The sequence below is a fragment of the Carcharhinus amblyrhynchos genome, chromosome 10, assembly GCF_965287045.1.
Source record: "Carcharhinus amblyrhynchos chromosome 10, sCarAmb.v2.hapA, whole genome shotgun sequence".
Taxonomy (NCBI): domain Eukaryota; kingdom Metazoa; phylum Chordata; class Chondrichthyes; order Carcharhiniformes; family Carcharhinidae; genus Carcharhinus; species Carcharhinus amblyrhynchos.
Window position 1 is genome coordinate 26848294 of NC_137333.1, and position 288358 is coordinate 27136651.

At 42.4% G+C, this 288358-nt stretch overlaps 2 protein-coding genes across 5 annotated transcripts; one reads left to right on the plus strand and one right to left on the minus strand.

Moving 5' to 3' along the window:
• Nucleotides 1-19824: 19824 nt before the first annotated feature.
• Nucleotides 19825-84147, minus strand: tgds (TDP-glucose 4,6-dehydratase). The gene is made up of 12 exons (XM_080198145.1): nucleotides 84065-84147; nucleotides 73324-73390; nucleotides 73121-73189; nucleotides 71819-71909; nucleotides 68686-68828; nucleotides 61732-61830; nucleotides 56518-56577; nucleotides 55541-55584; nucleotides 40330-40495; nucleotides 37673-37731; nucleotides 23737-23834; nucleotides 19825-20764 (listed from the first exon to the last, which is right to left on the minus strand). Exons 1-12 carry the CDS (start codon nucleotides 84145-84147, stop codon nucleotides 20670-20672), a joined length of 1074 nt encoding a protein of 357 aa, XP_080054271.1. The 3' UTR covers nucleotides 19825-20669.
• Nucleotides 84148-84320: 173 nt separating this feature from the next.
• On the plus strand, nucleotides 84321-229891 carry gpr180 (G protein-coupled receptor 180). Of its 4 annotated transcripts, XM_080198147.1 has the most exons (10): nucleotides 84321-84742; nucleotides 141556-141714; nucleotides 155589-155807; nucleotides 168075-168255; nucleotides 184208-184257; nucleotides 194682-194839; nucleotides 207194-207385; nucleotides 219320-219397; nucleotides 223728-223934; nucleotides 228854-229891. In XM_080198147.1, exons 1-9 carry the CDS (start codon nucleotides 84604-84606, stop codon nucleotides 223884-223886), a joined length of 1335 nt encoding a protein of 444 aa, XP_080054273.1. In that variant the 5' UTR covers nucleotides 84321-84603; the 3' UTR covers nucleotides 223887-223934; nucleotides 228854-229891. The 4 variants fall into 4 exon arrangements, with proteins under 4 accessions (XP_080054273.1, XP_080054272.1, XP_080054274.1 ...); XM_080198146.1 differs by having other exon boundaries at nucleotides 223728-229891; XM_080198148.1 differs by having other exon boundaries at nucleotides 155667-155807; nucleotides 223728-229891.
• The last annotated feature ends 58467 nt before the right edge of the window (nucleotides 229892-288358 follow it).

A 288358-nucleotide genomic window follows, 5' to 3' on the forward strand; every position in this document is an offset into this window, starting at 1 on the left:
GACCTGGATGTCCTTGTGCACCAGTTACTGAAGATAAGCATGCAGATGCAGCAGGCAATAAAGAAGGCAAATGGCATGTTGGCCTTCATTATGAGAGGTTTCGACTGCAGGAGCAGGGATATGTTGTTGCAATTATACAGGCCTTGGTGAGGCCACACCTAGGGTATGGTGTGCAGTTATTCCCGTTGGTGAGGGAGTCCAGAACCGGGGTCATAGTCTGAGGATTCAGGGTAGACCATTTAGGATGGACATGAGGAGACATTTCTTCACCCAAGGGAGTGGTGAGCTTGTGGAATTCATTACCTCGGGAAGTAGTTAATGCCAAAACATTGAATGTATTCAAGAGGCGTCTGGATATAGCACTTGGGGGCTAATGCAATCAAAGGCTATGGGGAAAAAGCAGGATTAATCTATTGAGTTGGATGATCAGCCATGATCATAATGAATGGCAGAGCAGGCTTCTACCTGCTTCTACCTTCTATGTTTCTTTGTTTCACTACATCCACTGTCTCTACAACCATTTCTTTTAAGACCTGGAGATAGAGGCCATGAGGTCCAGGAGACGTGTTGGTCTTTAATCCCTTGAATTTTCTCAATATCTTTTCTCTACTGATTATGATCATTTTAAGTAACTCCCTCTGTTTTGCATCTTGATTTTCTACTACAGTTGAGTTTATTTCCCAGTCATAAGAGTTATTTATAGCATATAAGGAGCCTATTATGTCCATACCTGCTCCTTGCAGAACACATCCCAGCTCCATCTCCACAACTTTGGAAGCTTCTTTATTTCAAGTGCCCATCCAATTTCCTTTTTGACGTCATTCAGCATTTCCATTTCCACACCACTGTGTTCAACAAGTTCCAAGTCATTATCATTCGCCATGGAAAGAAAAGTCTCACATCACGTTCCCACTTTACCAAAATCTTAAATCTGTGTCCCTAGTCCTTGTACCTTCAGCTAATGGGAAGAATTTTTCCTTGTCTAACTTAACTAACCCTGTCATGATCTTATACACATCTATCAAATCGCTCCTCAATCTCCTTTGCTCCAAGGAGAAAAACCCCAACCTTTTCAACCTAACCTCGTAATTAAAACCTCCATCCTGGAAACATTCTCTTGGATTTTTTATGCACCGTCTCAAATACCTTCATATCTTTCCCAAAGTTCAGTGACCAGAAATGGACACAATGCTCTAGTTGGGGTCTTACCAGACTTTATACAGGTTCTGCAGAACTCAACACTCCTCATGCAGTCCAAAATCACATTTGCTTTGCTAAGCCCTCTCTCAATGTCTTGCCACTTTTAAAGATCTTGCATCAGCCGGTCTCTCTATTCCTGTACACTCTTTTGAATTGTGCCCTTAATTCTGTATTTCCTCTTCTTAACCCATCTGTTAAGCCATTTTTACGTAGCAGTAAAAAACAATGGGCCTTGCACTGATCTTTGGGAAGTACCAGTGTCGACAACCACTCAGTCCAAAACACAGCCATCTACTACGACTCAATGCTTTCTGTCCTCAATACAATATTTTTATCCAAAGACACTGATCCTCTTGTCCCACAGTCTCAATTTTGTTTATCAGCCTTTTATATGGCACCGTGTCAAACACTTGCTTAAAATACATAGAAACAATCAAGTCTCTTCATCAACTTTCTCTGTTACTTCAACAAAAATTCAATTAGCTTAGTGAAACAAAATCTGACTTTTACAAATCTATGCTAGCTCTCTTTAGTGACTCAGTCCTCTCCAAGTACCTGATCCTTGTTTTATTGATGTTAAACCAAGTGGCCTGCAATTGCCAGGACTGTCCTTACACTCCTCCTTGAATAAGGTGTCACATTTGCCATTCTGCAACCCTCTGTTTTCGATGGTTACCAAATATTTGCTTAAGATCCCTGGCATTTCCTTGTTTCCCATTGTTCATTTTTCAATCTCATCCTGTGAGGAACCAATGCTCACTCTGGCTACTAATTTCCTTTTATTATATACTTATACAAGCTTTTACTATCTGTTTTAATATTGCATGCTCAGTTTACTTCTATTATTTTTAAATCAGTTTTTGCTAGTTTCTTAAAAGAAATCCTAATACTTTTGATTTTATTTTATTTATTATTGGCACATTTATTAGCACAGTGAAAAATATTGTTTCTTGCATGCTAAACAAAGCATGCCGTTCATAGAGAAGGAAAAGAAGAGTGCAGAATGTAGTGTTACAGTTACAGCTAATGAAAGGTAGGTCCATTCAAAAGGTTGATGGCAGCAGGGAAGAAGCTGTTCTCGTGTCGGTTGGTATGTGACTTCATACTTTTGTATCTTTTTCCTGATGGAAGAAGGTGGAAGAGACAACGTCCAGGGTTCATTGGGTTCTTAATTATGCCGCCTGCTTTGCCGAGGCAGCGGGAAGTTTAGACAGAGTCAATGGATGGGAGGCTGGTTTTGCCTACCACCAATATTTGCAACCTTTGCAGGCTTTTTCAATCTAATACCATTTAACTCCCTTAGCTTGCCACAGATGAGATGGTGCATCCTTCTCACAGAATCTTACCACATGAATGGACTATATTTTTCTTAAAAGTTAAATGTCTTCCAATACTTCTCTATCATCTTATCTTTTAACTACTTTCTCATTCATTTTGGCAATCTGTCTTCATACCTTTTATTGAAGTTACAAGTATTAGTTTTATACTCAGATTTCTTACCCTCAACCCAAAAATGAAATCTTTATGTTATGATCGCTCATCCCTGTAGGATCCTTTACAATGAGGTCATTAGTTAATCCAGTCGCATTGCACATTACCAGGTATAAATGACCCTGTTTCTTTATGGCTTCCAGAGCATGTTGTCATAGAAACTATCCTGAATACACTCTGTACACTCATCCTCCAATTTGAATAATCCAATCTATATGAAGATTAAAATCATTTATAATTATTGGAGTACCTTTCTTATAAACTCCCAATATTCATTGATTTACACTCTGTCCGGAGTCTGGAAACTACTCTCACCAGTGATTTCTTTACTTTGCTGTTTGTTATCTCCATCCAGACTGATTCTATGTTCTGATCTTTTGAACCAAGATCATTTTTCACTTCTGTACTGACCGTATTAAGAGTTTTCCTTTTGTTCTGTCTATTTGAAATGTCAAATATCCTTGAATATTCCAAACCCAGTCTTTGCCAACTTGTAACTATGTCTCTGTCTCACGATCGTATCATACTCACGTATTCCTATCTGTGCTGTCAATTCATTCAGTGCTCTGCCATTAACTGAGTAAATCCTGCCCTGGTTCAATCTACCAAAATGCATCACCTTGCATTTGTCTAAATTAAACTCCATCTGCCTTTCGTCAGCCAACTGCCCAATTGATCAAGATCCCCTTGCATTTGGAGATAACTTTCTTCACTGTCCACTACGCCACCAATCTTGGTGTCACTTACAAACATACTAACCATGCCTCTGATAGCCTCATCCAAATAGTTAATATAAATGACAAATAACAGTTGACTTAGCACTGATCCCTGAGGCACACCGCTGGTCACAGGCCTCCAGGTTTAAAAACAATTCTCTACAACCACTCTCTGGCTTCTGTCAAGAAGCCAATTTTGTATCCAATTAGATACTTCACCCTGGATCCTGTGAGATTTAACCTTATGCAACAACCTACCATGCAGTACCTTGTCAAAGGCCTGGCTAAAGTCCATGTAGACAACATCAACTGCATGCCCTCATCTACCTTCTTGATTACCCTTTCAAAAAACTCAATTAAATTTGTGAGACATGATTTTCCACTCACAAAGCCATGCTACCTGTCCCTAATCAGTTCTTGCATCTCTAAATGCCTGTAGATCCTGTCTCTCAAAATACCTTCCAACAATTTACTCACCACAGATGTGAGGTTCAGTGGCCTGTAGTTCCCAGACTTTTCTCTGCAACTCTTTTTAAACAAAGGCACAACATTTGCCACTCTCCAATCTTCAGGCATCTCACTGGTGACTGTCGATGATTCAAATATCTCGGCTAGGCGACCCGCAATTTCCTCCCTAGCCTCCCACAATGTCCTGGGATACACTTCATCAGGTCCTGGGGATTTATCTACCTTGATGCACTTTAAGGCTTCCAGCACCTCCTTCTCTTAATATGTAGACTCTTCAAGACATCACTATTTATTTCCCCAAGTTCCCTAACATCCAGACTTTTCTCAATAGTAAATACTGATGAGAAATATTCATTTAAGATCTTGCGCATCTCTTGTGGATCCGTACATAGATGATTTGTTGATCCTTAAGAGGCCCTACTCTCTCCCTTGTTACTCTTTTGCCCTTTATGTATTTGTAGAAGCTCTTTGGATTTTCCTTTGCCTTATCTGCCAAAATAATCTGTGTCCCCTTTTTGCCCTCCTGATTTCTCTCTTAACTCTACCCCTACACCCCCTATACTCTTCAAGGATTTCACTTGATTCCAGCTGCCAATGCGTGCAATGTGCCTCTTTGTTCTTCTTGAGACCAGGGCCTCAATATCCTGAATCATCCAGGATTCCCTACTTCTGCCAGACTTGTCCTTCAATCTAAGAGGAATGTGTTTACCTTGAACCCTGATTAACACACTTTTGAAAGCTTGCCACTTACCAGACATTCCTTTGCCTTCCCACAGACTCCCCCAATTAACTTGTGAAAGTTCCTGCCTGATAATATCAAAATTGCTCTTGCCCCAATTTAGAATTTTAACTTTTGGGCCTTAGCTATCTTAAAACCAATAGAATTATGGTCACAGGTCGCAAAGTGATCCTTCACTAACACTTCTGTCACCTGCCCTTCCTTACTTCCCAAGAGGAGGTCATGTTTTGCCCCCTCTCTAGTCAGGCCATCCACATATTGATTGAGAAATTCCTCCTGAATACAGTCAACAAATTTCTCTCCATCTAACCCTCTAACACTATGGCTGTCCCAATCAATGTTGGAAAAGTTAAAATCTCCAACTATTACCACCCTATTTTTCTTGGAGCTATCTGTAATCTCCTTACATATTTGCTTTTCAATTTCCTGCCAACTATTTGGGGGCCTATAGTACAACCCTATCAAAGTGATTTCCCCCTTCTTATCTCTCAGTTCTCCCCAGAGAGACTCAGTGGCCAAATCCTCGGATATATCCCCTCTTAGTACGGCCATGATGCTCTCCCTAATCAAAAGTGCAACTCCCCCTCCTCTCTTACCTCCTGTTCTATCTTTCCTTTAGCATCTGTATCCTGGAACATTGAGCTGCGAGTCCTGTTCCTCCCTTAGTCATGTTTCAGTAATTGCTATAATATCCCAGTCCCATGTACCCATCCATGCCCTGAGTTCATCTATCTTGCCCATCAGGCTTCTTGCATTGAAGTAAATGCAATTTAATCTGGACTTGCCGTCTCTTACAAGGCGCTGCCCCAGTGTTTGCAGCTGATGTGAAAGTAGCCTGTCGATCAGGCTGCCTGTGGCTTGGTGGCCATCATCTGGATGCTTAAAGCTTGGAGGAGAGAGCCACTGCATGTTGAGGGGAGGTCCTGCATGGTGACAGGAAATTCTTCTGTTGCTGTGGCCATGAAACACACTGGGGTCACTGGCAAAGGGTCTATCCACAACTGGAACAGACTGAGAAATGCTCCCAATTGTGAAAGGCAGCCACTCCTCCTCCATTGCAAGGCAAACTTGCTCACCTGGGAAGAAGAACACTTAGTCGAGCCTGCAGGCACTTTGTTCCTCTTTTACCTTGCCACTGCTGCATAGAGCTCAAGGGCAAATAGATAGCATGTAAATCTATGGGCAACACTGGCATCCATTGAGTGGCATGCTGGATTTGGCTTTCCATGAGTGTCACCAATCTCTTAATGGACAAAGCTACATGCACACATTCCTGAGACACAGCAGTTGTCTGAATGGACTCCTCCATTGTCGGTACATTGGATGGAATTTTGAGCCTGTATTAGCCATCAGCACAAATGGTGATATGGGCACAAAATCCCACAGGAGTCAGAAAACATAATTCTCAACAGCAAGATCCCATTTCATGATTTTTCACACCCCTTGCCCAAGCTATAAAGAGGTTCCTGCTCAGGAAGATTGGGAACCTCATTTAAATGCATTAGCATCTCATTAACGGGCCAGCCTGATGGAACCTGTGAGGGCAGAAGTTCCATCATAATGAATATTCTGTGAGGGCAGAATATTCATTATGCACCAGTGTGATGTCACACTGACATGATTTAAAACAACTGCATAAGAATGAGAACCTGCTGACCTCACCTCTGAAGGGTATATCGGGAGACAGGAGTGCTCATGCTGCTCATCCCTTCAAGGGTGTCTAATAGAGAAGGGACCACCGGAGAGGACATGGAAGACCAGCTAAGTAATTATCATGGGGGGCAGTAGGTGTTGAGTCTTGGCATGGGGGGACCGGTGTACATTTGCAGGCCTTAGTGGACCTCCCTTGTTGCTGGCCATAGGTCTCCTACAGGTCTGGTGCTTGGTGTAATTAGCACTTCTTGGATCCCTCTTGCTGGGGTTAAAGTGATCTTCCCTTGGAGGGAATGCCATCTGAAGTGACAGGTGGAAGCAGCATACATTACAGGTCATCACAGGGGGTGACTGTGAGATCCCTGGGTGGGGTCCCATGAGAAGCCAGACTGCGTGGGCTGTGGGGGACTCTGAAATGGGGTGGTCAGTAACTTCATGAGAGCAAAAGGGCGATCACACAGGGGAAATGACAAATGCAATCAAAAGAACCCACACCCTCAGGCTGCAAAGTGCAGGCTCAGGGCATGAGCTGTGTGGACATCAATGCCATTGGTCATGGAGGCCAGGCTATCAGCTATTTAATAACAGGTGGCTACTCAAGTTGGCAGACTGATTTGATCCACAACCCACGAAAGCTGGGAAGAGGTTGAAATTTGAGGATGAAGCTGTGAATTGCCATCTTGACATGATTCAAGATGTGCCTTGCCTGCCACAGAGGGTAGGCCAGCTCCCTAATCAGATCCTTGACCTACCCTTAATGAATCAATCATGCCAATTGAAAAAGTATTGTAATGCATGACTGTGCCATTGATTGGCGACCTTTGGGAGCTGAGCCCCAAACTCATGAGGGGGCAAGGGTGCATTTGGGCAAGAGGGCTAGAGATGCCCTTATTGCTGCATCGTTGTTGGAGGATGATGAATAGGGTGGACACTTGAGTGCCCCTTCTGGACATGGGCTCTCATATGCGCCTATGTGGTTGGGGGGGGGGGGGGGGGGGAGGTGGGGGGTGGTTGGGAGGAATCACAACTCAAGGAGCTGATGATGGGTAGTTCTCAAAGGCCAACTGCCGTTTCGATGCAGGAGGGTGATGATGACCCACATTGAGGAATGATCCGTGATGCTCCTCAGAGACACATGGAATTTTTCCCAAAAATGTGTCATAACGGTGTGAACATGGGAGTCCTCGATGCTGGTCGTTTTAGTGAGTTTGGCACTGGAATCTTCCAGTGTTCTGTCAACTGTTCTGACAGCTGGGAGCTTTGCAGCGGTAGGGAGCTAAGTACGCTGGGGAAGCCAGCTTTAGAGCACTCAGGTGCCATTGTACAAGGTGCCCAATCTCCTACTGAACTGGGAGATTGTCTCACAGTCATCGGAACCACCACCCCCCACTCCCACTCCATTGTTAGCACCCACACCAATGTCTATTGCTGCAGCAGACACCATTTCCCTGGCCCTGCACTCAACCTTGGAACACCTAGATAACAAGGACCTATGTCAGACTCCTATTTATCGACTACAGCTCAGCCATCAACACTACTATTCCTATGAAACCCATCAGAAAACTCCATGGCCTGAGGCTTGGCTCCTTCCTCTGTGACTGGATTCTGAACTTCCTAACTCATGATCTGCAATCAGTGAAGATAGATTTCCTGGAAGTTATGTTGGAGGTGGTAAAGACCAGGAGAGAAATCCTCTTTCCTGAGGTGGGAGGAAAAGATCAGCCATCTTAATGAAATAAGTGTGATTCGAAGTGACAGAGGCTGTCAGCAGCAGGAATATGGTACCCAGTACTTGGATATCATGCATAAAACTTTCCATGACTTCATCAGGACCAGTAAGGTAAAAGTCACACCATTTTCAGTTTGCAGCCATCAACCTCCAGTCTCCCTAAAATTCTCCAGCACAGTATTCCTCATACTGGCTCATCTTGCAGGTCAAACAATTAATAGCAACACTAAGAGGAATAGATAAAGTGAGAGATCTTGGGTGTACAAGTACACATGTCCTTAAACATAGCAGTTGAAGTAGACAAGGTTGTAAAGAAGACATATGGGAATGCTCTCCTTCACTGGCAGAGAAAAAAATAAAAATAAGCAAATAATGTTGGAATTGTTTAAAACACTGGTGTGACCACAACTGGAGTATTGCGTGCACTTCTGGTCACCACATTGCAAGGACACAATTGCTCTGGAGAGAGTGCAGAGGTTTACAACAATGTTGCCAGGGCTACAGAAGTGTAGCTATGAGGAGAAATTGGATAGGCTGGGCTATATTCCTTGATAAGAAGTCTCACACCACCAGGTTAAAGTCCAACAGGTGTATTTGGTAGCACAAGTCACAAGCTTTCAGAGCACTGTTCCTTCATCAGGTGAATGGAAAAGCTTGTGGCTTGTGGTATTAAATAAACCTGTTGGACTCTAACCTGGTGTTGTGAGACTTCCAACTGTGCTTACCCCAGTCCAATGCTGGCACCTCCACCTCATAGCTATTTTCTTTGGAACAAAGAAGGTTGAGTGGTGACTTGATGGAGCTGTATAAAATTATGAGGGGAAGGGATAGGGTGAATGGGATGAAATTGTTTCCCCTGGGGGTGAATTCTAGAACCCGAGGGACATAGAATCAAGATGAGTAGCAGAAAGTGCAGAGGAGATATGAGGAAATGTTTTTACGCAGAGGGTGGTAGGTGTCTGGAATTTGTTATCTGAGTTTTTGGTGGAGGCAGAACTCTAAACTTTTTAAAAAGATACCTGGATCTGCATCTTAAATGCTGTAAGCTACAGGGCTATAGTGAGGTGCAGGAAGGTGTGATTAGAAAGGGCACCTGGATGTCCTCAGGCTGGCATGGAAAGGTAGGTCAAATGGTTCCTTCTGTACTGTAACTTTTCTATGGTTCTATGGTTCCATGCATTCCTTTCTCTCCAGTCACCTCTTCAAATCTCCATCTCAAAGGCCACACTTTAATTCACCCTCATCTACTGCCCTCTCAAATCTTTCCTCTAGAATGACCCTCCTCAAATGTTATCACTTTATCCTCAGCACACACTCCATTATTCATAATAATAACTTTCTCCTTTTTCTCATTTCAGCAGAACAGAGTCTACAACTCCTAGAAAAGGTAGAAAATCTGGGGGGCATTTTCAGTCATTGCCATCCTAACTGCTTTCGAAGGGAACACTCTGGAAATCGGCAAGATGCCACACTCACTGGGTGCCAGCGATGGAGAGATGGAAATAGCCCAAAGGCCTGATGATAGCATTGAATGGTACACTGCCACTTGGTACTGAACATGTTGAGTTGATTCATCACCAACTTAACAGAAAAATACTGTGTTGAGCTTTTATCCTTTTCTGATTTCAGCATAATTTATCTCTTTTATCCCCCACATGTTCTTCGCGGGTGTCAAAACACTTGCTGTGGGACCAAGCTGAGGAGATCTCATTCAGCCATTCCATCAATGCAGATACACATTGTCTTGCAATTAGAGATAGGCTGAGACATGGTGAAGAGCACATACAAGCAGGAGCAGGTGTTAAAGGCAGAGACAGTGAAGGAGACCCCACATTGGAAGGGCAGGATACTTCAAGCTGGACCCAGATGCTGAGCATCAGAGTGATTCACAAAAAGGGAATTTGTGGAGCAGGAACTGAAAATATCCATGTATCTTTCAGTATTTCCAGAGACAGCGTGCGTCATTCAAGTTCATCTTCAGCATGAGTGCCTCATGCCTCAGACATTAGCTCTGATGTGCAGCTGCACAGAGAATCAGACACAGTAGGCTGCTCTCTGCAAGAGAACACTGCTAATCCCAAGATCCCACTTTTTCTCCATAGCATTGGACAAAAAATTATTTTGGGTGTTCAAAAATGTGTCAAGATGGAGGAGAAAGGTCTGAAGTTATTGAACTCAATGTTGAGTCCTGAGAGCTATGACGTGCCTAATTGGAAGGAGGTGCTGCTCGACTGATGCATTGCAGTACACCAAGGATGGCCATGTGGGCATGAGAGTCAGGAAGAATGAGTTCATGCTTTAGGATGGAGTGAAGGTATTCTACAGAGTCATTACCCAGGTTACCTTTAATTTCCCCAGTGAAACTGCTTTGGGAGCAGACTAAACTGAAGCAAGTGCAAGTGAAATGTTGCTTCACTTGAAAGGAATGCTTGGGCCCTTGGACAGTGAGAAGGGAGGTGGTAAAGGACAGGTGGTGCACCCTCTACAATTGCAAGGCAAGGTGCCACGAGAAGAGGATGAGAAGTTGAGAATGATGGAGAAGTAGACGATGGTGTCACATAGGAAGCAGTCCCTATGGAATACTGACGGGAGGAGAGTTGGTGGTGAGGGTAAGATGTCTTTCGTGGTTGCATCATTCTGGATTTGGCAGAAATGGTGGATGATGATCCTTTGAATTCAGAGACTGGTGGGTAGAAAGTGTGAACAAGGGGAACTCTGTCATGGTTCTCAGAGAGGATGGGGTGAGGGCAGAGATGCAGGAAATCAGCCGAACTCGGCTGAGTGCCCTGGCAACCAGAGTGGGAGGAACATAAGTTAAGGACAAATGCAAACATGTCAGAACCACCATTTTCAAAGTGGCATCATTGGAACAGATATGGCAAAGGCAACGAAACTGGGAGAAGAGGGTGGAGTTTTGCTTCTTAGCTTTTTTCCAGCTGTGCCTTTTCCATAAGGAAGATAGCTTGCCAGCTGATTGGCATTCACAGATGGGTAGCTGGTGTTAAGAGTTGCTGGGCTGCTCCAAGGTAGCAGTCTCCAAAATTTCTGACTTGAGTAGGTGAACTCCGGGTTCTTTGTGTTTCTTCTCATTTGGCCTGGCAAACACAGTCCAGGGATTCAATCCGATGATTTGCCATGTCTGGGTCATGAGAGGATTCATATTATTGGAGTGGGGAGGCAGACTCCTCTTCCAGGCAAGATACATACACAGGACGGTATCCCTTTTCAATGGCTGCTTTATAGATAGCTTTGCTGAAGTGACTGTTTTTTTTTATTCATTCGTGGGACATGAGTGTTGCTGGCTGGCCAGCATTTTTTGTCCATCCCTAGTTACCCTTGAGAAGGTGGTGGTGAGCTGCCTACTTGAATGCAAACTGTTTGGGGATATCTTGTTCCTTGTTACCTTGTTCCAATATCTTGCTGTATTCCTCGCAATTGGTTTTTCGCAGATTCCATTGTTTCTTCTTGGAACCGGTGGCAAGCTGTAGTTGAAGTGAAACATAGATCAGAGATGGTTTGATTGTGTGGGAAATTGGGCAAGTGGATTACTGTGTACTGAACTGCAATGGATCAACATTCCTGTCATGCCACCTGCCAATACCTGGTCTACACCAGGAACGTTAATGTGCCACTGTGCCACCTCCTGTGCCACCAGGGGGACAGCATGGTGGCACAGTGGTTAACACTGCTGCCTCACAGCACCAGAGACTCAGGTTCAATTCTGGCCCTGGGTCACTGTCTATGCTGAGTTTGCATATTCTCCCCATGTCTGTGTGGGTTTCCTCCAGGTGCTCTGGTTTCCTCCCACAGTTCAAAGATGTGCAGGTTAGGTTGATTGGCCATGATAAATTAAGCCTAGTGATGGGGGATAAGCAGGGCAAATATGAGGGGTTACAGGGATAGAGTCTGGATGGGATTATATTCGGTGCAGACTCGATGAGCTGAATGGCCTCCTTCTGCACTGTAAGGATTCTATGACTTTCCTAGCAAATCAAGTTCAACAAATCTGCACTTGAAGTACCTGGTACAATGGAACAAAAAAATCACTTGCAATATGAAGGCCTGTAGTTCCCATACCAGTGGACCCACACCTTGGGCAGTAGATGATTGTTGCTGCTAGAGAAGTTAATAGCATCAGCAGTGGGCACAACTGAGGATAAATCTTATTTTAATTGAGAAATCATGGCAAAAGGTTAAAAAAGTGACATTCATACTGTCCGTGTGTGGTGTGGATTGTGAATTCGAAGTATGAGGTTTGATATTCTGAATGTTCTACACAAATACAGTATCAAGCTGTGAATTAGGAATAGAGTGTGAGAGAAAGAGTGTGAAAGAAAAAAACTGGAAATTAAAATGCCATGTGCTGGATTTTGTGATCAGCAGTGAAATGACAGCACTCACTGCTGACCAAGAAGAAAGCTGCCCACAAAGATTTGGCAATCTCTATGGTGTGGATTACACCTTTTCTGACATTAATTTGATTCCGTGGCCAACTATAGGGGATACCCAACATCCAGCAATAGTGATGTCATCAAACAGGCAAAAGATGTGCAGGTCAGGGTGACAGGGCATGCTAAATTGCCACTTAGTGGCAGGGGGACTAGCAGAGTAAAAATATGAGGCCAGCAGGGATGGGGCTGGGTAGGATTGTGGTTGGTGCAGACTTGCTGGGCTGAATGGCCTCCTGCACTGCAGGGATTCTATGGAGTAGCCAACCACAGTGAAGAAGTCTCACAGGACACAAATCGAGAAGTAATATATATTGTTGACCTTACTTCTTAATCATTTTACAGAGGGCAAAGTAAAAATTGGAACATGTCACAGCAGTATGGGAAATATCATAATCACTTGCTTAGCAGCACCTAACTTGAATATTGCTGAAAAGATGCTGAAGGTTTTCATCTGAGTGTTGATTGATTAGCAAGTCAATTCTGACTGCTTTCTACATGGCAACACCTTGGCCAATCACGGTTTCATTGGGCTCATTCTTGCAATTGTCCTGATAAGTGCAAGGTGGAAAGCTTCAACAACTTACAATTTTATAAGTCTGTCATGAACAAACTTACAAAATTATTTTAAAAACAATGGAATTTTTATCATGATGGAAAAAATTAATATTATATAACTATATAATTAGCTTTTCAAGGTCAGTGATTATTCAGCAGTAATTATATTCACTCAGAACATTATTTTTTCAAGTCAGAGATTTTGAATATTAAGGGAGTCCAGGGTTATAAGAATAATGCAGAAACATGCAACTGAAGGAGAAAAACCAGCCATGATCTTACTGAAAATTGCCTAGGCTCGAAGGAGGCTACTCCTGTTTCTAGTTCTTATGCAAGTATGAAAGAACTTAAGACCCCATTAAAGCAGTGTCTCATTCAGTAATGTGAGACATTTTAAAGGATTTTTACAGCAAGACTGATACCTTAGAAATGAAATCTCACGTCAATTCAAGAGATTTCAAAAAGTTTCCATCTATAGGTAATTTAACAGCATGCTCTGTGGAGGAGAAACACTGACAGCGACTACTCATTTTCTATGTTTAAATGCACATGTGCAGATGTCTGAAGTTATTGTCAGCTTCACAATGGCAATGCTGACAGTTTTTCTGCCATTTTAATTGCAAAATTTGGACCTATGTTTTTCTTTTTATATAATAAAAGAAAATGCAATTGATTAAAGCAAATGGTTAAAAAGATCACAGCTTCACAAAGCATTCATTTCACAAAATTAATTTCCTGATTCTGCCCATGGTAACAGACCTGGCTTGCTGTAAGTAGGCTGTTGCCTGTGATTTTCCTATCTGCGGCTAAATATCTGTGGGTGGCAGTGAGCACTGCACTTCACAGCACCAGATGCCTGGCTTGGGTCATTGTGTGTGTGGAGATAGCAGTCTCATCATGTATGTGTTGGTTTCCTCCAGGTGCGCCAGTTTCCTCCTACCGTCCAAAGATGTGCAGGTTAGGTTGACTGGCCAGGCTAAAGGGCAGGAGGAGGCGTCCATAGCTGACGAAGGAAGTCAAGGACAGCATAAAAGCAAAAGAAAAAGCATACAAAGTGGCAAAGATTAATGGGAAGCCAGAGGATTGTTAAGTCATTAAAAGCGAGCAGAGGACAAATAAAAAGCAATTTGTGGGGTGGGGGTGGGGGCAGAAGATGAAATATGACTGTAAGCTAGGTAGTAATATGAAAGAAGATAGGAAGAGCTTTTTTCAATATATAAAAGGTAAGAGAAAGGCAAAAGTACATATTGAACCACTGGAAAATGAATCTGGAGAAGTAATAATAGGAAACAAAGAATTGGCAGAGGAACTTGATCATGGATGAAGATGGATCTGGTCCTCAGGTTGAGGTTCTAAACTGGAAAAAGGCCAAATTTGAAGAAATGAGAAAGGATCTAAAAAGCGTGGATTGAGACAGGCAAGGATATGATTGGTAACTGGGAGGCCTTCAAAGGAGAAATTTTGAGAGTGCAGAGTTTGTATGGCCCTGTCAAGATTAAAGGCAAAGTGAATAAGAATAAGGAACCTTGGTTCTCGAGGGATATTGGAACTCTAATAAAGGAGAGAGATGTATGACATGTATAGGCAACATGCTTGAGGAGTATAAAAAGCGCAAGGAACTACTTAAGAAAGAAATCAGGAGGGCTAAAAGAAGACATGAGGTTGCTTTGGCAATCAAGGTGAAGAAAAGTCCTAAAAGCTTCTACAGGTATGTTAAGAGCAAAAGGGTAGTAAGGAATAAAATTGGTCCTCTTGAAGATCAGAGTGGTCAGCTATGTGTAGAACCAAAACAAAGAGAAAAATATTAAATGAGTTTTTCGCATTCATATTCACTAAGGAAACTGGCATGGAGTCTACAGAAACAAGGCAAACAAGTAGGGAGGTCATGAACCTATACAGATTAAAGGGGAGGAGGTGCTTGCTGTTTTGAGGCAAATTAGAGTAGATAAATCCCCAAGAGCAGACAGGGTATTCCCTTGAACCTTAAAGGAGACTACTGTTGATATTGCAGGGACCTTGGCAAATATATTTAAAATATCTGTATCCACGGGTGAGATGCCAAATGATTGGAGGATAGCTCATGTTGTTCCGTTGTTTAAAAAAGGCTCAAAAAGTTATCCAGGAAATTATAGGCCAGTAAGTTTGACGTCAGTAGTAGGTAAATTATTGGAAGGAGTATGAAGAGATAGGATCTACAAATATTTGGATAGACAGGGACTTATTAGGGAGAGTCAACATGGCTTTGTGAGTGGAGGTTACCAGGAAAGTGGATGAAGGGAAGGCAGTGGATGTTGTCTACATTGACTTCAGTAAGGCCTTTGACAAGGTCCCACATGGGAGGTTAGTTAGGAAGGTTCAGTCACTAGGTATACATGGAGAGGTAGTAATTTGGATTAGACATTGGCTCAATGGAAGAAGCTAGAGAGTGGTCATGGAGAATTGCTTCTCTGAGTGGAGGCCTATGACTAGTGGTGTGCCACAGGGATCAGTGCTGGGTCCATTGTTGTTTGTCATCTATATCAATGATCTGGATGATAATGTGGTAAATTGGGTCAGCAATTTTGCTGATGATACAAAGATTGAAGGTGTAGTGGACAGTGAGGAAGGTTTTCAAAGCTTGCAGAGGGATTTGGACTAACTAGAAACATGGGCTAAAAAATGGCAGATGGAGTTTAATGCAGACAAGTGTGAAGTATGGCACTTTGGAAGGACAAACCAAGGTAGAACATACAAGGTAAATGGTAGGACACTGAAGAGTACAGTAGAACAGAGGGATCTGGGAATACAGATACATAATTCCCTAAAAGTGGCGTCACAGGTAGATAGGATCGTAAAGCGTGCTTTTGTTACATTGGCCTTTATAAATCAAAGCATTGAGTATAAGAGTTGGAATGTTATGGTGAGGTTGTATAAGACATTGGTGAGCCTGAATTTAGGGTATTGTGTGCAATTTTGGTCATTTAATTACAGGAAGGGTATTAATAAGATTAAAAGAGTACACAGGTTTACAAGGATGTTGCCAGGACTTGAGAAACTGAGTTGAGGGAAAGGTTGAATACGTTAGGACTTTATTCCCTGGAGTGTAGAAGAATGAGGGGAGATTTGATAGAGGTGTATAAAATTATGATGGGTATAGATAGAGTGAATGAATGCAAGCAGGCTTTTTCCACTGAGGCTAGGGGAGAAAAAAAAACTAGAGGACATGGGTTAAGACTGAAGAGGGAAAAGTTTAAAAGGAATATGGGGGGGGGGGCGTTCTTCACACAGAGTGTGGAATGAGCTGCCAGATGAAGTGGTGAAAGTGGGCTCACTTTTAACATTTAAGAAAAACTTGGACGGGTACATGGATTAAAGGGGTGTGGAGGGATATGGTCCAGGTGCAGGTCAATGAGACTAGGCAGAAAATTGGTTCGGCACAGCCATGAAGGGCCAAAAGGCCTGTTTCTGTGCTGTAATGCTCTATGGTTCTAACTGATTAGTTACTTTGCATCAGTCTTTACAATGGAAGATACCAATAGGATGCCAGAGCTCCAGAAGAATCAGGGGGCACAGGTGAGTGTAGTAGCCATCACTAAGGAGAAGATTGTGGGGAAACTGAAAGGGCTGAAGGTTGATAAATCACTTGCACCAGATGGACTACACCCCAGGGTTCCAAATGAGATAGCTGAAGAAATTGTGGAGATATTGGTGGTGAGCTTTCAGGAATCACTGGAGGCAGGGAGGGCACCCGAAGACTTAAAGTTAGTGAATATAACACCGCTGTTTAAGAAGGGTGGGAGGCAGCAGATAGGAAATTATAGGCCGGTTAGCCTGAATTTGGTCATTGGCAAAATTTGAGAGTCCATTGTTAAAGATGAGATCGTGGAGTATTTGGAAGTTGTTGATAAAATAGGACTGAGTCAGCATGGCTTCGTCAAAGGGAGGTCAGGTCTGATAAATCTGTTCTTTGAGGAGGTACCAAGGAAGTCAGATAAAGGAGAACCAGTGGACATGATTTATTTAGATTTCCAGAAGGCCTTTGACAATGTGCTGCATAAGAGACTTAAATAAGTTAAGAGCCCATGGTGTTCAGGGTAAGATTCTGGTATAAATAGAGAATTGGCTGACCGTCAGAATGCAAAGAATGGGGATAAAGGGGCCTTTTTCAGGATTGCAGCTGGTGACTAGTGGTGTGCCTCGGGGGTTGGTGCTAGGACTACAACTTTTCACAATATACGTTAATGATCTGCAAGAAGGAACTGTTGCTAAGTTTGCAGATGATACAAATATATGTAGGGGGACAGATAATATTGAGGAAGCAGGGGGACTGCAGGAGTTGGGCCAGCTAGGAAAGTGGGCAAAGAAGTGGCAGATGGAATACAATATGAAAAAGTGTGAAGTTTGCACTTTGGGAGGAGCAATGGCGGCATAGATTATTTTCTAAATGGGAAATGCTTAGGAAATCAGAAACACAAAGGGATTTGGGAGTCCTTGTTCAAGATTCTCTTAAGGTGCAGGTTCAATCGGCAGTTAGGAAGGCAAATGCAATGTTAGCATTCATGTCGATAGGGCTAGAATATAAAAGCATGGATGTACTTCTGAGGCTTTATAAGACTCTGGTCAGACCCCATTTGGAGTATTTTGAGCAGTTTGGGGCCCTAGAACTCAGATCCTGCACGGATCAGCTGGCTAAGGTATTCACAGACATCTTCAACCTCTCTTTACAACAATCTGAGGTCCCTAACTGCTTCAAGAAGATGACCATCATGCCGGTAACCTAAGAAAAACCAAGCAGTGTGCTTTAATGAATATTGGCCAGTAGCTCTGACGTCCATCATTATGAAGTGCTTTGAAAGGTTAGTCATGGCACAAATCAATTCCACTGTACTGGAAGACTACCTGTAGGACTACCTGGATCCACTACTGTTTGCCTACTGCTGCAACAGGTCCACAGCAGACACCATTTCCTTGGCCCCGCACTCAACCCTGGAACACCTAAAGAACAAGGACACTTACGTCAGGCTCCTATTTGCTGATTACGGCTCAGCCTTCAACACTATAATTTTCACAAAACTCATCTCTAAACTCTGTGGCCTGAGCCTCGGCACCTCGCTGTGACTGGATGTGAACTCCCTAACTCACAGACCACAATCAGTAAGGATAGGCAACAACACCTCCTCCATGATCATCCTCAAAACCGGTACCCCACAAGGCTGTGTTCTCAGCCCCCGACTATACTCCTTATACATCTATGACTATGCGGCCAAATTCCCGTCCAATTTGAATTTCAAGTTTGCTGACGAAACCACCGTAGTGGATTGGATCTCAAACAATGACGAGACATAGTACAGGAATGAGATAGAGAATCTAGTGAACTGATGTAGCAACAATAATCTTGCCCTCAATGTTAACAAAATGAAGGAGACTGTCATTGAATTCAGGAAGCGTAAAGAACATTCCTCTATCTACATCAATGGGGACGAAGTAGAAAGGGTTGAAAGCTTCAGGTTGTTAGGTGTCCAGAACACCAACAACCAGTCCTGCACCTGCTGCCCTCCCCTTACCAACACTAAGGAAATTTCACATGTCAGTCAAGACTCTCACCAACTTTTACAGATGCACCATAGAAAGCATTCTTTCTGGTTGTATCACAGCTTGGTATGGCTCCTGCACTGCCCAAGACCACAAGGATCTACAAAAAGTCAGGAATGTAGCCCAATCCATTATGCAAACCAGCCTCCCATCCATTAACTCTGTCTATACTTCCCGCTGCCTCGGCAAAGCTGCCAGCATAATTTAGGGCCCCACATACCCCGGACATTCTGGCTTCCACCTTTTTCCTTCGGGAAAAAGATACAAAAGTCTGCGGTCACATACCAACCGACTCGAACAGCTTCTTCACTGCTGCTGTCAGACTTTTGAATGGACTTACTTTGCATTAAGTTAATCTTTCTCTATGCGCTAGCTATGACTGTAACACTACATCCTGCACTCTCTTGTTTGCTTCTCTATGAACGATATGTTTTGTCTATGTAATGCACAAGAAACAATACTTCTCACTGGCTAATACATGTGACAATAATAAATCAAATCAAATAATATCTAAGGAAGGATGTGATGACCTTGCAAAGGATCCAGAGGAGGCTCACAAGAATGATCTTTGGAATGAAAAATTGTCGTATGGGGTACTGTTGAGGACTCTGGGTCTGTACTCGGAGTTTAGAAGGATGGGATGAGGGGGATCTTATTGAAACTTACAGGATATTGCAAGACCTGGATTGAGTGGACATGGAGAGGATGTTTCCACTAGTAGGAGAAACTAGAACCAGAGGGCACAACCTCAGACCAAAAGGACAATCCTTTAAAACAGAGATGAGGGGGAATTTCTTCAGCCAGAGTGGTGAATATGTAGAATTGTTTGCCACAGAAGGCTGCAAAGGCCATGTCATTGAGTGTCTTTAAGACAGAGACAGATAGGTTCTTGATTAATAAGGGCATCAGGGATTATGGACAAAAGGCAGGAGATGAGAAAAGTATCAGCCATGGTTGAATGGAGGAGCAGACGCGATGGACCGACTGGCCTAATTCTGCTCCTAGGTCTTATGATCTAAATTGCCACTTAGTGTCGAGGAACTAGCAGGGTAAATATGTGGGATTACAGGGATAGGGGCTGGGAGGGATTGTGGTCAGTGCAGACTCAATGGGTCAAATGGCCTCTTTCTGCATTGTAGGGATTCTATGATTCTAAATTTTTATAAGTGAGGACTTGGAAAATCTACCGACATACCTGAAAAATATGAAAGATTCTTAAAAATATACTAATTTATTTAAATTGTTCTGATAATCACTGGTTTAACACAGCTCAAAATAGTACATTGATTTACATAGTAGATAATGAACTAAGCATTCTACTGTACATGAAGAATTAAATATTAAAATAAATATTATTCCTATCTAAAAACATTATAACTAAAAATATAGACTTTACTTGTTTAAATATAAAATATGATATTAAATTTTATTTCATTCTAAGGATGTGAACACTGTTGACAAGGCTGGCATTTATTACCCAAATAGGCAAGACTGCCAATGCTGCATTTACTGACCTTCCCTATTGGTTCCAAATGACAGTAAAGAGTGAACCACACAGTGTAGAACATTCACAATCACATACTAAGGCTGGCAGGTTTCCTTCACTGAAGAATATTATTTAACCAGTTACTTTGTATGACAATCCAGCCAATTCATGATTATTTTATCTGATGCTAGCACACAAATCATTAAATTGATTTTTAATGAAAGTGATTTCCCACTTTCCACAGTAGGATTTGAAATCTTGGGAGTGCTAATATGGTGCCATAATTATTAGGATACTGTGTCTTTACAAAGCTTACCAACATTAGCAACAAAGATTTTGCATACAAGGACCCACCAATACTAGATCGCACTGGAGAAAATTACTCCTAAAATAGCATATTTTTTAAAAAGACCTACTTTGGACATTATTTAGCTTGGCCAAGCCTTTGTTACATATTTAGCCATAATAAATTCCTTTCAAGTTTCAAACACATTTAATAATTAAAAAGTTTTTCTGCATTATTTATATCATTGCCATTCTGTGACAAACAAAAAGATCCACTTGAAGTTCTGGATGAGGTAGAGTTGTTGTGATTTGTGTAAAGTTACAATCACTGGCAACTTTTATTAAGTGCTGAAGGTGGAAAAGGAGCTAATGCTTCTTCTGCATTTGGCCAGTTGTAGAAATTTTCTTGATACCATTCAACTAATGGTGAAAAAACAAAAACAAAGAAACAGTTTAGTTATTGCTATAATTTTAAAAACTATACATGTCACTGCAGAATGTTGTTATCTATTCAAGAAAGTAAAGTGCAAAAACAAATTTAAGCCATCATAATAGATTGTTTTTAGAGACCTGAAAATGTTTTCCTTTAACTTTGCTCTTGAAAGTATATCCAGCAACCGCCTCACACGCATTAAAATTTATTACAACTACTTTTGAAACGTATATTTTGGGTGAAATTAATTATGAACTTCAATTTTGACATATTTTTCTCTCCCTCTTTACTTTTATAGAGCCCAGAACATTTTAGCTACTCGTTTCCTTGTTTTTTCAGCTGCGCTGTACATTTCAGGGATTCAGTCAACACTGAAATAAAAATAACTACTAACTGGTTAAGAACTAATCCGTGGGTCTAGATTTTTGTGGAGCAGAAGGCAAAGTTAAGTCGGGAAGCTTTCTGAACTGAAAAATCCATCGAATGGCCAGCCATATTTTAATTCTGGGAAGGCAGGGCAAGATGAATCAGGCCCCTGCCACCAGAGACAGGTGTGAGGCAGGCAGATGGCCAAGTTGGAATGTCTGCCTCTGTTTTCTAGGACAATGGTCCAGTTTTAATGACCAATATCGGCCCTCAAATCCTCATGCACGTCTTCGTGCTCCCCATGGTGCAATACCATCCATACCCTGCTTCTCCCCGCCCCACATGTCTGCCATAGCCATTCATACGGCGTACATAATGGACAGACCTCAGGATATCCCAGAAAAAGACATTTAAAAATTAAAATCTAACAAGCAAATATAACTGCCAGATTCAAAGACATTTCACATTGAAAAAAAAACTGTCAAACCCATTCAAAAACGTAAATCCCCTCAAGCAGTCAAATAAAAATAGTAGGTTATCTACTTACAATATCATAGACAGATAATTCTGTCATAACCTCAACTTCTTAAAACTATCAAAACATGAACACTGTCCCTCTGTTGTCATAAATAGTTCAGGAGTTTTTGATGCTTAGTCAAGCATGCTTAATAACCCTGGCTATCTAAAAGAACTTACCTGACGAAGGGGCAAACCCCGAAAGCTTGCGAGTTTACTATCAAATAAATCGGTTGGATTTAAACCTGGTGTTGTCAGATTTCTTACTGTATCTAAAAGAACCACAGGAAATAGCAACAAAGGAGCCCATTAAAACTGAAATGGCACAGGGCAATGGGCGGCATGGTGGCACAGTGGTTAGCACTGCTGCTTCACAGCTCCAGGGTCCTGGGTTCGATTCCTGGCTTGGGTCACTGTCTGTGTGGAGTTTGCACATTCTTCTCGTGTCTGCGTGGGTTTCCTCTGGGTACTCCGGTTTCCTCCCACAGTCCAAAGATGTGCAGGTTAGGTTGATTGGCCGTGCTAAGAAATTGCCCCTTAGTGTCCAGGGATGTGTAGGTTAGAGGGATTAGTGGGTATAGTACGTAGGGATATGGGGGTAGGGCCTGGGTGGGACTGTGTTCGGTGCAGACTCGATGGGCCGAAGGGCCTCTTTCAGCACTGTAGGGTTCTATGGAAACACCACACTTTTTTTTCTTTAAACTCCCATCTATTTCAAAGCAGGTTGACCATCAGTCAATGGAGTGTTAGATTTTTAAAAAGTTTGACAAAAGGGTCATTTTATTCAAAGTTAAAATTAATGGACATTTAAACCTCAGTCCAAAAGATGACGGGAGAGATTTCCAGCACATTTTTCTACAGTTCTGACTGCATTTTGGAACTTCTTTAATTGAGAAAAGCAATGTAATGCATGTCAACACTTATACAATAATGATCATTGTAATGGTCAAATTATATTTGTAGGATAAAGCCCTATATTTAATTACTGCAGTAAAAATATCTAACTTGCAACATCTAAATATTGAAACAGAGAACAAATGTTAGTTTCTTGTATCCCAAGGCTAGCCAATTAAATAATTCCAGAGCAGCAGGTGCATAGGGATACCATCACCTGCAAGTTTCCCTCCAACTTGCACACTATCCCAATTTGGAACCATTGCAGCATTTTGAGCCCACAGGCTGTGATCTCTGCTGCCTCCTCACTGACGCTCGTAATGGGACAGAACCTGATTTACATTCATTTAAATAAATTTGAATGTCATAGGGAATCACTCCCTACGCCAGATCTTCCCCATCACTAAATTTTTGTACCTTGTCAACGTGATATCACGTTGGAGAAGTTTTCAACAGGTTCACTACACATGAATCTGTTGAGGCATCCCTCCGTGGGTGCAAAGCTGAGTATAGCCCATAGACAGGGGAACATGGAGGAGTCCCTGATATCTCTATAATGGGATTGGGTTAAGGTTATTTTTCATATTTTAAAAAGGGCACCCCAATCTCTGTGGATCCAACTTTGCTGTTATATTTCAGCCCTGCCCCTTAAAATGATGATGTGAAACATACCCCCTTCTTTTCTTGACAAGCTGTCATAAGATTTGGAGAGGAACCTACCTGTTTCTCTGGAGAGAAACATATCAATTTCAGTCAGATCCTGATACGTTGTCATTTTTTGGTAAGATTCTGCCCTACATCACCGCTCCTTCACTGTCACCAGGTTAAAAGCTGGGAACTTCCTCCCTGAAAACAGTGGGTGTACCTGAACCACGTGACTGCAGTGGTTCAAGAAAATGCCTCACTATCTTCTCAAGGACAATTTGGAATGGGCAATGAATACTGGCCTTGCTTGTGATGCATTCATTCCATGAACAAAGAAAATAAGAATATTCTGTTTCTCTATATGTATCAAGAAAAACATCCATCATGTAATTATGGATTAGATAAATGTAACAATACATACAAGATGCTAAAATAAAAAACAATTGGAGTCATTTAATAGGCAACTTAATTATTCCAATTGTTATCTGTTCAGTAAAAATATGTTGCTGTTAAAAAATATTTCAAAGAATAACCATACTTGTCTTTCTAATTCCTTCCTCCCATGCTACTTTGGGTTTCCAACCAAGTCTGTGCAGTTTTTTTGAATTCATTGGATAATTCAAATCATTGGAAGGCCTAGGGAACAAAAATAAATTTCAAAATAGGATGTTTGATTGAAGTACAACTCGGGGATTTTCACAGTAACTTTATTGCAGTGTTAATGTAAGCCTAATTGTGACACTAATAAATAAACATTCTATATTTAGTCACATTCCTGAAACAAATCAGAATAGCTCATTAAATCATATAATCTGCATTCTTGCTGTTACTCTGTTGAACAAAGGTAAAAAGATTTACCCAAGACTCTTTACTCAAACAAACTGGATTATTTCAGTAAAGCGTTTGATAAGGTTCCCCATGGTAAGCTACTGCAGAACGTACGGATGCATGGGATTGAGGGTGATTTAGTGTTTGGATCAGGAATTGGCTAGCTGAAAGAAAAAGGTGGTTGATGGGAAATGTTCAACCTGGAGTTCAGTTACTAGTGGTGTACTGCAGGGATCTGTTTTGGGGCCACTGCTGTTTGTCATTTTTATAAATGACCTAAGTGAGGGTGTAGAAGGATGGGTTAGTAAATTTGCGGATGACACTAAAGTCAGAGAAGTTGTGGACAGTGCGGATGGATGTTGCAGTTTGCAAAGGGACATAGATAAGCTGCAGAGCTGGGCTGAGAGGTGGCAAATGGAGTGTGAGGTGATTCACTTTGGAAGGAGTAACAGGATTATAGAATATTGGGCTAATGGAAAGACTCTTGGTAGTGTGCATGAGCAGAGAGATCTTGGTGTCCAAGTGCATAGATCCCTGAAAGTTGGCACCCAAGTTGATAGGGTTGTTAAGAAGGCATACGGTGTGTTAGCTTTTATTGGTAGAGGGATTGAGTTTCGGAGCCATGAGATCATGTTGCAGCTGTACAAAACTCTGGTGCGGCTGCACTTGGAGTATTGTGTACAGTTCTGGTCGCCACATTATAGGAAAGATGTGGAAGCATTGGAAAGGGTGCAGAGGAGATTTACCAGGATGTTGCCTGGTATGGTGGGAAGGTCTTATGAGGAAAGGCTGAGGGACTTGAGGTTGTTTTTGTTAGAGAGAAGATTAAGAGGTAACTTAATTGAAGCATACAAGATGATCAGAGGATTAGATAGGGTGGACAGTGACAGCCTTTTTCCTCAGATGGTGTTGGCTAACATGAGGGGACATAGCTTTAAATTGAGGGGTGATAAATATAGGATAGATGTCAGAGGTATGTTCTTTACTCAGAGGGTAGTAAGGGCGTGGAATGCCCTGCCTGCAGCAGTAGTGGACTCGCCAACTTTAAGGGCATTCAAATGGTCATTGGATAGATATATGGATAATAGTGGAATAGTTTAGGTTAGAGGATCATTAGATTGGTTCCACTGGTCGGCGCAACATCGACGGCCGAAGGGTCTGTACTGCGTTGTAATGTTCTATGTTCAATGTTCTAATACAAGACATTTTCTACAACTGCAGCCAGTGTGTGGCATCTAGTTCCACAATTTGTGTATGGATCATGATAATAGTTTAATGAGCCTATTTGTGTATGGAAAATCGCAGCTACCTCCTCAGAAATGCAAAATACTTTGTAGAGCAATGCTTGTTCATCTAAGAAACATTGTGGTGAGCTAATTCTGAATGCTTTTATCTGTGCAAACAGAGAACCTCAATCCCAATCTGTCTAATCAAATGCATGATAATTAGAACTGAACGATGGGCAGAAACTGTTACCACTGTGTTGTAGGTAAAATAATACCTCTGAGACTGTTAGTGAGTCAAAATACAGTGGTTTTTATTTCAAAACTCTGGGGCTTATTCCAGAGTCTCATAGAAAAAACACAAGTGGGTATTCATACATGGTAAGTCTTAGTGTCAATCGCGACACAAGTTTCCCATTCCAGCCAGAACTCTGGGTCTCCCTTCCTTGGTCGTATTACAGCCCCAGATTTAATCACAATTTACTGTCCAGCTGGCAGCTGCGGTCATGACACAAGCTTAATCTGTCACGTTTCAAAACCCTTTTGTAGCAGTACCGGCATCCCTGTCTTTGAAGTTATTTGTGCGATCGCGGCTGTCCCAGCAGGACTCTTCCGGTGAAAAGCCAGTGTTGCGATCTGCCATCAGCAGCTGTCAAAAGCCGGTATCGTAAACTACCATCTGTGTAACGATGTCCAACTAGCAGAAATAGGTAAGATTTGCATGTCTACAAAATAACAGCCATATTAAACTATCTGCCTTTATAAAAATGAGTGTTAAAGCACGTAAGACATGGACAAATAACTTATATTAATGCCAGGAGCAGTATAAGCTAAAGGAGATCAGCCATGAGGAAGGATTATGTTTGTGACATATTTTAGGTACAAAATCCATTAACCCTTTCCATTCAGGTACAAAATGCATTCACTTTTTCCCTACTTCACACTGCAACCTCCATTTGTAGAATGTTTATAATATTAACAAATCAAGGTTCTGACACAAAACAAAAAATAGAGCTAGAGCCACAGTAAAGTAGGATGGGTGATTCTTGGGTGAAGAGATAAGTTTTGAGGAATTACGTTACGAGAGAGAATTGGAAAGGTAGAGCAGTTTAGGGACTGATTTCCACAAAATAGGTTGCATGCAGCTGAGGATTCTGCCATTAATGGTAGTATAAAAGTGACCCAAGTGCACAAAAGACAAGGGAATGGTGTGCTGAGTGAGGAATGTATTGCTGAAGAAGGTAGGATGGAATGAGGTCATGGAGGCAGTGAAGACATTAATAAGCATTTTAAATTCAAGACGCAATCTGGGAGAGGGTGCAGTTCGAACAGGAAAGGGAGGACTGATGGGTGGGCAGAATTAGATGCAGGGTAGGATAGTAAAAGGTCAGTAAAGATTTGGATTTGTAAACTTTAAGTTAGAAGATAGGAGATCACCTAGAAAGGTTCAGAGCAGTCAAATCTAAACAAAGGCATGTTTTAGCAGATGAGGGCAGGTTAGGGCAAAGGCAGACATTCTGCAGAGGTTAACATTTACACAAACTTGGGATTGAAGAGTCACGATTGGATTAGGGAGGGATTGGATTATGCTGGGAGGTAACAGCACGGGGTGATTCTCAAAGCGCACTACGCTGGGGCCCATTTTGCAGGCTTCCTGTTGGGTATCACGGCCACTGCTAGTCTCCAAGACTAAGATTTCCGCCATAATCAGCTCCATGCCAGAAATCAGCACAGAGTTGATTACAATATAGAAATTGCTCTTTGCATTTCACGAGTGGGCCCAGGATTGAAGTTTCCGGGCCCGCTACCATCTCCACCCCGCCAGGAGTGGTTCCCACCAACTGGATTTACTCCTGCTCCCCATTAATGGGAACAGGTGGCCCGACCCTGCTGGAGGGAAGACAGGTCATTCAGGGTCCAAAGGAGGCTGGGGGAGGGAGGGAGGAAAGGGGAGGGGTGGGTGGCGTGGGGGGGGGGGTTACCCCTGGGCAGTGCCAGACTGGCATGACCCAAGGGCAAGGTGATTGGGGCTGGCCATCCAGGCAATGGGGGGGGGGGGGTGCGAAATCAGGGAGATCAGGGTTGGTCCACAGAGGTCCAGGAGGCCAGCGATCAGGGCTGGTCAATGATCTGGAGGCCAGCAATGCGGGGCCACTGTGCATGCACTAATCTTTATGCTGACAGATCGGTGAATTCGCAGTGGCCTACTCAGCGCTATGCTACCAGCCTCTTGAGCGGGAATAGGCCTCTCCCCCAGATTTTCAGAGTGAATCCTGCTATGGCACTCTGTGATGCAGTGCGTCAGAGATTCATTCTGGAAATCACATTGAAAAAACCAATAGGATTTACTTCCATTTTCCTGCATGTTGCTCACATAGAACTCGCACCTGTGGATTAGTTTTGTCCCTTTCCATAACTATTTTAATATTATTAGAACTATGGTCATTGGTCCGAAAATGGTTGTCCACCGTCACCTCAGTCACTTGGCCTGCCTTATTTCTTAAGAGTAGGTCAAGTTTTACCCTTTCCCGAGTAGGACCCTGCCCCTACTGCCCGAGGAAGGTTTCTTGAATGTGCTTAACAAATTCCATCTCATCTAAGCCCTTAATACTATGGCAGTCCCAGTCTCTGTTAGGAAAATTAAAATCCTCTATTATTAGTCCAATACTCCTGCAAGTCTCCCTAGTTTCCCTGAATATTTGTTCTTCTAATTCCCATTAACTATTTGGGGGCCAACAGTACAACCCCAATAAGGCCACCATTCCTTCTTATTCATTAGTTCCACCCACAAAGGCTCATTGGATGATCCCTCGGTTATTTCATCTCTATTGCCGTGATGTTCCCCTTAATCAAAAATGCAACTCCACCTCCTCTTCTTCCTCCAGCTCTGCCTCACCTAAACACCTGTACCCTGGAACATGAAGCTGCCAGTCCTGTCCCTCCCTTAGCCATGTTTCAGTTATGGCTCTAATACCTCAGTCCCACGTACCTATCCACACCCTGAGTTCTTCAGCCTTCCCTTCAGCTTTCTCACATTGAAATGGATGAAATAGATCAAACAGGTTTTTCCCATTCCATGTCATTCTCCTGTGTCTATCATATCTATTCAGCTTGCCTTTGCTGAGTACTGCATCTCCTTTCAGCCCCTCATTCGTTTCCCTGCTGCTGAGGATCCTACCCCCATGCCAATCTAGCTTAAACCTTCCCTTGCAGCAAATCTGTTCCCTCAGGATATTGGCCCCCTCCAGTTCAGATGCAACTCGTCACTCTTAAAACAGGTCACCTCTGCTCCAGAAAAGATCGCAATGATCCAAGAATCTGAATCCCTGTCCCCTGCACCAATTCTTTAGCCATGCATTCATCTGCCATATTCCCCTATTTTTACCCTCACCAGCATGTGGTACTGGATGTAATCCAGAGATTACCACCCTCAAGGTCCTGCTTCTTGACCCTTTTCCTCCTCTCTATAATCACTCCTCAGGACTTCCTCTATTTCAATTCACCTCATTTGTGCCAACGTGCACAACAACTTCTGACAGCTCACCCTCCCCCTTGAGAATGTTCTGCAGCCACTGTGAGATATCCTTGATCTTGGCACCCAGGAGATAACACACCATCCTGGACTCCCAGTTGCGGCCACAGAATCTTCTGTCTGTTCCCCTAACTATGAAGTCTCTTCTCACTATGGTCCAGTTTACCTTTACCCTTTCCCGCTGTGCCCCAGAGTCAGTCACAGTGCCACAGATCTGGCTACTGCTGCTTTCACCTGAATGGTCATCCCCCAACAGTATCCAAAATGGTATATCTGTTTACAAGAGGAATGGCCTAAGGGTACTCCTGCACTCTCTGCTTGCTTCCTTTCCTGGTCGTCACCCAGCTACTCTCTGCCTGCATCTTAGGTGTGACTGCCTCACTAAAACTTCCCATAGATACAGACATCAGGGCCAACGGAATCCTCCCTGAGATTTTACATCCTGCATGAGGTGCGTATCATTGCCATCCCAACTATATCAACTCTTCCGCAATAATGTACATCTGCAATGTGGTCACTGTTATATTTAGGCAAATAACTGCAACAAGGTGCAGTAATGAAATAAATCACCAAATAATCTGAGTGGTGTTGGCTGAGGAATAATTTTGGCGAGCAGAATTGCCCCATTCTTTAAACAGTGCCATGTGATTTAATATATCCTGATCAGAATGATGGGGCCTCAATTTAATGAGTCATCTGAAAGGCACCTCCAACAATGCAACATGCCCCAGTGTGGTGTCAGTTTAGATCAGATGCTTAAATCTCGGGATTTGGATGTGAACCTTCTAAATGGAGGCAAGAAAGATAGTGCTGAGCCAAATGAAGACAGTCAAGCGTTTAAGAGTTAGATTTGGTGAGGGATGGGGTTTTCTGGAACCTAAGAGTTAGGGAAAATGTAGGATGTAGCAGAGGTAGCTGCATGCATAGTGTAGGTCTTGGTGAGATATAAAGATCTTCTAGTTATTCCTTGGTGAGGTGGAAGGGAGCAAGGACTGAAATTTAAGGAGGCTGTTGGTTATACTCTTCAAGTTGACTCTAGAGTGGGGAGCAACTCTGGAGCAAATCAGAAGGTTAGAACATATAGAGATTCTCTTACATTTGGCTGTTGAGGGAAGGGGGGCAAGAATAACAATTCAACTAGTGAGCCAGAGCAACTCAGTAAAAGAAATAGTTATGATCGCTTACGATCCAGACTGGAAATTCTGGATGTTTTTTGCCTAACAGGTGTTGGACTAAAGAACATTTTGGAAAAATGGAAAAGATTATATAAGGAGCATGGGGAAAGCCAATGAAAATCAATTATATAAAGGAAATGAAAGAAAAGGCCTGCAACTCTGGGGTGGGACTTTCCAGCCGCGATCGCCCAAAAGCCTGAAAATCACACCCAAGGTCAACATAGCTTTGCATGGTCCATATCCCATCCAATGTGGGATGGGAAAAATCTCCCTTTGGAGTCTAACTGCCTTTTGTACAATTCATAACCTCTGGGAGGTTACTCTTCCTCAGAGTTTTCATGCTTCTCTTCTCTGGTATTCTGCTGTTATAAATTACACCTCCTCTTGTATTTCAATATATTTAATTCTACCTGACCTGCACCATTTCACCTTTATCATTTAATCACTCCTGCCCTCCACCATACCACACATTCCGGTCTTTTTGTTTTGCAGAAAAACTGTACATTTCTAATTTCCTACAATTTTTATGAAATTCTACACCCTTCTCTCCCCTCACAAATTGGAATCAGAGCAGGTGAGGGTTTTCTAGTGTTGGGTCAAACAAGGCCATAAAATCCTGCCCATTAACTCTAGTGGAAGGAAAAACAGGCCAATTAGGAAAAACACTTCAAATGTTCTCACTAGATCCCAAGACCACGCTGGACTGATTAACATAATCAGATACCCAATTTTAATATAAGAAATAGCAGGCCCATCAAACCTGTTTCACTATTTAATAAGATCATGGTTGATCTAATTGTGGCCTTAACTCCACTTTCTTGTCCTTTTGCCACAACCCTCAATTCCTTGGTTGACTTATTATCTGTCTAAATCAGCCTTGAATAGATTCAATGGCCCAACCTCCATTGCTCTCTGAGGTTAAGAGTTGCAAAGCTTAATCAACCATCAGGTAAGCAATTCTAAGATAGCATCTATGTTGTGAAACCTCTTCAGCATCTTATGTTTCAAAACGATCATCTCACATTCCTCCAAACTTCAATGAGTACCAGCTCAAACTGCTCAATTTTTCCTCATAAGAAAACCTTTTCATCCCAGGAGCCAAGTGAACCTTCTGTGAACTGCTTCCGATGGAAGTATATCCCTCCTTAGGTAAGGAGACCAAAACTCTGTACAATACTCCAGATGTGGCCAGGAACAGTTGTAGCAATTACCCTGCTACTTCCTCCTCATTATGGTTTCCCAGATGGCAGATGTTAGACTAACTGACTCACATCTGCTTTCCTCATTTTTTGAATAGTGGTGTTGCATTTGCAGCTTCCCAATCTACTGGGACACTCCCAGAGTCTAGGGGATTTTGGAAGGTTACAATTAATGCATCCACTAACTCTATAGCCACTTTCTTCAAGTTCCAAAGATGCTAATCATGAGGTCTAGGGGACTTGTCAGCCCTTAGTCCGACTAATTTTCCAGGTACTTCTTCTCTAGTGTCCGTGATTGCTTTAAGTTCCTTCCTCCCTTTTATCCCTTTGCTCTTCAACAATCAGAGGTGGCTTTCTTGTGTCTTCGACTGCAAAGACAGTTAGAAAATACTTGTTCAAATTTCCTGCCATTTTCTTGATTCCCATTATTATTTCCTTAGTATTATCTTCCAGGGGGCAAACACTCACTGCTGTTAATCTTTTCTTTTTTATATAGTAAGGAGTCTCACAACACCAGGTTAAAGTCTAACAGGTTTATTTGCAATCATGAGCTTTAGGACCGCTGCTCCTTCATTCAGTGTGGTTTAGATAAGTTCAGTGATTGGGCAAATGATTGGCAGATGCAGAATAATTTGAATAAACGTGAGGTTATCCACTTTGGCAGCAAAAACGGGGAGGCAGATTAAGGTGATGAATTGGAAGAGAGGAACATACATCAAGACCTGGATGTTCTTGTATACCAGTCACAGAAGGTAGGTATGCAGGTGCAGCAGGCAGTAAAAAAGCCAAATCGTACGTTGGTCCTCACAGTGAGATGATTTGAGTACAGGAGCAGGGATGCCTTGATGCAATTGCAAAGACCCTTAGCGAGGCCACATCTGGAATGCTGTGTACAGTTTTGGTGTCCTTATCTTAGAAAGGATGTTCTTACCTCTCGAGGAAGTGCAGGGTAGGTTTACTGGACTGATTCTTGGGATGGTGGTTTTGCATATGAGGAGAGATTGAGTTGATTAGGATTATATTTGCTGCAGCTTAAAGAATGAGGGGGAATCTCACAGAAGCCTATAAAATTCTAACAGGACTAGAGAAGGTAGATGCAAGAAGGATGTTCCTGATGGTTGGGGGCACCCAGAACCACTGATCACAGTCTGAGGATACAGGGTAGACAGATTAAGACAGAGATGAGGAGAAACTTCTTCACCCAGAAAGTAGTCAGCCTATAGAATTTGCCATCACAAAGTTGTTGAGGCCAAAACACTGAATGCTTTCAAGAAGCAGTTACAGTAGTAGTACTTGAGGTAAAGGGGATCAAAGGATACAGAGGAGAAGGCGAGATCAGGCTACTGAGTTAGACGATTAGCCTTAATCATAATGAGTGGTGGAGCTGGGACAAAGGGCTGAATGGCTTATTTTCTATGTTTCTGTATCGTTCTTAATTTCCTTTATTAGCAACAGAATGTGCATCCTCATACATGGGTACAATTTTGTCTTTTACAAAGCATTTGGATAGTTACATGGGTAAGATGGGTCCAGGGGGATATGAGCAAAATGTGGGCAATTTGGACCAGCTTAGTGGTAAATAAAGGATGACATGGACAAATTGGGCTTATGGGCCTGTTTCCAAGCTATAAATCTCTCTGATTCTAATTGTTATTTCTCAATGAAATATCTTTGCTGAGAGTTGAAATATCTCCTTAAATGTCTGCTATTCCTTCTTGATCACCTTACCCTTTAACCTATTTTTCCAGTTCACTTCAGCCAATTCTGTCTTTGTTCTCTTGTAAAAGATGATCTTCGCCCAGTCAGACATGGGCGCAACTTTTGAAGGAATGTTCACTACATGAGCCACCAGCTTGTTACACAGTATACTATTCTTAACCTATTTAGTTAAAAAACTGGTCTATGTAAAAGCAATGTAACACAATCATTATTTTATAAATCCTGATCAAATCACCTCCAAGTTTGTGTCCTCAAAAGTTTACAAAGAATTACATAGAATATACAACACTATTTGCCCCCAGTCCTTGCTATATTTGTATTTCATTTGACCCTCCTCCCAGCTTTCCTTATCTATATCTATTAGCATAGCCCTCTATTCATTTCTCCTTTCCGTGCACATCTAACCTCCCCTTAAATCTATCTGTCCTAGTCACCTCAACTACTTCCCAGGTAAAGAGATATCTTTGGAGTACATAATTTGATTATTCGGTGACTATCTCGTATTGATATCCTCCAGTTTTGCACTTCCCCACAAGGGGAAATGCTTTCTCCATGTCTACTCCCTCAACCTTTTCATAACTTAATGATCTCTGTTAGATTATCACTTAGTCTTCTCTTCTGAAGAGAAAAGAAATCCAGTCTTGTTTATCCTTCCTTGTTAGATATTTTTATAGATTTTTAGCAGTATGCTTGTAAATCTTTTTTATAATATGGTGACTAGAAATGTTGTCGTTGTCAGCTACCCTTAATTCAAGTTTGTCATCTACTTAAGGTTGTGAGTTTCTGTCATGGATCTTCAATTGACTGAATAGGTTGATTTTCGACCCAAAGATTTTTGGATGCACGGGACAGGATGTCTCATAAGTTAGTGAGATTTGCAGTGCAGGATTTATTTCCTTTTCTTTCCTTTGGTGCTGTTATTCTACCTCATCATTATCATGTTGGGAGTTGAGGTATGATGGAGCTTGATGGACAGGTTGTAGCCATTCTGATCGGATGGCAGTACGCTCTCCCAGTCATCAAGGTTAATGCTGCCATTTACAAGGAGAAAGTTTGAGTCTCTCAGAAGCATTTTCTTTGTACACCCCTAAAACTTAGGTTCTTTTGGAGTTGAGAGAACAGCACCTGGAGGGGGAGATGATTTTCAGCCATGGAGAGTGCCCAGTCCACTGAAATTGATTTTGCAAGACTTCCGCCTGAATGCGTGTATGCATGGCTACAAGGACATCAGCATTTGGCTGACAGTTCTCCCACTGAATCCAGGGGATGAAGCATGACATGTTGATGTAATTTCTCTGGCATTCCTCTGTGGTATTGATACACAGTACAGGAGCACAGTGATGAAAGCTTCTCTGTACACTAGAACTCTTTTTTGACTTGCATAGTTCTTTGTTATTATTATTAATCACTCACTGCCATAATTCATGTAAAACTGAAGTGATGCAGCTGATCTGGTGTTGGCAAGTGCTCAACATTTTCCAGCCTCTATAGTACTAGGTTACAACACTATACAGTATTAGAGTATACAATATTTATGTGGCTGTTTCAGTTAAGTTTCTGACTAATAGTAGCTCCTAAGGTGTCGATAGTTGGGAATTCAGTGATGGTAATGCCATCTGGGGGCCAGTGCCGAAATTGGGAGAGCTGTCTCATAGGTTAGTCAAGCAGGACGGCATGGTAGCACAGTGATTAGCACCGCTGGCTCACAGCGCCGAGACCCAGGTTTGATTCCCGGATTGGGTCACTGTCTGTGTGGAGTTTTCCTGTTCTGCACGGGTTTCCTCCGGGTGCTCCGGTTTCCTCCCACAGTCCAAAGATGTGTAGGTTAGGTGAATTGGCCATGCTAACTTCTCCCTCAATGTAACCAAATAGGTGCCAGAGTGTGGTAATTAGGGGATTTTCACAGTAAATTGCATTGCGAATGTAAGCTTACTTGTGGCTAATAAATAAACTTTACTTTAAAGCAACTGTCTGACAGTCATTTTCACAGAATCATATCTCACAGGTAACATCCCAGACACCAATGGTGGACCATCCCTGGATGTGCCTTGTCCCACTGACCAGATAGATCCAGCAGAAGTGGCAGCACAGCGGTATACAGTCAGGAGGGAGTTGCCCTGGGAGTCCTCAACATTGACTCCGGACCCTATGAAGTCTCATAGTTTCAGGTTGAACATGGGCAAGGAATACTTTTACTAGTTACCATGTACCAACCTCCTTCAGCTGATGAATCAGTTCCTCCATGTTAAACAACACTTGGAGAAAGCACTGAGGGTGCCAAGGGCGCAAAGTATACTTTGTGTGGGGAATTTCAACGTCCACCACTAAGAGTGGCTCGGCAGCAGCATGGCTGATTGAGTCAGTCGGATCCTAAAAGATATAACTGCTAGACTGGGTCTGTGGCAGATGGTGAGGGAACCACATACTTGACCTCATCCTTATCAATCTACCGGCTGCAGATGCATTGGTCCATGACAAGTAACAGTGACCAGGCACAGTCTTTGTGGAGATGAAATCCTGTCTTCATATTGAGAAAAACCTCCATTTTGTTGTGTGACACTATCACTGTGCCAAATGGACAGACTTCGAAAGATCTAGCAACTCAAAACTGGGCATCCACGAGGCACTTTGGGCCATCAAAAGCAGCAGAACTGTACTCAAGCATAATCTGCAACCTCATGGCCCGGCATATTGCCTCCTCACCATTTACCATCAAACCAGGAGATCAACTGTGGTTCAAAGGAGAGTGCAGGAGGGCACACCAGGAGCAGCACCAGACATACCTAAAAATGAGGTGTCAAGCCTGGTGAAGCTATAAAACCAGACTACTTGCACATCAAACAGCAAGTTATATTCAGAGTTAAGCAATCTCACAATCAACAGATCAAATCTAAGCTTGGCAGTCCTGCTACATCCAGTCATGAAAGACTATTAAACAACTCACTGGAGGAGCAGGCTCACAAATATCCACATTCTCAGTGATGGAGGGGCCCAGTACATCACTGCAAAAGATATAATACTGAAGCACTCGTAACAATCTTCAGCCAGAAGACCCAAGTGGATGTTCTATTTTGGGCCTCCTCCAGTGGTGCCCAGTATCACAGATTCACTCCATGTGATATCAAGAAACAGTTGGCAGCACTGGATACTGCAAAGGCATTAGTACTGAAGATCTATGCTTCAGAAGTTGCCACTCCGCTAGCCAAGCTCTTCCATACAGTTATAACACTGGCACCTACCTGACAATGTGGAAAATTGCCCAAGTATGTCTTGTACACAAAAAGCAGGACAAATCCAACCTGGCCAATTACCGCCCCATCAGCCTACTCTTGATCATCAGTAACATGATGGAAGGGATCGTCAACAGTGCTATCAAGCAACACCTTCAGTAGCAACTTGCTCGGTGACATCTAGTTTGGGATTCACCAGGGCCACTCAGTTCCTGACCTCATTGCAGCCTTGGTTCAAACATGGAGGTCAGAGTTGAATTCCACAGGTGAGGCGAGAGTGACAGCCCTTGACATCAAAGCCACATTTCACCGAGTGTGGCATCAAGGATTCAATCGGTATCAAGGGAATTTGGGGTGGGGGGGGGGGGGGGGGTGTGTGTGTGTGTGTGTGTGTGTGTGTGTGTGGGGTGGTGGTGGTGGATACAGCTTCAACAACACTTAAGAAGTTTGACACCATCCAGAACAAAGCAGCCCACTTGATTGGCACCACATCCACAAACACCCACTCCACCACCACCGATGCTCAATAGCAACAATGTGTACAATCTACAAGACGCACTGCAGCATTTCACCAAAGATCCTTAGACAGCACCTTCCAAACCCATGATCACTTCCATCTGGAAGGACAAGAGCAGCAGATACATGGGAACATCACTCCAAGTTCCCTTCCAAGCCACTCACCATCCTGAGTTGGAAATATATTGCTAGTCCTTCGCAGTCACTGGGTTAAAATCCTGGAATTCCTTCCCTAATGGCATTGTTAGTCAACCCACAGCACATGGACTGCAGCGTTTCAAGAAGGCAGCTTACCACCACATTTTCAAGGGCAACTAGGGATGGGCAATAAATGCTGGCTAGCCAGTAACTACCATGTCCCACAAATTAATTAAAAAAACTCTCCTGAAGGAAGTTTTAAAAATTTTAGATTATAAAGAAGTCTGGTACACTTTGCAGGAACTCTATTTCCTTTACAAACCTCTTCTGGTCTATATTCCATCCAGTACACACACAACCATTTTGGTAGTTGCTGACAAAATAATTAAGCTTTTGACTGCTCATAGCAATTAATGTATTAATTAGTCCACAACACAGTCATGATCTTCAAAAAATGTCAATGATGGAGAGTCTAACTAATGTCACCTATTCCTCCCATGTTTTATTTAGTGTACGTCATCCTCCACTACAGTCTGTGTGGAATACTAAGTAAGAAGTCTCACAACACCAGGTTAAACTCCAACAGGTTTATTTGGTAGCAAACACCACTAGCTTTCAGGGCTTTGCTAGTGGCGTTTGCTACCAAATAAATCTGTTGGACTTTTAACCTGGTGTTGTGAGACTTCTTACAGCGTTTACCCCAGTCCAATGCCGGCATCTCCACATCATGGAATACTAACACATTGATTAGATCAGCCGGTTTTGGTGCTGTAATTTCCAAATAATTACATTTGTAACGCAACTAGAATTTTTGTAATCAATATTTTTCACATGCATTCGCCAATGTAAATAAGAAGCTAAAACTAGTGCTGAAGCATTGTAATAGATCATGGTATTCAAACACTAACACTGACCTGTCACTGACGTGTTCAATCCAAAATTCTAGCTCAGACTCTGAAGCAGTCTCTTTAATCTGTAAATTTAAACTCATGTTCAAAGCAAGCTCAGAAAAATATTATAAAAAAAAGCAAAAACAACATTTGACAAATCTGAAGACAAAAATTTGCTGGAAACATGTAGCAAGTTAAGCAGCATCTGTGGAGCGAACAGACAAATTAACACTTGTGTGCGTTTTAAAGAAAGATTGACTGTCAAAACATTAATACCTCTGTTAAGAACATAGGAATTACTAGACGCAAAAAAAACAGTTCATCTCATTTAATTTCTATGATCTTGGTAGAATAATGCAACAATAAATGACTTGTGTGATTATAGCAATTAATCTCTACTAACTAATTAGTCACAGACCCAGATATTATAGAAGCATTCCAGTGGTCATAACCATTGGTCTAAATTCCTCCCAAACATCTGATACTTGCTACGCCATCTCTCACATTACTCATGGAGTGTATCCCAAAATGCTATTTAAAATAAATCTATTTGCATTTGAATGAATCATAACCAACTCCTTTCACCTTTTCTCTAGGAAGCCTGTTCCAAAAGTTAACTACCCACTCACTAAAATCTTGGTCCTCTACTAAAATGGAGGTGAGTCGACCACGGACAACAAACAGTAGCATTGTGTGACATGTGAGAATGCCCAATTTCAATGGGGATTTCTCATTAACATTTTCCTTTTGTGTTTCCCATACCCATTGATTGGAATGGTGTGGACCTGCATAGCACCATTGCACAAAGACTATTTAAAGCCCCAGTTCACAGATACAATGAAGGAGGCTTGGAGTTTATTATATTGGTTAGTAAGGAATACTTGCACAGGTACAGAAGAATGAACGGAAAGGGTTGCATCCAAGTTTAATGAAACATTCCTGGATAATGGGCAAAGTAGGGGGAAAGAAAGGAGTTCCTCTTACCCAGCAATGGAAATTGCTGAAAACACAGCCCCACAAGGCTGTGTTCTCAGCCTCATACTATAATCGTTATACACCTATGACGTTGTAGTCAAATTCCCCTCCAATTCGATTTTCAAGTTTGCTGACGACACCACGACAAGGAGCTCAAACAATGGCGAGACAGAGTACAGGAATGAGATAGAGAATCTGGTGAACTGGTGCAGCAACAATAATCTCTCCTTTAATGTCAACAAAATGAAGGAGATTGTCATCGACTCCAGGAAGCGTGAAGAAGAACATGCCCCTGTCTACATCAACGGGGATGAAGTGGAAAGGTTCAAGAAGTTTTTAGGTGTTCAGATCACCAATAACTTGTCCTGGTCCCCCCTATGCTGTCACTATAGTTAGGAAAGCCCACCAATGCCTCTACTTTCTCAGAAGACTAAGGAAATTTGGCATGTCAACTACGATTCTCACCAACTTTTACAGATGCACCATAGAAAGGCCGCAAAGAACTACAAAAGATCATGAATGTAGCCCAATCCATCACGCAAACCAGCTTCTCATTCATTGACTCTGTCTCCACTTCCCGCTGCCTCAGCAAAACAGCCAGCATGATTAAGGATCCCACACATCCCAGACATTCTCTCTTCCACCTTCTTCCTTCAGGAAAAAGAGACAAAATTCTGAGATCACGGGCCAAACCGACTCAAGAACAGCTTCTTCCCTGCTGCTGTCAGACTTTTGAATGGACTTACCTTGCATTAAGTTAATCTTTCTCTACACCCTAGCTATGACTATAACACTACATTCTTCACCCACTCATTTCCTTCTTTTTGAACAGTATGTTTTGTCTGTATAGCGCACAAGAAACAATACTTCTCATTGTATGTTAATACACATGGCAATAATAAATCAAATCAAAATCAAAAAGAAACTTGTAGCCATTACAAAGGAGTGGCTGGAGGTGAACCAAGAAAGTAGCAACAGCCCGATTATAAAGACATTGATTCAGTGCTAATGTTTAATAAACTAACAACATAAAGAAAAATAAGCAAAGCAGTGTGATTTATTCTGTAGTGTGCCCATTACATTGAGTAACCAAGCATACTCCGTCCACATAATTTTTGCTTCTACTTAAGCTTCAGCAGCACTAATTATTTAATTTTTCTGAAACTTTAGTCCTCACTGCTGGGATCTGTGACTGCTAAATGATAATTATTTTTACCAGATGATCATAAAAATCCATCTGGTTAGTAACATCTTTTAGAGAAGGAAATCTGCTACCTCCATGACTCCACGAAAATCAAAGTCACAGGATAGGTATATGGTCAATTCTCTCAACATGTTTGAGTACTGACAACTTCGAGACTCAAGTTTTCAGAACAAATCACTGCTGACATCTGCAGTCTCTTTCCCAGTGTTGCAGGTGGGCATGCATAGCCAATGACTGACTCGGAGGCCAGTTTTTTTGTAGGTGTAAACCAAACCAGTACAATGTGGGAAGGGTAAGAATCTACATTAAAAAATAAACATCCTACACTAATTCACTCATGCAAACCTCCCCATGGTAAGATCAGGTTGACATTGAAGATACCTGTTAGTAGATTACCTGCCCCAATAAATTTGTTGGTGTGAGGATAGGTTACTAGAAGAGAAAAAGTGAAAAACATCTTCTGAGAAATCCAGCATGACTATTCTGTCTGAACTTCACCTACCAGATGAACCAACTCCTTTGCAAGTTGAATGACTGACATCTCAAATTTTGTGCCAACGTTGTAAATTTCACCAGGTTCACCTTTCTCAAGGATTGTGAGAAAAGCCTCAGCGACATCCGTAGCATAGAGAAAATGACGTGCTTGAACTCCCGTTCCATGAATACAGCTAACAGGATGAAAAATATAAAATGAAGTTCATTCTAAAATAGAACGACATTTTGAAAAAGCCGTAATCTTGGGACCAAGGCATTTTTTTGAATAAATTGTAATCTTGGAACCAAGATATAGTTTTGGATTTCAAAATTTTCTGGACTATAGAATAATGTTAGAATGCTGAATCACAAGCGTATGGAACTTATATAAATATGTCATTGAGACACTAAACAGGCCAAAACTAGTGTAAGACATGAAAATGAGTGTTTTCAAATCCATTTACTTGAAAATATGGGCTGATGCATGAGTCCAAATAAAATTGAGTATCTACACTCCTTTATCAATTTCCTTTAAGGCTTCATTCATAGTATGTATTTGAAAACACCTTCAATTATCTCAAATTCATATCTAATCTCTATTCTGAAGACCAGTGCTTCCCAAATTATTTTCAAAAGTGACCCTATTTTGAATCTGTGCACACACAGAACCAGATACAGACACACTAATCAGCCTCTCCCCACCATAAGTTTATTTCTGCCAGTCTGCACATCAAGCTGTCAAATAACATTGTGGGTTGCTGTTTTTTGCATTGGTGCCTGTTGCCAAGCTGTAGTAGCCACTGGGTGTTGTGGTACTGCTGATCAGCCCACAAGAGGTATCACTATTCCCTTTCAACAGCTAGTGAATGAGGTGTGGTAGTCAATATTTGGGACCTTCATGTCACACTTGCAAGCATCTTTGAAGCGCAGCCTTGGGTTCTCCTTCAGTCATATGGCTCCAGCTACGTCATCATACAGAATGCCCTTGGGTATCTGATTGTCTTCCATCCTGTCACCTGACGAAGGGCAAACCCTGAAAGCTGGTGAGTTTACTATCAAATAAATTGGTTGGACTTGAACCTGATGTTGTCAGACTTCTTACTGTGTTTACCCCAGTCCAACGCAGGCATCTCCACATCATGACTAGTTTAGCACAGAAGAGTTTATTGATCGGGACACAATGGAGCAAATTTTACCGCTGCGCCTACCTCGGGAATCGGAGCGGGCGAGGGACAGACCATGGAAAGGTCCGTTGACCTCGGATGGAATTTTATGGTTTTAGCATGAGCTTGGCCAAAAAATCCTGCCCAATGTGTTTACTTTCATTTTTATAGATAGCAGAGCTTGCCACCTGATTTAGTGTGCAAGTGGACTCCTTCTACAGCTATAGGGAAGGCCCCTCTCCCCACATTTTCCTTATTGACATTATGGTCCAGTAACTGTTCTCCTTCTCTACCTTCACCATTTTTAAATTGATCGAGATTTTCCTTTCGGTTGCTGCATCTCAGACTGAGTAAACGTCAGTTTCTCCTTCCGATCCTGTGCCAACTTGAGAGGATTAAGTTGACATGGATATTGCTCAAATGGAACAGCATTTTCTACAATTACATTATTCACAAGTACTTTAGTATTTCCCAGCTTATTCCTATATATTTCTCCATGTGATTTTAATAACTCTTTCAGCTCATTTTGATTTTCCTCTGGGAGGTAGCCCAATAATTTATTCCAATTTCTGATATCTTCTTCATTATCCAATTTAATTTGAGGAATGTCAAATTTAGAATAATCTGTATTTGGTTCTTCACTCTGATTTGTAACCACTAACACATCCCTTTTCTGCTTTCCTTCCCTATCAAAATACAATTTGAGCATATTCACAATATGCAATCGGAGTTTTCCTTTGATCTGACATTTTTATTAAATAATTCACCTCACTCAATTTTCTCTCAATTTGATAAGGCCATTAAACCTTGCTTTCAAAGGTTCACCTACCACTGAGAGTAATACTAAAACTTTATTCCCATTAACAAACCTACAAATTCTTGGTTTTTCATCCACTTCCTGTTTCATCACATGCTATGCCACTTTTAGATGCCGTTTAACCAACTCACCAGCTCTATTCAATCTTTGCCTAAAATTTGACACATAGTCCAATAATGCAGTCTCAGGCCATTGACTCTCCAATTTTTCTTTAATCAGTTTAAATGGCCCTCTTACTTCATGACCAAAAATCAATTCAAATGGACTAATTTAATTGATTCATTAAGGGCATCCCTAATTGGATAAAGTATAAATTGAATTCATTTATCCAATCCTCCAGATAATCTTGACAATAAACCCTCAACATTGTTTTTAAAGTTTGATGCCACCATTCTAATGCTTTCTGCAATTCTGGATGATATGCAGTGGATTTAAATAGCTATCCAATACCTCCTTGAATAACTCTGATATAAAATTTGATCCTTGATCTGACTGTATTTCAGTGGGTAGTCCACATCTAGTAAAAAAATTTAAGTAACTTCTCTACAATCCTTTTCGCTGTAATATTGTGTAATGGAATGGCTTCTGGACAGCTAGTAGACACATACATTAAGGTCAAATATTGATTCCAACTTTTCACCTTAGGGAGGGGTCCTATGCAGTCAATTAAGATCCTTGTAAAAGATTCCTCAAATGCTGGAATAGGTATTAAAGGTGCTGGTTCCATCAGCTCTTGAGGATTTCCTACTACCTGACATGGGGGTCACGTCTGGCAAAATTCAACCACATCTTTATGCAGTCTCGGCGAATAAAAATGTTTTTGCATTTTAGCTTGAATTTTCCTCATTCCCAAATGACCTCTGACTGGTACTTCATGAGCTACCCACAACATCTCTTTTCTATAACCCATCAGTAATACAACTTTGTGAACTTGTGCCTACTTTTCATCCACTTGAATATGTAAAGGTCATTAAGGCATCATTTTTAAGGTAATAATGTTCCAATATACACTCATGTTCTTTTTCCATGTATGTTTTCTGATGCAATTGTTTTATCGCAACATCCTTCTGTAATTCTGCTAACTTTCCTGAACTAAAGATAGCAACTTCATCCTCCATCTGTTCTCGTTCTTTCTCAATCATCTAAAACCAATTCAGATAGACTGAATTTAATTGATTCATTAGGTGCATCACTAATTGTAAAAAGTACAAATGGAATTCCTTTATCTCAGTCCTCCAGATAATCTTGATAATAAGTCCACAACATTGTTTTCAAAGTTTGATGCCACCGTTCTAATGTTTGTTTTCTCAATCATCATGGACAGCATGGTTCGTGCCGCTGCCCCTCAGCGCCAGGGATCTGGGTTGAATTCCAGCCTCGGGCAACTGTGTGAGTTTGCACATTCTCCCTGTATCTGTGTTGGTTTCCTCCGGGTGCTCTGGTTTCCTCCCACAGTTCAAAAGGTATGCAGGTTGGGCAGATTGGTGATGCTCGATCAATTGCCCCTTTGAGTCAGGTGGACTGGCAGGGTAAATACAAGGGGTTTGGGTATAGGGCCTAGGTGGGTTGGTTGTCAGTGCAGGCTCAAAAGGCCAAATGGCCTCCTTCTGTAGTGTAGGGATTCTATGATTGAAAATGGTTTTTAATAATTGTACTTCAATTTCTTTATCTTGGGACATAGGTTCGAGGTGATGGACAGGAGGTTTAGGGGGATGTGAGGAAAAACTTTTTTACCCAGAGGGTGATGACAGTCTGGAATGCGCTGCTGGGAGATGCCTGATATCCTTTAAAAGATATCTGGATGAGCACTTGGCACATCATAACATTCAAGGCTATGGGCCAACTACTGGCAGAAGGGATTAGGTGAGGGTTCAGTGTTTCTGATGTGTCGGAGCAGACTCAATGGGCTGAAAGCCCTCTTCTGCACTGTATGATTCTGTGATTAGCTCTGTTAATAAAGGATAATATCACGGCAGTAGTAAGAGAAGATATAGGGTCCAAAGAGCAAAACGTGGAATCATTGTTGGTGGAGATAAGAAATAGTAAGGGGAGAAAGTCACTGGTGTGTGTGGTCTATAGGCCCCCAAATAATAACTTTGAGGTGGGGCAGGCTATAAACAAGCAAATAATTGATGCATACAAAAACGGAACGGTGATAATTATGGGGGATTGCAATCTGCATATTGATTGGTTGACTCAAGTCGGACGCGGTAGACTTGAGGAAGAGTTCTTGGAACGCTGTTGGGATAGTTTCCTTGAACAGTATGTAACGGAACCTATGAGGGAGTGAGTTATCTTAGATCTGGTACTGTGTAACGAGGCAGGTAGAATTAGGGATCTTTTTGTGAGGGATCCTCTTGAGACAAGTGATCACAATATTGTTGAATTTCTGATGCAGATGGAGGGTGAGAAAATAGGGTGCCAAACCAGTGTCCTCTGTTTGAACAGAGGGGAGTATGATAAGATGAGGGCGGAATTGGCTAATGTTGATTGAGGGCGCAGATTGGTTGGTAGGACAGCTGAGGAACAGTGGAGGATTTTTAAGGAGATCTTTTTCAGTACTCAGCAGAAATATATTCTGGTGAGAAAGAAGGCCTGTAAGAAAAGGGATAACCAGCCGTGGATATCGAAGGGAATAAAGGAGGGTATTAAATTAAAAACCGATGCGTACAGAGCGGCTAGAAATAGTGGGGAATTAGATGATTGGGAAAGATTTAAAAAACAACAAAGAATGACTAAGAAAGCGATAAAGAAAGGAAAGATAGGGTATGAAACTAAACTAACTCTAAATATAAAAAATAATAGTAAAAGTTTTTACAAATATATAAAGAGGAGGAGACTGGCTAGAGTGACTGTTAGACCCTTGGAAGACGAGAGGGGGGATTTAACGGTGGGAAACGAGGAAATGGCTGAGACTTTAAATAAGTTTTTTGTGTTGGTCTTCACGGAGGAGGATACAAATAGCTTACCGAATATTAATGATAGAGGGTTGGTAGGAGATGAGGTCCTTAATACAATTACTGTTACTAGAGAGGTAGTGCTTGGTAGACTAACGGGACTGAAGGTAGACAAGTCCCCGGAACCGGATGGAATGCATCCCAAGGTTCTGAAAGAAATGGCAGAAGTAATAGCAGATGCCTTAGTAATTAATTATCAAAATTCGCTGGACTCTGGGGAAGTGCCGGCGGATTGGAAAATAGCTACTGTTATGCCGCGGTTTAAAAAAGGTAGCAGACAAAAGGTGGGGAACCACAGGCCGGTTAGCTTAACGTTCGTAGTTGGAAAAATGCTAGAATCCATGAAAGAAGAAATAGCAGGACACCTAGAAAAGAACGGTTCGATCAAACAGACGCAGCACGGATTCGTGAAGGGGAAGACGTGTTTAACGAATTTACTGGATTTTTATGAAGATGTGCGGGTTAGGTTGATTGGCCATGCAAAGAAATTGCCCCATAGTGTCCAGGGATGTGTAAGTTAGAAGGATTAGTTGGCATAATATATAGGGATTTGGGGGTAGGGCCTGGGTGGGATTGTGTTCGGTGCAGACTTGATGGGCCGAAGGGCCTCTTTCTGCACTGTAGGGTTCTATGATTCTACATGACTAGTGTGGTTGACAGAGGGGAACCGGTGGACGTGGTGTTTTTAGATTTCCAGAAGGCGTTCGATAAGGTGCCTCACAAAAGGTTGCTGCAGAAGGTTAGGGTACACGGAGTTGGGGGTAAAGTGTTAGTGTGGATTGAGGATTGGTTATCTAACAGGAAGCAGAGAGTTGGAATCAATGGGTGCTTTTCTGGTTGGCAGTTGGTGACTAGTGGAGTGCTGCAGGGATCGGTGCTGGGGCCTCAACTGTTTACCATTTACATAGACGATTTGGAGGAGGGGACTGAGTGTAGGGTAACAAAATTTGCTGCTGACACAAAGATGAGTGGAAAAGCGAATTGCGTGGAGAACGCAGAAAGTCTGCAGAGGAATCTAGATAGGCTGAGTAAGTGGGCAAGGACCTGGCAGATGGAGTATAACGTTAACAAATGTGACGTTATCCACTTTGGTAGAAATAATAGTAGGAAGGAATATTATTTAAACGGTGAAAAGTTGCAGCATGCTACTGTGCAGAGGGACCTGGGGGTCCTTGTGCACGAATCGCAAAAACTCATTACGCAGATGCAGCAGGTGATCAAGAAGGCAAATGGAATGTTGGCCTTTATCGCGAGGGGGATAGAATATAAAAGTAGGGAGGTCTTGCTGCAACTGTACAAGGCACTGGTGAGGCCACAACTGGAATACTGTGTGCAGTTTTGGTCCTCTTATTTGCGTAAGGATGTATTGGCCTTGGAGGGAGTACAGAGAAGGTTCACCAGGCTGATTCCGGAGATGAGGGGGTTAGCTTATGAAGAGAGATTAAGTAGACTGGGCCTGTACTCATTGGTGTTTAGGAGGCTGAGGGGGGATCTCATAGAGACTTACAAGATAATGAAGGGGCTAGATCAGGTAGGGATAGGGGTAGGTAGGGGAAGGGATTCTTTCTGCTTAGAAAGGAAACCAGAACTTGAGGGCACAGTCTCAAAATAAGGTTGGGGGGGGGGGGAGAACGGTGGTGGGGGCAGTTTAGAACAGAGTTGAGGGAGAACTTCTTCACTCAGAGGGTGGTGAATCTCTGGAATTCTCTGCCCACTGAAGTGGTGGAGGCTACCTCGTTGAATATATTTAAGTCACGGGTAGATTTCTGATAGACGAGGGAATTAAGGGTTATGGGGAGAAGGTGGGAAAGTGGAACTGATCCACTTCAGATCAGCCATGATCTTATTGAATGGCGGGGCAGACTCGAAGGGCCAGATGGCATACTCCTGCTCCTATTTCTTATGATCTTATGTGATTCACACAAGTAAATTCTTTCAGAGATCTGGCACTTTCTTATCAATTAACACCTAATCAGGCTGTACATTCTTTGGCAACTCTTTAGCTTCAACTAGGGTTTCACTTACCACTTCGTTTACCACCGTTTAACAAGCCTCACTGGCTGATCCAGTTTTACACATCTTGTCTTCTAAGTGCTTCTCTTAAACCACCAACACTGCGAGTTTGTGTGCCCTACTTTATTACAGTGAAAACATCTGAGACTTTTTTTCTCTTTAACCCTTATGGGTTTCCTTTGTACAGCGAGATAAACTCACTGTACAAAGAAAATCCCACGAGATTTCCTTTACCTCTTGAGGATTTCTCTTTTCCCCAGGCACAGGCTGAAATTGATGTTGGAAACCAAATTTTGATTTATGAATCAATTCATAATCATCTGCCAATTCTGCTGAAATCTCGCAGTTTTAACCCTCTGCTCTTCTCACTACTTCAGAAGTGAATTTTTAAACACTTCCAAAATAACCATTTCTCTAAGAGCATCCAATGTCTGGTCTATTTTCAAGGCCCTTATCCATCTGTCAAAATTACTTTGTATGCTTCTTTCAAATTCCATGTACATTCGACCAGGTTACTTCCTTCGATTTTTAAACCGTTGTTTGTAGGCTTCTGGCATGAGTTCATATGCAATTAAGATGGCTATTTTCACTTCTTCATAATTCCTCGGTATCTCCTCTGATAGTGATGTAAACACCTCACGAGCTCTACTTACCAACTTTGAAGCCTTCCATTGTTTGCTGAAGCAGAGAGAGAGAGCTAAGATTTTACCTGTTAAAAACCTGTTTAAAATAAGTTTAAAGCACTTTACTCTTTGTAGAACTGTTTAAAGCATTTATTTATTGTATTTACTGCTTTAGGAATTCTGAAGGAGTGGTTAAAAGGCATTTGTGGACCAGCCTGCTTTAAATCAGCGCCAGGTTTAAAAGGAGGCCTGGTGTAGACAGCGGGCAGCGTCTGAGCGGGCAGCGGAGTGAGTGGGAAGCAGAGTGAGTTAATAGGGCTTAATATCAAAAAGGGCTGGAAGGAAAAAAGGCCAGGTGAGTTTGTTTGAAAAAACAAGGAAAAAAATTTTTTTTCAAAACTACTACGGCAGGAAACAAGGAAAAAAATTTTTTTCCCCATAAAAAATTACAGTGAATAATGGAGGGGCATGTGATGTGTGGTTTGTGTATGATGTGGGAACTGGCAGACCCCAGGGTCCTTCCCAGTGACCATGTCTGTAGTAAGTGCAGGTTGCTGGAGGAGCTCCAGCTCAAGGTGGATGAGCTGGCCTCTGAGCTACAAACACTGAGGCTCATCAGGGGGAGAGAGGGTGCCATTGTCAATGGGGTGCAAGTGACATCCACCCCTGCTAGACTGGCTAAATCTAAGGGTCAGGGACAAAAGGGGGCTGCTGGGAGGAGGAAGGGGGGTGAGGAGCGGAGGCCTCAGCCTCTTAATCTGCATAACAGGTTTGAGGTTCTTGCTTCCAGTCTGGAAGAGGACGAGGCAGGTGAGGTTGGTGAGCAAACTGCACACGGTACAGTGATGCAGCAGGACATAGGCAAAGAGAAAGGGAAAAGGAACGTAGTAGTGATTGGGGATAGTGGGGTGAAGGGTATTGACACTGTCCTTTGTCACAATGACAAAGTGCACAGAAGGGTGTGTTGTCTGCCTGGTGCTCGGGTACAGGATGTCGCAGCTGGGCTGCAGAGGAATCTGGAGTGGGAGGGTGAGAACCCGGTCGTTGTAGTACATGTGGGTGCCGGCGACGTAGGCAAAGTGCGGACTGAGGATCTGGGGAGGGAGTATGAAAAGCTGGGAATGGAATTAAAAAGTAGAACCGACAAGGTGGTCGTCTCTGGGCTACTGCCTGAACTGAGTGCAGACGGGCGTAGGGTTGACAGGATAAAGGAAGTGAATGGGTGGCTCAGGGATTGGTGTGGGAGGAATGGGTTCGAATTTATGGGGCATTGGCACCACTATTGGGGTAGGTGGGACTTGTTCGGGCGGGATGGGGTGGGTCTGAACCGTGCTGGGACCAGAGTGTTGGCGAATCGAGTAAAGAGGACTGTAGACAGGGCTTTAAACTAATTAGGGGGGGGGAGGGTGCGAGGGTAGGTGACGCTACGAGGTCTAAAGTTAAGGATAGGGTACAGGTAAGGGAAGAGGCCGAGGATGTCCCAATTGGTGGCGTTACGGCAAATAGGGTCCAGGTGAAGGCTGGGATGAAAGCGCTTTATCTGAATGCACGAAGCATTCGGAATAAAGTGGATGAGCTGGTGGCGCAGATCGACACAAATGGATACGATCTGGTGGCCATTACAGAGACGTGGCTGCAAGGTGACAGGGACTGGGAGATGAATGTACAGGGCTATCAAGTGTTTAGGAAGGATAGGCAGGAGGAAAGAGGGGGTGGCGTAGCTCTGCTGATTAAGGATAGTATCAAGGTGGTAGCAAGGGATGATATCGGAGCCAAAGAGCAGAAAGTGGAATCGTTGTGGGTGGAGATTAGGAACAGCAAAGGGAGGAAGACGCTGGTGGGTGTCGTCTATAGGCCCCCAAATAATGATCTGGAGGTGGGGCGGGCTGTTAATGCGCAAATAAGTGCGGCGTGCAGGAATGGGACGGCAGTAGTTATGGGAGATTTCAATCTGCATATTGATTGGTCGACCCATGTTGGACGAGGTGGGCTCGAGGAGGAGTTCTTGGAATGCTGCCGGGATAATTTCCTTGAACAGTGTGTGTTGGAGCCGACGAGGGAGCGAGCTATCTTGGATCTGGTGCTATGTAATGAGGCGGGTAGAATTAGGGACCTTGCGGTGAAGGATCCTCTTGGAGAGAGTGATCATTGCATGTTGGAGTTTCTGTTGCAGATGGAGGAGGAGAAAGTGGGTTCCCGGACACGCGTCCTTTGTTTGAATAGAGGGGAGTATGGTAGGATGAGAGAAGAATTGGCGAATGTGGACTGGGGGAGCGCGTTGGAAGGTAGGTCTGCTGAGGAGCAGTGGAGGATCTTTAAGGAGATCTTTCTTGGTGCTCAGCAGAAATTTATTCCGATGGTCAAAAAGGACAGTAGGAGGAGAGGTAATAAGCCGTGGATAACAAAGGAGGTGAAGGAAAGTGTTAAATTAAAAGCGGAGGAATTTAGAGTAGCTAAGAGCAGTGGGCGAGAAGAGGATTGGGAAAGGTTTAAATGTCAACAAAGATTGACAAAGAAGTTGATAAAGGAGGGTAGGAGAAGCTATGAAGCTGGGCTAGCGCTTAATATAAAAAAGGATAGCAAGAGTTTTTATAAATATATAAAAAGGAAGAGGCTGGCTAGGGTGAACGTTGGTCCTTTAGAGGATGAGAAAGGGGAGCTAGTGGTAGGGGATGGGGATATGGCTAAGGTATTGAATAACTTTTTTGTTTCTGTCTTCACGGAGGAGGACGTGAATAATTTGCCGGGTGTTAGCGATGGAAAGGTGGTAGGAATGGAGGGTCTTAATGACATTACTGTTACTAGAGAGGTGGTGCTCGACAGACTGGAGGGGCTGATTGTGGACAAGTCCCCAGGACCGGATGGAATGCATCCGAGGGTTCTGAAAGAAATGGCGGAGGTTATAGTGGATGCCTTGGTGGTTATTTTCCAGACGTCGCTGGATTCCGGGGAAGTGCCGGAAGATTAGAAAACGGCTAATGTTACGCCGTTGTTTAAGAAGGGTGCCAGGCAAAAGGCGGGGAATTATAGGCCGGTTAGTTTAACGTCTGTGGTAGGTAAAATGTTGGAATCCGTCATTAAGGAGGAAATTGCGAGGCATCTTGAAGGGAATTGCTTGATAGGGCAGACGCAACACGGTTTCATTAAAGGGAAGTCGTGTCTGACAAATTTACTGGAGTTCTATGAGGATGTGTCTAGGGCAGTGGATAGAGGAGAGCCGGTGGATGTGGTCTTTCTGGATTTTCAGAAGGCGTTTGACAAGGTACCTCACAAGAGGTTATTGCAGAAGGTCAGGGGACATGGAGTTGGGGGTAGGGTGTTAGCGTGGATAGAGGATTGGTTGTCAAATAGGAGGCAGAGAGTGGGGGTCAATGGGTGCTATTTGGATTGGCGGTTGGTGACTAGTGGGGTGCCCCAGGGGTCGGTGCTGGGGCCTCAGCTATTTACCATTTATATAGATGATCTGGAGGAGGGAACCGAGTGCAGGGTGTCGAAATTTGCTGATGACACCAAGATTGGGGGAAAGGCAAATTGTGCGGAGGGTGTGGAGAGTCTGCAGAAGGATCTAGATAGGCTGGGCGAATGGGCCAGGAAATGGCAAATGGAATTTAATGTTGGCAAGTGTGAGGTGGTCCACTTTGGTAGGAAGAATGGTAGGAAGGACTATTACTTACGGGGCGAAAAACTGCAGCAGGCGACGGTGCAGAGGGACCTCGGGGTCCTTGTGCATGAGTCGCAAAAACCCAGCTTGCAGGTGCAGCAGGTGGTCAGGAAGGCAAATGGGATGCTGGCCTTCATAGCGAGGGGGATTGAATATAAAAGTAGGGAGGTCTTGCTGCAGCTGTATAGGGCATTGGTGAGGCCGCAGCTGGAGTACTGTGTGCAGTTTTGGGCGCCGCACCTGCGCAAGGATATTTTGGCCCTGGAGGGAGTGCAGAGGAGGTTTACTAGGCTGATACCGGAGTTGAGGGGATTGAGCTATGAGGAGAGGCTGAATAAACTAGGCTTGTACTCGTTAGAGTTTAGAAGAATGAGGGGAGATCTCATTGAGACGTATAAGATGATGAATGGGATGGATAGGATAGAGGTGGAGAGACTCTTCCCGCTCAAAAAAGACAGTAGGACTAGGGGGCACAGCCTCAAGATAAAGGGGAGGCGGTTTAGAACGGAGTTGAGGAGGAACTTCTTCACTCAAAGGGTGGTGAATCTCTGGAATTCTCTGCCCGTTGAAGTGGTGGAGGCTGCCTCGCTAAATATTTTTAAGAAGCAGGTTGATGGGTTCTTGATAAGAGAGGGGATTAAGGGTTATGGGGAGAGGGCGGGAAAGTGGAACTGAGCCACGACAGATCAGCCATGATCTTATTGAATGGCGGGGCAGGCTCGAAGGGCTAGATGGCCTACTCCTGCTCCTATTTCTTATGTTCTTATGAATCTATAATGCCCTCATGGTCTATGGCCATTTCATTTGGTTAGCAGCCTTCTCAGGTGAAATGAAAAAGGCTTGTACATCCTTCTCATCAAACTTTGGCAAAGCTTGGACATACTTAAATAGAGCCCCACCAGGTCTTTGACTATGAAGGGATCACTTTTCTTCACTGTCCTCATCACCACTCCCAGATTTCACACTTATCTCCATCAATTTATGCAGACGTTTATGTTTCAGTTCCAGTTTCTGAAGTTCAAATTTTCAAACTTTTTCCCTTTCCTCTCTCTTTTGTTTTTTGTTCTGCCTGGGCTATTCTCTCTACTTCTTTTGCTCTGCTGCTTTGCTGGCAGCTAACTCCGTGGAAGTTGCAATCTCTAACCCAGATTTAAACCATAAATTCTTTTCAGCCAATAAGTTCCTCTGAATGGCTTCATGCCGGAGGCCACAAACCGCCAGTCTCGTAAGGCATTCTGAGTACATTTCTGAACTCATAGTGTTCTAACAGTATCTTCAGAGTTGCCACAAATTCAGCAATGGACTCTTTTTCACATTGGTTTCATTTATAGACTGAAAAATGCTCAGCAACCATCAATGGCTTGGGAGCAAAACTAGCTTTTAATACATCACACAATTCTCAGTCAGTTTTTCAGATTGTACCAAACTTCTCAAAACAATGAAGGTCTTGCTTCCTATGGCATTTAAGAAAACTGGTACTACCAGGTCATCGCCTATGCTATTAGCTGCCAGATAAGTACTGTAACGCTCTGTGTAAGATATCCAGCTCTCTGCCTCTTCACCGAAGGGCCATACGGCACTGAAACTGGCTGCCATTTTGTTTTTTGCTGGCAGAAATTATTCCTGCAAACTAGTGTAGGCCCAATGTCTCCTCCCAGCTTTGCTGGCAACTGCCCTGCAGTCAGAGTCCCCTCAGCGCCCACTTCCAGAGTACCCTCAGTGCCCACTTCCAGAGTGCCTTTGGTGTCCACTTCCCTCAACGGCCACTCGCTTGATGACCATGGTTAGCACTCCTTCCTCGCAGTCGACAGCAGCAAGAGTCCCCCAGGTGCCCGCTTCCACATGAGTCTATGCCCAAAAAATCCTTCCGTGGTTGCCAATAGCTGCCCATAGCCTGGGTTGCCTCATTTTCCGCTTCCCACAATGTTTTTGGCTGGCTCCCAGGCAAGTTCTATCTTCCCCAAAGCAAAATGTTCAAAACAAAGTAATGGCAGTTGGAACACTCCTACTCATTCTTCACAGAGTTGCCACACTAAGGTTCCTTTCCAGCACTGTTCTACAAAGTCTGAGGCAATACTCCATCTCCTCCTCTTTTGCCAGAACAGAATACCAACAGGATTAAGAAGGCATGAAGCAGCTTCGCCATCAATTATTACGCATGCCCCTACGGATTAAGGGTGCATAAAGATTCACAAGGTAAGCTTGGTAACTTGAACAGTGGTGCTCTTTATTTGAGGTGTGCAATGATTCACAGCCAGGTCTAAAACTGCCCAGTAGGGTCCTATACTGGGAGGAGCTAATAACCCAAACACAGGGATCACCTGACCCACAATCTTCAACGGGCAGTCCGCACCCCAAACCCCAACATACAATATATATTCATATATTACAGTTAAGCCAAAGTGGGGCCCAATAATCTATTAGCACAACTCCTTACTTCAACATTACAATGAGACCCCTGACCCATACAAAATTATGCACTTTGCTAAACACTATTAGGGTTTCCCAAACTGGTTCCATGGGACCCCTCCGGGAGTTCTGCAATAGGTCCGGACATTTTAAATTTTTAAAAAAGCTGTTCTTCCATTTTGACCAATCAGAGGCAATTGTCTCACTTTACTGCATACTGGTAAGCGCACTAGTTATCCAACGAACCAAGAAATTAGCTTATGATCGGACAAGCTTGGAGTGCTTTAAACTCATGGACAAGTGAAAAGCTGGAACTGCAGATGCTGAGAGGGACCATGGGGGCTCAAGAGAGGTGAGTGTGTGGGGAGAGTTTGTGTGCGCATGTATGGATGGAGGGAGGCTGTGTGTTTGGGGGGTGGTGGTTAATGAATGTGTGTGTGTGTGTGTGTGTGTGTGTGTGTGTGAGAGAAGGGAGTGTGTGTAAGTATGTGTGAGAGAGAGAGAAAAAGAGGGGTGTGTGCATGTGTACATACGTGCCTGAAATGAGAATTAAGCTTTCCAGCAGCACTGTCAGTTTTAAATGAATTTGTGAACAAAAGGTGCTAAGATTCGGAAATATTTGTTGAATAACTGAACATTTTAATTATAATAACTGTATACATACAAGACATGAAACATATTTTAGGCTTTTCTATGTTTATACATGTTCCAATTTAGAGCAATAACCCACATACACCCTTCTTCAGAATTAGTTATCACAAAAAAGGGTAGGCTCACGTGATACTGGATTTTCAGCTTCTTAACACTTCTGGACAGAGATCCCAACAGCAGTTTTCAGAGAAGGATATATCCTCAAAATAGGAAAACCTTAGAGTTGCAAACCCAGCCTGCAGCAGCTCCCAGTCTCCAGGCCCCAGAGACAGAAAAGGGATACCTTTCTCTCTGCAGCTTCCAAAACAGCAACTCTTAGAGAAAGATCCACTCTCATATAGCGGAAAAAAGAGATTTATCTCCAGGTAGATTCCAGCCTCCCAACTTCAGAGAGGGGCAAAGAGAGACACTGTTCTCAATTCCAAAAGCAGCATATAAGCTCGAATATTCTGCAAAGCCCAGCTTCCCTATATCATCACCACACTGAAAATCATCCCAATCAAGCCACTCTCTGCAAAATCCCAGGGGAAAACAGCAAAACAGCATCAGTTCAAATTAAAACTGACATTCTAGCCAAATAGAAACAACTGTGCTGCTGCAGCAACATTACAGGATGCTGGTAGACACAATGACTCCAATAAAATGGGAGTGATTGCTAGAAACATCCTTCAGAAATACATTTCTTAAAGATACAGTATCATCACATGGCTTAATTCTTCAACATAATAAGAATGTTTTGCCACATTCTGTCAATACCCTAAGGAGGTCAAAAGGGTTCAATGGCTGGAAAAGTTTGGGAACCCTGCACTAATCGATACAAATTTTATTTTGGCTCAGAAAAACTTTTCTTGAACCTATATGTAACAGTAAAAAAATGATAAGTCCAATCCAACAGGTCACAAATGTAAATCTTGGCACAATCCCAATTTCCATAAAGTTACTTACCATTTTCGGTTACGTTGCAATAAAGCAATGAATTTTGGAATAACCTAAAGAAAAAAATAGAGCAACAGAATTAAAGATTCAAAAGACCCGTTTATCTACCACAGACACATCTCACCTTTTTAAAATCAACTATATATAAATATGAATGCATACATGTGAAATCCGATGCATTTAGCAAATTTGTGTCGCATTACTTGTAAATTTATATATTTTAATCTATATTGATAACTTTTCCATATTTATATATTAATTATTTCACAGGTAGCTTTAAATGTGTTAAGAACATTACAAATGGGAACTTCAGCAAACATCAAAAGCTTAGTAAAATTAAATAATCCATAAGGCATTAAGATTATAGAAAAGTATGTTTCCTCAATTTATTGAAACATGCTTTGCAGTGATCAAATGCATTGTCATTTAAACTTACATACTAGTCAAAACATTTGATCAACTAATTAAAAATTTAGAAAAATCAATCACAAACAAATAGCATTTTTGTAATCCAGTCCCCCAGACTTATTAGCTTAACATTATAAATATTAGCATGCATTCCTTTGCCTGTTGTGTCTGTGACTTTACCGTTGGCTCCGTAAGGCACATTTTTTTTGGCTAGCTGTTACAGCAAACACAATCCATTTGGAAATTTCAGAAAGCTCTGAAGAAGTTATGTTGCATTTAAAATGTAGGGCAGGATTCAATAGCTGTTCAGACCCCACCGCCGCTGCCAGAGAGGACGGAGAATTTGGCACTCAGCCAAACCTCTATTCACTGAAGCAGGACGGGGGAATCCCACTAGCGTGAACAATTGGAGAATACCGGCTGTTATCTCAAGTTTCTCTCTCTACAGATATTGCCAGACCTAAATTTATTCAGCATTTTTGGCTTTTATTTCAGATTTCCAGGATGTGTAGTATTTTGCTTTTATTTTGGTTAGATTTGTTATTAGCTTGAAGAATAACAGCGCCAAAGGTACTTACTTTTTCTGGGTATTGATGAGGTCCATAAACATTGCTACTTCGTGTTACAATGACTGGGAACTACAGAAGATGTAGTTAAACAGAAAAATAAAAACAAAGAAGTTCATGCATATACTAAACAAGGATAACATGTATTTTATGTACATAAATATTATATTTGCATATCCTTCATGTGTAAGACAATATTTTACAAAAAAAAGATAATGCTGCATGTTACGTTCCCTCACCAGTGGATTTGAAGGGAGGGGTGGGGTTATGTAAAATACAGTACGTAGTCTTTCTGCCACATTCCCACTCATCCCCAACCTGTCTGAAATTTTATAGGGTCAGGAGGCCCATCTTCACTTGGACCTAGGAGCAGAACTTTTTCTATAAAGCAATTAGTGCTCCTCGCAGATTTTGAATTATAGTGGGGCAGTCACTGGGATTGTGCATGGGCTCTCAACCGACTTTGCAGTCAAGATGTGAGAGAGGAGATGATAACTCCACATAAAATCCAACCCATAAAATGGAGGCAAAGGCTAGATATTTGAGCAAATGGTCTCTGTTCCGGCATGGAAGTACACTTACTATAGGGCCTTTGCCTTATCGTCATCAAACCAATGAACCACAGACATCAAGCCAGACAGAATGCCTTAAAGATCAATCATTGTGACATTAACAGCTGCTCTCGAGTAAATCCAAAAAGGGGCTGATTAAGAGGTAGCAGTGGTCAGGAAGCATGGATAGTAATGATTGGAAAGGGTCAATAATACTGCTGTTTAGGAAAGGTGGAAAGCAGTTGGCGGTGATCAGCAGAGATGGATGATTTCTGATTGCAACTGGAGAGGTGGGCAAGTCAACACTTTAAAACGTCTTTTGAAAATCCATACACATCAATACAACAGCAATGACACAATTTTCTTCAACCCACTCCATTATTTAATTGAAGAACTCAACAATGTATGATAGACGTGATTTTCCTTTAACATATCTGTGATGGCAGTCATTCATTACCCCTTATTCTTTCAACTGACAATTAGTTTGCTTCTTTTGAAATAGAAACAGCTGACAGAAAGTGTGTTGGTTTAATAACATATCTGAAAGATGACACCTCTGGCAGTGCAAGCCTGGATTATGTGCTCAAACATTCAGAGTGGGACTTGAACTCATAACCTTCTGACTCACAGAGGAAAGCGCTGACGCTATGTCAAGGTTGACATCTGAACACACAGATAGACACCATCAGAATAAACTCCTTCTGTTGGAACTTTTCAGCCAGAACTAATCCAGGAAACCAGTCAAGAAAGATTTATACGATACACCACATTCCAAAGTACGGGCCAAAACTATTTGAGAAAATATCAGTAATCTTCAAAGAATATAAGAACATAAGAACATAAGAAATAGGAGCAGGAGTAGGCCATCTAGCCCTTCGAGCCTGCCCCGCCATTCAATAAGATCATGGCTGATCTGTCGTGGCTCAGTTCCACATTCCCGCCCTCTCCCCATAACCCTTAATCCCCTCGCTTAGCAAAAACCCATCAACCCGCATCTTAAAAATATTTAGCGAGGCAGCCTCCACCACTTCAACGGGCAGAGAATTCCAGAGATTCACCACCCTTTGAGTGAAGAAGTTCCTCCTCAACTCCGTTCTAAACCACCCCCCCCCTTTATCTTGAGGCTGTGCCCCCTAGTCCTACTGTCCTTTCTGAGCAGGAAGAGTCTCTCCACCTCTATCCTATCCATCCCATTCATCATCTTATATGTCTCAATGAAATCTCCCCTCATTCTTCTAAACTCTAACGAGTACAAGCCTAGTTTATTCAGCCTCTCCTCATAGCTCAACCCCCTCAACTCCGGTATCAGCCTAGTAAACCTCCTCTGCACTCCTTCCAAGGCCAAAATATCCTTGCGTATGTGCGGCGACCAAAACTGCACACAGTACTCCAGCTGCGGCCTCACCAATGCCCTATACAGCTGCAGCAAGACCTCTCTACTTTTATAATCAATCCCCCTCGCTATGAAGGCCAGCATCCCATTAGCCTTCCTGACCACCTGCTGCACCTGCAGGCTGGGCTTTTGCGACTCATGCACAAAGACCCTGAGGTCCCTCTACACTGTCGCCTGCTGCAGTTTTTCGCCACGTAAGTAATAGTCCTTCCTACCATTATTCCTACCAAAGTGGACCACCTCGCATTTGCCAACATTAAATTCCATTTGCCAGTTCCTGGCCCATTCGCCCAGCCTATCTAGATCCTTCTGCAGACTCTCCACACCCTCTGTGCAATTTGCCGTTCCACCAATCTTGGTGTCATCAGCAAATTTCGACACCATACACTCGGTTCCCTCCTCCAGATCATCTATATAAATGGTACATAGCTGGTAAATGGTAAACGGTAAATGGGTGGAGCTGAGAAACAGGAAAGATATGACCACATTAATAGAGTTGTATTATAGACCACCCAATAGTCAGCGAGAATTGGAGGAGCAAATCTGCAGAGAGTTGGCAGGCAACTGCCGGAAACATAAAGTTGTGATAGTAGGGGATTTTAATTTTCCACTTATAGATTGGGACTCCCATACTGTTAATGGTCTAGATGGGGTGGAGTTTGTAAAACGCGTTCAGGAAATTTTTCTAAATCAATATATAGAGGTACCGGCTAGACAGGATGCAATATTAGATCTCCTATTAGGAAATGAGTTAGGGCAAGTGATGGAAGTATGTGTAGGGGAACACTTTGGTTCCAGTGATCATAACGCCATTAGTTTCAACTTGATCATGGATAAAGATAGATCTGGGCCTTGGGTTGAGGTTCTAAACTGGAAAAAGGCCAAATTTGAAGAAATGAGAAAGGATCTAAAAAGCGTGGATTGGGACAGGCTGTTCTCTGGCAAGGACGTGATTGGTAAGTGGGAGGCCATCAAAGCAGAAATTTTGAGAATGCAGAGTTTGTATATTCCTGTCAGCATTAAAGGCAAATTGAATAAAAATAAGGAACCTTGGTTCTCGAGGGATAGTGCAACTCTGATAAAGAAGGAGAGAGATGTATGACATGTATAGGCAACAGGGAACAAACAAGATGCTTGAGGCGTTTAAGAAGTGCAAGAAACTACTTCAGAAGGGAATTAGGAGGACTAAAAGAAGACATGAGGTTGCTTTGGCAGTCAAGGTCAAAGATAATCCTAAGAGCTTCTACAGGTATATTAAGAGCAAAAGATAGTAAGGGATAAAATTGGTCCTCTTGAAGATCAGAGTGGTCGGCTATGTATGGAACCAAAAGAAATGGGGGAGATATTAACTGGGCTTTTTGCATCTGTATTTACTAAGGAAACTGGCATGGAGTCTACAGAAATAAGGCAAACAAATAGGGAGGTCATGAACCTATACAGATTAAAGGAGGAGGTGCTTGCTGTCTTGAGGCAAATCAGAGTAGATAAATCCCCAGGACCGGACAGGGTATTCCCTCAGACCTTGAAGGAGACTAGTGTTCAAATTGCAGGGGCCCTGGTAGATATATTTAAAATGCTGGTATCCACGGGTGACGTGCCGGATGATTGGAGAATAGCTCATGTTGTTCCATTGTTTAAAAAAGGCTCAAAAAGTAATCCGGGAAATTACAGGCCAGTAAGTTTGATTTCAGTAGTAGGTAAATTATTGGGAGGAGTACATTGGTTTAACCAATCTATTAGAGTTTTTCGAGGAGGTTACTAGGAAAGTTGATGAAGGGAAGGCAATGGATGTTGTCTATGTGGACTTCAGTAAGGCCTTCGACAAGGTCCCACATGGGAGGTTAGTTAGGAAGGTTCAGTGACTAGGTATACATGGAGAGGTAGTAATTGGATTAAACATTGGCTCAATGGAAGAACACAGTAAAAAGTCTCACAACACCAGGTTAAAGTCCAACAGGTTTATTTGATAGTAAACCCACAAGCTTTCGGGGTTTGCCCCTTCGTCAGGTGAGTAGAGAGTTCTGGTCTCTGACATTCACCAGAACTCTCCACTCACCTGACAAAGGGGCAAACCCCGAAAGCTTGTGGGTTTACTATCAAATAAACCTGTTGGACTTTAACCTGGTGTTGTGAGGCTTCTTACTGTGTTTACCCCAGTCCAACGCCGGCATCTCCACATCAACGGAAGAAGCCAGCAAGTGGTAGTGGAGGATTGCTGCTCTGAATGGAGGCCTGTGACTAGTGGTGTGCCGCAGGGATCAGTGCTGGGTCCACTGTTGTTTCTCATCTATATCAATGATCTGGGATGATAACGTGGTAAATTGGGTCAGCAAATTTGCTGATGATACAAAGATTGGAGGTGTAGTGGACAGTGAGGAAGGTTTTCAAAGTTTGCAGAGGGAATTGAACCAACTAGAAACATGGGCTGAAAAATGGCAGATGGAGTTTAATGCAGACAAGTTTGAGGTATTGCACTTTGGAAGGACAAACCAAGGTAGAACATACATGGTAAATGGTAGGACACTAAAGAGTGTAGTGGAAAGAGGATCTGGGAATACAGATACATAATTCCCTAAAAGTGGCGTCACAGGTAGATAGGATCGTAAAGAGTGCTTTTGGTACATTGGCCTTTATAAATCAAAGTATTGAGTATAAGAGTTGGAATGTTATGATGAGGTTGTATAAGACATTGATGAGGCTAAATTTAGAGTACTGTGTGCAATTTTGGTCACCTAATTACAGGAAGGATATTAATAAGGTTGAAAGAGTGCAAAGAAGGTTTACAAGGATGTTGCCGGAACTTGAGAAACTGAGTTACAGGGAAAGGTTGAATAGGTTAGGACTTTATTCCCTGGAGCGTAGAAGAATGAGGGGAGATTTGATAGAGGTGTATAAAATTATGACGGGTATAGATAGAATGAATGCAAGCAGGCTTTTTTCACTGAGGCTACGGGGAAATAAAAACTAGAGGACATGGGTTGAGGGTGAAGGGGGAACAGTTTAAAGGGAATATTGAGGGGGGGCTTCTTCACACTGACAGTGGTGGGTTTGGAATGAGCTGCCAGATGAAGTGGTGAATGCGGGCTCACTTTTAACGTTTAAGAAAAACTTGCAGGTACGTGGATGAGAGGGGTATGGAGGGATATGGTCCAGGTGCAGGTCATTGGGACTAGGCAGAAAAATGGATCAACACAGCCAAGAAGGGCCAAAAGGCCTGTTCTTGTGCTGTAGTGTTCTATGATTCTATATCTATATTTTGGTAAAATATAAGATACAACTTACTCTGAAGCTTTTCCAATATGACAAAACTGTACATTCAGATGCTGCTTTGGATGCTGCATAGGGATTTGTGGGATGCTTCGGTGATGCTTCATTAAATTCCTAATTCAAAAGAAGCAGTTTTATATGTATTAAAAAAAACACATACCACAATGCGCATGTTAAGGCAATGTTACAATTGATGGGTTGGTTTAACTCAGTTGGCTGGACAGCTAGTTAGTGATGCAAAGTGACACCAACAGAACAGATTCAATTCCTGCACTGGCTGACATAATTCAGGAATTCCTCCTTTGCAACCTTGCCCCTTGCCTGAGGTGTGGTGATCCTCCAGTTAAATCACCACTTGTCAGCTCTCCTCCTCAACAGAGAGAGCAGCCTCTGGTCATCTGGCACTATGGCAACTTTACTTTTATTTACAAGTGACAATTCAATTTTAAAATGGTATGCGTAGTGTTGTTTAAAGTACAATTATTCACCATGTTAAAAGTAGTTCTTTTGCAAGCCTATTTCTTCAATCACAGGAACACTATCAGGTAATAGATTTTTGAACAATAAGGGAATTAAGGGTTATAGTGACTGGATGGGTAAGTGGAGCTGAGTCTGAGAAAAGATCAGCCATGACCTTATTGAATGGTGGAGCAGGCTCGAGAGGTCAGATGGCCTACTCCTGCTCCTAGTTCTTATGTTAACAGATCAAGTGTTCAGACTGAAATATCTTGTTAAGAATTAAAATGGCAATCCTGTTAACAATCAACAATTTGTCATCTAAGCATTAGACACGAGATATGAATTTCTGAATACCGGGGAACTACACTTTCAAAGCTAATGAAAATACATCGAAAAGTATTAGTTTTTAATGCATCAACATGTATATTTTCAGAAATATTACCTTTCTTGATCTCATTCTCGAATGTGCTGGCTTGCTACTAATTAGAGCATCATGGGAGCTCATCATTTTATTTTTCTGAAGGAAAGCTATGGGATAGAGAACATTATTGGCAGGAGGAATGCACTGTCGGAACGACCATCATCTCTTCCATCCCTCAGGTCTATCTCGGGTACTAGTCAAATTCTTAATTTCTGTCAGGTACCACTCATTCTGTAGAAGTCAATAATTCTTTTTCTGACTGATTTTATTTTGTTCATTAATCACAATATATTATTCATTTAAAATGCCATATGCACTAATTTTCTCTTTCTTACTAGATTCTCTTTCAGCTTGCTCTTGTATCCAAAATACTATATATGATATAAAATGTCATTGCGGAAGGGAGTGACTTACGATGTGAAACAGCTAGTTAATGACATAAAATGACTGCCACATTATATCCAATAGCTTTTAGTGACCTTTCATGGAAGGGATGTTTTTTGGCTGAAAATCTCTCAAACGTTATGCACTGCTGCTTTGTTTCTTTTCATACATATCTTAAATTAACAAATTGAAAAAAACTCTCATAAAAATAAGCACAACAAATCCAAATCATGGCATAATCAGTTCAAGAAAGTACAAGATTCCTTTGAATGGTGTAGAGGAAACCAGGAGATGGCAGGGCAACGAAGTCAGAGGCTGAACAGGAGTAGTATCGTAACCTGGGCACATAAAAGAAATTGTAAGGTTCCTCAAGAATGACTGGTAGGAGTGACACTGGCCAACAGAGAATGTCTCAAAAGGACACGGGAGTGGTATTTCCGGTATAGGAGTAGCATGTAACGTTAAGCGCTTACATAAAAGGCAGGTCCAAGGTAGGAGTTGTAGAAACCTAAGGACGGGAAGGAAATGACAAGATCCAGGGGTGACGTTCAAGATGGCTGGAGTTAGTAAATGGGTCAATGGAATGATAGATTGGTAATGATCACAGCATTAAAAGGATTGATTTTTATATATTTTTTAAAATGATGATCACCAAAATCCAATGTACCATATACTTTACAGCCAAAAATCTTAAAGCTTAGGACCTTCTAGTCTCTGATTATGGAATCCCAAAGCAAGCATCCTGTGGGAATTGCCTGGAATGTTCCAACTTCCAACAAGCAATTCGTCTACTTGCCTGAACACCCTAAAAAGGCTCCAGTTTACTTACCTGGACAGTTACCCTGGAAATGTTAGACAGAAATTTTTTAACCTAACTCCTAGGTAACGAGATAACTGACTCCTTGGATGCTCCTCCCTTCTCAATTCCCCCTACTGACTTCAACTGCTTCCAACTCAACCTAACCAAACCTCAGCACCCAAATTCCCCCAAAAAACCCTAAAACACCCCAATCCGACCCCAGCACTTGACACCCCAAATCTCCAAACCTGACCCCAACTGCTCCCCAACTGATCTTACCATCCCCTCAACATGACTAGCCTGCAAATCTAACTCCCTAAGTTACAGTGACTTGATATCACCATCTGACTGCACCCCACAAATCCCAACTCACCCTTGACCTCCCCCAACCTCAGTTTCCATCCTGCCCAGCTGCCACCCCCAGCCCTTCACCCCTCACCTCACCATCCTATCCAGTTACTACACTACCTCGTAACCCTTGTCTCACTGCCCGAGCCAGCTGCCACCCAACCTTAATACCTACCCTATCTACTTTAACCATTTACCTTATCCACTCAACACTCATATCTCATTGACATTATCCCATTACCTTACCAACCCAATGCCTTACATTATCCATTCTACCCACTTACTGGCTTACCTTCTCTCCGTAGCTTTTCAAAATTATTCAGACACATAAACTATTTACCTACCAGAACAGCATGTGCCATAAAAAGATTTTATGAAGAAGCACTTCCATTTCAGGTACTCTGTATTTCTGGCAAAGCTGAGGTTAGAAGTTCCAGCCAGCAAGAGTGGAGTGGCAATTCAATATTGATTGCCACCTCCTTGAAGATTCGGGCCAATATTTTACATACGGATTATTTTAATAATTAAATATTTTACATCTGGATCTATTTCCTCTGAACCATGACTTCCTGTTGTCACATATCTTGTGTTAATTTTTTCCATTATACATTCTTATGTGCACATTTATAATGGATTTCACCTACCTAAGTACATCATGCTCTTAAACGCACAATTGAACCACTTGTGGCTTATATTCAGGCTGTGAACATCTTTGCGATTCCTTGCTGAGGATTTTCAGACTTAGCAGTTTCACTTATCTTCATGTAAGTTTTTGTTTCAATACATTGCTTCTTCCTCAACAAATTTTTAAATAAGTTTCAGGTTTATTCATTTTGCTCTTTTTAGAGATTATTTCATCCCCTGTACATGCCATGTTTAGCACTTAAATCATCTTTTTCTGGTGATTTTTCCTTGCATTTGCCTTTCTCTCATGTTTGTTATTATCTCTTGCATACAGACAGCCCTTCACAGTCTTGCTGAGCTTTTGTGGCTTCAACACAGGCTTTTGTATGACTGAAAGGTAAATAATTTGAACACATCGGGCCACATTTTCAAATGCAAGGCAGGCAACAAGAATTGGATGATTTCTGTCTTTGCTCACCAACTGGGAAAAAGTGCCAGAAAAGATGGCACTTGTGGAGTGGAGTGGAGAGCTGTGAGCTGCAGTCAGGTTAGCTGATCCAGGAAAGAGTTCAGAAACACTCACAGAGGCTCCCAGTTGCCGAGATGGGCTGTTTAAAAAGCCCACTTCCGTGCTGTGGAATGTCATCGCAGTTATAATGAAAAATGGCCTATATCCTATCCATGCCATCTTATGCCTCCCACCCATCCCTACAGCCCTTCATGTCATCCAATGCCACGGTACGCTCTCCCCCCACTTATCCATTATGGCCTCTCATCCCTCCCACTCTAAATTATGGCACTTCCATGCCTATACAGCCACGACACACAGTATAAAAACAGTAAACCCTATAGTGACAATAGGATGTCTTAATAAAATATTTTAAAAATTCAGTTGTTCATTACTAACATTCCACTTCTTTAAAAAAAATCCTTTTTACTATAGGCCAGTAAAATTGCCTATCATCTAGACAAAGTATCAATACCAGTAACTGCTAGCACTTGAAACCTCTTTATCATGTGTAAATGAATATCATGTAATCGAGAGAAGGGATAGAGAGCCAAAACTCTCAATCTTGGGCTTAGGTGTATCAGTATTCTAATGGTTGCCTTAATGGATGCCTAGGCTCTCAGTTAAGAATGTAGGCGTTGGGAGTATGCCTTGGCATGGGGGAGCATGAGCAGCCATAGGCATATTTAGGCACGCAGGACATATGGGTGGCACAATGGTTAGTACTGCTGCTTCACAGCGCCGGGGGCCTGGGTTTGATTCCTGGCTTGGGCCACTGTCTGTGGAGTTTGCACATTCTCCCCATATCTTTGTGGGTTTCCTCCCACAGTCCAAAGATGTGCAGGTTAGGTGTATTGGCCATACTAAATTGCCCCTTACTGTCAGAGGGACTAGCTAGGGTAAATACACGGGGTTATGGGGATAGAGGCTGGGTGGGATTGTGGTCAGTGCAGACTCGATGGGCTGCATGTCCTCCTTCTACACTATATGATTCTATGAGGAGGACCTATTGAACTTACCTTTCGGACTCTGAAAAGGTGGCCCAACTTTCTGAAAGTTACAGAGGACTAGGAAATGCCTACAGCTGGCCTGTCAGGAGTGTAGTTTGTTACTTCATGACCTGAACAATACTGCACCCCTAAAAGATACTCCTAAAAATCAGAAAGCTAAGAATGGGGCCAGGAAACCCAGAATTAGGTCTGGGTCATCATTTTCCATGAAATCTTCCCAACCTCATGAAAATCCAGCCTATAATTCTGCAATGTCCTTTCCTGAAGCCAGGCTTTCTCCCAGGAAGCAAATCCCACAATTTTGTAGAGGCCATACTCTCCATGGTGACATGAGATGACTCAACAGGAAAGTTCATCCATTGGGCATCAGTATATTGCAATTCAAATAGGGTCATGGACAGAAATGTTTCTTTCTGAACTTTTTGAATTTGTGTGTAGGTTTTAGTACATTAGTAGAAAACAAACAATAATCTACCTTGCCCGAGGAAAGAAGGCTGGAAACAAGGAGAGAAGCGTAGCAGTATTCATTTACAGGCATTATCTATGCCAGTCCTCTTACCCAATGGTCACGTTCATGGAAATCCCACTATTAAAGAATATTGCAACAGGCACTGCACCAAGAAACTGAAACTCACCACGACTAAATCCAGCACATGTAAACAAACACCGCATCCAGAAGTTGACAATCTAACAATTGTCTAAACTATCATGTGAATCAGGATAACAGTCAGGTGCTTCTATAACTGTCATAGTGTGTTCCGCATGATGTGTTGCTTCTCTGATGCTAGGGTAAAGAATAGAGATAGTCAGCCAGAAGGTGTGGTATATGTAGGTGCCAATGACCTAGAGAGGCCAGATATTGAGGTCCTATGGTAATGGATGGATGCCAATGGAGAGCTAAGTGTACTGAAAAAGCTGGTTATGCTAACAATGGATCAGTTGTCTTTTCCGGATGGTGGATGGATTGCATCACAAATTGATATGGGAAGAGACAGTGGAAATAATACATCTTCCAGTCTTTATTCAAAATATAAGAGGTGGGGGAAGTGCCAGAGAATTGAGGAGTGGCAAATGTAACACCCTTATTCAAGAAAGGATATAAGAACATTCCTAGTAACTATGGGCCAGTTAATTTAACATCAATTGTGGGTAAGGTTTTAGAAACAATAATCAGGGAAAAAATGAACTGATACTTGAGGCAGAATTTTACACCCTCCCACCCCGAGGGTTCTGAGGAACATAAAATTGAAGGACTCGATTCTCCTTGGAAATCTACTCACCCAAACCCAGATGCAATTTCATGCTTGGAAGGGCAGTGCCTTGGGCAGGAAACCCATCCTTTCACATAAGACCAAGTAACTACGTAATGGTCACTTAAGGGCCTTTCTTGTCCAGCCTCAGTTTTTAGACTGAAAATTACAGAGAACTAGGACATTCCTATCCCTGGGATGGGAATCAGAAATTTTTTTTTCATCTCAGGCAAAAAGTGGGGGTGGGAGTGGGGTGCCTCACTGCTGAAAGCTCCTTCAGAGTTGGGGAAGTGAACCCTCCAGGACATTAGAGTACCAGGCCTCCTCCATACTCTCGCCTACCCTCCGGATGGGCCAATCACCCTCTCCCAGCACCCCAGGGTGCCTCTACCTCCCTCACCTCTGGGGACTTACCCTTCGAAGTCCTGGGACTTTGGTCCAGGTAGGGTGCTGCAGTACTGCTTCTGGCCATTATGCCTCACAGGTTAGACAGCTGTTAGCCAATCTGATTGCCTGACAGTTCTTATGGGCACAGCTTCCTTCCAAGGGCAGACAAAAGTCCTGCCCACTGCCAAACACTCAAGCGAGCATTAAATGGCAGTGGTCTTCCGAGAGTTGGTGGTAGCGCTGATTGCTACTATTCTTAAAATCCTACTCTTGGAGAGGTTTGAGTTAATTAACAGAATGGTTGCAGGGAAGGGAAGTTTTGGGTGCAAGGTTAGGTTGAAGAATCTGGAGTTGTTCTCTTTGGAACAAAAGAGATTGTGGGGAGGTTTAATAGGCATGTACATGATTATGACAGGTTTGGATACATAAGGAAAACCTGTTATCTGATAGTACAAGCGCTAGGGGACAGAAATTTAAGGTTTCGGGCAAGCAATGCTAGGGTAGAAGGTGGTAATGATCTGGAACTCACTGCCCACAAGGGTTTTGGAGGCAATGACAATCAATGATTTCAAAAACAAATTAGATGACCACTTTAAGGAAATAAACTTGTGTGACTATAGGGATAGAGTGATAGAATAGGACCGACTGGTATGCTCTACAGGGAGGCAGCATGAACTCAATGAGCTGAATGGCCTCTTTCTGTGTTGTAAATAAGTGACTCTATGGCAGATGTTCGAGGAATTACAAGGGAGATTCACTGAAATATTAATATTAGTTACCTTTTCAATACTTCCTCCATAGACTTCATCAGTACTAACATGAATGAATTTCTCAATATTAGCCTGATAAGCAGCTTCCACTAGGACTTCTGTACCATAGATGTTCACATTCCTGAATTCTGAAGAACACCAGAAGGACTTGTCTGAAAAATAATGTTAAAACATTTCTTTGGGCTAGTAGCAATAAGTTAGCATTTCTAAAAACGTACACTGACTTAGGTAAACAGACCACAAATCACAATGGTCACTGATGAGTGAATTTACTTTAAAACCAATAAGCTTTTGGTCAGATATTTTAATGTTTTGGTTAAAAGTATTTTTAGAGTATAAATCAGAGAACTTGTACATCACAGTACTTGCTCAGATCAAACCTCGAGTACTTCAATTGATTGTCAAGAGATTCAAGCTCTGGGAGTGATGCAGAGAAGTATCACGTTAACATTACCGGACTAAGTTATGATGAAAGACCAAAGCAATAAAGGTGATTGACAGGTAAAGATTAGGAAAAAAAAATTAAAATATCACTAATCTGGGTCAAAGATTCAAATGAGTTAAAAGGCCCTTGTTGGGATGTCATTTTTTTTACAGAATTGATTAACATATGGGATGAACAGGTTAGGTCATCGAGGCAAAGCCTTTGGAATCAAGTTAGATGATATGATAGAGAACTGAAGTCTATAGGCCTTTTGTTATATTTTGTCTATATAAATATATTGAAACGTTCTTTCACATTTGAGTGCTCTGTGCAATGTAAGAGAATTTGTGGTCAGCGTGAAGAAATGGCACTCACTGTTCACTGCATTTACAGAGTCTTTACAGAGTGTGAGGTAGCTTGCCACCTTGAGGCACCTGAACCAGCATGGCAGCCTCATAAGGTATCTATGGTAAGTTGAGTATGGCAAGAAACAATGCTGGTCCGGATTTTCATGGAATTGTGGAGTCTCTGCAGAACTTCCAAAATTGTGGGTGGGATGTGGATGCAAATTACGCCCCATTTTTGGCACTAGAAGAAAAGGGCAGGGCATAATTTACACAAGGGAAACAGAACTCAGCATGGGCATTTGAGCTCAGTGCTGAGTTTAGATGGACACAATTCTGGCTGGTGCAAGGTCTTGAACCTACAGTATTGGAGTCACAAATTTATGGAGTAAATGTCTTTGGGGAGAGAGAGAGAGAGAGTAAATTCTGTTTAACTATCATGATGTGAAATTATTTAAATCCCCAACCCTTTTAAAAATAAACAGGTTGAAGCTGTTCGTGAGAGTTAAACAAAACCCTGTTCTAGTAGTATGGATGGCATGATGGCACAGCGGTTAGTACTGCTGCCTCACAGCAGGTTTGATTCCTGGCTTCAGTCACTGTCTGTGTGGAGTTTGCACATTCTCCCAGTGTCTGCCTGAGTTTTCTCCGGGTGCTCCAGTTTCCTTCCACACTCCAAAGATGTGTGGGTTAGGTGGATCAGCTATGCTAAATTGCCCCTTAACATCAGGGGGACTAGTTATGGTAAATGCATGGGTTTACAGAAATAGGACCTGGGTGGGATTGTGGTTTGTGTAGACTCAATGGGCCAAATGGCCCCCTTCTGCACTCGAGGATTCTATGATTCTAGTGATAATAACTGTATGTTGACATTTCCCACAGGGAATTTTATGAATATTTGACCGATTTCCAAAAGCCAATTGTCTCAGCAGGAGATTCTGAATTCATAGTTTGTTTGAAGCTTAAAGACTATTAAAGGATTAGCTATGCCTGAGCATTTCTAAACTATATTAAGTGCAACTCTTTTAATGAATATGCCAAGACTGGGAGAAAAACTTATGGGTTTAAAATCGTATGGAGCTGTCAACCTCCACAAATTGATAGCCTCAAACTACTGACAGCGCTAATCCTCCCTCATTCTGACAATGTCAATCCCTCCGTCACATTGTAACAACGATTCTCCTCCCTCACTCCCTTAAGATTGTTCTGCATCCCTTACCAAAACGATGTTCAGCCCCCCCATATCCCACAAAAAGGCTTAAGTCCTTATCCCCACACATGTCTACAATGCTTACTCTCCCAACATTGGTTGGACAGGAGTCAGGAAGTCCAGAAGGCAAGTTGGGAGAGGGTGTACAGAAAGGAGTGAGCGCTGTCTGGGTTGGAGATGTGCACTGACCCAGGAGCAGGATGAGGTGAGAACATTTCCAAGTATGGGTTGGAGAATGATCACTATCTGGCCAGAAGTGCGGGGTAGTGGGAGGAGTATATTGTGTGTGAATATCACTGTGGATTCTGGAGTGCTTTGACCTTTCAGCTGATTTACTTTGAATTTTGCTGGTTTTATATCCAAGTAAATACATGTAAAAACCAGGCATGGCCTGTGGCAAACTGTTCAAATCTGCATCATTCCAGCTGTCAGACAGCAATCTAAACAGGTTAATACCGGCATCTGGAAGTTTAAACATCCTGCATAAGTACCAAGGATGTGGTTATGTTGCAACATCCAAGCAGTTTTGAGGTATCTCTGGTCGCCAACTATCCTGGAGTATATGAATTTCATTAGTGGGTTAACTGAAGATAGACAAATAATTTCCAAAAACATTAAGTAGTTTGAAAATTCAGATGGTGCGGTTCTTTATTTTGTTTTTATTATTGTCACAAATACTGCAATGAAGTTATTGTGAAAATCCCATAGTTATCACATTCTAGCATCTGTTCCAGTACACTTGGGAGAAAATTTAGCTTGTGCCTAACCAGCAAGTCTTTCCGACAGAGAGGAAAACAGAGCATCCAGAGGAAATCCATGCAGACGTGGGGAAAACATGCAAACTCCAGACAGACAGTGACCCAAGCCGGGAATCAAACCCTGGCACAATAAGGCAGCAGTGCTAACCACTGTGCCGTCCCTTGTTGAAGCAATTCAAACAGGGAATAAACCTAAATTGTTGTTTGATTCTAATGTAAATTTAATAGTTCATTAGTAAATAATTGATAAAACCAGTTTGTGCCTTCAGTTTCTTTAGGGAAAATTTCTCAGATTACAGTGTACACTTTTCATGTTTTTTTGCTCCTACACAGGACCCAAGCACATGAACATTCCTTGGAAAACAAGAAAGAAAATTACAGAAAGATTTGTTGCTGAAATCCTTACCAACATGAGTCTGAGCTGCAAAATGTAGAACTATATGAATTTTTTCAGTTCCAAACAACAGTTTCACAAATTGTTCATCACAAATATCACCCTACGAATAAAAAATAATCACTACTGAAATTATATATTGTTAACATGCTTAATATGTCAAAGAGGTGCACAGTTATGTTCTATTAAATTCATTGTTAAATAAAACAAATATTTCAAATTACCCGTCCATTATGTGGAACCTATACTTTTATTACTGCTCCTGGTGCTGAGCTGATGTTAAGCAGCTATACTGAAAAAGAGTGGTATACTGAAAAATATAATTCTATTATTGCAAATAGCATCACCTACCTTTTGTAGAACTATAAAAGATTCCATAGCACTATTAAACAAAAGAGTCCTAATGTTCTGAACAACATTCATCTCATCTTCCATGACCACCAAAACAATAAACTGATTTGCATACAAAATTGTTGCTATTTTCGCCGACAATTCAACAGTAGCTACACTTCAACTTAGAAGGTGCTTTTTAATAGTTATTTCTTTCTAACTACATAGGCAATCAGCTCCCAAATGCTGGATTTATATTAGTGTAGCTGCTAGAGGCAGCCTCGACTTTGGTAGCAACACTAATATTGTGGCAGCATTTACATTTCCTGTATTACATTTGACCTACGAAACAGTTATTCTTCAAATAATGGCAGCAACACAGCAATGTAAATATAAAAAGCCACCAATTACAGCACATGAACATGAACTGACATTTTTTATGACTAGAGGTTGAGACCATAGCCCAACTACCTGTATGACAGTAAAACGAAAACCTTTACTGGTCTTCAAAAACACACTGCTCCTCCCAAGAACAGGCTGTCATGTCCTGGTTGCCTCTTGTGCTCTGAAACCTGTTTTACAATGCAATTATAATGTAAATGAAGTGCATTCCAGAGCAGCCTCAGCACTTGCTCTAACAATGTGATGTGATATAATATTTAAAAGGTAATATTTAAAATATAATATTTCAAAGGAAATTACATCATCACATATAATTATGTATCAAATGGGCCATGTTGCTTGGCTGGCTGACACAAAATCTGATCTAGGGTAGTGTACACTCACCATATGTACTTCTCTTTGGTTACAGACAGTGAGTGTGTTCTTTGGGATCTGTAAAAAAGCAATTCCCAATGGAATGCCCATTTCATAATTCAAAGTTCTCAGGATTCTTTTGGCCTCTCTCAAAAACCTTTGAACTGACAATGCAAAGGCAGTTAGTTATCAGTACTTACTTGAATGATTTGGAAATGATTCAAATACCTGAATAAATTTGTAATTTGTCCTGTTAGAAACAGATTGCAAGTTCTTTAAGCTGGCACAATAATCAAGCTGCAGAAGGGAAAAAAAAGTGATCAAAAGAAACCCCAAATATTAAATTTCAGATCATACTTAGATCATATCAGAATAACTTTCACAGTATATCAAACTTTCTTAATATAATTTCAATGTTTCAGCAGACTCACCTTGTCCAAATTTATGATCAAATAATCTGGGTATCTTTCCAGAAGACAAATAATCACATGTGAGGCACTTCAAAGAAAAAGCACATTGGATTACTTGCTTAGTAAAATATACTTATTCTCTGCAAAAATCCAAAATTCAAATCCAAAGTCTCAAAATGCCCCCAAACAGTTCACAGCCAATGCACTGCTCTTGAGAGATAACGTGTTATTTGGGCAAATGTGACAGTCAATTTTTGCACAGTAAGATTCCACAAAATTCAAATAAAATGAATGAACGGCTAGTCAATTTGCCATTTAAAAATAGAAATATTTGACAAAAAACCTAAGAAGCTGTATCTCTTCTTGAAAAATACCAAGACACCTTTTGTATAACCAAGCCAACAAATTGGGCCTCAATTTATTGTCCCTTTTGAGACACTGCCTCTCACACAGTGTAGCACTCCCTAGGTGGTACTCTGAAACCCCCTACCTTTCCAGGGTCATATGACTCTATTCACATCCTATTCATGCAGCTGTAAAGACGTCCCTTAAAGGTCATTCTCATATCTGCCTCTGTACCCTCCCGTGACAGCGAATTCCAGGCACCCACTCCCTCTTCGTACAAATAAACCTGGACTCTTGCACCGAAAACCCATGCCTCAAGTTGCCTCAAATTGAGTGGATGATTGACAGGTGCTTACGTCTTCACGCCAGCCCGACCATGCTGGCTGACAGCCTGCAACTCCCTTTCCCTGGGGCAGCTGCAGCGCCCACTCTTCTAAGGGTGTGAGGACCTGGATGCCTGGCTCACCACCCTTGTCTTCAGTCTTCACTCTCTCTCTGGTGTTATGATTGGTTTTTCTTGTGGAGACAGAAGGAGCCATAAAAGAAATGATACCGTGGCTCCTGCAGAGTATCGGGGGTGGCCCTTAGAGGGCAAACGCAATGCTACACTTGGGAGGGTAGGAAGGAGGTGCTTGGGCATCATGGGCTGGAATCATGCAGGGTGCTGGAACTGGGAGATTCTGGAGGCAATTTGGGGGGAGATGCTAGATGGGGTTAAGCGCTCACCCTTGTTGCCCAGATGAGGTCATTGACCTTCTTGATCATCCACTCAATTTGAGGCAACTTGAGGCATGGGTTTTGGGTGCAAGAGTCAAGGTTTATTATCTGGGTGTTAACGATGGAAAGATGGTAGGAATGGAGGGCCTGAATGAGATCATTGTTACTAGAGAGGCAGTGCTCGACAGACTAGACGGACTGATCGTGGACAAGTCCCCAGGACCGGATGGAATGCATCCAAGGGTTCTGAAGGAAACGGCAGAGGTGATAGTGGATGCCTGGGTGATTATTTTCCAAACCTCGCTGGATCCGGGGAAGTGCCGGAAGATTGGAAAACGGTTAATGTTACGCCACTATTTAAAAAGGGTAGCAGGCAGAAGGCAGGGAATTATAGGCCGGTCAGTTTAACGTCTGTTGTAGGAAAAATGCTTGAATCCGTAATCAAGAAGACAATAGTGAGGCATCTTGAGAAGAATTGTTTGATAGAGCAGACGCAGCACAGTTTTGTTAAGGGGAAGTCGTGTTTGACAAATTTATTGGAATTCTATGAGGATGTGCCTAGTGCGGTGGATAGAGGGGAACCGGTGGATATGGTGTTTCTCGATTTTCAGAAGGCGTTTGATAAGGCGCCGCACAAAAGGTTGTTTCAGAAGGTTAGGGGTCATGGAGCTGGGGGTAGGGTGTTAGTGTGGATAGGGGATTGGCTGTCAAATAGGAGGCAGAGAGTGGGGGTCAATGGGTGCTATTCGGATTGGCGGTTGGTGACTAGCGGAGTGCCCGAGGGATCAGTGCTGGGGCCTCAGCTATTTACCATTTATATAGATGGTCTGGAGGAGGGAGTCGAGCGTAAGGTGTCGAAATTTGCTGATGACACAAAGATAAGTGTAACTACAAATTGTGCAGAGGGTGTGGAAAGTCTGCAGAGGGATCTAGATAGGCTAAGCGAGTGGGCGAGGACCTGGCAGATGGAATACAATGTTGGCAAGTGTGAGGTTATCCACTTTGGTAGGAATAATGGTAGGAAGGACTATTACTTACAGGGCGAAAAGCTGCAGCATGCTACGGTGCAGAGGGACCTGGGGGTCCTTGTGCATGAGTCGCAAAAACCCAGCCTACAGATGCAGCAGGTGGTCAGGAAGGCAAATGGGATGCTAGTCTTCATAGCGAGGGGGATTGAATATAAAAGTAGGGAGGTCTTGCTGCAACTGTACAGGGCACTGGTGAGGCCGCAGTTGGAGTACTGTGTGCAGTTTTGGTCACCGCACTTGCACAAGGATATTTTGGCCTTGGAGGGGGTGCAGAGGACGTTCACTAGGCTGATACCGGGGTTGAGGGGGTTGAGCTACGAGGAGAGGCTGAATAGACTGGGCTTGTACTCGTTAGAGTTTAGAAGGATGAGGGGAGATCTCATTGAGACGAATAAAACGATGAAAGGGATGGATAGGGTAGGGGTGGAGAGGTTCTTCCCGCTCAGGAAGGAAAGCAGCACTAGAGGGCACAGCCTCAAGATAGGTGGGGGGCGGGGGGGGGGGCAGTTTAGAACAGAGTTGAGGAGGAACTTCTCCACTCAACGGGTGGTGAATCTCTGGAATTCTCTGCCCGTTGAAGTGGTGGAGGCTACCTCGCTAAATATATTTAAGATGCAGGTAGATAGGTTTTTGGTAGGCAAGGGGATTAAGGGTTATGGGGAGAAAGCGGGAAAGTGGAACTGAGCCACTTCATGTCAGCCATGATCTTGTTGAATGGCGGGGCAGGCTCGAAGGGCCAGATGGCCTATTCCTGCTCCTATTTCTTATGTTCTTATGTTATGTTCTTCTTTGCATAAAGAGGGAATGGGTGCCTGGAATTCGCTGTCAGGGGAGGTTACGGAGGCAGATATGGGAATGACCTTTAAGGGGCATCTTTACAGCTACATGAATAGGATGTGAATAGTCATATGATCCTGGAAAAGTAGGGGGTTACAATTCAGATGGGTAACCTGATTGCTGCAGGTGTGTGACCATGCTATGTACATTATGCATTTCTGCGCAAGACACCCAGGCAGTGTGCAAGACAGCTTCACTGTTAGGAGTTCTCGAAGGTATTTGCGGAGGACTCCAGGCTGTGGGATAGCTCGTGGATGATATGGGTCACCCACTTCAGACATGGCTGATGACAACTGTGCAGAGGCCTTTGACTGAGGCTGAGACCCGCTATGATGAGGGTCATGTAGCCACCTGCACGATAATGGAGAGGTGCATTGGGCTCCTCAAAATGCGATTCCGGTGCCTGGACCAGTCTGGCAGGGATACGCAATACAGTCCCCAATCTCTTCCTGCATTGTGGTGGTGTGCTGTGCCTTGCACAACCTGGCTCTGCAGAGAGGTGACCTACTGGAGGAGGAGGAGGATGTGGAGGCTGACCAGCTGGGCATTGCTGAGAAGGAGACTGCCCAGCAGAAGGAGGAAGAAGAGGAGGAGGAGGAGGAAGAGCATACTGAGCAGCACCACCCAGGCATTGGAGGGCTGGCAGCTCAAATGACGCATGTGAGGATGGCTAGTGAGGCCCTGATCATCAAGCAGTTCAGTTGCTGGGGGGGGGGGGGGAGGAGGAGGAGGAGGAGGAGGAGGAGGAGGAGGAGGAGGTGTGTGTGTGTTCCATCCCTTCCTCCCAAAGTCCTTCTATCTCCTGCAACATTGTGACACCAGAATGGTGGGCCTGGGTATGCTGTGTTAGCTAGCGAGTTTCTTTGGCAGGCAGAGGATGATGGCAACTCGCTAAGGAACATTATGATGATGCCCTGATACAAACTAGTCTGACTCCTATCTGAGCTCTGCATGCATGTTGGCACCTGGGCCCATGTCTGTGTAATTGGTAAGTGATATGAAACCTCTATACAGGGCTCTGGGGCAGGTGGGGTGAGGGAATGGGAGGGAATCCCTTGTGGGTTCTGGGGAACCAATGGCTTGCTTTTCTCAGTGACCTAGCATTGAAGGGCCTCCCCAACTGACATCAACATGAAACATCCCTCCGGCGATCATCAATGGAAAACGATTCCTATTCCAGACAGCTATGTGACAAATTAGTCACAGTGGTGAAAAAACATTTAATAATTACAATAAAAAAAGTGTTTAAATATTAAGTTCTAACATAAAAATCTGTGAACAGAAAACGTTAAGGTGCTTAAAGATCTATCTAACTAGTGCAGCCCTTCACCCAGGCCATCTTAGTGCAACTACAACTTCACATTCTTATGCGGCCTACCACTACGTCTCGGTATCTCCCCAAAACGTACATCGTAGGTGGAGGGCACAAGCTGCCTACTTTACCCTGTTGCCTGTGATGCGTGCGGAGGGCATCCTCTGGAGGCCCTGGACCTTGAGGGCCCTGGGTGGCTTCCAGATGTCTGGAATATTTCCATGACACCCTCTTCATCCCACTGCCCCTGAGATGTCCCAGTGTCAGGAAGAGGGGAGTCAGAAGGTGTAGCCACAGACACAGTCTCCTGGCTGGAAGCCCCTGGCACGGGCTTGAGCACGTCCTCCTCCCTTGGGGTTCCTGTGAGTTCCTGGGTCACTCCATGGGATGGCGGTGCTTCTGCAGTGAGCTCCAAAAGCTCCGCAAGACCTGCCAGTCCTGGAGGACCACCTGCGTCCTACCCATGGTGCTCGAGCCCTCTGCACTGGCCACCTGAGTCGGGGGCCACCTCTCAATGACCACAACAAGTGCCCTTTGAGACTGGGGCATGCCTTGTAGCCCCTCAGCCATGACCCTTTATGATAAAGCCACATTCTCAAGAGCTACTGCCGTAGTCTGCTGTGTCTCAGCGCTGGGTCTCCTGTGGGCTCTGCAGCCCCTCAGCCCAGGCCCTTTGTGGATGGGTCATATTCTAAAGGGCTGCAGTCATAGCCCGCTGTGTGTCATCACTATCCCGCTGCATCTTCTGCAAACTCTGCAGCCCCTCAGCCATGGCCCTCTGCCAACGCTGATGTCTCCACATCATCCTCTATGAATGGGCCACATTCTCAAGAGCTGCAGCCATAGCCCGCCGTGTCTCAGCGCTGTCCCAGGTTTCCTGCAAGTTCTCGAGCCTCTCAGCCATGGGCCACAGAATCTCGAGAAGCCTGTTCAGCTCCTCAACTGTGGCCCACTGTGACTTGCCTGTGGCCTTCTAGGACTCCACTGTGGCCTGCTGTGACTCGGCCATCGCTTTGAGGCTGCCACTCATAATGAATTCCCTGCCCCAGGTTTTCCACTGCAGACGCTACCCTTGCAGTGTTGGCCTGGGAACCACGCAAGACAGGTAATAGCTGGTCAGTCTGAAAGCTTTGGGACTCCTCCCAACAGCCTCACAGTCAGTCCAGTGTGGCCATCAGTCCCTCCTGCATTCCCTGGTTCTGTTGCTGCATCTCCAGCAGCCGAGGGACAAGTGATCTCAGAAGCCCAGCATGTAGCCTGGGGCCAGCTGAGCCCTCGCCTCCAGCAGGCTCCTGCATGCAAGAGGTCTCACATGTTCCCTCCTCCATCCAACCTACATTATCGGATGTGTCATGCTCACTAGAGAGTGATCCAGAGGATTCACCACTAACTGGACCCACCAATGTGTTACTATCTGGGATGGTGAACTGTGAGGTGGAAGCTGATGCCAAAAATGTGCCACAGTTGGAGGTCCCTTCATCTTGTCTGGAGCAAGATGGGTGGGAACCACAGCCTTGGGGCATCTGGGTATGTCCCTGTAACACAGGATACAAGTTAAAGTGCAAGGGAGGGAGAAGAATCAGTGATGCAAAAAAAACATGATTCACATTTCTCCAATGAAATAGAACAAAGCACAATGCCACAGGAACAGGCCCTTCAGCTCTCCAAGCCTATAGTGACCAGGCTGCCCATTTGAATTGTAATCCCGTTTCCTTCTGGAGACCATATCCTTCTATTCCTATCCCATTCATGTAGCTGTAAAGATGCCCCTTAAAGGTCACTCTTGTATCTGCCTCCATAACCTCCCCAGCAGCACGTTCCAGGGTCCCAACCCCACTCTCTGTGCAAATAAACCTCAACTCTTGCACCCAAAACCATGCCCTATAAAAGTTGCCTCAAATTGGATGGATGATTGACAAGTACTCACGCCTTGACTCCAACCCGACCATGCTGTTGCTGACATCCTGCATCTCCCCTTTCCTGGACAGCTGCAGTGCCCACACTTCAAAGGGTGTGAGGACCTGGATGTCTGGCTCAACACCCCCTGTTTCCTGTCTTCCAGCTTCACCCTTTCTTCGGTGTTATGGCTGGTCTTCTCTTGTGGAGACAGAAGGAGCCATGAAAGAAAAGATGGTGTGACTCCTGCAGAGTATCAGGTTGTGGCCCTAGAGGGCAAATGCAGTGATGCTCTTGGGAGGGTAGGAAGTGCTTGGGCGTCAGGGGCTGGAAGCATACAGGGTGCCGGGGATGGGAGAATCTGGAGGCAATTTGGGGGAAGATGCCAAATGGAGTTAAGCACTCACCCTTGTTGCCCAGATGAGGTCATTGACCTTCTTACGGCAATGCTTCTCTGTTCTGCTGGCCAGTGCCATGGCACTAACCAAGGCAGCAACTGTCTCCCAGGCCATATTGCCATTGGGTTTTTAATGGAGCTGCCCATTGTTCAGGCAGAAAAGCTACAGGCAGGTTGGCACAGCATTCCAACAAGTTACATGCAGTTTGCTTGTTAACATTGAAGGGAAAGCAAGTGAGCACTAGTAGGTGGGCTGATGGAGGAGGTTATGGTGGATCAGTGCCCCAATGATCTGGGATGGGGGGGGAGGGAAGTGTCATACAGCTTTCGGAGTCAGGAGCAGATGGGGCCTAGTGCAGGAGAGTGCGCGGTGGGGGTGGGGAGATATCTCTGCCCGAGATATCAAGGGTAGGGGTGGGGGGGGGCGAAGGGGGTCTGCTGATATGTTGCTTGCGATCATTCGAGGGGGAAAGAGAGTCTGCTGCCACTCTGCCTAAGGTCAGCGGTGGTGGGGGGGGGGGGGGGGGCGCACGCGCGGTCTGCTGCCTCTCTGCATGAGATCAGTGGGAGGGTGGGGGAAGGGGGGTCCACTGCCACTCTGCCCAAAATTGGGGGAGATCTGCTGCCACTCTGCCTAAGATCAGTTTGGGGGGGGGGGGGGGGGGGGGTGGGAGAGGAGAGAGAGAGAGAGAGAGAGGTCTACTGCCACACTGTCTATACCAGTGGAGTGGGAAGGGGGATCCACTGCCATTCTGCTTGAGATCAGTGGTGGGGGGATAAGGGGGAATCACCTGCCACTCTGCTTGACATCAGTGGGGGGCGGGGGGGGGGGGGCGACTACCACTCTACCTGAGATCAGTGGGGAGGGGGAATCTGCTACCATTCTGCCTGACATCAGTGCGAGGGGGGAGGGTTTCTGCTGCCAGTCTGCCTGAGATCAGTGGGGCAGGAAGGGAAGGGGGTCCGCTGCCATTCTACCTGAGATCAGCGGGGATGGATGGTGCTGCTGCCACTCTGCCTGCGATTGGTGGGGGGGGAAGGGGTCCACTGCCACTCTGCCTGAGATCAGTGGGGAGGGAAGGAGGGTCCACTGCTGCTGTGCCTGAGATGGGGTGTGGGGGAAGGGGGGTCCACTGTGACTCTGCCTGAGATCAGTGGGTGGCGATGGGGGATTCCACTACCACTTTGCCTGAGATCATGATGGGGGGGGTGCATTTTATGGTGCCTGTTTGCCTGAGATCAGTGGGGCGGGGGGGTGGAGTCTGCTGCCATTCTGCCTGAGATCAGTTTGGGAGAAGGAGGGTCCATTGCCACTCTGCCTGAGTTGTGTGGGGTGAAAGGGGGATCTGTTGCCACTCTGCCTAAGATCAGTGGGGAGGAAAGGGAGTCCACTGCCACTCTGCCTGACATCAGTGGGATGGAAGAGGGGTCCATTGCCACTCTGCCTGAGATCTGTGGCGGGGAGAGTGAAGGACTGTCCGCTTGCACTCTGCCTCAACTGGTCTCAAGTAAAGTGTCAGCAGACCCCCCCTTCCCGCTCTTCCCCTCCCCCAAACTCAGCTCAAGCAGAGTGGCAGCAAGCCCCCCCACCCTCTCACTGATCTGAGGCAGAGTGGCAGTGACCTCCTTCCCACCAATTGATCTCAAGCAGAGCGGCAGCAGACCTGCCCTTCTCCCCAAAGATATCAGACGAGTGGCAGTTGATCCACTTTGCCCCCCACTGATCTCAGGCAGAGTGGCAGCGAACTCTCTCCCTCCGCACCCCCCCCCCTCCATTGATCAGTGGGGGGAGAAGGGGAGAGGGGCCCACGATTGGTCTGGGTGGCGGAGGGGTTGGGGAATAAGGCAGTCAGTAATGTTGTGGGGGTGGGGCAATACATTTGGGGGCCAGTGGGAGGCATTAGTCAGCCCAGATGGGATGTGGCAGGGGAACAGCATGCTATGTTTTTTTTCTGCACTTGCAACTGAAGGCGCCACTTGGGAATGCAAGGTTTTGGGCACGTTAAGCCCACATGCTTCAGACTTGCTGATATTTTTGCAGGCAGATTGTGTATAGCGGCGCCTGAGAATGGGTCTAAAAGTCAATCTGAAACATTCCCAGTTTCAAGTTTGCCCTCCACTTAGAATCAAAATGGTAAAATAGGGCCTGATTAGTCAAGACATTGCCTTGAGGAATGAGTCAGGGGCAGGCAGGTCCCATGACCAGCAAAAGCTTTGTTACCAGTGGCTGTACTGATGTTTGGCATGGTATTCCTCACCACTTCAGATCTGCGCTCAGTGCTATGTAATTCTGCACAACTGCGACCTACGAGTTACAGTAGCTCTTCCCAAATTGCTATCTGAGACCAGCATTGTTAATGTTTATAATATATTTGGTGTATCGATGATCTACAGTTTATATTTATAATCTTTTTCATGATCTTCAGTGTTTATTAATCTATAATCAGTCTGTGAATTTATAACCCAGTGTCCACGATCTACACAAGGTTTATGTATTTATGAACAGCCTCGAATATACATAATTCAGTGTCAATGACGTACACAGTATATATCTATACTCAGCCCTGTGTACTTATAACTCAATGTCAATGTTCTACACAATATTTACATACCTACAGTTAGCCCCATATATCTGTAGCCCAAACAGTGTCAATGATATACAGTGTTTATATATCTATAAAAAGGAAGAGTGGTAGATGAGGTTTATATGGACTTCATCAAGGCGTTCGATAACGTCCCCCATGCAAGACTTCTTGAGAAACTGAGAGGGCATGGGATCCAAGGGGCTGTTACCTTGTGGATCCAGAACTGGCTTGCCCGCAGAAGGCAGAGAGTGGTTGTAGAGGGGTCTTTTTCTGCATGGAGGTCGGTCACCAGTGGAGTGCCCCAGGGATCTGTTCTGGGAACCTTTCTGTTTGTAATTTTCATAAATGACCTGGATGAGGAAGTGGAGGGATGGGTTGCTAAGCTTGCTGACGACATGAAAGTTGGTGGTGTTGTGGATAATTTGGAGGGATATGAGAAGTTGCAGCATTCCATAGATAGGATGCAAGGGTGGGCAGAGAAATGGCAGATGGACTTCAACACGGATAAACGTGTAGTGGTCCATTTTGGCAGGTCAAATGGGATGAAGCAGTATTAAATCAAGGGTAAGACTCTTAGCAGTTTAGACGATCAGAAGGACCTTGGGGTCTTAAATCAGCCTCGCAGGTAGAGGATGTGGTTAAGAAGGCATATGGTGTACTGGTCTTCATCAATCAAGGGATTGAGTTTAGGAGTCAGCGGATAATGCTGCAGCTTTATAAGACCCTAGTCAGATCCCTCTTGGAGTACTGTGCTCAGTTCTGGTCGCCTCATTACAGGAGGGATGTGGAAGCCATTGAAAGGGTGCAGAGGAGATTTACAAGGATGTTGCCTGGATTGGGAGGCATGCCTTATGAGGATAGGTTGACGGAGCTCAGTCTTTTCTCCTTAGAGAGATGAAGGGTGAGAGGTGACCTGATAGAAGTGTATATGATGTTGAGAGGTATAGATCGGGTGGATTCTCAGAGGCTTTTTCCCAGGGCTGAAATGGTTGCTACGAGAGGACACAATTTAAGGTGCTGGGGAGTAGGTACAGAGGCGTTATCAGGGGCAAGTTTTTCACTCACAGGGTGGTGGGTGAATGGAATCGGCTGCCGTCGATGGTGGTGGAGGCAAATTCGATAGGGTCTTTTGAGAGATTTCAGGATGAGTACAGGGGACTTAAAAGGATTGAGGTTTATAGGTAAGCCTAGTAAGTAGGGATATCATCAGCACAACTTGCGGGCCGAAGGGCCTGTTTGTGCTGTAGTTCTTCTAATGCTCTATGTTCTAATCAGCCCCATGTATCTATAACCCACATTGTCAATAATGTAATGTTTATATATCTATAACCCATACTGTCAATGATGTAGTGTTCATATATCTACAATCAACTCATGTATCTATAACCCATAGTGTCAATAATGTACCCTATTTACATATCTATAATCAGTCTCGTGTATCTAAAATCCAGACGGTATCAATCATGTACACACTATTTATACACTATAATCAGCCCTGTGTACCTATAATCCAGTGTCAGTGATGTACACGGTGTTTATATATCGATAATCAGCCCCGTGTATCTATAACCCACACAGTGTCAGTGGTGTACACAATACCTATGTCTATAACCCAGTGTCTACATGCACGCTGAATGGTACATACATAAAGCCAGCTCCCCCAGTCACGAGCAGCCGCTTTTTGAATTCGCCTCGCGCCCTCTCATCCCAACCGCCATCTGCCGACATCTTCAACCCCGCTTTACGGCTGTCGCAAAGTACACACGTTTACAAATTTCTAAAACGTTATGCGTCAGGCAACTTAAAAAAATCTTTTGACTCTGGAATTTTTAACAGTGAAAAAAGTTAAAATATGTATTGGCTGTGGCATTTATGTTGTTTCTGCTTCTTCCAGATATCTTTACGATAGTTGTTTTGCAACCAAATTCTGACTCGCATCTGACACGTAGAAGAACACCGGCAGAGCTGATGTTAAAGAAGATGATCAAACCGGCAGGGTCCCGTCCCTATTTGCTGCCGATTGGTTCTATTTTAAGACAGGGCCACTCCTGGCTTTCTCTGCAGTTGGGAATGGTTATTGTGGGTGTCAATTATCCGCACCATCAGCTTGAAGTGAGAGGCAGGGCTCCAGCTGATGAGCCCTGATGTGGTGGAGAGTTTGGGCTTTTCATAACAACTTAGACAATGGCGCTTTTCTTCTTTCTGATCACCTTTGCAGAAGTCATGATGCTGCCGTGCGAGGGTAAAACGGTGAACGGATTTTTCAGTAGCGATATCGCGAGGCAGCGTGGAGGGCAGCATGTTGCCAAATTTCTCTTTCATGGTAGGTACTCGTCAATGATTTGTCTATCCAATAACTTCAAATACATTTTGCAACGACTACGTTTTGAAGCATCCCCAAGTAATCCGATTTTAGCCGTGCTCACATCTTGAGTTTCATGTTGCCTGTGTAAAAGATGCACATCTGGAAATAGTTCGGCGGCAGTATAAATTAAAGCAAAATGTAAAGATGTGGAAGGTTAATTAGCAGCGGTGGCTAAAGATTAGTGGCAGGTTGCCTTTCATTGTAGTGCAGCCTAATGTTTTATTATTATTCTTTTTTTTCCCTGAATAATCCAATGAAGATATTTTATCATTTTGATTTATTGTCACGTGTATTAGTATATAGTGAAAAGTATTATTTCTTGCGTGCTATACAGACAAAGCATACCATTCATAGAGAAGGAAACGAGAGAGTGCAGAATGTAGTGTTACAGTCATAACCAGGATGTAGAGAAAGATCCACTTAATGCAGGGTAAGTCCATTCAAAAGTCTTACGGCAGCAGGGAAGAAGCTGTTTTTGAGTTGGTTAGTACATGACCTCAGACTTTTGTATCTTTTTCCCAACAAAAAAGGTGGAAGAAAGTCTCTCTGCGGTGCATGGGGTCCTTAATTATGCTGGTTGCTTTGGCGAGGCAGTGGAAAGTGTAGACAGCGTCTGGATGGGAGGCTGGTTTGCATGAATAGCTACATTCATGACCTTTTGTAGTTTCTTGTGACTTGGGCAGAGCAGGAGCCATACCAAGGTGTGATACAACAAGAAAAAATGCTTTCTATGGTGTGTCTGTAAAAGTTGGTGAGAGTCGTAGCTGACATACCAAATTTCTTTAGTCTTCTGAGAAAGTAGAGGCAAGCATGAAGAAGCAGTAAAACTCTTAATATCAGAGAATGTGATAGAGGAGGCCACTTAGCCCATTGTGCCTGTTCTTTGGCAAAGTCACTCAATTAATCCCACTCTTATCTGTAATTTATTTATATTTCAAGTATTTATCAAACTTAGTTTTACCACTGAATCTTCTTCCTTAGCCCCTATTACATTTCACATTATGAAAATGGTGCTGTGTTCATCAAAAATTGTATCCTTATATCAGCTTAAATTGGTGTTCACTGGATGGTATTCCAGCTGTGGCTGAAGCTATGTTTTATAAAGATTTGGCATAACTTCCTTGCTTTTGTACAGTGTTCTTCGTAAAGCCAGGGATCCAGTATGTATTTTAACAGTCTAAATTAGCCCTCCAACAATTAACTGCTTTTATACTTGATTGTGCCTTGTCCTCTTAACTATTTTAAATTAGACAGTGTCATAACCACTGCTCCATAAATCTTTTCCCATGAAAGATGATCTGTTTGCCTGAGTTTGTTCACCGGAATTAGATTAAACACTGCTTCCTTCCTTGTTGAACTGGAATCACAATGGTCAAGAATGGTCTCTTGTACATATTTCAGGCATTTCTCCCTTTTTTGTCCTTTAGATTGCTACTATCCCAGTCTATATTAGGATCGTTGAAGTCATCCATTTACACTATTCTGTAGCTCTTATATCTTTCTGGAATTTTCCTCTTTTCTCCACTATTTGGTGACATACAGGAATAGTGTACTGTTCCTGTAATGCTTCTTAATTCTAATAAAATCGACTTTGGCCTAGATTACCACCATAAGGGAGTGACTCGAAAATAGTCACAAAAATAGTGAAAATGCTTGAACATGGCATCCCATTTTTGTGAGAGCAGGAATAGGGGAGGAGTATGTTTTTTGCGTGTGTAGTTTACTGAGGCACCTGGGTATTTAAATAATTAGCTACCTCCACTGAAGTGGGATTTTGGCAGGCCAGGGGTATAAAACCGATGTGTAGGTGAAAGTAGGCCTGAACTTTATGGATACTTTTTGATAACGTGGAGATGTCAGTGTTGGATTAGGGTAAGCACAGTAAGAAGTCTCACATTACCAGGTTAAAGACCAACAGGATTATTAAGTAGCATAAGCTTTCAGAGTGCTGCACCTTCATCAGATGCGTGGGAGTTCTGTTCACAAACAGGGCATATAAAGGATCATTGAATCCCTTCGGTACAGAAGGAGGCTATTCGGCCCATCGAGTCTGTACCAACCAAATCCCACCCAGACCCTATTCCTGTCACCCCACCCTACTAAGCCCCCAATACTAGGGTCAATTTTGCATGGCTAATCAACCTAACTCGCAACATCTTTGGACAAGGTGTCCAAAAAAGGTGAAGGGGGAAAAGTCTGTGTGGAACTGGAAGAAATGGCAGAGGTGCTTAATGAGTACTTCGCCTTGGTATTCACAGTGGAAAGTGATCTGGGAGATTGTACTACAGGTTTGCGGCAGACTGAAAAGATTGAGTACGTGGATATTAAGAAAGAGGATGTGTTGGAACTTTTAAATTCCATCAAGAAAGATAAGTTGCTGGGACCGGATGGGATGTACCCCAGGTTACTGTGGGAGGTGAGGGAAGTGATTGCAGGGCCCCTGGTGATGATCTTTGCATCGTCGATGGAAACGGGAGCAGTTCTGGCGGATTGCGGATGTGGTTCCTATTTTCAAGAAAGGGAACAGGGATAGCCCGGGAAATTACCGACCGGTGAGTCTGACCTCAGTGGTTGGTAAGTTGATGGACAGGATTCTGAGGGACAAGATTTATGAGCATTTAGAGAAGTTTAGAATGATCAGGAATGGTCAGCACGGCTTTGTCAAGGGCAGGTCGTGCCTTACGAGCCTAGGTGAGTTCTTTGAAAATTTGACTGAACACATTGACGAAGGAAGAGCAGTGGACGTAGTTTACATGGACTTCAGCAAGGCATTTGATAAGGTCCCCCATGCAAGACTTCTTGAGAAGGTGAGAGGGCATGGGACCCAAGGGGCTTTGGCCTTGTGGATCCAGAACTGGCTTGCCTGCAGAAGGCAGAGAGTGGTTGTGGATGGGTCTTTCTCTGCATGGAGGTCGGTAACCAGTGGAGTGCCCCAGGGACCTGTTCTAGGACCCTTGCTGTTTGTCATTTTCATAAATGACCTGGATGAGGAAGTGGAGGGATGGGTTAGTAAGTTCGCCGACGATACAAAGGTTGGTGGTGTTGTGGATAGTCTGGGGGGATGTCAGAAGTTGCAGCGTGACATAGATAGGATGCAAGACTGGGTGGAGAAGTGGCAGATGGACTTCAACGCTGATAAATGTGTAGTGGTCCATGTTGGCAGGACTAACGGGATGGAGGAGTACAATATCAAGGGTAGGAGTCTTAGCTGGGTTGAAGAGCAGAAGGATCTTGGGGTCCAGGTCCATAGGACTCTTAAATCGGCCTCGCAGGTGGAGGATGTGGTCAAGAAGGCATATGGTGTACTGGCCTTCATTAATAGAGGGATTGAGTTTAGGAGTCGGGAGGTAATGCTGCAACTTTATAGGACCCTTGTCAGACCCCACTTGGAGTACTGTGCGCAGTTCTGGTTGCCTCACTACAGGAAGAATGTGGAAGCTATTGAGAGGGTGCAGAGGAGATTTACAAGGATGTTGCCTGGATTGGGAGGCATGCCTTATGAAGATAGGTTGAGGGAGGTAGGTCTCTTCTCCCTAGAGAGATGAAGGTTGAGAGGCGACCTGGTAGAGGCTTATAAAATGTTGAGAGGAATAGATAGGGTGGATTCTTGGAGGCTATTTCCCAGGGCTGAAATGGTCGCTACAAGAGGACACAGGTTTAAGGTGCTGGGAAGCAAGTACAGAGGAGATGTTAGGGGTAAGTTTTTCACTCAGAGGGTGGTGAGTGAGTGGAATCGGCTGCCGTCGGTTGTGGTAGAGGCGAACTCGCTGGGGCCTTTTAAAGGACTTCTGGATGAGTATATGGGATCTAATGGTATTGGAAGTTACAGATAGTTCTATGGCTTGGTAGGTATAGATGTGATCGGTGCAACTTGTGGGCCGAAGGGCCTGTTTGTGCTATGTTCTAATTGACAAAAATAATTATTTTGTGAATTGGGTTTGTGTCTTTATAGGCCCTGTTTATAAACAGAACTCCTACTCACCTGATGAAGGAGCAGTGCTCCGAAAGCTTGTGGCTTGTGCTACCAAACAAACCTGTTAAAATTTAACTTGGTATTGTGAGACTTCTTACTGTACTTTTTGATAGCCAGGGTACCTTTTGGATCTGGTTCCTGGACAACTTTGGTGACAGTCAGAAACACTTTGGAAATGTTAAAATTAGGCATGAATGTGCATAAAAGATGCATAAGCTCATTATTGTTAAACTCATTTGAACTGTAACAGACTTATTAAAACTGACAACAGTTCTTTTTAGCAAGTGCTTCTCAGTCTTTTCAAAGTGCAGCCCTTTAAATCATTGAAAATAATGTCTGGAGTTTTTTTTTTAAATGCTCTGACAATGGATGGGGGCTTCCATTACTGGATTACTACTGCATGATTGATTTCACAACTATATTATCCGAATAGGGTGCTTTCCATTTCAGTTTGACAGTTACAAGAATGTTTAGTGGGGCACTTTGAATTCTAATGCTGGTTGGTGCAAGTGATTTTGCACATGAATTCATCGAGTTCTATTAATTCATAGAATCCCTACAGTGCAGAAGGAGACCGTTCAGCCCATTGAGACTGCATGACCACAATCCCACCCAGGCCCTATTCCTGTAGCCACACTTATTTACCCTGCTAATCCCCCTAACACTAGGGTCAATTTAGCATGGCCAATCAACCTAATCCGCACATCTTTGGAATATGGAAGGAAACCCACGCAAACATGAAGAATGTGCAAACTCAACACAGACAGTGACCCAAGGCCGGAATTGAACCCGCGTCTCTGGCGCTGTGAGACTGCAGTGTTAATCTCTGTGCCACTAAGATGCCCTATTTGTTGAAACATTTGTTGTTAAATGGCTTTATTTAGTTGAAGGAATATAAATGTAGTCAATGGATTTTTATGGATGAGTTTTTTAAAAATATAATTAAAGTCTACACTAAAGGTGCTTAATGAGGGTTATAAATGGCCAGTAGGTGGGTACTGAAGAATATGTTGGCGTAGCGGTTGTGAAGATTCCTGGGTGTGGGTATACGTGCATGGAGGGTTTGAAAGGCCATTGGGGTGGATTCAGAGGCATAATGGATATGAGAGGCCACGGTGCTTAATGCAGGGACTTACATTGGCAGCAAGTCTATAAGGGGCCTTGGGGTTGGGTACATTGAGATGGCATGGATGGGTCATGGGGGGTTGGGGGGGGGGGGTGTGTGGTTGGTGTGGTAGATGGAAGAGGCAAGTGAGAGCTGAATGAGGCAGCCAGTCTGCACTCCACAGACCACTGCAATAATGACTAGACAATCATTTTTTGTAATGTGGTTTGAGTTGATTCCCCCCACCCCCCCGCCAAGCTTGTTCAAAATAGTGCCACGGATTCTTATAAGTGTACTTTAGTAGGCAGCTGGATCCTTAATTTAACATCTCATTTGAAAGACAATAATTCCAACATTGTCTTGAGGTGGGACTTGAACTATGAACCTTGTGACTTGGTGGCAAGAATGCTATTAGCTGAGTAACTATTTTCAATTTGGTATACTGCATTCGCTGTCATACAGTCTCTTTAATAAATAGTTGCTGTAATAGATGTGCCAGAATGGAGATTCAGTAGTACAATCACAACAGCACAAACATGGGTTTGAGTTGAGATCATTTAAAATCTGTATAACGTTCCTCTCACAGGTTGCAAAATAAATCATCTCATCTACTCCAAAATTCTGGACCTTCCAGTTTTGCAAAAGACAGTATATCAGATATCAACATGGAGTATTACTATTACCCCTCGAGAAAAATGCACTAAAAACAAATTAAAGTAAGATTCTATAATAATGGTGATAATGATTCTTATAACATTTTTATATGCCCGCCCCAAAATAAAAACAAAAAATGTTGGAATTACTTAGGTCAGGTAACATTTGTGGAGAAAGAAACAGCACAGTCTCCTCTACATTTGGGAGCCAAATGCAGATTGGGTGACTTCTTTGCAGAACAGCCTTGTTAAGTCTGCAGTAGTGATCTTGGGCTTCCAGTCACTGTCATTTTAATTCTGTATCCCACACCCACTCTGATCTTACTAGCCTTGGCCTCCCATACAGTTCCAATGCAGCTTAAGGAACAGCACCTCTTCCTTCGTTTAGACCCTACCCCCAATTATTTTGGACAGTGGCTATTGATAATAATTCTGCTATTTCCCATTTACACTTGCCTTGGACACATTTTTCTTTTATTTTTCCCATTACCAACTCTTTTTGCCTTGCACCATCATCCATTTTAACATTTGGTTTCTCCTGTATTTTATTCTGTCATATACATGTCTTTCCTTTTGCTCTTCTCCCCATCCCCTCCCTTACGTTGCTCCCGTACTTTCGTAAAAAGCTCTCTAGCTTCTTCCAGTCCTAAGAAGGGATCATCAACCTGAAATATTAATTGTTTCTCTCTCCACAAATGTTACCTAACCTGAGTAAAGCCAACATTTTCTGTTTTTACTTTGGGGAGGGTGTCTATAAATGTTGGGAGAATCATTATCAACCATTATCATAGAATTTTACTTTAATGTGTTTTTACTGCATTTTTCTTGAGGGGTGGTAGAAATACTCCATGTTGATATCTCATATACTGTCTTTTGCAAAATTGGAAGCTCCAGAATTTTGGACATTTTAGATGGGATGTTTTACTTTGCAATTATGATATAAAAGCAAAATTCCACAGATGCCGGAATCTGAAACAAGAACAGAAAACGATGGAAATTTTCAGCAGGTCATCGCCAGGAAGGAGTGTTCCCTTCCAGTCGGGAACTATTTCAGCAGTCAAGGGCTTCCAATCTTCAAGTATGCATTCTCCAAGGTGGGTCTTCAAGATAGATGACAATGCAGAATTGTCGATCAGAAACTAATAGTCAAGTTCCACATGCAGGAGGACGGCCTCAATCGGGATCTTCAGCTCGTCACACTACATGTAACCACCATACTGCCTTGATTTACAAAATCCCACTAACTGTTCTAGCCTGAGACAATTCACACCTTTTTATTATCCGTCTCTCCACTCACATTGTTTGTACCTGTGAAGATTCACATTTCAACCATTCTTCACATTCCAATCTGTAATTATCTTGCCACTGTGGCTTTGCCTATATATGCTGTGTTTGTGAACCTACCTTCAGTCACCTGATGAAGGAGCAGCACTCCGAGAGCTCGTAATTCCAAATAAACCTGTTGGACTTTAACCTGGTGTTGTGAGACTTCTTACTGTGCCCACACCAGTCCAACTCTGGCATTTCCACGTTTTGACTATTTTACAATCACAATAATGTTGTACCATGTAACATACAACATGATATTATGAAAATAAGGTGGATCTGTCCTGACACTGACCAGTCGATCACTTAAAACATAATGTCTGATTGCCACCAGTGAATGCCTTGCCAGGTTATTCGAGGTTTAACTATTTGGCCAATAAGCTGTGAAGATGAAATGTCAGTTTCAAATTCACAATGCAGAAGTTCCTGGTGCTTTAAGATTGTATCTGTGGCAGTGTGACATTGATATACTTGGGGCAAAATTAAATTTAGAGGTGGTAAATGGGTAATAGCAGATGAGCCATCCTTTATATAGCTTGCCCAAATGAAAATGAAAAATCAGCAGCTTATGTAACAGTGGCTGATTTATGACAGCCTATTTTGAAGTTAAATTTTGTCATTTTTTTATGTTATATTAGCATTGCTCATGGACATCCAATATTTTATAAGTTGGACTTGCTGTTGCATCGGTGTTGACAAGTAATGGGATTTGTCATGTGGAAGGAGTCAGAAAGGCAAGTTGGAGCTGGGGCAGATTTGCAACAAAACGCATTATTCCATGGCATGGGGCACCCAAATGACAGGGTAGCCCCAAAGTGCAGGATAGTACAGGAGCCTGATAGAGTGCCACTGCAGCACTGTAAAGTATACTTGTATATGGTCTGCCAAACTGTTGAACATTGAAGTGATCTTTGAAAAATGCTCATCCACTCGCAGGCTGATTCTTCCCTGCATTTGTTGCTGATAGACTCTCAAACGCGAAGAGAAACCAGCCTGTGATTTGGATAAGCAGCAAAGAATGGTAAGTAAGTTTTGAAGAATGAACGTTCAAACGGGATAAGCAAGTCCCAGGCTTGGTGACATGGTAGGTCCCAGGCAGAGTGAGAGTACAGTGGTAAGTGAGAAAGAGTGTGTGGTAGGAAATCCATGATCAGAATCACAGGTTCATATTTAAAAGGTGAATCCTGTTTTTACACAGTCAATCTTGTATTTTTAATCAGGCTATGTGAAACTCTGCTAAGTCAGACATTTTAAACTGCCTAGAATGAAGGTCAGATTTTTGGCAATATAAAACAACATGGAATCTGGTAGCCAAAAATGCAGAAAATTTAAGGCAAGGCCAAAAGACGAAGCTAAACAAACACAATTTGTCAACTTATTGTAGGAAGCTTGAAGTATTGAGTAATGAACATTCATCAACAAATATGGGCAAGCAAAGAGCTGAATTATCTGATCGTTTGCCGAGTTGTGGAGATATCACACAACTGCAAAAGTTGAACAAGTGGACTCTGAAGTGACAATGGAACTATAATATATTGGTAACTTTGCTGAAGTAAGGGAAGTAACTGACCCTGAAGACTGCATAATGGCTAAAATCTGTTTCATTGGATATGATAGAAGATTTCTTACTAAATAAACAAAAAAGATAAGTAATATGGGAAATTTCAGAGAAGAGTTTGGGTGGGAATTTCTGGCTATGCTTGCCCCAAAACCAGAAAATCCCACCCGAGGTCAATGGAACTTCCATGGTCCATGTCCGGCCCACTACTATTCCCATGGTGGGCAGGACAGAAAAACTCACCCTGTAAGTTTGGAGGCCAAAAGCAATTTCGAGATTTTGATGTGTCCGATTTTCTGAGGATGAAAAAAATGGAAATAAGAAATTGGTTGATCTTTTATGGAAACCACTATGGCAGTCTACTGTTATGTTTGCAAATTATCCCCTGATCCTAATAAAGGAAAATAAATATTTGTTGACGGGCACTCTAATTGTAGAGACATTGAAAGCAATATTTCTGATCATGAAGTTCCAAAGCTGATATTAATGTATGTAAGTTTGTTAAAAGTTGAAAATTATCTGGAAGAATTGATTCTTCCAGATTGATTTGAAAAGCATTATCCTTACTGGAGGAAAATACTGCGACGCGTTGTTGCCACAGTCAAACTGCTATCTTCTTTGGGACTTTGTCTAAGACAACATAATAAATCATTAATGTCAAATTGAAAGGGGATCCAGAAGGCAGGAGTGTTAGCCTCTTCAATTGTCCAACAGGCCTGAGGTTCTCCCAGCTTGTTTAGATGAAAGTGGGGGCTGCAAGGTGCATGAGCTTGCTGACCATGGCATCATGATACAGAAAGCCATTCAAATCAAAGGAACACATAAGAATATCATGATAGTAGGGGCAGTATAGTGAAATGGAATTAGAACTTTCTCTATAGTAAGAATCAGGATTCCAAATGACTCTGTGACTTGCTTTGTGCTCAGGTTCAGGACAGCTGCTTCGGGCTGGAGTTCTAGGTCGATTTCTTTGTTTTCTACTGCTAAGATCCCACACTTCTGCATGTCTGAAAACAACTCTTTTGGAACTAATTGCAAATTACAGTTTGGACATTAAAAATTATCATGAGCAGATCTTTGATAATAGCATAAATATGGCAGGAAAATATTCAGTTCTGTAGGCAAGACTGAACAGTGCAAACCTCTCTGCTTTATTAATTTGATATTCCTGCCAATCTTTAAATTTAATCTGCAACTGGATCTTGTGAGAGAACTACACATTTTTTGACATAGTTCAAAGCCTGCAAGTCTTATTATGGTTTCCACACCGGTGGAATATGCCACCATTGCGAATGGAGACCTGTGATTATTTATCCCTCTCTCCACTCGTATTGTCTGTACCTGTAAAGACTTGATTACCTGAAAAGGCTCACATTCCAACTATTATCTTGCAGTGTGTCTTTGTCTATACGTGCTGTGTTTGTGAAACTTATCTCTCCACTCACATGAAGGAGTGCGCTCTGAGAGCTCGTGATTTCAAATAAACCTGTTGGACTTTAACCTGGTGTCTTGAGACTTCTTACATTGTCTTTTGAGAGAAAGAATTTCAGAGACTCATGACTCGCAAAATATTTCTCCTCATCTCCATCTTAAATGAGCGATCCTTTATTTTTAAAATGATCCCTGATTTTAGACTTTCCGACCAAAGGAAAAAACATCTGCTCCGTGACAGCCTGTCAAAATCTGTCCGGTTGTTAAAGGCTTAGATTAAAGTCACCTCTTACCTTTTTAAACTCTAATGGGTATAAACCTAATCTTTCCTACCTTATTAGGCAACCCACTAGGCACCTGTATTAATCTAGTAAACCTCTAAACTGGTTCAAACACACTTGCATCTTTCTTTAGATATGGAGACCAGTACTGTATGCAACACTCCAGATGTGGTCTCACCAATGTCCTGTACAACTAAAACATAACCTCCCTATTTTTGTAATTAATTCCCCTCACAATAAATAACAGATGATAAACCTATAGTTTCCTGCTTTCTGTTTACTTCTTTTGGGGCTGGAGATGAACTTGCAATGGAAGGAGCAGAATCCAGTGGTCATGGTGCATGTATGGATGAACAACATGGGCAGGACAAGGAAGGAGGTTCTGCATAGTCAGAATGAGGAGCTAGGTACCAAACTTAAAAGCAGATCCTCAAAGATAGTAATTTCTGGATTATTACCTGAGCCATGTGCAAATTGGCATTGGACAAATAAGATTTGAGAAATGAATGCATGGCTCAAAGACTGGTGCGGAAGACACTGGCACCAGTATTGGAGAAAGTGAGATTGTCATCTTAGGATGTCTACATCTGAATTGTGCTGGGGTTAAGGTTCTAGCAAGCATATTACCAAGAAATTACAGAGTTTTAAACTGAATAATGGGTGCAAAAGATCAAATTGGGGAAGATATGGCATGCCATGGGGTGGAGACAAGGAGAAGGTACTGATGTGGTAAATCATAGACAGACTGTGGCAGGCAGGGATAGGGAGTATAGCTCAGAGTAAATCAGCAGGTAAGGCTCCACGTTAGAAAAATAATAAAAGGGCAAAACTAAAGGTTCTGTATCTAAATGTATGTAGCACGTGAAACAAAACAGATGATAGGGCAAATAGAAATTAATAAGTACAATCTGATGGTCATTTTAGAGATATGGCTACAGAATGACATAGAATATTGGGACCTGAATGTTGAGGACTATGTGACATTTCAGAGCGATAGGAATTTAAGAAAGGTAGAGGTTGGCTCTGTTAAATTATATTGCTATTTCCACTCTTTTGTGGAATTGTTTACTTCAAAGAATTAATGCTGTCAGCAAATTGCTGCAAAAGCTTGATGCAAATTTATTAAATGCTGCTCAGTTAGCCTCAGTTAAACGTTTTGTGATGGAAGTTCAAAATGAGAATAGCTCAGTTGAGGCAGGGGCACTCGCATTAACAAAAAAAAAGTTCCTCTGATATATTGAAAAGCATCAGAAAATTTTTTCAATGAAACTAGAGGCATCAATCTAAAAGGAAAGAGAAAATCATCATTGAGACCATTAATGTTATATGTGACAAAGTAATGGAGTAATTGCAGAGTAAGGTGAATCTCTAAAGAAAACTTTATTTACTTTGCATGTTTTTTGACAGAAGTATGGATGAAAATACTAAAAGCCACTACAGTAAGAAATTAAATGATTTCTCCCAGGAGGACTTAGACACGTATGAAGATGAAGTGAAACATTTCACTCATTTTACTGAAAATGATAAGGTCTGTTCTTCAAAATAACTAGTAGATTGTTGTAGATGTGAATGTGATGGTTTTGTAGGCTACCTTTCAAAATGTAGAAACCATTTTGAAAATATTTTTAACAATAACCTGTCAGAAATGCTTCTGGTAAACATTTTTTTCCTGATTGAAAAGAGTTAAAATTATTTGTGAAATATGATGAGTCAGGAACATCTGACAAGTTTGGAAACATTGACATTGAAAGTGCCTCTTTACAAGGTATTTCTTCATTAATTTAGTAAAGAAAAAGAATCTTAAAAACCTGCTTATCTTCCATATTCTCTTGTTTAAATTCTGTTTTTCAAAATGGACAATTGCTGGGCTGTTGTTGGTCATGTGTAGATAGATCTGGAAGATTCCAATGGACAAAAGGTTAACTCATTATCCTCCGGGAACATGACTTGCACAAACATTCCAGCCAACTCAACACAAAGGAATTATGGATGATAAGTCTGCACCAGTCAGCTGTGGACAAGGGCAGAGCTACCTGGGAGCAGTCATCTCCAATGTGCTGTTAATGGCTCTGGGTGGTTGCTCAAAACACAAGGGGGCCTCATTAGCTGAATAGGTGCAAAAAGAAACCATCTTTCACATGACCAAAAAGTGAACTGTTTGAATTGCTACACATCTTTTGAATTCCATCTTCAGTCTCTGTTTAACCTCCGAAGAGAAGCAGGACTCTACACAACAGTAGCCTGCCTCTGACCACCATCTCCAAGACTGGTCTCCAGAAAGAATCCTATCTTCCTCATATAAATTGAATTAATTCCCAGAACGCAAGAATACTTTGAGGCAGCTAAAAATGCAGCAATCCAGTTCCTAGGACTAATATTTGGAATTGTACCAGATAAAGTTACCTGAAATTGAACTTGGATTCTACTTATGTGAATTTACCATTTTTGATTTCTTCAGAGGGAGTTAACTTTTATATTTTGAACCAAATGAAAATCTGTGAAATTATAGTGAATGGCAGCCTGTGTATCTTGTTGATTGGAGTATTTGCTTCTGCACAGATTTGTTCTCAGGAAACCCTAACTGTGATGGGTGAGTCTTGCTAGGCAATGTTTTTATGAGATGTATTGGACGTGGACAACATTTAATTAAAAATCATTGGACAAAGGTCTTAGCCATTCAAAATGCTTCTATATGTACAGCAGTATTGTTTTAATTTTCCTTATAGATTGGTAAAAGCATATACAAAATAACCTGTGAAAAACAAGTGCATTTCTGGATTCCTGCGGAATCAGTTTCTAACAGTTTGGCCTTGCTGCCTATGCTGCAGTGCTGTCATAAGCTGATTCTTCCATCTCATTTCTCATCAACAAGTTTGCTCACCTTGCAATATTTGACATCCTAAATTCAGAGAAAAGGTAAGCTTGGATTTCAACAAGGCAATTATTGTACAGGCATGTTTTCACAAGTGAAGGAACACTGGTCAACTTGTGTATTTTCTTAGCTTATGATGTGGAGGGTAAAAATGAAGCTGAGCTGAGGGACCTATTAACTGATTGGAGTAGATTGGGTAATTGGGAAGTAAGTAGTTTTGGAAAAATGTAGTCACCGAGTTGTAATAATTGAGGAGAAAATTAGTTGGAGGTAGGTAGTGTTAGTTGAGTTTAAGTATTGAAGGGCCAAGAAGAACTGTAACTTAGGAGTGCTGTGTTGATGAATATATGTATTAATAAAGTGGTGAGGCAGTGGCAATAGGGAGTTGTGTAGTTAGATGGATGAACGATCTGTCATGCCCAGTACAGGCATGTCATTTTATGAACCTTTAGTCAATACTTAAAAAATTGAACACGATCTTTGGTCTGCAGAGAGTGACTCCCTCCTTGCTCTTCAAAGCCTGGTCACCATCACCTTCACATGAACAATAAATGCTAGCCTAGCCAGTAATGCACACATCTTGTGAATGAATAAAAGAAAACAAATTATTAAGATAGCTGCTGCAAGTCATGTGATTTTTTTTGACACTTGAACTTTTGACAGTATTAAGTCTCTGGCAAATATCTAATTAAATATGGACATAGGTGAGGGTTCCTTGCAGCCAGTTCTAGAATTCACACACATCACTGTTTGACAATGGACCAAAACCTAGAGATTGTGTGGAGTTTCCAGACTGCCTGTCTCCATTTTCATCCTGGACAGAAAGGAAGATCGAAACTCAACTCAGTAGCCAATATCGACTTCCACTTACAATAGGAAGTTGAATCGTGTTAATCAGCCCCATCCAAAATAGATTGGATGAGCTCAGAAGTTGTAATCTGGTGGTCATGTGATTGAAACTAGGTTCAGGAATTGTACCCTTATTAGATACATCAATCATCAGCTAATCTGAAAACAGACTTTAAAACTAGCTGCAAGTCTTCAAGCAACCAAAGTACATTAGCTGTCCCAGTTTCAAAATTCATTTGAGAACAGACCTCCCAGATATTCAACAACAAGAAACCTTGCAATCCTTTGGGTGTGTGTGATTGTTTGAGACTGTCCAAGCTAAGTATGAATGGTGAACCAGTAAGTTGTAGGAAATTTATTGCAAGCTTTCCTTACAATAAATGTGTATAACTGGGTTTGATAATTGCATGCTATATTTTTTATAGATATTCTGATCAACATTTCATATGGATATATAACTTTCAATATCCTGGGGGTTACCATTGTCCACAAACTGAACTGGACTAGCCATATAAACACTGTAGCCACATGAGCAGGTCAAAGGCTAGCAATCCTCAGCGAGTAATCCCCTCCAAACTCTACAAAGGCTGTCCACCGTCTACGAGGTACAAGCTGAGCGTCTGATGGAATACTCTCCAATTATTGGGATGAATGCAGCTCTAACATTCAAAGAAGTACAACAGCATCCAGAAGAAAGTAGCTTGCTTGATTGGCTATCCACAAACATTCACTCCCTCCAGCACGTAGTGGCAGCAGTGTATACCATCTGCAAGATGCACTGCGAGAACTCACCAAGCCTGTTTAGACAGCAGCTGCCAAACCTACAACCATTGCCATCTGGAAGGATAAGCAGACATGTGAGCTCCACCATGTGGTAGTTCCCTCCAAGCCATACACCATCCTGACTTTGAAATATATTGCTTTTCTTTCATTGTCGTTTGATCAAAATTCTGAAACTTCCTTTCTGATAGTACTGTGGGTGTACCTACACCACATGGAATGCAGCAGCATAAGAAGACCTTCTCCAGGCCAATTGGTGATGGACAATAAATGCTGGCCTAGCCATCTGCCAAGTAGCCTGCAATATATTATTGTACTGTTAGTGCAGGTGGGTGAACATGACCACTACGGACTCAGAGTCAGGTTCAACAACGGTACAGCTTTAGTTTAACGTCGACGGAGGTGCAATCAGGACATAAAAACAGAACTGTCCTGAAAGCACTCTAAAGGCCTGCCGCAATGGGCTACAGTTATACTCGAACTTTGACACGTTGTATGATTCAGATGTTAATGTTTTGTTTACAGTGTTTGTCTCTGACCATTCTGTTTTGATGTTTTCAAGTATTGTGTTGATGTTTTAAGTATGGTAATCATTTCTGTCTGATGGGTTTATCAATCTCCGGGGTTTCTTGAACAATGGGTGTTTGCCTGATCTCAGGAAATCTTTTGAGGCCAAGAAGGCTTCCTTAGTTATGTGAATCCTTAGGTGTCTCTATAGAGGTTTCCTGATATCACTTGATTAGGTCAGTGGTGCTGATTTGATTAGATGAGGGTGTACTTTTAATTTAGTTTCTGTTGGTGCCATCCTGCCCGGTTCCCTTTGTGTGTTAGCCCTTGTTTGCATTTTAAAAGCATATCTTTTGCTTGCTTGTCTGGACCTGTTCCCTTGTGATCTTTAGTAGAGGGGTTCTGAGTGCAGTTTGGTCTGTTTCCATATTGTATACCTAATTTCAGAAAATTTGTTGTCTGACAACAGTACCATGTGTTTACAGTGACAATATGTCAACTGTTTCTTATTCCAAGATATTGCTAGTTTTGGAGTTGTCCATTTTTCTGTGAAAGAAGTGAATCACATACCTTAATTATTTTGGGTTCCTTTCTTGATATGCTCCCATTTTATCTCCTGCTTTTCTAGAAACCAAGATACACAACCAGCTAATTGGCAAAATGTTCTAAGTTAGCGGTAAGTAACTCAAAGTTGGAAACAGTGAGGAAGCTGACTACAAAGGAGCTGTTTGTGGTCTGTAACTCAATGGAAGGAATAAGGCTGATGAGCTAAGAGTACAGATTAATGGAAGTGTGCTAGCAAAGATACTTTTGAAATGGCAGCTCAACATCCTGATCAGTGTTTTTAGACTGGATAGGAAGAGTTTTTTAAAAAAGGGGTATCGCAATATTGGCTAAATAACTAATCTTACATGTGAGAATGATATGCTGGAAGACGCATCAAAAAGACATTTGGGTTGAACTGAGCAACAAAAAGTGGCAAGTCAATTACTGGAAGTCCACTGTAGAATTGCAAACAGAGGGACATAGAAGAGCAAGTATGTAGTGAATTGCTAAGAAGTGCAACAACAATAGGGCAATAATAGTAAAGGATTTCACTCTAACATTATCTAGGATAAATTCAGTGCAAAAGATATAGAAGCTATAGAATGTGATCTGTCTCTTAGCCCCAACCGACAGGAGTATGATGTATTTTAATGCCATCCCACAATCTCTAATTAGAGCTGAAGTTTATTATTGTTTAACAAATTCAAAGCAATGAATCTGTGCTGTCTAATAGCACAGCATAACCCAGTGTGGCTAAACCCTAGGTGCTTCCCAGCAGTACAAAACCACAGAATTATCCTTGATGTTAACATCTGTTAATTTTCTTCCTTCTATTTCTGGCTTTGCCTCTTCTTCTGAATCTATGCTAAGATTCCCACCTCCCTGCCAAAAAGTTTAAACCCTGTCGAACAACACAAGAAAATCTCATCATTGGTCATGGCTCCGATAGGGTGCAACCCATTTGACTTGTACGGGCCTGGCTTCCCTAGAACTGATCCCCTTTCCCTTGTAATCTAAAGCCCTCCCTCTGCACCATCTCTCTGACAGTGCAATTATCTGTGTTCTCCTCCTATATCTGTGCTCCCTGGCACATGGCCCTGGAAGTAATCTGGAGATTACAACTTTTGAGGTTCTGCATTGTAATCTATTTCCTACTCCCTGAAATCTGCCTCCAGGATCTCCTCCCTCTTTCTACCTATGTCATTTGTTCCGAAATGAACCAAGACATCTGGCTGTTCACCTTCACCTCCACCTCAATGTTCAGCAACCATTTAATGATATTCTTGATCCTGATATAAGGGAGATTCCAGAGTGAATTCTGTGGTCTCAAAAATGAAGTCTGCTGCTCCGACAATTGAATCACAAATTGTATTCCTGAGCATTCCACCTTCCTTCCACTCTCACTTCATGCTGCTGTGGCTTTGACTAGCGAAGTTCCCCATGGAACCATTGCCCTCACCAAGGCTTGGACCTATATTCTAATATGTCAGCAAATTCACAGATTTACGGTGATTGAATCATTGAATTTATCAGAGTTTAATGACCTTAATAGTACAAAAAATAGTGAAAAAGCTCCACACGTTTGACATATTGGGGAAGAGAGACACCAAGTGATTTTTTTTGAGTCCAATCTGACTCTTTAGACCTGTTGGTCATTTCCAATATTCTCTGTTTTCAAATTTCCAGCATTTGCTGTATTTTGGTTTGTTAGATTAATGGTACTTTTTGGTTGATTATGCAATTTTCTATGACAATTGGAAGCTAATGGTCTGTTACGACAGTATATGTCTGTTTAGCTGTAAAAAGTGAAACAAAATGTGTTCAAGTCCAGGACCTGGACGATGCTCCCACGTTGCAGGTATGCAGGAGCCATGCAGAACAGTTGTTGGGAGTGCTTTTAGTAGCTTTGGAGAGATGCAAACAGAATGAGAGGGTTTAAAATTAAAAGGAGCAGAGAGATGTGCAGGTTTCCGCATTGGAGTACTTGGGTAGTGAGTAGCTGAGGAGTGGGTGTTCAGCTGATTGAGACAATTAGGAGTCGTACTTTGAGCGTGCATAAGTGCTGAGAGAGGTGACTTAAAGATGGGAGAATGCTTGGATGTGTGTGAGTAGGTGTTTTAAGAGGGAGGTTAGTGTTGGGGGAACAGTGGAAAATACTCTAAATGACTTTGTCTCCATGGAGACTGTGCCATAGTCATTCCTACCAATGCTGTGATGGAATCGTGAACCTGCAACAAGTATATTGGTGAGGACAAGGTGATGTAAGTTTTCCATCTTGTTGGTTCCTTCATCGTCCAATCTGGTGGCTGTGCCCTTTAGGGCTCAGGCAGTTGTGCTATGTGCCGCTCTTGGTGATGGACATTGAAGTCCCCCACCCAGATTACATTCTGTGCCTTTGTCACCCTTAGTACAACTTCGAAATGGCGTTCAACATAAAAATGTATTGACTCACTGACTGGATAGTCAGAAGCTTTTCCCCAGGGTAGAAGAGTCAGTTGCTAGGGGGCACAGGTTTAAGATGCGAGGGCCAAGGTTTAAAGGAGATGTACAAGCAGATTTTTTTTTTACACACGAGGGTGGTGGGTGCCTGGAACTCGCTGCCAGGGATGTTGTGGAAGTGGGTATGATGGTGACTTTTAAGGGGCGTCTTGACAATACATGAATAGGATGGGAATGGCGAGATATGGTCCCCAGAAGGTAGGAGAGGATTGAGTGGGATTTCTGTAGGTGGTCATAAGCAGGAGGTTTTCTTGCCCATATTTGACCTGATGCCAAGAGTTCAATATTCAGGACTCCCTGGGCAACTCCATCTTGAATAAACCTGTGTGCAGCCACCTCCAAGGGCCTGTCCTGCTTGTGAGACAGGACATGACAAGGGATGGTGATGCGACATTGTCAATAAGGTATATTTGGTGAATATGACTGCATCAGGCTGTTGCTTTACTAGTCTATAAGATAGCTCTCCCAATTTTGATACAAGCCCACAGTAAAGAGAATTTTGCAGATTTGACAGGGTGGAGTATGCCATTTTGTGGTCCATCCAGTTTCATTCCTTTTTTGTGTTTTTCTTAACAATTTGATACAATTGCTTGTTAAAGTATTTTGGAGGGCATTTAAGAGGCAGTCACAGTCCTGTGACATGGAGACCAGGCCAATGAATGATGGCAGATTTCCTTCTATAAAGAGCATTTGTGAACCAAAATTGACTGGTTTCATAGTCACAATTTCTGAGACTAACTTCAAATATGCATTTTAAAATAATCAATTAGAATTGAACATTTAAGTATATTTTTTAAGTGCAGAAAAGATGGTAAATCACAGAATTGTTATTGCACAGAAGGAGGCCATTCAACTCATGATATCTGTGCTGGTTCTCTGAGAAATGCATCCAATGCCATTTCCTTGCCTTCTCCCCATAATCTTGCACATTCTTCCTTTTTAATAATAATCCAATTCCTTTTGAATGCCTTGATTGAATCTGCCTCCACTGTCAAGTAACACATTTGTAAAGGAATGTGCTGTTTGATGCAGTCCAATCTTTGGGATGTATGGACGACATCTTGCATCACATTGGCACTGAATATCTTATACTATATTGCTCATTTGTGTGATAATCAGACATTCTCTGGTTCATTCCCCAGGGCAATGCCTTGACCAAATAGGAGAATTTAAACAAAGCTTGGCTGTGAACTATTAATCATCAGTTAATTGGTGCATTCTGCATGACAAAGCCTCCGATCAATCAAAGTTCACTTAAGAACATAAGAACATAAGAAATAGGAGCAGGAGTAGGCCATCTAGCCCTTCGAGCCTGCCCCGCCATTCAATAAGATCATGGCTGATCTGTCGTGGCTCAGTTCCACTTTCCCGCCCTCTCCCCATAACGCTTAATCCCCTTGCCTATCAAAAACCTATCCACCCGCATCTTAAATATATTTAGCGAGGCAGCCTCCACCACTTCAACGGGCAGAGAATTCCAGAGATTCACCACCCTTTGAGTGAAGAAGTTGCTCCTCAACTCCGTTCTAAACCGCCCCTCCCTTATCTTGAGGCTGTGCCCTCTAGTCCTACTGTCCTTTCTGAGCGGGAAGAGCCTCTCCACCTCTATCCTATCCATCCCATTCATCATCTTATGTGTCTCAGTGAGATCTCCCCTCACTCTTCTAAATTCTAACAAGTACAAGCCTAGTTTATTCAGCCTCTCCTCATAGTTCAACCCCCTCAACTCTGGTATCAGCCTAGTAAACCTCCTCTGCACTCCCTCCAAGGCCAAAATATCCTTGCGTAAGTGTGGCAACCAAAACTGCACACCGTACTCCAGCTGCGGCCTCACCAGCGCCCTGTACAGTTGCAGCAAGACCTCCCTACTTTTATATTCAATCCCCCTCGCAATGAAGGCCAGCATCCCATTCGCCTTCCTGACCACCTGCTGCACCTGCAGGCTGGGTTTTTGCGACTCATGCACAAGGACCCCGAGGTCCCTCTGCACCGTTGCATGCTGCAGTTTTTTGCCATGTAAGTAATAGTCCTTCCTACCATTATTCCTACCAAAGTGGACAACTTCACACTTGCCAACATTAAATTCCATTTGCCAGTTCCTGGCCTATTCGCCCAGCCTATCTAGATCCTTCTGCAGACTTTCCATACTCTCCCCACAATTTGCCATTCCACCAATCTTGGCGTCATCAGCAAATTTCAACACCATACACTCGGTTCCCTCCTCTGGATCATCTGTATGATCTGGAGGATCTTGCCAATGAATTCACACTCCTTTCGAGTGGCATGAATTGTTGTTGTCTTTACATTTGGTATTATTGTCAAATGTCCTGATGAGCACAAGATGAAAAGCTTTGACAACATGTCTCTTTCTTTAAGCAATATTTAAGTGCTATACTTATTGCAGCTTTCAAGTCCACCTCAACTAATCTGGTTATTTATTTACACACAGTTTTGCAGCTTCATGAGAATCCTTTATTTCTAAAAGACCTTCGTTCCAACTAAAGGATCAACTAAAAAGACACCAGGCATGCTTCAACATAGAGTCTAAATTTTATAATTACAAATTTTAACTTCATTTGTTCTAATCTTCTCATGTGTGATTGTATGAGTGAGGTGAGGGATAGAGATGCAGCACTTCAGACATCTGGGCAAGTGTGTTAATAACACACATGGGCAGCACAATAACAGTGGTTAGCACTGCTGCTTCAGAGCTCCAGGGACCTGGGTTCGATTCCCGACTTGGGTCACTGTCTGTGTGGAGTTTGCACAGTCTCCTCGTGTCTGTATGGATTTCCTCCGGGTGCTCCGGTTTACTCCCACAGTCCAAAGATGTGCGGCTTAGGTTGTTTGGCCATACTAAAATTGCTTCTTATTGTCCTGAGATGCGTAGGTTAGATGGATAGCAGGTAAATACGTAGGGATATGGAGGTAGGGCTTGGGTGGGATTGTGGTCGGTGCAGACTCAATTGGCTGAATGGCCTCTTTCTGCCTTATAGGGTTTCTATGATCTCTAAATAGCTTTTTTAAAAAAAATCACCAAAAAACCTACTGATGGAATTTATTTTAAATTAGGAAAAATCACTCCCGGTTAGGAAATATGCATATCTGACTAAACAACATATAAACATCCTGACTACAGACTGGAAGGAACCACCCAAATTCTGTCCATAAGGTTGCAACAGCTCTCCAGCTAGTAATAGCTGTTATGATAATTTGAACTCCTATATCTCCATCTAGTGGTAATTGTCGAGCTACTGGTGTTACTCATGACAGAGAGTAGCTGCTCACTTACTGGGGAATCCTATGGGGATCCAACCTAAGAAAGGGGACTGATGATTCCCTACAAGAGATATATATACATTTTGTTCTAGTATATTAAAATTACTGCTTCTTCCCTTTTTGGGTATTAACAATATGTTTTCATGTTCTGCTATTCTACTGAATTCAATTTTTAATGCTTCTATGGAAATTCCTCCTGTTGAAATTCTGCACTTTGTTGAAGCAAGTGCAGTAGACTAAATGGGATTGTGAATTCTTAGAAGTTGATAAGTAGTCATTTGCTCTTGGGTTCATTATTAAGCGACAAAAAATAATTTAGCACATTTTTCACAGTACAATGTTTCTGACTGTAATAGAACATATTTATCTGAAATAAGTCACATTAAGTGGAGTGCAATATTTAAAATAAAGAGAAAAATACTTTTGAGCCTGTTGTAATGGTAGATCATATGCAATCCTGCTTTTCAGTCCTCTAACCTGAGAATCTGTCTGCTATCCACAACTGGTGTGCATTACAATAATGTTACAGCAACATTTATTCGTCACCAAATTTTATACATGTAATTTAAAAGAATTTGACATTCTTTAAACAGTTGTAGCTGCAGGCCAACAGATTTCAAAAGGCATATGTTAAAGGGAAACATATAAGATGCCAAAAGTTAGTAGTGGTAAGAGTGGAATAGATTCAGAATGTAGCAAAGATTGAGTAAAAAGATAAAAGATAATCAGGTAAGAGAAACTGAAGGTAAGCTAGTGAGAAACATAAAAGCAGATAATAAGAAATTTTAAAGTGTCTTTAAAAAAGAGAAGTAAAAGACTGCAATGGCCCCGTAGAGAATGAAACTGGGGAATTAATTATGGGGAACAAAGAAATGGCAGAGGAGTTAAATAAATATTTTGTATTGGCCTTTATTGTAGAGGATACCACAAGCATCCCAGAAACAGCAAAAAAAAAGGAGGAATTAAATATAGTCACCATCATCAGAGAATTAGTTTTGGGCAAACTAATGGGGTTAATGGCTGACAAATCCCCTGAACCCGATAGTCTGCACCCCAGAATCTTAAAGGCAGTAGTTAGAGATTATGAATTCATTGGTAATCTTCTTCCAAAAATCCTTGGATTCAGGAACTATGCTAAAGGATCAGAAAACTGTGAATATAGTATGCTTGTTCAAAATGTGAAGGAGGCAAAATGCAGGAAATTACAGGCCAATTAATCTAATTTCAGTTATTCGAAACATATTCAAATTGATTATTAAGGCGGCACAGTGGTTATCACTGCTGCCTCACCACCAGGGACTAGGTTCAATTCCAGCCTTGGGTGACTGGTTGTGTGGAGTTTGCATGTTCTCCCTGTGTTTACGAGTGTCTCTTCCACAGTCTAAAGAAGTGCAGGTTAGGTTGATTGGCCATGCTAAATTGTCTTTTAGTGTCAGGGGGATTATGAGGTTATGGGGACAGGACCTGGGTGGAATTGTTGTTAGTGCAGGCTCATTGGGTCGAATGGCCTCCTTCTGCGCTGTAGGGATTCTATGATTTGATGAGGAAGAGAATAACTGTGCATTTAGAAAGCCATAATCTGATCAAGCAAAGCCAGCATAGATTCATGAAGGGGAATTCATGTCTGATAAATTTACTGGACATTTTCAAGGAGTTAGCAGCCAGAGTAGATAGAGGAGAACCAGTCAATGTTGAATATTGGATTTTCAAAAGGCATTTGATAAGGTGACAGATGAAAGGCTACTACACAAGATAGTATTGGAGGTATTTGACAGGTTAAGTGAGTGGGCAGAAATTTGACAAATGGAATTTGATGTGAGATTGTTAATTTTGGAAGAAAGAACAAGGTGGATTATTATGTAAACGGAGAGAGACTGCAGAAAGCAGTAGCACAAAGGGACTTGGGGATCCTTGTTCTTGAAACCCAAAAAGCTAGTATACAGATGCAGCAGGTAATAGGGAAGGCAAATGGAATGCTGTCTCTTATTTGAAGGGGGCTAGAGTACAAAGAATGAAGGAAATTACAACATAGGAACAGGTCCTTCAGCCCTCCAAGACTGCATTGACTATGCTGCCCATCTGAACTAAAACCCCCCACCCTTCTGGGGATCATATCCCTCCCTTCCCATCCTACTCATGTATTTGTCACGATACCCCTTAAAAGTCACTATCATACCTGCTTCCACTACTTCCCCGGGCAGCGAGTTCCAAGCACCCGTTACCCTCTGGAAAAAAAAAACTTGCCTTGTACATCTCCTTTAAACCTTACCCCTCGCACCTTAAACCTATGCCTCCTATGACTCTTCCACCCTAGGAAAAAGGTTGTAACTATCCATCTGTCCATGCCCGTCATAATCTTGTAAACTTCTATGAGGATGCCCCCTCACCTCTGTCATTCCAGTGAGAACAACCCAAGTTTCTCCAACCTCTCCTCATAGGCAATGCTCTCCACACCAGGCAACTGGTAAATCTTTACTGTAACTTCTCCCAAAGCCTCCACATCCTTCTGATAATGTGGTGACCAGAATTGAACACGACATTCCAAGTGTGGCCTAACTAAGGTTCTATGAAGCTGCAACATGACTTGTCAATTTTTAAGCTCATGTTCTGGCCTCTAGCAAAAGTCCCAACACGATCCCCGAGGAATGCCACTTGTCACAGCCCTCCATTCAGAAATACACCCTTCCACTGCTATCCTCTGTCCTCTATGACCAAGCCAGTTCTGTATCCATCTTGCCAGCTCACCTCTGATGCCGTGCGATTTCACTTTCTGTACCAGTCTACCGTAAGGGACCTTGTCAAAGGCCTTGCTGAAGTCCATGTAGACAACATCCATTGCCCTACCTTCATCAATTGTCTTTGTCACTCCCTTGAAAAACTCGATCAAGCAGACGAGTGAAGGAGCAGAGAGAGAGCTAAGATTTTACCTGTTAAAAACCAGTTTAAAATAAGTTTAAAGCACTTTGTTCTTTGTAGAACTGTTTAAAGCATTTATTTATTGTATTTACTGCTTTAAGAATTCTGAGGGAGTGGTTAGCAGGCAGTTGTGGTTCATCAGATTTAAATATCAACTGACCACAAGGTGAAGCCTTCCATTGTTTGCTGGAGCAGACGAGTGAAGGAGCAGAGAGAGAGCTAAGATTTTACCTGTTAAAAACCAGTTTAAAATAAGTTTAAAGCACTTTGTTCTTTGTAGAACTGTTTAAAGCATTTATTTATTGTATTTACTGCTTTAAGAATTCTGAGGGAGTGGTTAGCAGGCAGTTGTGGGCCATCAGATTTAAATCAGTGCCAGGTTTAAAAGGAGGCCTGGTGTAGACAGCGGGCAGCGTCTGAGCGGGCAGTGGAGTGAGAGGGAAGCAGACTGAGCTACTAGGGCTTAATATCAAAAAGGGCTTGAAAGAAAAAAGGCCAGGTGAGTTCGTTTGAAAAACAAAAAAAAAAAATTTTTTCAAAACTACTACAGTAAATAATGGAGGGGCATGTGATGTGTGGTTTCTGTATGATGTGGGAACTGGTGGACCCTAGGGTTCATCCCAGTGACCATGTCTGCAGTAAGTGCAAGTTGCTGGAGGAGCTCCAGCTCAGGGTAAATGAGCTGGCCTCTGAGCTACAGACACTGAGGCTCATCAAGGGGAGAGAGGGTGCCATTGTCAATGGGGTGCAAGTGACATCCACCCCCCCTAGACTGGCTAACTCTAAGGGTCAGGGACAAGAGGGGGCTACTGGGAAGAGGAAGGGGGGTGAGGAGCGGAGGCCTCAGCCTCTTAATCTGCATAACAGGTTTGAAGTTCTTGCTTCCAAGTTGGACGAGAACGAGGCAGGTGAGGTTGGTGAGCAAGCTGCACACGGTACAGTGCTGCAGCAGGACATAGGCAAAGAGAAAAGGAAAAGGAACGTAGTAGTTATTGGGGATAGTGGGGTGAAGGGTATTGACACTGTCCTTTGTTACAATGACAAAGTGCACAGAAGGGTGTGTTGTCTGCCTGGTGCTCGGGTACGGGATGTCGCAGCTGGGCTGCAGAGGAACTTGGAGTGGGAGGGTGAGAATCCGGTTGTTGTGGTACATGTGGGTGCCGGCGACGTAAGCAAAATGCAGACTGAGGATCTGGGGAGGGAGTATGAAAAGCTTGGAATGGAATTAAAAAGTAGAACCGACAAGGTGGTTATCTCTGGGCTACTGCCTGAACCGTGTGCAGATGGGCGTAGGGTTGACAGGATTAAGGAAGTGAATGGGTGGCTCAGGGATTGGTGTGGGAGGAATGGGTTTGAATTTATGGGGCATTGGCACCAGTATTGGGGTAGGTGGGACCTGTTCGGGAGGGATGGGGTTGGTCTGAACCGTGCTGGGACCAGAGTGCTGGCGAATCGAGTAAAGAGGACTGTAGACAGGGCTTTAAACTAATTAGGGGGGGGGAGGGTGTGAGGGTAGGTGACCTTACGAGGTCTAAAGTTAAGGAGAGTGTACATGTAAGGGAAGAGGCCGAGGATGTCCCAATAATAGAGGGAGTAGGGGGCGTGAGTATAGTTGGTGGCATTGCGGCAAATAGGGTCCAGGTGAAGGCTGAGATGAAAGCACTTTATCTGAATGCACGAAGCATTCGGAATAAAGTGGATGAGCTGATGGCGCAGATCGACACAAATGGATACGATCTGGTGGCCATTACAGAGACGTGGCTGCAGGGTGACAGGGACTGGGAGCTGAATGTACAGGGCTATCAAGTGTTTAGGAAGGATAGGCAGGAGGGAAAAGGGGGGGGCGTAGCTCTGCTGATTAAGGATAGCATCACGGTGGTAGCAAGGGATGATATTGGAGCCAAGGAGCAGAACGTGGAATCGTTGTGGGTGGAGATTAGGAACAGCAAAAGGAGGAAGACGCTGGTGGGTGTCGTCTATAGGCCCCCGAATAATGATCTGGAGGTGGGGCGGGCTGTTAACGCGCAAATAAGTGCGGCGTGCAGGAATGGGACGGCCGTAGTTATGGGGGATTTCAATCTGCATATTGATTGGTCGACCCATGTTGGACGTGGGGAGCTCGAGGAAGAGTTCTTGGAATGCTGCCAGGATAGTTTCCTCGAACAGTGTGTGTTGGAGCCGACGAGGGAGCGAGCTATCTTGGATCTGGTGCTATGTAATGAAGTGGGTAGAATTAGGGACCTTGTGGTGAAGGATCCTCTTGGGGAGAGTGATCATTGTATGGTGGAGTTTCTGGTGCAGATGGAGGAGGAGAAAGTGGGTTCCCGGACACGCGTCCTTTGTTTGAATAGAGGGAAATACGGTAGGATGAGAGAAGAATTGGCGAATGTGGACTGGGAGAGCGCGTTGGAGGGAGGGTCTGTTGAGGAGCAGTGGAGGATCTTTAAGGAGATCTTTCTTGGTGCTCAACGGAAATTTATTCCGATGGTCAAAAAGGATAGTAGGAGGAGAGGTAATAAGCCGTGGATAACAAAGGAGGTGAAGGAAAGTGTTAAACTAAAAGCGGAGGGATTTAGAGTAGCTAAGAGTAGTGGGCGAGAAGAGGATTGGGAGAGGTTTAAATGTCAACAAAGATTGACAAAGAAGTTGATAAGGAAGGGTAGGAGAAACTATGAAGCTGGGCTAGCGCTTAATATAAAAAAGGATAGCAAGAGTTTTTATAAATATATAAAAAGGAAGAGGCTGGCTAGGGTGAATGTTGGTCCTTTAGAGGATGAGAAAGGAGACCTAGTGGTAGGGGATGGGGATATGGCTAAGGTATTGAATAACTTTTTTGTTTCTGTCTTCACGGAGGAGGACGTGAATAATTTGCCGGGTGTTAGCGATGGAAAGGTGGTAGGACTGGAGGGTCTTAATGACATTACTGTTACTAGAGAGGCGGTGCTCGACAGACTGGAGGGGCTGATTGTGGACAAGTCCCCAGGACCGGATGGAATGCATCCGAGGGTTCTGAAAGAAATGGCGGAGGTGATAGTGGATGCCTTGGTGGTTATTTTCCAAACGTCGCTGGATTCCGGGGAAGTGCCGGATGATTGGAAAACGGCTAATGTTATGCCGTTGTTTAAGAAGGGTGCCAAGCAAAAGGCGGGGAATTATAGGCTGGTTAGTTTAACATCTGTGCTAGGTAAAATGTTAGAATCTGTCATTAAGGAGGAAATTGCGAGGCATCTTGAAGGGAATTGCTTGATAGAGCAGACGCAGCATGGTTTCATTAAAGGGAAGTCGTGTCTGACAAATTTACTGGAGTTCTATGAGGATGTGTCTAGGGCGGTGGATAGAGGAGAGCCGGTGGATGTGGTCTTTCTAGATTTTCAGAAGGCGTTTGACAAAGTGCCTCACAAGAGGTTATTGCAGAAGGTCGAGGGACATGGAGTTGGGGGTAGGGTGTTAGCGTGGATAGAGGATTGGTTGTCAAATAGGAGGCAGAGAGTGGGGGTCAACGGGTGCTATTCGGATTGGCGGATGGTGACTAGTGGAGTGCCCCAGGGGTCGGTGCTGGGGCCTCAGCTTTTTACCATTTATATAGATGATCTGGAGGAGGGAACCGAGTGTAGAGTGTCGAAATTTGCTGATGACACCAAGATTGGGGGAACGGCAAATTGTGCGGAGGGTGTGGAGAGTCTGCAGAAGGATCTAGATAGGCTGGGCGAATGGGCCAGGAAATGGCAAATGGAATTTAATGTTGGCAAGTGTGAGGTGGTCCACTTTGGTAGGAAAAATGGTAGGAAGGACTATTACTTACGAGGTGAAAAACTGCAGCAGGCGACGGTGCAGAGGGACCTCGGGGTCCTTGTGCATGAGTCGCAAAAACCCAGCTTGCAGGTGCAGCAGGTGGTCAGGAAGGCGAATGGGATGCTGGCCTTCATAGCGAGGGGGATTGAATATAAAAGTAGGGAGGTCTTGCTGCAGCTGTATAGGGCATTGGTGAGGCCGCAACTGGAGTACTGTGTGCATTTTTGGGCGCCGCACCTGCGCAAAGATATTTTGGCCTTGGAGGGAGTGCAGAGGAGGTTTACTAGGCTGATACCGGAGTTGAGGGGGTTGAGCTATGAGGAGAGGCTGAATAAACTGGGCTTGTACTCGTTAGAGTTTAGAAGAATGAGAGGAGATCTCATTGAGACGTATAAGATGATGAATGGGATGGATAGGATAGAGGTGGAAAGACTCTTTCCGCTCAAAAAAGACAATAGGACTAGGGGGCACAGCCTCAAGATAAAAGGGGGGCGGTTTAGAACGGAGTTGAGGAGGAACTTCTTCACTCAAAGGGTGGTGAATCTCTGGAATTCTCTGCCCGTTGAAGTGGTGGAGGCTGCCTCGCTAAATATTTTTAAGACGCGGGTTGATGGGTTTTTGATAGGAGAGGGGATTAAGGGTTATGGGGAGAGGGCGGGAAAGTGGAACTGAGCAGCGACAGATCAGCCATGATCTTATTGAATGGCGGGGCAGGCTCAAAGGGCTGGATGGCCTACTCCTGCTCCTATTTCTTATGTTCTTAAGTTAGTGAGATACAACCTCCCTTTCATGAAACTATGCTGCGTCTCGCTAATCCATTTACTTATTTCCAAATGGGAGTAAATCCTGTCTCGAAGAATCCTCTCCATTTCCCTACCACTGACGTAAGGCTCACTGGCCTGGAATTACCTGGATTATCCTTGCTACCCTTCTTAAACAAAGGAATAACGTTGGCTATTCTCCAAACCTCTGGGACCTCCCTCACCTGAGTCCTGACTCATCTGATAAAGGAGTGAGAATCCGAAAGCTTGTGCTGTCAAATAAACCTCTTGGACTTTAACCTGGTGTTGTGAGACTTCTTACTGTGCTTACCACAGCCCAACGCCGGCATCTCCACATCATAACCTCTCTTGTTGCCAGTGAGGATACAAAGATTTCTTTCAAGGCCCCAGCAATTTCCTCCCTTTCCCCTCTCAGTATTCTGGGGTATATCCCATCAGGCACTGGGGACTTGGCTACCTTAATGTTTCTCGAGGTCCCCCAATACCACCTCCTTTTTGATCTCAAAATGACTCAAACTTTTCCAGACTCATCATCCACCAAGTCCTTCTTTAAGTAAATACTGACGCGAAGCATTCATTCAGTACCTTGCCTATTTCCTTTCGCTCCACGCATAGATTCCCTCCCCTGTCCTTGAGTGGGCCAACCCTTAGTCCGGCTGGCCCATGACTTTCTGTGACCCCTTTTAGCCTTTCTGACCCCTCGCTTATGGTCCTTTCCTCTTGTATTTCACACTTGCTTATGTGTTCCTAGCCTTGACAAATGCTTCTTTTTGCTTTTTGACCAGGCTCACAATGTCTCTCGTTACCCAAGGTTCCTGAAACTTGTCATGCTTATCCTTCATCATTGCAGGAACATGCTGGCCCTGAATTCCTATCAACTTATAGTTTAAAGCCTCCCAGATGCCAGATGTTGATTTGCCCTCAAACATCTGCCCCCAATCTACATTCTTCCGTTCCTGCCTAATTACAACAATATTAGTCTTCTCCCAATATATAAATATGTAACATAGAGGTGTTGCTGCAACTGTACAAGATGCTAGTGAGGCCACATTTAGAATACTGTGCAGTTTTGATCCACTTATTTAAAGAAAAATATATTATCATTGCAGACAGTACAGCAGAAACTTAATAGGATGATCCCAGGTATGGAGGGACTGCCATATGAGGAAAAGTTAAACAGGTTGGGTCTATACTCCTTGGAAGTTCAAAAGAATGAGAGGTGATCTGATTGAAACACATAAAATTCTTAGGGGATTATACAGGGTAAATGTTGGGGGAGGAATCACTGGAGTCAGGGAACGTCCCAGAGGACTGGAAAAAGGCTAATATAACACCCTGTTTGAGATGGGAGGGAAGCAGAAAATGGGAAATTAAAGGCCAGTTAGCCTGACCTTGGTCATGGGTAATATCATAAGAACATAATACATAAGAAATAGGAGCAGGAGTAGGCCATCTGGCCCTTCGAGCCTGCCCCGCCTGGAGTCCATTATTAAGAACAAAATTGTGGAATACTTGGAAATTCATGGTAAAATAGGGCTGAGTCAGCATGACTTCATCAAAGGGAAGTCATGTCTGACAAATCTGTTAGAATTTTTTGAGGAGCTGACAACGGAAAGCCAGTGGACATGATTTATTTGGATTTCCAGAAAGCCTTTGATAAGGTGCTTTAGATGAGGCTGCTAAATAAGCTAAGAGCCAATGGTTTAGAGATAAGGTACTGGCATGGATAGAAGAATGGTTTACAGACAGAAGGCAGAGAGTGGAAATAAGGGGGTCCTTTTCAGGATGTAAATGGTGACTCATGGTGTTCCACAGGGGTCAGTGTTGGGGCCACAACTTTCCACTATATACATTAACGAGTTGAAAGGTGGAACTGACAGCATGGTTGATGTGACAATACACTAGTCGGATCCACAGGGATCTGTGCCAAGACCCCAATTATTCACGTTATATATTAATGATTTGGAAAAGGAAACTGAATATATTATCTCCACATTTGCAGATGATACAAAATTGGGTGGGAGGGTGGGCTGTGAGGAGGATGCAGAGATGCTTCAGCGTGATTTGGACAGGCTATGTGTGTGGCAGATGCAGTATAATGTGGATAAATGTGAGGTTATCCACTTTGGTAGCAATAATAGGAAGGCAGGTTATTACTTGAATGGGTGAATATTGAGAGAGGTGGATACTCAACAAGACCTTGGAGTCCTTCTGCATCAGTCGCTGAAAGTAAGCACGTAGGAACAGCAGGCAGTAAAGAAGGCAAATGGTGTATTGGCTTTTATAGGGATAGGGATGTTTTGCTGCAATTATATAGGGTGTTGGTGAGGCCATACCTGGAGTATTGTGAGCAGTTTTGGTGTCTTTATCTGAGAAGGATGCCCTTGCTATCAAGGGAGTACAGCGTTACTTTACAGGTTGATTCCTGGGATGGCAGGTCTGTCATATGAGGAGAAACTAATTTGGTTATTCTAAAACTCTAACAGGGTTAGACAGGATAGAATCAAAAAGAATGTTCCCAATGGTGGGGGAGTCCAGAACTAGTTTTTAAAATATTTTTATTATTGTCACAAGTAGGCTTACTGCAATGAAGTTACTGTGAAAATCCCCTAGTTGCCACACTCCAGCACCTGCTAAGGGGTCATAGTTTGAGGATAAGGGGTAAACCTTTTTGAACTGAGGTGAGGAGAAATTTCTTCACCCAGAGAGTGGTGAATCTGTGGAATGCACTGCCATAGAATGTAGTTGAGGCCAAAACATTGTCTGATTTCAAGAATAAATTAGGGCTAAAGGGATCAAGGGATATGAGGGAATGGGGGATCAAGATGTTGAATGCCATGATCAAAATGAATGGTGGAAAAGGCTCAAAGGACCGAATGGCCTACTTCTGCTTCTAGTTTCTATGTTCAATGTTTTTATGTGTAGCAGGTAATAGAGACAGAGCTCAGCAATTCCATAATCAACTGATCAGACCTGAGCTCTGCAGTCCCACCACACCACGTCGTGAATGGTGGTGGAAAATTCAACAACTCACTGGAGGAGGAGGCTCTACAAATATCCCCATCCTCTGTGATGGGGGAGCCTAATACATTAGTGCAATAGATTGGCATTCAGAACAATCTTCAGCCAGAAGTAGAGAGTGGATGATCCATCTCGGCCTCTTCTGGAGGTTACCAGCATCACAGATGCTAGTCTTCTGCCAATTCTGTTCACTCCACGTGCTATCAAGAAACAGCTGAAGGCACTGTATACTGTAAAGACTATGGGTCCTTGACAATTTTCGAACAATTGTACTGAAGACTTGTGCTCCAGAACTTGCCACATCTCTACCCAAGCTGTTCCAGTACAGCTGCAATTTTGGCATCTACCCTGCAAAGTGGAAAATTGTCCAGGTATGTCCTGTACACGAAAAGCAGACAAACCAACCAGGCCTATTATGCCTCGGTCTACTCTCAATCAATAGTAATGTGATGGAAGGAGTCATGAACAATACTATTGAGTGAAACTTGCTGTTAAGTTGTTTTCAGTGACCTGCTCACTGACATTCACTTTGGGTTCTGCCAGGTTGTCTCAGCTCTGATATCAGTACAGCCTTGGCTTAAACAGTAGATAAAAGAGCTGAAGTCTAGAGGTGGGGTGAGAGTGGCTGCCCTTAACATTAAGGCATTTGACTGAGTGTCACATTAAGGAGCCCAAGCAAAACTGGAGTCAGTGGGAATGAAGGGAAATCTCTCCACTTGTTGGAGTCATACCTGGCACAGAGAAAGTTGGTTGTGGTGTTTGTAGATCCATCATCTCATTCCCTCCAAACGCAAAGGGCTGAATGACCTATGCCTGCTTCTGGTTTCTGTGCTTCTCTCAAATTAACTTTGCTGTAAAAGTTCTACTTGTTAAAAAATGTGATGGGGAAAGAAACTGCCTGAAATAGAAACAGAAAATCCTGGAAATACTCAGCAGATCAGACAGTGTCTGTAGTGAGAGAAATTGAGTTGAAGATTCTGGTTACCTTTTATAATAAACTGTTTTCTCTTCCTCTTTTTGTAGGTATAGATGTTTAACATTCACATTATCTGTCATAAAACAGATAACTGGCAACATCGAGGGCCGAAGGGCCTGTACTGCGCTGTAATGTTCTATGTTCTAAAACTTCACTGGTGAGCTCTGTTTTAATAAATGAAGTAATACATATCATAATCCTTCTTTCCCAGTCTGTCTATGTTTCCTCTTATTTCGAAAAGGAACAAAAAACAGTGGTTGCAGCAGAATGTTGTAATACCCACCTGCATGCACACTTTCAGAAAAACATTTAGTAAAACATTTTGAAGTTTGTCCTAAAGCTAGGATAGAGGAAGAGATTAGAGAAAAGGGAAATAAGATAGTGACTTTTAAGGGGTGTCTTGACAAGTACATGAATAGGATGGGAACAGAGGGATATGGTCCCTGGAAGAGTAGAGGGGCAGCATGGTCGGTGTAGATTTGGAGGGCTGAAGGCTGTGCTGTAATTTTCTTTTGCTCTTTGTTGTTCTTTGAAAGTAAATAAAGGGAGAAGGGGACTATGGGCCGAAAAACTGGAAGAAAACCTGAATAGGAAGAGGGAAGGGGAATCTTTCTATGCAAGCTTCACCTTAAGAACAATTCTTGTGAATCTTTTCTGTGCTCTGATGCCTTCACATCCTTCCTAAAACATGAACTGGACGCTGTACTTCTGTTGAGTTTTAAGTTTTAAAGTAACTGTCCCCATAAAGTCCATATGTACACATCCATGGCCTGCTGGCCACTCCCATAGGTGTAAGGAGGATGAGGGAGGGAATTATTGATTTATTTGGCACAGGTCACTGCTTCACCAAGTCTGTGATGTCAGAAACAAGCCCGGGTCACCAGATATAACATTTTAATTTGGGATACTCTCAGGTGGCTATTATGTAGTTCTGTTCTTATTGAAAGTTATCTTGTAGGCAGATCAATTACTCGGAACCCCAAAGAATGATCCCAACCTGAACATTAAGTTCATCTTTCTTACTAAGATAGGGTTTCATTTCTTCAAAGGGTGGTCCTTGGAATCCACCATGTAAGGTCATGTGCTTTAATTTAGATACAGTTGGATCTTTTTGGGTCCAGGTTTTAATTTTACCTTGCTGACTCTGGCAAAGTGTCCAAATAATTCAGAGGCATCGCAACCTCTTCCAATGATGGTAAAGCTATAGAATCGTAAAGCTATAGAATCATAAAGCATAGAAACAGGCCCTTTGGCCCACCATGTCTATGGAGACCATCAAATATCAATCTACATTGAACCTATTTACCAGCAATAGAGGAGTCTGTCTTGTGGGCATTGGGAGGTGACTCAGTGCATGAACATTGGCCATCTGAGTTCCAGAGCAGTGTTCTAGAATCAAAGTGGGCCAGTAGGTTAGATGACTGTAGCTGATGTTTAACCTCTCCCTGCGGAGATTCTCAGAACGATTCCTGGTATTTTCATAGCAGGAAGTGCTGGAAAGTGGGATAAATTTTCCATAATTTACTAATCCCAGGAAGGATTCCAACTCTGGGGTTCCTTGGGGTTGGTGCCTCCTTTATCTTCCATCTACTGGATGTAATCCATTGACAGTAACCTCAGCTTACTCCAGCTGCTTGGGAAACGCATTTTCCCCCCCTCTTCAAGTGAACTTCTGTTCTGGAAAATCTCTGCAAGACTTTTTCTAAGTTGGCCATGTGTTCCTGTTCTGAAGCCCCTGTGACAAAGACATCATCTGAGTATACTGCTACCTGAGGTAGTCCTTGAAGGATGGTCTCCATAACTTTGGAAAATGAGGCATGCTGACAAGACCCCAAAAGCAAGCAGGTATATTCATAAAATCTCTTATGCGTATTGATCTTGGCATATATTTTTAGAGGATTCATCCAATTCAAGCTGAAGATAGATGTGGCTCATATCCAACTTGGAAAACATCTTGCTGCCCGGGAACTTAGCATATAAATGTTTGATTCAGGGCATGGAGTACCTATCGAGTTTGGAGACTTGATTGTTAGTTTATAGTTCCCACAAAGATTTGTTGGGCCTCAGAACAGGGACTACAGATGCAGCTCTTTCTGCAAATTGCACAGGCCTTATTATACTAAATTTTTAAGACAGCCTCATCTGATTTCCACTTTCTGCAGTATGGAGTATGGTACAGGTCTTGCTCTGAAATGTCTCAGTGTCGTGTTGGGACTACTGTAGATCATGGCCTTGGCTTCTTTTATTTTTCCCAGGCCCTCTTGGGGAAACTTCAGGGACCTACTAATAACTGTGCAGTTGCCCCACACCTAACTTGAAGATGTCTAACCAGTTCAGGTAGTTCTGCTGGAGCCAATCTCTTCCCTTAAGGCTTGATCTGTGCCTTCGTACAACAACAAGTGGGAGATGAGCTGATTGGGGTTTAGATGTTGCCAGAACACCCAAGGTTATTAACACATGGAAGGACCTTTGATGCGTAAGAGTTAAGAGCCATTAAATGGCCAGGCACCTGAAGACAGGAAGTCTGAGGAGAATTGTTCTATCTCCTTAGAGATGTGCGTTATTCATGTTTTTCAACCTTTGTCCTGAGGAATTACAACTGGTAAACAAGGGAAGTTCTTAAAGTGGCCTTATACTTTTCAGATCATAGGTTCGCAAATTGTGGATAATTTGCTGTATCTGGGAATGTCGCTTTGCCATGGGGATAGGTTTCAGGGGTGGTACTCCTGTGTTTAGTGTTTTTTAAATCAAGTGTGGGCTGAGGGAGAGAGGAAGCTGCCAGTAATGGGAAGCTGTTGAGACTAACAGCAAAGGGCTTTCAGAAACAAAGATGTTCTCTGATTTTGAAGTTACTGAACAATAAAGCAATGGAGCCCATGCTTGAACTGGACTGTTTACAAACATTAGTGCTGGAGGGTTACCTGGATGAATACTGGGACCCCAAGAAATCTCATAACTCTTGAGAATAGCAAGGATACTGGGGAATATCAAAGTGAATTTGTAACAGCTGTAGCATCTAAGTTGGTCTCAGGAGAAGCAAAAGTACTCGCAACATCCTGCAAAGTATGGGCAAGCTCTCAGAAATGGAAATATAAATAGAACTGGAAGTGATCTGTTGTGATTTTTGGGCTTAAGGAATAAGAATTTCCAAAATAGTGTTAAGTTTGTAGTATTTGCTCTGTTTAAAATACTACATCTTGTGGTGTTGTTTGGAGGTTTTCCTTGATTGTAACATTTATCCCATTCAATATTTCAATTCCTTATCAATGGTCACAGTTTCTGCATCATCTGCTTCTTTTGTGAAGAAAAACATAAAACATTCATTAAGGACCATGCTGAGCCCACAGATTACCTTTTTGGCTTCTGGTAGGCCCTTCTGTTTCCTTAGCTATTTTCTTGCTTTTTATGCATTTACAAAATATCTTTGGGTTTTTCTTGATTTTACTTTCCTGTTTTTTCTTCATGTCCCCTCTTTGCCTTTCTGAACTCCTCCTTCATTTCATCCCTGGATTATATTATACTATAAGCTTTCTGCAGTATCTCTGTATCTTACTTAAATTTCCCTTTTTGAACTTGCCCCACCTCTTCATGCTTCTTGATATTGAGAATCATATAGGTTTGGGAGTCTCAGCATTTTTCTTCATGGAAACACTTTTATTACAAACCCCCTCTATCTCTTTGAATGCTCTCAGTTCTTAATACCAATTTACCTTCAAGTAGTTGTTCAAGTCCACGTTTGCCAAATCCCACACATGTTTGCAAAAATAACCTTTCCCCAATTGCAATCTTTTACTTGTGATATATCTTTGTCCTTTATCAAAGGTATGCAAAACCTAACTGAATTGTGACCATTACTACCACTTGCATCTGTACTGCCTAATTTGGTTCTTCTCTAAAACTGCCTATCTTCTTGATGGGCTCACTGCATACTGGCTAAAATTGTTCTCTTGAATGAGTTTAAGAATTCTGTGCTTTTTTTTGCACTGCACTGAATTAGTTCCAGTTAACATTAGGGGATCTAAATTTCTCTACTCTTTCTCCCCTACTGTTTCTGCAGTTTTCAACATTATATATTTGCTCTCCTATTTCCATCTGAGATTGTTTGGGGGTCTATAGTACACTGCCAGCAGTGTGTTTTTTTTTTCCCTTTGTTGTTCCTTGTATGCCCTCATTTAATGATCCTTCTCTTCCATCATTGCTACACATTGTTCATGCCACAAGTGCAAGGCAATGGCCTGTCCAAGAAAAGTGAGTCAAACCACCTCCCCATGGCTTTCAGTAACATTGTAAGAAGTCTCACAACACCAGGTTAAAGTCCAACAAGTTTATTTGATAGTAAACCCACAGGCTTTTGGAAACTTTGTTCCTTCATCAGGTGTGTGGAAAGTTCTGATCAGAGAAGGGCACATAAAGACACACACACTTTACAGAATACTGATTAGAATGGGAGTCCCCCCCAGCTAATCTGCTATTCAAGTCTAAAAGGTGCGGACAATGTGAGTGGAGATTGTCACCTTTTATCCCGTGTGATTTAACCTTTTGCACCAGCCTGCCATGAGGGACCTTGTCAAACTCTTTATTAAAATCCATATAGACGACATCCACGGCCCTTCCCTCGTCAATCGTTTCTGTCACCTCCTCAAAAAACTCAACCAAATTTGTGAGGCATGACTTACCTCGTACAATACCGTGCTGTCTATTACTAATGAGATTATTCCATTCTAAATGTGCATATATCCTATCTCTAAGAATCTTCTCCAACAATTTCCCTGCCACGGACGACGTCAAGCTCACCGGCCTATAATTACCCGGGTTATCCTTGCTACCCTTCTTAAATAATGGGACCACATTTGCTGTCCTCCAATCCTCTGGGACCTCACCTGTGTCCAGTGAAGAGACAAAGATTTCTGTTAGAGGCCCAGCACTTTCATCTCTTGTCTTCCTGAGCAGTCTAGGATAGATGCCATCAGGCCCTGGGGATTTGTCTGTCTTAATATTTCCTAAAAACCCTAACACTTACTCCCTTGTAATTGAGATTTTTTTTAACGGGTCCCTCTGAGACACTACCAGTCAACATGTCCCTCTCCTTTGTGAATATTGATGCAAAGTATTTGTCTAGGATTTCACCTACTTCCTTTGGTTCTAAGCATAATTCCCCCCTTTGCCCCTAAGAGGTCCGATTTTTTTTTTTTCCCTGACAACCCTCTTGTTCCTAACGTATGTATAAAATTGACCTGACAAAGGAACAGCATTTCTAAAAACTTGTGGGTTTACTTTCAAATAAACTTGTTGGACTTTAACCTGGTGTTGTGAGATTTCTTGCTGTGTTTACCCCTGTCCAACGCCGGCATCTCCACATAATGACGTTCAGTAACATTATCACTGCTTACCCCAAAACATGACAGTCTGGGGGTCAATATTAACTAAGAAATTAACTGCACCACCATGTAAATACCGTAATTACAAGGTTGGATACTCTACGACAAATGACTCACCCCCGCTTCTCCCCTCCTAGCTCCACAAACTCCATTTTCTGCAAGGCACAGATTAAGTGTGATGGAACGTTCTCCACTTCTGTGGATGAGTGCAGTTTCCAATAGCAATTGAACTCGATGCCATCCAAAACAAAGCAGCCTGCTAGATTGGCACACCACCTTAACGCCTGAAACGTTAATTTCCTCTAGCCCCAGTGCACCATAACTGCAATGTGTGCTATCTACATGTTTCAGTTCAGCAACTTGCCAAGGCTTCTTCAAAAATATCTTGCAAAATTGCGATCTGTACCAATTGGAAGGACAAGGGCTGCTGCGCATTGGAAAACCACCACTTGCAAATTCCCCTCCAAACCACACACCATACAGACTAAGGACTACATTCCCTTTCCTTCATCATCACTGCGTCAAAATCCTGAAACCCCCTACCTAACACCTCTGTGCATGTACTTGTGCCAAATGACTGCAGTGATTTGAGAGGACAGTTCACCATCATCTTCTTGAGAACAATTGAGAATGCACAATAAATGCTGGTTTTGTTTGTTGTGTTGGGAGACTTTTTACTGTGCTTACCCCAATCCAACACCGGCATCGTCACATCTTTGTTTGTGACACCCACATTCTATGGAGCACAAGGCATTAATAACCTGAAAGGGCCCTTGCATTTCAGCAAGTTCCAAAAAGTTCTTCAGTTCATTTAGTCAATTTTCACCCTTTGTTTTAAGTATTTTGCTGGGGGAAAAATAATTTTAAGAAGTGTTACAGTGTTCTGTTATTTTAGTCTGTGATAAAATGATTGGCTGGGAAATCAGACAACCCAGTGCAGCTTGCCAGCTGTGGCTTCTCCTATATTGGTTGATTTGCACTCTGAGCCAGCTTGCAAGTAGGTTGATGGTGGTAAGAATGAGTGAGCCATAGTATTGCCTAGAGACATTTCTGCTACTTCGCGCCTTGTCGTGAACATTTTTATACAAAATTAGAAATTACCAATTCTTCAGAAACTCCCATTAGTCCTTTTTTGAATACCTCTACTTGGGCCACTGTAGTCCCCAGAAAAAATTGGGTAAAACAAGATACATGACCTCCTTCTGCACTGTAGGGATTCTATTATTGTATGCCTAGTTTTAGGTATATTTGTCATTCGGATTCTAAAATGGGCATTAGACCCTAATTCACATGTTTGCGGTCTTGCATTTGGTTTCGATGGGCATCTCTGACATGTGGGTAGGATCTTGTGCTCTCAATGATGATGAGCTTGCAGGCAGGAAGAGCACGTACTTGCATGGTACATTAGTATACCTATACCCCACAGCCTCCCTGTCTCCACCTGAATTATGTCCTGGGCGGGAAGACTTATGATTGACTTTCCTGCCCTGTTGCCAATTGAAGTAACCAATTAAGACCCACCTAAGTGTCTCAACCCATCTCAATCCAGCTGCTGATGGCCTGTCACATCAGCTGCTACTCTATAGACACTTACTATCACTGTGGGGATGCATTGTGTGATGGGGGTCATTGATGTGTGTCCTTTGATCAGTGACACTCAATGCCTGTTCGAAAAACCAGACTTTGGGAAGTTAGGTCTGCTGAGGGCCATCCCTTGCCTTTGCTTTCAATACCCCTGCTTCCCCTCCCAGTGACCCACACTGCATTAGTTACTTTTGTTCAGAGTTGCTTTGCAATCCTGAGACTTCCAGGGAGGTGGGGTATTCTCCTGGTAGCAGCTATGGTCTCCTCCATAGAATTGCTGAGTGCAACTGCTTCATTTGACCTGTGGCTCAGCCAACCTTCCAGAAAAGAGTGGTCTCTCACCATCCCTCCAGCCACAGGAGACACCCACGACCCCACAACAATATTTCACCCTTCAGTCACCAGTTGTTAATTTGACAGCTAGCACACTTGCATGAGTACAATTGAGTGTGCAAGATCATGCCCAGAAATTAGTGGTGTAATTGCACTTTTTTTGTAATTCCATTTTTAATTTTCCTTTTCTTACTGAATCATCTATTCTAATTAATTAACAACAATGGATTTGGTTTGACCTTAAAAGAGGAACAACAATGGATTTATTTGTTTGATCCAATACCTCAATTATAAAATTGGAGTAGCTTATAGGTCAAACATTGTTCACGTAAATTAGAAGTGTTTGAAAATGAAAATTTTGGATTCAAAATGGTAACAAAGCATGCAAATGATAAATTTTGAATCTAAGTTGATCAAACTGTTCTATATTAGAACTAAACTGTTGCGCCTTGTATCTTTTGCAATTTAACGAATTAAAAGTTGAGATTCAACCTGATAAAATGTAAGTGCTACTTAGCAATTTTGAAACTTGTTAAATAAATATTGTAACATTAAAAAATGAATTGTAATTAAAGTAAAGTTTATTTATTAGTCACAAGTATGGCTTACATTTAACGCTGCAATGAAGTTACTGTGAAATTCCCCTAGTTGCCACAGTCTGGCATGTATTCGGGTCAATGCACCTAACCGCACATCTTTCAGAATGTGGGAGGAAACCAGAATGCCCAGAAAAAACCCATGCAGATGTGGGGAGAATGTGCAAACTCCACACAATATTGGGTCTTAGTTAAATCAACCTAAAGCTCAGACATTGCATGACCCAGATTCTGTCACTGAACCTGCTGGTATAATTGCATTGTTCTAGCTAAGGGGCAACAGGATGGCACAGTAGTTAGTACTGCCCTCTCTCACAGCACCAGGGACTTGGGTTCAATTCCTGGCTTGGGTCACTGTCTGTGTGGAGTTTGCACATTCTCCCCATGTCTGCATGAGTTTCCTCCCACAAGGCTGAAAGTTGTGCTGGTTAGGTGCATTGACAATGTTAAATTCTGTCTCAGTGTACCTGAACAGGCGCCAGAGTGTGGCGACTGGGAGATTTTCCGTGACTTAGGAACATATGTCTGCGTGGGTTTCCTCCCACCTTCCAAAAAATGTGCTAGTTAGATGCATTGGCCATGTTAAATTGTCCCTCAATGTACCTGAGTGTGGCGACTATGGGATTTTCACAGTAACTTCATTGTAGTGTTAATATAAGCCTACTTGTGGCACTAATAAATAAACTTTAAAATAGGAATCAAGAGCAGAAGTAGGCAAATTCAGCCCTTTGAGCCTGCTCCGCCGTTCAATCAGAGCTTGGCTGATCTCTCTCTGATCTCAAATCTACCTCCCTATCTGTTCCTCATATCCCTCTATCTCTTATTAGAAATATGCCTATCTCCCTCTTGAAACCATTCAACGATTCAGACTCCACCATGCTATGTATGAGTTAGCGACCCCTTGCATGCGGTGAATTATAGAGTTCATAGAAGTGCAGAAGGAGGCCATTCTGCCCATTAAGTCTGCACCGACCACAATCATACCCAAGGTCTATCCCCATAACCCTACTTATTTACCCTACTAACCCCCTGATGCTAAGGGGCAATTTACCATGGTCAATTAACCTAACTCACATCTTTGGATTGTGGGAGGAAACCGGAGCAGCTAGAGGAAACACAGACACGGGGAATGTGCAAACTCAACACAGACAGTGACCCAAGCTGAGAATTGTAACTGGGTCCCTGGCGCTGCAAAGCAGCAGTACTAACTGCCCACATACTTCTGACCTGTATGAAAATGTATTTGAGATTAATAGTAAATCTTTGTAATGCTGCTTTATAATGCATCTTGTGACAATTTGTTTGCTTCAGTTTATATAGGAGATCTTTTGAAGGAAAACGATTTTACATATTTAGCCCTAGATAAGATTGTTTTCTGATCTATTTTTCTCATTGTAATTTTGATCCTATTTTTCCTACTAATATACAAAAATAAATAACGAGGGTGAAGCCTTGTTGCAAAAGAATTATTAGTAATTACCCATTAATTCAGTGAGAACTGTTTGAACAATCTACTGCACCAAGCAATAGAAACAGAAACAATTAAGTACATTTAAAAAGGCCAGTTGGTGCAGTGGGAGTTATAATACCAATCAGATGAGCTTTGATGGGCTGAATAGTCTTCTCCTATTCTGGTCTTTTGTTTATGTTCATTGAATGTCATGATGACATTGAAGAATCTGTCCATACTGTGTGATGAGAACCTTATTAATAAACTCTTTGATGTCAGCCAATTTAGAGAGGTTATTTTTTCCAGATAAGCCAGAATTTACAATCCATGTGGTTGAGGGAGATAATTCTTCAGCTGCCACATGACAGTCAGTCCTATCTGATTAAGGGATAATCCCAAGTCCAAATAGTGACAAAGCAGCATTCCTGCTGGGAACCAAAAGAGCTCAGTGTTCCTATAAAAAAAAATCAATGTAAAGTATGGGCCAGTAACCATCCAGATCTGATTTCTTGAGCTAAACCGTACAGAAATTTTGTAATCCAAAGTTTGTTATAATAGCAGTGTGAACTTACTTTCAGTGGCACAGGATTCTCACCTGTTCATTTGATTCATGCTTGGGCCACAACTTTTTTTTAAATTTAGCACATTTTCAGTTATGGGCTGAATAAATGGAACCATTGTTTTAACCAATGATTCTGTGATAAACATTGGCCACTAATATGATTAGGGGAATATTGGCTCATTTTATTTATCAGAATTTGGGTCAGATTAACAGGAAGGACCATGAAAATATAGAATAAAATCTTAATTTTTGTTAATCTTTGTTTCAGCACTTGCCAGGCCACTCTTAAAATGAATGAACAGAAAATCATGGGCTTGCTGGCAAAGAATCAAAAATCTCCAGCCTATGCCTTCTACCGGTCGCAAGTTTCCAGATTTAGGTCTTGTATTCATCAGTTGGATCAAATAAAATAAGTGTTGAGTACATGCTAAGCAAGCTAGCAAGCAAAAAGAATCAATTTGAAAAGCATGAAATACAAACCAATTTAGTTTTAGCTTTGAGTAAGACACTTCTGAAATTAGTATTATATTTTCTTCAGTTCTCAAAATTGATACATGGTATGAAAGCAATTTGACTTATTTGTGAACTGTTTTTTTGGTCCAGTCAAATGAAAACTTAATTGGGGCATCAGAACTGGGAAAAATTCCATTCTTTTTGTGTCAAATATCTAATCTTCAGCATCGAAGATAATGTGCCATAATTACCTAATGAAAAAAGTTTTTGGTTTTTTGCATTCAGATCATGCCCTGCATGAACATTGTGGTGAACATTAACTGGTAATAGTAAACATTATGCATTTGTATACTGTGTATTAATGTAACAAATATGTCCTTGCTGAAATACCCTGAATCAGATCCTGAACTAATAGACTTGGGAAAAGCGACTATTAGTGTGGTTCAAGACATATTTGAGAACACTTTGCATTCATTGTCCCTTGTCCTGGACACTTGAAACAGTAGAAATAAATTGTTTCCACCTACGTTCCCTAATTGTCATGATTTCATTAAAATTTCAATCAAAACATCTCTTTTAACCTTCTAAATTACAGGGAGCAAACATTGGGTGGCACAGTGGTTAGCACTGTTGCCTCACAGCACCAAACACCCCGATTTGATTCCCAGGTTGGGTCACTGTCTGTGCAAATCTGCACATTCTCCCCCTGTCTGCACGGGATTCCTCTGGGTGCTCTGATTTCCTCCCACAGTCCGAAAGACATGCTGGTTAGTTGCATTATCCAAGATAAATTCTCCCTTGGTATACCCAAACAGGCATCGGAGTGTAGCAACTAGGGGATTTTCAGTGGCTTCTTTGCAGTGTTAATGTAAGCCTACTTGTGACACTAATAAATAAATTAACTTTAGTTTGTGTAGTCTCTTCTTGCAATTGGAGCCCAGACTCTTCCACCATCAATCCCGTCAGAAGGACACATTCACTAGATGTGGTGGTGCAGTCGTTCACTGTCAAGAGAGAGTGGCCCTGGGAATCCTCAATATTCACTTCAGACCCCATAAAGTCTCTTGGGATTAAGCATAAGGAATTCAAGCCCATACTTGACAAAGAAATTGACAGCAAGACTTGTCAACACCATGTAACAAGTTGGAAAGAATAACTTAACAAAATAAGCACTAATTTACTGGCTGAGACAGGTTTTACTTCACATTTTAACAGAGTGGCAGAGCATATGAGGACTTGTTATGGGGTGGGTGGGTTAAGGGGGGCGGCGATCTTCCCAAAAATATTCTAAATGTTATGAAAGTCTGAAAACTGGTGTTTTTCACAGCTACTTTTTAAGTTAAGTTTGGCACTGCAATCTTCAAAGCCTAAGCTTGCAAAGGAAAGTGGCTTTAGCATGCTCTGGCGCCATTGTGCAGGGTGAACTGCGCAATGTTCTCTCAGTGAACTGGCTGATCTCCTCCCAACGCCCCTCCCCCCCGAGATATTAGGCCCCCCGCCCCTCATCGGCGGCATGTTCTCCCCCAAAGGTTTTTAACCTTATGACCCTGATTCCCTCCGGTACTTGACAGACTAACATGATGGTTTTCTTAAGTCCAAAGGCAAGGACACCAGTATCTCCACGTGAAAACTTATAAATTTAAAATTTTTATCTGCACTTTATCTACTTCCACTAGAATGTAAATTGATACCAAATGGTAAGCTTCCATTGAATTCATCCAGGTGATTTATTCCAATTCAAATTTGCAATGACAAAGAAAACAGAACCGTATAGGGCCTTCAACTCTCCAAGCCAATCATCTTTACTTATCTAACCAACTGCTTATATTCCTCGTTTATTCATATGCTATCAAGATAATTCTTAAATGTGGCTAACATAATTGCCTCAACATACCAACTTGGCAGTGCATTCCAGGCCTGGACCACCCCCTGTGTTTAAAAACAAAAATTCCCCTGCACATCTCCACTGAATCTTTCCCCCCTTATCTTGAACTTGTGTCCCCTTGTAATTGTCATTTCTGCCCTGGGAAAAAGCTTCCAACTGTTCAGCCTATCTATACCTCTCATAATTTTATAAACTTCTATCAGGTCGCCCTCTCAACCTCCATCATTCCAGGGAGGACAACCCCAGTTTATTCAATCTCTCCTCATAGCTAATACCATCCATACCACGCAAAATCCTGGTAAATCTTTTCTGTACTCTCTTCAAAGGCTCCACATCCTTCTGGTAGTGTGGTGAACAGAATTGGACACAACATTCCAAATGTGACCTAACCAATATTTTATACAACTGTAAACATAATTTGCCAATTTTTATACTTGATGCCCTGTCTGATGAAGGCAAACGTGCCATGTGCTTTCTTCACTACATTTTCCATCTGTGCTGCCACTTTTAAAGATTTGTGCACCTGCAAGCACAGGTGTGTGTGTGTGTGTGTGTGTGTGTGTGTGTGTCTGTCTGTCTGTCTGTCTGCATATGATGGTTCTGCCATTTATTTGATAGCTCCCACCTGAATTGGATTTACCAAAATGCATCACCTTGCATTTGCCTGCATTAAATTCCATCTGCTATTTATCTGCCCAATTTTCCAGTTTATCAATATCCTGCTGTATTCTGTGACCATCTACAACGCTATCAGCAATTCCGCCAATCTTAGTATCATTTGCAAACTTGCTAATCAGACCAGCTATGTTTTCTTCCAAATCATTTATATATATGACATTAGAAAACTTGTCAATTAGTGATATTGTGTCTCTGCCTTCTTGTCAGTGGCCAGAGAGGAATTAAAAAATTGGGTCAGAGCCCCTGCAGTCTCCTCCCTTGCCTCCACAGAATCCTGGGACACAGTTTATCTGGATGTGGAGGTTTGTCCACTTTTAAGCCTCCCAAAACCATGTCATTCACTATGATAATTTGATCACGAACCTCACAGTCTCTCTCCCTGAGTTCCACACCTTCATCCTCATTCTGTTGAGTGAAGTCAGATGTGAAATATTCATTCAGCACTCTACCAATGTCCTCTGCCTCCACCCACAGATTGCCCCTTTGGTCCCTAATGGATCCTAATCTATCTTTCTGTTCCCCTTGATATACTTTTAGAATATCTTGGGACTTTCCCTACTCTTACCAGCCAGAGCTTTCCCATATCCCCTCTTTGTTTTTCTTTCTTTCTTTGTTTTCTTAACCTCCACCCTACATTTTCTGTACTTTACCAATACTTCTGCTAATTTGCTCTTTTTGTACCTTTTCATCTTATCCTGAATATCTCTAGTCATTCATGGTTCCCTGGGCTTGTTACTCCTTCTTAAGGGGAACATGCTTGGCTTAAACGCCATCTCCCCACCACCATCACCACCCCAATTGTTCTTTTGCAGATTTCTCCACCAGTAGCTGTTCCCAGTCTATCATGGCCAGATCGTGCCTTGTATTAAACTCTGCTGTCCCCCATCCAAAATTGTTTTTTGCAATTTGTCTATTTGTTATAATCACTATCATTAAAATGCTCCCTCACCACCAGAATTATTCCCCAGAATTAGGTTCAGCACAGCTCCTTTCCTTGTTGGGCCTCTACATATTGGCTTAAAAAGTTCTTCTGTGCACATTTCAAGGAATTCCTCTTGTTTTACACATTCTACTAATTGCCATTCTATCACATTCATTAACCCTGGATAAATTTTACTGACCAATATAATCGTATCTGATGAGGGTGATGGCTAAATGGTTCATCTCAGTCTCTTATGAGGTCCTCAGCACCACAGCTGCTGGTCTTCAGCCGTTTCTATTCATTCCACATGATATCAAGGAACTGCTGAAGGCACTGGATGCAGCAAAGGTATGAACCCCAACAACATCTGGCTACGGTGCTGAAGACTTGTGATCCTAGCTGCAACATTGGCCTCTCAACAAGTTAGAAAATTACCCAGGCATATCCTATTCAACTAAAGACAGGTGAAATCCAATTGGCCAATTATTGCCTCTTCAGCTGACTTGACCTTCAGCAATGTGTCATCTACCGTGCTTTGTAATGTCCTAACTATGTTAGAGGTTATGGATTTTATATATGGTTATACTTTCAGATTCAAAATGACAACAATAGATTTATTGTAGGGTCTGGTGTCTGTACAGAGTAGAAATTGAATTAAAACAAGAGTCTGACATACCCCAATAAAATCGCCATCAAATCTTGAGTGGCTGTCAAAACAACCATGCAATGACTTAAATATATAATGTCCTCTGCCTTTGCTTCTGTAGTCATGACAACAAATTACTATAATGTTATACATAGGATCAACAATACTCTAGGCACAATACTGTCCACCGTTATTCATTCTGCACAGACAATAAGAAAGTTGATCAGGAAGACATTTATTGCTCTTTGGTTCTATACGACGTTCTGGAATTTAGCTGTCCTTGACTTTAGAAAACCCATAGAACCTTGGTAGACAGTTCTTCTCTTAGAAGTAATTCTGCATCATTCTCATGTGGATAATACCATGGACACAATCACCGGGCAACTCCAGTTCAACTAAGTCTTCTATGGTAGTATTCACAACACTAGTAAAGAAGTTGGTACTACTGAAGATGATTCTGAGAAATCATTTTGAGATGATGACAATTGGTCAGCATGGTGTCGCTAAACTCATTCATCTTCATTTTAAACTGTGTAAGAAATTAGACCTATTTTTGCTAAAACTATGGCTGATACCCATTTATGCTCATGGCATTATTGCATGCTGACACTTGATCTTGTTGCAAATAGCATTGTTTTGCCTTCATTTCTCCATCAGCAACTCAAAGTGCTATACCGCTGAAGTTTCTGGGGATGATAAAAAATCAAATATTGTTCTCTACTTTCCCTTGAAGAGTAGTAATGCAGCTGAACCTTGAATTGTCACGAGTCATATAAGATGGCAAAAAACTATTCGTACAATTATAATAATAAACATTGTTCTCTGAAGCTTTTAAAGAATGTTTCAAGGATTGTACAAATCTGTCAGCAATCCGTTGGTTGATGGATATAAGGTTTGGATTTTATATGCAGAATACCATTTAATTTGAGATAATCCTCAAACTCTTGTGAAGTAAACTGCGAACCATATTGCTAACAACCTGTTCCAGTTTATCAAATCTTGCAACCATTTCATCAAATTTTTCAGTGGCTTGTTCAGTTGCAGTAGACCTCATGATAATTTCTGGCCACTTTGAATGGGCATCAATTAAGAACATGTAACCCTCAAACAGACTAGCAAAATCTACGTACAATCATTCCCAAGGGTGTAAAGGAGACAATGTTGTATTTTTTATCTGTGTACAGGATTGACACTTTTTCGTCAATCTGAGCATCCACAGCAGGCCACCTAAAATAACTACACGCTAATTCCTTCATCAGGACTATACCAGGATGTCCTTCATATAGTCGTTCAGAATTTTTTCACGCAGACTAGGAGGAATGACCACTGGGATTTCCCACAGTAGACATCTATCTTGGATGGTCAACTCAAGCTTTTTTGACGCACATCGTTTCAAATCAGGATGCATACAATGTGTTCTGACCATCATTCCTTTCAATACCATATTCATCACTTTCCCTATCATGGGATAATTTCTGGTACGTCTCTGAACTTGAGAAGTTGTCTCAGATAAAATAATCTAGTCATGGAAAATAAAGAATATCGGCAAAAACTAGTTGGTGGCAAATGCACGGTAGGTGAAGCTAAGTGTGATAACACATTAGCATGGCAGTCTAATCGATGATACTTATATAGGATTGTGCAGACAAGTTCAGTGATCATTTTTGTACTCAACTAACAACTAATGAAGATGTACCTTTAAACAGCCCAAAAATAATAGTAGGGGTGGATGATCAATCAATAAAATGAAATGATAGAACATAGAACACTACAGCACAAACAGGCCCTTCGGCCCACAAGTTGCGCCGATCACATCATCACCTACCAACCTACAGACCTATCTATAACCCTCAATCTCATTAAACCCCATATACTCATCCAGAAGTCTTTTAAAAGACCCCAGCGAGTTCGCCTCCACCACCACTGACGGCAGCCGATTCCATTCACTCACCACCCTCTGAGTGAAAAACTTACCCCTAACATCACTTCTGAACCTCCCTCCCCGCACCTTAAATCTGTGTCCTCTCGTAGCGACCATTTCAAACCGGGGAAATAGCCTCTGAGAGTCCACCCTATCTATTCCTCTCAACATTTTGTAAACTTCTATCAGGTCGCCTCTCAACCTTCGTCTCTCCAGGGAAAAGAGTCCCAGCTCCCTCAACCTAACTTCATAAGGCATGCCTCCCAGTCCAGGCAACATCCTTGTAAATCTCCTCTGCACCCTTTCAATAGCTTCTACATCTTTCCTATAGTGAGGCGACCAGAACTGCGCACAATACTCCAAATGAGGCCTGACAAGGGTCTTATAAAGTTCCAGCATTACCTCCCGACTCCTAAACTCAATCCCTCGATTAATGAAGGCCAGTACACCATACGCCTTCTTGACCACCTCCTCCACCTGCGAGGCCGATTTAAGAGTCCTGTGGACCCGGACCCCAAGATCCTTCTGCTCCTCAACACTACTCAGACTTCTGCCCTTGATAGTGTACTCGTTCATCCCGTTGGTTCTGCCAAAATGGACGACTACACATTTATCCGCGTTGAAGTCCATCTGCCACTTCTCCGCCCAGTCCTGCATCTTATCTATGTCCTGCTGCAACTTTTGCCATCCTTCCAGATCATCCACAACACCACCGACCTTCGTGTCATCAGCGAACTTACTTACCCATCCCTCCACTTCCTCATCCAGGTCATTTATGAAAATGACAAACAACAAGGGTCCCAGAACAGATCCTTGAGGCACTCCGCTGGTGACTGACCTCCATTCAGAAAAAGCCCCATCCACAACCACTCTCTGCCTTCTGCAGGCAAGCCAGTTCTGGATCCACAAGGCCAAAGGCCCTTGGATCCCATGCCCTCTCACCTTCTCAAGAAGTCTTGCATGGGGGACCTTATCAAACGCCTTGCTGAAGTCCATGTACACTACGTCCACGGCACTTCCTTCGTCAATGTGTTCAGTCACATTATCGAAGAACTCAACTAGGCTTGTAAGGCACGACCTGCCCTTGACAAATCCATGCTGACTATTCCTGATCATGTCAAACCTCTCCAAATGTTCGTAAATCTTGTCCCTCAGAAGCCTCTCCATCAGCTTACCAACCACTGAGGTCAGACTCACCAGTCGGTAATTTCCCGGGCTATCTCTGTTCCCTTTCTTAAAAATAGGAACTACATCTGCAATCCTCCAATCCTCTGGAACCTCTCCCGTCTCCATTGACGACGCAAAGATCATCGCCAGGGGCTCTGCAATCTCTTCCCTCGCCTCCCACAGTATCCTGGGGTACATCCCATCTGGTCCCGGCGACTTATCTACCTTGATAGAATTCAAAAGTTCCAACACATCCTCCTCCTTAATATTCACGTACTCAATCCTTTCCATCTGCTGCAAATCCATAACAAAATCTCCCAGATCGGCTTCCACCGTGAATACTGAGGCGAAGTACTCGTTAAGCACCTCCGCCATTTCTTCTGGTTCCACACAAACCTTTCCCCCCTCACCTTTTATAGGTCCTATCCTAAATGATGACCATATAAATAATGATGAAACCTTTGTATGCCAAAAATTATACTCAGTGCTTCTTTTTCTAGCTGAGCATAGATTCAGCACTGGTCAGAGTATGCAAAACAAAAGCTACAGTTCGTTGTTCTCCCAAAGATATATCCCTCTATACCCATTTTGCTCATATAACTATCCAAATGTTTTTTTGTCTAGACTGTTTCCACTTTAATAATATCCTTTATTTAATAGGTGACCAGCACTGATCACCGTATCCAAATGTGGTTTTACAAATGTCTTGTACAGCAAGACATCGCACATTTTCATAAATGACCTAGATGAGGAAGTGCAGGGATGGGTTAGTAAGTTCGCCGATGACACGAAGGTCAGTGGTGTTGTGGATGATCTGGAAGGATGTCAGAAGTTGCAGCAGGACATAAATAGGATGCAAGACTGGGCGGAGAAGTGGCAGATGGACTTCAACGCGAATAAATGTGTAGTGGTCCATTTTGGCAGGACCAATGGGATGAACGAGTACACTATCAAGGGCAGGAGTCTTAGCAGTGTTGAAGAGCAGAAGGATCTTGGGGTCCGGGTCCACAGGACTCTTAAATCGGCCTCGCAGGTGGAGGATGTGGTCAAGAAGGCGTATGGTGTACTGGCCTTCATTAATCGAGGGATTGAGTTTAGGAGTCGGGAGGTAATGCTGCAACTTTATAAGTCCCTTGTCAGGCCCCACTTGGAGTACTGTGCGCAGTTCTGGTTGCCTCACTATAGGAAGGACGTAGAAGCTATTGAAAGGGTGCAGAGGAGATTTACAAGGATGTTGCCTGGATTGGGAGGCATGCCTTATGAAGATAGGGAGCTGGGTCTCTTCTCCCTGGAGAGGCGTAGGTTGAGAGGCGACCTGATAGAGGTTTATAAAATGTTGAGAGGAATAGATAGGGTGGATTCTCAGAGGCTATTTCCCCGGGTTGAAATGGTCGCTACGAGAGGACACAGATTTAAGGTGCAGGGAAGCAAGTACAGAGGAGATGTTAGGGGTAAGTTTTTCACTCAGAGGATGGTGAGTGAATGGAATCGGCTGCCGTCAGTGGTGGTGGAGGCGAACTTGCTGGGGTCTTTTAAAAGACTTCTGGATGAGTATATGGGATTTAATGGGATTGGGGGTTATAGATAGGTCTATGGATTGGTAGGTATTGATGTGATCGGCGCAACTTGTGGGCCAAAGGGCCTGTTTGTGCTGTAGTGTTCTATGTTCTATGTTTAACTCTTGTATTCAGTGTTCTGACTGATGAAACCAAGCATGTTGAATGTCTTCTTCGCCATTCTGTCCACCTGTGACTCCATTTTCAAGGAGCAATGAACATGTACCTCGAGATCTCTTTGTTCTGTAACTCTCCTCAACACCCTACCATTAACTGAGCAAGTCCTGCCCTGTTCAATCTACCAAATGCATCACCTCACATTTATCTAAATTAAACCCCATCTTTCATTCATCAGCCCACTGGCCCAATTGATCAAGATCCCATTGCAATTATGCCACCAATCTTGGTGTCATCTGCAAACTTACTAACCATGCCTCCTATGTTCTCATCCAAATCACAGGCCTTCAGTTTGAAAAACAACCCTCTATAACCATCTTCTGGCTTCTGTCACCAGGCCAATTTTGTAACCATTTAGCTATCTCACCCTGGATCCCATGAGATTTAACCTTATGCAACAACCTACCATGCAGTACCTTGTCAAAGGCCTTGCTAAAGTCTATATAGACAACATCAACTGCACTGCCTTCATCTACCTTCTTGGTTACCCCTTCAGAACACTCAAATTTGTCAGACATGATTTTCCACTCACAAAGCCATGCTGACTGTCTCTAATCAGTTCTTGCGTCTCTAAATGCTTAAAGATCCTGCCTCTCAAAATACCTTCCAACAACTTACCCACTACAGATGTGAGGCTCACCAGCCCGTAGTTTCCAGGCTTTTCTCTGCAGCCCTTCTTAAATAAAGGCACAACTTTTGCTACCCTCCATCTTTTTAGGTGCTTTAGGTTGGCCTTTACTATCAATAACATGATCCAAAAACTGGACCTATTCAAGTGCTTTTGTTCTGGATCCTATAATTAGAATGTCATTCAGCTAACATTGTACACTAGAGAGAGCATGGAAAATCTGATCTCTTAATCTTTGGAATAGGGCTGGTGCAGATGTCATTCCAAAAGGCAATCTTTTATAACTGTGATAACCCCCAGGACTTGGGGAATCATTGATTGACCTCCCTATGGAAGACATATTGCATGCAGAGTGACAGTTTAGCTACATGATGTTCTAATCATGGGACCCACTGTCAAAGAACAACCTGAAAATTTAGTAGAAGTCTTACAACGACCAGGGTCAGACTAAAAAGAGAATGTGTTTTTAAATTAGCTGAAGTAACATGCCTTGGATGCAGGGTTGAAAAGGACAGCCTTCACCCAGTCAAGAAAGAGGCAAGAGGCTTCAACATAAAGGAATATGACAGAATTAAAATTGTTTCTTGGCTTTGTAAATTATTATGGGAAGTTCATTTCAAACTTGACAACCTTATTCTAACTCCTGCATACAGCGTTGAAAAAACATCAGAAGTGGGCAGGGAAAGAACCACAGGAACACACTTTTGTGAGGGTCAAGCATCAATTGCAGTATTGACCTATTTCAGCCATAGGGAGGTCCATTTGACTCGGAAAGATTTTTGGTTATAACATGTGACACCGCTCCCTATGGTATAGGAGCAGTACTATCACACTGATGGAACACTGGGAAGGATTTCCCAATTGCATATGCAGCAAGGACATTAGCTGACACAGAAAGAAGGTATGCTCAGATCAAAAAAGGAGGGTCTGGCACTGTTCTTCGCAGTGAAGAAATTCCATCCATATGTTTATGGTCAACATTTTACCATCATAATAGACCACAAACCTCTTTGGGCCTTGTTTCCAAGCACAAAACGACTCCTCCTATGGCGTCAGTCAAGAGGCACTTAATAGTGCCCATTGCTGTATAAATACACCCCAGAACGTAGACTAGGGACACAAGTCGATGACGCAGGCATCCTGAGTTGTCTACAATTGCCCAAAAGCTTACCATCACCACTGAAAATAGACAAAGTTGTAATGGCATTAAATTTTATGGATAACTTACCAATTTCAGCAAAACAAGTTAAGACTTGGACTCGGAATGATCCCCCATTGACAAAATTAAGCCACATAATATTTAAATGGAGGAATGCAAGAATGTCTGGCACAAGACTTGAAGCCGTATATGACAAAGTACCTAGAATGAAGGCACATTATCCAATGGGGATCCCACATCCCACCAAAGGCCTATACTTCAAAGACTTCATGATGATCGTCCAGACATATCAAAAATAATGTTAGCGAGAAGCTACACCTGGTGCCTGGAATCGATGGAGACATAGAAAAGATGGTGAAAACATGCAGAATGTAGAAGGCACCATCTATAGCTACCCTACACCCTGGGAATGGCTAGGAAGACCATTGGTTCAGGTGCATGTGGGTTTCACAGGATTGTTTATGGGTTCAATGTTTCTGATACTAATCAACGCCCACTTTAAGTGCACAGAGGTGCACCAGATGACATCCATCACAACCACTCTGTCGCAGAACACAATAGAGAGACTTAGGCAATCTTTCAGTACTCATGGAATCCCAAAAGTTTTTGTGACAGACATTGGAGCCCAATTTATCAGCAGGGAATTTAGGACATTTGTGGAAACAAAGGGAGTACAACATGCCCGCACAACTCCTTACCATCATTTATCAAATGGATTAGCGGAGCAAGCAATCCAAGTTTTCAGAAAGGGGCCGGAAAAATAGAGCAGGTGGTCCATAGCCTCAAAATTAGCCCCTTTGTAATTATAGAACGATACCACACACAATGAGAGGTTTAGTCCCGACCGAATTAGTGATGAGCAGATACCTACAGAACAGGCTAAGCCTTACCTTCCTGAACTTGAGTGCAAGGTTTGAAGAAAAGTAAGCCCAAAAAAAGGGGCCATAATGGACTAAAAACTGATTATTTTTTGCCAGGGGAAATGGTCCAAGCACGAAAATTTGGAGACAGCACCCCATGGACAGCAGGAACAATTCTTTCAAGAATAGGGCTCGTGTCTTATACAGTAAAGGTTGAGGACAAGACCTAAGGAAACGTGTAGACCACCTACACCGTCGGGAGTTATTGACAGAAACAGCAAGCATGCCATCGGGAACCCCAAGTACACTGAGGAACTACAAAGCAACTCAATCAACAGAAGGCTCAAAAACAGCCTATGAGATTTCTAACTCCAAAATGGAAACAAAAGTAGCGGAATCTCAGCCAGAACTTGTCATTAACAAAGAACCACCTCCCAGGGTTACTTCAGTTATCCAGAAAGAATCACTTGCCAGTACAGTATACCACACCTGATCAGGCAGTGTATGAAATGGAGAAAAGGCCATGGGCCAAAAAATGAAGATGACCCATGTGCCCAAAGAGTGAGAGAGTGCACTCAGACTCATAGGGCTAGGGGTATGATAACCCCTAGGACTTGAATGGGGAACCACTGATTGACCTCTCTGTAAGACTCATTGAATATGAGCTTTCCGGGGATTGATAATGGAGCTTGTATACTGAGCATTATATGAAGCAGACCCCTGAGTAGGTCTATTGTTGCATTGGCCCAGCTGGGTTTTTTTTGTGTACACTACAGACTCATGGTTTTGGCTTTGCTTTATTTTATGCAATAAAGTGCTGTTCCTTTAAAGCTGACTCCTTGAATATACTAATTCTATTTATCCAAAAGGTACTTTAGGTCTGTTTAGGCATCAACCAATCTGTTGACAGCACTCCAGTTAAGCTTTATCTTCCCTAACCATGGTCTCTGGAATAGAGCTGGAAAATTACCACAGAACACATGGAGAGACAACTCTGCTTTTTGTCCATTGGAGTCCACGTTGACCATGATGTAACCTTTTAATGACACATCTTTGTATATGTCCTGAAAATCACATCAGCTGGTTTTAAAAAAAGATGCTTCACGTTTTGTTGGTGCATAGTCTCAGCAATTAAACATACAGGAGCACTGGTATCAACCTCCATCCTAATAGGTTGTCCATTTAACTTTGATATCACCTAGAATCTGTGATTCACCCTATACGGATAAGACTTTCAGTCCTTTGCCGTCCCCTCCCCATGCCGAACCCTTGCATCCCCGTGCTGATACCTAGATGGGCACTGCCTAGCCATCCAGGGGCTTCAAGCTTGTCTTCGAGCTCCCCGATATGTCCATCGCTCCTGGTCTCTGCTGGTGGAGACCTGCAGTGGTTCTCGCCACGCCTGAGGGTCGGATGGTACTGGGAGCTGGGAGAATGTGGCGTCAAACAGGCCAAGTGTTTTTAAATGCTATTTTAAATATGCTAATCAGCCTTGCACCTTTTCTGAGGGAAAGAAAGATTATACTTTCAGTATTTGAATTGGCATTGAATTCCTCTATTTAAAGTTGCATTTTAATTATGTTTATTGCTGCCAGTTAAGATATATTATTTCTGTATGTTTATGTTGTCATTTTGGGACCTTAAAGTATGATTTTATGTTTAATTCTTAGGTACGAATGCCTTACTAAGCTGTCAAATAGCCAACAATACAGTAGCTGTGGAAAAAGATGCCAAACTTTACCTCTTCCACGAGCAAGAGTGGTTGAAGCTACAAGAGGAAATTGAAGGAGTGCGTTGTTTAGTGAAATTCTCTGAAGCCCGGATAACAGGTAAGTTATCTCATAACCACCTTTGCTAAAGGTAATGATTTTGCGATCTAGCCAATCATACCACTTTGAAAATAAATTTATTCATAATACTTGGACAGAATCATAGGATTCTTATAGTGGAGAAAGAGGTCATTCAGCCCATCGAGTCTGCACCGACTGTCCGAAAGAGCATCCCACCCAGGCCCTCTCATCTGCTCAATTCCTATAACACTGTGCATTTACCATGCCTATTCCACTGAACCGACACACCTTGGACACTAAGAGTCAATTTAGTATGGCTGATCCAGCTCACCTGCACATTTTTGGACAGTGGGAGGAAACTGGAGCACCCAGAGGAAACCCACGCAGACATGAAGAGAACATGCAAGCTCCACAGAGACAGTCATCCAAATCTGGAATTGAGTTCAGGATCCTGGTACTGTGAGGCAGGACTACTAACACTGTGCTGACAGATATTGAAAGATTTGAACTAACAATTGTGTGGCTGTTAATTTTCCATTGGTAAATAATGGCTGCTCTGATATACAGTTTGGAAATTACGTGATATGATGTTGAGTTGTTTGGAAGTTTAGCCCTTGATCTATGCCCTGAATTTGTCATCCATCAAATACATTCACTCAGTGGGTCCAAAAATGGGAACAAAATGCACTCCCTGCCACAGTCGGCACCAAAATACGGTTTCATGTTGGTTGCCAATTAACAAGAAATCAACATGAAATGCATGCTGGGAAAGGCTCAGCACTGCCAGGGAGGGTGGGAAGAAGGTAGATGCCGGGAAAAGGCAGGGTGTAGGCTGCCACTTCTAATATACTCCCTTAGGGTAACAACCATTCTAGAGCTGTCTCACGAAGTTGCTGACTTGTTAAAATGAATAAATTGCAATCGAAAACTATGCAAAAAGTATCTAGGCAGCACATTCAAATGCAAACCTCAGTCCAGACATATTTTTCAAATTTTATTTCAGCTTGACATTTCAGCCCTCGTTCAAGGTTGCAGCTAAAACATAAAGGCTGTCTTGTCAACCAACCAGCCCACCAACCATAATAGCAGACAGGTAAAATTGCATTCAATTGGCCTCTTAATGGGTTAGGTTGCTAAGTTGATTGTTGGCAGATGTGCTTCCAACTCTCATGCACTCCTGCCATCAAAATATTCTGAGTGAGCAATGATGCTGAGATGCACACTTGATATTTTTGCAAGATGAATCCAAGGATATTGAAGGAAGTGAGACTGGAAATCGCAAGGGCATTGGCCATAACCTTTTAGTCTTCCCTATACTCAGGAGAGGGAATGTAATCTCCACATCAGGAGAGGTGCCAGGGGAAAGGAGAATTGCAAACACTATGCATTTGTTGAAAAAGGTTGGAAGGATAAACCCAAAGTCAGTTTAACTTTGGTGGTATGGAAACTTCTCCAAACAATTATTCGAAATAGAATTAATCACAAGGAAATATAAATTGATGAGGGAGAGCTAGAATTGATTTCTTAAGAGGAAATTATGTTTAACTAACTTGCTAGAAATCTTTGAAGATGTAACAGAGTGGATAATGCTGTTGATATTGTGTATGACGTGTATTTCCAGAAGGCATTTGATATAGTGCCACACCACAGATTGTGAGAAAAGTTATAGCTCATGGAATAAAAGAGACAGTAGCAATGTGGATATACAATTAGCTGAATAATAGGAAACAATGAGTAATAATTAATGGATATTTTTCAGACTTGAGGAAAGTTTGTAGTCGAATTCTTCAGGGGTCCGTATTGGGACCCTTGCTTTTCCTTATGTATGTTAATGACGTAGACTTTGCTGCATAGGGGACAATTTCAAAGTTTGCAGAAGACACAAAACTTGGAAGCAATATGAGGATCTTCAAAACTACAAAGATGAGTTGCTGGAATGGTCAGACAGATGGCAAAATAAGTTTCAGTACAGAGAAGTATGAGGTGATTCATCCTGATAGGAAGAACATGGAGAAACAATATAAATTAAGGAGTACTACTCTAAAGGGTGTGCAGGAGCAGAGGGACCTGGGTGTTTATGTGCATAAGACATATAAAGTAGCTGAACAGATGGAGCAAGCAACTAGTAATAAAGCCTAGAATACACTATATTTTAGTAATAACATTGAATGTAAGAACAAGGAGGTCATGATGAACTTGTATAAGACACTAGTTGGTATGTTTCATACAGTTCTAGGCAACACACTTTAGAAAGGACGTGAACACATTGGGGGAGAGTGCAGAAGAGGTTTACAAGAGTACTTCCAGGTATGAAAATAGATTGGAGAAGTTGGGATCGTTTACTTTGAGAGAAGAAGGCTAAGAGGAGATTTGATAGGTGTGTTGAAAATCATGAGGGAGGTGGTCAGAGGGGATGGAGAAAAACTTGTAAACGAATCATAAGAACATAAGAAATAGGAGCAGGAGTAGGCCATCTAGCCCTTCGAGCCTGCCCCGCCATTCAATAAGATCATGGCTGATCTGTCGTGGCTCAGTTCCACATTCCCACCCTCTCCCCATAACCCTTAATCCCCTCTCTTATCAAAAACCCATCAACCCGCGTCTTAAAAATATTTAGCGAGGTAGCCTCCACCACTTCAACGGGCAGAGAATTCCAGAGATTCACCACCCTTTGAGTGAAGAAGTTCCTCCTCAACTCCGTTCTAAACTGCCCCTCCTTTATCTTGAGGCTGTGCCCCCTAGTCCTATCAAGAATGAGAGGCACAGATTTCAAGTAATTTGCAAAGGAAGCAAATGAGATGTGAGAAAATCTTCGTCAGTGGCTTGCAAGTGGTTTTGAGTCTGGAATACACTGCCTGGGAGTGTGGTGGAAGCAGGTTTAAACGAGACATTAGATGATTGTTTGGATAGAAACAAGGATTCCAAGGAAAAGGCAGGAGAATGACGCTAAGTTATAATGCTTATTGCAGAGCCGGTACAGTCCTTCTACACTGTACCAATTCTGTGATTCTGAGTTCCTGACAGCTCAATGGGACACTGAACCCACCTTCAAACTGACATGAAATTTGGGAGAGCAAGATTCCAAAGAAACTCAGGACTCTGTGTTTCGACCTTCCACTAAACCTTGGTTCCCCACCTGCTATAAAGATTAGACCCATTGGAACAAAGTATTCAAGAGCAGGAGTAGACCATTTGAACATTCATGCATACTCTGCCATTCAATAAAAATATCACTGATGTGATTGTGTTTTTTTTGTCACTTAATTATTCCATCTCTCCACCTCATCACAGACCTCTCTCATTTATGCTCCCCATAGCTCTTCTTGCTGAAAAGCTGTTATTGCTAACATCTGCCAGTTCTGATGAAAGATCATCAGTCTGAAACACTTGGCTTGATTTTACGGGAAATCAAGAGGTTGGTCCTATAAAATATGGTGCCATGCACGTAAGCCTAAAGAATGATTCAAAAAGTAACAGTATTTATTAAATTGATTTTTTTAAAAAGCCCAAGGCATAATGTTCTTGTATGCCTTGTTCTCATTCTCAAGACCAGAGGATATGTAAAGGAGTAGGAGAAAGAAAAAATGTTTCATTTTTCATAAAACTATTTATGCTAGAAATTTACCTATTTCAAACAAAATTAAAACCAGTATTTGAATAAATAAATATTTGATTTTTTTATAATTCACATAGATCTACTTCAGAAAGCTGGAAGCAAAAGCAATTGTTTTGTTTTTGTCAAGCTTCTTTATTTGATATTCATTGACAGAATTTCATTGTGTAATTGTTTTTAGACAATGTGTATTAAGTTCAATTTCTTTCGCACTGCTTTGATTGTGAAATTAGTTTTTGAGCACTGAATGACTGTGTTACTCAGGAGCTGTCATGAGCTGCTAATTACACCAACATAGAATATGCATGCCATGTTATCTTTTGTTTTGCCACAATAATACTTGGCCTTGTCAAGAGGCCTTTTTTTCAACCATGATTGAAATGGCATTGTTTAAAAGGTTACAGCAGAAAATGAAAGGCCAACATTTATTTTCAGGAAGCAAAAGATAGTCAGCCTTTGATGTCAAGAAACTGAGAATCTGATTTATTAGGATTTCAAAGCTATTGATCAAGGTGATGCTTAATTATATAGAACTGATGAATTGAGTTATCATACACATGCTGCTTGCATGCAATAAAACAAAACCAAAAAACTGCAGTGTCAAAAATCTCTAATAGTGCACTCTACTTATTTTGTATGTGGTGTGGCGACAATAATGTAATTATAAACATTAAGTCCCATTGTAGCAGATACGTAATTCTGTTTTCTATTCCAGCTTTCAAGACAAAACTGTACTGAACTACAACAAAATTATTTTTCAACACTTTATCAAGCTAATGTCACTCGTATTTTCTCAAGTACACAATTTCCTGTATTTTTTTCCCCTCACGTTGCCTTTGATTTTTTTGCAATCCACCTTAACTCATTGTCTTCTGGTTCTTGTCTCTTTTGCTAATGAGAACAGTTTTTTCAGATTTATTGTGTCCAGATTCCTCACGATTTTGGTCAACTCTATCAAATCTGCTTCAAATCGTCTCTTCTCCAAGGAAAACAACCGTAGCTTATTCAATCTCTCCACGTAATTGAAGTTCATCATCCCTGGAATTATTCTCATGAATCTTTTCTTCACACTCTCTAATTCCTTCACAACATTCCTGAAGTGTAGTGCTCAACTGTGGGGACACAACTCCAGTTGAAGACGAACTAATGTTTTATAAAGCTTCATTATAGCTTCCTTGTTTTTATACTCTGTTGCTGAACTTACAAATTCCAAGATTCCATATAGTTAATTGATTACTTTCTTGCCACCTTCAACAATTTAGGCACAAAAACCACCATTTCCCTCTGTTCCCTTAGAATTGTATGTTTTATATTGCCTCTCCTCATTTTTTCTACTAAAGTGCATCATTTCAAACTTCTCTGGATGAAATTAAATCTGTTGCGTGCTGCCCATTTCACCAGCCTGTCTCCGCCCCCTTGAAGAGATCAGTGTCCTCAAAGTTCATTATACCTCCAAGTTTTGTGCAATCTGCAGATTTTGAAATTGCGTCAAGTCCAGATTATTAATCAAGATCAAGAAAAGCAATGTCCTTATACTGATTGCTGGGGAGCCCCACTATGGATCTTCCTCCAAGTTGAAAAACAACATTCACCGCTACTCTGTTTTCAATCATGCAGTTAATTTCATATCCGTTCTTTCATTGGCCCTTTTGTTTCATGGGCTTTAACTTTTCTGTGGCACTTCTATCAAATAACTTTTGGAAGTCCAGGTACACCACATGAAGTACATTACTCTCATCAACTCCTCCTGCTACCTCATTTAAAAGAAACACTCTCAAGTTCAAAGTAATATAATTTGCCCTTAACAAATCCCTGCTGGCTTTCTTTAATTAACTCTCATTTGTCCAAGTGCCTTGTTAACTTTATTGCAGGCCTTTACTAAGAAGATTGCTCAAGCATCAAATCCAGCCCAAGATCAGGTGCAATGCCCTTTCTTGTCAATTTGGATCTTGTATGTCTTTCTTGTGGGCCATGAATTGGATTCAATTTGAACTTGAATTGGTTTTTGGAGTAAATAAGGAGATAGATTATAAGCTTGTCCTGGCCTCTCTGCAAATAGGCTCTTTAAATTTAAGAATGGAGTGTAACATTCATTTAAAAATACGGTATGGTCATCCAATCTGAGGCCAGCTTGAGGTTCATGGCACATTCAACCCTAGTATTTGGACTGTACTGGAGGGTGTCTTTATCAAACTCAGTGCCGTACCATTGAAACATGATGAGCTATAATTTTATTAACATAAACCTGTGTGCAGGGAAATAAGGAGGCCTATAAAAAATATTGTGACAGTGTGTGTGTACTTTTTTCTATACTTTAAGTTTCTAAAGAAATGGAAATATATTTAAAATGAAGTTGTAAGTGTAAGAATGCACATATTCAACTGGATTTCTTGTTTCCTTTAATTTTCAGTCGTAAAAAATCATAAACTTGGAAATATCGGGTATTGGAAATAAAGTTTCAAAGTCACCTGAAATAAAAGCTTACCCACTAGTGAGGTTAAACTATTGGCTTCTGGTTGCTGAGCTTATCCTTGCATAGTTTTTTGAACAAGATTGTAACATTTGGGTTTCTCCAACCTTCTGGCACTTCCCCTGTAATTGAGGCAGGTTAGAACATAAGAACATAAGAAATAGGAGCAGGAGTAGGCCATCTAGCCCTTCGAGCCTGCCCCGCCATTCAATAAGATCATGGCTGATCTGTCATGGCTCAGTTCCACTTTCCCGCCCTCTCCCCATAACCCTTAATCCCCTCTCTTATCAAAAACCCATCAACCCGCGTCTTAAAAATATTTAGCGAGGTAGCCTCCACCACTTCAACAGGCAGAGAATTCCTGAGATTCACCACCCTTTGAGTGAAAAAGTTCCTCCTCAACTCCGTTCTAAACCGCCCCCCCCTTTATCTTGAGGCTGTGCCCCCTAGTCCTACTGTCTTTTCTGAGCGGGAAGAGTCTCTCCACCTCTATCCTATCCATCCCATTCATCATCTTATACATCTCAATGAGATCTCCCCTCATTCTTCTAAACTCTAACGAGTACAAGCCTAGTTTATTCAGCCTCTCCTCATAGCTCAACCCCCTCAACTCTGGTATCAGCCTAGTAAACCTCCTCTGCACTCCCTCCAAGGCCAAAATATCTTTGCGCAGGTGCGGCGCCCAAAACTGCACACAGTACTCCAGCTGCGGCCTCACCAATGCCCTATACAGCTGCAGCAAGACCTCCCTACTTTTATATTCAATCCCCCTCGCTATGAAGGCCAGCATCCCATTCGCCTTCCTGACCTGCACCTGCAAGCTGGGTTTTTGCAACTCATGCACAAGGACCCCGAGGTCCCTCTGCACCGTCGCCTGCTGCAGTTTTTCGCCACGTAAGTAATAGTCCTTCCTACCATTCTTCCTACCAAAGTGGACCACCTCACACTTGCCAACATTAAATTCCATTTGCCATTTCCTGGCCCATTCGCCCAGCCTATCTAGATTCTTCTGCAGACTCTCCACACCCTCCGCACAATTTGTCGTTCCCCCAATCTTGGTGTCATCAGCAAATTTCGACACCCTACACTCGGTTCCCTCCTCCAGATCATCTATATAAATGGTAAAAAGCTGAGGCCCCAGCACCGACCCCTGGGGCACTCCACTAGTCACCATCCGCCAATCCGAATAGCACCCGTTGACCCCCACTCTCTGCCTCCTATTTGACAACCAATCCTCTATCCACGCTAACACCCTACCCCCAACTCCATGTCCCTCAACCTTCTGCAATAACCTCTTGTGAGGTACTTTGTCAAACGCCTTCTGAAAATCCAGAAAGACCACATCCACCGGCTCTCCTCTATCCACCGCCCTAGACATATCATCATAGAACTCCAGTAAATTTGTCAGACACGACTTCCCTTTAATGAAACCATGCTACGTCTGCTCTATCAAGCAGTTCCCTTCAAGATGCCTCGCAATTTCCTCCTTAATGACGGATTCTAACATTTTACCTACCACAGACGTTAAACTAACCGGCCTATAATTCCCCGCCTTTTGCCTGGCACCCTTCTTAAACAACGGCGTAACATTAGCCGTTTTCCAATCCTCCGGCACTTCCCCGGAATCCAGCGACGTCTGGAAAGTAACCACCAAGGCATCCACTATCACCTCCGCCATTTCTTTCAGAACCCTCGGATGCATTCCATCCGGTCCTGGGGACTTGTCCACAATCAGCCCCTCCAGTCTGTCGAGCACCGCCTCTCTAGTAACAGTAATGTCATTAAGACCCTCCAGTCCTACCACCTTTCCATCACTAACACCCGGCAAATTATTCACGTCCTCCTCCATGAAGACAGAAACAAAAAAGTTATTCAATACCTTAGCCATATCCCCATCCCCTACCACTAGGTCCCCTTTCTCATCCTCTAAAGGACCAACGTTCACCCTAGCCAGCCTCTTCCTTTTTATATATTGATAAAAACTCTTGCTATCCTTTTTTATGTGAAGCGCTAGCCCAGCTTCATAGTTTCTCCTACCCTTCTTTATCAACTTCTTTGTCAATCTTTGTTGACATTTAAACCTCTCCCAATCCTCTTCTCGCCCACTACTCTTAGCTACTCTAAATTCCTCCGCTTTTAATTTAACACTTTCCTTCACCTCCTTCGTTATCCACGGCTTATTACCTCTCCTCCTACTGTCCTTTTTGACCATCGGAATAAATTTCCGCTGAGCACCAAGAAAGATCCCCTTAAAGATCCTCCACTGCTCCTCAGCAGACCCTCCCTCCAACGCGCTCCCCCAGTCCACATTCGCCAATTCTTCTCTCATCCTACCGTACTTCCCTCTATTCAAACAAAGGACGCGTGTCTGGGAACCCACTTTCTCCTCCTCCATCTGCACCAGAAACTCCACCATATAATGATCACTCTCCCCAAGAGGATCCTTCACCGCAAGGTCCCTAATTCTACCCGCCTCATTACATAGCACGAGATCCAAGATAGCTCTCTCCCTCATCGGCTCCAACACGCACTGTTCCAGGAAACTATCCCGGCAGCATTCCAAGAACTCTTCCTCGAGCCCACCGCGTCCAACATGGGTCGACCAATCAATATGCAGATTGAAATCCCCCATAACTACGGCCGTCCCATTCCTGCACACCGCACTTATTTGCGCGTGAACAGCCCGCCCCACCTCCAGATCATTATTCGGGGGCCTATAGACGACACCCACCAGCGTCTTCCTCCCTTTGCTGTTCCTAATCTCCACCCACAACGATTCCACGTTCTGCTCCTTGGCTCCAATATCATCCCTTGCTACCACCTTGATGCTATCCTTAATCAGCAGAGCTACGCCCCCCCCTTTTCCCTCCTGCCTATCCTTCCTAAACACTTGATAGCCCTGTACATTCAGCTCCCAGTCCCTGTCACCTTGCAGCCACGTCTCTGTAATGGCCACCAGATCGTATCCATTTGTGTCGATCTGCGCCACCAGTTCATCCACTTTATTCCGAATGCTTCGTGCATTCAGATAAAGCGCTTTCATCCCAGCCTTCACCTGGACCCTATTTGCCGTAACGCCACCAACTATACTCACGCCCCCTACTCCCTCTATTATTGGGACATCCTCGGCCTCTTCCTTTACCTGTACCCTCTCCTTAACTTTAGACCTCGTAACGTCACCTACCCTCGCACCCTCCCCCCCCCTAATTAGTTTAAAGCCCTGTCTACAGTCCTCTTTACTCGATTCGCCAGCACTCTGGTCCCAGCACAGTTCAGACCAACCCCATCCCGCCCGAACAGGTCCCACCTACCCCAATACTGGTGCCAATGCCCCATAAATTCAAACCCATTCCTCCCACACCAATCCCTGAGCCACCCATTCACTTCCTTAATCCTGTCAACCTTACGCCCGTCTGCACTCGGTTCAGGCAGTAGCCCAGAGATGACCACCTTGTCGGTTCTACTTTTTAATTCCATTCCAAGCTTTTCATACTCCCTCCCCAGATCCTCAGTCTGCATTTTGCTTACGTCGCCGGCACCCACATGTACCACAACGACCGGATTCTCACCCTCCCACTCCAGGTTCCTCTGCAGCCCAGCTGCGACATCCCGGACCCGAGCACCAGGCAGACAACACACCCTTCTGTGCACTTTGTCATTGTGACAAAGGACAGTGTCAATACCCTTCACCCCACTATCCCCAATCACTACTACGTTCCTTTTCCCCTTCTCTTTGCCTATGTCCTGCTGCATCACTGTACCGTGTGCAGTTTGCTCACCAACCTCACCTGCCTCGTCCTCTTCCAGACTGGAAGCAAGAACCTCAAACCTGTTATGCAGATTTAGAGGCTGAGGCCTCCGCTCCCCACCCTCCTTCCTCCTCTCCCCACTCTCCTTCCTCCGCTCCTCACCCCCCTTCCTCCTCCCAGCAGCCCCCTCTTGTCCCTGACCCTTAGAGTTAGCCAGTCTAGGGGGGGTGGATGTCACTTGCACCCCATTGACAATGGCACCCTCTCTCCCCTTGATGAGCCTCAGTGTCTGTAGCTCAGAGGCCAGCTCATCTACCTTGAGCTGGAGCTCCTCCAGCAACCTGCACTTACTGCAGACATGGTCACTGGGATGGACCCTGGAGTCCACCAGTTCCCACATCATACAGAAACCACACATCACACGCCCCTCCATTATTCACTGTAGTAGTCTTGAAAAATTTTTTTTTTTCTTGTTTTTTCAAACGAACTCACCTGGCCTTTTTTCCTTCCAGCCCTTTTTGATATTAAGCCCTAATAACTCACTCTGCTTCCCCCTCACTCCGCTGCCCGCTCCGACGCTGCCCGCTGTCTACACCAGGCCTCCTTTTAAACCTGGCACTGATTTAAAGCTGTTGGCCCACAACTGCCTTCTAACCACTCCCTCAGAATTCTTAAAGCAGTAAAAACAATAAATAAATGCTTTAAACAGTTCTACAAAGAACAAAGTGCTTTAGACTTATTTTAAACAGGTTTTTAACAGGTAAAATCTTAGCTCTCTCTCTGCTCCTTCACTCGTCTGCTCCAGCAAACAATGGAAGGCTTCACCGTGTGGCCAGTTGATAATTAAAGCTGTTGGTCCACAACTGCCTTCTAACCACTCCCTCAGAATTCTTAAAGCAGTAAATACAATAAATAAATGCTTTAAACAGTTCTACAAAGAACAAAGTGCTTTAGACTTATTTTAAACAGGTTTTTAACAGGTAAAATCTTAGTTCTCTCTCTGCTCCTTCACTCGTCTGCTCCAGTAAACAATGGAAGGCTTCACCATGTGGCCAGTTGATAATTAAAGCTGTTGGCCCACAACTGCCTTCTAACCACTCCCTCAGAATTCTTAAAGCAGTAAATACAATAAATAAATGCTTTAAACAGTTCTACAAAGAACAAAGTGCTTTAAACTTATTTTAAACAGGTTTTTAACAGGTAAAATCTTAGCTCTCTCTCTGCTCCTTCACTCGTCTGCTCCATCCTCTGCAATTTTTTTACTCTTTTCTCAGTATACAGGATGCATCTGATCCAGTCTCTGACTTACCAACTTTTCACTACAACCAGCCTTCTTATTACCTTCACTTTATAAATATTTTTCTCTCAATCCTCTATCACAATGACTTGGGCAGCAGGTTTGTTCCTTGGAAAGACAGTTGCAAAGTATTTGTTTAGTTCCTCAGCTTATATCTTTGCTTCAATGTGCAAAATTGCATTTTGGTCTCTAATTGGTCCTGCTGCCCTTTCTACAATCATTTTACTACTTATGTTCCTTTAGAAGTCTTTTGGATTCCCATTTACGTTAGCTGCCAGTCTCTCTTTTTTCTACTGCTATTTAATTTTAATTCTATCTCTAGACTTGATTAAATAATTAAATATTGATAACTTATCAGATAATTACAATCAAAGTAGCTTACTATTGTGCTTATCAATCAATCTAATCGCACTAGAGTAGATTTTTGAACTCCTTTGAGGTAATATTACACAGTAAAACTTTTGTCAAGGAGTTTGCTTTTTACTTCAGAGGGAGAGAGATATGCACAGATTTGGATAATTATAGTTCTTTTGATCCAACCAGAAAGTTGCAATAAAGAGGCATCACTAATGCACATTGTTATAAAAAACAGAAACTTGAAGGAAACTTATGAGCAGCTTTTGCAAAGCTCGCCGGTCGCTAGTTTCCCTAGCGCATTTTTAGCGCTATCGTTTCTCGCTGGAAATTGGCACAGAGCTGATTATTTTATGGAAATCTCCATTTACCATCCCAGGCCCGCAAGCATCCCCCCATCCCCCGCCCCCCACCCTCTCGCATGGATTGATTCCCTCCAGCAGGTTTAGCAACTGCTCTCCAGTAACGGCGAATAGACATCCTGATGCTGCTGGTGGTGACAGTGGCCATTGAGGCCCCCTCCGGGAGTTGGAGACAAGGGGCTTACTGGCACTGCCCACCAGGTACTGGGCAGTGCCAGGGGATGGTGCATACTGGGAGGGACGGGGACTATTGGGAGCGATTGATGGGGAGGGGGGACTTGCTGCTACTTTACACCTGGAGCATTGGGAGAGGGAGGAAGGAAGACAAACGGGCTGGTCATCGGAGTGAAGGGTGGTGAGAGAGACCAGGGCTGGCGGGGAGGCCCAGTAGGCCAGCGATCAGAGGTAGGGGGTCTGGAAAGCTAGCAATTGGGGGTTGCGGAGCTGGCCAGCAATCATGAGGCTGGCAATAGGTAGCCACTGCACATGTGCCAATCAGAGCAAGCACAGTGGTCACTCGGCACTATGCTACTAGCCCCGCCCCCCTACTTACCAGAGTGAATTATGCTGAGGCACTCTGTAATGTTCAGAGTGTCGGAGATTCGATCTGGTACATACATCCAAAAAAAAGGCAGGAAATACACCTATTTTCCCACCTGTTGGGCACTTAGGCTTCTTTGGGAGAGTCCCAGCCATGCCGTATGTGCTTTGTTTTGTTTATAATGAGATTTTGTAATTGATATTAATGTAACTAAATATTTATATAATTGTGCTATTCATCTATGCAGCTGTAGTGGATATACACTATTTCTGAATCAAACATCTCCTTTGACAATGTCCTTAGGAATATAGTTCCAATATATCCATAAAATATTTAGCTACAATCTGTAAAGGAACAAAGGGACCTGGTGGTTTATGTGCATAAATTGTTGAAGGTGGCAATAAAGGTCAAGAAAATAGTCAATAAAGTGTAGGAGATCTTGGGGTTTATAAGTTCAGCAATAGAGTATAAAAACAAGGAAGCTACGATGAACTTTTAAAACATTAGTTCGGCATCAACTGGACTTGTGTGTCCAAAGTTGAGCACTACACTATTGTGGCTCTGTTTGATTCTGACCTTTGATTTCTCTACCTATTACTTTTCTTATTTCCCTTACTGTCTTTTGTTCCTGTCTCTGATTCCTCCTCTCTGACTCTTTGCGTAGGTCTCCCTCACCCTACCATATTCATTTAAACCCTCCCCAATCACTATCAAATATTACCCTTAGGACATCAGTCCCAGTCCTACCCAGGTTTGTACTGTTCCCCCCTCCCCTTAGCATCACCTCTTCAGCCACATGTCCATCAGATATATCCTGCTACTTCGACTCTGGCTAGCATGTGAAATTGGCAGTAATCCTTAGATCACTATCTTTGAACATAGAACATTACAGCGCAGAACAGGCCCTTCGGCCCACGATGTTGCGCCGACCAGTTAAAAAACAATGACCCTCTAACCTAAACCAATCCCTTTCCATCCATAAACCTATCCACGGATCTCTTAAACGCCCCCAAACTAGGCGCATTTACAACTGCAGCAGGCAGGGCATTCCAATCCCTCACCACCCTCTGGGTAAAGAACCTCCCCCTGACATCCGTCCTATAACTAGCTTTCTCCATCCGAGGAAAAAGGCTATCACTCTAAATGCCTGCTGATCCTGTCTCACAACTTACTCACTATAGAAGTTAGGCTCACTGGCCTGTAGTTCCCAGGCTTTTCTCTGCAGCCCTTAAACAAAGGCATAACATATGCCACCCTCCAGTCTTCAGGCACTTCATCTATGGCTGTTGATAATTCAAATATCTTTGCTAGGGTATCATCTGAGCATAGTCACTGCTTGACTGTGCTTGAAACCTTCTCGTAGCTAATTTTAGAATAACATGAAGTGGAAGAAAATGGGACAAAATATGAATTATTGGTTTAAAATGCTATAATTAATTGGTATGGTGCACACTTTTGCTGAGCAAAAATTAATAATGAATTCTACAATTAGTACTTTCAATACTGAAAAGTTTTTTTGTGTTCTAGTTTCATTAGATGAGGTGGAAAACAATCAAACTATTTCCCAGTTTCTGCACCCTCAAGCTTGGTACATTGTGTATGCAGATAAGTTCACCTGTCCAGAAGATGATGAAGATAGAAGAGGTTCTGGGGGCTTTGTTGCAAAGACTATCAAGTTTAAACTTTTGTTACTGAACCCAGATGCAGATAACAATCCACTGGATCACTTTAGTGCCGAGGAGTCTGGTAAGTAGCTGTGCTTTCTCTACTTTGCTAAGCCTCTGCCAATACTGTTCTGAAATTGGACTTGGATGGGAGCATTCAGGATGACACTTCACCCAAATTTCAATTTTTGCCCTGTGAAAGCACAAAAGAATGTTTGAAATTTGGGACTCAAGCCTATGTTCCACTGGTCTCTGATTATCATGCAGAATTAATATGGCACTTCTCTTTTCATAAAAGAAAACAGTACATCTTTGTGCTCACCACCAGTTTGCAACACAGAGAGCTGACATTGTCACCTTTACAAAGCTGACCTTAATTACATTCTAGCACTTATTTCAGTGGCTTTTTTTATCATACAGAGATTGAGAGTACTTAGGAACAGGTTTGGACAGATTGAGGTCAGAATGGCCCTGCTGAATTATTTCTGGGATCCTGGGTGCCAAGCATTTGGCAAATATGATAGAGATATCATATTTGATTTGGAGGACTGTAGATTCAAAACATTCTTGCAAGTCTTCATAATGTTATGTGACACATCATGCAATTCTGAGGTAAAACAAAATAACATGCTTGTATTTTTAAAATGTCATTCATATCCTGCAGATGTCCCAAAATTCTTTGCAGCTAATGAGATACTTTTGATGTATATCCACTGCAGCAATGTAGAAAATAAGAAAACAAATTTACCCACTGAAATTTGAGAAGGGGGAGATCAGACCACTGTGGACTAGTTAGCCTAACATCAGATGATGGGAAATTAGTAGGTTATGTAATTAAGGATCAGCTGACTGAACATTTGTTAAAATTTTCAGCTAATATGAGAATGCCAGCATGAATTTGTGAAGGGTAGGTCACACCTGACAACCTGACACATAGATCATGGATCATAGAAGCCTACAGTGCAGAAGGAGACCATTGAGTCTGCACCAACCACAATCCCATCCCAGGTGCTATTCCCACACATTTACCCCACTAATCTCGCTAACCTAAACATTCCAGGACACTAAGGGACAATTTAGCCAATTAACCTAACCAGCACATCTTTGGATTGTGGGAGCACCCGGAGGAAACCCACACAGACATGGGGAGAACATGCAAACTCCACACAGTCACCCAAGCTGGGATTTGAACCCAGGTCTCTGGCGCTATGAGGCAGCAGTGCTAACCAATATGCTATCAATCTTTGGTTGTTGGCTCCAAAAGCCAAATTCAAATTGAATGAAGAATTATGAATGAAAGGAGGCCATTCAGCCCATCATACCTGTGCTGACTATTTTGAGTTGGGCCCACTTTACCCTTGGAAGTATTTACCCAATTCCTTTTGGAAGTTATGTTGGAATCCACTGCTGAAGGAATTTTTTGAAGAGCTGACTAACAGTGGATAGGGCATGTTATTAAGTGAACATTCCTAATGCATTTGATACAGCATCTCATAAAAACCTGTTAGCTTAAGCTCATGGAATTGAAAGCATTTTGGTAGAAAAATTGGTTGAGCAGCGAGACACAGAATAGGCATTGTTGGTAGCATGGACTAGTAGTGTCCTGCATAGATCTGTGTTGGGATCTCAGCGGTTCACCATTATTTATTAATGATGTAGATGATAGAATTGAAAGCCACTTAGCCAAATTTGCTGATGACGCAAAGATAGACAGCATTGTAAGCTATGTGGATAAAGGCATACCAATGTCAGATATTGATAGCCTTGCGCATTCACTTAATCTATCGTTAAAATGTAATTTTGATTACTTTGTTCATAATTTAAATCAATGAACAGTTACACAGACATGGAGTGGGAATTAAGGGTTTGGCAAACCCCATTTTCCCACTTTACCAGAAAAGTAATTACAGTGAAACAGTAACTGAAGAGACTGCTAGCTATATAATGCTTTGCAAAGTGAATTAAAACTGCACATAATAAGATTTGATTTATCTGTGATTCTTGAAATTGAATGTAAGGAAATCTGAAATTTTAGCTGTTACTAGGGGGCATAACTATAAGGTTCATGGTGGGAGATTTAGGAGGGATGTCTGAGGTAGATTCTTTACTCAGACAGTGGTTGGGGTGTGGAATGCACTGCCTGCTGTGATAGTGGAGTCGGACACTTTCGGAACTTTCAAGTGGTTATTGGATAGGCACATGGAGCACACCAGAATGATAGGGAGTGGGATAGCTTGGTCTTGGGTTTGGATATAGCTCGGCACAACATCGAGGGCCGAAGGGCCTGTACTGTGTTTTTCTGGTTAAGCAGTGGATAATCCAAAATAAATTGCATGCTAAATACAGATGAAACTAAAACAAATATTTTAGAAGCTAGAATCCAAACTGGTTATTATTCAGCAAATTAAACCTGAAATGTTAAAACAAAAACAGAAATCCAAATTTAAAATGCTGAAAATCTACACAAGTAATCAGCATTTGAAACCTGGAAGTTCTCCATACAATAAATGCATTTGAGGTCACTTCTAGCTTGCCACCAACTCTCATGTCTCTTTCAGCAACACGAATGCAGTGCTGTTCATATTCTTATACTGTCTGAAATTAAGACTCAAGAACAACCACATAACAAAACAGAAGAAGTTAACAAAAACAAAAGCTTATGCTACATTTCCCTAAAGTGCAGGTATTGAACACAATTTGTAGGCCATGACGCCAGAGACCCTGTCCATCACTTTTTGTTATGGTATAAATCGATACGCTGTTCAAGTTAGCAAATTTCCGGCAATTATTATTGCCTACAAAACACACACACATAAATAATACACTGACATTAAATAGCAGTTTTACTTTGTACAAAAGAAAATGCTAACATGACAGCAGCAAAATGGTTTTGTGCCAATTTTATGTGGAAAATGTGTCTAGTCTGCAATACTGTACTTATTCAATCATAGTGTCACTTTTTTATGAAGTCAAACAGATATATGCTGCTTCTGTTAATGCTTTGCCAGAACAAATTTCTGCCATTGGGTGGCAGTGTAGCACTGAACAGTGGCATAAAAACATGTTTTGCAGATTACTATCTGGTCTTTAGTTACAGCAGACTTAAACGCTGAAAATAAACATATGGTTTTGATGGAAATCATAATAGTGAAAGTAAACAATGAGAAGGAAAATTTAAAAAGAAAATCAATTGAGAAAATTAATTAGCTTTGTTTGTCTCAGCAATTTTAAACACCAGTTGCACACACGGAGACAAGTAATAGCTTTCTGATGATAAGAAGTGAGCAGATTGACATCCGGTTACACACCCTGCCGATTTTTGGTTTTGTTGACTTCAATCAGCTGGATTTTGACTATGCAACTGATCTGCAAATGCCAGTTTTCCACCCACATCAAAGCAAAACTGATCTCTTGGTTAGACTCTATAATTTATTGTATCAAGACATAAATAGACAGTAAACAAACAAAATATTCAGTATTGCTTCAAAAAAAAGTGCTGTCAAAGATTTTCATCTTATGTACAATGACAGAATCACAAGAATACCAAAATTCAAAGGGAACAACAATTTATATTTCACAAGAAAAGTGTGCTGATTGGTTGACAAGTGAACTCTGACACAAATGAGCAATGAATTTCTGTGCTGGTGTGATGCCAGGCTTTGGAACATGCTATATGTCCCAATGCCTGGTGGATCACATCAAACAGGATGTCTCTCCAGGTGTTTGTAATGTGCAGAGTACTCAACGCACTCAACCAATCTGTACTTGAAAAAATCAGAACATAGTGTCCAACATTAGATCTGATTCTGCAATTGGACAACACTAAGTAAACAATTCTGATTGTGCTCAGAATTACACCAACAAATAAATTTAAGATTGTTTGTTGTGCTTACAATACAGCTCACTTCTGTGTGCTAGAAACTACATATACTCATTCTAGGGACGTTAGTATGCAAACAGAAAATGCCTGGGCCTTGCACTATTTTCAGGTAAACAGAAGTTTTGGGGGATAATTATTCCCTGGTACTTTCCCCATGAATGACCCCTCAGAGTTGATTTGCCAGGTTTTCATTTAAATGAAAGATTGAGGGATAATTGTTCCCTGGCAATGCCTCTGTCAATCAATGTCCACATGTCAATCAATCAACACCCTTTTGCCATGCAGTATAAATTGTTGTTCCTTTTGAAATTTGGTATTCTTACGATTCTATTCTGTTGAGTGCAAGATGAAAAGCTTTGACAGCATGCCTCTTTTTCTCCACAGTATTCACATTCTGTACTACTGAGTTCTAAGCAACTACTTTCATTTATATTGCACCTTAATTAATAAAAGAACCCAAGGCATTCAACAGAGTATGACACTGAGTCACATAATGAGATTTTAAGACAGATTCCCCTTATTTTTTTCAAAATAATTTAAGACAACCATCCTCCAGTATTCTTAATAACTTTCCAGTACCTGCACCCCGTTTTGTAAAACAGTTGGATATTTGTAGATTTGCACTGACCCAGTTAAGGTTGGAAACTTCCCTGTTTTCCAGCATTTGTTTAATGCTGGCCAAATTAATTCTTAATCATTTTTCCACTACACTTTTTGTTGAGTGAACATTGTCCACACAACACTCAACTGGTACTTTCTTACCTGATTTGCCGGTAAAAAATGTGTCAGACAAACATATTCCCATATCCAACGCCTCCATACTGCTAGGGTTTCAGCCCCCATGTGCTTTTGACTAATCTTTTTATTTTCTTTGCTTCCCAGGCCAAGGGGCAACATTTTCCTTTCTTATTTGCCAAGAATATTATGAATCCAGCACCACTTGAATGTCCATCTGATAGATTGGCATGTGAAGCATCACTAAACTTTTTATTCTTTCGAGACTAAATTAAGTCAATGGTTTACCAACCTTATTCTTTCTTGATCGTTCAAAAGTAATTTGACCTCTTGCATTGGAAGCTGCTTCCTGCAATCATTGTTTGTTCTGGTCCAATATTACATACCATGACTATCATCTTGGTGTCAATTTTAATGGAATGTTTCAATGTCCTTGATGATTCCTTGGGTCCCTTTTCTGCCACTTCCAGGCAAAGAAATTGAAGTTTATCTTTTCAGTCCTATGATTATGCAAAATGAAGATTATGAAATGACATGAAATGTTATCACTAGGGCAATGTCCTCCAAGCCTTAAAGGCCTTATTATGTTCTGAAAGTTGGATAAAATTGTTTTTTTTTCCAAACACCTGGATCATGCATCAAAACAATTATGTCGGATATGTGGGAGCTTGAAGGAGTCCAGTGAGGACTCCAAAAATAATTATTTTATCAGATTGACAGACTCCTTAATTGACAGACAAGGGAATTAAGGGTTATGGGGAGAAAGCGGGAAAGTGGAACTGCTCCACTTCAGATCAGCCATGATCTTATTGAATGGCGGAGCAGGCTCGAAGGGCTAGATGGCCTACTCCTGCTATTTTTTATGTTCTTATGTTCTTAAACACAAGCAATTTCATATCTTCTGATTCTCCTAGTGCTGGGAATTTTAACTTTTTAATGTTTTATTAGCCTGCAAGATCTCTCTGACTGTGGCACACTACGACATATTACTGAGCTCTTGGACATTATAGCTCCCATCTGCATAGCCAATTTAGTTGTCCTATCATACTCCTCAACAACTCTGTTTCTTTCTCGTTGGCCCATTCCTCTTTTTCTATTGACCTTTCTCTGGTGATGGGAATGGGATCAATACTGTTTAGATATCCCTGTTAAGACATCATTACACCAGATGTATTTTGTTGGATGTCAAGACCAAGATATCGAAAAGCACCAGTTGCTAGACTCCCTACTTTAGGGCGAAATGGTGGCACAGTGGTTAGAACAAAGAAAGAACAAAGAACAAAATCAGCCCGGGAAACAGGCCCTTCGGCCCAACGAGCCCGTGCCGCCAACTCAACACCACCAGTCCATCTCTCTACTCATGATCCCTATCTAATGTTTTATGGCTTCACAGTGCCAGGGACCTGGATTCAATTCCTGGTTTGGGTCACTGTCTGTGTGGAGTTTGCACATTCTCCCCATGTCTGCATGGGTTTTCTCCAGGTGCTCTGGTTTCCTGCCATATTCTGAAAGACGTGCTGGTTAGTTGCATTGACCCAAACAGGCACTGGACTGTGCCGAGCAGGGGAATTTCACAGTAACTTCAGTATTAATGTAAGTCTTACTTGTAACTAATAAATAAACTTTACTTTTAATTCTGTTTTCAGCTACTCACTTTTTTCAAATTCTTCTGTGCCACCCCATAAGAAATCATCCAAATGCATTGTAAAACTTTGAGCTAATTTTCCTTTAACCTTCCAGTAAAACATTGCTGGATCTGCTTTTACTGGACACAACCAGTCTTCAATAACACAGATTGTACAAAGAAATACCAAACCCTTGATGCATCACTTAACCCCATATACACATTTGTTTAATTTCCACAAATGTCCCTTTATATTACCTGCTTCTTTGGGGGTCCTCAAAAAAACTTTTCTCTGAAATGTTTCACCCTGAAGAAATGCTGCTTTGATATCTATTGATTTACACATCCATTTATGAGGTGCTAGAACAGTGAAAATCATTTTCAGTGCCATTTTCCCTGCTGTGGGTGAATCAACCTTAATGTCTCTCCCATCCAAATGTTCCTCATACCCATGAGCTACTATTCTGGCTTTAGCTTTATACGTTCCTTCTTGCAAAACTTTCTCTGTGCAAACCCACTTATGGGACAAAGCAGGCTGCCCTTTGTCTGGTACCTCAGTGTGCACCCCAAACTCCTTCCAACTGTCCATTCCTCTTTTTTTGGCCTCTCTTATTTCCACAAGCTCTATTTTATTTGCAGCTATCAATACTTCCTTATTATGGGGGCTTCTAATCCTATTCCTATCATTGGTTTGATTCCTAGCCTTCCTCATTATGCTCCAGCCTCTACTGCTGTCCGTTTCTATCAGGGCTGCTACTCTCAAATTGCTGTTCTGTTGACATACCTTCGGTCACAGATTCATGACTTTTTTCTGGGTTCACGAATAGTTACTGTTTCATCCTCAGGATTTCGGTCTCACTTTTTTTGTTTACATGTGTCCACCTCATTTTCCCAATCTATAGCTTCGGCTTCTTGCCCTCGCTTTTCAATGTTGAGCCAGTGTTTGTTCTTTCCTGCTTTCCCGATTATAGTGGCCTTCTTCCACTCACTTGACCCTTCGGATATGTATGGTACCACTGTGTCTATTCTGAGTAGCTGAACCTTTAAAGTAGCAGTTTCATTCCCTGCTTCAATGTTCTTTTTGATCATTAGATTCCCTCTCATCTACTGTTGACTGATCTTCATAATAACTCAGGGTATGTGCATGTGAGGTACAAGTGCACCCTGCATTTCTGCATCTTGCTCAGATGCTTCAAATTCATACCCAAGTCCCAGTACTCTCGAAGAATGGGGAAGTGGTATGTATAGATGGCAAGGTAGTTAGTTATATTGCACAATAACTACCTAGCTGTCTATACGTATCACTTTCCCGTGCCCTTTCCACCCTTTTTTGCCCTCTCTTTTACAGTAGACCCTATTCCCTTTCTCAAAGTATACCCGCAATGGCCTTATGTGATACCTTAGAGCCCTTCTTATCTGTTCTGAAACCTCAACCTTAATGAAGGCCTTTCTCCCTGCATGCATAGTGTTTAAGTGTGCAGAAAACATGGAGCTATTGCTTGTGCCTTCTAGCGCTGGGGAGCATCTGTTAATACTAATGGCAACTTCAGATTCCTCCCATATACCAACTGGTATGGACTATAGCCCCCCACCATTTGTAACAAATTTTTCACATGCACTGCGCATACTGATGCAACCTACAATTTATGTACCAGTTGATCCACCAAAACTTTATAGAACATAGAACACTACAGCACAAACAGGCCCTTCGGCCCACGAGTTGCGCCGATCACATCAACACCTATCTATAACCCCCAATCCCATAAAACCCCATATACTCATCCAGAAGTCTTTTAAAAGACCCCAGCGAGTTCGCCTCCATCACCACTGACGGCAGCCGATTCCACTCACTCACCACCCTCTGAGTGAAAAACTTACCCCTAACATCACTTCTGTACTTTCCTCCCCGCACCTTAAATCTGTGTCCATTTCAACCCGGGGAAATAGCCTCTGAGAATCCACCCTATCCATTCCTCTCAACATTTTATAAACCTCTATCAGGTCGCCTCTCAACCTTCGTCTCTCCAGGGAAAAGAGACCCAGCTCCCTCAACCTAACTTCATAAGGCATGCCTCCCAGTCCAGGCAACATCCTTGTAAATCTCCTCTGTACCCATTCAATAGCTTCTACGTCTTTCCTATAGTGAGGCGACCAGAACTGCGCACAGTACTCCAAATGAGGCCTGACAAGGGTCTTATAAAGTTGCAGCATTACCTCCCGACTCCTAAACTCAATCCCTCGATTAATGAAGGCCAGTACACCATACGCCTTCTTGACCACCTCTTCCACCTGCGAGGCCGATTTAAGAGTCCTGTGGACCTGGACCCCAAGATCCTTCTGCTCTTCAACACTACTCAGACTCCTGCCCTTGATAGTGTACTCGTTCATCCCGTTGGTTCTGCCAAAATGGATGACTACGCATTTATCCGCGTTGAAGTCCATCTGCCACTTCTCCGCCCAGTCCTGCATCCTATTTATGTCCTGCTGCAACTTATGGCAACTTTTGCAACTTTTATGCAACATGTCATCTATAACAGCATGATTCCTTTCACAGAGGCCATTGCTGAATGGGCTCAGTGCTGCAGTGTGCTTTATTATAATATTTAAATTTTTGCACATATCTCGAAACTCATCATTTGCAAATTTGCTCCCATTGTCCACCAAAATTTAGACAGTGCCTCCAATCCTGTTCCAATCCAGTGGGTCATAATTTTACCTATAATGGTCTTCTTATTTTTGCTGTAAATCACTGTGGATATGTTAAACTGGGTGGCCATGTCCACAAAGTGCAATAGATTGATGCCTTTGACCTTGTCCCATATCTTTAGATCCGTCACCACTACATCATTTAAATCTCATGCTAATGGTAGACTAATGACTGGATGTGGGGGTGTCCTTCTATATTTTGTGCAAATTTCACACTGGGCTGATGTTTGTCCTGAGATCATTATATCCTTTATCTGGCACATCTGCATCCTGCAGCAGTGCTGTCAGTCTCTGTGGTGCTGGATGATCAAACTGCTTATGGAATTTCAGAATAATCTTTTTGTCCATCATACTGTTGTCTATTAGCGACACTAATGCTTCATGAATCATTTGGTTTGATCATTTTAGTTGCTTAAAGGAAGGTAATAATGGCCAGATCTTGTAAAATGTAGGTCCACAGTTTTCTCCAAAGACCACAGCTTTATCCTTTTGCAAATCAATGGTCATCTGAGCTTTCTTCATTGGAGACATGCTTAACCACAAAGGTATATCACTGGAAACTACATTTGTACTGATTCCCACAATCTTACAGGGAAGTATCACCTTTCTGGAGGATGTTAGAATGTTGTCATCTCCAAGTCTAAAGCAGGTGGAACTATCATGTTCTTTTACTTCCTTTCGGTCTTTATGATCAAGAGACTCTAAATAACAATCTAGCCAATCTTGGCTGCAGACAGTGCACATACATCCACTATTTAAAGCCACAAGATTGAAAGAGTCTATCATCAGGACACTCATTATGCACACAACTTTTCTGCCACCTAAACAATGCCTTCCTGGTCCTTATCCTCATCACTGTGTCATGTGATTTCAAAGACACGATTTCTCCTTTTTGGACAGTTTACAATGTAGTGGTATGTATGGGGAAATTGCATTGGAAATAGCATCCCTCTAGCATTCCTTCAATTTAAACGTTTTTTTATCAGTTTCCCATGTGCATCTTCTTTCCCCATTTTCAAATTGGTTATAACTGTTTTTGACATTGTTATTCACGTCTTTGTTTAAAGGCCTAAGTATACCATTTGGGTCACCATTGGCATTCTGGTCTGTATTGAACAAGGTGGCAGGGAAGGATTGTTTCCCAAAAAACCTTTTTAATGATGCTGCCATCCGATCAAAGAGGGGCTCTGTTCCACTTAATTGTATTCCAGTCATTACTAAAAGAGTATCCATATGCAACAGACATGCACAGTCCAAAAACTTAAAAGCCAATACTGCATCTGGAATCTCCAAATTAAATTTCATTAGCCTGTTAAGGCCCCTCTCAAAATCCATGATATAGTCTGCCATGGACTGGTGTCATGTCTCCCAATCCTGTCAATCATCGCCCATTCTTCATAATTCTGCAAGAACTCATCTTTCTGGTAAAACTTATCTAAGTATTTGTAGCAGGAGTTGTAGCCCTTCTTTATTCAGGACATCTGCTGTCCAATTGGAAAATACTTTCCTTCTTGTTCCTAACTGGAAGTGACAAAGCTAAAGCCATACCTTGCTTCTTTTTTGGTATTGTAATGATGTGGGTCCACATTTCCATCTCTGCCTTCTATTGCCAATATGGTTCAGCATCTGAAAAGACAGGGGGACAATCAAATCCCACCAATTTACTTCTATCTTTTGCCATGATTGTAGCACTTCTTCAAAAACAAACACCGAGATACAATGGGTTTTCCTCTGCTACCAATGTTTCCTCAGAAGGAACTCTTCAAAATACAGATAATGAAAATATAACAACTTACTTCAACTTGTAAATCAAAGAAAGGGTTTAGTAAAGAAACATCATTACTCCAAACTTGGGGCCTTGCCCTGGACCACTCCAAGCTCACCACAATGCTGAACAGGTTCTTAGTGAGTCAGCTAGTCAGCTGACTATAACATCACTCTGTAATTGGTTCCATGGTTTAGCTGACCCTTAGATCTTGTAAACGTGCCATTTACAGGTCCAGGCAGCGGGCGATCGGGGGGGGCCGTCCATCCTGACTGTCTGCCCCTCTACTGCGGCTACGTTCACGGCCAGGTGTCCCTGGAAGGGAGCATGCGGTGTCCGTGGGTACAGTCGACGCCTTCCATGCCCACTGGGCACCGCAGGGGCTGGGATGCGTTACAGACTCCGACAATCACATTTTGATTTGACGTGTCTTAAATTTCCTTTGTACTTTTTGTTTTTGTTCAGGCCGTTCCCCTTTCCTTTTGGGGAGCCACCCCTTTTAGTTTGTCCTAACGTAATTTGAGTTTGTTTACTTGGTTTGACCGAAAAATAGCCCCCTTGCATCTTGCTCCTATTGGTCACATTACATCCAATACAAAGTTGTCACTAGTTACATTCTAACAGCAGAAGTAGGCCAATTGGCCATTTGAGCCTGCTTCATCATTCAGTACAATTAGGGCTGAGCTGGTACCTTAATTCTACCTTTGCACATTAACTTCAAATCCCTTAATTCTCTTAGTATCCAAAAAAATCTATCAATCCCCCTTGAATATACTGAATAACTGATCATTTACGATAAAAAAATCTGAAGATTACAATCCTTTGAGTAAAGAAATTTCTCCACATCTTGGTCCTAAATGGCTATCCCATTTTTTGTGACTGTGATTCCCTCGTCCTAAACTGGAGAAGCATCCTTCCAGTGTTGAGCCGATCAAGCCTTTTAAAAATTTAGAATGCTTCAACAAGATAATTCTTTGAAATTCTGGAGCATGTAGTCTCATCTACCAAATCTCTCCTCATTGGACTATCCCCTCATCCCAGGTATGAACCTTTGTTGCACTCCCCCCAAGGCTTGCATATTTTTCCTGGGGTAAGGACACCTAAACTTGGCCTCACCAAGGCTCTATAAAGTTGCCAGAAGCTCTCTTTATGCTTGTTTTCCAATCTTGTTATAAGGTAAGATGCCATTTACTTTCCTGATTGGTTGCTGTATCTGGATGTTAAATTGCTTTGGTTTTTGGGCAAGGTCCCTTGGAATAGTAACATTTCCTAGTCTCTCACCATTGAGAAAAAAGTTCCAGTTTTCCTTCGAAAGTGGATAATTTCATGCGTCCCAATATTACATTCCATCCCATCTTCTCGCTCGCTCACTCACTCAATCTGTCCTTATCCCTTTGCAACCTATTTTTGCATCCTCCTCATTGTTTATTTGTATCATCAGCAAATTTGGAGATATTATCCCATCAAAGTTCTTGATATTGATTGTACGTAGCATTCTAAATAATTTGATGAGAATGATGTAGATTGTAAGTGTGTTTTCTATAATTAAAGGTTGGAAATGTTCATATGAGCATTATCTTATTTGATTTTAGCATTCTGCTCAGATGTGAACTGGGAGTTGTCTTTATTCTTTTCACAGGGCTACATGATTTCTACTTCCTACTAGTATTGGCTTACTTTGTCGTAGCCTGCATATACACTCAACCAATCTGGCGATCAATTAAGAAAGGTGGACCTATGCACACTGTACTGAAGGTTTTGTCTATTGGATTACTGCTGCAAGCTGGTGCAGCATTCACTAACTATATGCATCTGTCAAGGTAAAGTAGTTTTAATTTAATGACACACAAAACCAAAATCTGATAGCTTTATGTATCCAATATATTTTTAAGGTAAATTGAATATTGTGGTGGCAGTGAGATTTTTCCATATGTAATACTTTTTTAGGGGCCTGCCTAACATATTTGCTTCAGTAATAATATGCAGAGTTTGAAAGGAAATATAAACTAAAATTGGGTATATGATAGCTATGAGATATGATTAATTGGCCAATGAAACAGTGTCATCTGTAAAATCCAGATCTTTTAACCTGTGATATTTCCGCAGGATGCAAAGTCTGCATTCACCTTCCTTATGTTGAAATAGATAACCAGGAGGAAAATGAATCAAGAGAGTCTGCGGTCTTGTCATATTCCTATGATAATATTTAAGGGTGGTATAGCAACACAGTGATTAACACCGCTGCATCATAGTAAGGACATAAGAACATAGTGCCAGGGACCTGGGTTCGATTCCAGCCTTGTGTGTGGAGTTTGCACATTTTCCCCATGTCTGTGTGGGTTTCCTCCAGGTAATCAGGTTTCCACATTCCACTCACCTTCCCCCCAACACACACACACACACACACACACACACACACACACACACACACACACACACACACACACACACACACACACACACACAGTCCAAAGATGTGCAGGTTAGTTGGCCATGCTAAGTTGCCTTAGTGTTTCAGGATGTGCAGGTTAAAGCAATTAGAGGGGTAAATGCATGGGTAGGCCTGGATAAGTTATTCTGTTGAAGTGTTGGTGAGGACTTGATGGGCTGAATGGCCTCCTTCTGCGCTGGATGGTTCTATGAATCTATGCTGCCTGTGCTGGTCTTGACACTGGAGTAACAGTACATGGAATAAGATGTTAGTATACCATTCCCAAATGCTGTACTGTCTTAGGATGTACCAGACTAACTGCTGATGGATGCTATCAAAAACTTTGTTGAATCAGTGAACTTGATAACAAGTGGCTGTCGATACTCCAGGCTTGCTCACAGCATGATCTATCCCAGAAACCTGCCTGTTCTTCATGAAGCATACTGACTTCTGCTTTGCTAGGCATTGACAGCAACCTCATGCCTTTCCAGTTGTTGCAGTCACTGAAGTTCCCTTTGGTAGCTTGATGATTACTTCCTACCTCCAGCCGTCAAGGATGCCCTCCACAGTCCAGATGTTGTTGAACAGATCTGTGAGCTCTGTTATGACCGTGCTTTTGCCGCATTTCAGTAGCTCTGCTGGTTTCTCATCAATTCCAGATGCCCTTTGTTCTTCATGCTCTTGATGGCTCTTGGGACCTTTAATCTGTTAAATTCTCCCAGGTTGACATTCAGCTGCTGAGGAGCAGTGCTACCATTGAATCTGAAGATGGAGCTTATGGTAGACTAGCTGAGGAACCCCTGAAAGCGTTCCACCCACCTTGCATCCTGCTCCTCATCTGTCAATAACATTTAAACGTCCTTGCCCATGTTCGGTACAGTGAACAGAGAATAAAGAGAACAAAGAACAATAAATACGGGAACAGGTCCTTCAGCCCACCAAGCCTGCACCGACACGTTATGCCTTCCTTAACTGACGACCGTTTGCCTCTATGCAGTCCGTATTCCCTGAGAATCCCTCTATTCCCTGCCTATGAGTGTACCTGTCAAGATGCCTCTTTAACTGTTGCTCTTGTATCTGCTTCTACCATGGCAACACAATCCTGACACTTACCACCCTCACTGTTTAAAAAAAACCTGCCTCTTTAAACTTCCCCCTTTTATCTTAAGCTTATGTTCCCTTGTAATTTGATATTTCTACTGTGGGAAAAAGACTCTGACTATCCATTCTATCCATGCCTGTCATAATTTTGTAAACTTCTATCAGGTCATCCCTCAGTCTTCAGAAGTTCAGGTGAAAATGTTCAAATGTTCATACATGTTCATAGCTCCTTGAAAGTGGAGTCACAGGCGTACAGAGTGTGAAGAAGGCATACAGCATGCTTGGTTTCATTGGTCAGAACATTGAATACAGAAATTGGGACATCTTATTGAAGTTATATAAGACATTGGTAAATCCACATTTGGAATACTGTGTACAGTTCTGATTACCCTATTACAGAAATTATATTATTAAACTAGGAAGAGTGAAGAAAAGATTTACTAGGATGCTATCAGGACTTGATGGTTTGAGTTATAAGGAGAGGTTTGACTTTTAGACTGAGGATTTTTTTCTCTGTAGGCTAGAAGGTTGAGGGGTGATCTTATAGAGGTCTATAACATAATGAGGGGTATAGATAAGGTAGATAGTCAACATCTTTTCTCAAAGATAGAGGAGTCCAAAACTAGAGGGCATAGGTTTAAGGTGAGAGGGAAGAGATACAAAGGTGTCTAGAGGGGCAATTTTTTCACACCGAGTGGGTGAGTGTCTGGAATAATTTGCAAGAGGTAGTAGTAGAGGCGGGTACAATTTTGTCTTTTAAAAAGCATTTACACAGTTACATGGGTAAGATGGATCTTGAGGAATATGGGCCAAATGCAGGCAATTGGGATTAGCTTCAAGGTTTTAAAAAAGAAAGAGCGTCATGGACAAGTTGGGCTGAAGGGCCTGTTTCCATGCTATAAACCTCTATGACTCTATGAAAACAACCCAACTTTTGTCCAATCTCTCCTCATAGCTAATACCCTCCAAACCAGGAAACATCCTGATAAAACCTTTTCCGTATCCTCTCCAAAGCCTCCACATCCTTCTGGTAGAGTGGTGATCAGAACCGTGTGCAACTTTCCAAATGTGAGCTATGAAGAGAGATTGGATAAAACTTGGGAATAGATAAGTTAGAAGCAGGGAAGTTGTTTTCACTGACGGATGAAACTAGAACTAGGGGGCATAGCTTCAAAATAACGGGGAGCAGATTTAATACTGAGCTGAGGAGGAACTTCATCACGCAAAGGGTTGTGAATCTGTGGAATTCCCTGCCCAGTGAAGCAGTTGAGGCTACCTCACTGAATGTTTTTAAGGCAAAATAGATACATTTTTGAACAGTAAAGGAATTAAAGGTTATGGTGAGTGGATAGCTAAGTGCAGCTGAGTCCACAAAAAGATCAGCCATGATCTTATTGAATGGTGGAGTGGGCTTGAGGGGCCAGATGGCCTACTCCTGCTCCTAATTCTCATGTTCTTGTGTTCTATCTTTGTATCTTCAGCAAATTTGCAACTATATCTTTGGTATCTTCTTCCAAGTTATTTATATAAATTGTAAAAAGCTGAAACCCCAGCACAGATCCAGTGGCATGGTACTTGTTACATTTTGCCAACCAGTGTAATGTCCCATTACGCTTGCTTTCTGTTTCTGATTAGCTAGCCAATCTTCTGTCCATGCCAATATGTTACCCATTACACGTGAGCTTTTATTTTCCACAATAGTCTTTGATGTGCACCTTACCAAATGCCTTCTGGAAATCTAACTACAGCTGCTTCCCCTTTATCCACAGCACGTGTTACTTCTTCAAGCACTTCAATAAATTGGTCTAACATGATTTCTATCTCATAAAACTATGTTGGCTTTGTTTGATTACCTTGAACTTATCTAACTGCCTTGCTATGTTTTTAATGTTAGCTTCTAACAATTTTCCTGTGACAGATGATGATCTAACTGGCCTGTAGTTTCATAGAATCATAGAATCCCTATAGTGCAGAAGGAGACCATTCAGCCCATCAAGTCTGCATCGACTAGGGAAAAGCCTGGGAACTACAGGCCAGTAAGCCGCACATCTGTAGCGGGTAAGTTTTTGGAAGGTATTTTGAGAGACAGGGATCTACAGGCATTTAGAGATGTAAGGACTGATTAGGGATAGTCAGTATGTCCTTGTGAGTCGAAAATCATGTCTCACAAATTTGATTGAGTTTTTTGAAGGGGTAGATGAGGGCAGTGCATTTGATGTTATCTAAATGGACTTTAGCAAGGCCTTTGACAAGGTACCACATGGTAGATTGTTGCATAAGGTTAAATCTTATGCATACAAAATGGAGGGTGGTTGTCGAGAGTTGTCTTTCATAGTGGATATCTGTGACCAGCGGCGTGCCTCAGGGCTCAATGCTGAGTCCACTATTATTTTCATTTACGTTAATGATTTGAATGAGAATATAGGAGGCATGGTTAGTAAGTTTGCAGATGACATCAAGATTGTTGGCATAGTGGACAGTGAAGAAAGTTATCTCCGATTGCAATGGGATCTTGATCAATTGGGCCAGTAGGCTGTCAAATGGCGGACGGAGTTTAATTTAGATAAATGCAAAGTGATGCATTTTGGTAGATTGAACCAAGGCAGGACTTACTCAGTTAATGGTCGGGCACTGGGGAGAGTTACAGAACAAAGAGATCTAGGGGTACGTGTTCAGAGCTCATTGAAAGTAAGTCAGGTGGACAGAATGGTGAAGAAGACACCATTCAGCATGCTTGGTTTTATTGGTCAGAAATTGAATGCAGGAGTTGGGTCATCTTGTTGAAGTTTGTACAAGACATTAAAAAGGCCGCACTTGGAATGCCGTGTACAGTTCTGGTCACCCTGTTATAGAAAGGATATTATTAAACTAGAAAAAGTGCAGAAGAGATTTACTCGGATGCGACCAGGACTTGATGGTTTGAATTATAAGAAGAGGGTGGATAGACCGGGACTTTTTTCTCTGGAGCGTAGGAGGCTTAGGGGTGATCTTATAGAGGTCTATAAAATAATGAGGGGCACAGATCAGCTTGATAGTTGACATCTTTGCCCAAAGGTAGGGGAGTCTAAAACTAGAGGGCATACGTTTAAGGTGAGAGGGGAGAGATACAACAGTGTTCAGAGGAATAATTTTTTCACAGAGGCTGGAACAAGCTGCCAGAGGGAGTAATAGAGGCAGATATAATTTTGTCTTTTAAAAAGCATATGGACAGTTCCATGGGTAAAATGGGTATAGAGAGATATGGGCCAAATGTGGGCAGGGGTTTAAAAAAAAGACAGCATGGACAAGTTGGGCCAAAGGCCTGTTTCCATGCTGTAAACCTCTGTGACTCTGTGATCATAATCCACCCAGGTCCTATCCCCATAACCCAAATGTATTTACCTTGCTAGTCCCCCTATATTTTGGGGCAATTTGCCATGGCCAATCAACCTAACCCACACATGTTTGGACTATGGGAAGAAACAGGATCGCCTGGAGGAAACCCACGCAGACACGGGGAGAGCCTGCAAACACTACACAGACAGTCAATTGAGGCCGGAATTGAACTCGGGACCCTTGCCCCCAGAGGCAGCAGTGCTAACCACTGTGCCTTCGTGCTGGCCGTACTGCCTTGCTTCCTGTCTCCCTCCTTTTTTGAATAAAGGGGTTACATTCGTTATTTTCCAATCTAATAGCACTGAAGCTAGTGAATTTTGTAAAATTAAAACCAACCAACCAACTATATCAATAAAAGCAAAATGTGGCAGATGCTTCATATCTGAAATATAAACAGAAGAGGCTGGATAAACTCAGTAGGTCTGACAGCACAAATGGAGAGAGAAGCAGCATTAACATTTCAATTTTGTATGACTTCTTCAAAGCTGAGGAGGAATAGAAATTTGATGGACTACGTAGTTGGAGGGGGTTGGGGAGAAGGTGTTGCAGAATATAAGGTCAGGAATAGGACAGAGCTAAGGAGAGATTGACAAAGATGTCATGGGCACAAGACAAAGGGGGTAGTAATGGTAGCATTAAAGACTAAAGAAGGTATTGATAGTGGCATAAAGATAGGATAGCAAACTGACTTCATGTGAGGACAAAGATCAGTACTTAGTGAAAGCTGGTAGTATGGGTGAGGGAGTGTATTTGCATTGGGAGAAGCAAATCAAAAGTGGGGTCAAGGTGGAGGTGAAATTTCACAATCTAATGTTGTTGAACTTAACGTTGAATCCAGAAGGCTGTAACTTGCTTAATTGGAAAATGAGGTTTTGCCAATCCCAATATAGCAGAGACTGCATTGGGAGCAGCAAATGCAGTAGACCAACATGAGGAGGTACAATTAAAGTGCTGTTTCACTAGCAAGGAGTATTTGTGACCTTGGATAGTGGGGAGGAAGGAGGTAAAGAGCTAGGTATTGCACCTTCCATATTTGCATGGGAAAGTGTAATGGGAAAGGGATGAAGATTGGGAGTGGACCAGGGTTTCACAGAGGGAGTGGATCTTTGGAATGCCCAGGATGGGGAGGGGAGGGGGAATTGGATGGGTGGGAGTATGGTGGTGAGGGGAGGATGTGTTTCATTGTGGCAGCATGCAGGAGTTGGGAGATGTAGAGATGCCGGCTTTGGACTAGGGTAAACAAGTAAGAAGTCTCACAATACCAGGTTAAAGTCCAACCAGTTTATTTGATAGCTTGTGGGATTACTATCAAATAAACTGGTTGGACTTTAACCTGGTGTTGTGAGACTCCTTACGGAGTTGGAAGATGGTAGAAGATGATCCTTTGAATGCCTTTGAGGACGGGAGAGACCTTTTCATTATACTGGGAGGGAGTGGAAGAGGTTAGAGCAACAGTGCGGGAGATGGCTTCGACAGTTGAGTGCCTTGTCAGCTACAGTGGGGAGAACCTCATTTGAGAGAAAAACCAGATGTCAGAAGTACTGTTTTAGAAGGTGGCATCAATGGAAAAGATGCAGCGGAAATGGAGAAACTGGGAAAATGGGTAGAATCCTTAGCAGAAGTGGGGTGTGAGGAGCTTTGGTCAAAATAGCTATGGAAGTTGGTGGGTTTGTAATGAATCTTGTTGCCAGAAATATAAGAGAGAAGTCAAGGAAGGGAAGGAAAATGTCAGAGATGGACCATGTGAAGGTGAGAGAAGAATGGAAATTGTAAGCCAAATTGATAAATTTTTCCAGGTTCATACAAGCGCAGTTATAGTTATCAACATAATGGAGAAACAGTTGTGGGAGGGGCCTGAGTAGGACTGGGTCATAGACTTTTTCCACATACCCCACAAAAAGACAGGCAGAACTGGGGACTGTGCAGGAACCCACAGCCACAGTTTTTATTTGCAGGAAGTGAAACAAGTTAAAGGAAAAATTATTCAATGAGAGAATATGCATTAAGGAAAAAACAGAAGCAGGAGTAGGCCATTCAGCCTTCAAGCCTACTCCACTATTCATTATCATTATGGTTGATCATCAAATTCAATGCCCTGATCGCGTCTTCGCTCTGCGCACCCCCCCCCCCCCCCCCCCCGGCAATATCTCTTGATCCCTTTAGCCCCAAGAGCTAATTTTTTCTTTTTCTTTCTTGAACAAGTTCAGTCAGGCAGAGAAAAATAGTGGTGGATGGGGATTGTTGTGACCTCTCTCAAGAAAGAACTAGGGTGTCTGAAACCCTTCTGATGGGGGATGGAGGTGTAGAAGGATAGGACGTTTCAAGTGAAAAGGCGGCAGTTAGGACTGGGGAACTGGAAATTGTTGTGAGGGCATCAAGGGAATTGTGAATGTAGGTAGAAAGACATCGGACAAGGAGTGAATGAATGGAACCAAGGTGGGAAGAAATTCATTCGGTGAGCAGGTTTTTTGTTTTTTTTTGTCCAAAAGTAAACTATTCCCCCCTCCCTCACAAGGCCATCTGTCACTTGTCTTCCCTTTATGCTACTGTTAGCACCTTTAGTCCTCAATGCTATCATTAGCACTCCCTTGGTCTTGTATCCATGACATTTTTGTCAATCTGTCCTTAGCTCTGACCTTCTAATATGTTCCACCTTTTGTACCCCACCCCTCTGACCCTCCCCCCCACCCCACCCTCATCCATTACATCACATTTCTACTCCTTTTCAGCTCTTACTAGCCACTTCTTCTAAGAAGTTAACCAGTCAAGGGGTTAGCTTTGTCTTGGATGCTCACAGATTACAGAATTGTTACAGCACAGAAGGAAGCCATTTGGCCAGTTGTGTCTGTGCCAGCTCTCCGACTGAGCAATTCATCTTGTGCCACTACCATGCCCTCACACACAAATCCTGAATATTCTTCCTTTTCATTAGAATAATTCAATTTCACCTTGAATGCCTCAGTTGAACCTGCCTCCACTACACTCTCGATACTGCATTCCAAATCTTGACCACTTGTTACGTGAAAAAGGTTCTCCTCATGTCTGCATTGATTAATTTGCCAATTATCTTCTTCCATCAATGTGAATAGCTTTTCCCTGTCTACTCTGGCCAGACTCCTCATGATTTTGAATATGTCTTTCAAATATCCCATTAACCTTCTCTTTTCCCCAAAAAAATGTTCCAACCTCTCCAATCTATCTACATAACTGAAATTCTTCATCCCTGGATACATTCCCGTGAATCTTTTCTGTACTCTCTCAAATGCCTTCACTCAATTGTGGCAGCCAGAACTGGACTCAATATACCAGTTGAGGTTGAACCAGGTTTAACATAAAACCTTGCTTTTGTGCTCAATACACCTAAATAAAGCCAAGGATGCTATATACTTTGTTAACTGCTCTCTAACTCTGTTCTGCCACTCTATGATTTATACACACAAACACCAAGGCTCCTCAGCTATTGCAGCTCCTTTAAAATTGTACCCTTTGTTTTATGTTACCTCTCCATATTCTTCCTGTCAAAATGAATCACTTCTCATAGAAATTCTAACAGGGTTAGACAGGGTAGATTCAGAAAGAATATTCCCGATGGTGGAGGAGTCCAGAACTAGGGATCATAGTTTGAGGATAAGGGGTAAACCTTTTGGGATTGAGGTGAGGAGAATTTTCTTCACCCAAAGGGTAGTGAATGTGTGGAACTCACTCCCACAGAGAGTAATTGAGGCCAAAACGTTGTGTGATTTCAAGAAGAAATTAGATATCGCTCTTGGGGCTAAAGGGATCAAGAGATGAGGGGGGAAGGGGAAGAACAGGATATTGAATTTGATGATCAACCATGATCAAAATGAATGGCGGAGCAGGCGCGAAGGGCCGAATGGCCTTCTCCTGCTTCTGGTTTCTATGTTTCTCTGTTTCTCTATATTTCATACTTCTCTGCATTGAATTTCATCTGCCATTTTTCTGCACAATCCAATAACCTGCCTATGTCCATTTAATGTATACACCAGTGGTCTCCAATCTTTTTAAGCACAAGACCACCTTTAGCATCAAAATGCAGACAAGATCTACTCTTAAAAATTTGACTTTACTAAAACTCCCCAAAATGCACTTGTGCACAACACTCACCTATTCTTAGTGTGCAAGGACCACTGGCACACTATCTCTGAGTGCTGCGAAGCCTGGATTATTGTTTGAGATGGCCAGTCTAATACAGTCCATCAGACGGACATCTACGCGACGAATGCGATACTCGGACATGATGATTTTCATCTGGGAAAAAGCCACCTCACAGAAGTATGTGGAACCAAAGTAGAACTTCACCTTGAGTGCACACAATGTCAGAAGAGGATACTTATCTCTGTTTATAAGTCCCCAAAAGTCTTTGTCCCTTGACCTAGCTTTCAGCTCTATGTCATTTGGCATGGTGATTATTTCCATGTCAAGTCCACTGCTTTGTTTGAACACTGCTGAAATTTTGCTGTCAGTTCTCCAATGTCCACTTGGGGAGGTGGGGGGGGTGTGGGGAAATGGATTTAGGACAAACATTTGTTCCATCTTGACTAACTCCTGAAATTGTTTGTTTTACTCCTTCAATTTATTCAGGTGGTCACAGAATTTGTTTGGATAGAACTCTTTCTGCTTGACCTGTTGTTGGATTTGCTCCAGATTTGGGAAGTGCTCTTCAACTGGAAGGACCACAGGTCCAGTTTCAATCTGAACACATTCACTGCACTGACCATGTGTGACAACTCTTTGTTCCTCCCCTGCAATTCATCATTCATCTCATATAATTTTGCATTTATGTCAGAAAGAAATGGCAAGTCTAGCAACTGTGCATTATCTGACAGCTCACTGTACACTTCATGTCTTGATTTCAGGGGACAGATTTAAAATTTCTAGAGGACTTTTCCTTGACTTAACCACCTGGCATCTGATGAAGGATTAGCTCACTGTAGGTGGCATTAAGGTCATCAAGTAACAATTTAAACAATTGATGTTCAAGCCAGTATTGACGCCCAAAATTGACGGTGCACTGTCAGTTGTGATTGAAACCAGTCTCTTGATTAGAATGTTTTTCATAGTCACATACCTTTTACATTTGTTGTAGACATCCTCACCTCTTGTACTCTCTTTCAATGGCAAAAGAATGAGGAAGTTCTCCTTTGTTGTTGCATCTTTAAATGCCATGTTAACAAAAACAATCAGCTGAGCTGTACCTGTTATGTCTACTGACTCATCAAACTGCAGCTGAGAAGAATTCACAGCCTGGTAAGTCTTGGTGTATTTGCTGAGACACATACTCAGACAACATAGAACAGTACAGCACAGTACAGGCCCTTTGGCCCTCGATGTTGTGCCAAGTTATGTCCGAACCCAAGATCAAGCTATCCTATTCCCTATCATTCTGGTGTGTTCCATGTGCCTATCTAATAACCACTTGAAAGTTCCTAAAGTGTCCGACTCTATTATCACAGCAGGCAGTGCATTCCACACTCCAACCACTCTTTGAGTAAAGAATCGACCTTGAACATCCCTCCTATGTCTCCCACCATGAGCCTTATAGTTATGCCCCCTAGTAACAGCTACATCCACCTGAGGAAATAGTCTCTGAACGTCCACCTAATCTGTTCCCCTCATCATCTTATATTAAACTTCTTTTAACTTCTATTAAATCACCTCTCATCCTCCTCTGCTCTAAGGAGAAAAGCCCTAGCTCCCTCAACCTTTCCTCATAAGACCTACCCTCCAAACCAGGCAACATCCTGGTAAATCTCCTCTGCACTCTCTCCAATGCTTCCACATCCTTCTTACAGTGAGGTGACCAGAACTGCACACAGTATTCCAAATGTGGTATCATCAAGGTCCTGTATAGTTGCAGCATAACTCCACGACTCTTAAACTCAAACCCTCCGTTTATAAATGCTAACACACTATAAGCCTTCTTCACAGCTCTATCGACTTGAGTGGCAACCTTCAGGGATCTGTGGATATGAACCCCAAGATCTCTCTGAATCTCCCTTCTGGCTATTCCACCCTTATGGCTATTACTAAAGCACCAAGTGGCATGCTCTTGGTGGCTGTCATAATTTCATCTTTGTATTTAAAGTCTTTGAACAAGGCGTCAGCAGCAACCATCATAGCCTCTTTGATAACTTTGCCATTGGTGAAGTTACTTATTTTTTGCCAGCAGATGGCGAATGTGAAAAGACGCCATTTTGCTAATCTTGCTGTTAGCCACAGGTTTTTAAAAGAGTGACTGTTGAGCTTGCAACATTCCATTTAACTCCCCAACTTCCTTTGTCCAAATGATACTGTTTAAAGGGAAATGTTCTTGAAATTTTGTATGCATTATCTTGTGATGCCGTTCCAAATTACCTCATTTATTCAAGGCTACATTCTGTTGAGAAACAAAGCAAATGATCTTGCCTTTAACATTTCTAAAAGAAATTCACTGGTGGAAATGGTAGGTTTCTGCCCTCTTGGAGGTCCCTCATCATTTTGTCTTCAGCCGACTGAGTTCATGTTTTGGCACTAGCGATTCAGCAGTCAATGAGTTGATTTGCTCCTCATTATGAGAATCCCTATGCATTTTTGGGTGATTCATGTCAATGACAATCAACTTTTCGAAACTCCAGGATTGACGATTGACTATTTGGTGACCACTCTGTTATACTATCCATTTCACAGTTTACAATGGCTCCCAAGTTTTGTATGATTTGATTTGATTTGATTTATTATTCTCACATGTATTAACATCCAGTGAAAAGTATTTGTTTCTTGCACACTATACAGACAAAACATACTGTTTATAGAGAAGGAAAGAAAGAGTGCAGAATGTAGTATTACAGTCATAGGTAGGGTGTAGAGAAAGATCAACTTAATGCAGGGTAAGTCCATTCAAAAATCTGATGGCAGCAGGGAAGAAGCTATTCTTGAGTCGGTTGGTACATTACCTCAGACTTTTGTACCTTTTTCCCGACGGAAGAAGGTGGAAGAGAGAATGTCCGGGGTGCATGGGGTCCTTAATTATGCTGGCTGCTTTGCCGAGGCAGTGGGAAATGTAGGCAGAGTCAATGGATGGGAGGCTGTTTTGTATGATGGATTGGGCTACATTCACAACCTTTTGTAGTTCCTTGCAATCTTGGACAGAGCAGGAGCCATACCAAGCTGTGATACAATCAGAAAGAATGCTTTCTATGGTGCATCTGTGAGAGTTGTAGCTGACATGCCAAATTTCCTTAGCCTTCTGAGAAAGTAGAGGCCTTGGTGGGCTTTCTTAACTATAGTGTCAGTATGGAGGGATCAGAACAGGTTGTTGGTGATCTGGACATCTAAAGACTTGAAGCTTTCAACCCTTTTACTTCATCCTCTTTGATGTAGACAGGGGCATGTTCTGCAAGACTTGAAATTGTGCCCTCTATACCTAGATCCAGGTTATGCATATGTATCAGGAGGAGCAAGGGTTTTGATGCCAACCCCTGAGGAACTTCACTACAAACCTTATGTAGTCTAAAAAACATCCATTAACCGTTATTCTGTTTCCTGTTACTCAGCCATTTCCATTTTACTACTGTCCATTTTATTCCAGAAGCTATAACTTTGCTCAAAAGTCTATTGTGTGACGCCACATCAAATGTCTCTTGGACATCCATCTACAGTTATTACCCTCATCAACACTCTGAAACCTCTCCAAAAATCTCCAGCAAGTAAATTAGAGATAACTTGCCTTTAATAAACTTATGCTGGCTTAACTCCTATTTGCCCCAGTGAGTATTAATTTTACTCAGAATTATTGTTTCTAGTAGCTTTCCCACTACTGGAGTTAAATTGGCTGGGCTTATCAGTACAACTGCTTTTGAACTGGTGTAAGATTTGCAAATCACTAGTTGTCTGGCATCATGTCTGAGTCTAAGGAAGATTGGAAAATTATGGCCAGTGCCTCCATAATTTCCATTCTTCTTACCTTCAGTATCCTTGGATGCATCTCATTTCGTCCTGGTGACTTAATAGATTTAATTATAGACAGCTGATTCAATACCACCTCCTTATCAATTTCCAATCCTTTTTTAAAATTTATTCTTTCATAGGATGTGGTCATCACTGGCTAGCTCTGGGCATTTATTGCCCATCCCTATTTCCTTTGAGAAGGTCATGGTGAGCCACCTTCTTGAAAAGCTGCTCACTGTGGTTAGGAAGGAAGTTTCAATATTTAACCTAGCAAAAGTGATGGAATAGTCCCAAACCAATATGGTATGTGGCTTGGAGGGGAAATTGCAGGTGTTCCCACGTATCAATTGTCCTTGTCCTTCAAGGTAGAGGTTGTGGGTTTGGAAGATGCTATCAAAGGAACCTTGGTAAGTTTCTAGAGTGTATCTTGAAGATGGTATACAATGCTGTTACTGTGCATCAGATGTGAAAGGTGTGAATTTTGAAGGTGGCGGAGGGTATGCCATTCAAACAGGTGATTGTCCTGGGTGGTTTCAAGCTTCTCGAGTGTTGATGGGGCTGCACTTATCTAGGCAATTCCATCACACTCCTGCCTTGAACCTTGTCGGTGGCAGACAAGTTCAGGGAGTCAAGAGGTGAGTTATTTGCCCTCAAATTTCCAGCCTCTGACTTTTAAGGCCACAATAATTTTAAAGCTGGTGCGGTTCAGTTTCTGGTCACTGGTACCCCACAATGTTGATAGAGGGGGATTCAGTGGTGTCAATGCTATTGTATGTCAAGCGGAGAAGGTTGGCATTTCTCTTGTTGGAGCTTGTTATTGCCTAGCAGTTCTGTAGTGTAAATGTAACTGACCCATGTTTTTCTGTAGCCCTTGCTTACAACTGTTTTTCTTGCTGAGCATTTTAGAGGACAGTGCAAGCATTGCTGCTTCACAGCACAGGGACTTGGGTTTATTTCTGGCCTCAGGTGACTGTGTGGAATTTGCACAATATTGCCTTAAGTGCTTAGGTTTCCTCCGAGTGCTCTGGTTTCCTCCCACAGTCCAAAGATGTGCAGGTTAGGTTGATTGGCCATGCTAAAATTGCCCCTTATTGTCAGGGGTTATCAGGATAAATGCATGGCCTTGCAGGATTAGGGCCTATGTGGGATCATTGCCAAACGGCCTCTTCTGCATTGTAGGGGTTCTGTGATTCTATGATTACTAATCCAGTGACACTACAACTAAGCCACGGCCTTCCCCATTGAGAGTAAACTTACAAGAAACATGAAAACAACTGAAAGAGCCTGTATAAGTATGTAAAAAGCAAAAAAAAACTAATGTAGACATTGGTCCCTTAGAATATGACATTGAGGAATTAATAATGGGAAACAAGGAAATGGCAGAGACTTTGAAATAGTATTTTGCATGGAGAAGATTTCTGTCAGAGAGTTGGTGCAGACTTGATGGACCAAATGGCTCCTTTTGCACTGTAAGAATTCTATGATTTCATAATCATAGGTTAAAAGGTGATGATGTTGAGGGTAATAGCATAGAGAGGATTGGCTAACTAACAGGAAACAGCTGGAATAAATGGGCCATTTTCAGGTTGGCGAAGTTGTGGAATGCTACAGGGATCAGTACCTTGGCCTTAAATATTTACAGTATATATTAATAACTGGATGAAGGGACCAAGTGTATTGTAGCCAAGTTTGCGCATGATACCAAAGGTAGTTGGAAAGCAAGTTATGAAAAGGATACAAAGAGCCTGTAAAAGCATATAGATAGATAAAGGGGGGCCAGTTTAGAACGGAGTTGAGGAGGAACTTCTTCACTCAAAGGGTGGTGAATCTCTGGAATTCTCTGCCTGTTGAAGTGGTGGAGGCTGCCTCGCTAAATATTTTTAAGACGCGGGTTGATGGGTTTTTGCTAAGCGAGGGGATTAAGGGTTATGGGGAGAGGGCGGGAATGTGGAACTGAGCCACGACAGATCAGCCATGATCTTATTGAATGGCGGGGCAGGCTCGAAGGGCTAGATGGCCTACTCCTGCTCCTATTTCTTATGTTCTTATGTTCTTATAGGTTAAGTGAGTGGGCAAAATTTGGCAGATGGAGTACAATGTCGGAAAATTTGAAGCTATCCATTTTGGGGGAACAATAGTATTAGTTAAATGGAGAGAGACTGCAGAATGCTATGGTGCAGAGGGATCTCTTGTACATGTATCATAAAAGGTTGCTATGCAAATCCAGCAAGTAATTAGAAAGGCAATTGGAGTGTTTAGCTTTATGGCAAGGAGATGGAATATAAAATTAGGGAAGTCTTGCTACAGCTATGGAGCATTGAGGAGACCACAGCTTGAGTATCTTGTACAGTTTTTGGTCTCCTTATTTAAAGAGGGATGTAGTTGGATTGATGGCAGTTCAGAGAAGGTTCACTAGTTGATTTCTGGATGAAGGGATTGTCCTTTGCAGAAAAGTTGAGTAGGCTGGGCCTATATTCATTGGAATTTAAAAGAATGAGAAGTGATCTTATTGAAACATAATATTCTGTGGGGGCTTGACAGGGTACTTTATGTAAAGAACTATCTCAATACAATACAAAACACTGAGCTAGATAAGATTTTTTTCTTCCCATAATAAAATAAGCTATGTTCTTACTGGATGATGGAACAGCCTGGGAGAGCCAAATGACCCCCTCCTCTTCCCATTTCTAATGTTCTTACGATGGGGAAATCAAGCAAAAATAGGTTCAATGTAACATTATGGTTACAAAAGAGAATTTCTGACTTTGATTTTAATGAAATAAATGAGAGCTTTCTAGTTGAATGTCTTCATCTTGTTTTTGCAACTGAAGGATTTTTTATAAATGCTATTATATTTTTATAAATTAAATATTTTGCTCTGTGACAGAAGTTCTATAATATCTGTAATTTTTTTTCAGGTACTCCATAGATGGAATTGGAACTCCTGTGTTGGGCAGTTTGGCTGAATGTAAGATGCAACACTTTCACTGAAATTGCAGCTTTTGCTTATAATTTAGTTCTTAATAAATGCATTCTTGATCCAGTAATAGAATTTTGAAGTACCAAAACACTTTCCATTCACTCATAATATCTAGAATTCCTGATCAAAGTGTCACACACAAATATATAATCCTCTGCCATATACAAAAAGATTGTCCATTATTCATATTTTCATTGCTCAGCACAGTAGGCATTGTCCGTGAACATATGTTATCAAATCCTGTGGCCTAACAACTTCTTGTAAATTATCACATTTTATGCAGTAAAATGTTTAAATATAAATGCTATTTCAGATTGATAAAATTAAACGAGTTGAGGTAAAAATATTCTAAACTGATCACTTCCACCCCTCTCCCCACTTTTGAAAGGAGGGTTTTGAAATTATGTTCCAAACATAACGGGCAAGACTTTGGTGTCAATATGGAGGCATGAAGGTGTGTGATGTCCCAATGCTGATCAGCCTGCCAGTTTTCTAATCCCAACTATTTTATTGGAACCTGGATGGGGCACAGAACAGATACCCAACTACATGTGACAAGTAGCTTGGTAAGTCAAGAGGGTATTTAAGGCCATTGACCAGAGGCCAAGTGGAATTTTCCAGGAATTCCCGGTTGTGGAGAGGTTTCTTCCATAATAGTGGCCCAACAGCTGTGTCCATTTTTTATTTGAAACATCTTACAAGTGTTGAGCGAGCACCTCAAGATGGAGAGGCACTCTCTCGCCTGCTCTCTCTCTCTCTTACCTGCAGCGATAAACTGCAGCTGCTTCTGCGCTGGATAATCATTCTATTGGCCTTCCAGTTTCGAGAGCTCACCTGCCGTCTTTCACTGGATGGCAAATGCACCCTCTGGTCACTAAGGGCCAGTTCTGCAAAAATCATTAAGTTGTTGTTCCTGATACAATGCAGAGTGAGAGAACACATTTCAATATCAATGAATGTATCCACCTCCAAAATGGAAAATCTTGTCTAACATTTCTGAACAAAGTAGTTTTGTTTTTATGGATATCCTGACATTAGTGAAATTTATGTTTCTGAAGCAAGGACTGAACATTTCCTTATATGTCACAGAATACACACAACTGATGCAATGGAAAATCCATCAGGATGAGGGAATGTTTTAATTAGAATCCTGGAACTGTGATATGCATAGTAATATTCAAACTGGGAGTGCGGTGCAAGTGTCAGGGTTCCCTGCTTGAGTCTTGCGAACATCAGCAGAGAGTGTTTCAAAGGAATAACAACAGTTCTGCTGGAGAGCTGATTTTGACCTCAACCCAAATGCCATCATACAAGCATTTTATTTTACAGAGTGCAAGAGGCTAAATATGTAAATGAAATAGACATTTCATAACGTATAAATGAGTGGAAAGGCTAAATATCTTGAAATATTGAGTTAAGATATAATCGACCTTCATGTCAATGGCTGGTGATTGCATGAAAATAGGTCTACTATTCAGAAAGTTAAGGGGATGTGGGTTACTTGCTTTGGCAGCAGCAGTGGTCTCTATTAAAAATGCTGCCCAAACCCAAGAGCTGCAAGCTAATGAGAGGGCCAGCATCCGGTCACCGTGAGCATGTAGGAAGAGGGTATGCTAATGGGCAGGAGCTCTGGCAATCAGGTAATTGAGGTCTTAAAGTCAGGCAGGCCCCACCAAAGCAGAAAGATGGTTAATGAAGGCAGGCAACACCACTGCTGCAAGACAATCGTTGCTATTGACAGTCCCCTTCCAGAGTGCACAAAAGGAGGGCCCTACTTTGGAAGTCCAGCAGGAGGCCACAACACTTATTGTTAAATGCCAGCAGTGTAGGGAACAAGCCTTTCATTGGCTCAAGTGTCTTAATTGAGATCTGGATAGGTGTACCATCCACCATCTTCCTCACCATTCCATCACGGCAGGAAGATGATCGACACTCCACCCACCATTTTCCTGCACTAACTCCAAAGGTATGGTAAAATTCAACCATAGTAGTGCCAGTTGCTGCTGAACCCTATCTAAGAATTATTTAAAATCAGAGGTACGTCAATAAATTTGCTTATTTGCACAATGTACCCTTTCTGTTGTATCATGGACAGTGTAAAAGCCTAAGATTTGCCATTGTCCATATTAATTTTTTTAATATATAATTTCCTACCTGATGTTTCTCTCCAGAGAAACAGGTCTGTTTTCTCTCCAGATCTTACAACACTCCACCAAAAAAGTCAAGGGGACTTCTTTCAAACTATCATTCAGCGGAGCGGGCTCAACATGCCAGCAAGACCCTGCCCATTTTTAGAGATCAGAAACTGTGTAAACCTCACTCCACCAAACCCCCCCCCCCAGGCCACCACGAAAGTCTCAGGGCTGCCCTCCCCATCCTCTATCAGAGTCATTGGCATCTTCCCCCACCACCGCCGCCCCCCCCCAAGTCTCTTCCCAGATTGTCGGTACCTTTCCACCTCCTCCTTCACCCCCACAATGGTCATCATCTGCATTCCCTGCTCCCCGAACTGCTCACAGCCTTCCCCCTTGTGGGGCTCCCACAGGGGCCTGTCCCTTGGCAGAGCTGGTCAGTGCCATGTTGGTGCCAAACTGTGCCATGGGGCATAGCTGGACCACTACCTGATCATGTTCCTCACCCCCAGGGGCTATACTTTATGACCCCAAGGAGACACACACATCCCCCTCCCCCCATGATAGGTTCACATCTAGGTGAGAAGAAAAGTCCTGGAGACAATGAACATAGAACATTACAGCGCAGAACAGGCCCTTTGGCCCACAATGTTGCACCGACCAGTTAAAAAACAATGACCCTGTAACCTAAACCAAACCCTTTCCATCCATAAACCTATCCACGGATCTCTTAAACGCCCCCAAACTAGGCGCATTTACAACTGCAGCAGGCAGGGCATTCCAATCCCTCACCACCCTCTGGGTAAAGAACCTACCCCTGACATCCATCCTATAACTACCACCCCTTAATTTAAAGCTATGCCCCCTCGTGCTAGCTTTCTCCATCCGAGGAAAAAGGCTATCACTGTCCACCCTATCCAAACCTCTAATCATCTTATATGTTTCAATAAGGTCCCCTCGCAGCCGCCTTCTTTCTAACGAAAACAACCTCAAATCCCTCAGTCTCTCCTCATAGGACCTCCCCTCCATACCAGGCAACATCCTGGTAAACCTCCTCTGCACCCTCTCCAAAGCCTCCACATCCTTCCTATAATGTGGGGACCAGAACTGCACACAATACTCCAAGTGCGGACGCACCAGAGTTTTGTACAGTTGCAACATGACGCTGCGGCTCCTAAATTCAATCCCCCTACCAATAAACGCCAAGACACTGTATGCCTTCCTAACAACCCTATCTACTTGATTCCCAACTTTCAGGGATCTATGTACACATACAATGCTCACTAATGACATGGTAATGTACTAAACTGAGCTTTCTGCGGTCCCACGTTATGCTTCAACAGCAAGGGGACAGTAAGATCGGAACTCTAAAACTCACTGGCACAAAACACACTTTCCAGATTTTGAGCATGCCCTGCCATTCCCACAGATAGAGAATGAGGGTGCAAAATTTTCCCCAATGCTATAGCCACTGATCCCAGCAATAATATTTTTTTAATTATCTAATTTTGTCACAGGGAGCGAGAGATAGATTAATAATAGAATCCCTACAGTGTAGAAGAGGCCATTCAGCCTATCGAGTCTGCACTAACTCTTTGACAGAGTATCTTACCCAGTCCCCCTCTTTCATCCTGGGTAATCAATCTAACCACATCTTGGCAACAGGCTAATTTACCATGGCCAATCCACATAACCTGTACACCTTTGGACTGTGGGAGAAATAGGAGCACCTGAAGTAAACCCACGCAGACTTGTGGAGAGTGTGCAGACTCCCACACAGACTGTCATCCAATGCTGGATTTGAACTCGGGTCTCTGGAGCTGTGAGGCAATACTGCTAACCACTGTGCCATTGTGCCGCCCCCTATAAAATAGGTGTCACTATCATTTAGATGTGACAACAGCTTCCTAAAAATGATGCTTAATAGTTGGCCATTCAGACTTCCCATGAATAAAGCTGTGCTTTAAATAGTTCATTGATATAGAAAAATCTGAAAACTCATTGTGAAGAATTACAGATTTGAAAGCAAAAATAGAAACCTAACTTTCGGAACTAGAAAATTGGACGCAATTTTGCTGTTACTACATCTAGCGTATACGTATTTCCTGAACATATTGAAACATGCTATATTTGTATATTTATGTATTTTCAGGATTAATCTGTAAAATACTGTGCTGCAGTATGGAATTGCAATTTCTACAGCTATTTGTGTCTAATTGTGTAGGAATGTCTGTGTAAATAAGAAGTTTTATATGATCTTGAACACGTCTTGATATTTTTTATGCCATTGTGAGAAGCTTTTTCATTAAGTTTAAAAAACTTTAACTGTAATTTTTTTGGAGCATTAGTTCTGTCCAGTTTGAATCTCTGATGCGCTTTCAGTGTGGCTATTAAAGAGGGGAAAGTTGGGAGTTTGTTCTCTGTGGATCAGATTTTGGTCAAGGAGGTGATTACCAGGGGTTGGGGAAGTTCCCAATCCCACAAACCCACCTTTACTAACAAGGCCCCACCCATGCTCTTTTCATTCTCGGGAAAAGAGGCAGACCTAAGGCAGCAATAGAGCAGGCAGATGATGAGCCTGACAGACTAGATGGCCCACCATTATTTACTAGGACATCAGCCCTGCTACAATCATGACAACGTTTACACTCTTGACCCAAGCACCCCGCTCCTCCCCCGCAACATTACCCCTTTATCCTCGCTTGTAACTCTCATGCCCTTCCATTTACCTATACATCCGCTACCCACTCTCAGTATACACTATGCACAGAACTTGCATTGTTGTTACTGCTTTTGATAATTATCAGATGGTCTCACTATTAATGCTTGGCTGAGTTTCAAAAAGATTAACCTACTTAGTTTAGCAAGCAATTAAACCTTTATACTGTTTGCCGAAAAGTAAACGTTTTGTTTGATTGACATCTCTAAAACCTTGTGATAAGTTATTTTTCCTTTGTTATTTGTGAACATAAGAACGTAAGAAATAGGAGCAGGAGTAGGCCATCTAGCCCTTTTCCACAAGTTTAAGCGTCATGTAGTTGAGAAAAACTTCTGTCATATTCTGAACCTAAACTAATTTTATATTTAAAATAAAAACTAGATGAGAAAAGACTGGAAAAGATGACTCCCCCAAGGGTCACTTTATTTCTTTTCTGGGTTAGAACCATTCGCTTGTTGCACTAGGAAACAAAAGAACATTCCAGACTGATGTGGGTCATTGCCTTGAAACCATCCACAAAGTATTATCTGGTTTGAATGGGCCATTCTAAAACAAAGACACTGACCTAGACTTTTGCCATGACAGAGAAGCTCTTTCTATTGTAACTGAAACAGGATCACGGGTAGGGCATGTTTCATGCATACATGGTTTACAGAGGCAGCAGGGCAGATATATCATCAGCTGCCCCTACTGCATTGGGATTTTGGTAAGCCAACACAGTACGAAACCTTAAATGTGCAGATTAGACCAATTAAGAGTAGGTCTGAATTTTTTGGATCCGCTTGGATACTAAGAGATGTAAGATACCCCTTTGGATCTGATTCCAGGACACCTTTGGTGGAGGTCAGATAAAAACATAAGAACATAAGAAATAGGAGCAGGAGGAGGCCATCTAGCCCTTCGAGCCTGCCCCGCCATTCAATAAGATCATGGCTGATCTGAAGTGGATCAGTTCCACTTTCCCACTTTCTCCCCATAACCCTTAATTCCCTTGTCTATCAGAAACCTATCTACCCGTGACCTAAATATATTCAGCGAGGTAGCCTCCACCACTTCAGCGGGCAGAGAATTCCAGAGATTCACCACCTTTGAGTGAAGAAGTTCCTCCTCAACTCCGATCTAAACTGCGCCCCCCCCCCCCCCCCCCCCCTTATTTTGAAGCTGTGCCCTCTAGTCCTGCTATCCTTTCTAAGCGGGAAGAATCTCTCTACCTCTACCCTATCTATCCCCTTCATTATCTTATATGTCTCTATAAGATCTCCCCTCAGCCTTCTAAACTCCGAGTACAGACCCAGTCTATTCAGTCTCTTTTCATAGGCTAACCCCCTCATCTCCGGTATCAACCTAGTGAACCTTCTCTGCACTCCCTCCAAGGCCAATATATCCTTCTGCAAGTGTGGCGACCAAAACTGCACACAGTAGTCCAGCTGCGGCCTCACCAGTACCCTGTACAGTTGCAGCAAGACCTCCCTGCTTTTATATTCTATCCCCCTCGCTATAAAGGCCAGCATTCCATTCGCCTTCTTGATCACCTGCTGCACCTGCAGACTGGGTTTTTGCAATTCGTGCACAAGGACCCCCAGGTCTCTCTGCACCGTAACATGCTGCAGCTTTTCGCCTTTTAAATAATAATCCCTCCTACTATTATTTCTACCAAAGTTGATAATCTCACATTTGCTAACATTATACTCCATCTGCCAGGTCCTCACCCACTCGCTCAGCCTATCCCGATCTCTCTGCAGACTTTCCACACCCACCACGCAATTTGCTTTTCCACTCATCTTCGTGTCATCAGCAAATTTCGTTACCCTACTGTCAGCCCCCTCCTCCAGATCGTTTATGTAAATGGTAAACAGTTGAGGCCCCAGCACTGATCCCTGCAACACTCCACTTGTCACCAACTGCCAACCAGAATAGCACCCATTGATTCCAACTCTCTGCTTCCTATTAGACAACCAATCCTTTATCCACGCTAACACCTTACCCCCAACTCCGTGCACCCTAACCTTTTGCAGCAACCTTTTGTGAGGCACCTTATCAAACGCCTTTTGGAAATCTAAAAACACCACATCCACTGGTTCCCCTCTGTCTACCGCAGTAGTCACATCCTCATAGAAATCCAATAAATTTGTTAAACACGACTTCCCCTTAACGAATCCGTGCTGCATCTGCTTGATCAAACCATTCTTTTCTAGGTGCCTCGCTATTTCTTCTTTGATGACAGATTCTAGCATTTTTCCAACTACGGACATTAAACTAACCGGCCTATAATTCCCTGCCTTTTGTCTGCTACCTTTTTTAAACAGCGGCGTAACATTAGCCATTTTCCAATCTTCCAGCACTTACCCGGAGTCTAACGAATTTTGATAAATAATTACTAAGGCATCAGCTATCACCTCTGCCATTTCTTTCAGAACCCTGGGATGCATTCCGTCCAGTCCTGGAGACTTGTCTGCCTTCAGTCCCGTTCGTTTATCAAGCACTACCTCTCTAGTGACAGTAATCGCATTAAGGACCTCATCTCCTACCATCCTTCTATCTTCAATATCCGGCAAACTATTTGTGTCCTCCTCCGTGAAGACCGAGGCAAAAAACTTATTTAAAGCTTCAGCAATTTCCTCATCGCCCACCGCTAAATCCCTTCTCTCGTCCTCCAAGGGTCCAACATTCACTCTAGATGCCCTTCCAAAGATGCCCTTTGGAATTGTTAAAAGCAGACATAAATATGTATCAAAGGTGCATAAAGTCATTACTGTCAGTCTCATTGGAACTGTAAACAGACCTGTCAAAATCATTTGTCAAAGCTGTCGGAAGAACCTGTCAAAACTATCAGAAGCACCTGTCAAAGGGATCTGTCAAATTGCCAGAAGCACTCATTAAAGAGGCCTGTCAAAGTGAGCTGTCGAATGGAGCTGCCAAGGCATTTAAAAGTCCTGCCCTATAAATCTTTGAAAAAGCATATCTGGAGTGTTTGAAAAAAATTATTCCTTGTTATTCCACTTTGTCTGTTGACATAAGTCTGAGGGTTTCCACTACTAGATTAGTGTTGCATGACTGATTTCACAACCATCCGTTCTCATGTAAGGTGCCTGCTATTTCACAATTTGATTGATGGCTACAAGTGCTATAGACTCTTTGACATGAGATTTTGAATTCTAATGCTTGTTATAATGGATTGTGCACTTGAATGAAATGTTTGTTGCTATAAGGTTTTATTTAGTTGAAGTATAAATGTAGTAAATGGGTTTTTATGAATGAGAATATTTTTTTCAATAGAACTTTATTTCATTCAAGATTACTTTATCTTGTCCTTGCATCGGTCCTGAAATAGATATTGGGTGCAGTAGCATGGCAGGCGTAAGGGCAAAGGATGGATGGTGCATGCACGGGTTGACATGGAGGTTATGGGGGGGAGTGGAGGCATGAAGTGGCATGGGTTTGTGTGCATGGAACTTGGGGAATGTGTGAAGGGTGAGTGCTGGAAAGATATTTCATGTCTTGATCTTTATTTTATAATTTAAATTAATAAAAAGGATCTAACTCTATCAAAATTGCAAGAGAATTTGAGATGCCCACGCCCGCAAGGGCAGGAGTGCTACATATGGGCTGACCACCTACACTATTATCTCTTGCTAGCCAAATTTGCCAAGAATGGGAGTGGGAATCCCAGAATTGGATCCCACCTATCATTTTTAAAGGCCCCTGAACTTGGTCTTACTCAATGAAAATCTGGACCCATGAGTGAACTTTTCCTTTCTTACTTGAGTCTCGCTTGAGTCATTTTTTTTCTGTCCGGTGTTTTACTCTGGAGTAGTGATACAGTGTTATATATTCAATAACTCTGTGCACATATAAGAGGAAAACACATTTAACACTGTAACAAAAAAATCAGTTTAAAGTTCAGTATGATATATGGTATACATTATATAATAAATGGTTTAATAGTGGACATTACAGTGTCACCTTTTGTTTAAGACAGGGATTTTAATTTTTATATTTTTGCTTTTCAGTTTTGATTAAATGGGTTTTTAGAAACTGAAACATAGAAAAACTACAGCACAATACAGGCCCTTCGGCCCACAAAGTTATGCCGAACATGTCCCTACCTTAGAGATTACTAGGCTTACCTATAACCCTCTATCTTACTAAGTTCCATGTACTTATCTATAAGTCTCTTAAAAGACCCTGTTGAATCCGCCTCCACCACCGTTGCCGGCAGCCCATTCCACACACCCACCACTTTCTGAGTGAAAAACTTACCCCTGACATGTCCTCTGTACCTACTCCTCAGCACCTTAAACCTGCGTCGTCTTGCAACAAACATTTCAGCCCTGGGAAAAAGCATCTGACTATCCACCCAATCAATACCTCTCAATATCTTATACACCTCTATCAGGTCACCCCTCATCCTTTGTCTCTTCAAGGAGAAAAGGTCAAGCTCCCTCAACCTATCCTCATAAGGCATGCTCCCCAATCCAGGTAACATCCTTGTAAATCTCCTCTGTACCCTTTCTATGGCTTCCACATCCTTCCTATAATGAGGCAACCAGAACTGAGCACCATACTCCAAGTGGGGTCTGACCAAGGTCCTGTAAAGCTGCAACATTATCTCTCGACTCCTAACCTCAATTCCTCGATTGATGAAGGCCAGTACACCATAAGCCTTCTTAACAACAGCTTCAACCTGCGCAACTGCTTTGAGCGTCCTATGAACTCCGTCCTCAAGATCCTTCTGATCTTCTACACTGCCAAGAGTCCTACCATTAGTATTATATTTTGCCATCCTATTTGACCTGCCAAAATGAACCACTTCACACTTATCTGGGTTGAACTCCATCTGCCACTTCTCCGCCTAGTCTTGCATCTTATCAATGTCTCGCTGCTCCTCCACACTATCCACAACACCTCCAACCTTTGTGTCATCAGCAAACTTACCAACCCATCCCTCTACTTTCTCATCCAGGTCATTTATAAAAATCACAAAGAGGGTCCCAGAACAGATCCCTGGGGCACTCCACTGGTGACTGACTTCCATGCAAAATATGACCCACTGATAACCACTCTTTGCCTTCTGTGGGCAAGCCAGTTCTGGATCCACAAAGCAATGTTCCCTTGGATCCCATGCCCCGTCACTTTCTCAATAAGCCTTGCATGGGGCACCTTATCAAATGCCTTGTTGAAGTCCATATATACTACACCTATTGCTCTTCCTTCATCAATGTGTTTAGTCACATCTTCAAAAAATTCAATCGGGCTGATAAGGCATGATCTGCCTTTGACAAAGCCATGCTGAGTATTCCGAATCATATTATACCTCTCCAAATGTTTGTAAATCCTGCCTCTCAGGATCTTCTCCATCAACTTACCGACCACCGAGGTTAGACTCACTGGTCTTTAATTTCCAGGGCTATCTCTACTCCCTTTCTTGAATAAAGGAAGACCATCTGAAGACTTTTCAAAGCAGGATATGTATTATAACTCAAATTATAAATTTCAGTCAAAATGAAAAGACACATCAGACGTGAAATAACTAAACAATTGATTCTTTCTTTCCTGAACAGTATGTGATATGGTCTCCCAGATTCAGATGCTCTATATGCTTCTGAGTTTATGTATGGGATGGACTCTTGGTAGAATGGGAAGAACTCAAAGTCGGCTCCTGCAATGGGACTCAACCCCAACATCGACTGCCATAGCCATTGTAGCTGTTATTACCCAGGTCAGTGGAAATGTTACCAATATAAAAAGGAGAATTTCAAGTATTAATTTCATGCCATACTTCTAAACTTGAAAAGACTGGTGCTGTATTGAACAAAAACGAAATGTAGGCTACATTGAAAATCTCTAACTAATATTGTTTTGCACATTTTTAATATATTTCGGGTGACTTGGCTTTCTCATAACTTCATTTGTAGTGTAAATGTGAATGTTTTTCTTGATTTGTAAACCACCAATTAGTATGAGACAAAATTTGAAGAATATCCTAAGTTGTGCTTTGGACAACAAACATATTCAAGGTTAAGGTTTAGATATCTAAAAATGGATTTTAAATTGAACCAAAATACAACTTTGAATTAAAAGAGTAAACTCAAAGCAAATTTCTGAATGTTGACCCCACAGTCTTTAGACAACTGCTGACGATTTATCCAGTGCAAAGTTTGATTTCAGGGCTGTGATCATCCAGATTTTGTGACAAAAAAGATCAAAATAATCATCGAAGTCCAAAATTCAACTAATTCATTATTTCAGATTATCTGACTACCAGTACCCTACAAATGTAGGAGACATTTCATTCTGTACATAACCTACTCCACCATCTTAGAGGTGTGACTACCAAATCATAAGAGATTTTTGTTCTGAGCGAATTTTCTTTTGTTTTTTTTCAACTTGCCACTCCCTTATTCGTTTTTATGAATGTTCTCAAACTTGTTTGCTTTGACTGTTTCTTCTCACCAGTATCCATCGCTCTTGTTTTCTCTCCTCTTTGCCTATGTTTGCCTCCATCAATTGAAGTTCTTGGAAATATGAAGAAAACATTTTGAAAATCCGCTACTTTTTGTGTGCACTTTTCCTATTAGTGGCTATAGAGTCATAGAAGTTTACAGCATGGAAATAACTGTTCACTCCAACTTGTCCCTGCCGCCCTTCTTTTAACCACTAAGCTAGTCCCAATTGCCCATGTTTGGCCCATATCCCTCTATACCCATCTTACTGTATAAATGCTTTTTAAAAGACAAAACTTTACCTGCCTCTACTACTACCTTTGTAGCTTGTTCCAGACACTCACCACCCTCTGTGAAAAAAATTGTCCCTCTGGACCCTTTTGTATCTCTTCTCTCTCACCTTAAATCTCTGTCCCCTAGTTTTAGATTCCCCTCGCTTTGAGAAAAGATGTTGACTACCTACCTTATCTATGCCCCTCATTATTTTATAGACCTTTATAAGATCATCCCTAAGCCTCCTAAGTTCCAGAGGAAAAAGTCCCAGTCTATCCAGCCTCTCCTTATAACTCAAACATCAAGTCCCACTAAAAGATACTAGCTAAAAAGCTTGCATTTATGTACTGCCCATCATGTGTGACAGCAAACACCTCAGAACCTTTTAAAGGGAGATGAGCAGAATGATGAGTGGGAGTAATAAAAGGTGCACAAGATTTGGGAGGACCAGAAACATTATCAGAGATTTTTTTTTAAAAGAAGCTGTAAGATGAAATGGTTTAAGTCATGGATTTTCAAATTGGATCTCCTGATCCTAAGGGATCAGAAAGATCAAGAGATTTCTGTATTTTACGAGCCTATTATTTCTGTTACAGTTTGATAAAAATTATGCAATGTTGATTATTTTTGTGGATGATAGAGGTCTACATAGTGTGTTAATATCTGCAGGGAATCTTCCATACAGCAAAGTTTGAATATGTCTAATTTAAGGTTTAAAGGAGATGTACAAGGCAAGTATTTTACTCAGAGGGTGGTGGGTGCCTGGAATTCACTGCCAGAGGAGGTGGTGAAAGCAGATACAATAATGAGTTTTAAGGGGTGTCTGGACAAATACATGAATAGGATGGGAATAGAGGGTTATGGCCCCCGGAAAGGTAATGTGTTTTAGTTCAGTCGAGCAGCATGGCCGGTGCAGGCTTGGAGGGCCAAAAGGCCTGTTCCTATGCTGTAATTTTCTTTGTTCTAAAGCAGCCTCTCAGCAACATCATCTGAAAACATAACATCAGTTTCTATGTGTACACTGAAGACACCCTGCTCTACCCTCACCACAACCTCTTTTTTTTCTCTCGACACCTTCACTGTCTCAAAACTGACAGATTCTTTGCAACAAGCTGTATTACAAGGGCTGGGCATGGGAGGCAAAACCAACAGGGAAAGTTGAGATGGAGGCAGGACTGGGGGTGGGGGGAGAAGTTTCCAGAATATGAGAGGAAATGAAGGCAGGACAAAGAAGAGGAAGTGAAAGTGGAGGGGGAGACAGAGGCAGAACTAGGGAGAGGAGTAGTGAAAGACTGTCCTGGGACTGTTTAAGGAAGAGTCAGAGACTGACCTGGGGCTGAAGCCATGCTATCAGCAGCATATTTGAGATCTCTTGTGGCTAAGGCCATTTTTTAGGGGCATATTGAAGAGAGTGTTCAGGAGCTGAGGCCACACTCTTGTGGGTCTATTAAAAAGACTGTCTTGGGGCTCAGGCCACGCTGTCAGGGAAATATTGAACAGACTATCATGGTGCTGAAGTCATGCAGTTAGGAGCAAATTGAAGAGATTGTGCTGGAGCTGAGGCTGCACTGTCAAGGACATGTTGAAGAGACTGTTGTGGGACTGAGGCCACACTGTCAAGAGCATATTGAAGAGACTGTCTTGGGGCAAGGAGCATGCTGAGGGATTGAATGGCATGCATATCTTGGGTAGGGGAAAGCCTTTCTGGACAGTGATGTTCACTGATGATGATGGGGGACATGGTTTGCGGGGCATGGTCAGTCACCTAAAGAATGAGTCCTGGGGTTTTGAGTCATGGCATTGTGAGGCAGAGAGCATAGTGGCAGCCATGAAAGGCCTCTGGATCCTGTACAACAGTAGTTGGAAAGTTGTGGGGGGAGGTATTGAATGATCTTAAGTTAAAAGGCCTGAAAATTAAAGGTGTGTGTTGCCTTGAGAAGGGAAGAAGTCAGATTGACAAACGACATGGGGATATCAACTTTAAGGGGTTCGGGGGGTTGGGGGGAGAACAGGAATATTCACATGGAAAAAGGTGGGGTTAAGCGTAGCAGGGTGTGGCTAGATAGTAAAAGGAGGAAGGGGAATTAGAAGGATGGGAGGAACTTGGTGCGTGACAGGGGAAATTGGAAGCTGGTCTCACACGGACAAAACCATTTTCAACCTCATCTGCAAATGATGCATTTGAGGAACAAGCTAGAAAAATTCCATCAGGAAGTGGTTTCTGAGCATCTGGCAGGAGTTCAATACAGCAATTTTTGGCTGATTGTAGGGGGACCCTATAATATCCTGTTCAAATGATGGAGAGCATTGCTGAGCTGAGTGCTGTACTTGAGGGTCTAATGCAAAACGAGTAAGCTTTTGGCACTTTTATTAATGATGTGCATTCAAGCGAGAATCCATTATGTTTAAGTGCAGTGTTTTAAATGGCATCTGGTCCTTTCAAAGGCATGTCAGAATGGATGCAATGGTCAAACAGTCAAGGGCTGTATCTGCTGTGTAGAGGCAGCAGGCATCCTACAAAGCTCCATGTTCCCAGTGCACTGCTCATGGTATTGAAGGCAATCATGATAGAAGTGCAAGAATTGGTTATCTGTAGTTATTCTTAAAGCTACTCCACTGGAGGACAATCACCAGAAGCTTGATAATAGACTCTAGAACTTGGTCTTTTGATCCTAATTAAGACACGCTTTGTGAACACACAGTCAAGTTTGAGGGGAAAGCTCAGCCAACTGTCATCCTCAGAGACAATATCATAGAATCCTACAGTGCGGAAGGAGGCCATTTGGCCCATCGAGTCTGCATGGACCACAATTCCACCCAGGCCCTATCCTCATAACCTCATGCATTAACCCTGCTAGTCTTTCTGATACTAAAGGGCAATTTAGCATGGCCCAGTCAGTATTGACTAGCAGTTAATGACATTCTCTTCTTTTTATACAAAGAAATAATGTTTAGATTCCACTTTCCCACCTTATCCCATAACCCTTGATTCCCTCACTGATTTAAAATCTGTTCACCTCAGCCTTGAACATACTTAATGAATGTATTTAATCTCGACAACTGTTTGCAGTAAAGAATTCTACACATTCACTATCATCTGAGAGAAGAAATTCCTCCTCATCTCTATCTTAAATAAGTGACCCATTACTCTGAAATCTTGCCTTCTGGTCCTAGACTGTCCCAGTGGAAACAACCTCTCAACATCTACCCTGCCAAGCTTCCTGAGAATCGTGTATATCTCAATAAGGTCACTTCTCATTCTTCTAAATTCCAATGAGTACACGCCTAACCTTCTTAATACCCCCTCATAATAAGAACATAAGAACTTGAGAACTAGCAGCATGAATAGGCCATCTGGCCCCTCGAGCCTGCTCTGCCATTCAATAAATCATCGCTGATCTTTTCATGGACTCAGCTCCACTTATCGGCCCACTCACCATATCCCTTGATTCCTTTACTGTTCAAAAAATTATCTATCCTTGCTTTAAAAACATCCAATGAGGTAGCTTTAACTGCTTCACTGGGCAGGGAATTCCACAGATTCACAACCCTTTGTGTGAACAAGTTCCTCCTCAGCTCCGTCCTAAGTCTGTTTCCCCTTATTTTGAGGTCATACCCCCTAGTTCTAGTTTGACTTGCCAGTGGAAACAACTTCCCTACTTCCATTTTATCTATTCCCTTCATAATCTTCTATGTTTCTATAAGATCTCCTCTCATTCTTCTGAATTCCAATGATTATGCACAGTCTACTCAGTCTATTCTCATAAGCCAACCTTCTCAACTCTGGAATCAACGTAGTGAATCTCCTCTGCATCCACTTCAGTGCTATTATATCCTTTCACAAGGAGAGCAAAACCATACACAGTTCTTCAGGTCTGGTCTTACCAGCACCTTATACAACTGCAACATAAACTTGCTGTTTTTAAACTCTATCCCTCTAGCAATGAAGGACAATGTTCCATTGCCTTCTTAATTACATGCTGCACCCGCAAACCAACCTTTTGTGATTCATGCACAAGGACACCAAGATCCCTCTGCACAGCAGCATACTATAATTTTTTACCATTTAAATAATCGTTCATTTTGCTGTTGTTCCTATCAAAATGGATGACCTCACATTTATCAACATTGTACTCCATCTGCCAGACTCTTGCCCTCTCACATAGACTATTTATATCCCGTTGCAGACTTTCAGTGTCCTCTGCGCATTTTTCTCTGCCATTCATCTTGCGTCATCTGCGAACTTTGACACGCTACACTTGGTCTCCAACTCCAAATCATCAATGTAAATCGTAAATAATTGCGGCCGCACACTGATCTATGAGGCACATCATAGTCACTAATTGCCAACCAGAAAAACACCCATTTACCCCCACTCTTTGCTTTCTGTTAGTTAACCAATCCTCTGTCCATGCTAATACATTACCTGTAACACCGTGCACCTTTATCTTATGCAGCAACCTTTGGTGGGGCAACTTGTCAAATACCTTCTGGAAATCCAGATACACCACATCCACAGGTTCCCCATTGTCCACTGCATATGTAATGTTCTTAAAGAATTCTACTAAATTAGTCAAACATGACCTGCCCTTCATTAACCCATGCTACTTCTTCCCAATGGGACAATTTATATCCAGATGTCTCGCTATTTCTTCCTTGATGATAGATTCAAGCATTTTCCCTACTAAAGAAATTAAGCTAACCTGCCTTTTGTCTACCTCCTTTTTGAAACCTAGAGGTCACATTTGCTGTTTTCCAATCTGCGGGAACCACCCCAGAATCCAGCGAATTTTGGTAACTTACCACAAGTGCATTTGCTATTTCCTCCACCATCTCTTTTAGCACCCTGGGATGCATTCCATCAAGGCCAGAAGATTTGTTGACCTTTGGTCCCATTAGCTTGCCCAACACTACTCTTTCATGATAATAATTTTTAGGTCCTCACCTGCCATAGCCTTCTGGTCATCAATTTTTGGCATGATATTTGGTCTTCCACTGTGAAAATGCCTGTTCAATGCCTTAGCCATTTCCTCATTTCTGGTTATTACACCCACTTCTCATCCTCTAAACGACCAATGTTTACTTTAACCACGCTTTTTTGTTTTATATATTTGTAGAAACCTTCACTATCTATTTTTGTATTCTGAGCTAGTTTACTCTTATAATCTATCTAACTTCTTAATAGCTTTTGTTGTGGCTTTCTGTTGACCTTTAAAGATTTCCCAATCCTCTAGTCTTCCACTAATCTTTGCCACTTTGTATGCATTTCCTTAGATATCCATGGCTGATTATCTCTTTTTCTGCAGTACTTCCTTATCACTGGTATATATTTTGCTGAGCATTGTGAAAAAAAAAATCGCTTTGAAAGTCCTCCACTGTTCCTCAGTTGTCCCACCATTAAGTTTTTGCCCCCAGTTTACCTTAGCTAACTCCTCCCTTATCCCTTTGTAGTCTCCATTATTTAAGCACAAGACACTGGTATTGGATTTTACCTTCTCACGCTCCATCTGTATTTTAAATTCAACCATACTGTGAACACGTCTTCCATGAGGATCCTTAACTGTAAGATCATTAATTATTCCTGTCTCATTACACAGGTTTATTTGGTAGTAACCCCCATGACTTACCTGGGCTTGCAACATCTCACTTACTGTCTTGTCTGGAGACAATACATTTCTCTTTAACCTATGCTTAATGCTATCTCCACTCACATTGTCTGCACCTTTAAGACTTGATTAGCTGTAAAGACTCACATTCTAATCAGTATTCTGTAAACTGTGTGTGCCTTTATATGCTCTGTTTGTGATCAAAACTCCCATTCACCTGACAAAGAGGCAAACCCCGAAAGCTAGTGGTGTTTACTACCCAATAAATTTGTTGGACTTTAACCTGGTGTTGAGAGACTTCTTACTGTGTTTACCCCAGTCCAATGCCGGCATCTCCACATCATCATCACACAGGACCAGATCTAGGATAGCTTGCTCCCTCCTTCTATGAACTCCTCCTCAAAGCTGCCTTGACTGACCTGTTTGATATGTAGATTAAAATCCCCCATGATAATTGCTGTAACCAGTTTTACATACATTAATTATTTCTTTGTTTACTTCTCCCTCCATACCGAGAATCAACCTAGTAAAACTTTTCTGTACTGCCTCCAATACCAGTGTATCTTTCGTTAGAAAAAGGGATCAAAACTGTTCACAGTATTTGAGGTGTGGTCTAACTCATGTCTCGCATACTTATAGCAAGATTTCCCTATTTTTATATTCCATGTCCTTTGAAATAAAGACTAACATTTTATTTTCCTTCCCAATTATCTGCTGAATTTGCGTGCTAGCTATTTGTGTTTTATGCACAAGGACTCCCACATCCTTCTACCGCAGTTTTCTGCAATCTTTCGCCATTTAAATAATATTCAGCTCTTTTATTCTTTCTACCAAAGTGCATAATTTCATATTTTTCTGCATTATATTCCAACTGTCAAGATTTTGCCCATTCACCTAAACTGTCTATGTCCTTCTATGTCGTACTCACTATTTGCTTTCCCACCTCTTTTTGTGTCATTTATAAAGTTGACAATTGTACATTTATTTCTCTTGTCCAAGTCATTAAAGTATATTGGAAATAATTATGGTACCAGCATTGATCCCTGCGACACTCCATTAGTTAGTTATAAGTTGCCATCCTGAAAATGTACGTTTTATTCCAGCTTTCTGTCTTCTATCAGTTAGCCGGTCTGATACTACCTCCAACACCATGGGCTCTTATCTTATTAAATGGCTTTCTGTGTAGTACCTTATCAAAGCTTTTGAAAATCCAAGAATATTACATCTACTGGTTCACCTTTATCTAACCTGCTCGTTACCACTTCAAAGAATTCAAATAAATTTGTCAGGCATGATTTCCCCTTCATGAAGTCATGCTGACTCTGCTTGATTACATAATGGTACATCTAAATGCTTTGCTATTACATCCTTTATAATGGACTGTAATAATTTCCCAATGACAAAAGTTAAGCTTACTGGCATATAGTTACTGTGGGATTTTTCCAGAATTTAAGGATTCTTGGACAATTACTACCAGTGCATCCAAAGCCTCTGTAGCCATTTTCTATAACATTCTAGAATGGAACTCATCAGGTCCAGGACACATTTTCTTTATTCATTTGTGGGACATGGGCATCACTGGCTGGCCAGCATTTATTGCCCATCCCAAATTGCCCAAGAGCAGTTGAGAGTCAACCACATTGGCTCTGGAGTCACCTGTGAACCAGACCAAGTAAAGATGACAGATTTCCTTCACTAAAGGATGTTAGTGAACCTGATAGGTTTTTCAGATAATTAACAATGATTTCATGATCTTCGGTAGACTCTTAATTCCAAGTTTTCCTTTTATTGAATCCAAATTCCGCACTTCTGCTGTCAGCCAAGAACCCACCTGAACTGGAACTTCTCACTGAGGGAAGTCCCCTCTGGATTTCGACATTCTGGATTCTGACAATCACGTGAACTGATATCAATTAAAATATGTTTTTATCCCTTAATGGGGAGGACTCAGCAAACATAAAAGGCATGCAAGCTTCTGAACTGTTCCTCTATCTCTTGTGCTCACAGTCAATCCATCTGTCTTTGTGCAGGACAAAATCTCCCATAACAGAAGTGAAAAAATGAAGTTCAGAGGTGGGACACCTATCCTAAGGACTCTCTTCTCCCACAAGGAGCAGGATAGAGATCATTCCTACATGGGAGATTGGATTGGCCTTCCCCAATAACTTAGTGAGGATCCATCCAGTATACATCAACAATATGTAGCCACTGTGGTTCTTTTAACTACATTGTGGTTCTTTTTATTGTTAACTTCATCATTGGAAAATCCCTCTTTTCTGTATTACTGTATGCTAATGTAAAGCTGTGCATGTATCTCCACCCCCATCCTGGGTTTGTGTGTGTGATTAAGCTAAACTTCCAAGAGTTTGCTGCAAGTCATTTTAAAAATTGACTATTCAAATAAAGGGTTTTTCAAATAAGCGCCACTGATTGCTTTAAAAAAAAGACAACTCTGCATATGGACAGACAGTGAGAGAATAAAGAAATTCAGTTTTGCCCCTTTCTCCTGTCCATAACAACAGAGGTCTTCACCTAATGGCCCTTCTGCCTCCCCATCTAAAGTGGTTTGGGAACGGGGGCTGAGGCACTTGCTGGAGCTCTTCCTCTGTCTTTTCTTGCTTGTTAGCTGGAATACAGAGAAATTATTGATTAAATAGGGAGGCTCCAAAAAGTATAGGATGCTCACAATCTTAGCTGCATGTTGTTAATGTATACTGGATTGATCGTCACTGACTTGTTGGGGGAGGCCAATCCAGCCTTCCATGTAGGAATGATCTCTATCATATCCAGCTTGCCGCCTGCTCCTTGTGAGAGGAGAGTGTCCTCAGAGTAGGGATCTCGCTTCCAGCCTCCATTCTCTCATTTGTGTTATGGGAGATCTTGTCATGCCTAATGACACATGGATTGACTAAGAGCACAAGGGATGAAAGAGTACTTCAGAGGCTTGCATGCATCTGTGTCTGCTGGGTCCTCCCCAGTAGGGGATAAAAACACAGTTTGTACAGGATCATACATGAGATGGTGAGCTTAATGTGGCTGATGTGCAGTGCTGATAGTATGTGACATCCCTGTGGACTCTAATTCTTTGACGATGTAATGCCCCTTATTGACAGTGTGTGTTTAGGAGTGAGTATACATTTCACTTGCCTTGATGGAGCACATCAGGCCATTCATTATCTTCCTGCACAATGGAGCATGTCATTTTTTGTTTGCAATGGGCGCTGACCTCCCTGACTAACTCCTCCAAGGCCAGCACGGTCAGATAGAGAACCTGCTGTTCCTATACTGAGGAACGAGGACTCCCTACCTTCCCTGGATGGCTTAGAGTGGAATTGCTGGGGAAGCCTTGCTCAACTGTGGAGTGGTTTGATCCTGTTGGGTGCCATGATTAAGTAGAACTTGACAACATACCTAGCCTGCATGTCTGTGCAGATGCCTTTTAAATATGATGCCAGAACTTTCAATGCCATGAAATAACAGCAGGGCGGACAAATGCCTGCCGCCCCATCACAAGATTAAACAAGCTCCTTGTTGATGCATTATTGAGCTAAAAAGCAAAAGATTGGGCAGGTAAGTCAGACCATTGAATACCATGCCAAACCTTCCTGCCGACCACCTCAGTCTCCAGCATAGAAAATTCCACCCAATGACTTTGATCTATCCAACATTTAATTTGAGGAGTACTGGATGTTGGGCAAGCAGCCTGACAATTTAGGGACAATGGACAGGTCAAAAGAGGTGGTGGCGAGATAGGGCTAGATGTAGAACCAACACTATATTTTCAGATGATGTTGCTAAAGGGCAACATGTAAATAACATAGGAGGGAGCTATAGATAGATCCTTGGGAGACAGCAGAAGAAACAATGCAGAAACAGGCATCGCAGCTGGTCCTTTCACTACAACAGGATAGATAAGAATGAAATCGAGTGAGTACTATCAGACCCAGCTGGACAGTGTTGGAAATGTGTTGGAGAAGGATGGTGTGGTAGGAACAGAAACCTAATTCAAGGAATTCAAATGTGGAGTTCAGGAAAAATGAACATAGATTTGGGAAGCGACACTTGGACTTTGGAGGGGAAAGGGAGGTTTGAGATGGGATGGTGGTTTACAAAGACTGAGGGGTTAAGGTTTAGCTCTTTGAGGAAAGGATTGATTACTCAGATTGGGAGGAGAGGGAGTGTATCTGAGGAGGGAGACTGTTAACAACATCAGATAACATGGGAGCCTGGAATGGAAGTTGAGTGATCAATGGTTTAATGTGAATGGATCAAGTGAATAGGAAGCGGATTTCATCAACAAGATGGGCATAAAGGGGGGGATGAGAGAAAGTGGCAAGTTCAGGGGTATCACAGGGTGGTATCTTTGAGAATCCTTGACCTGTTGACCAGATAAATGGAGGGAAGTAACAAAGGCAAATGATCAGATAGGTTCAATCTTAGTGACAAAGAAGCCTATGAAATTCTTATACTACTTGAAGATGAGGGTGGAGGGAAAGCTCCAGTTTTAAGAAGACTGTTTGCAGTAGAGAAAAGGAGAGTTATTTTTTTCTGTCCAGGATGATACTTTAATAGTGAATGATGTTAGTAGGCAAGAATAGGACCCAACAGTATAACCCAGCAGTGAATGTCTCTACTAGTTGTCTTCCATATCAAATCAAGTCCACATTCCTTGGACTTCAGAGAGTGGATTTGAGAGTCACACGAATGACAAAAGCTAGGGTCAGAGAAAATAACTTTTTTTTTGGGGACTGGGGCATTATAAACGGAGTAAGTGTATGGTTGAGCAGATTGATAGCTGCAGAAAGGTTGCAGTGACTAGAGAGCCAAAGGTTAAAAGGAGGAAGTAAATTGGGAGAATTTATTCCTCAGAACTGACAGAGAATGTAGAGTTTGGAGGGGAAAGGGTGATGTGGATGGGGAGCAATATAAAAAAGCGATCAGTGATGGTTTATCTGTGATTGACACAATGGGTTGAATTTTACCAGCTCGCCTGCCCATCTGCAGCATCTCAGGTGGTGTGGAGTTCACAATCGGCTGTAGATCACTAAGATTGTGGGGGTTGGGGAGTTTGTGAGGCTGCCTGCAGTCTGTCAGACCTCTGCTGCTGAAATTGCCCATGTGCAGCTTCGGGGTCTGTATGTGTGCAATAGCTCTCTCTATAGTTGCACACAAAGGTCTGCATGAATTAAGCCCAGCCTTCAGCAGCTAGAAACAGTCAAGCCTGTATTTTCAATGAATAAGTGCATAAGATTGGGCATGAAAACGCGCCCAAAAATGGATCAGGAACTCTCACATTTTCATGCTAGTTGGACACTTAGAATTAACCTTGTAAAATTCCACCCAATATTAGTAGCAAGGGCAGGTGAGATGGCAAAGCCAAGAGGGTGACCGTTAATATGATTTGGGTGGTTTATATGAAGAAGGAGATTAAAGGTAGATTGGAGAACAGTGAACTCCTGAGTTCAAGCAATGTCCAATTAAACATTTACCTATTAGTTTGATATGCTAGATACAACATTGCATAACCACAACCATAAAAAAACTGCTGAAGTTGTTTCTGTGTCTTTATAACAGGACTTGTGTGGTATTTGCATTGAAGGTCCATACAAGAAATTATTGGAGGTCCCACTGATTTATGATTATTAATAGTTCAAAATGGATTCAAAAGTATAGCATTTATTTTTCTTTAATACTATTTTAATATTTTCAGTAAAGACCTGTTTAATTTTTGTGTCTGCTTTATTTTTGCAGGGTGTTTTATTGCTTTGGGAACAGTTTGAAGATACTGATCACCATAGCTACCATGCACACCAGAGCATGGCAGCTCTGTTGCTCATTGTCTTACAGGTGTGTCTGGCCCTACTCTTAGCCTCTAGTCTTTACCAGATCATTACTATGGAAAGAAGCGCACTTAAGAGAGATTTCTACATCAGCTTTGCTAAGGTGGGTATGAACTTTTATAGTCAGCATCTGGATTAAGTTGTTAACCTCACTTTCCATTTGAATTAGAAGCTGGAGGATTCTGTGATCACTGGAAATAAATCATGCACCTGTAAAGAAAACATTAACAATGATATTAGATTAATTCAATACATACCAAAGTTCCTAATTTACTCACAATAATTACAGGTTTAAACACTAACGTTTTCTGATCTATTTTTAAGCACATTTACTCCAGAGAAATCTGAGGATGGAACCTTTGCTTCCCTGATAATGGCAGTACTTGGTAGCTATGTATGAGGCAGCGTCAATTAGAAGGGGAACAGCACTTTCAAATTTAGGGAATCCTTAAAAATGTTGATTTCTGCCCATATTTATCAACAGTGTGACACTTCTGTGAGGAAGATAAAATAGGCAAAGTCAATCTCAGCAAGAAATCAGAAGCAGTCACTCCCATTTCTGCAGGTCTCAGGCTATAAGTAATGATGTGGAGATGCTGGCGTTGGACTGGGGTAAACACAGTAAGAAGTCTCACAACACCAGGTTAAAGTCCAACAAGTTTATTTGGTAGCAGAAGTCACTAGTTTCGGAGCACTGCCTGTTCATCAGGTGAGTGGGATTTCTATTCACAAATAGGGCATATAAAGATACAAACTCAATTTATAAAATGATGATTGGAATGCAAGTCTTTTCAGGTAATCAAATCTTAAAGGTTCAGACAATGTGAGTGGAGAGAGTGTTAAGCACAAGTTAAAGAGATGTGTATTGTCTCCAGGCAGGACAATTTGTGAGATTTTGCAAGTGCAGGCAAGTCGTAGAGATTACAGATAATGTGACATGAACCCAAGATCCTGGTTGAGGCTGTCCTTGTGTGCGAATCTTGGCTATCAGTCTCTGCTCAGTGACTCTGCGCTGTCGTTTGTCATGAAGGCCACCTTGGAGAATGCTTACCCAAAGATCAGAGGCTAAATGCCCTGTTTGTGAATAGAATTCCGACTAACCTGACAAAGGGGCAGCGCTCTGAAAACTACTGGCGTTTGCTACCAAATAAACCTGTTGGACTTTAACCTGGTGTTGTGAGACTTTTTCCTGTATAAGTAATGAGACAAACCTTTGGAGACTTCTTTTACCATTCGAAGTCTAACTTGGGCAGTATGTATCAGAGAACTAGATTCTGATGTCAGTGTGTGATTTGCAGTGCTTCCTTTTATGCAGTCAAATAAAGCAAATGTAAAACTGGCGGTGGATTTTGCCAAACTATTATGTTGCTGTCTGCTAAAAGGAAAGAAAGAAGGAAAAAGGGAGAAGTTGGGATAATTTCTGTGCAGAAATTATATTTGAATATTTGTCACTGCTAGTCAGACCTGGAGCAAATAAATCTTCACTGGATGCAAATCCAATCCTAAAACCAAATTCAGGCAAAACTTTGCCCATAATGTACTAAAAAGATAAAGCATATGAATGACACACTTCAACAACAGTTAAACCATCAGTGTTGGTTTTATGGACCTACTGGATGGGTTCAAACAATTATAATTGTTTGAATCTGGCTAAGTCAGGGGTTCTATTTGTAGATACGCAGGGTAGAATAGGTGTAGGGTGATGCGGCGGCGCGGGCTTGTTGGGCTGAAGGGCCTGTTTCCCGTGCTGGGTTGTTCTTTGTAATTACACAAATCCTAAATTTTGTAGCATTAGAAGTGTAAGTATTTTGGCTGTTAGTACTTTCAAAGATGGATTACAATGTAATTGAAAATGAAGTTCAATTAAATCTTAACTAACTAATTAGCTCCAACGTTGCAACAGAAATGTTTAACAAGGCATCTCTTCCGGTTTTGAAAGGAGACTGTTTGATTTGATGCCCGCACAAGCATCCAAATAATAAAAGTTATGGCATCCAGGTATAAAACAATGAACAAATGTAATTCAATCAGTTGGGGAAAATGCTGTGTTTCTGTGGTGTAGGTTCTATATAATATGTTTCTTGCTTAGTTTGTGCAAGATTGAGTGTTATTGCATAGTATGTTTTATGGAAAAACCATTTTAACTTGTTAAGTTTGAGTATTATGATTTTTCCACTATATTTATAAAATCCCCTGAATATGAAGGTATGATTAGTGTTGGACTGCTGTAGCAAAGATTTAGTATCAACTTTGATTACCTTGGGCTACATTTAGGGTAAAATGGGCCTATTTTATACTATAAATTTCTGTATTATTCTTAAAAGCTCTGAGATTGGAAAAAGAAACATTGTAGCTATATTGAACTTTAAACTCTTCCCAAAGTAATAAAAAACACTGCAAAAAAAGGCAGAGACAAAAATAAATGAGATATTTACTGAAAATATTAAAATAGTATTAAAATCAAATTGTCATCAAAATCAAATGAATGTAGAGAATTATTTCTTTATAAATCTTTTCAGTTATCAACATGAGATGTTATCCACAGGGAGCATTTCTTTTCCATTAGCTTAAACCAGGAACAGTAGATGCTTCATCTTTTCACAAAGTAGGTGCTTACAGAAATCTGCAGTCTCAGAGTAGGACAAGGATGGTGCTGCCAATGATGTGAAGGCTACCATAGCCATGACTTTCTCTGCTTCCGAATCCTTCTAGGCTGGAATAGATAGTATTTCAAAAGTCAACGAGGCTGCTGCAAAGGGAGAAAACTTACACACTGTGTGGCAGGAAAAGAGAAGCAGGTAGATCATGTATGTACCTTTGCCCATCATGCAGCATACAATTAGAACATAGAACATTACAGCGCAGAACAGGCCCTTCGGCCCACGATGTTGCGCCGACCAGTTAAAAAGCAATGACCCTCTAACCTAAACCAAACCCTTTCCATCCATAAACCTATCCACGGATCTCTTGAACGCCTCCAAACTAGGCGCATTTACAACTGCAGCAAGCAGGGCATTCCAATCCCTCACCACCCTCTGGGTAAAGAACCTACCCCTGACATCCGTCCTATAACTACCACCCCTTAATTTAAAGCTATGCCCCCTCGTGCTAGCTTTCTCCATCCGAGGAAAAAGGCTATCACTGTCCACCCTATCCAAACCTCTAATCATCTTATATGTTTCAATAAGGTCCCCTCTTAGCCGCCTTCTTTCTAACGAAAACAACCTCAAATCCCTCAGTCTCTCCTCATAGGACCTCCCCTCCATACCAGGCAACATCCTGGTAAACCTCCTCTGCACCCTCTCCAAAGCCTCCACATCCTTCCTATAATGTGGGGACCAGAACTGCACACAATACTCCAAGTGCGGCCGCACCAGAGTCTTGTACAGTTGCAACATAACGCTGCGGCTCCTAAATTCAATCCCCCTACCAATAAACGCCAAGACACCGTATGCCTTCCTAACAACCCTATCTACTTGATTCCCAACTTTCAGGGATCTATGTACACATACACCTAGATCCCTCTGTTCATCCACACTATTCAGAGTCCTACCGTTAGCCCTATACTCTACACATCTGTTATTCCTGCCAAAGTGAATTACCTCACACTTTTCCACATTAAACTCCATCCGCCACCTCTCGGCCCAGCTCTGCAACTTGTCCAAGTCCCCCTGTAAACTAAGACACCCTTCCTCACTATCTACCACACCTGACTTTGGTGTCATCAGCAAATTTACTAATCCACCCAACTATACCCTCATCCAGATCATTTATAAAAATTACAAACAGCAGTGGCCCCAAAACAGATCCCTGAGGCACACCACTCGTAACTGAACTCCATGACGAATACTTACCATCAACCACCACCCTCTGTCTCCTACCCGCCAGCCAATTCCTGATCCAATTACCTAAATTAACTGCATACATGGATTTGTGAGCGCCACATCTAAAATCAGAAACATACCACAGTTGCAAGTTTCAAGCTACTTGTAGAAAAGGATAGAAGTAGTCCCAGAGTGGAAGTACTAAAGTGGGGGAAGGCTAACCACGACACAATTAGGCAGGAGCTCGGAAATGTAGACTGGGGTGGCTGTTTGAGGGTAAACCCACATCTTTTAAGAGTCTTTTAAAAGTCAGTTGTTAACAATTCAGGACAAGTATGTCCCTGTAAAAGTGAAGGGTAAAGATGGTAAGATTTGGGAATCCTGGATGACGAGAGAGATCATGAGCTTAGTGAAAAAGGAGAGAGCGATACATTTTAGGAAATTGAAAATGGATAAGGCTGTTGAGTATAAAGATAACAGAAAAGTGTTTAAACGGAGACTTACGAGGGCAAACAAGGGCCATGAAATGTCCTTGGCAGGTAGTATTAAGGAGGATCCCAAGGCTTTTTATGCAAATATAAGGAGGAAGATAAAGAGTAGGTCTATTCAAGGACAGTGGAGAGAATTTGTGCATGGAGCCAGATGAGATGGGTAAGACCCTTAACGAGTACTTTGCATCAGTATTCACGAAGGAGAAGGATGTGGTAGATGTGAGTGTAGAAAGGAGGATGTTGACATCCTAGGATGTGTTGGGATAAAAAGAGAGATGGTATGGGAGGTTTTGAAAAACATTAAGGTGGACAAGTCCCCAGGGCCAGATAGGGTCTATGCAGAATACTGAGAGAGGCGAGGGAAGAAATTGCTGAGGCCTTGGCCAAAATCTTTGTCTCCTCTTTAGGCATGGGCACGGTACCAGATGATTGGAGAATAGTTAACATTGTCTCTTCTGCCCTTCTTAAACAGAGGAACAATCTGTCAAATTACAGGCCTGTGCACCTTACATCAGTGGTGGAGAAATTATTGAAGAAAATTCTTAGGGACAGAATGTACTCACATCTAGAAGAGAATAGGCTTATTAGCGATAGGCTGCCTGGTTTGTGAAGTGGAGGTTGTGTCCCACAAACTTGATTGAGTTCTTTGAGGAAGTGACAAGAAAAATTGACCAGGGCAGGGCAGTGGATGTTGTATACATGGACTTTAGTAAAGCCTTAAGATTCCTCATGGTAGGCTGATGGAGAAGGTGAAAACAGAGAGTATCAGTGGAAGGATACTTTTCTAAATGGAGGTCTGTGACAAGCAGTGTTCCAAAGGATCTGTGTGCTGGGGCTTCTGTTGTTTATATATGTATATAAATGATTTGAAGGAAAATGTAGGAAGTCTGATTAATAAATTTGCCAATGATACAAAAATTTGGATAGTGGTGGATAGTGAGGAGGATTGTCAGAAGATACAGCAAGATGTAAATTGGCTGGAGACCTGGACCGAAAGATGGCACATGGAATTTAACCCAGACAAATGTGAGGTGATGCGATTTGTAAAGTCTACTGCAAAAGGAAAATATACAATAAATGATAGAGCTCTTAAAAATATTAGCATACAGAGGGATCTAGGTGTGCAAATCCACAGCTCCCGAAGGTAGCAACTCGGGTGGACAAGGTAGTCAAAAAGGCATATGACAAGCTGGCCTTCATCGGTCAGGGTGTTGAGTATAGGAATTGGAAAATCATGCTGCAGCTGTTTCAGACTTTGGCTAGGCTGCATTTGAAGTATTGTATGCAATTCTAGTCATCACATTAACAGAAGGATGTTGATGCATTGGAAAGGATGCATAGAAACATAAAAACTAGAAGGAGTTGGCCATTCGAGCCTGCTCTGCCATTCATTATGATCATCGCTGATCATTGAATTCAATATCTTGATCCTCCCACTCCTCCCTTGATTGCTTTAGCCTTAAGAGCTATATCTAATATCTTCTTGAAATCAGACAACGTTTTGGCCTCAACTGCATTCTATGGTAGTAAACTTCACACATTCAGTACCCTTTGGGTGAAGAAATTTTTCCTCACCTCAGTTCTAAAAAAGGTTTACCCTTTACCTTCCAACTATGATCCCTAGTTCTGGATTCCCCCACCATTGGGAACACTCTTTCTGAATCTGCCTGTCTAATCTTGTTAGAATTTTATAAGTTTCTGAGATCCCCCTCACTCTTCTAAACTCCAGTAAATATCATCCAAACCGACTTAGTCTCTCCTCATGACAGACCTGTATCAGCCTGGTATACGTTCGCTATACTCCCTCTCTAGCATGGACATCCTTCCTCAGATAAGAACACTAAAACTGCACACAGTACTCCAGGTGTGGCTTCACCAACGCCCTATATAATTGCAAAAAAAATCCCTATCCCTATACTCAAATCCTCCCTCTATGAAGGCCAACATACTATTTGCCTTCTTTACCGCCTGCACGCTTACTTTCAGTGACTGATGCATGAGGACTCCAAGGTTTTGTTGAGTATCACCTCTCTCAATTTACACCCATTCAAGTAATAATCTGTCTTCCTATTATTGCTACCAAAGTAGATAACTTCACATTTATCCACATTATATTGCATCTGCCATGCACGTCCAAATCACGCTGAAGCATCTCTACATCTTCCTCGCAGCTTACCCTCCTACCCGACTTTGTATCATCTGCAAATTTAGAGATAATACATTCAGTTCCCTCTTCCAAATCATTAATATATGATGTGAACAGTTGGGGTCCTAGTACAGATCCCTGCGGAATGCCACTAGTCACTGACTACCAATCCGAAAAGGACCCATTTATGCCAATTCTTTGCTTCCTATCTGCTAACCAGCTTTTTATCCATCTCAGGACATTACCTGCAGTCCCATGTCTTTAACCTCGCATAGTAGTCTGTTATGTGGGACCTTATCGAAAGCTTTCTGAAAGTCTAAATAAGCTACATCCACTGGTTCTCCTCGGTCAACTCTACTAGTTACATCCTCAAAAAGTTCCAACAGATTTATCAAGCATGATTTTCCTTTAGTAAATCCATGCTGACTTTGTCTGATTATACCACTGCCTTCCAAATGCCGAGTTATGAAATCTTTGATAATAGACTCTGGCAAAACAAAAGAGATAGCCATCGACTTCATGAAACATAGTGGAGGACATGCCCCTATCTACATGGGGATGAAGTAGAAATGGTCGAGAGCTTCGTGTTTTTAGGTGTGCAGATCACTAACAATCTGTCCTGGTCACCCATGCTGACACAATAATTAAGAAAGCCTACCAATGCCTCTACTTTTTCAGAAGACTAAGGAAATTTGGTATGTCCACTACAACTGTCACCAACTTTTACAGATGCACCATAGAAAGCATTCTTTCTGGTTGTATCACAGCTTGGTACAGCTTGTGCTCTATCCAAGACAGCAAGAAATTACAAAGGGTCCTAAACAAAGCCCAGTCCATCACTCAAAACAGTCTCCCACCCGTTGACACTGCCTACAGTTCCTAAGATTAATAACTTATTGCCATTTGGAAAATGCCTCGAGAGATCATGTAGAGTGATGAAATTGATCTTTGACTGATTTCAAGATTTGTTTCAATTTGTTTGTGAGAATGTGGGCGCCACTGGCAAGGTCAGCATTTATTGCCCATTCCTTCAAAAGATGGTGATGAACTGTCTTCTTGAACTGCCACAGTCCCTGAGGTATAGGTATAGATATACCTTCAATGCTGTTAGGGAGGGAAATCCAGGATTTTGACCCAACAACAGTAAAGATGAGTAACTTGGAGGGGTGCTTCCAGGGGGTGTTGGTGTTTACAGGTATCTGCTACCCTTGTTCTTCTATATAATAGTGGTCGTGAATTTGGAAGGTGCTGCGTAAGGAACCTTGGTGAGTTCCTGCAGTGCATCTTGTTGATGGTACACATTGCTGCTATTGCTCATTGGTATTGGATGGATTTAGTGTTTGCAGGCAACTGAATGTTTGTAGAAAGGTAGAAATCAAGTGGGCGGTTTTGTACTGGATGGTTTTGAGTTTGAGTGTTGTTAGAGCTGCACTCATCTAGGCAAACAGAGAGTATTTCACCACACTCCTGACTTGCACCTTGCAGATGGCAGACAGGCTTTGGGGAGTCAGAATTTGAGTTACTCCCTGCAGAACTCCTAGTCTTTGACTTATTCTTTTAGCCACAGTATTTATATGGCTAGTCCAGTACAATTTCTGGTCAACGATAACCCCCAGGCTGTTGATAGTGGAGTATTCAGCAATGGTAATGACACTGAATTTTGAGGGGCAGTGGTTAGCTTCAACATGTTGGAGATGGTCATTTCCTGGCACTTTTGTAAATATTACTTGCTACCTGTCAGCCCAAGCCTGGGTATTAGAATCATAGAGCCCTACAATGCAGAAACAGGCCCTTCGGCCCATTGAGTCTGCACCGAACACAATCCCACCCAGGCCCTACCCCCATATCCCTACATATTATACCCACTAATCTCTCTAACCTACACATCACTGGACACTAGGGGGCAATTTCTTAGCACGGCCAATCAACCTAACCCACACATCTTTGGACTGTGGGATGAAACCTGAGTACCCGGAGGACACCCACGCAGACACGAGAAGAATGTGCAAACTCCACACAGACAGTGACTGGAGCCAGGAATCAAACCCAAGACCCTGGAGCTGTGAAGCAGCAGTGCTAACCACTGTGCTACCAGCCATCCAAGGCTTGCTGCATTTGGACAGAGACTGCTTCAGTATGAGTCATGTATGGTGCTGAACATCCAGTGAGCGTTGCCACTTCTGACCTTATGGTGGGAGGAAGGTCATTGATGTAGGAGCTGAAGATGGTTGGGGCTAGGACACTATCCTGAGGAACTCCAGTGATGTCCTGGAGCTGAGATGCTTGACCTCCAATAACCACAGCCATCTTCCTTTGTGCCAAGTGTAATTCCAACAGTGGAGGGTTTTCCGCCTGATTCTTATTGACTCCAGTTTTGCTAGGGTTCCTTGATGCCATACTTGGTCAAATGCTGCCTTGATGTCAAAAGCAGTCACTCTGCTCTCTTGGAGTTCAGCCTTTTTTTCCATTTTTGAACCAAGGCTGTAATGAAGTCAGGAACTGAATGATCCTGGTGGGACCTAAGCTGTCAGTGCCACATGATAGCAGTATTGATGACCCCTTCCATCACTTTACAGATGAGCAAGCGTAAACTGATGGGGCATTAATTGGCCATGTTGGATTTGTCCTGTTTTTTGTGTGCAAGACATACCTGCGAAATTTTCTATATTGCAGGTCAATGCCAGTGTTGTAGCTGTATTGGAACAGCTTAGCTAGGGGAGCAGCAAATTTTGGAGCACAAGTCTTCAGTACTATGAATTTGAATAGATCTAGCGATTCAAGACTGGGCCTCCAATGAGGTGCTATAGACCATGAGCAGCAACAATTATTCTCAACCACAATCTGTATTCTCATGGCCCGGCATTTACCCACTCTACTATTACCACTATGCCAGGGGATCAACCCTGGTTCAATGAAGAGTGCAAGATGACATGGCAGAGCAACACCAGGTATACCTAAAAATGAGAATATCATAGAATCCCTGAAATGCAGAAGGAAGCCATTCAGTCCATCAAGTTTGCACTGACTCTCCGACAGAGCATTTTACGCAGGCCTTATCCCTGTGTATTTACCTCCATATTTATCCCGATAGTTCCCCTAATCTATATGTCTTGGGATACCAAGGCATAATTTAACACGACAAATCAACCTAACGTGCACATCTTTGGACTGTAGGAGGAAACCGGAGCACTTGGAGAAAATGCACGCAGACGGGGGAGAATGTACAAACTCCACACGTACAGAATTAAACCTGGGTGTCTAGCGCTATGAGACAGCAGTGCTAGCAACTGTGCCACCATGCCACCCCATTATTGTCAGAATCTTGTCCAAGCCATAGCTTTTACAGTTTCCAGTGCCTTCAGCCATTTCTTGATTTCATATGGAATGAATTGAATTGGCTGAAAACTAACATCTATGATACTGGAGATCTCAGGTGGAGGCCAAGATGGATCATCAATTCAGCACTTCTGGCTGAAGATTGTTGCAAATGTTTTAGTCTTATCTTTTGTATTGATGTGCTGGGCTCCTCCATCATTAAAGATTGGAATATTTGTGGAGCCTTCTCTTCCAGTGAGTTGTTTAATCACCACCAACATTCACAGCTAAATATGGCAGGACTGCGAAGCTTAGATCTGTTCCACTGGTTGTGGAATTGCTTAACTCGGTTTTATTAATTGCTGCTTATGCTGTTTGGCATCACTGAAGGTGTAGGTATGAGTAAAAACAAAATTCAATACCAATAGGAAAGTACATGAGGTGCTTCCAGTCATGAATTTAATTACCCAGGTGAGTCAGCCTATGACCTCCCCTTGTAGATCAACCTAGGCAATAGCCAGCAAAACTCAACCTGATTACTAATTCCCTTTGATAAAGTCCCCACCTCAGCACTAGCCTCAATACACATGCACCTCAGCACTAAAGTCCTTCAATAAAACCCTCATCACAGCACAAAATTCCCTCAGTTAAACCCCTCTCCTCAGCAGTAAACCCCCTCAATAAAATGTTGATGGAGTAGGGAAGATAGAATAGGGCTGACAACAATGAGGGTCAGGAACCAGAGTCTAGTAACTCGACTGTATGTTAGATGTGGGGTACATCCATGAGAAGCTGGACTGTAGCAGATTGGGGTAGGACTGAGTTTGGTGATCAAACCAGGATGGGAAAGGCTGGCAACCTAATGTGGTCTCAGGATGTGTGAAACCTTAGATCCAGGGAAGTGAGGGAATGACATGTTGTTATGCAGGAAATGTTTGAATACAGGTTGTTTGGTTTGCTGTTGAGATGGAAGTTTTATTAAAGTTAAATTGTTCAGGTGAAGGTTTTCTTAGAAGTTTTTGAGATGAGAGTTTTATTGCCAATATAAACGGAATTAAATCACAGACCAACATTTCCTCAACTCCAAATCTACTGCCAGTACTTTTAGTCAAATCAAATCTAAATGAATTTGTTTAAACTGTTCAATAATTTCAGATAAAGTAAACAGAAAGGAAAGTAAAATAACTTTGATTATGGTTCAGGTTAGAAACACCAAAGTGTTTTATGAAGCCCACCTGAATTTGCACCCTGAATTTGGTGAGGATAAACATGATATGTTCCACTTCAGGTGTGATTCAAAAGATCCACTAGGAAGATGTTATCAAAGTTTATATAAGAATATAGTTAACAAGTATAGTAAGAAAATTAGTAAGAACTTTTATCAATTACAAACAAGAAACAGAATAACCACCATAATATATAATCCTGAACAAAGGTATCTAATGTGTTCTAATCAAAACAAAGTCTTTGTCATAGACAAAACCCTTTAAACAGGTTCAGTACAGCAAAGTCTACTGCTCACATGATAATGGAAATTGAGTCCTTTGGTTGAAATCTGCAGTTCTCTGGATTCACTCTGAATAGTTGAAAGACAAGGCTACTTCCTAAAACACCAGAGAGACTCTGCTTGAGCCCCGGACAACAGCAGATTTTTACCTTTCAGGAAAACATAAATATGTTTTCGGCTAACCAACAGAATTTGCAAAACAACAGGAGAGAGGGAAAAGACTTCTTTTTAGCTTGCTGTCCCTTCTAAAACTAAAACTCAAACCTGCAGCTCCAAATTGACACTAGGAAAAAAAACTGTCCAAAAACACATGACCATCCTCCAAACAATGCAGGATCATAAAACTAATCCCAGAGGAAACACAAACAACTCCATTTAAACTACTTAAGGACATTTCCAGTCAAGCAGGCAACAATGACATCACTGAAGCTGTGAACTAAGAAACCACTGACGCTGTGAGAGCTGCAAACATCATGTTTTTAAGAAAAACCGTTCTTAAAAATCATTCCTAAAGATACACCAACATCACACCTCAACTTCAGATAACCACCAGGAAAATGTTTATGGTTTTCTAATGCTATTTATTGCTAGGTACATTGAAACCACACCCTAGTACTTTGTTGGTGTACATTGGCTATGAAGGAATAACTCAGATTACTTCTTCACCCTTGGTTCAAAATATCTTACTGTTGGTGTTTTGATATGTTCAGTGAACTGCCACCCAACACAAGGACTTTTTTTTTCCCTATATTAGGGCTGCATCCTTTGGTTTCTCTGTCATCCAGTACTAGTAGCTACATCAATGATGTTTGCTGAATACCAGCGTGAAAAGGTATGTATTTGAACCAGGGGCTGTTATGAAATTTATATACCTTAAAAAAAAATCAACAAAATTACATTGTTATGAATATATTAGTGCAGTTTTATTTGAAATCATTTTAATTGTAGCGCAATTCCTAGGGCACTGCAATTAAGTTTTCATTCAGAAAAAATCATTTGGAATTCCCTGAAGGTTCAATTTGTGTAAGCAACGTGCAATTGAATCACAGACCAAAAGGTTCAGAGTAAAATTCTGAGTCAGTGCTGAGTTCAGTGACCTCAATAGGAATGGTGCTACAATCAATGTTCCTTATGCTGAGAGAAAGGTTAGTCATTATTCCTGGCAAATTTTTCAAGTATATCCCTCCCCTGCTCCACCAGAAATGGTATCTGAGGATTTTTGTTTAAGGAACAGGATTTGATTTGGCTATAATACCTTTGCTGTTGGCAGAATGGTCAATGGACCAGTGAAAGCAGATATCAGAGAGATAATAGAAGCATCAGAGACAAATGGCAAAAAAAGTCTAATATGTTCACTGTTGTGAACTTCAGTCAACTACAGTCATTCTATTATCTTTATTTTGAACTGATCATAGAATTTCTATGGTGCAGAAGGAGGCCATTCAGCCCATCAAGTCTGCACTGATTCTACACAGAGCATCCTATCCCAGCCCTATCCCCATTACCCCACATATTTACCCTACTAATTCCCCTAACCTATCCATCTTGGGACATTAAGGGATAAGTTAACATGCCCAATCAACCTAACCTAAACATCTTTGGATAGTGGAATATGCAGGGAATTTGTATGACTTGAATAGCACAGTGGGTTAGAATACTTGTGTGTTCATCGCTTGGGCCTGAATTGAAATCCAGCCCAGCCAGATTAAATGTTTTCTGCTTTAATATTGATAAAGGCACAAAAATGAAAATGTTTGTATAGATCAATGCACAAGGTCTTCCAATATTTAGCAGTTCTGCACAGAAAAACACAAGGATTTGGGAGTTTGCAACACGGTATTCCGTAAGGGTTATTCTAGAGTCGGAGGACTGAGATCAATGACTGTCCACCATAAAAGTTGATATCCATTTTGGGAACTATGATCATGTTAAATTTCATTCAGTCGCTTACTTGCTAGCTGTTGGTGTCCAGGCCTTCAGGATGAAGATCCCACCCTCAAAAGCAGCCAGCCAGTCAAAAGACTAACAGCTCTTCAGACTCAGTAACATCGCTGGTGGTCAATGCTGGTACTATAGAAGGCCCAGGATGAAGAACATGCTGGAAGAAAGCAAAGTGAGGTGGCCTTGCAGACATCAGCAAGGGACTGGCAGCTGACTTGGTGGAGGAGTGGGTTATCCCACAGGCCACCATCACGTTCCTCAGTTGGCACAGGATGCTTAATCAAGGGGGCTCTCCCTTACAAGCAGGCAGGCCTCCTGTTAACCTGGTGGCCTTTCCAAGTGATGTGGATCTCATTCATCCAGTTATAGACAAACGAGGTGAGGTGGCAGTGACTGTCCTTGACATCAGCTAGCATTTGACCAAGTGTGGCATCAAAGAGCTTAAGCAAAATTGAAGTCAATAGGAATCAGAGAAAAACTCTCCCCACTGCTACAATGAGCTCATGGACAAGGTGATGGCATGCAACCATAGGTGTATCTCTAGCATCCTGGTCTGTTGCATCAGGCTTTCCCTGAGAGCTGTTTGTCTGTCAATGGAGATAAAGCTGCACTCTTGGCCTAGATGGACTCCTCCATGGTCCAAGCCATAGTGCAGATACCCTCAGAAATTTCATCCAGATCCTCACACAACTCACATTGCCCTGTGGTGGCAGATGCTAGGAAATTCAATCAGCCTGAGGCTCAGCATGAGTATCAGTGGCTTGTCTGTCATAGCCTCTGACAACTGGTCAAGTGGATGTTCTCACTGGGTTGTGACTCCAAATCTGAACATGAATGCATATTCACCAATACAAAATTATCTGCATTGGTGGAAAGTGCAGGAGAATGATGTGACACTGCATCCTCTGAGGTACAATCTTTCTGCTGAGCTGGAAGACTATTTACAAAGATAGCAGCCCTCTATTTTGGTGGATGATCTATGTGAGAGAGCTGAAAGAGCAAAGAATGTTATCTTTCCAAACAAGAGCTTCCAGAAGTGATTGCTGTTCAGGTTGATGCATGTAAAATGAAGGATGCAGGAACATTATCCCTTATGCTCACTTAAGGCTTCCTCATGTCCAGTCATGATGTGACTCACCCTCTAGTTGCCTTGCCAGTTCCAGAGCCTCATTTTCCACTGGCAAAACAGTGGTGAGAAATAGGACCCTGCCGCCAGTGAAGGCCCTTTTTTTTCTTACTATGAGCCCTCTTTTTCTGTTGGAACAAAGTATCTCACATTGACAAGCAGAACGTCAATGTGGAGTACACGTTCGTTGTTGGTTTAGGGGCCTTTTGAATGCCTGTGGCATAAGGCCACTCTGAAGCAGCTTTACACAGTTTACCACTGAGATTCACACTCCTTGACCGAGCTGCATCCATTTCTTTCATGGGAAATGCAGCAGCTTGACCCCACTACCATCAACTGAGTGGGCTCTCCAATTCCACACCAATACCCTCATACTTCTCCGTTTGTAAATCCTTAAGGTTTACTCAGCATGGCAGAACGGAGAAGGTACTCTAGGCACTACAGCCAGGTTTTCCAGCTGACCCATAGCCACTGACTTCCTCTGCAACTCTGTTCAGGCTAACTTGGTTAGGCAGGTAAGTTCATGGGTCAGAGGACCTCTAGTTCATCCCCCCCACCCTAAGTAGCCTGAAAGGAGAACATGTAGGGAGTCATTACTGAACCGAGGGGCTACCTGGGATTTTGCTTCTACCATGCCAACAAGTGTCTCATTACACTGACCTTCACAATATCTATTTCACTGGATTCTTGATCTCCCACTGGGAGATCTGCACTGCCAGTTGGATCTTCAGGGAAGGCTTCATAGAACATAACAGCGCAGTACAAGCCCTTCGGCCCTCGATGTTGCGCCGACCAGTGGAACAAATCTAATGACCCTCTAACCTAAACTATTCCAATGTTAACCATATGCCTATCCACTGACAATTTGAATGCCCTTAAAGTTGGCGAGTCCACAACTGCTGCAGGCAGGGCATTCCAAGCCCTTACTACCCTCTGAGTAAAGAGCCTACCTCTGACATCTGTCCTATATTTATCACCCCTCAATTTAAAGCTATATCCCCTCATGTTAGCCATCACCATCTGAGGAAAAAGGCTCTCACTGTCCACCCTATCTAATCTTCTGATCATCTTGTATGCCTCAATTAGGTCACCTCTTAACCTTCTTCTCTCTAATGAAAACAAGTCGAGGACTTTTAGGGGAGGAAGCTTCTGGCAGGGAAGGTTCCATCACAGCATTTTAAAGATGGCACCAGCACATCTGCTAACCTTTTGGCTGCTCTCTAAATGCCCACATCGCATCTGCTGACTTTTTGGCCACACTGAATGCCTGCCTCCATCTGCAGAATGCTGCAGAATACTGCTCTGTGCATGCACCAGCAGTTAGTTGGCCAGCTGACACAAGATAATGGTGCAATCAGGTACTACATCAGGAGTGCTAGTGCAACCTAATTCCAGCCCTAGTAGATCACTCCCCTGCTCATAAAATTCCTGTCCTCTTTTAAGGTTAAACCAAATAGACAAACTCAAATTAAATTAGGACAAAGTGAAAAGGACAGCACCCCAAAAGGAAGGGGAACAGCCGGAACAAAAACAAAAGTACAAAGAAAACTTAAGACACATCAAATCAAAATGTGACTATCGGGGTCGATAATGCACCCCAGCCCCTGCGGCGCCCAGTGGGCACAGAAGGCATCAACTGTGCCCGCGGACACCGCATGCTCCCTCTCCAGGGACACCTGGCCACGAACATAGCCACGGTAGAGGGGCAGACAGTCAGGATGGACGACCCCGTCGATTGCCTGCTGCCTGGACCTGTTGATGGCGCATCTCTCCAGGCCCAGGAGCAGGTTCACGAGGAGGTCGGCATCCCGACCCTCCCCTCTCTGCACCAGGTGTCCATAGATCAGGAGCGTGGGACTGAAGTACAAACAAAACATCAGTAAAAGGTGTTTGAGAAAACCAAAAAGGGTGTGCAATCTATAACATGACTTTAACTCTGTTTCTCCACAGATGCTATCTGACCTGTTGAGCATTTACAGCATTTTCTGTTAATGTTTATTTTGGTTGATTTAAAAAGGGTGTACCTTGAAAACTGTGCAAACATTTCAAATCATAGTCAAACATGAAGTAAAAATAAAATGTCATTTATCCCTAGATTATCATCATTGCTGTTACACTCTGTCAATCCATTTCCATGGTCATCTTGTACAGACTCTTCATTTCTCGGAGTCTTTACTGGGAAGTTTCATCGCTTTCCTCGGTTACACTACCACTCACTATGTCATCTGGATACAGAAGTCGCTACTCGTCCTAGTGCTAAAGAAAGACTTGCCATTTACTGTATGTAGTGAATTATAAATTGGTAAGCACATTACTTTTGTTGCAAGTGGATTTGCATTCCCTGATTGCTTAAAGCGGTCAAGGTTAAGTTATTTACAATATACTTTGCTGTCAAATGTACTTGAATCAATGAATTCAGGAATTCAGCATGGAACTCTCTCCTGAAAGAAAACATTTTTGGAATGGACAGATAATCACTTGAAGTTAATTGACATATAAAAATAACAATCTCTAGCATATAGTGTAATGGCAGGAAGAGCATCATTTATGTTGCAAACGGAATGTAATAATGTGCTTTTAAGAAAACTAACCATGTTTACATTTAAATCAGAATTGGTCCATAGTGTGGTCTCATTCAAAGGTTATTTGAACTTAATGCAGGAATTTTTTTGACTTACTTGGGACTGTTTTTTTTTAAATCACAGCTAATGTATTTTACTATGTTTGTTGTGTTGTATTATTGAAGTGGAAAACAATAATTATGATATAAACATATTGTCACCTCAGTCCAAGGCAAAAGTAAAACAGTAATAAAGTTAAATATTGCTCATCAGAAAAAATACTTTTAGCTGTTGCGCTTCATGCACACTTATTCCTTAAGTCTTTTGAAAATGTTGTATATTTTTTCACTCATATTTTTCCCAGAAGTCACTGCACAACTTTGCCAGCCAAAGGGTGTGGTGACATCTGTCAGTGGTTCTATGCAATCAATTGCTAGGAGATATGTATGTTTTCAGGGTGTGGAGTAATTTCCAACAAATAATTTCTGTATTGAAGTCCTCATTCTTGTGACCTAGTTGACAAGTGACCAAGTTTCTCAATTATGTCAGTAGGTTCTTGGGATCCTGCTGACATAGGATCTTTCGTAACAGGCAACAATTCACTCCAGCTTCAATTTTGGAATCCTGAAACATTAATTATTATTCTGACAATGAATTTAATCATTTATGAATAATAAAATTATTCTGCCTGTATTTAATATCTAGTTTTCCAAACTGAAAATTATAAAAAAGGGAAATAAAAAGATTATCAGACAGTTAATAACAACATGGTTGAAGGCACATATTCATAGATGTAAATTTGCACATTGGCACCTGATGTGTGAACATGGGCACAAGTTCAATTTTCACCTTGGGTACACCAAACATTGGTATTGTTTTGATGTTTAAATAATTGTGCAGATTAGACACAGTTGAGCTTTCTAATTTAACTCTACGCTCAGGATGAATGATGACCCCCAACAGTGAAACAGTCCATCTCCCCTTTGAGTTTTTTTAAACTTATTTTGGAATTAAAACATTCATCTTTCAGTGAAGACAGCAACCTTCCTCCCTCCCAAATATAATTTTAAGTCATTCCCTTTTTGCAATGCAATCTCTATTGACATGTGTTGCTTCTGGCCTACATTCCTTAATGTGCACAGTCAATTGGAAGGAGATTGGATAAGAAGTTAAATCCATACCCAGTCTATAAAATAAAAATGCTGATCATGTTACCTGTTCAACACATCCTGTGTCTTGAACTAAAATACAGGCCAAAAAAATAAATAAATATCAAATTAATATGCAAAGAAAAATTTCTTTCAACAATTTTTCAAAAAAGGTTTGTTATTTTTAGTTTCTGCTGGAGTTCTTGTAAATTGGGGCTTGTGATTGACACCATAATTCTACCCCATAGCTGAGAAATCTGTAAATTAAATATATACATTTATTGTATGTATGAGGGTGACATGATAGCATGGTGGTTAGCACTACTGCTTCACAGTACCAGGGACCTGGGTTCGATTTAGGCTTGGGTCACTGTGCAGAGTTTGCACGTACATAAGAACATAAGAAATAGGAGCAGGAGTAGGCCATCTAGCCCTTCGAGCCTGCCCCGCCATTCAATAAGATCATGGCTGATCTGTCGTGGCTCAGTTCCACATTCCCACCCTCTCCCCATGACCCTTAATCCCCTCGCTTATCAAAAACCCATCAACCCGCGTCTTAAAAATATTTAGCGAGGCAGCCTCCACCACCTCAACGGGCAGAGAATTCCAGAGATTCACCACCCTTTGAGTGAAGAAGTTCCTCCTCAACTCCGTTTTAAACCGCCCCCCCTTTATCTTGAGGCTGTCTGCGTGGGTTTCCTCTGGGTGCTGTCATTTCCTTCCACAGCTCGAAGATTGCTGGTCAGAGTGCATTGATCTGAATAGGCACCACAGTGTGACAGCGAGTGGAATTTCACAGTAGCTTCATTGCAGTGTTAATGTAAGCCTTACTTGTGACTAATAATTTTTTAAAAAAAATACATTTTTCAAGTATCAATCCACTTAGTGTTGAAATTTAAACAGGTGGAATAAAGACTGTAAGCATCTGTGCTCTGTTTATTTAGTGAATCCAATAATTTGCCTGCAGCAAATGAAACATAATTGCCCATCAAATACATTGCAGCCATTGCTGCTAATAGTGGCAAATTTTAAAGGAATAGTCACAAAAAAATAGAACTACTGAACACTCAACAGCAGAATATCCAGACGGGTATTAAAGACTCAGGCTGAACCAACTATGACGTACACACAGAGAACATTTTGCCTTGGAATACAAAATGCTGTTAAGAACTCCTAATTAGTTCTAAGCTGTTCCTCTTGTTAATTATTAACATTCTGGGTTAGTTGTAGCTTTGTCTTCTGTCCTAGGCTAATATGTTGCATTGGAAAGGTTATTCCTTTTGTTTCTTCTCACATTAGAAGTATTTTTTTGAGTTGACAAAGGTTATGATGCCTTATCAAATAACTTTGCCAAGTGATCTGTTCAGTACTATAAATTGTACCCATAGTCAAAATAATGTGCTATCAGTCAATACACAGGCAGCATATGAATGAATAGTTGATTCAATAAAGAATTAGAAGTGCTGGTACCTGTGGAACTACATTCCAGCTTAAGTCATTTCTTTCAGAAGAGGGATGAAAAGATAGGGGACCAATGAATATCCTATGTCTCAACTTATAATGTAATTAAAATATGAAATTTGGGTCTTCATTTGAGTGAGAAAGTATTTACTGCAAAACAGCAAGTCAGCCAGTTTTGTTAGCTTAAGTCCTGTGCAACACTGCTGCTTCTTTCAGTAGCACTATATAGTTCCTCAAATTTAAAGTTGAGAGCTATACTAAGTGTGAAGTTCCATTAAGGGCATTAGGGTCATCCTTCTCAACCTGTCTGTAGCCTTTGGTTAAATCAAATTCAGCTTCCGCATGTACACTGATGACCCCCCATCTTTATTTCCTGGCCACCTCTTTCAACCTCTACACTGGGCTGGCTTTTCAGACTCTTGAGGTCAGGAACAGAGGGAGTAGTTAGAGCCCAAAAGTACTAGCACCAGTCAGTGTGCTAGTTATTTGACCCCAACAACAATAGTGGGTTCGGGCCAGCAGAGCAATTCACTTTCATAATGCAGGTAGGAAATTAAGTTTATTAAGAACCGTATAAGGACTATTACAGGAGGCCATTTCCCTCAAACAACTGGTGGCAGTTTAACAGCGTGGAAATGGGGTCCAGTGACAGGCCAGGATGCCAATTTTCCAGGCAGACCTGGAGATCCTCCCTGCCTAACTTGGTGTGGTTGCAACCAAAGGCCATCCAATAGTGAGATTCCATTTCCCTTGCCTCACCCCAGCGTCTCAGTGGCGCTCTAGCTGCTTTTCTGGTTTTACGGTTAAAGTTTTAACGTTGGCAGGAGCACTTTCACAATTATTGCAGCCCATTGCTCTTCTCAAGATAAAAGGCCTCTCATTGGCCCTCCAACTTCAAGGGCCTGCTTGTTGCCTTGAATAGAACAGGGAAATGACTCTATGCCAGTTAAGAGAGGGCCTCCGAAAAAAATCCCAAAGCATGATCATTTTCGCCTGACTCCTATTTCCTGACCCCAGTATGAAAATTTAGCCTATTGTCTTTAAAACATCAGCATGTCCAACATCCAGTTCTAGGTGAACAGAAGATTCATCCAATTAAAGATAGGTGTCACAAAAACCATTGCCTTTGGTCACCATCACAAACTCCACCCCTTAGCCGTCAATTCCATCACTGGGCAATGATCTGAGATTAAACCAGTCTGTTCACAACTTTGGTGTTGTATCTGATCCCAAGATGGGCTTTTTAATCATTCCATTACAAAGACCACCTATTTACTCCTGCTTTACATTGCCCAACTCCGCCCTTACCTCAGTTAATCAGCTGCTGAAACCCTCATCAATGTCTTCGTTACCTCCAGATTTGATCATTCTAATGCACTCCTGGTCAGCGTCCCATCTTCCAATCTCCATAAACTTGAAATTATCAAAAACTCTGCCAACAGCATCCTAACTCCCACCAAATAACCATCAGCCATCACACCTGTGCTCATTGATCTGTATTGGCTCCTGGTTAAGTAATGTCTCATTGTTAAAATCCTTTGTCTTGTTCTCAGTGGCTCAACTTTCTCTACTTCTGTAACCTCTCCCAGTTCTATAAAGCGCTTTGATTTCTACATTTCTCCAATTCTGGGCTCTTTCATGTCCTAATCACTGGCAGCTACACCTTCAACTGCCAAGTCCCTAATCTCTGGAATTCCTTTCCTAAATCGCTCTGCCTCTCTTTTTGTCTTTAAAATGCTTCTTAAAATCTACCTAAGCTTTCGATTATCTGACCCAATATCTGTTCATGTGACTGTGTTAAATTTTGATGGACAAAGCTCCTGTGAAGCATCTTGGAATATTTTGCCACTATAGAGATGTTATATAAATGCCTTGTTGAAAGACTGAGGGCAATCGATTCAACTAATGTTAATAGCAGTTGTTAATAGGAAAGCTCTTTGAGTTTATAGCCAATTGAATTTGAATATTATGTGCCATTGGAATTTAATTCATTTGGCACTATTGGAAGATGCTTCACTGCAGATAAATGTCTGATCCTTCCTATTTGACAGAACTACTTCAGGTAGCAAGCCCTGTTGAAAGAGATTTACTTGAAGGTCAGACTGAATTATGCTTGAAAAGATTCATTGCCAAAGAGAAAAAAATTGGAGAAAAAGAAAAATACTGCAGATGTTGGAAATCTGAAGTATAACAGAAGAAATACAAATAGGCAAAAAGATGGTGAGAAAGGCAACTTCTGTGGAGGAAGAATCAATAAATAACTTTTCAGGTATGTTATCTTTGTCAAAAAAAATTAAATTCATAAGCATCTCTCAGGGTTGCAGGATCATATTATGAGGTTTAAATTTATATTCCCTTTAATTTACATAGTATCTCAAGTTTTTAATAGGTCTTGGTATTGGAATTTAAGATTTATCTATCAACAACACTATGAAAAGCTCTTGCTAAACTGCCAAGCCCACAAGATTTAATGAAGCTAGGAACACTGAATTACCTGGGTTTAGATGGCAGAATTGCCACAGGTCTGGTAGCATGTCTGAGTCCTAAGCAGTAATTTGGACAACCATACTCAATGACTTTTTACTATCCAGAGCAAAAGATGGACATCATTTTAACTATCATCTAAAAGTCACATTTCACTCCAGTGTATACCTAGATTGTGCTCAAATGTTGAATATGTTGTAACAACAAAACTATCTGTTAGTCATCATTACTCTGTGAAACTGACAGCAAATTCTGGAATCCATACATGTTCAGTTAATAGAAAATCCATAAGTTACTGTCAGTGACTTAGCCAAGAGGGTGTTGGGGATTCTCCCCTCTCCCCAAGAAAATTGCAATCAATTGGTGAAAATTCCAACCTTATGCTCTTTTCCTCAATGTAAAAACTTTTGAAAAAGTTATACCTTGCTGAATGAAGTGCAACTGGATTTTAACATCATGCTGAGTTCACAATTACTGCTGGATAGTCTCCCTGGTCCTGAAAGACCAATGTTTATAATTGTTGAATGTTAAATTTATCCAATTATTAGAAATTCCACAATGTTCTAATTCATTAAGTTTTTGCTTCTACCTTAATCCCATGTATATGTTCTCATTATTTATTACACATGTAAAATTTAAGTAAAAATAAAGTGACTTGGTGATTTTCCTTCCTTGATCGCAGCCTGTGAGAATACTGAAATTTAATTGGCTACTTACACTACTCGATGATAACATTGATGCTAAATGCCTGAAAATTGTGGCAACTTGACACCAGATTCCAACTAAATTCAGCAGGAAAGCAGGAAAATCCACACCCATAGATCTAGATTTTTGTGAATAGTTTCCTTTGAGGTTAGTGATGAGTGTGTGGTTGCTTCACTGCTGAAAGAAAAGTCCAACCCAAAGTAGTAGACATTGTTCAATCCTTGCAGTGTTCTGTTTTCCCCATGTTTTAAGACATAATGCTCAGTGAGAGTGAGAGACTGAATAAGCCTTTTCAAGTTTTAAATCCAGTCAATTGCATTACCTCCCTTTCGTCCTGCTGATGGCTGTAACTGTAGATTGCATTTTCTGTTTTATAAAGAAAACAGTGACACAGCCAGCTGGACCAATTATACCTTGCCTCCTGTTAATTGGCGACAGGTTGAAACTGTTGAAAATATACCTACTCAAATCATTGGCCTAGCCAATTGGACCTTTTAAATACACACACCGTTGCCTAATGATTGGTTGTTACTAACTACAGAAAGAAGTCTCACAACACCAGGTTCCATTTCATGATACTAACCAGCCATGGAGAAGCCCTTGAGGTAAAAAAAATAAGCAAAATATGCATAAATATAAACTTAATTTTAAAAACCTGCAACTTCAATTTGCATAGTTTTAAAAACTGGTAGTTTAGCAAATAGTATTATTTAGTTTATCTGTTATCCAAAAGGTTGAATCCATTTAAAAGAAATTGAAAATAGCATCACAGCCATCATAATTCTGAAAATTGTTAGCTAGAGACTGTTTTATCTGAAAATGTGACCATCCTACAAATTGCATTTCCAGTTATAACACTAAGAAGAACCAGGGTCAATTAAAGAAAAATATTTCTCACAGTATCTGTAAAGCTTTGCTTCAATTATAAAAAATACATAAGTTTATATTTTAAAAATCAAAAAGAAAATACTTGAAGACAGCTGATGTATTTTCAGGAGTAAACAGAGAAATATGATAATACCATCACTAATGGGCTTGTAGTGCAAATCGCATCATTTTATCTTTCATTCTGCATTCCTCCTCTTGGCTAAAAGTGCATCCAAGATATGAATTCAGCACATTCAGAACATCCCGCGTGAAATTAAATGTTTGACAGAGTGAGAAAAATATACAGGCTCTCCTGATGCCTTAAAATAGTAATTTATGCAGATGCAGAGGGAAAATCATTTGCAATGAAGTGACCCTCATAGTGTGAATTTTGTTCACTGTTCTGTCTAATCAAATACTGTATCTTCATTTTCAGTTCTCTGCTAAGCAGTCTTGTAGATAACGAAAGTGCCAAAAAAGAGAGAGAAAAGCTCAGTGGGTGCGTTTCCATTGCACTTTTTACCCGAGGCAATAGGTAGAATTTAACGGATTCCGCTGAACATATGTTTTTCCCAGATAAGTAAACAGTGTGTGTCGGAAATGAAAAGCATTTGCAATTTAATGACATTACATCTCGGAGCTTATCCTGGCGTGCTGCGAGGCGAAAAGCAGAGAGAGGGAGCAAGACAGCGAGAGAGAGAATGAGTTTTACCTGTCCTCCATTCCGGGGAAGGCGCTGTGCTTTAAGAAATTTAACTAGAAGAAATGTCTTAAAAGAACAAAGACAGGGAGCGCAGAAAACAATATAACCAACCGATTAAAATCTTCAACGCAAAATACACGCACTTCCCACGTCTGGAGTTTCGAGGGTTCCACTGCCTATTTACTTAAAATGTTACTTGTATCTCATATGATGCGTTAACAAAAGAAAAGCACTTGTCTCAAATACAAAAGCGTTTGTTACAAACCACTAGATAGGGAAGTGCATTTTCTTCTTCATTCGATCCTGTTTCAGATTTCTCCACTTATTGGATAAGCTTGAGTGAGAAGAAATCTTTTGATGTCCGACCATCTTAACTAGAATTAATGGAATATCGCCTGCCCTCAAAGAGTATGAAATTGGATTGTTTTCTGATATGTTAACAAATTATTTATTTTCACTGTCTTTTAACAGAGTTGGTTCAAACATAAACTGCAAACCAATTCACACATAGACACTTCTAATTAGGAGCACATTGCTAACAAAATCCTAAAATGGAGAAATTACATGCAGGTACAAGTTTTGCAGCTTGTATAGTCAGTATTGATTCTGGTCATAAGGAATTCGAGTTTCGTGTATTTAATATTTTTGGAGGATTGGACTTGTATGGAACAGGATTCAGTTCTATTTAAGATTGCCTGCAGTTGATGTAATTTAGATGAAAATAGAGACTGAAATTACTCTTCATTTGAAAATTAAGTACTGGATATTGCTGCAGGGGGACTGGGTATGCTATAATTTCATATCTGGGACCTGGGTTCAAACCTAGACCAGACACAGGGATTTTTTTTTATCCTCAAAAGCTGTTAAAATATTCTAAGTAAAATTAGTTTGGGCAGCTCCTCTTCATTTTTTATTGGCGTCAAGTCTGCACTCAAGTTCTTCTCAAATTAACATTAATTTGTCAATTACCTTAAAGGATTGTAAAGACAGAAATAGGAAATAACATATTGGTCAGCATCGGTAGCGGTGAGCTGCAGAAGCACCATAAAGGAAGCTTTGCTTTGTGACAGTACGGTTAGATCCTGCAACTGGCGAGAGGGCAAACTATCCATTTCTCAGAATTGTAACTTTTCCTCTCTTTGAACGCTCATACGTTACAATAATACGTGCTACGATTATGCAGGTTATAAGCCGAAATGGTTAAGCTAATTTCTTGTTTTATTTTAAAATAATTTATTAATAGCTACCATAAGCTTTGTACCTTGCTAGATGTCCGTCCTGAACGACGTGTTACTCGTTCGTGAAGACCTCCTGCATATATCTACTTTTTAATTACGGAAGTTTCTTGCAGTACATTCCGGATATATTTCATTACTTTGCGTGTCTCTTAGATCATTTGTGTAACATTTCACGGCCGTTACTGTTTTTTTTAATCATGAAAAACTCAGCAAACCATTGAAACTGATCATCTTAAATTAGAATGAAGTTTGTTGTATCGATTATATCAACGCTGTCACGAGATTGGGATTCTTCCCCCTCTGTCCTAGATAACCTTGCAAGTTGTTGTCCTAACAACTTGGATGATGCTAGCTGGTCAAGTGCAAAGTTTCAGCTGGCGAGGTTCCGGCAGTACACATGCACAGAAAAAAAAATCTCTGCATCTGATCAAATTGTACGAGTATTAGCGGATGCCGACAATAGTTGCGGAAAGTGGGAAAATTGACGCCAACTTTAATGAAAAGGAAAAAATAAAGCATGTGCAACATCATCTCAATCTCTGTTAAAGAGCGATATCTAAAAAGCAAAAAAGGATATAACCGCTCCAACAGCGGTTTTGGGAGGAATTGGTTCTGCTGCTCCACAACAATTGATGCTACAGGAAGAAATGATAAAACAGCAGAAACAGGCTACTGCTTTGAAAGGTTAAACAGCTTTTTTGGTTACTTTGGGTGAGATTGCCCTCATCTGTATTTTTCACTGTACTATCAACTTCCTCTGGCTCCTCAATGAGTTAAAGTATTTATCTGCACAGCTATATCAGGAAGGCTTAAACCAAAATTATTAAAACCAATGAAAAGTGTAGCTTGGGAAAGTTTTATTTGATATATACATTTTCACCCAGGCGAATGGCAAAGGATTAAACAACACTCTAAATACAAATCATGATGAACGTTAGCAGACACCTCAAGGCAACAGGCCCATAACATGTCACTTCATCCAAGATACAGTAACTAAAAAAACTAAATCCACAGCTACACCAAAAATGCTCTGGGTATTATTGACAATTTCTTTCACATTGTCTTTCCTCATGGTTAAACTTGTATATTTCAAACAGAATCAACCATGACGAGACTTTGGCTCCTTGTCGTTGTAATTGCATAGTAATTTTAAAAATATATGTTTGAAAAGTCTTGTCCATGGTTGATAATGTTTGAAATATGTAGTTTTAATAATGGTGTTTCTGGCTTCTTTACTAAACTGATGGCTGATTTGGTGCTTATAATCCACTTGACATTCCTGAACTCTCAATGTGCTTCAGCCTGTAACACACACTTAAAGATCTGTTATCCTTTCTTTAGCAGGAATTATAGCTGAAATGACAGCCAGAGTTATGTTCTCTATTAAATGTGCTTATAATTAAGCCAGTAGGAATACAAATACAGCAGTTAACAAAAGATTTTATGCTGCTACAGTCGTTAACAGACTCATGGTGCTCATTATCTTCTCTCACTTTCTGGTCTGGTAGTCAGGTGTCCTTTGTTAGGTACAGCATCAAGCACTTATGGCTGGGAATGACTAGAATACTTGAACAATGCAATTATTTTTTTAAAAACTGAGAGAAGTGCGTGTCAATAGAAAATACAGCATATTGCCCATATCTAGTTGACCTTGAAGATGACAATGAACTGCTTTCTTGAATTGCTGCAAACCATGTGGTGAAGGTATTCCCACGCTGCTGTCAATCACCAAAATACTGTCCTGGATGTCTTTGAACTTCTTCAGTCTAGTTGCAGCTGCAAACATCCAAAACAAGTGAAAAGTATTTCTTCACACTCTCAATTTGTACCTTCTGAAAGCAGAGAGGATTTGGGAAATCAGGAGACAAATCACATGTCACAGATACTCCGCCTCTTTTATTGCAACATTATTTGTGTTGTTCCAAGTGAATTTTTGATCAATGGAGACACCCCAGCAAATTGATGTTAGTGGATTCATTGAAACATAGGAACAGCAATGGGTGATTTATCCCCTCAAGCCTGTTCGATTATTTAACGAGATTGTGATTGATTTGCAATCTAAACCGATGTACCTGCTTTGCTCATACTCCTTAATACCCACATTTAACAAGAATCTTATCAACTTCAAATTTAATATTAATAATTGATCCAGCATCAATTGCCATATTAAGTTCCAACTTTCTATCATTTTGTGTGTCAAAATGTTTCCTTATTTCACTCCTGATTTTTTTGACTATGCTCCTAGTTCCAGGCTCCCCAATTGGCTGAAATAAATTCATAGAATCGTTGAATGGTTATAGCACACAAGAGTCATTCAACAATTGTATCCATGCTGGGTCTCTGCAAGAATAACTCAGCTAGTTTTACTCCCACCAACTTTTCCTATGTTTTTATTTACACATGTTAATCCAATTTCTTTATGAAAGCCTTGATTGAATCTGATTCCATCATACTCTCAGGGAGCGCATTCAAGATCCTAACTACTCTGAGTGGTTTTTCCTCATGATGTCAGTGGTTCTTTTCATAATCATAAATTGCTGTCCTCTGATTCTCAACACTTCCACCAATGGGGCAATTTCTCTCTCTCTACTCTGTTTAGCATCCTCAGGATTTTGAACACCTCTATCAAGTCTCCTCTTAACCTTCTCTGAAGAGAACAATCCCACCTTCTCCAATCTAAAGTAATCATTTATTAGTCACAAGTAGGTTTACATTAACACTGTGATGAAGTTATTGTGAAAATCCTCTAGTCCCCCAGTGGCTGTTTGGGTAGACTGAGGGAGGACTCAGCATGGCCAATGCACCTAACCAGCACATTTTTCGGATGTGGGAGAAAACCAGAGCACCTGGAGGAAACCAATGTAGACAGGGAGAACGTGCAGACTCTGCCTAGACAGTAACCCAAGCCGGGAATCGAACCCACGTCCTTAGCGCTATGAGGCAGTGCTAATCACTATGCCACTGCCATTTAACTAAAGTCCCTCATCTCTGGAACCATTCTCATAAATCTTTCTGCTCTTCTCTAAAGCCTTCATATCCTTCCTCAAGTACAGTGCCAGAATTGGACACAATACTCCTATTGAGACCAAACTAGTGTTTTATAAATATTCATCATTGCTTCATTGCTTTTCTATTCTATCATTCAAGCCAAGAATCCCATATGCCTTTTCAATCACTTTCTTAATCTGTTCTGTCACATTCAATGTTTTATGCATCTATACCCTTAAATCTCGCTCTCTTCCTGCATCCCCTGTAGAATTGAACCCTAATCTGCTTTCTCTTTAAAGCCATTGTTTTGTTACAGATTTACCTGCTAATCTTTCATTCTAATTTCCTGGGTTTTCACCCCACTGAAATTCTCCCTCCTCCAATTAACCATTTTAATTTTAAGTTTCTCCTTGTTGTTTTCCATAGTTAATCTAAACATTATGGCATTGTGCAATGTTCTCCTACTAACACTTATTCCACTAAATTCACTTCATTCCCTAGAAGCAGATTCAGCATTCCACTTTCCACATTGAGCTAGAAGTATACTGATAAAGAAAATTCTCCTGAACAAACTACAGAAGCTCTTCACCCTCTCTGCTCTTTACTCTTTTACTTTTGCACTATATTAGAATAATTGAAGTCCTGCCTTATAATTTGTAGTTTTTACACTTCATTGTAATTCCTTGCAAATGTGTTCCTCTAAATCTTTCCCATTAGTTGGTGTCCCATACAGTACATATTGTAGTGCAATAGTAGCTCCATTGTTTCTTAACTCTAACAAATTCTGCCTTCATCACCAAATTTATTTAACATATTTATGCATTATTCTTTGTTATAAGAACATAAGAAATAGGAGCAGGAGTAGGCCAACCAGCCCTTCGAGCCTGCCCCGCCATTCAATAAGATCATGGCTGATCTGTCGTGGCTCAGTTCCACATTCCCGCCCTCTCCCCATGACCCTTAATCCCCTCTCTCATCAAAAACCCATCAACCCGCGTCTTAAAAATATTTAGCGAGGCAGCCTCCACCACTTCAACGGGCAGAGAATTCCAGAGATTCACCACCCTTTGAGTGAAGAAGTTCCTCCTCAACTCTGTTCTAAACCGCCCCCCCTTTATCTTGAGGCTATGCCCCCTAGTCCTACTGTCCTTTCTGAGCGGGAAGAGTCTCTCCACCTCTATCCTATCCATCCCATTCATCATCTTATACGTCTCAATGAGATCTCCCCTCATTCTTCTAAACTCTAACGAGTACAAGCCTAATCTATTCAGCCTCTCCTCATAGCTCAACCCCCTCAACTCTGGCATCAGCCTAGTAAACCTCCTCTGCACTCCCTCCAAGGCTAAAATATCCTTGTGTAAGTACGGCACCCAAAACTGCACACACTACTCCAGCTGCGGCCTCACCAATGCCCTATACAGCCGCAGCAAGACCTCCCTACTTTTATAGTCAATCCCCCTCGCTATGAAGGCCAGCATCCCATTCGCCTTCCTGACCACCTGCTGCACCTGCAAGCTGGGTTTTTGCGATTCATGCACAAGGACCCCGAGGTCCCTCTGCACCGTCACCTGCTGCAGTTTTTCTCCATGTAAGTAATAATCCTTCCTACCATTATTCCTACCAAAGTGGACCACCTCGCACTTACCAACATTAAATTCCATTTGCCATTTCCTGGCCCATTCGCCCAGCCTATCTAGATCCTTCTGTAGACTCTCCCCACCCTCCGCACAATTTGCCTTTCCACCAATTTTGGTGTCATCAGCAAATTTCGACACCCTACACTCGGTTCCCTCCTCCAGATCATCTATATAAATGGTAAATAGCTGAGGCCCCAGCACCGACCCCTGGGGCACTCCACTAGTCACCATCCGCCAATCCGAATAGCACCCGTTGACCCCCACTCTCTGCCTCCTATTTGACAACCAGTCCTCTATCCACGCTAACACCCTACCCCCAACTCCATGCCCCCTGACCTTCTGTAATAACCTCTTGTGAGGTACCTTGTCAAACGCCTTCTGAAAATCCAGAAAGACCACATCCACCGGCTCTCCTCTATCCACTGCCCTAGACACATCCTCATAGAACTCCAGTAAATTTGTCAGACACGACTTCCCTTTAAGGAAACCGTGCTGCGTCTGCTCTATCAAGCAGTTCCCCTCAAGATGCCTCGCTATTTCCTCCTTGATGACGGATTCTAACATTTTACCTACAACAGACATTAAACTAACAGGCCTATAATTCCCTGCCTTTTGCCTGGCACCCTTCTTAAACAACGGCGTAACATTAGCCGTTTTCCAATCTTCCGGCACTTCCCCGGAATCCAGCAACATCTGGAAAATAACCACCAAGGCATCCACTATCACCTCCGCCATTTCTTTCAGGACCCTCGGATGCATTCCATCCGGTCCTGGGGACTTGTCCACAAGGAAGACGCTGGTGGGTGTCGTCTATAGGCCCCCCAATAATGATCTGGAGGTGGGGCGGGCTGTTAACACACAAATAAGTGTGGCGTGCAGGAGTGGGACGGCCGTAGTTATGGGGGATTTCAATCTGCATATTGATTGGCCGACCCATGTTGGAAGCGGTGGGCTCGAGGAGGAGTTCTTGGAATGCTGCCGGGATAGTTTCCTTGAACAGTGTGTGTTGGAGCCGACAAGGGAGCAAGCTATCTTGGATCTGGTGCTATGTAATGAGGCAGGTAGAATTAGGGAACTTGCGGTGAAGGATCCTCTTGGGGAGAGTGATCATTGTATGGTGGAGTTTCTGGTGCAGATGGAGGAGGAGAAAGTGGGTTCCCAGACATGCGTCCTTTGTTTGAACAGAGGGGAGTACGGTAGGATGAGAGAAGAATTGGCGAATGTGGACTGGGGGAGCGCGTTGGAAGGTAGGTCTGCTGAGGAGCAGTGGAGGATCTTTAAGGAGATCTTTCTTGGCGCTCAGCGGAAATTTATTCCGATGGTCAAAAAGGACCGTAGGAGGAGAGGTAATAAGCCATGGATAACGAAGGAGGTGAAGCAAAGTGTTAAATTAAAAGCGGAGGCGTTTAGAGTAGCTAAGAGTAGTGGGCGAGAAGAGGATTGGGAGAGGTTTAAATGTCAACAAAGAAGTTGATAAAGAAGGGTAGGAGAAACTATGAAGCTGGGCTAGCGCTTAATATAAAAAAGGATAGCAAGAGTTTTTATAAATATATAAAAAGGAAGAGGCTTGCTAGGGTGAACGTTGGTCCCTTAGAGGATGAGAAGGGGGACTTAGTGGTAGGGGATGGGGATATGGCGGAGGTCTTGAATAACTTTTTTGTTTCGGTCTTCACGGAGGAGGACGTGAATAATTTGCCGGATGTTAGAGATGGAAAGGTGGTAGGACTGGAGGGTCTCGATGACATTACTGTTACTAGAGAGGTGGTGCTCGACAGACTGGAGGATTCTTTCATAAGTGGTATCACTGGCCTAACCAGCAATTTTATTGCCCCTTGGTGTGCTGCCTTCTTGAACCACTGCAGTCCATGGGATGTAGGTACACCCACAATTCTGTTAAGGAGGGATATCCAGGATTTTGACCCAGCAACAGTGAAGGAACTCAGAATGGTGTGTCTTGGAGGGGAACTTAAGTTGTGGTTCTCCAATGCATCTGCTGCCCTTGCATTTCCAGTTGGTAGAGGTCACAGGTATTGATATATTATGTCATTGCTACCTGTAGTGTACGCTGCTTAGACTCCATTAAGTAGTCTTATAGAAGTTACCAAAAAGTTTTTAATTAACATTACTGAACCATGTAAATATTTACGGAAGAGTGTACAGGTATGGAGAGGGCTTGTCCTTGCATGTTGCTACCTAGCTCTGGCCTGCTCATCTAAGCTCTAGGCCTTCTTACTCACCAATGGGCAGTACTGTACTCAGTTCTAGGTTAACCCTTAACATACTGGATGCTTCTACTTTACCAGGTGCTGACTAAGGAAGTTTGATGCCTTGTACATTCAAGTCAAAGTCATTTCCTCTCAATCTTATTGCACTTGATGCATCATAATTTCTTACTCCAATGTTAATTGCCTTTTCTGATCGTTTATGCACCCTGTTCTTTTCTAATGCTACATACTGATTCGGACCACCACAGCCCTTCACCATACATGATTAACCCTCACCAACAATAGTAGTAAATAGTCAAGTGAAGAAATTGTGAAAATTGTCATTGTGTTGAGATGGAACTTATCCGGACTTTATAGGTTCCGTTATGAGCTGAATTGATCCCAATGTCCCCAGAAAAATCAGGAATCCTTTAGTTTGACTTATATAATTTTAACTTTATCCCTCATATCCAATTAATTAATTATTGATTGCAATTATATGATAAATCATACAATATAAAGGTGAATAAAATACAAGTTAAATGTCACAGTTGAGACTTCATAATATATATTCACCAGCTGGACTATTTTATGAAGTCATTTGTTTCTGTGCTGTTAAATATGGAAAATTGCTGAACTGACATGGGTGGGGTTTTACAGCCTTGCTCAGGTAAGATCATAAAATTCTGCCTGAGGCCAAAGATTTCTGTTCTGGGAACCTCGCCGTCCTGGAATCCGGGCAGGCGAGGTAGCAGGGTTTTCCCCATGTCTCCAGCTGGGTGACAATAGCAACAAAGAGCCTGTTCCAGCTAACTCCAAAGGAAAGGAAATCTTTGCAAGTCTTAATCCCTTGTAGAGGTGCCAATGGCCAAAGCATTAGCAATCCTAACACAATGGCTTCAACAAAGAGGGTGGCAGTTAGTTAACCTGACACCAGTGTCTCTAAAATCAGAAGGAATCCTGATTCCAATTAAACTACAAGATTCCAGTCATCCTTTGTCCAACGTTGAGGAGATGCATCAATGATCTCCCCCAAGCTGCACTGTGATCTGGTCTGTTGGAGCTGAATTCCAGAAGTTCCCATCTGGTATCTGATGTGAACAGAACTCAAGGTAACAGTCTGTGTTGTCTACCATCAAGGTGGTGGCAGCAGAAAGATCTCATCAGACCTGACAACTGCTGGATCCCTGAAACATGTGTTCCCAACCTGACACATCTATCTACCTTATGTTGTGAAAGTCTCGCTTTGAAAAGCAGGAGTATCCTGCAATAAGCCAACCTCTCCAACTAAAGGAACATTCCATTTGATTTCTGATTCTGGACACATGTAAGACTTGTATTTTAATTATCATGCCCTGAATCCTCTTTTCTTTTTCCTTATCACCCATTTATTATGTGAGTGCAAAAGTGATGGATATTGTGAAATCCCTCTTGGCTGCGTGTGTGTGTTGGGAAAAAAAAACATTTTTCATCTTAACGCAAGTGTGCTATGCGAGTTATTTGTAGAGGATCTGAACATTTCCAAATTTACAGTTTGGAGAAAACCACCATCTATAAAGCAGGAAATAAGATTAAATAAACACCTTTCTGTTTGTGAAAAGGTAGAGTGGGGAAATCAGGGCAGTCTAAATTATATCCCCTCCTGTCCATGACATGAAATTTAAATGTTTGTTGAAAATGTATTTCTTTTATACTAATTAACTGATCTTGCTTACTTTATATGGTAAATTAAATGCTTGCTGGCACATTTACCCTGTGCACGTCTTTGTCTCCACAATTTTTTCTGCCCTAATGTTCACTGACTCAGTCAAAGACTGAGAGAGAAGGAAAAACTGAGGGGAAAAAAGAGAAAGTAATCAGTTCCAGTTCTCACTCTCTGACTAGAAGTCTAGTCTCGCTTTCTCTGACCACTACCCTCCTGGCCTCACTCTGTCTGACCACTTCCTTTCCAGGCTCATTCTTACCACTTCTTTCCTGGCTTCACTCACTCTGACCACTCTCTCCTTGCCCTCACTCTCTGACCACCCCTTTCCCGGCCTAACTTTGACTGTTCCCTTCCCGGTTCCACCTTTCTGATCACTCCCTTCCTGTCCTCACTCTGAACCCTACTGGCCTCTCTCTCTCTCTCTGACCGCTCCCCTCTCAGTCTCAGTCTCTCCTACCACTCCCCTATGGGCTTCCCTCTCTCCGACCACTCCTTCCCTTTCGCTCTGTCTGACAGCTCCCTTCCTGGCCTTACACTCTCTGACCATCCTCTTCCCAGTCTCGTTCTTTCTATCCACTCCCTTCCTGGCCTTACATTCTCTGACCACGCCCTTCCCGGGCTTATGATCTCTGACCACTGCCTTCCTGGCTTCATTCTCTCTGACCCTCCCCTTCCAGCTTCACTCTTTCTGACCATTCCTTTTCCGGCCTCAGTCAGACCATTTCCTTTCCGGCTTCACTCCAACCACTCCCCTCCTGGTCTCACTGTCTCTGACTGCTCCCTTCCCAGCCGCATTTTGACCATCCGCTCACGGCTTCACTCTGACCACTCCTCTCTTGGTCTCACTCTCTCTAACCACTCCTTTCTGGCCACATTCTAACCACTCCCTTCCCGATTTCACTCTCTCTGACCACTCCTTCCCCCTCTGACTCTGATCACTCCCCTACAGGTCTTGCTCTCTCTGACTGCCCCCTTTCAGTCTCAGTCTCTCCTACCATTCCCCTACTGGCCTCATTCTCTTTGACTACTCACTCCCTGGCCTCACTCTCTCTCTGACCGCTCCCTTCCCGGCCCTCACTCTCTCTCTGACCGCTCCCTTCCCGGCCCTCACTCTCTCTCTGACCGCTCCCTTCCCGGCCCTCACTCTCTCCCTGACCGCTCCCTTCCCGGCCCTCACTCTCTCCCTGACCGCTCCCTTCCCGGCCCTCACTCTCTCCCTGACCGCTCCCTTCCCGGCCCTCACTCTCTCCCTGACCGCTCCCTTCCCGGCCCTCACTCTCTCTCTGACCGCTCCCTTCCCGGCCCTCACTCTCTCTCTGACCGCTCCCTTCCCGGCCCTCACTCTCTCTCTGACCGCTCCCTTCCCGGCCCTCACTCTCTCTCTGACCGCTCCCTTCCCGGCCCTCACTCTCTCTCTGACCGCTCCCTTCCCGGCCCTCACTCTCTCTCTGACCGCTCCCTTCCCGGCCCTCACTCTCTCTCTGACCGCTCCCTTCCCGGCCCTCACTCTCTCTCTGACCGCTCCCTTCCCGGCCCTCACTCTCTCTCTGACCGCTCCCTTCCCGGCCCTCACTCTCTCTCTGACCGCTCCCTTCCCGGCCCTCACTCTCTCTCTGACCGCTCCCTTCCCGGCCCTCACTCTCTCTCTGACCGCTCCCTTCCCGGCCCTCACTCTCTCTCTGACCGCTCCCTTCCCGGCCCTCACTCTCTCTCTGACCGCTCCCTTCCCGGCCCTCACTCTCTCTCTGACCGCTCCCTTCCCGGCCCTCACTCTCTCTCTGACCGCTCCCTTCCCGGCCCTCACTCTCTCTCTGACCGCTCACAACCTGGCCTCAGTCTTTCTGACTACTACCTTCACAGTCTCACTCTCTCTCTCATGGCTCCCCTACTGGCCTCAGTCTCTGACCACTCCCCTCCCAGACTCACCCTCTCTGACTGCTGTCTCACTGGCCACACTCTGACCACGCCCCCTTCAGTGTCTCTGACCATTCCCCACTCATTTCCTCTGACTACCTCTCTTCCCAGCCTCACTCTCTCTGACAATGTCCTTCCCGGCCTCATACCCTCTGACCACTTCCTTCATGGTCTTACTGTCTCCAACCTCGCCACTCCTGGTCTCGTGCTCTCTGGCCACTCTCCTCACGGTTACACTCTCTCTGACCACTCCCTTCCCAGCCTCTCATCCTCTGATTTACTCCCTTCCTGGTCTCACTCTTTCCCATTACTCCCCTCCTAGACTCACTCTCTCTCTCTGACCATTCCTCTCCTAGACTTGTTCACTCACACACTCTCTCTCTCTCTCTCTCTGACCACTCGCCTTCCTGGTTTTTATCAAATGCCTTCTGGAAATCTATACATGCACAATTTTTCAATCTCTGTTCCAGAATCAAGAGACCTACTGAAAGATTTTAGCATCTGTAATGTTCTGTTGTAGTTAGTAATATCGAAATTGCCAAAGAACAGAAAGAGACCACTCAGTCAATCATTCCCATGCCACCTTTTGGATTGCAGGGATGCAAACCATCTAGTCCTGGGGATGCACCAGTCTTTTGTGCCATTCATAAAATCTTAGAATCCCTACAGTGCAGAAAGAGACCATTCAGCCCATCAAGCCTGCACGGACAACAATCCCATCCAACCCGTATCCCCATAATCCCACCTATTTACCCTAATAATCCCCCTTACACTAAGGGTCAATTTAGCCTGGCCAAACAACCTAGCCTGCCCTTCTTTAAACTGTGGTAGGAAACCTGAGCACCCAGAAGAAACCCTCACAGACACAGGGAGAATGTCATCTGAGGCCAGAACTGAACATGTGTCCTTGGCATTGTGAGTCAGCAGTATTAACCACTGCCACCGTGCCACCCATTATTTCTTCTGTTGTGTTTAGAGAACTCACACAACACCAGGTTATAAACCAACAGGTTTATTTGGAATCACAAGCTTTTGGAACCTGTTCTTTCCTCAGGTGGAGTGAGGTACACAAGCACAGAATATATAGGCAGAGTGACAACAAACTGACACAAACAGATAATCAAGAATATCAAAAGATAAGTACAGAGAGTGCAATGCAATGTAGGCCAGCTGAATAACAAGTCTTTATAAACAACCATGAGTGCCAATAGACAAATGCAAGCAGTTAAGTATAATCAGTATGTGTAAAGTGTCAACAGGCTGTATAACAAGTAAAGGTATGACCCAAGAATCAGTAATTTAAGGCAGAGAGATTGTTACAAATAGTGACATGATGCTAAACATGAAGGTTGCGTCACAAGTGGAGAACGTTGTTAGGAAGGCTTATGGGATGTTAGCCTTTATAGGAAGGGGCTTAGAGTATAAAAGCTGCCGTCTAATGCTTCAGTTATACAGAACGTTGGTTAGACCGCATTTGGAGTACTGCATCCAGTTCTGGTCACCTTATTACTGGAAGGACGTGGAGTCTCTGGAAAGGGTGCAGAGGAGGTTTACCAGGATGTTGCCTGGCATGGGGGGACTGGGTTACGAGGAGAGATTGAAGAGACTGGGGCTATTCTCCTTGGAAAGACGGAGATTGAGAGGGGACATGATAGAGGTATATAAGATACTGAAGGGACTAGATAGAGTTAATAGTGAGAGACTGCTCCCTAGACTGGGTACGAACACGAGAGGTCATCACTTCAGGGTGAGGGGGGGGAGGTATAATTTGGAGGTAAGAGGAAGGTTCTTTACGCAGAGAGTTGTGGGGGTCTGGAATGCGCTACCGAGTAGGGTGGTGGAGGCAGGAACGTTGGACTCGTTTAAGATGCAGTTAGATAGGCACATGAGTGAAACGAGAATGGAGGGATATGGTAGGGGCTATTAAATAGGGTTAAACCTCGGGAGACACCGGAAGGGCAGGCTGTATGATTAATATTTTTTGTCTTTATTCCACAGGTGGAGGTCCACCTCGTGTCAAGCGAGGGGCGTGCACACGGCGGGTCGTGCGTGGGCTGCTCTTGGAAGTCCAGGAGTGGCCTAGTACTTCATGTCGGTGTGTGTGCTTGATCCTGGACCGATAGACGGGCGCCACAACAGCTCAGTGACTAGCACTGCTAGCTGTGCAGATACATGGATTTGGGCCTGTGTCTGTGGGAGTTTGCGCATTCTCCCTGTGGTTGCGTGGGTTTCCTCCGGGCGCTCCGGTTTCCTCCCACACCCCAAAGATGTGCTCTTAGGCTAATCGGTTTCCACCAAATTGACACTATTTCTTCCCTGAATCTGACTGAGTAGGGTCCCATTCGTAGACATGCAGGGTAGAATAGGTGTAGGGTGATGCGGCGGCGCGGGCTCGTTGGGCCGAAGGGCCTGTTTCCTGTGCTGGGTTGTTCTTTGTTCTTTGTTCTTAAACACAATTCAAACTAATTCCGGTTGAGAGATTGTAACCTGTACTCAAGGTGTACATGGTGTCAAAACACGACTGTCAGGGAGATTTTTCCCCCACAAAACAGTATGGTGGGGTTACATGTAGCACATCATGAACCCGAGATCACGGTTAAGGCTGTCGTCATGAGTGTGGAACTTGGCTATCAGCTTCTGTTCAGCAACTCTGCATTGTCATCCATCTTGAAAGCCACTTTGGAGAATGCTTACACGAAGACTGGAGGCCAAATGTCCTTGGCTATCGAAGTGTCCTCCAACTGGGAAGGAATAGTCTGCCTGGTAATTGTTGTGTGATGTCCATTCATCTGTCATCATAGTATCTGCATGGTCACGCCAATCTACCATGCCTCAGTGCATCTTTTCCTGCAGCGTATGAGGTAGACCATGCTGGCAGAGTCACATGAGTAGGTACTGTGTGCCTCATGGGTGGTGCTCCCCCTGTGTGATGGGGGTATCTGTGTTGATGATCTGGCATGTTCTGCAGAGGTTATAGTGATAGGGTTGTTTGGTTTTGTGGTCACTGTTCCCCGAGGGCTGGGTAGCTTGCTGCAAACAATGTTCTGTTTCAGTTTAGGTGACTGAAGGTGAGTAGCGGAGATGCAGGGAGATGGCCTTGGTGAGATGTTCGTTGTCATTGATGGCATGCTGAAGGCATGGTGAGATACTTATTCAAAACATTTTCTTGGGAGGTCTGCCATGGCGACCTCTTTCTCAACTGTAAAAATGGATACATAGCAATTATTCTTCATGTCAGCCATTTTCTTCCATTGACGAGCACTGTTATCAGTTTTCAAGCACTCGCATTGCTCCCGACTAGCCTTTTTCACCTAATATCATTGTTAAAAATAGTTTTGATTTGGATATACCTTTATAATTTTCACTTCATCATAGTAGATTTCTATAACTCTTAAATCTTCTGTCACCCTTTGATATTATTTGTGTCTTTTCCATATGCCAGAATCTGGACTATTTTTTGTTTTCATTTTATGCTTGATCTTTTAGTTTTAAGCTGTCTCTTAAGTCTTTTGTCATCCATGGTTTGTTTTTTGTCAGATCTTTCTCTTCAGAGTAATGAACTGAACTGGTATCATGTTACATTTTGATTTGAATATCTCCTTGTAATCCTCCACAATTTTACCCAATAACAAATTTCCCTAGTTACAGAGGACAGTATCTGTTATATCCCATAGCAGTGAGTTTTAATTAAATCTAGAACAGTGTGACTCTTATGTATCTCACTTTTGAACATTTTATATTATGTTCAATATTAGATAAATGTTTAAGGACCATTAGGCTACTAAATGATCCTGACTCATTACCTATTGCTAAATCTGATATGGTATTTCCCCCTTGTGATTCCATAAAATAATCTGCAGAAAATTTTTTTGAACACATAATAAATTTATTTTCTGGCATTTGCTTAACCCAATCTATCTGACAGTTAAAATCCCTCAATAAAACTATTCTTCTTTGACGGATGCTTGTCTAATTTCCATATATATACAATCGACAACAATTTATTTTTACACAACACCCGTAATCTTATTCTTTCATGGGATAAAGCTGTCACTGGCAACATCATTATTTGCTGTTAGGAATTTAGGAAGTAAACGAGGTTAACAGTTGAACTTGAGATGAACACAAAATAACAAGCAAGTAACAAGGAGTAATGAAATGCAATTTGCCCAGTAACAAGGTAAGCAGACATCTAGAGAAATTGATGTGTGAATCGCCATATCAAAAAAAACTATTTACCAGAGATCAGTGGGGCACTTCAAATGGTAACTTCTGAAGTTTTGAGTTTTGGAATTTGAAAGAGGTAGACAGCCCAGTCCATCAAGTGGAATATCAAAGCAACTGAACAATATAACTTCTAGCACTCTCAAGAAGGCTAGTTTTCTGTGTAACAGTCAGACCAAGGCCTATTCCGTTTATCATTTAGAACCATAGCAGATTGCAAATATACTCCCTAAAAGACAGTTCTGTGCTTTCCCTGAACCAGTAAAAGACATTTCCCAGAGTTGGTCATCTTTATTGTGTGGCAACTATGAACTGGGTTTAACTGAGTTATTAAATTGAATGTTGTTTGGGTAAGGGGATGTCTCATTAAGTTCAGGGAACATGGGCATACTTTGGGAACAAAGATAATTTCAGATAGAATGTTGTGTTTAGTTAATATATTATAGCGTCATAGTGTCAAAGAGGTATACAATACAGAAACAGGCCCTTCAACCAATCGCATCTGCACTGTCATATTCAAACTATCCAATTATTCTAATCCTATTTTCCTGCACTTGGCCCATAGCCTTGTATGCCTTGGCATCGCAAGTGCACCTCTAAATACTTATTAAATGTTATGAAGGTTTCTGCCCCACCACCTTTTCAAGCACTGGGTTCCTCCCACCACCTTTTGGGTGAAAAAGTTCTTCTAGGGTATAATAATCTTTCTTTTTTTTGTGTGGTTTTTCTTTTCTTTTACTTTTTAATAAATACTCTTTATTAATGGATTACACATACTGGACTGGTTGTTCACTGGGTTTTACATGGTTCCATAAGTCAAACCGGGTCAGTCAAGGCAGCCTTGAGAAGAAGGTTGTAGAATGTATCCATGATAGCTTCCATGAACAGTATGTAATGGAATCTAGGAGGGAGCAAGCTATCCTATGTCTGGTTCTGTGGAATGAGACAAGAATAACTAATGATCTTACAGTTAGGGTTCCTCTTGGAAGGAGTGATCACAATATGGTTGAATTTAAAATACAGATGGAGTGTGAGAATGTAAAATCCAATACTTGTGATTAAACAAAGCAGACTATGTTTTGTCTGGAGTTGGCTAAAGGAGACTGGGAGTAAGTGCTCAGCAAAAGTATACACCAGTGATAAGGAAGGACTGCAGAAAGAGATAATCAGCCTTAGATACCTAAGGAAATAAAGGAGGGTATCCAATTGAAAGAAAATGTATACAAACTGGTAAAGATTAGTGGAAGACTAGAGGATTGGGAAATCTTCAAAGGTCAACAGAAAGCCACAAGAAAAGCTGTAAAGAAAAGTAAGATGGACTATGAGAGTAAACTTGTTCAGAATATAAAAACAGATAGCAAAAGTTTCTAAGAATATATAAAACAAAAGAATGGCTAAGGACTTTCAAAGGATGAAAAGGGGAATTTAATAATAGGAAATTTGGCTAAAGCATTGAACAGATATTTTGTGTCGGTCTTCATAGTGAAAGCACAAATAACAAATCAAAAATTGATGACAAAAAGGCTATGGCAGGTGAGGATTTAGAAACTATCATTATCATGAAAGAGATAGTGTTGGGCTAGTTAATGGGTCTAAAGGAGACAAGTTTTCTGGCCCTGATGGAATGCCTCCCAGGTACTAAAAGAGATGGTGGGGAAATAGCAAATGCACTAGTGATAATTTACCAAAATTCACTGGTCTCCTGGGTGGCTCCTGTAGATTGGAAAACAGCAAATGTGATGCCACTGTTTAAACAAAGGAGCAGACAAAAGACAGATAACTATAGGCCGGTTAGCTTAACAACACAGCACGGGAAACAGGCCCTTTTGGCCCAATGAGCCTGCGCTGCCATTTTAACATCGTGAGTGCCCTCTTCTACCTATGATCTTTGTCTATGCCTATTGGACTCCACTAGATTGAGGGACAACTAATTTAGGGACAATTTGTTGACACCAGTCAGCCTAAGAGCATGCTTTTGGGGTGTGGGAGGAAACTGGAGCACCTGGAGAATGTGCAAACTCCCACAGACACAGACCTAAATCCATGTATCTGCACAGCAAACAGTGATAGTCACTGAGCTGTCATGTTGCCCGTCAGCTGGTCCAGTTTAAGCGTACACCAACAACATGAAGCACTAGGCAACTCTCAAAACAACATCCAAGAGCAGCCCTCGCATGACCCACCGCGTGTATACCCCTTGTTGGACAACAAGGCGGACCGAATCACCTGTGGATTAAAAGAAAAGACATCAATAAACATGCACAGCTTACACAGACATTCACGGAATCCTCCGAAGTAAGACAAGTGAGCCATAAAATATGTTAAAAGGTCCATAGGAATCAATTGATTCCCAGGAACGTCCCAAGGCTCTTGATCCTTATTTAGAACAGCCTCCTGTATCCCTCCATCTCTAGTCCGTTCATGTGCCTATCTAAGTAAACCTTAAACAACTCTAGTGTGCCTGCTTCCACCACCCTACTTGGCAGTGCATTCCAGGCCCCCACAACTGTGTGTGGAAAAACCTCCCTCTAACATCCAAATTATACCTCGCCCGCGCCCCCCCCCCCCCCCCCCCCCCCCCCCCCTCCACCGCCGCTTCCCCCTAAGCCCATGGCCCCTCGTAATTTTCAAATCCAACCTAGGAAAAAGCTTACCACTGTTCACTCTATCTATACCCTTCATAATCTTATACACCTCTATTAAATCCCCCCTCATTCTCCATCTTTCTAAAGAGAACAGCCCCAATTTGCCCAACCTCTCCTCATAGCTCAGTCCTTCTATACCAAACAGCATCCTGGTAAACCTCCTCTGCACTCCCTCCAGGGTGTCCATGACTTTCCGGTAGTAAGGCGACCAGAACTGGATGCAGTACTCCAAATGCAGTCAGACCAAAGTTCTATACAACTGCAACATTAGATGCCAGCTTTTGTACTCTATACCCCTTCCTATAAAGGCAAGCATACCATAAGCCGCCTTTGCCACCTTCTCCACCTGTACTGTCATCTTCAAGGACTTGTGTACTTGCGCCCCTCGGTCCCTCTGCGTTTCTATGCTCTTAATAGGCCTACCATTTATTGTATAACTCCCCCACTACATTATTTCTTCCAAAATGCATCACCTCGCATTTATCCGGATTAAATTCCATCTGCCATTTCTCTGCCCAATATACCAGCCTATGTATATCCTGCTGTATTGCCTGACACTGCTCCTCACCATCAGCAAGTCCATCATCTTCAAGTATCAACAAGTATCATTTTCGTGTCATCTGCAAACTTGCTGATCACACCACTTACTCCCTCTTCCAAGTCATTTATGTATATTACAAATAGCAAAGGTCCCAGTACTGACCCCTGCGGCACACCACTAGTCACAGACCTCCAGCTAGAACAAGACCCTTCCACTACTACTGTGTCTCCTTTTACCAAGCCAGTTCTCAATCCATCTAGACACCTGTCCTTGTATCCCATGAGCCTTAACCTTTTCCACCAACCTACCATGAGGGACTTTGTCAAACGCTTTACTGAAATCCATATAGACGACACCCACAGCTTGTCCTTCGACCGTTTTTGTCACCTCCTCAAAAAATTCTACCAGATTCTTAAGGCACGACCTCCCCTTTACAAAGCCATGCTGCCTATCACTAATCAGATTGCCACGCTCTAAATGCGCATACATCCTATCTCTAAGGATCCTCTCCAACAATTTCCCTACTACTGACGTCAAACTCACTGGCCTATAGTTACCCAGGTTATTCCTACTACCCTTTTTAAACAACGGTACCACGTTCGCTATCTTCCAGTCCTCTGGGACCTCCCCTGTGTCCAAAGAAGAGACAAAGATTTGCGTCAGAGGCCCAGCAATTCCATCTCTCGTCTCCCTAAGCAGCCTAGGATAAATGCTATCAGGCCCCGGAGATTTATCAGTTTTAATACTACCTAAAAACCCTAACACTTCCTCCCTCGTCATCGATATTTCCTCCAACAGGTCTACAACTGCCTCCAAGACAATACCAGACAAGTCCCTCTCCTTCGTGAATACTGATGCAAAGTATTCATTTCAAGATCTCCCCCATTCCCTCGGACTCTAAGCATAGTTCCCCTCCTCTGTCCCTAAGAGAACAAATTTTTCCTCTAACCACTCTTTTGTTCCTGACATAGGAGTAAAATGCCTTTGAATTTTCCTTAATCCTGTCTGCCAAGACCATTTCATGCCCCCTTTTTGCCCTTCTAACCCCCCCGTTTGAGTTCCCTCCTCCTCTCTGTGTATTCCTCCAATGCTTTCTCCGTTCCCAGTTGCTTGAACCTAACATACGCCTCTCTTTTCTTCCTGACCAATACCCCTAGTTATCCACGGCTCTCTAATCCTACCTTTCCCATCCTTCCTCTTAAGCGGCACATGTCTTTCCTGCAACCTTTTCAGTTGACCTGTAGTTGGGGAAATTCTTGAATCTATCATCAAGGAGCTGGTTTTAAGTCAGTCCGCCTCGTGTCCAACGAGGGGCATACACGCGATGGGTCGTACTGGGGCTGCTCTTGGTTGTTTGAGATTGGCCTAGTGCTTCATGTCGTTAATGTGTGCCTAAACTGGGCCAGATACTGGGCAAGATGACAGCTCAGTGACTATCGCTGATTGCTGTGCAGACACATGGATTTGGGCCGCCGTCTAGGGGGCAGGGTCTCAAAATAACAGGGAGCAGATTTAGGATTAAGTTCAAGAGGAACTTCTTCGCACAAAGGAATCTGTGGAATTCCCTGCCCAGTGAAACAGTTGAGGCTACCTCATTGAATGTTTTTAAGGCAAGGATAGATAAATTTTTGAACTGTAAAGGAATTAAGGATTATGATGAGTGGGCAGGTAAGTGGACCTGAGTCCATGAAAAAATCAGCTGTGATCTTATTGAATGGCAGAGCAGACTTGAGGGGCCATATGGCCTACTTATGTTCTTATGTTACCACTAAAACCCAATGTTCAAGTTATCCTTCAGGGTTTGAGATACTCTTGCTGATAACATCAGTGAGATTCTTAAAGTTACCCATTCCTAATTGCCCTTGAACTGAATGGCTTGTTGGACCATTTCAGAGGGCAGTAGAATGTTAGTCACATTGCTGTAGGCCAGAATGGACAAGGACAGAAATTCCTTTTCCAAAGAACATTAGTAAACTAGATGGGTTTTTACAACAATATTGAGACAATTTTTATATTTTAATTGCCATGGTGGGATATGAATCCATGTCCCCAGAATATTAAGCCTGGATCTATGGGTGCATTACACTGTTCTACTGCTTCCCAGGAGCATAATAAAAAGTCCCAATGTGCTTTGCAGAAACATTCTCATACAAACTTTGACACTGAGCCACTTAAGGTGATTTTTAAAAACTTATTAATTTTACAGGATGTGGGCATCACTGGCTGGCTAGCATGTATTGCCCATCTCTAACAGTCCTCATTGCAATGATGCAGACATGTGAACAGAAGCTCATACTGGGGGTCAAACATGCCACCATGGTTTTAGAAGGACTGGTTCAATCTCAGATAGTTACCAGGGAGAGTGATGGAGTGGGAACACAAGGGTGTGTTTAGGGGTTCATGTAATTTTTGGCACCGAATGACATGGTAGAAACTCTGTGGGTGAACTAACTGAATATTTAAACGAGTACAATATACAGTGGTGACCTGTTTATACTTGTGTCTACTTGCACCCGTGCCACTAGGTGCCCATAACTTCCCATGCCTACTTACCCTCCCATTATGTGCAGGTGCTTCCCAGGGTCCACAGCAGAGGTTGGGGAGGCCCTCTGACTTCCACTCCCTGTTGCCTGAGATGACGATGGTGGGAGTCCCCTTGTGAGCCTGGACCTTATGGGCCCTGGCCTGTTTTGGGCAGCACAAGTGTTACAGTGTTGCCCTCCAGATGGGCTGGATACCCCCAGGATCTTCGAGTGGAAGGTCCCAGGATGTGCCCACATGATCCTCATCCCTTCAGCAGCCCAATGGGATGAAGAGGCAGTTGGAATGAGCTCCAGAATCATAGAACCCTACAGTGCAGAAAGAGGCCCTTTGGCCCATTGGGTCTGCACCAAACACAATTCCACCCAGGCGTTATGTAATATCCCTACATATTATACCCACTAATCCCTCTAACCTACACATCCCTAGACACAAAGGGGCAATTTCTTAGCATGGCCAATCAACCTAACCTGCACATCTTTGGACTGTGGGAGGAAACCAGAGTACCTGGAGGAAACCTACATAGACACGAGGAAAATGTGCAAACTCCACACAGACAGTGACCCGAGCCAGGAATCAAACCCAGGACCCTGGAGCTGTGAAGCAACAGTGCTAACCACTGTGCTACCGTGCTACCCAACACATGCAAATGGCAAGAAGTCTTGCCATCTGCTGGTGCTGGTACTCCTGGATTCCCACCAGTTGCCTGCACGATGGAGCTCATATCCTTAGACATGGAGATCATGAGTTGAACCATGGAGCAGATATCCCCTGCCATAGAGAGCACATTCTGTGCCAAAATCTCCACTGCAAACACAACTCTCACTTGTGTTGGCCTTGTTGTACTGAAATAACAGCACCATCTCCTCGGACAGATGATGATGAGACTCCTCCAATCAACTTTGCAGGGATGCAGTCATTCTCATGATTCTGCAGTTCCATCAGCCAGCGTGCTGTGATTTTTACTAATGAGGCATGAGATTGGGTGTGAAATCACACCAGCAGTGTCAGTGAAATCACTCTATTTTTCATACAGGAACCAACACTCTGCCAAATTCTCGTAAGATCTGGTATTGGGTAATGAACCTGAATAGGTGTCAGATCTCTCACTGGGAGAGCATTTTGGAAATAGTGATCATAACTCTATCTCCTTTACACTAGCATTGGAGAGAGATAGAATCAGGCAAGCTGGGAAAGTGTTTATCTGGAGTAAGGGGTATTATGAAGCCATCAGGCAGGAAATTAGAGGGATAAATTGGAAGGAAGTTTTCTCAGGGAAATGTACCGAAGTAATGTGGCAGATTTTCAAGGAATGTTTGTCTGGAGTTCTGCACGACAACGTTCCGATAAGACAGGGAAGTTTTGGTAGGTTACAGGAGCTGTGGTGCACGGTAGTTGTAATGAATCTAGTCGAAAAGAAAAGCATACAAAAGGTTCAGGGAACTAGGTAATGTTAGGGGTCTAGAGGAGTATGTGACTTGTAGGAAGGAACTTAAGGAATTTAGGAGAGGCAGAACGGGTCATGAGAAGGCCTTGGCAGGTAAGATTAAGGAAAACCCTAAGGCATTCTATAAGAATGTGAAGAGGAAAAGGATGAGATGTGAAGGAATAGGACCTATAAAATATGACGGTGGGAAAGTTTGTATAGAACTGGTAGAAATAACAGAGGTGCTCAATGAATACTTTACTTCGGTATTCACGGTAGAAAAGGATCTTGGTGGTTGTAGTGCAGGCTTGAGGCAGACTGAAAAACTTGAGTATGTGGACATTAAGAAAGAGGATGTGTTGGAACTTTTGAATAGCATCAAGATAAAGAAGTCACCAGGACCAGATGGGATGAACCCCAGATTACTGTGGGAGGCGAGGGAAGAGATTGCAGAGCCTCTGGCGATGATTTTTTTTTTGTTCTTCAATGGAGACGGGAGAGGTTCTGGAGGATTACAGATGTGGTTCCTATGTTCAAGAAAGGGAATAGAGATAGCCCAGGAAATTATTGACCAGTGAGTTTAACCTCCGTGGTTGGTAAGTTGATGGAGAAGAGCCTGAGAGACAGGATTTAGAACATTTAGAGAAGTATAGTATGATCAAAAGTAGACACTGCGGCTTTGTCGAAGGCAGATTGTGCCTTACGAGCCTGGTTGAGTTTTTTTTTGAAGATGTGACTAAACACATTGACAGAGGAAGAGAGGTAGATGTGACAGAAGACAGAGCGTAGTTGTAGATGGGTCTTTTTCTGCATGGAGGTTGGTCAACAGTGGAGTGCCCCAGGGATCTGTTCTGGGACCCTGCTGTTTGTGATTTTTATAAATGACCTGGTTGAGGAAGTGGTTGGTAAGTTTGCTGATGTGACAAAGGTTGGAGGTGTTGTGGCTAGTTTGGAGGGATATCAGAAGTTGCAGCATGACATAAATAGGATGTAAGATTGGGCGGAGAAGTGGCAGATGGATTTCAACCTGGATAAGTGTGTCGTGGTTCATTTTGGCAGGTCAAATGGGATGAAGGAATATAATATAAAGGGTAAGACTCTTAGCAGTGTGGAAGATCAGAAGGATCTTGGGGTCCGGGTTCATAGGACTCTCAAATCAGCTTCACAGGTAGAGGATGAGGTTAAGAAAGCGTATGGTGCACTGGCCTTCATCAATCGAGGAATTGATTTAAGAGTCGGGAGATAATGGTACAGCTGTATAAGACCCCGGTCAGACCCCACTTGGAGTACTGTGCTCAGTTCTGGTTGCCTCATTACAGGAAGGATGTGGAAGCCATTGAAAGGGTGCAGAGGAAATTTACAAAGATGTTGCCTGGATTGGGTGGCATGCCTTATGAGGATAGGTTGAGAGAGCTCGCTGTTTTTTCCTTGGAGAGACGAAGGATGAGAGGGGACCTGGTAGAGGTATATAAGATGTTGAGAGGTATAGATCAGGTGGATTCTCAGAGGCTGAAATGGCTGCCGCAAGAGGACGCAGGTTTAGGGTGCTGGGGAGTAGGTACAGAGGAGATGTCGAGGTACGTTTTTCACTCAGAGGGTAATGGGTGCGTAGAATCAGCTGCCGTCGGTGGTGGTGGAGGCAGATTCGATAGGTCTTTTGAGAGACTTCTGGATGAGTACATGGGATTTAGTAGGATTGAGGGTTATAGGTAAGCCTAGTAGGTAGATATATGTTTGGTGCAACTTGTGGGCTGAAGGGCCTATTTGTGCTGTAGTTTTTCTATGTTCTAAGATTCCACCCAGAGATATTTCTATAATAATCCCAACAAAACAGAAAAATCACTGCATGTATTAACATTTTCCATGTCCTATATTTTCTAAATGGTTCATTTGAAATTAATTTTCAACATTACAACAGTGACTACACTTCACATTCTTAATTGACTGTGAAGGACTTTAGGATGTCCTGAGGTGATAACAGGCACTAATTCAGATTTCTTTCTTTAAACACCAGTTTGTGGTAATGGCACTGGAGCAAGAAATCAAAATTATATTTCACTGGTGCGATCAAGTTGCTATCAGTTACAAAATACAAAATCATGTAATTAATATTTAACTGAAAAGTCAATGATAAGTGTAAAAACAAGATTGAGTGGCCAATATGTAAATTACTATCTCCAAATTAACAGCATCACAATTCAGTCAATGATTTTGTCATCCTTGAGTTAGCCTCCTTGAATTATATTAACAAATTCCAAAATTGGACAAATTTTCTACTTTGCATACATTTACATTTGAGTTCCTGGTCACACCTCTGCTGTGTGGTGTTTCCTATGTGACTGAAGAAGAGATCAATCGTGCCTCTAACTACAAAATCTCTCAACAACATCTTTTCATATAATTTAAGTTAGACCAATATATTGAAAATGATCTTTTATTAACTAAGGTTTATAAGAGTGCTCCTTTGTCTGTGTGTGTGGAAGAAGGCAATCCAGAAATATCTCTTACTTTTGGAAGAGGCCATCTGGCAGAATTCTAGAGGAAGATTATTGCATGTTCTCACCAGTTATTTTTTTCAAAAATTTAATCATTTGTAACACTGAATGAATGCATGAAAAATTTACACTTGTCTTTTAGACAATCTAGAGTAGGTAGTTTCTCAACACCAGGTTAAAGTCCAATGGTTTATTTGGTATCACAAGCTTTGAGTGTTCATCAGGTGAGTGGAGAGTTGGATTGACAAACAGGGCATATATAGATACAGACTCAATTACAAGACTTTACAGGTACAGACAATGCAAGTGGAGAGAGGGATAATGACAGGTTAAAGAGGTGTGAATTGTCTCAAGCCCGGACATTTAGTAAGATTTTTCAAGGCCAGGCCAACTGATGGGAGTTGCACGTAGTGTGACATGAATCCAAGTGCTCGGTTGAGGCCGTCCTCATGTGAAGAACTTGGTTATCAGTTTCTGCTTGGCGATTCTGCAATGTCATGTGTCTCGAAGGCCATCTTGGAGATTGGAGGCTGAATGCCCTTGATGTGTTCCCCGACAGCAAGGGAGCACTCCTGTCTGGTGATCATCGAGCAGTGTCATCCGTTGTCATAGCATCTGTACGGTCTCGCCAATGTAGCATGCCTCAGGACATCCTTTCCTGTAGTGTATCAGGTAGACAACGTTGGCCGAGTACGTAGTGGATGATGTTACCAGGTTGCCTTCACATGACATTGTTCTCCGGAGCAGTGTACTTGGTGGCTGTGGCTGTGGTGAGTAGCTGATTTACTGGAATCGCTTTGTGACTGTATTTCCGGTTCGCGAGGTTTGTGAGAGTGTAGTTTTCTTCCGTACCGGAAGTTAGGCGAGGGGATTGTCGGGAAGGGGGAGCGGGGGGTATAAGAAAGGAGGTAGCAGCATACAGCGGGCAGCGTCGGGAGCAGGCAGCGGAGTGAGTGGGAGCTGAGTGAGAAGGGCTTTGGCTCGCTGGGCTTAGGCGAGAGTAGGCTTAGAGAAGGTGAGTTGAAGTTTTCTACCTTTTGCCACATACAGGAGGTTGGGACATGGCAGGGGCTATGGGGAGGAACATAAGCTGTGTTAGGTGCCGCATGTGGGAGTTCTTGGTGGCGTCACGTCTCCCGAAGGTCCACATCTGTGCTAAATGTTTAGAGTTGCAGCGCTTGAGGGCCCGGGTCAGGCAACTCGCGGGGTGTTTGGAGGATGCGTTTCTGGTCAGGGAAAACGAAGAGATAATGTCTAGGAACCATGAGCAGGAAGAGGTCCCAAGGGCTGAAGAGCAGGAGGGGTGGACGACTGTTAGGCGGAAAAAGAGGAAGAAGAAGAGTAGTCATGGTCCCCCAGCCTCCCCAGTGGCCCCCCAAGATTCATCGACAGGGGCACAAAATGATAGGCAGGGGGGCCAGAATGACTTAGAGGGACAGAAGGGGGCTGGCAAGGTGATAGTGGGAGGGTCCAAGGCATCGACAGGAGGTTCTGTGGGCAGAGGCGTGACTCCAGGATGGTGGTCTGCCTCCCTAGAGCAGGGGTACAGGACGTAACAGAAAGGGTAGAGGGAATTTTGAAAGGGGAGGGGACCCAGGCAGAGGTAATAATACACATAGGGGAGGGGTACATAGGAAGGAGGAGTCAGGTAGATGTCCGTAGGCAATTTAGGGAGTTGGGGTCCAAACTGAAGAGCAGGACCTCCAGGGTGGCATTCTCTGGGTTGCTGCCAAGTACCAGCAGGGCTAGGAATGATGAGATCATGCAGCTGAATGCATGGTTGAGGGATTGGTGTAGGGTAGAGGGCTTTACTTTTGTAAATCACTGGGAGGTATTTATGAGAGAAGGGCAACTGTACAGGAGGGGTGGAGAGAATTTGAATGGGAGGGGAACTAGTGTCTTAGCAGGGAGGTTAGCTGGTGTGTTTAGGAATGGTTTAAACTAATAGGGAGGGGGGGTGGGGATGTGGCTGGGAGAGAGTTGGGTGAAAGGAAAATTATCAAGGAGAAGGAGGTTCCGAGGGACGCTGGTGGGTTGAACTGTGTCTGTTTCAATGCAAGGAGTGTGACAGGAAAAACGGATGAGCTTAGGGCCTTGATGTTTGTGAGGAAGTTAGATGTGGTGGCTGTAACAGAGACGTGGTTACGTGAAGGCCAGGACTGGCAGCTGAATGTTCCTGGGTATAAGTGTTTTAGGTGTGACAGAGGAGGGTTGAAGAGAGGTGGAGGGGTGGCACTGTTAGTAAAGGAAAGCATCACAGTAGTGCAGAGGGAGGACAATATGGAAGAGTTAGGGATTGAGTCGCTGTGGGTGGAGTTGAGGAATAAAAAGGGAGAGATTACGATGCTAGGGGTATACTATAGGCCACCCAACAGCCCGAGGTCAGTGGAGGAAGGCATTTGCAGGGACATTTTGGATAGGTGCAGGAAGAATAGGGTGGTTGTAGTGGGTGACTTTAATCTTCCTGGAGTAGATTGGAAGGGGCCGAGAGCTGGGAGTACGGAGGGTGAGGAGTTTGTAAAACGTGTTTTGGAAGGGTCCCTAGAGCAGTATGTAACTAGCCCGGCTAGGGAAGGGGCTATACTGGATTTAGTGTTGGGTAATGAGCCGGGGCAGGTGGTTGAGCTTGAGGTAAGCGAACATGTGGCTAACAGTGACCACAAGTCCGTCTACTTTAGGATAAAAATGGAAAGGGATGAGTGCCGGCCAAACGGGAGGGTGCTGAACTGGGGTAAGGCGAGCTATAGCCGGATTAGGAGGGAGCTGAAGGACACTGATTGGGAGGGACTGTTAGCTGGCAAGTCCACGGTTGGCAAGTGGGAGGCTTTTAAGGGCAAACTGAAAATGTTGCAGGAGAGGCATGTTCTGGCTAAGCGGAAGGATGGGAAAGGTAGGATAAGAGCTGTGGATTACAGGGGGTATCGAAGACTTGGTGAGGAAGAAGAGGGAAGCGTACGTTAGGTCGAAACAACTGGGAACGGAGAGTGTGCTGGAGGAATATAGAGTAGGAGGGAGCTAAAAAGGGGAGTTAGAAGGGCGAAGAGAGGGCATGAAATGGCTTTGGCTGATAGGATTAAGGAAAATCCAAAGGCATTTTATTCCTATATTAGGAGCAAGAGAGTAGTTAGAGGGAAAATTGGTCCTCTTAGGGACAAAAGTGGGGAGTTATGTATTGAGTCAGAGGGAATGGGGGAGATCCTGAATGAATACTTTGCGTCGGTATTCACGAAGGAGACGGGTTCGGTGTCGTGCAGTATCTTGGAGGGAGCTGTGGATCAGTGGCAGGAAATATCTATTACGAGGGAGGAAGTGCTAGGGCTTTTAGGGAGCGTAAGGACGGATAAAGCTCCGGGGCCTGATGATATTATCCCAGGCTGCTTAGGGAGGTGAAGGATGAAATTGCTGGGCCTCTGGCGCAAATCTTTGTCTCTTCTTTGGACACAGGTGAGGTCCCAGAAGACTAGAGGGTAGCAAATGTGGTACCGCTGTTTAAAAAAGGTAGTAGGGATAACCCTGGAAATTATAGACCGGTGAGTTTGACATCGGTGGTAGGGAAATTAATGGAAAAAATACTTAGGGGTAGGATGTATGAGCATTTGGAGCGTTGCGATCTGATTAGGGATACGCAACATGGCTTTGTTAGAGGGAGGTCTTGCCTTACGAATCTTGTGGAATTCTTTGAGGAGCTGACAAAAACGGTTGACGATGGGAGAGCCGTTGATGTCATCTATATGGATTTCAGTAAGGCGTTTGACAAAGTCCCTCATGGTAGGCTGGTAGAAAAGGTTAAGGCGCATGGGATACAAGGACAGGTGGATTGAGAACTGGCTGGGCAATAGGAGACAGGGTAGTTGTTGAGGGGACCTTTTCGGGCTGGAGGCCAGTGACCAGTGGTGTGCCGCAGGGCTCAGTACTGGGACCTCTCCTCTTTGTAGTATACATAAACGACTTGGAAGAGAGCGTACGTGGTGTGATCAACAAGTTTGTGGATGACACCAAGATGGCAGGGTTGGCGGATACTGAGGTGGAATGTCAGGTGATACAACAGGATATAGATAGGTTGGTACATTGGGCAGATAGGTGGCAGATGGAATTTAATCCTGACAAATGCGAGGTAATGCATTTTGGAAGGAATAATGCAGAGAGGAGCTACGTGATAAAGGGTAGACCGATTAGGAGTATAGAAATACAGAGGGACCTGGGAGTGCAGGTTCACAAGTCTATGAAGGTTGCGACACAAGTGGAGAAGGTTGTGAGGAAAGCTTATGGAATGCTAGCCTTTACAGGAAGGGGTATAGAGTATAGGAGCTGCAGTCTAATGTTTCAGTTGTACAGAACGTTGGTTAGACCGCATTTGGAGTACTGCGTCCAGTTCTGGTCACCTTACTACCGGAAGGACGTGGAGATTCTGGAGAGGGTGCAGAGGAGGTTTACCAGGATGTTGCCTGGCATGGAAGGACTGGGTTACGAGGAAAGGTTGGAGAAACTGGGACTTTTCTCCTTGGAAAGACGGAGATTGAGGGGAGACATGATAGAGGTATATAAGATACTGAAGGGAATAGATAGTCAATAGTGAGAGGCTGCTCCCTAGACTGGGTACAATGACGAGAGGTCATGATCTAAGGGTGAGGGGGGAGAAGTATAATTTGGATGAGAGAGGAAGGTTCTTCACGCAGAGGGTCATGGGGGTATGGAACGCGCTACCGAGTAGGATGGTGGAGGCAGGAACGTTTGACTCGTTTAAGGTTTACTTAGATAGACGCATGAGCGAAACAAGGATGGAGGGTTATAGTAGGGGGTATTAAATAGGGTCAGAGCCTCGGGAGACACCGGAAATGCAGACTTATATTTTAACGTTTTTGTCTTTTTATTCCGCAGGTGGAGGTCCACCTTGTTGTCAAACAAGGGGCATGCACACGGTGGGTAGTGCGTGGGCTGCTCTTGGAGGTTCCGGGAGTGGCCTAGTACTTCGTGTCGGTGTGTGTGCTTGATCCTGGACCGGTAGAAGGGCGCCGCAACAGCTCAGTGACTATCACTGCTAGCTGTGCAGATACATGGATTTGGGCCTGTGTCTGTGGGAGTTTGCGCATTCTCCCTGTGGTTGCGTGGGGTTTCCTCCGGGTGCTCCGGTTTCCTCCCACACCCCAAAGATGTGCTCTTAGGCTGATTGGTTTACCAAATTGACACTATTCTCCCCTGAATCTGGCTAAGTTGGGGGTTCCACTCGCAGACACGCAGGGCAGGGTAGGTGTAGGAGGATGCGGCGGCGCGGGCTCGTTGGGCCGAAGGGCCTGTTTCCCGTGCTGGGTTGTTCTTTGTTCTTTGACAACACAGAATCCCTGAGCAGAAACTGATAGCCAAGTTCTACACACATGAGAACGGCCTCAACCAGGCTCTTGCGTTCAAGTCACACTACATGTAACCCTCCCCCCTCCCATTTGGCCTGGGCTTGCAAAATCATAAGATTGTAAAACAAAGGAGCAGAATTAGGGCACTCAGCTCATTGAATATGCTCCACCATTCAATCATGCTGATTTTTTTTTCTCATCCCCATGCCCCTGCCATTTCCCCATAACCTCTGATCCCCTTATTAATCAAGAACCTATCTATTTCTGTTTCAATGACACTCAATGACCTGGCCTCCTTACTAACTGTCCTGGCTTGAAACAGTTCACACCTCTTTAACTTGTCATTATCCCTCTCTCCACTCGCACTGTCGGTACCTGTAAAGACTTGATTACCTGTAAAGATTCTCATTCCAACCATTATCTTGCAATTGAGTCTGTGTCTATGTATGTCTTGTTTGTGAACCCAACTCTCCACTCACCTGATGAAGGAGCAACGCTTTGAAAGCTCGTGATACTAAATAAACCTGTTGGGCTTTAACCTGCTGTTGTGAGGTTACTTACTGTGCTCAACCCAGTCCAACGCTGGCATCCCCATCAAGACAATTCTTGAAGCCAAGCTATCTGATATGGAAGTGAGATGTCAAAAGAAGATAAGAGACCGATATGTCAGGGGCGATCTTACCGAAAACATTCTAAGTGCCAAACGCGTGAAAATGGGAGAGAATTGTGCCCATTTTTTGGGCGAGCTCTCAGACACAATCTTATGCCACTTGCTGCAAAAAAAAAGGCAAAGCTTGATTAACACCAGTAGGAGGAGTGGGCAGAGTCTATTTATGCCAGGAAACCGGCTGCTGACTGTTATGGGTGCTGTTGTGCCTTTTGCCTTGATCACTTAATGTTCTGTGTACATAGTGCACTAAGAGATCTATCAGCACCCCACCTGTAATGGATATCGCTGTCTCCTCCCAGTCACTTGCCGATCATTGGCCTTCATGGCTGATTGCCACCCAAGACCAATTGTCGCTCTGATACCCCACCCCTGCTCCTGGCTGATCGCTGCCCTGATACCCTGTTGCTGCCATCAGTCGCTGCCCCAATACAAAGCAAAAGAACAAAGAAAATTACGGCACAGAAACAGGCCCTTAGGCCCTCCACGCCTGCACCAACCATGCTGCCTATTTGAACTAAAACCCCCTAGCCTTCCGAGGACCATATCCCATCTAATTCATGTATTTATCAAGACGCCCCTTAAAAGTCACTATCCTATCTGCTTTTATTACTTCTGCGGGCAGTAAGTTCTAGGCACCCACCATCTGCATAAAAACAAAGCTTTACTCATAGCTTTAACTTGCAAGGGGCAATGTTTAAAGGAGCTGTTTAAAGTCTCCTTTAAATATTGCCCCTTGCAACTTAAACCCATGCTCCCTAGTAATTGACTCTTCCACACTGGGAAAAAGCTTCTGACTATCCACTCTGTCTGTGCCCCTCAAACTTGTAGGCTTTTATCAGGTCATCCCTCAATCTCCACCGTTCCAGTGAGAACAAACCAACTTTCTCCAACCTCTCCTCACAGCTAATGCCCTCCATACCAGGCAACATCTTGGTAAATCTTTTCTGTATCCTCTCCAAAGTCTTTACATCCTCCTGGTAGTGTGGCAACCAGAATTGAACTCTCTATTCCAAGTGTGGCCTAACTAAGGTTCCATAAAGTTGCAAAACGACTTGCCAATTTTTAAACTCAGTGCCCCGGCCAATGAAGGTAAGCGTGCCATTTGTCTCCTTGACTACCTTCTCCACCTGCGTTGCCATTTTCAGTGACCTGTGTACCTGTACACCCAGATCCCTCTGCCTATCAATACTCTTAAAGGTTCTGCCATTTACTGTATAATTCTTTTGTATTAGACCTTCTAAAATGCATAACCTCACATCTGTTCGGATTAAACTCCATCTACCATCTCTCCACTCAAGTCTCCAACTGATGTAGAATGGAATTTATGCTGTGTATATGGACTTCCAAACAGCATTAGAAAAAGTGGTCAAGGCAGAAAAGTTGAAACCCAAAGAATAAAATGAACAATGGCAGCATGAATAAGAAGTCGATTGAATGGCAGAAAACAGAATGGTGGCAGTTATTTTTCAGACTTGAGGAAGTTGTATACAATGGGTTTCCCATATGTCAGTCCTGGGAGTACTGCTTTCCTTGAAATAGAGAAATGACTTAGACTTGGCACATTTTTAATATTTGCAGATGGCAGAAAACATGAGAAAATGGTGACAAATATCAAGTGGATGGGTAGATTGGAGAAGCTGGGTTGTTCTTCTTTAAAGAAGAGATGGTTGAGAGGAGATTTGATAGAGAAATTCAAAATCATGAGGGGTCTGGACAGAGCATATGGAGTGTAACTGTTTCCATTGACAGAAGGATTAAGAATGTGAGGCATTAATTTAAGGTAATTGGAACGAGAACCAACAATGGCACAAGAAAATTTTATATCATAGAATCCATTTTTCTATGAGGTCATTTGGCCCATCATGTTTGCACCGAGTCTCTGACAGAATATCTTACCCAGGCCTTCTCACCGATCGAATTGCCGCATCCCCATACATTTACCGTGGTTAATCCATCTAGTCCATACCATCTTAGGTGACTAAGGGGCAACTTAAGCATGGCAAATCCACCTAACCTGCACACCTTTTGGACTGTGGGAGGAGACCCACACAGACATGGGGAGAATGCCTGTGTGGAATTTGCCAATCAATCAAGGCTGGTATCGAAACCAGGTGTCTGTAGCTGTGAAGCAGCAGTGCTAACCACTGTGCCACCATACCACTCAAAAGGGACAAGATCAAGGCACCACTGAGATTCAAACATAGGATTGCCTGTTTACTAGACAGGCAGTTTAACACCTCAGTGCTGTGGCTTAGTTGATTAATGTAGTGAATGGTTGGGATCTGGAATGCACTGCCTGAGGGTATGGTAAAGGTGGCGTCAATAATGGCTTTCAACAGGAAATTGGATAAGCACTAATAGAAAATATTTGCATGGCTGCTGGAAAAGGGTGAGGCAGTTACTGAGTTGCTCTTACAGAGAGCCAACACAGTTACAATAGACCAAATGGTCTATTTCTGTACTGTAACCATTCTATGAGTCAAAGATTCCATAAATGTTGGTATTTAGCTGGATACGAGTGTCCCTTTACTCCAATCACAGACGGTTAACATGTAAGTACAGCCAGCAATTAGAAAAGCAAATAGAAATAAACCTTTATTACAAAGGGATTGTACTGCAGGAAAAGGCAAGGAAGTGGCATCATGCTTGTTTGGAGAGCCAGTGGAGACACAATGGCCCAAATAGCCGCCTTCTGTGTCATACCAATTCTGTGATTCTGAAGGCAGATGCTGGGAGGATGTTTGGCTAATCTAGAACTATGGATTATACTCTGAGAATAAGGTGCCTTTCAGTTAAGCTGCAGATGAGGAAAGCATTCTGTGCTCAAATGATTGCAAACCTTTGGAATTCTCGATTCTAGTGAGCTCAGTTGCTGAGTTTATTCATAGAAACATAAAGGTTAAGAGCAGGAGGAGGCCATTTGGCCCTTTGAGCCTGCTCCACCATTCATAACGATCATGGCTAATCATTCCAACTCAATAGCCTAATCCTGCTTTCTCCCCATATCCTTTGATCCCATTCATCTGAAGTACAATACCAAGCTGCCTCTTGAATACATTCAATGTTTTGGCATTAACTACTTCCTGTAGTAAGGAATTCCACTGGCTCACCAGTGGAGAGAAGTGTCTCCTCATCTCCATTCTAAATGGTCTACCCTGAATCCTCAGATTATGACCTGTTGTTCTGGATTCCCCCATCATCGGGAACACCCTTCCTGCATCTACCCTGTCCAGCCCTGTTAGAATTTCATAAGTCTCAATGCGATTCCCCCCTCATTTGTCTGAACTCCAGCGAAAACAATGCTAACCTAGTCAATCTCTCCTCATGCATCAGTCCTGCCATCCCTGGAATCAACCTGGTTAATGTTCGCTGCACTCCCTCGAGCAAGAACATCCTTCCTCAGAAAAGGAATTTAGAAACCTGTAGCTGTGAACTAATGGATCCGGGGACAATGCAGGAAGGTGAAACTAACATAAAAGGTCAAACATGATCTTATTGAATGATTAACATGTATGAAGGGACAAATGACCTACTCCTGAGACTATTTCTTATGTTCTTATCACAGAATCCTACAGTGCAGAAGAGGCCCTTCAGCCCATCGAGTCTGCACTGATGCATGAAAGGCCCTGACTTGCCTACCTAATCCCACTTTTTCAGCACTTGGCCCATAGCCTTGAAATGTTATGGCATGCCAAGTACTCATCCAGGTACTTTTTAAAGGATGTCAGGCATCCCGCCTCCACCACCCTCCCAAGGCAGTGTATTCAGCACCCTCTGCATAAAAAGGTTTTTCCTTAAATCCCCCCTAAACCTCCCATCCTTCACTTTCGCTTTGTGTCCTCTTGTAACTGACCCTTCACCTAAGGGGATCAACTGCTCTCTATTCACTCTGTCCATGCCCCTCATAATCATGAACACCTCAATCAGGTTGCCCCTCAGTCTTCCCTGCTCCAGAGAAAACAACCCTACCTTTTCCAACCTCTCTTTATGACTTAGATGTTCCATCCCAGGGAACATCCTGGTGAATCCCTTCTGTGCTTCTTCTAGTGCATTCATGTCCTTTCTATAATGTGGAAACCAGAACTGCATGCAGTTACAGTACTCCAGCTGTGGCCTCATCAAAGTTCTGTACAACTGCATCATGACCTCTCTACTTTTGTAATCTATATCCTGATTTATAAAGGCGAGTGTGCCAAATACCTTTTTCACTATCCTATTAATCTGCCTTTCCGCCTTCAGAGATCAATGGACAAACATGCTAAGGTCCCTTTGTTCTTCAGAACTTCCTAACATCAGATCTTTCATAGTATGCTCCCTTGTCATTACTCCTCCAAAGTGTTATCACCTTACACTTTTCAAGGTTAAATTCCACTTGCCACTTATCCGCCCATGTGACCATCTCATCTATACCTTCCTGTAACCCAAGAAACTTAACCTCACTGTTAACCACCCAGCCAATCTTTGTGTCATCGGCAATCTTACTGATCCTACCCTCCCCCCCCACCCTCCATTGTCATCAATGTCACTTGATGACGAACAATAAGGGGCCCAGCATGGATCCCTGTGATGTGCCACTTGTCACTGGCCTCCAGTCACTAAAGCAGCTGTCTGTTATCACCCTCTGAATCCTAAGCCAACTATGAATCCACCTTACCAGATCACCCTGTATCCCAAGTGCATTTGCCTTCTTAATAAGTCTCCCACGTGGGACTTTGTCAAAGGCTTTGTTGAAATCCATGTAAACTACATCACCTGCACTATCCTCACCCACACTCTTGGTTACATGCTCAAAACGTTCAATCCAATTTATTAGGCATGACCTTCCTCTGACAAAACAATGCTGCCTATCCCTGATCAAACATTACCTCTCCAAATGGTGAAGGATTCTCTCCTTCAGAATCTTCTACAGTAGTTTCCCAACCACAGACATGAGAGTCACTGGTCTGTAGTTCCCTGGCTAGTGTGACCACATTAGCCGTTCTCCAATCCCCTGGCACCTCCCTGGTAAGAAGTCTCACAACACCAGGTTAAAGACCAACAAGTTCAAAGGAGCAGCGCTCAGAAAACTTGTGGCTTGTGCTACCAAATAAACCTGTTGGATTTTAACCCGATGTTGTGAAACTTCTTACTGTGCTTACTCCAGTCCAATGCTGGCATCTCCACATCATGACTTTCCTGGTGACTAGGATGAATTAAAAATTTGGGTCAGAGCCCCTGCAGTTACCTCCCTTGCTTCCCACAGCAGCTTGGGACACCATTCATCCAGACTTGGAGATCTGTCCACTTGTAAGCCTGCCAATACCTCTAAGACCTTATCACTCCCTATGATGATTTTCACTAGAGCCTCATAGTCTCTCTCCCTGAATTCCACAACTACCTCCTCATTCTCATGGGTGAAGACAGATATGAAATATTCATTTAACACCCAATCAATGTCCTCTGTTTCCACCCACAGATTTCCCCCTTTGTCCTTAATAGCCCCACTCTTTCCCTGTTATCCTCTTCCCATTCATTCACTTATAGAATATCTTTTGATTTTCCCTATTTTTACCAAACAGAGCTTTCTCATATCCCCTCTCTGCTCTCCTAATTGCTTTCTTAAGCTCCATCTTACACTTTGTGTATTCCCCTAATGCCGCCTCAGACTTATTCCTGTTTTATTTGTTAAAAGCCTCTCTTTTCCTTCTCATTGTATCCTGAATGTCTCTAGTCATCTATGGTTCTCTGGGTTTGTTACACCTTCCTATTAGCCTAGAGGAACATATTGGGCCTGTACCCTTCCCATTTCACCTTTTGAACGCCCTCCTCTAGATTTCCCCACAAGTAACTCATTCCAGTCTACCTTGGCCAGATCCTACTTTATTTTGTTAAAATCCACTCTTCCCCAGTCCAAAATCTTTTTCTGTGACTTGTTAATTTCTTTGTCCGTAACAAATTTGAATTGAACCATGTTTGGTCGTTATCACCAAAATGCTCCCCTACCAATACATCAACAACCTGTTCAGCTTATTCCCCAGAATTAGGTGCAGCATGGCGCCATCCCTGTTGGTTCCTCTACATATTAACCTAAAATGTTTTCCTGTATACATTTTAAGAATTCTATTCCATCTAAGCCCTTAACACAATGGCTATTGCAATTAATGTTGGGAAATTGAAATCACCTAATATAATTATCCTCTTGTTATTTTTACACCCCTCCATGAATTGCGCATATATTTGCTCTTCAATTTCCCGCTGACCATCTGGGGTCTATAATAAACACCTAGCAATGTAGCTGTCCTTTTTTTATTCCTGAGCTCCACCCACAAAGCTTCATTTGATGCCCCCTCCAAGATACCATCTCTCCTTATTGCAGTAACTGCCTCCTTAACTACTTCCTCCTCTTTTACTCCCTCCTGTGTCTCGCCTGAAGATTCTATATTCTGGGATGTGGAGCTGCCAATCCTGCCCTCACTCAACCATATCCCTGTGATGGCTATTATATCATAATTACACATGTCAATCCTAATCCTTAACTCATCCTTTTTATCTTTCATACTCCTTGCATTAAAGTAGAGGTCCTCCAGCCTTGTCTTACTCCCTTGAAACTTACTACCCACTGTAATTCCTTCTGACCTGAGTGCTTTTCTATGTTATACTATGTCCCTATTCTGCTAACAGTCAGGGTCCCCTCCCCCTGCCAAACTGGTTTAAACTCTTCCCAAGAGCATTAGCAAATCCGACAGCAAGGATGTTAATCCTACTCTGGTTCAGATGTAGACCATCCCCTTGTACAGGTCTCACTTTCCCAAGAAACAGTCCTAGTGGTCCAGGAATCTAAAGCCCTCCTTTCTGCACCAACTCTTAAGCCATGCATTCATCTGTGCTACTCTCCTATTTCTGTACTCGCTTGTGGCACTGGGAAATATTCAGAAATTACAATCCAAGAGGTCCTGTTCCTTAATCTATTACCTAATTCCTTGAATTCTTGATGCAAGACCTCATCCCTCTTTCTACCTATGTCATAGGCACCAACATGTACCATGACATCTGCCTTATCACCTGACCCCTTCAGGATGCTGTGCAGCTGTTCAGTGACAACCCTAACACCAGGGAAGCAACACAACAATAAAGATTGTCTACTGCTATATTAACATTTATCCTGATACATATCATTGCACACAATGACAGATCTTCTGGTGCTGCCCAAAGTGGATCCACTGTGGCATGAGACCCACAAAACACTATAGACGATGGCAGGACTGAAAACCCTGCCAGTAGCCAATGGTGAGCCATCTCTGCTGCCGAAAAATACCACAGAGGGGTGCGGAAAATCCTGCCCAATATACTTAAAGTGGCTGCGGATGCACTGGTAGTCATTTTCCAAGGTTCTATAGACTCGGAACAGTTCCTACAGATTGGAGGGTAGCTAGTGTAACCCCATAATTTAGAAAAGGAGGTAGAGAGAAAACAGGGAATTCTAGTGAGTGGGGAATGTGCAAGGAGACCTGGGTGTCCTTTTACACCAGCCCTGAAAGTAATTATGCAGGAGGTGAAGAAAATAAATGGTATCCTGGCCTTCATAGTGAGAGGGTTTGAGTACAGGGTTGTGGGGGTGTCATTTGGGGCAAAGAGATCACTGGAGTCAGAGGGATCACTTGGGTCCTAGAGTGTCAATTGGATCACGATGGGTCATTCAGGTCGGGGTAACTTGAGTCAGGGGTCATTGTGATTGAGAGTATTTGGGTTTGGGGTCACTCGGATTGGGGGTGGTCACTTGGGTGGGGGGGCATTCAGGTCAATGGGGGAGCACTTGAGACAGGCGCCACTTGGGTTGGTGGGTCACTCAGGTCAGGAGGGGGACACTAGTCAGGGCTGGGAGCACATTGGATGGGGGACATTCTGGTCTTGGGGTCACTTGGGTCAGGATAGTCAGGTCATGGGAATCACTAGTGTCAGGGTGGGCCACTTGGATTGGGGTTATCACTTGGGTCCGGGGCTCACTCGGTTCGGGGGGGTGTCACTGGTGTTGGAAGGATTCAAATGAGTCGGTGGGGTCATTCAGGTCAGGTGGGTTGGCTGCGATTGGGGGAGGCATTGTTGGGTTGGGTTGAGAGATGGGAAATACTGGGAGGGGGGTAGGCAGTGGGCTGTTTAGTTGGAGTGGGTCAGGGAGTTCTCCAAGGGTATTGGGATGTATGGGTTTTCCCGTTGGGATTTAGTCTGGGTAGAAGTGTTTTTTTTCCTTTCTAACTCTTTCAGATTAACTATAAGTGTAAAATTGGCAGAACCATCTGAAGTTGGTGAGTTAAATTGCGTTGGATTGGTTTCCAGCCCAATTGCCTAAGAAAGTTGGTGCTTCTGGACATTTGCTGGATAAACCCTTACCCCTGGGAACATCCATGCAGGATTCCCCAGCATATCATTGAGGTATCCCCAAATCCAATGCTGGGAAACCAGGAGGTTGTGGCCTAGTATTTATGACTGACATGGAGAACAAGTAGAATGGGCTATTTGAATATTGGGGCATTGCAGTTTAGCCTAATCTTCATAAACATCCAATGAGAGCTAACAGAAACACAATTCCTTAATAGCCCAGGATCACAGAAACCAATATTATCACTCCATCTGCTGGCCTGGCTGTGCTCAGCTAACTTAGCACTGAGAATGAAACTAAAATCTGAATGGCTAACTATGGCACATAACATAATCGGGCCATCTTTCACATTTGAACGACATTTTTAAATGGGTCATAGTACATATTTGATTGAATTAGTGCAGGCCTTTAAATGAATTTTAGCTGCCAATTGTTAATTCAATGTTTTAAAGTAATTATGATTAACTGATCCAGCTTTTCACTTATTTTTGTTAATGGTTAATAATATTTAATAATCTGCTCAATGGTTGACTTTCAGTTCAGCAGTGTGAGGCAGCTGAATTAATATCAGCAGAAGCAGTCATTTACCTAGGAAGCTCCAATGATCGTGCTGTTACCATCCAATGATCATGCATTTCAATTTTCATCACAGTAAAGATTGAAGTACTTGTATTAATATATTGCTGTTTACAATAGCAAAATGTCCCAAAAAATACAGCCAATTTGAAGTGCAGCCCTCATGGTGAATTGGTGATGTAAGAAATGTGGCAGCCAATTTTGCATGCAAAGTTCTAACAACAACAAAGAGAAAATGGCCACATTTGGTGGCATTGATTAAGGAATATATATTGGTCAGGATACCAGGAAACACCCCTCTTTATTTTGTGATTCCAAGGGATCTTTTACAGTCACCTCAAATGGCAGCCTCATCTGAAAGAATTCATCTGTACAACACTCCCTCAGTCAACAAACTGCAGGTCAACCTAAATGATCTATTTAAATCTCTGGAGTGGAACCTGAATGCACAATCTCGTCACTTAGTTGGGAGTGCTACCACTGAGCTTTAGTAGGCACAAGAGCAGACATTTCTAGTGAAACCCAGATCATAAGGAATGATTTTTCAAAACTTTACCATTTTTAAGATGTATCATACATCATACATTAAATACGTCAACATAAATGAAGTACAAGAAAGGGTTTCAGATCTCTTGCTTTAGATTGCCAATTTACTTGAGAAATATAGTCATTTTTGCATTACAGTACTGTGCATTATAGTACCATATGTAGTAAATGTAGAAATTTGCACAATTTTAACTCTGTTCCTTCACATCATGTCACCTATAATTTTCTTTGTCCTATTATCACATTTGGAAAACAGGATTACTGTTTATTAACAAATCAGATTCACATTCATGGTTATTTTCATAAGATAAAGATTCAAAGTGAAAAGAAAAGGAGAGAGGGAAAAATAAAGATAAAAGGAAAGGGAAAATGAACGTGCATTATATGTGACCCAATGAAATAGTTTGAAGTGTTGTCACAGTCGTAATTGCAATTTGATCTAATTCTTCCAGAATACCAGATCTATCGTTTTCCCATTAAAGCACCTTACAGTTTTTGATATGAATCCTGGAATGATTCTTCTGGCAACTTATTGCCATCTCTTAGTCCGAGTAGATGCTTCCTGATGCATTTGAGAGTATTGTTAATTACTGTCATCAGGATCAATGATCATTTCATTTCACAGAAATAACTTTTCACATGTAACAATAATAAACTTCAGATATCTTGACTGATGCACTGCAAGTTGCAGCAGGAGCCGTGCAAATATTGAATAAACCCAAATATACTGTTCCCACCAGTTTATCCTCGTAAAAGACCACTTAGTTCAAAAATGCATTTGCTGGCCATTGAACCTAATAAGAGTAAAACTTGAGATAAACTTCTATTTTAATTAACATTCACCATACTCAATAAAATGTTATTTCACAAAGATAATAACAGACCAGTATAACATACCTGACTTCACAAGGTGATAAAAGGCAGACAACATGAAAAATGTTGCAAATTTCAATCAAGAATTCTATAGTCAGTCCATTAGTTAATTGTACACTAATTGGCTGGCCATCAGACTGTGTGGTATTTCCTGGCATTTTGTGGTGAGAAGAAAGATGTAAGAGACAGAAATAACAGGAAAATCAACAGCTACTGAAAGCAAAATCATGTTCTGAGTCCAGAGAGGACAGGCATGCTACAAGGAGTATAACTCAGGGAAATTGCGGGCAAGTACACCTGCAGTCACATTTTCACTAAACTGGAACACTGATAAACAGCAACCAGTCAGAACTGAAGGAGTAAGGCTTGTGCAAATCAAAACCAAGGGAATTGGTGAAAACCATTTTCAGAAACAATTAAGGACTGCTTGCAATCTTCAGTGGTCAGACAGAAGAATCTGAAAATTTAAAAAAAAGCAAACAATTCACTGAAAACACTTCTCATGAACAAAAATATGCATTTTTCCTCTACCTCTTACATTTCTAATGATCAAATTAAGATTTTTGAAGAATGGAAACATCAAAAAGTTGTGTTTTTTTTATAATGAATTTTGATTTTGATGTTTTTATTCTATCAAAGTTTTCACTTCAAGGCTTTGGCAAATTTGAAAGTTTAAACTTGAATTGGATATTTCTTCCCAGAACAAATAAAGGAATTGCCTATCTCTTTGCATTTTAAGAATAGGCAATCTGTAAAATTTCTCAGTATACATTACCTAGCTTCTTTAAGTAAAGAAAGGAATGTTTCGTCTCCTTCCAAAATTTGTGATTTTCCCACAAGACCTGAGGACATTGAATTCACAAAACTTTATTTCAGGCCAATCTCACATTTAAAATCTAAGCAGCCTCAGCAACCCATGCCCTACTATTGATGTCCAGTGCTGAAATTACAGCTCCAAGTGCCACAGTGCTGAGGTGCTTGGGAAAACATTAAAGCAGGTAGGCAGGCCATGGCTGGGGAATTGGTACAGTGGCAATGCCTTGGTATGATAATGCCATTGCTTCCATGAAGCACCCAGTAAGGACACCCACTCATACCCTCTTTCCAAGAAACTGCTGGAGGGCCATCAGGGTTTATGTAGTGGTCTCCTTACATGGCAGTGGCAGACCTCCCTGATATCATTGATATCATAGAATCCTACAGTGCAGAAGGCCATTCGGCCCACCAAGTCCCTATGCCCTTAACCCCACGCATTTACTGTAACTAGTCTCCCTGACACTAAGGAGCAATTTAGCATAGCCAATCCACCTAAACCACACATCTTTGGAATGCGGGAGGAAACCGGAGCGCCCGGAGGAAACCCACGCAGATACGGATCGAATGCGCAAACTCCACATAGGCAGTGACTGAAGCCAGGAGGTGAATCCAGCCCCCTTGGTGCCCTAATTTGGGCAAACTGTCTGCAGGTCAGGTGTGGTTCTTAATTTGCCCCTTAGCACTGCCATGGTGTTAAGGTTCACATTGCTGGCAATATGCCATGGTAGCAGGAAGGCATCAGACTCCCTTCCCAATGCTTCCTTTGCAGTATTACCAGCCCTCCCACCTCCCAGCCCATTGGAGATGGGCTGGGAAAATTCAATCCAAGGTCTATACATTTCATAATCTCATGGCATTGGTGTCCAGATTTCAGAATCTAATGCGTATATTGTTTTTCTTTAATTCTCACATTCATGAGTGAATTAAAGAAATTGCCCATCCCTAATTGCTATGATAATGGGGTGTTGAGCTGCCTTTTGATCCACTACAGTCACTGTGGTGTAAATACATTCACAGCACTGTTAGATGGGGATTTCTAGAATTTTGACACAGCAACAGTGATGGAACAGTGATATAATTCCTAGGCTGCACAGAGCTTTTTCAGCACTGCCATACTGTGGCTTTCCTCTTCATTCTGGAACTGCGATGACTTTGCAGATGACAGGTCTTGAGAATCTAAAAGCAGTAAATCAGAAGGTGCAGCACAGCAATTAGCACTGTTGTCCCACAGTATCAGGGACCCAGGTTCAATTCTGGCCTGTCTGTGTGGAGTTTGTATGTTCTCCCCATATCTGTGAGGGTTTCTTCTGGGTGCTCCAGTTTCCTCCCACAGTCCAAAGATGTGAAGGTTAGGTAGATTGGTCATGTTAAATTGTCCCTTAGTGTCCCAAGATGTGTGAAGTAAAGTTTATTTATTAGTCAGAGGTAGACTTACATTAACACTGCAATGAAGGTTACTGTGAAAATCCTCTAGTCACCACACTCGGGCATCTGTTCAGATACATCGAGGGACAATTTACCATGGTCAGTTCACCTAATTTGCACATCTTTGAACTGTGGGAGGAAACCAGAGCACCAGGAAGAAACCACGCAGACACCAAGAGAACATGCAAACTCCTCACAGACAGTGATCCAAGCCTGGAATCGAACAAGGGTCCCTGGTGCTGTGAGGCAGCAGTGTTAACCACTGTGCCATCATGACACTTGTTAGGGGGGTTAGCGGGATAAATATGTCGGATTAGGGGGATAGGGCCTGGTTAAAATGCTCTGTCATGATGGGCCAAATTGCATCCTGTGCTCTGTAGGGATTCTATGAAGTCAGGCTTGGAGGGAAATGTGCACATAATGGTTTTTGGAAGGGACTGTCAAAAGTCTTATTGAGTTGTTGCAATCCATCTTGTAGATGGTACACGCTGTATCCACGGTGCACCAGTGATCAAGGGAGTGAATGTTTCAGGCAGTTGGTGGGTGCTGATAAAATGGGCTGCTTTGTCCTGGATGGCGTTGAACTGCTTGAGTGTTGTTGGAGCTGCATTCATCCAGGCAAGTAGAGAGTTTTCCATCACACTTGTGCCTTGTGGGTGATGAACAGGCTTTTGGGAGTAAGGAGGTGAGTTACCCAATGCAAATACGTAGACTCTGTCCTGCTCTTGTAGCATAGTAAGAAATCTCACAACACCAGGTTGAAGTCCAACAGTTTATTTGGTAGTACAAGCCACAAGCTTTCGGAGCACTGTCCCTTCATCAGGTGAGTGCTGAGTTACCCCAGTTCAACGTTGGCATTTCCACATCATGCTCTTGTAGCCACAGTATTTATGTCTCTTGTCCAGTTAAGTTTCTGGTCAATGGTGAAACCCAGGTTGTTAATAGTGGGGGATTCAGTAATGGTAATGCTATGAAATGTCAGAGATGGTCATTGCCTGGCACTTATGTGACATGGGCAGAGATTGTTTTAGTTTCTGAGGAACGGCAAATGGTATTGAACACTGTGCAATCATCAGTGAACATCTCCAATTCTTACGTTTTAAGGAAGGTCATTGATAAAGCAGCTGAAGATAGTGTGACCAAGGATATTACCCTGAGGAACTCCTGCAGCGATACCCCTGGGCTGAGAGAATTGGCCTCCAAAAATCTAAATCATCTTCATTTATGTGCTAGGTTTTATTCTTACAAATGGAGAGTATAATCCTTGAATTCCGTTGATTACAATTTTACCAGATCTGCTTGGTGCCACGCTCTTTCAATTGCTGCCTTAATGTCAAAGGCAGTCACTCTTTCTCCTTTCTGGAATTTAGCTTTTTTGTCCATGTTTGACCATGCTTGAGGTCTGGAGATGAGTACTCCTGCCAGAACTCAAGTTGAGTATCAGTGTGCCAGTTATTGGTAAGTAAGTACCACTTTATAGCACTCTTGATGACATCTTCCATCACTTTGCTGATAACAGATACAACTGTAATTGTATGGATTTCTGAGGATAGGACGTATCTGGGCAATTTCCCACTTCATCAGATAATGTTTTCCACACTACAAGAGGGATGTTGTCAGGGTCCATAACCTTTTGCTGCATCTAAAGTGCTCAATGATTTCTTGATATTGCATGGAATAAATCAAATTGACTGAATCTGTAATGACAAGGACCTCAGGAGGAGGCCAATATAGTTAATCCATGCAACACTTCTGGCTGAATACATTTGCAAATGCCTCAGCCTTAACTTTTCCTTGATCTCAATATTATAACATAATTCAATGTCACTATTATAATTAGCTAGTAACCCATTGGCTGCTCAGATTGCCTCAAATTGTATAGTGGCATGCAGGTTTACTTAAAACCAGATGCCCCTATATAAATGAAAGAAAAAAGGGAGCGATTAGTACTTTCACAAATTCAAAGCTCTTCAGAGCCAATACACTACTTTAGAAATGTAATTGCAAATATAATATAGGCACTTGATTTATGTACAGCAAGTTCCACAAACAGCAATGTGATAATGACCAGATAATCTGTTTTTAGTGATGTCAGTTGAAGGATAAGTATTGGGCAGCACTGTGAATATAGTTTGTTGTTGCCATGCATGTACTAGCACATACACAGATGGTGGCATTATGCATTACACAAGTGTTTAAATATGTATATTGATGAAAAGCATTGATTACGTGTCTCTTTTTTCAGCAATCGGGCTTGCAATGTGGCTCATTTACTGAAGTTAGAAACTGCATATATTCACAAAAAGGGCCCTGTCCTTCACAGACGAAACAAACAAATGTACGCTTTAGGCAGGATTTTCCAGCCGTGCCCACCCCAAAACTTGAAAATCCCACCCAAGTTCAATGGACCTTTGCATGAACCATAAGTTGGAGAATTAGATACAGAACAAAGTGGCCTGAAGCTAGGCAATAAAATCAATAGATGAAAGGGTAAGAACGCTGCAAATCAGATATACTGAACTCTAATCTCTGCTCTTATCAAGCAAGACTGCAATTTCAGGGCTTAAACAATACTAATTCATGGATTTTTAAAAAGATTTCAAATGAATCTGTAATACCAATTTTGTATCATTTTAAATTCATAGATTTTAAAAAGTGGGAATAAAACTCAATAGACAAATTGGCATTCTAAATAAATATGAAGTGCAACTCCAACATCAGTTTTAAAAATAATTCCTGTGATGTGGGCATCACTAGCAAGGCCAGAATCACCGTACCTTCAGTGCTAGCACTTCCTGATTTAAATGAAAAAATTTCACTTGAAATTTATGCAGAAAATCTAAATTGAACTGAGCGATTAAACTGAGACCGAATCTGTGCTTTGAGCTGAATGTAAAAGCTCTGTTGGGAATATTCTGAAGAAGTTGAGTCCTCCCTGTGGTCCTGCCAATATTTACTCTCGACAAACAATGCTGATAAAACAAATTGGCCAGAGCCTAACAAAACACTAAAATAGGTGCTGTGCTAATAAGACATACCTATTTTGAAAGTGTGTATTTAGTACATAATTTTCAGCTAATTGATGATCATCATGATTTAATGTGCCTGAAATCACCATCTACAATGTTTAACACTGAAATACTGATTGGACGCAATTTTACTGGAGTTATATATGTAATCTGCATTTACTTAGTTCCACTGAAGCTCTGGAGTGGAAAATAATTGAGCAATAATAGTGAGGATTTCACCCTAATACTGATGGAATAAAATCAGCGTAAAAATATTCAGGGAGCAGAATTCCTAAAATGCATTCTACACTTCTGCAGAATGTCAGAAGACCAACTTGAAAAAGGGCATTCCAAGGTTTGGTTTTCATAAATGAAAGCAGGTAGATGGAAAGGGTATGGTGGATGAGTATTTTGATGATTATATTTCAGTTAGATTTAGCATAGGAAAGAGTAGAGCCAAATAGAGAGTAATAAAGGTAACTTGTTTGATTTGATTTATTTTTGTCACATGTATTAGTATACAGTGAAAAGTATTTTTCCTTGAACACTATACAAAGTATACCGCCCATAGAGAAGGAAAGGAGTACAGAATATAATGTTGCATTCATAGTTAGGGTGTAAAGAAAGATCAACTTAGTGCGAGGTAAGTCCATTCAAAAGTCTGATGGCAGCAGGAAAGAAGCTACTCTTGGGTTGTTTGGTACGTGGTCTCAGAGTTTTGTATCTTTTTCCCAATGGAAAAAGGTGGAAAAGAGTATGTCCAGGGTGCATGAGATCCTTGATTATGCTGGCTGCTTTTCCGAGGCAGCAGAACATATAGGCAGAGTCAATGGATGGGAGGCTGGTTTGCATGATAGACTGGGCTTCATTCACAATCCTTCATAGTTTTTTGCAGTCCTGGATAGAGTAGGAACCATACCAAGCTGTGATACAGCCAGAAAGAATGCTTTCAATGATGCATCTGTAAAAGTTGATGAGAGTCATAGCAAACATGCTAAATTTCCTTATCCTCCTGAGAAAGTAGAGTCATTGGTGGTCTTTCTAACTATAGTGTTGGCATGGAGGGACCAGGACAGGTTGCTGGTGATCTGGACACCTAGAAACTTAAAGCTCTTACCACTTCATTGCCTGTTGGTGTCGACAGGGGTGTGCTTCCTGAAGTCAGTGACTATCTCCTTCATTCTGCTGACATTGAGGGAGAAATTATTGTCATTGCACCAGTTCATCAGATTCTTTATCTCTTTCCTGTACTCCTCTATCTCATCATTGTTTGAGATCCGACCCACTATGGTGGTGTGATTAGCGAATTTGAAAATCAAGTTGGAGGGGGAATTGGCCACACCAGCGATAGGTGTATAAGGAGTATAGCAAGGGGTTGAAGACACCACCTTGTGGGGCACTGGTTTGAGGACGATCGTGGAGGAGGTGTTGTTGCCTATCCTTACTGATTGCTGTCTGTGGGTTAGGAAGTCTAGGATCCAGTCACAGAGGGAGGAGCTGAGCTCCAGGCCACTGAATTTGAAGATGGGTTTTGTAGAAATAATGGTGTTGAAGGCTGAGCTGTAGTCAATAAATAGGAGTCGACATAGGTGTCTTTGCCTGGGTGTTCTAGGGTTGAGTGCAGGCCAGAGAGGTGGTGCCTGCTGTGGACCTGCTGTGGTGGTAGGTGAACTGTAATGATCCAGGCAATCGGGCAGGCCGGAATTGATTTGTGCCATGACTAACCTTTTTGAAGCACTTTATAATGATTGATGTCAGAGTCAGTGGGGGATAGTCATTAAAGCTTACTGCCTGGCTTTTCTTTGGTACCAGGATGATGGTTGTCTTCCTGAAGCGGATAGGGACTTCAGATTGGTGCAAAGAGAGGTTAAAGATGTCTGCAAATACCTCCACCAGCTGGTCCGCACAGGATCTGAGTACTCACCCGGGTATCCCATCCAAGTCAGGTGCTTTCTGTGGGTTGATTTTCAAGAAGGCTGCTCTGACATCTTCGATGTTGATGCCGGATAGAGGTTCATCTGCGGCTTCCAGGGTGGAGGATGTGCTCTCACTGAACTCTTGCTCAAAACGGGCATAGAATGCATTGAACTCTATGGGAAGGGATGCATTGATGCCAATGATTTTACATGCCTTCATCTTATAGCTTGTTATGACTTGCAGACTTGCCACAGTCAGTGGGAGTCCATGTGGCTAGCCTGCGATTCTAGCTTGTTTGAGGAGATGGAAGACATGAGCTACGACTAATCAATCTACAATTTCTAATCTACTTTAATATCCTGGGGTGTAAACCTTTGGGTCCTGGAAATTTTTTACATCATTAATTTATTTTAACATATTTTGAATTCAATTAGTTCCTTCCCTTAATTTATGTTTCATTTTTCCTTGTACCTCTGGTATTTCATCCTCATCCCCTACTATAAAGACCAATACAGAGCATAATAACTCGGGAAGCCCAATTGGAAAGGAACGGTATTGATTGTTAAACACAAAATGAAACCATTACTCCATGGCATACATACACAAGTTCCAAACAGGACAACAGTCCTGCAGACCCTTCCCGGTGTCTGCCTTCTAAGGGGTTCAGATGAGGAGTTCCAAATTGTGGATTAAAACATCATCCAGGTAGACTGCAAATCTGGGCACCCCCTGAAGGATATTCTCCATCACCCTTTGCAAAATGGTGCAAGTTGAAGACACCGTTCTTTTCTTGTATTTCTTTTTGCAGTTCCTATTACTATTATGTATCCCTCTATAGCTAAGAGTACATAAAGAATCATGAGGTAGACTTGATAACTTGAACACTGGGAGCTCTTTACTTCAGATGTGCACTCATTCACAGTCAAGTTTAAGACTGCCCAGTAGGATCCTACACTGAGAGGAGCTAATTGCCCAAGGGTCACTTGACCCGCTCTCTTAACGAGGCAGTCCATACCCCAAACCCCAACGTACTATATATATATATACAATTATCACAATTACCATCTTCATACAATGTTACAAGATGTCTGAATTAGAAAACAGAATAAGATCAAGCTGCTGTCTAAAATTTCTGTTTGTTGCTTTGGTGATCATGGAATAGCTGATTGAAAATCGTCTGAAAAGAGAAAAGGGTTTCTACAGCTTTCAAATACTAACAGGTGCTCAATCAGCAGGAATTTGGGCAGCGTTTAACTCCACAAATAAACTGCATTGTCTGGAAAGATGAGAGATTTAAAGCTATCTTTTTAAAGAACAAATAAATCTCCAAGCTTAGCTTACACTTCATTCCTTGTGCTGTGTTGATACTATATATTTTCACATCCAGTTTGTGCCATAGTTACAGGAATCAGTATACTGTTTGGTTTAGATTATTTCTGTCAGCTATTTCTAGTTTAGATAGGTTCAGTACTTGAACAAGACATTCTGTGATAAGGCCACCATCCATCATTCTTTGCAACGTTCAGAACTAGGAGATTAGTTATTAAGGAAACAATTGAATATGAGGTGTATATTATTGCATTTCACTTTATCATTTATTTGCCTACTGAGATGTACCTCATATGTGCATTCTAATCTACATTATTCTCCATTACAGTAAAACAGAAGCACTAGTGTGCAAAACAGGAACACGGTAACATTGTGAATCACTTCAGTCCTCATGCAATCTGCATTGACAATATAGTTAGTGACTAAATATTAGCATAAGTATTTCTATAATTATAATACTTACAGGTGCATTGCATTTCCCAATTGGTTATTTCCAAAAGACTAATCATACTTGGAAAAAATGGTGAATAAACTGTATCTAGGACGTTCTGATGGGAAGATTAAGGAAGAACAGCTCTTGCTTTTGACATTCAAAGGAGGCATTTATTTCATATTAACAAAAGTAAATGCTGGAAACCTGAAATAAAAACTAGATGCTATAAATAATCAACAGGTCAGCCAGTATCTGTGAAGAATGAAAATGAGGCCATGTTTCCAGTCAATGACCTTTCATTGGAAATTCTGTGGAAGATTGTCAACCTAAAATGTGAATTCTCTGAGTGTTTCAAGAAATTTATGGTTTTATTCTTTATTGTGTACTTTCTGTTTAAATAATTTAAGCCACTTGCATGATAGAATGCAACCTCTACAATCTCACATGTAGCACAGTCTGAAGTATTTCAATCAGAGAAAAAAGAACAAGTAATTTCAACATCACTTTTTCTGAGTAATGTATAAGCTTTGTTATTTGGACATTTATACTGTTTCTCAGTTTAAAGAATCTGAGAGGGACACATTGGTATACAACATGCCTGACATCCCATGATAGGTTTCATTGAAAAAAACACAAATGAAAAAGACAATACAAGCTATAGAGGAATATAGATGACTGAAACATCTGACAGCTAATTTAACACAGTGGCATTAGGTCATTATAGTTTTTAGTTAGTCAGTAAAGTAACAATAAGCATAAAAACTCAAAAGAACAGGATATCATCCAATGGGATGCTGCTTTCTTCAAAAACAATCTCACCAAACTGATTGGGAGTCATTTTGATTTAGGGTGATATCACACAAGATGTATAAATGATGTGTAAATCAGTTTTGCCCATCTTACACAATCTCCCAGTCAAAATTATCCGCACTGTGACAAAGTGAAATAAAAAAATGTTCTGCTGAATTAATATGTAGTCATTTTTGAGATGCAAAGAAACAAACAACTTGCATTTATATAGCATCTTTCTACAACCTCAGGATGTCCTGGAGAATGTCACAGTCAATGAAGTATCTTTTGAAGTGTAGTCACTGCTATAATTGTTACAGCCAATTCGTGCGCAATAGGATTCCACAAAGAGCAGTGAGGTAAATGACTATATAATCTGTCTTGTCCAATAATGTAGCTTAAGGATGAACATTGTCCAGTTACATTAACCATTTTGAATAATTCTATAGGATATTTTACATCTACCTAACAGACCACATAGGTTCTTGATTTAACACTTATGTTAAAAAATGGCACTTCCAACAATGTAGCACTCCTTTATTACTGCATCAAAATCTCAGCCGCCTTTCTGTATTTAGGTGTCTGAAGTGGGGTTTCCACCCATGATCTTTGGATTCAGAGGAAAGAGGGTGACTACTGATTAAAAACTAACACATCTGATTCAGTCATTGCAATTTTTTTAATATTTAGGATTTTTATAATTACATTGTTATGGAGATTTTTTTAAAACAAATGTCAGATGACAATCAACAAAAAAACACAGAAAACCTCCCATGTAAAAATAAATGTCTGGAGGAATAGTGACTTGGGAGGAAAAATTGTAGTCAGCTTGGAGTGAGGAGATATTGGTCCAGGTTTCACTGTCACAATATCAGTGAGGCTTGTTGTTCTTCACTGGTGAAGAAGAACAACACTCAATGAAAATGCAGTTGGTTACCAGATGCTGGATGATTTGTACTGCTCTACTCTTAGCCTCACAACAATGGCAGTTCATCCTAATCTCTCCACGAGTTTCATAAAGTTGCTGTATTACCATACAAAGCTAAGGCTGCCACTTAATAGTGTTAACAGTTCTTTTATCTTCTTGCCATACTAATCATGTTTCCTGTTGCAGAAAGGTGACAGCTTATCTTTTGCATCTCAGTCCTAGTTATAGTGAATTGACAAAATTTTTAAAATTTAAAATTTCATGTTTTTTTTTCTCTTTTTTTTCTTTGTCTCTTTTTTGCTTTCTTTCTTAATTCAATCCTTACCCCTCTCTTTACATGTTTTTTTTTTGCCCCTTCAAAACTAATTATTGAACTATCTGTTGAGCATTTAAATGTTGTTTCTTCTTCTTTCCTGTCAACTTTACCCCTTATCAGACTGGAGGGACTGATTGTGGACAAGTCCCCAGGACCGGATGGAATACATCCGAGGGTTCTGAAAGAAATGGCGGAGGTGATAGTGGATGCCTTGGTGGTTATTTTCCAAACGTCGCTGGATTCCAGGGAAGTGCCGGAAGATTGGAAAACGGCTAATGTTACGCCATTGTTTAAGAAGAGTGGCAGGCAAAAGGCAGGGAATTACAGGCCGGTTAGTTTAACGTCTGTTGTAGGTAAAATGTTAGAATCTGTCATCAAGGAGGAAATAACGAGGCATCTTGAGGGGAATTGTTTGATAGAGCAGATGCAGCACGGTTTCGTTAAGGGGAAGTCGTGACTGACAAATTTATTGGAGTTCTATGAGGATGTGTCTAGGGCGGTGGATAGAGGAGAGCCGGTGGATGTGGTCTTTCTTGATTTTCAGAAGGCGTTTGACAAGGTACCTCACAAGAGGTTATTGCAGAAGGTAAGGGGGAATGGAGTTGGGGGTAGGGTTTGAGCGTGGATAGAGGATTGGTTGTCAAATAGGAGGCAGAGAGTGGGGGTCAATGGGTGCTATTCGGATTGGCGGTTGGTGACTAGTGGAGTGCCGCAGGGGTCGGTGCTGGGGCCTCAGCTATTTACCATTTATATAGATGATCTGGAGGAGGGAACCGAGCGAGGGGGATTGAATATAAAAGTAGGGAGGTCTTGCTGCAGCTGTATAGGGCATTGGTGAGGCCGCAGCTGGAGTACTGTGTGCAGTTTTGGTCGCCGCACTTAGGCAAGGGTATTTTGGCCTTGGAGGGAGTGCAGAGGAGGTTTACTGGGCTGATACTGGAGTTGAGGGGGTTGAGCTATGAGGAGAGGCTGAATAAACTAGGCTTGTACTCATTAGAGTTTAGAAGAATGAGGGGAGATCTCATTGAGACGTATAAGATGATGAATGGGATGGATAGGATAGAGGTGGAGAGACTCTTCCCGCTCAGAAAGGACAGTAGGACTACAGGGCCCAGCCTCAAGATAAAGGGGGGCGGTTTAGAACGGAGTTGAGGAGGAACTTCTTCACTTAAAGGGTGGTGAATCTCTGGAATTCTCTGCCCGTTGAAGTGGTGGAGGCTGCCTCGCTAAATATTTTTAAGATGCAGGTCGATGGATTTTTGATAAACGAGGGGATTAAGGGTTATGGGGAGAGGGCGGGAATGTGGAACTGAGCCACGACAGATCAGCCATGATCTTATTGAATGGTGGGGCAGGCTCGAAGGGCTAGATGGCCTACTCCTGCTCCTATTTCTTATGTTCTTATCAGCAAGGTCCATAAAGTGAATGCTAAGCAACTTCTAATGCCAGAACATCTTCCAGAATTAATTAAGAGTCAACGTGATTGTATAATTCTTTATGTTTCTCTTATTTATTGAGTTGACAAGTATTATTACTCAGGGACAGAAAACCTTTTTCCACTTTTGGTACCATGTTCAGTTTTACATGAGTTGGATGCAAAGCAAGGCTCCTTCAATTCTTCATGAGTAGTATTCTTTCCTTCAGTTGTAGAGCAATAAGCCCACTGAACATTGTGATATTTTAGATTTCCCACAACAATTTAATGCTAACTTGTGATGTATTGTAGTTCATGTGGATATCAAGGTAGGGAGCAGCTGGACGGTGGAGTGGATTGGTATAGTACAATGTACTTTCATTCTGGAACTTGAACTGGATTGAGATTGAGGAGTTAAGATTTATTTAGACAAATCTTAAATTAAGTATTGTTCAGGCAGTATTTTCCAGTGGCCAAAGATACAGATTACATAACTCTCCAGAAATATATAATTATTGCCATGCACTGAGAGATCACAAAAAAGTAGTTGGTGTGAGGAAAGGAACAGTGCAGTGAATGGTGTGTTTCTGAGATTAATGCACACTGCTAGAGCTATGTGCTTGTTTATACTACATCCAACCAATACTATACTAACTTAGATCACTTATTGAGCAAAAAATGGAGAACTGTTTCATTCTCCACTGCTGACATTACTTCACCAACAAATTAAGATGCCTACAACAAATACAGATCTGCAGCACAACTATACCCAAGCAAACAGCTTCTAAAGTTATAAATAAGCAAGAGAAGAAAATTGAAAATACTGTAAATTCAAAAAAATGCAAAAAACACACAACAGAGACCAGCAGTACTACAAACTCACCTAAATCATGCATTGTAATCACTAATATTCCAATTATTGTGAACTATGCACTTATAACAATGGAAGGATTTTACATTTTGCCAGGGTTCCCACACTGCCGGTGCAAAAGTCAATGGACAGTCTGCCCCTTTTCTAGTATGTTGCTCTTCAGCCATTGAACATTCAGAGGAGCAGTAAATGGTTCTGGAAGAAGGGAGGGCTGGCTGCAGCTCCCTCGCTCTGGAAGAAGGGGGGGGGGCGGGGCGGCGCTGGCTGCAGCTCCCTCGCTCTGGAAGAAGCGGGGGCGCTGGCTGCAGCTCCCTCGCTCACGTAAGGTTGATGGTGGGTAGGACCATTGAATTGCATTTGCTCACACTCCGACACACTCTCACTGATATACAGATACATCCTCAGAAACAAGTAAAAACTCTAGAGCCGTCCAATGGAAGAAATTTACAATTGAATTATGAGATCGTGCAGTTCTTTCTCAACCTTGAAATAAAATCAGGACCAGATCAGGGAGATTGGACAAGGCAGCACAGGGACTAACTCTGTGAAGTCTGAGATTTTGTAGGGGAAAGGAGGGTAATGTAGAAATTTGTGTAGGATTGGATTAAGACTTGGAGGCAGATGTAAAGGCTTAACATTAGGAGCACCTGATACTGATGTAACTATGATGCAATACAACATGACTGATCTAATGGAAAACAGAAATACAATCACATATAGAGTTCCTGAGAGTTACATGGATCTGTAAATAAACAAGAGCTGTTTTTACAAAAATAGTCTATGGCAGCATTCATGGGAAAAGTCTGACAACACCAGGTTTTAGTCCAACCGATTTATTTGATAGTAAACTCACAAGCTTTCGAGGGGACTGCCTCTTCGTCAGGTGAATGGAGAGTTCTGGCCTCGGACAGAGCATATAAAGCACAGACAGTTTAGAGATTACTGATTAGAATGCGCATCTTTACACCTAACCTGCTGTTCAAGTCCTAAAGTGGCCGACAATGTGTGTGGAAGGAGCACTGATCACAGGTTAAAGAGATGTGTATTGTCTCCAGACAGCACAGTGAGTGAGGTTTTGCAAACCCAGGCAAGTCACGGGGGTTACAGATAGTGCAACATGAGCCCATCTGTAATCCCCGTGACTTGCCTGGGTTTGCAAAACCTCGCTCACTGTGCTGTCTGGAGACAATACACATCTCTTTAACCTGTGATCAGTGCTCCTTCCACACACATTGTCGGCCACTTTAGGACTTGAACAGCAGGTTAGGTGTAAAGATGCGCATTCTAATCAGTAATCTCTAAACTGTGCTTTATATGCTCTGTCCAAGGCCAGAACTCTCCATTCACCTGACGAAGAGGCAGTCCCCTCGAAAGCTTGTGAGTTTACTATCAAATAAATCGGTTGGACTAAAACCTGGTGTTGTCAGACTTTTTACTGTGTTTACCCCAGTCCAACGCCGGCACATCCACAGCATTCATGGGAACAGGTAACCCCCAAAGAAACCCATCTAGATCCTGAAACTGAGACAAAATGATCTCAACCTTTATGCCATGTGATGATTGCAGGAAACAAACATCATAAAAACATAAGAATACGAGCAGGACTATGCAATTTAGCTCCTTG

What these genes read in the sequence shown, in the direction of transcription:
- tgds (XM_080198145.1), bottom strand. Translation starts at nt 84,147, where the DNA reads ATGTCGGCAGATGGCGGTTGGGATGAGAGGGCGCGAGGCGAATTCAAA. An exon ending in TGATCATAAATTTGGACAAG is followed by an intron (nt 73,190 to 73,323) that starts GTGAGTCTGCTG and finishes TCCCTTCTGCAG; the next exon opens with CTTGATTATTGTGCCAGCTT. An exon ending in CAAATTACAAATTTATTCAG is followed by an intron (nt 71,910 to 73,120) that starts GTATTTGAATCA and finishes TTTTATTCGTAG; the next exon opens with GGTGATATTTGTGATGAACA.
- gpr180 (XM_080198146.1), top strand. Translation starts at nt 84,604, where the DNA reads ATGGCGCTTTTCTTCTTTCTGATCACCTTTGCAGAAGTCATGATGCTG. An exon ending in TGCCAAATTTCTCTTTCATG is followed by an intron (nt 84,743 to 141,555) that starts GTAGGTACTCGT and finishes TTTAATTCTTAG; the next exon opens with GTACGAATGCCTTACTAAGC. An exon ending in CTTTAGTGCCGAGGAGTCTG is followed by an intron (nt 155,808 to 168,074) that starts GTAAGTAGCTGT and finishes TTCTTTTCACAG; the next exon opens with GGCTACATGATTTCTACTTC.